Source organism: Struthio camelus, chromosome 1 (assembly GCF_040807025.1).
Source record: "Struthio camelus isolate bStrCam1 chromosome 1, bStrCam1.hap1, whole genome shotgun sequence".
Classification (NCBI taxonomy): domain Eukaryota; kingdom Metazoa; phylum Chordata; class Aves; order Struthioniformes; family Struthionidae; genus Struthio; species Struthio camelus.
Genome location: NC_090942.1, coordinates 184,115,977 through 184,404,334, shown reverse-complemented (window position 1 = coordinate 184,404,334; position 288,358 = coordinate 184,115,977). Strand labels below are relative to the sequence as shown.

The window sequence follows — 288,358 nt, the reverse complement described above, 5'->3', positions numbered from 1 at the left end:
TTCTCTCTGGCTGGAGCCTAAAGGGAAATAATTTTTTTCCTGGGGAAACTCTGAAGCTTTGGCATTACAGCAACATCAATAAAGACTGAGTGGGCTGGAGTAAGAAAATAAGCCCCTAACACTGAAGTTAATTCAGAGCATTTTTATCAATTATCAGCCTATAATTAGCTGATATGGTAGTGATATTTTAAAACTGTGCAGCACTAACTCTTAAACCACAAACTATTTATTTTTCAGTGAGTTTCTCTTACAGAACAGCCATTGAGGAGAATTGTCATGATACATTAAATTTAAGCCATTTGTTTTTACTGATTGCTTAAATATTTACATCATGATCTGCCAGCTTCTTCCCTTCCGATACAGTCATGGAGTATTCAATTCTTTGTATGCTATGTGAATATATAACAACAGGAAAGTGAGTGTGCGTGTGTTAACATCTGTTAGAGGCATATGGCATTTTCAAAGCTGGTGCAAATATTTACACACATGTAGATGTATATATGCAGTGCTATTTCATCACTTGACAGAGCAGTCATTTTTTGTGCAGAGTTTATGAAAGAAGAAAAACAGATAGGCAACTTACAGTAAGCTAAAGAGAACAGCGGGAAATGAAAGCATTCTCTTGTCTTTTTTTTTTTTTTTTTTTAAAGGATATACATTTCTAAATGAAACCAGGAAAGCTTCTATTCTTTTGATGTAGCTTACAAAATGCATGTAAGACTGCATGTTAGAAAGATCCAAGATTTCAGGAGAATGACAGTGCAACTCAGCTATGGACTGAAGCAGGGCAAAAGAATACATAAACAAAGGGATTATATGGTAAAGAGCGTTTTAAAGTATCGTAGCTGGGCTGTTGTTATTTATAGTCGCAATTATATCTGCCTTAAACTTTTAGCAATGGCTCTATTTCAATCGTTTTGGTCACAGTGATACCATTCAAAGAGGAACATGATTATTTGTTCATTTTGCTTTTCATGTACCACTGGAATTGTGAGTCGTGCATGAAGTTTAATAAGCCTTGGTAATTTTCTGTCAATTCAAGGGACTATTGATTTTACCCATTATGGATATTTGGCTCAAATTCAAAATAGCCTCATTTGCAAAACTGAAAAGCATTTCATTCATTACAATGGAATGCTAAGCTTTATTCTAAGCAAAATAAAATTTGACCTAAATGAACACCCATTTCATGAGCCAAGACACACCAGTCTTGAGAAACGCTTATGCTTGGCAAAGCATTTCTTTAGAAATTATATCCATTGTTCATTTCTCCAAAGCAAACTGTCTCAGTTAAAAAGCAAGGCATTTTCAATGGTCGGAAAAAAAAATCATAAGAACTTAAACTGTTTTTTTGGCCTTTGACATCATCTGTGACACCAGCTATATCATAATTAAATGAGATGATCATTTACTGGGTGTACTCATTTATCCCTCTGTACAGCTGACGTTAGGTACTACTGCTATGCAAAGACAGTTTCAGACCCAGCTAGGTGCCTCAGTATGCGGCCAGTAGGTGCAAATGGTGCAACAAAGAGGAATCTTAATTACAAAAGGAAGTGCTATATTGTTGGTTCTTCTAACACACAGAACAAGGAGGAAACTATATTCTTGTATTACCCTTTCTGCTCACTGCACCAAAGAAAGCAGTCCTGGAGACATCAGCTCACAGATTGGGAAACAGAAGAAGCAGAGACCTATCCTCAGCTAATACTGTATCAGCTGTATAAAACAAAAGTTTTAATGTTAATGCTTTCTTGAACAAATTATATGGGAAAAATGCACCAATTCACTTTGTAAAATGTTTGGACTGTAAAGTGACAAATGCAGGAACATAAATTGGTATTTTCAAAGCAAGGCTGATAAGAAAGCTTTCCAGAGTGTTCACTCTAAATTACTTTTATTGGATTTAAATGGAATCTAAATATTTTGGCTTATACCTACTCTTTTACTTTTTACTTTTACTTTTTCTTTGCCAATTTGTAACCATTTTCAGTATCTAACACCTCAGTGGAAGAGTACGTGAACACATTTAATTTTCCCTTTATTTATTTGCTTTATTCTTTACTGAATTTTAGGAATCAATGGAAATATCATTACACTTCCTATATTTATATTTTTGGAAGTTATTTTATTTATTTATTTATTTATTTATTTTTGTGGAACTGCTGTTATATAAGCTTTTCCCAGCTGTGCTTTTAAACTTTATATTGAACAGTAATTCTCATTTCGGTAACATTGACTTCATTCATATGGAGAGAAGATCTGAGCTCCTGAGACTAGGTATAACAGCTTTGTCCTCAAAAAAGTAGTTAAGACTGTCTTCTCTAGTATACTTTATCTAAGATATTGATTTCTCATTTCACTCCAGAAATTCCAAATAATATTTAAATCTAAAATCCTTTCGTAGATTCTCTCCATTAATCTACTTATGAGCCATGGAGCTGAAGGCAGTAAATAAAGCTCCTGATTTTCATTTGTGGCTAAATAATTCTTTTTTAAAAAATCAGTGAATTATTTCTTCTTAAATATAACCTATTCCACAAAATCATTCTCCCAAAGGCCCAGATACTGTACACCTAACTTTACAAGTATTGAAATATTGGGATTACATGCTTAAAAAAAGTTCTACCATGAAAGCACTTTCCTCTTCTGTTGTCATAATTTCTGAAAAGGAAATAACTTCTTCCTTTTTTTTTTTTTTTAACTGTAGTTAACTTCTATAACTTGACTGAGTATTCAGGTTTCTCTTGCCATATTCTTTCACTTTCTGGTATTTCTATTTTTAAAAGCTTGAGAAAGACTTGTACTTGTGTACTTGTGACAATTAAGTCTTTACTCCTTTATTATTTCCCAATGAACTGGATCTCTTCTGTGCAGAGCTATCTGGTTTTCTTATCTTAAGTGTACAGAGGTCCTCCATATAGTACTGGTTTCATATAAGGCTTCTCTCCTTAAGATATAAGTATTGTGTGTGTGTGTGTGTGTATTTGTAATATATATGTATGTATATATATATATATATTTACAGTATGAGGGACAGGAAGATTTATTTCTTGCTCCAGGTAACAGAACTGGTTCAGATGGGCAGGATATCAGTTACAAGGTCCCTTCACACTGAGTAGTTTAGTTCTTACCTTCAGCTGTGCATAAGTGACATCTCCAGGTCTTATGGCTTATAAGCATTTCCACAAAATTAAAAACAATTACAGAATGTACATGAAATTTTAGAAATCATCTTAATATAAAAACTTTCATTTTTACTTTAAAATGATGAAAAATAAAGACCTCTAGAAACTTATCATCACCTATGAACGCAGTAGGTGGTGATGCTTATTTCAGTAGGAGCAGAAGTAGACCTTTAATATTCAGTGCCAAAATGTTTGCATAATGATCACATTTATGAAGAAGTTTACTTCATGTCAGAAATCTACAGTTACCTTTTTATGATTTATTCTAGAATCTTTTATTGCCATATCATAATTTACAAACCCCTGCATAACAGAATTTTCTATACCGAAATTAGAGTTTCAGGAAACGCAGGTCATCCATATATTCCTAGTTTCTAAGATGCACAGAAATGGTACATCGAATGCATTCTAATTGAGGAAAACTTCTGAAGGAATATTATTTTTTTGTGTAGTTTATCAGTCCCTGGAGCGCTGTTAAGTTGTTTGGTCTAAGATAAATAATCTCTGCTACATTTTCTAGCTTGCTTAAATTTCAAAGTATAAAATTTCCATGCTCCCTTGATTACCTTTGGAAGATCAAGAACTCTTAGTCAAAATGGCTGTCTGCTTCAAATAAGAAAATTAAGGTGTCTGGAGTCTGCCATCCAAAGCAGGCACTTTAACATGGATAGGTTAAATAGTGATTCCACTGAGGGACTGTGGCTCTTTCAAGCATTGCTTCGCATATGTGTATGTGAATGTCTTTCTTCCTTTTACTAAGAGGTTATACTGGTATTCTAGTTTTGCTAACACTCCAGCTGTGCTCATGAATGGCAGGGGCACAAAGGGAGCTTCCCATGCATATTTACTTTATGCCAAAATATCAGTAATTGTAGTCATTAAGAGGCTACTATGAAAGAGGACCATTTCTTGAGAAGTATAGACTGCAGAACGAGAAATATTGACTAAAATGCAGATTTTTTTCTTATAGACAAGCATAAGGCACTTTTAAAAATACTTTTTAAGGCAAAAGGGGTTTAAATCAAACAAAAAGCTCAATGAGCAGCAAACTGGCATATATTTTTAATGGGAAGTCAGACAATGATGTTTCTATTTTCTGGCTTTTCTTCTCCCTACTTCAAATTCCACCTGAAAATAAATTGATTTTAAGAGGAGTTAAAAATTATTCCATCAATTATGCAATATTATAAAACACATGACATTTTATTTTCTGAGAATTGCAAAGAGTGTGGGATTCTGCAGTAAAGGTGGGTGAAGAAAACATAGTTAACATTTTGAAGCCATTTGAGAGTAGTGAAGAACATATTTCTTCTCTCTGTGGGTGTCACTAAGCAACACTTTCAGAATAAATAGAACAGTTGTTCTCTGAATTGCTAACAATCAAGTAGACTTGTTCGGGATATTTTATGATTATTTCCAGACATTAGTACGCTCACTTGCATTCTCTTGTTTAAATTAGTTTGTTAGATTTACACCTCTACCTATGCATTTACATATCTACATTTACATATGCTATTGAGAATAACAGAACAAATGAAAAAGGAAAAAAAAAAGATTAGGGATTTTAAGATGAAGCATTTTTTTTTCCTTTTTTTACCTCTGAAGATGTAAATTTGCAAATGAACCAGCGTAAAACCCCTTTCTCTTTCCCTTTGTCTTCTCCAACAAATTTTCAGATGTCTTTCATGCCCACTTCTGAAAGATCTGCCATAAAGAAAGATATACATCAATGGAAATTTGCCAGAAGTCTACTTCCTTTAATGAGGACAACAAATGAGGGAAATTAGTGAGATGGTTTAAACTGGCAGAGCCTTGAGTATTGCAGGAACTTGATGTCCAAAATGTGACTGAACGCCTTTCTATGGTTTGCACGCAAAACAATTTACAAGTATTCTGCCTTCCCCAGCAACACTGCTCTTGTAACAGGTATAGTCTCATCAAAAGGCTCATTCTGCAGTCCTTATTGCTGAAACTTATGATTAGTGACGAAGACCGGATAAAGACCTTCTGTATCTCCAAATTACCTTTTTCTGATAACTGCCCACTCTGTAAGACTGTGACAAGCCCTAAGGGAAGCTAATTAGCTGCTCTCTCCCCACCATTAATATTTACCATACATTTCTGCCTCTGTGTGAATCTAATGACTTATCTTCTACCTGCTCTAATAAACTTTACATGGATTCACAAGAGTACAAGAAAGGATTTAAACAACTGCCATATAACCGCATAAATCAGAACCTCAAATCCATACACTGCTGCCATTCAGCCTTGGTTGTATGGGATATTCAGGGTTCCCACTATTACATTTCATTGGCAGATAATGCTATGTTTCTGTGCACGGCCAGAAGCATGACAGTTCTGGCAGTGCTGAGTGGCTCAGCACCCACTTCTTTCCTTTACAATTCACCTATCTTACTTGCAGCATCCCGTCATAGGGACAACATAGGAGTAATGTGCTTATCAGATTCATTTTTGCACAAAATGCAGCTAGTAGTTATAGCATCATTTATCTGGCAGCTCAAGAGCCTGTTAACTCCGTGTCAGTTTTCTATGTGCTTGGAGAGTGGGATGACGACTGATATTTTGCATGGGATAACTAAATATGAACTTGGCTAGAAAAAGTGAGCCACAGGGTTCACTGGGAAAGAAGAATCATGTAATGGATTCTAATACCTGATTCAATTCATGGTTGGCATAAAATAGTAAAATATCACTGTCACACAATGAGGAGGAAACAACACCTCCCTAAGCAAGCAATATCTGAGTATAAGTATCATATGTATTACAACTTTTATTTTTTCATGGAAGTTCATCTGTTAGCTGCATTAAAAGATACAGCAAACAGCACAAAGTCGGATGACCTGCAATACTTGTACATTTCAGCTAGCCAGGAAAACAAAGACTAGGATGAAAATTGGTGCTCAATACAAGTTCAGATATAATGTTTAAAGCAGCCATCAATATAATTAAGATAACAGCATGTGAAAAGTATAACGCTATGGAGTGCTTTGACTGCTTGTGCTTAACTGATTCTGAAATGTCACTGAATTAATAGTTTCACCATTTTTCCTCTGCACTGAAGCAATTTCCCGTTTTATTGCCATGTGATTTTTTTTCTTTTTCTGTTGCTCAGGACTTTCAGAAAGGCCTGCTTTATAGGGGAAAGAGTAGAAAAGCAAAATGCCCTACAATAGACCTCCCATATAACCTTAGATTACTATTAGATTTATAGCTCAACTCCTTACCATACAATTGGGGGATGGCTTTTTTTTTGTTGTTGTTGTTCTGTTGTTCTGAAGATATGGGGTGAGAATTAATGTGCTAAAATGTGTGATGATACCTTGATAAATTAGGAAGTAGTATGAGGAGATATAAGAAGCAAATATACATTATTATACCAAGCTTGGAGGGGAAAAAAAAGGGATCCAGTCATAACAAAGTAATAAAACACTGGATTTTTCTAACTACAAAGAAGACTCAAGGCCTGGATGTTAGAAACTGACCTATACAGTATTAGGACAGTTAAAACCTATTAAATACAATTTTTTTTAAAAAAAGCCAAAAAAAAAAAAAGAAACATAAACATTGATGGATTATATCTGGCTGTTGCACTAATAAGTCACTGAAAAAAATGCCTTAAAAACATAGGAAGCAAAAATAAGAAATTTGTACTGTCACCTCAAAGAATGATAGTCTCTCATCTCCCTGGGCTTTTGTGATAAAGATCCTCTCTATGTGAGACTGTATGAATGATCTCTCTAGGTCTGGATGGAGAAAATTACCAAAAAATAACAGAATGAAGAAAAGGAAAGTATGTACCGAGAAGGTAGCTTGCAAAAATTTCCCAAGGACCAAGAAGATCTTGAGCCTTGTAGTCCTATTAAATCTGCAAGAACTGATATAGGCAAGACCCCAAGAGCAGCCTCATCTGTCCAAGACCACTAGCACACGCTAACATCAGCAACAGGTTGTGACTCTAATCACATTCAGGATGGTGGTGGCTGCTCGATGCAAAGTCTGCAAGATAATATACCGATTCCAAAAAAAAAAAAAAAAAAGCCCTTCTGAGGGACTATCCAAGCACCTACCTAGAAGCCACTGCCAAGACCCGCTTCCCTGCCCTCCCCGCCACGAGTAAACCATCTGGGTTGGCCTCCTAGCTCTTGCTCCAACCCTGTAACTGTGAGTGAATGTGCAAGCGTGTGAGTGAACTGTGTGAGGAAATGCACTGTATGAATAGTTATCTGATATCACTGATAACCAAGAGCTTGATTCTATTAGCAAGAACAGATTTTGGAAGCAAATTGATTCAAAGGTATTGGGTGTGGCCTGTCTCTCCCCTCCCCCGCACACTCGATCCCCTCTTAGGGAAACAGGACTTCACAGCTCTGTCCTTCCTCATCGGAGAAATATTTCCCTCCTTTCTATAAAGTAGATGAGCTTCAGTACATAGGATGGCATCCAACGTGAAAGAAGGTGAATGGTCTTTTGCTATATGGTGGGGCAAGAAAACCATGAGTTGAACCCTTTCAAGCTGATATAAGAGACGTTCTATGTCTCACACTCTTTGTATGACTATTCCAAGCATTAGGTTATTTTGTTAAAAGTTGGTAGCAGAATCACTTCCTCTAGCAGCTACAGTTTGACAAAAAAGTATGGATAGTCGGCTCCCTGTACCCATGGGATGATCATGCATTGGTACCATTTAACTTACTAGCTTTGCTCATGCAGCGTTTGTAAAATATAGGGGATGGGGATCTGTACATTTAAGTTATCTTTGGACCACTCTATCCAGATTACGTGAACAAAAGTCAGACACAAAGCTACGCCACAGGGCATGCTTAGATTTTCTGTCCAGAAAAATCAGATTTAAAACTATATTCTTATATGGGTTATACAGTGCATTTCACCTTTGTCAGCCAATTAAGGCATATGAATTCTACACCTGAGGTCAGGTGCTCAGTTTATGGTTGCAGTAATAATTAACCTTGCAGTGTGTGTCTCTTAATGTGTGTTGCCACAAAAGCCAAACGTGTACAAATTACTCACACTTGTGTGCACCCCATCCTATGTTGAATCTAGCCATAAGCCTTATTTAGATTTTTAGGCTTAGTTCTCTGGAATCCCACATATTTTAAAATAATCCACTTTGTTTATATAAAGACTTTAAAATAACGTATTATGTCAAAATAAATTATGAAATATTCTGGTTCCCTCTGCAGACAACGGGAATAGCAATAATATGAGTCTATTAAACAATATAAAACACAAAATTACTAACAGATTGCAAAACCATTTTATCATAGCAATAACTTTTAGGTCAGCACTCGGGATTTGCTAAATGCTGTGACCAAGAGATATTCTTCAGACTGTGTGTGTGCTTGTCATAAAGAGTTTTAACTTCTTAAGTGAAAAGTCATGTCTGGGCTTGTCAATATAAAGTGTTATCAAGATGCTGTTAAATGTAACATTTCACAGACTCTCTACTGTTGCATACTTTTGTATGCAGATTAAGCACTCGTTTATCACAAACTTGTTTGTTAGTGTAAGTATGGCAATAGTCTAGTAGTGAAGGCCTCTGTCTAGAGGAGTTGAAGATGACTAATCTTGAAGAAGATTCTAGGGTTCTTAACTGATCACAACTGATCTATTTTGATATAATTCCAGTGCTACGTTGTCTCTCTACCTTTACACTAAATATTAATTCTCTCTTAATTTATCTCAGTATATTCTGTAAGGTGCTCATTTTAAAATAACTTAGGAAAAAAAAAAAAAAAAAGTTGCTGAATGCTTTTCTCCTTAGAGATCCGAAGGTGAAGAGAAGAGTAAAATAGTTGTTCTCAGCTATTTGTTGAGATACTGTTTGAGCAGTATGCCTATGATGTCACGAGCAAGTTATTTAAAAATTAATATCTTCTAACAATCTAAATTCTCATTCTTACTAGAATTATTTATTCTATTCAAAGTAGAGAAATCTCCAGATAAGTAGGGCTTTGGTTCCATCATCTTTAGTAGAGGACCTGTATGCCACCAGATCAACCGCAAACACAAAGTTAATCCTTATCTGACATCAGACCGTAATCAGCTTTGTACTGAATCAGCATAGTGTAGAGTCCCTTGCAGATATGATGTCTGTCTATTGTTATGTTCAAGGTGGGAAGTTAAAAAAATAAAACAACACTGGATCTAGCCTGGCTTAAAGCCAGGCTATCCAAAATGAAACAATACTTTCAAATAAATTTAAAATTTGTGAGTGAGTTTATACCTAGGACAATTAAAGTTTCAGTCATGTGACCATGTCATTTTTTAATCTTGTCCATCTGTTATACTGTGATGTTGAACCATGTCCTTGCTCCAGTGGGCAATTTCTAGTAAATCTTAGCTTTAACGTTTGTAGCACATGTTCATATATCATTGTGCCATCATTTTAGTATATTTCTAAAACATTCAGACTGTTAGGGCCCTGAGTGTACCAGGAGACCCTAATGGCCCCCAACCAAACTGACCTGGGACCTCCTCACACATCCTCTGCCCGTGGGCCCAGGACCCTCATGTAAATTCCGGCCTGAGAGACCTTGTGCATGGGTCTGTCTCATCTCCACCTCCTTCTGCCCCTGACCGGATCCCTTGAATGGACCCTGGACCTGGTGCACCACTTGTTGTGCCGGAGGCTGTTGATGGACCCTTTTAGCAACACCTGGCTCTGCCCGCCACGCTCAGACCCTGTGGGACTGCGTCCATCAGTGGGACAACGCCAGGCTGGGATCACCCCCAGCTCCTGGCTTGCTTTTCGTTTGGGAGCAGTCAGTCCTTGATGCTTCCTGGCAAAAATGCATTTTTAACTCCAAATATTACTGTTAAGTAAGAATTCAGTCTGCCAAAAAACTTGTTTTCAGGTTTTTAGGTGATAGAATTTTGTAAGGGAAGCTGTATTTCACAGCACTGCTTTTTGTAGATCTTGGGAAGAACTTCAGGGTTTTGGATCTGGAACACAGGCAATGATGACACTATTTTCTCCATATTTAAAAACGTCAATTTAAAGCTCATTCCATTCCATCTTCTTCTGTAGCAGTAAGTTTGTTTGATTTGTTTATTCTTTTCTTTTAGTACAAAATATTTCTTTAATTTCCATCGCCACGAGCAGAGCAGAGAACGTTTTGTCTGTCTTGAACAGAGAAATGGCAAAATGAGTCTCTGAACCAGAATGCTTTCTAGTGACCCAAAGATTTAAAAACATTTTCCTGGAAGATAATGCACTTCTATCTAAACAGGGAAGAGGAAAGAAAAAAAAAAAAGTGTATGTAGAAATTTGGAAAGAATAAAGGCACACATACAAATACATGCACGCAAACACATTTTAACTTATACAACCTACACGTTTAAAGGAATAAGGTGCTTTAAAAGAAATATCCTTAATTTTCACCTATGTAAAGATATTCTTTAATATGTGTATAGATAGCTGGTGCAAATGCCTCACATGTAGAATTGCGATATTTCTTACTAAGGGCGTAGGAAAGCAAGCAGCTAAATCAAATAGGTTTAATAATTTACATCATGCCAGTATACTTCCATTGGTATACTGCTTAATATGAAAGAATTTAATTATCCTGAAATAAAATTAGATCCACTAAATTTTACTGAGTTCATATACTGGTTGTAGTCTCATAAATACCTGTGTGTACCATACTAAACAAAATCAATCTCATTACTGCCATTTTCCCGCATCTTTTCTGTTGTAATACGTTGGGTCTAATACTTATCTCACTAGCTAAAAGGTTTGATTATAAATCTATTGTGGTACCTTACCATCTCTGCTTACCTAAATGGAGTTAGAAGGAAGTTGGCTTATTCTTCCCCTATTCTACTCTGCTTCCATATGGACTAATACAGAATGATACGTGAACTTACATTAGTATGGCTCTGAAAATGTGACAATAGTAACATTTAGACCCAGACTTGCTGAAATTCTTTGCAATGTGATGTCAAAATCAAAAGCCAATAAGCTTTTGAACCACAGTATTAAGGAAAGGGTTAGCAAAGGCATAGGCATAGGTTGTCCTGAAATCCAGGAACTTTGACAATATTCAAATTAAAATTAGACACAGCTTACTACATGATGCCTATGTCTCTAACTATCTGAAAGAGAAGCTGAGATCAGTGCTTTTCATGTGGTAGTTATCACAGATTTAGCTTAGCTAGGTCCAACTAGGTCTTACAAGGCTGGGCCCTGGTTAAACAGAACACTCTACTAAATGCATTGTGCTTTTTAACATCCAGGGAGGCGTTATGTTAGACAGGCTATAAACTTTTCAGTTTTCTAAGTATACATTTCATCCTGAGTCTTCTCTCTGGGCTCATCCAGGTTTAAGATGAATATTTGGGAAGAATCAAAACTGCATGCTAGTGCCATTGTTTAAAATTCTTATATATGATTCAGGACATTTGAAAGGAACATAAAACCGTAGACCTGGAAAGAAACTCATAAATATTTGAATACAATCCTTTGCTATTGAAAGCAACCAAACTGTGCATTCCGTTTAGAGATTTTCCAATCTGATTGATTCCAAATGGCTTTGAATGACAGAGACCATGGACATAACGGGAGGTAAAAGGATATAAGCTAAAATCTGAAATGCTATGAAACAATGTTTTACAAGTAGTAGGTAAAAGAAAAGAAGAATTTCAATAATATAATGAAATGAACTACAAGAAGTAGCAGAACTGAAGTGAGGCTTGATTTTTCTTTGAAAAATCAAAAGCTATATTTTTTATTTTCCTTTTCTGCATTCCCCTTGTATCTAAATTACATCAGTGACAAAGATAATAACAGAAACATTCACTACAGTATTAACTATTCTAAACTTTTATTTGCAATTACCTCTATTTAAGTAGTCCAAGATACTTTAAAGTAGAAGTCATATAAAATGTATGTATATTTATTTTTATTTAACTCAGCTCTAGACAGAATTTTTCAGCTCAGTAAAATTGAAAGAGAGCTCTGCTAACTCAAACATCCACTTATTAATTTATTTCAGTTATTGTACCTTGTCAAGAGTGCAAGATAGGTAAGAGAGGGGTATTTACTGGAGGACAATATTTTAGCAGAAATATTTTTTTCCTTCAGTCGCATGGGAAGTGTTTTATGGGAAAAGTAGAAAGTGTATATGGATAATGCTAGAAGGAATATAGTCATATTAAGCTAAAAAAAAAGATGACAAAGGAAAGAAAATCAAAAAAATGAAAGGCTGCAGAAGTAATGAACTTCTCAATTCCACATTCAGACTGAGCTAGAAGAAGATCAAACTGGCTTAGGTAATCACAGAATATAAATATTAGGCTAAGTTCTAATCTGCTTATAAGAAGGTAGCTAATTAAGTAAATCCACTTACCTTATTTATAATAATGCAGCTTTATTTTAGTCATAACAAAAGAAAGGCTTTTCCCTGAAGTGATGTTCTTCTGGCATGGAACTTATGTTCGTGCTGAGATTCTATTTGCAAATATAAAAAGGCTATCACTTCTTCACAGCATCTGAGGCTAGAATGAATTGTAATCCTCATACCGGCCACCTTTTTAACATTTACTCACGTACTTAATTATTTAAGGGTTTCTTAACATATTAAATCTCAGAATTTCATTGTTAAAGTCATTTCTTCTGTTAGGCTTAAAAATTCTTCTACCTTTTCTGTCTGAGATCCAGGAACTTCTGTATTCTCTGATTCATATTTTCAGTTAAATTTTTTAAAAGTTATTTGGACACTGCTGTTTTTTGTTCTCCTCTGTTTTATTTTGTCTTGTTTTTCCTGCAACTCATTCCTTGAACTCTTTTGATTCTCAGCCTATTCTGGGGGGCAACGTTTTCCCTCCTTCCCCGAGACCCAAGGAAATAAGAAAAAAAAAAGCCAAAAACAAAATCAAGAACAAAACATAGGATTTCAAAGAAGAAATGGGAATGATTCATCTTATGCACTCTTAATGACTGATACACATAGGCCAATTCAAAGGCCATCAATAAAATGATATTCCCATTCCTTTTTAATTATCTTTAATAATAGTGATAGTTTTGACTTTTCTAGATATAATGAAAAATCTAAGGTGAGCTTGTGAAAGAGCACTAGTAATATAAAGATGATAAATTCATGTGATAGTTTTGTGCTTCTTGTGTTTTTACCAACACTTGTTGAATGTACCTAAGGAATTTGGACCAGCTGTGAACTTTGGCACTGCAGATCATTTTTCTTGCTCTATTAGAGAAACTAATGCGGATGTCTCAGGATAGTATTTATCTTGGCTACTGTAATGTTATGTGCAACTCAGGAGTTGACCGTGTTTCGTAGGGGAGAAAAAGGAAACAATCAGCTCAGGTACTTTCTCAGTGAAGACTGGTATTTTATGAATGAAATCAATTCTTGTGTCTTGGTGTAAGAAATATTACCTCATCTTCTACCCATCACCATAACTACACCAATACATAAAACATGACTTATATTTTCCAAATAATTTTTGCTGCAACCATGCAGCCCCAGTAAATCCACTGTGACTCAATTTAATCACATAATGATAAGAATAATAAAGATCTTTTTTTGTCAAGTTCCATAGCAAGGATTCTTGTATTATGTGTAGTAAGCAAAGCAAGTGAGACTGTTCCCGGGGACGGACCTCAGAATCATAAGTCTCATTTTCCAAAGTGGGCCTCCTGCTGCAGAGCAAATCCCCATTTCTTGTTCTTTTCGGTTCCTACACTTGTGTATAAGGTTTACATTTCAGTGATATCCACTTGAAGAAACCTAGTTTGGAACTTTCTTTAAATTAAATAAAAATCTGTGATTCTTACTAATAAAATTAGAAATGTCTCTAATAATAAGATTCTTAACAAGGTTTTTAGCTGAAAGAAGTAATGAAATGCTCATTCAGAAAGTCACCTAGATTAGCTTAAATGGCAAAGTCAAACCCGAGAACTGTGAATACCTCTCCTTTTATGACCATTTCCTTGATTTTCACCATTGTACATACTAAACACAAGTATATAATCTAGTAGGAGCTTTAAACCTCAGCTTTAGTTAAGGTTTAATACAGCAGCTATAAAATGCAGAAGCAAAATTATTTATACTAAGGGGCAACTACTGTTGCCTCTGTCTACTTGTTCCATACTCACTGGCCACAATAGGAGTATAGAGGCAACATGAAATCAGAATCAAGCTCCAAATACTTTTTTCCCCCCTCCAGATACTTCTTTCTCCTTCTCTTTCTTTCTCTTTTCTCTTTTCTCTTTTCTCTTTTCTCTTTTCTCTTTTCTCTTTTCTCTTTTCTCTTTTCTCTTTTTTCCCTTTTCTCTTCTCTTCTCTTCTCTTCTCTTCTCTTCTCTTCTCTTCTCTTCTCTTCTCTTCTCTTCTCTTCTCTTCTCTTCTCTTCTCTTCTCTTCTCTTCGCCTCTCCTCGCCTCTCCTCTCCTCTCCTTGCCTCTCCCCTCCCCTCCCCTCTTTTTCCCAGCACAACATCTCCAGGAGTGAAAACAAAACAAAACAAACAAACAGACAAAAAATTGTGAGTTTTCCTACAGCCATTTCGATTTCATACTTCAGTTTGATCTTCCTCTTCTGTATTCTTCTGGTGCCCTTCAACTGTTATTACCAGAATCTGATGTATCAACAGTTATTACTGTGAAAATCTAGCATGGAATCTCATGCTACAGAAAAGACAAAAAGATGCAATGGAAAATACCCTCCCACTGTTCATGTCCAAGATAGAATATGAAATACAATTTATTTATTAGCATTTGAACTGAAGCCATAATTCAGCTAACTATGAGGACATCTGACGGAAAGGAAAGATTAGAAAGAGATATTTTAAGTGCCTTTTGTAAACTAAAGAAAAGCTTTAACACCTGAATATTATTTAGCCTACTTTTAAAGAAAAATATTTATAAATTTTTATTTTCTTTTCTGTCCTAGTCCACTAGAAGAACTGAGACTCTAAAAGCAGAAAATAACAATAAGACAAAGATTTAATTAACAGCAAAATAAGTTCATTTTAAATAAAATCTTTTTGATGTATGCTATAGAAAACACAAGAATGGTTAACAGTTCAGTATTATCTGAAACATCCTTTACCTCTTTGCCTGGAACTTGCAAGAGAACATAAGCAAAGGTGCTTTTCTCCACGTACAATAGAATTGATATATATCTCTTCAAGCACAGATTTATAGCAAGCAAGCCCTCAGGACCAGACTACACGAAACTTATCGTCTTGAGTTAGTTATTATCTTTTCTCTTTTCTCACCCAAGAGTGTAATAAGCATAATGATGCTAAGATGTTAAGTGTTACATCTTGTACTACAAACTTACTGCAAACAGAAACAAAGTAGTTGTATCACAATACGATAATAGGGGACTGTTCTTCATTCTATGATAAACTATATATGTGAACCTACACTGCTAGGCTTCCGTTTCAAGAGTCTTAAATTCAGCACAATGCGTATTGATGAGTATAAAAGAAATGCACACACACACACATTTATAGAGATATATCTACATATACATGTTTCAATCCCCTCTCATCACCCCCCAAAAGTTATTCCTTTAATTACTTTGGGAAAACATACCCATTTTGATACGAAACAATCTACTGCACATATGCGCACATATTTAGTCTTATAGAAAGATCACTTCTTCAAAAGGAAGTCCTTCAAACCATGATCTTCACTTTGTTATGTATTAAGATATGTCATTAAGATAATAAGCTCTTAAACTTGATCCAAAAACTCCCAGTGGGTAATCCATAGCTAATGATGTGATATTAGTTCTGTTGATACTTACACCTGTGAAAAATATAGTTTAGACCACTAAGAAATAGGCATATATTATTTCCCTGTGTAAATCATTACTGTGACTATTGTTAAGAGAAGATTGCAAACATGATGAGAAGTAGTGTGTGCAATGTTTTATGGCTGTAGGTGGCTGACATGCAAATCCCTTTCAATTTATATGCCACACAGTTTACTGTTTATATTTCAATAGTCTACAAAGTCTGACAACCAATCTGCATGGGCACGGGCAGGCATTGGGTTTGTCTGACGGTGTTTTAAGGCTATATCCAACAATGGATGTGTAATAGACACATATCCCTCCTCTTTTCGGGCATCTGAGGTGTCCAGGCTAGGATTGCATCCACCACTTAAAACCACAACCATTCTCTGATATTCTCCCTCTCTCTCTCTCTATCAGTATTTATATTTGAAACTTTAGGAGCATTTTGAGCTTCTGATGCTGGTCTCAGGTCAGGGCACTGTGCAGGACGCACCTCCTGCCTGAAAAGACAATTGACCTCTTATGCTCTTCAGGCTTTCCTAACATGGAAGTACACCACAAATGCTTTGACACACAAGTCTATAGTGTGCCCCATGCAATCTATAGCGTGCTTGACAGTTGCTATCCTTTAGACGAGAAGCAAGATCTGCTGACTCTAGAGAGCCCAGGGGATTACCATAGCTTAGGCATTTCAGTTATGTGGTTTCATCTCACCTAACCTGAGGCATCTGCTCAACGTCCCTTTATAATCAATTGAAAGAAATGAGCACTTTTAGGCTATGACTTATTGGACCAATTGTAGATGTCAATCTTATGATAAATCATGCCCTGCAAGGACTTATTTCTTTCCTTGAAATACACAGGAAACCAAGAGTGACTAGCTCAATTGAAGAGATGATACACATCTGATTAGATGAATCCCATCTGTTGATGTTATAAACTCACTGGTGCCTCCATTTTTTGCTTTTTTCATCAGAGATTGCAGTTTGCTTTAATGTGTTAAAAAGGCCTTGTGGCACACACACACACACACACACACACACACACATACAAATGCACACACCATCTACATATATGTATATGTAATTTAATAATCCAGTTTAGTTGATTCATCTACTAGCTCATTTCACAACAGACACAGTTAGATAGTCACAATAAAAATAATCTGCTCTGAAGTACTCTATCCTTTGATTTTAGCATCCTAAAGGATACCTTCAACCTTCCTCCACACTAGAACAAGGTCAAACATTCAGTAACCATTAATTGTGTACTTTGGCACCTTAAGGAAATTTTTTTATGAAGAAGTATCACACTTGCACTACATGGACAAGCCATTAATTTACTAGAAAGTGAAACAAGAAAAAAATCGTACTTCTATTCAAAAGGAAAGAACTCCTCTCACTAAAGCTTTCTAAGCAATTGTTTACTGAGATAAATAAAAGGCCTGACAAATTTCACCAGAGTGGAGAATGTAGGAAAAGTTATATTGTAATGAAGCCATAGTGGATTAGCTCCCAAACCACTATAAAATCTCACTTCCTAACATTTCTTGAATTTTGAAACTTCAGTGTGCCTTTTCTTTGATCTTTCAAAAACTGTTGTAGAATGCAAGTGATCTAACTAAACTACCAATGTACTGCATTACAACAGTGTATTCACTGCAGGGTCTGTGTCACTGATAATATTGGTAGTCGCATTACAGTCTATATGTGTTCAAAGAGTAGGCAAGAAGACTGCTGCCAGGCACAGAACTATCAATTTATTCTTATTTCCATAAGCTTATCTTCAAATGTAGGCGGTCATTATTGTATAATTTCCTTGAATAATGCTTTAAATAAAAAAGGCTCAGTAATAATATGATTTATCCAGGAGCCTACACTGAAAGTGGTGTATATTTGTTCCTGAATTTCTCATGCCACATGATGAATAGTGGCAATTATAGGAAAGAACAATATTAGTTTTACAGTCATTGTTACAGTCTTAAACTACTAAGAATAAAATCCCATATTTCACTAGATATTCCAATCACTGCCAAAATATGTGACGGAGGAACATTTTATAATCTCTGTATTTCACACCGACTGCACAACTAGAAATTGGCAGAGTCAAGTCATTTATATCTTCTTATTACTGGCTTGCAGAAAGCATTGACAATATGGGACCAGTGATGGATATTTTTATGGCAGACATTGTTTTATTTTCTTTTTTGTATTAAGTATGCTATAGATCAGTTCACTGCAGTTTGTTAAAATAACAGAAAGCGATTAACAGTAGAAGAACAAGACACACAACTTGCTTACTCTTGTTTTGTGAAGAAAGAATCACATTTATATAGAGATACAGATTATTTAGGCAGAGTAGAGTTCTTTTATTTTTAAATTTAGACCTATATATGTTATGTAACTCATTTAAATTAGCACAGAATTTGCTTAAATATCAGACAATAATTTAAATGGAATATTTCTATTTTCAATAATGTTTCTACTAAGTAGATTGCAAATGTTTCTCTCAAAGGGTAAAATGTACCTATATGTAAGAAGTCCAGATAAACTAGGGGAATAGATGAGACTAAAATATTACATATCATTTTGACAGTTTTCCTCTAACAGGGTGAATTGCACCCAAAGTGAACAGATTTAACTGAATGAAAATCAAAATATTTTACAAGTATATACATCTGTGTTGTTTTTCAGGGCAATTAAACAATAACAATAGCGAGATTAAATTAGTATTTCACATCTACATTCAAAGCTCAAAACAACATAGCTACTTACAGATTTATTTTTCTGTACAGAGGTTGCTGGCATCCACATTTAACCTAAATCACTGTCATAGCACATCTGGCAGCACAGAAACAGCCAATAGAATACATTAATCTCAGGACCAGCTAATTTTGGGCCTAAAGATCTGGGGAAAAAATAAGAAGTTTTACTGTGACTGCACAGTCACGTTCATTGGCTCTGAAAATGAACATTCCACAGTGTATTCCCAGAATATGCATCCTTTTGGCCAAGAAGGCCAGTAGTGTCCTGGGGTGCATTAGGAAGAATTGCCAGCAGGTCAAGGGAGGGGATCTTCCTCGTCTGCTCAGTGCTGCTGCAACCACACCTGGAGTGATGGGTCCAGTTCTGGGCTCCCCAGTACAAGAGAGACATGGACATACTGGAGTGAGGCCACAAAGAGAAACAAATATGATGAAAGTATTGGAGAGTCTGATATACGAGGAGAGGCTGCGTGAACTGTAATGGTTCAGCCTCGAAAAGAGAAGGGTCGGGGGGACCTTAGCAATGTGTATAAATACCTGATGGAAGCTGGAGAGTAAAGAAGAAGCTAGACTCTTCTGCATGGTATCCACTGAACACATAGGAGGCAATGGACACAGACTGAAATACAAGCAATCCCACTTAGTGGTTTTTTTTTGGTTTGTTTGTTGGTTTGTTTGTTTTTTACAGTGAGGGTGGTTAAGCACTGAAACAGGTCTTCAGCTTTGAGGATATTCAAAACCTAACTAGACACTGTCCTGGGCAACCTGCTGCAGCTGATGCTGCTTCAAGCAGTGCGGGCTTGACTAGACAATCTCCAGAGGTGCCTTCTAACTTTAGCCATTTTATATGGCTTTATGTTCACTACTCTGAACAGTCCTGGGTATTGACTTCACCTGTTTCCCAGAAATGGGAATTACGTGCTCCAGTGCATGGACATTCAAAGGGAGTCAAGTGTCAAATGCACCCTTCTATCCTCAAAAAATTCGTTACATGAATAATGGTTGTCTATCAGTTCTCCAAATGTAAAAACGACAACGACAAAAACGCTTGTGAATGCATTTGTGCTAGCAGCGCTGCCTACGCACCGAGAGCGCACCAAGTATTAAGAGATTGTTCCACGTGCCTCATTCTGTTTGAACATATATAGACAAACACATGCTATATACATGAAGAGAGAGAGATGTAATATATGAACACACAATCAGTTAACACTGTTTCAGAAAACTCAAGTTAGGGCTGTAAAGATATGGTAAGCTAGTTCTATAGTTTCCCTCAGATAATTCAGCATCCACCTAATTTCAGCAAATTGTACATGGAGACTGTAACTCAAGTGTGTCCTGCTGCCTCTCTCATGCAGATCACCTTTTGTTTACACATAGCTTGCACTACACACTAGGTAGCAAGATGGAAAGGATATTTTGCCTTTATGTGAAAATATTTCTGTAACTGAACTCCACAAATCTGCAACAAAAAGGAACAATCACAGTAACTGTGTAGCTATCCTGGTCATGGACTTTTCTGCAAAATTCATATTACTTGTAATAAATATTCTAAATAAAAACAATTTCAGTAACTATTTTCTGATGTTGTTATTACATTGGTTGCAGTGGTGCTGATCAGGTGGGCTGTTTTTTCACCCTCTAGGTAAAAAATGTTCAGTCAGAAACCTATGGAAAGGATATGCTGCAATAGCTAGAGAACAGTTATGGATTTACAGAGAGGAAAATGTGGTTCAGAGGAAGGTAGCCTCTCCTTTTTTCCGATCAGGTGCAAGATTACCCTCGCATCCTGTGAAGCAGTAATGGACTCTCAGTTACACTCCCCTGCTCCTACCACCTCCCTATTCACAGCACATCACAGAGCATCTTGGCCAAGGCTTGGTAAAGCATTGATTTTTTTTAAAGAAACTTATTGTGTGGTAAAAGAGATTCACAGGGTAATCTCCTTTTCTATAAGGTGGCATTTAAGCAAAACATAAAAGATTCTTCAAATATTTTTGCCACCTTTATTTGTAGACAATGGATTCTCTTTTCCTATCCTTTCTGAAGGTCATTCAAAAAAGCAGATCGGCGAACATTGCATCATGCTTCCCTCCTCCTCCCCCCCAATCTCTCTTTTTCATCCTATGTCTTATGTAAAATAAAACTCTCAAAACTTTCATAGCACTAGCCCTGCTATAACTGCTTTTTCTTGTAATTCCATTTTTAAGACATGCACAATTCTACTCCAGAATGCTTCAGCAGCAAATACATTTCTTGTATTTTTACTTGGTGTAATCATTTAAACTTGTCAGTTTACCCACTCCTGTTTCTTATCTGTATCTTATGATAAATTGCACTATAAATCGATGTCACAAGCCATTTAGTGAACTTAGATAACATTAGGTCCTATTTTTGTTTACTTGTTTTCTTGTGTGGCTAATATATTATCATTAAAAGTTTCAAAACATGAGTTAAGAAGAGTTTAAAACAATTGAGCTGGCTTTTTTCTTTGTTTTGAGGGGTTTTTTTTAAGTTATATTTTCATACTTGATCCCAAAAGAACACTATTCAGAATCATTAACAGCAAATATGTGTTTACAGCTAGTTTAAATCAATTGCTAATTAACTCCACAAGGCAGAAATAGATTTCTGTTTAGCACTGAGCTTGCGCTTTTCCCTTATTCTTGATATTCACAGGTGTGGGGTTCAAACTACCGTAGTAGCATCTGTTCTGTAGGTGTCTCATTCAAATCACATTGAAAACAACATGAATTTATTGGGAAAATTTGATGAGAAAATCTTCACAATAATCCTAAACTCTTCACAATAATCCTAAACTCATGGAAAGGGCTGGAAAGGACCTCTGGAGGTCTGGTCTGACCCTATTCTCAAATTAGGGCCAACTTTGAAGTTAGATCAGGTTGCCAGGGGTCCAATCATGTTTTTAATACCACTGCAATATATTTGGGAAAGCTTTGGTGCTTGACCATCTTCATTAAAAAAACTACTTTTTCTTCCTTCTAATCAGATTGGAGTACCCCCTGCTGCAAGTCGTGCCCAATGTTTCTTCTCCTTTGGCTGCATAATATGAATGAAAGTCTGCTCCATTTTCTCCATAACCATACCATGGGTAGTTGAAGACAGCAAATAGCTACTCCCTTTACCTTCTTTATCCAGGATGAACAAATTCAGCTGCCTCTGCCTATCCTTCTACACTGCATAGCATATATATACTATGGCCAGAAAAAGGTTTAAATATAAATAAAAGCTCATAGCTCTTTTCCTGTTCCAATACCTAAAAACAAGACCAACACAAAACAATCCATTGGTTATTAGTGTGTCAAAATCAGCCTAAATATAGTCATTATTGGCAGCATAATGATTTCTATTAGAAGTTTGCAGCTGATTACTATGCATGATCTTATTATTATTTCTTATGCAAAATTCTCATTAATTTCAGCAGGATTTTTGCAAAAAGATATGGCCAAAGGTCAATTGAAATGACTGAGTTTGTTTGGATTATGCATTTCTTTTCTTATTTTTTTTCAGAACGAATGAGGCTCCAAGGAAGCTGTATCTTCCAATATATGTAATGCAATAAATGCAAGATCTATTTTTCGTTTGTTTGTTTGTTTGTTTTATCATTATTATGGAAACTAGTAATAACTGTTTGGATTCTTGTTGGTGAAAAAATAAAATTACATTTTATGAAATACATTATTAGATACAGATAATATATATAAATACTTATTTTATAAGTAGGAGACCAATGGTATGTATGTCTGAAGACTTATGTTATTTGACTAGACATACATGTTAAAGAAATGCCATAGTATTGGATTGTTTATCTGTAATGATTTTTACGGTATAAGTATGTTATCTAGTTTAAATATTTACTTTTTTTAAAGACAATATAGCAATCGTTAAAATCATATCTGAAATATTCCTATTGCATAGAAATAAGATTTCAATGTATTTTATGGATAAGCTCTCTCTATATATATATATGTATGTATGTATGTATATACAGCAATACAGAAAATGAATTTGTGACAGAGGAAATTTGCTGACTTGGATTTGTTGCATTTGTTGCAAAGCACTCAATATAGAGATTCCAGTACAAGTTTCAACTGCAAAATACTTTCTCAGAAAATTAATTGCAGGTGAGATTAGCAAAACACCAACAATAAAAAATATTTTTTTTGTTTTCAAAAATTGAATGGCAAATTATCCCACTTCTAGCCTTTTTAAATATTATTTTTTTCTTTACAGTCTGTAGATGGCAGTCTTGTACCATTCATAAAATTATATGGATCTGTATTTACATATTTAAATATAGATACACATAGAAAGAAATATGAAATATTAGGAAGGTGAGAGGAGATGGAGTTTGCGGGCTTTTTTTTTTTAATTTTATTTTCCACATCATGAGATAGTAGCTGTATAAAGTATGAAGTTTCTATAAATCTGATTTAAATCTGTCTGTGCTTCTGCATTTTGTATATTTATGGAAACTAATTCCACTGTGACAATGACAATAACACAAATAATTATCTCTAAAATATTGCTAGTATCTCTAGTAGAAAATAAATGCCTCTGCAAGTGGTGGGAGACTATCATGCTTCACTAGGCTGAATGAGTGTAGACAATTTCAGAACAGGACATCATACTTATGTGAAATAGGGAACCTTTCCTTGATATGCATGCCTAAGATTCTGGTGGCAAGAAACTTTGCATTTAGGAATATAAAAAAAGCCTTAAATATTAGATAAATTTTATTAGAATGACTGTGAAGCACTTGATTTTAATTTGAGAAACAGAGACAAATAAATCTGATATTTATGCACCAGAAAAAAGAATAAAAGTCAACAAGTAATTAAAAAAAAAAAAAAGCTCAGAAGGAATCTATCAGCAATATCAAGAAAGTTGAGTTACAGCAAAGTATTTTCTTAGCTTATACAATAGCAAAACAACCATGAAACCGCTTTTGATAACTAGTGGGCTTAGAGGCTAGAAGTGGTATAATTTGTAATTCAATTTTTGAAAACAAAAAAAATATTTTTTTATTGTTGGTTTGCTAATCTCACCTGGAATTAATTTTCTGAGAAAGTATTTTGCAGTTGAAACTTGTACTGGAATCTCTATATTGAGTGCTTTGCAACAAATGCAACAAATCCAAGTCAGCAAATTTCCTCTGTCACAAATTCATTTTCTGTATTGCTGTATATACATACATACATACATACATACATACATACATATATATAGAGAGAGAGAGCTTATCCATAAAATACATTGAAATCTTATTTCTATGCAATAGGAATATTTCAGATATGATTTTAATGAAATGATTGCTATATTGTCTTTAAAAAAAACATTTGATAACTAGTTATACAGTGATTGATATTGCTTGATATTACGCATCATACCACGTTGCATGCATGTGAACAGTGTGGCAGAATGGCCACTGTCTGTGGCAACAGAAAAGAAAAAAAAAGAAAAAAAGAAAAAAATCTCTAACTTTTCTTCTGACTTTTCTGTATGTGTCAGGCCTGTTTTATCAATCAAATTTTCCTTCTGCCTTTGAAATGCTCTTTAAATAAAGGTAGTGTAGACGGCTGTAGTGTAAGAACACTAAACAGACGTTCCTCCACAATGTGGCTTTATATTATTGCCTTTAAATCTTGCTAGTTTAGAGAGTTAATTTATACCTTCTTTTTCTGCCTGAGATTGTTTCTGATTGATGCTTTGATGAACTATTCTGCGTTTGACCAACAAGTCCACATTCTGCTCTTTGCTAATGGATCACATCAGAAGCATTACATTTCATTGCAAAGATATAAATAGGGTGGTAAGAGGAGAATAAAACCTAATTTGCCTCAGCAAAACACAGCACTCTTGATATTCAGCCTCTGTTCCTCAGTCTTCTACTTGAAGAGGTTTTATTTGTTCGTGAAGTTGCTATGTAAATATATATTGGCCAATATAAATAAAGGATTTATTAAATAAACATTTTATATTGCTACCTCAGCCTCAGCTTTTTGCTCTCTCTTATTCTAAGCAGAAAGTATGCCTTAATTATAAAACCACTGGCTGTGGATCAGAGATTCTGACTTCCATTACTGAATCCTCTATAGATTTCTTCTCTCATCTTAAATATTAATTTTAGTTAAATTATGCCAATGTTTGATTTGGTCTTTCTTTGTTGTTCATTGTCATTTGTGCAGTCTCGGCTTACAACAAGAAGTACTGGAAAGGAGTTTACAAATGAGGAAGTCTAGATGCCAAGCCTGGTGCTGCACCGTGTCAGGTTTTGTGTGGCAGTACTTAGCAATCAGGTTCAATTTCTCTGTGGAATCTAGACACATAAACTGCATCTCTATCCAATTTAAGTGCCCTAGTATGTGGTAAGAAATATCAATATGTCTTGATATTTGAAGTGCTATGTACCTCCACATTCAACCTGACAATTTAGTTTGATTATGTTTTGAATTTGGACCAGTGGAACGGGGAAAGTATGGGAAATGGGGAATCAAGCCTGTCATATTATGAATTTAAGAGTGTTTATATGCTGAAGATTAACTAAATGCTGAATCTTAAAGTAGGATTTGAAGGAGGAGAGCAATTTTGCACATCATACACCATTAAAAAGAATATTCTTGGATTAAGGGAAATCTGAAAAAAGCAGGAAGAGCTGCTTAAAGGAAAAGAAGGAAGTGATAGGAGGGATGAGCCTGCAGTCTTAATCACCGTAATTAGTGACTGAGCTGTGAGGCTTGGTTAAACCTCTCTACCTCACAGTATATTTATTGCTCTCCATTCACTTCATTACTACTACTTCATTGTTACATATATGCCCCATCCATCTATATTTCTGTCACAGGTTATACAGAAAAAAAAAAAAAAAAACAAAGTGGTGTGAAATAAATATGGATTTCACTTGTAAATTCCTTTTCACTAGAGAAACAAAATTTTGGATCTTAGCCAATACAACATTTTGTTTTCTCAGTATAACTTAATGGGAAAAATTAAAACTAGAACTAAAACTAAAACATGAGCTACCTGAACAGGAGGAAGATATGAAACTTTGATCAATACATCTTCTGCTCAGCCTAAAACATGCAGCTGGTACCAAGTGATATTTCATGCCTCAGAGTATATTATGCTTCTTCTTTTCCAGTATTCTTGCTACTTATAATTAGAGATGCTACAACTGAGAACTTAACAAGTATCACTAACTCATGGAAGTGAGCACATTTCTTCCTATTGGCCCTACAAACACTGGAATCTCCATATGGTATTTGATAGATCAGTTCTTGTTACAGTAAAGTCAATTTTCATATATAGCATGCAAACCATTAAGTGTATTTGCTTCTGTATTTGGTAAATTCTATATCCTCAGTACACTGATGTCTGCATCAAAAGAAGTTCATATCTTTGCAGCTATTACTTTTTTCCCACAAGAATTTCAATTACAATGCTCTTAATTTTCATTTAGCATTAGCAGACACAAACAATCAACACTTTTAGTAATTATTCTTAATTTTACATGTTTATAGATGGCACAAGCAAGTTAGTACAGCAAAATAATATACAACCCAGAATATCAGACTCTATGTCAAATATTTTACTTCCATACTGCCTTTAATACCCTTTTAAAGTTTTTTTTATTGGTTTTGGTAGTAAACTGCTGGGTCATATTTACGCCTCTCTGCAGTATCTTGATTTTCTTGCCCAGGAAAGCTAAGTTTCTTATCTCATACATATATATACTCAGTTAAACCTCTAGTCATACACCACAGTAGGCTTCAACTAGCCACAGACTCTTCAATTAGCATTATGCATTATATATTGTTCTGTCTGAAGATATGGAGACAATTTGAATTCTGGGTGTAGGTACTATATTCAGCAGAGTTACACAAGATCAATTTGACCTGAAAGCTTTCCTTTTCATCAGTGCCATAGATTTGCTCATTGCTCATTCAAAATGAAAGATAAGTACAAAAGCAAATACAATCTACATCAAATTGTAAAGAATTGTGTCTTCTAAAAGAAGATGTCTTCTAAATAGGACAGTGCTGGGCTAAGGTACTGAAAAAAAAATCTGCATAGCTGGAAATCAAGAAGGGCCACTAAATCTGCTGCTCTATAACAGGAACTTCTTGGAGTTCCTTGTATTTACTTCATCAAGGAAGTCTGTAAAACAAAAAACTGCGAACAAGCTCTGCTAATGGGCTCCTCAGTCTAAAGGGTAAAAGTTTTTAAAAATCCAATAGTTAAAAGACGGGACAGACAAACTCAGATTAAATAAGAGTATAATGATTTTTCAAGAGTGATAGCAATTAATCTTTTTGCATTTTTGTTTGATTTATAGTAAAAGAACAGTTTTCATTCACACATAAAAAGTTCTATAGCCTATGTTATATCAATGATTTTAAAGGTTTATTGAGGCTTTATCATAGGAGAGTGCATGAAGGCTTTCTGCCACATCTAGCAACTCAAAGTCATTGCTGACGAAGCAAACTAAAAAAGCTTTGGGATAAGGCTATTGTGGTTGGCTGGTGTTTGGAGTAAATCATATACGGGTCAGAGAGAATATGATTGTGTGCCACGTGAGACTTGGAATCAAATAAGCAACAAAAGTGCAGTTGGCAGACAAAAGTTATTTATTTATTTATTTTTGTTTACTGCTACACCTTGTTACGTATTTATTTTTTATCAAAATATGGTCATGTTTAACATCTTCTGCAACATTATCAGCATTGAGAAGCACAGCACATGGAATAAGCCAGGAAGAGACAATACATTCATTGTTCAACGAAACCTTTGCTGTGCAATCCTATTGATTACTTGCTGGATCTTTGTACGCGATAAAGCTTAGCACAGTGTTGATGATTTGTGCCTCTGAGATCCTCAGGGCGTAGGTTTGCTGGGCTTCCAGGGCTTCCATTTGTTCTCATTTAGACGAAAGGTACTGTAAAGTACAATCCATTCGCATATTGCATATAATTGCCCTGAACTTTAACAAATATATAGACAGTAGAAGAGTAGCATATTGTGTGCATGAAACAGTGAAAAACAACAGTGTAGATCATGCAAGGTCATTTCTAAATTGGAGACCTGCTTGTCTGTGAGGTGTTTTACATTGAATAGACTATGATTCATCATTCACAAATTTATCACACAGTAGTTATATCATTAAGGCAAAAGAGTTGTCGCAAATCACCAAAATTCACTTAAGGTTTATCATGCTCTGTTTTGTGTAAAGAAATATATGAAATTTGAAAGGCAGGAGTAAACCTGAAGAATGATTTAAAGTTTTACTTATTCATATTTTGTTTTCTCTCTTATTTACAAAATGAATCCACCTTTTGAGTCTTTATCAGGAGAACTTTTGCTCCTTTGTGTCCTTATAGTTTGCCATTACAAAAATCTACAACAGTTTTAAGAAGAAAATCTGTTCCATGGGAATTCTTCCTTGCAATATTCTGAGGAGAAAAATACAAAATAAGACAAAAGATCCTGAAAACAATAGGAATAACTATACTAAGAGGAAAAAAACAAAAACAAAAACAAAAAACCCACACTGGAATTAATATAGGGTCACAAAGCATTAATGCAGAATGTGTTCCTCTGGAATGCGCCTTCCTGCCCAGAAAGTTATGTCATATTTCAGTAGAATTTTAGCAGGAATAAAATATTTTTCTGCTGACTCACAGTAGTTGTCCCTTCCGTGTTTCTGTTTTAAAAGATAACAAGTTTCTTCGTAATTAGCATGAAGGAAGATGGCCTTTCATGCACATATTCCAAGGCTGAAGGCTTACAATAAAGTAGAAATGTCACCCTTTTCCCATATACAAAATAATAGGTGTAAAACTACCGATAATGACAGTAAAATAATTAGCTATTTTAAGTTTCTATATTGGCTAAGAGTGAAATGCCATCCCTTGAAATGCTATATGTGAAATTTGTACCCTTCTACAATGAGATCATTTTATGAGTAAACAAATATTTCATTTGTTATACTCAACAGCTCATCAGTAGAACCTTCCCAAAACTCTCAGACCTCAAAATGAATGACTGAAACAAAAAAGCTTGTATGCATGTTTGATTTTAGTACACCTTGTGGATCAACTTACCTTAGTATCAGAGATACTTGTACTTTTGTTGAGGACTTAAATACTTCTGAATTATTTTTAATTTCTGTACAAATTTCTACTTTTAAATAATGTATTTCTAAATATCTTCTTTAAATGAGCCAGCAGCATTACTACTATATTCACAAATTGATAGTATAACAGTGTCAGCTTTTTTAATCAAACAGAAATAACAGTGTTTAATATTTCAAACAGAAAATCCCTCAATACTGAAGTATCCGCAAGCTAATATTTCTTGCAACTGCAAATGTTAGTTGTTTTTGGAACTCAGTATTCCTGAGCAGCTAATTACTTAAAATTTCACTTAGATATAAAGGTTTCATATTCTTTCAAAAACAAGGTCTGACTTCTGAGGAATTAATATATCCCTAGGTACAAGCAAGAGTAGAAAAGAACTAAAATAAAGGGTGAGATAAAAAGCTGTGCACTCTAAGAAGAAAGTCTTCATGATTAGTTGTCTAATGTTTTATCTTGGTATTGTGCATTATTCCTGGCAGCTTTAAGAGGTGCATTATTCATGAAAAACTGTGGCATATCTCAAGTTCTGGCTCCAAAGTGGGCCAATCTATTTGGCAGGCAAGTTAAGAGGGAGTTAAAGATGACTCAGGTGTTGACTACACAGATAAAAATGAGCTTGATCAAGAAACTATTGGAATTCATGAGATATTTGCACATTGATTTTGATGAGACTATTATAGGAGCTTCTGACAAATACCTTGCTCACCATTCATTTGGGATCATATGCTCTGTACCAGTGCAATTTTAATTTCCTTCAACTATTACTGGTCATGAAACGTCGTAGGGGAAAGATGACTCAATGGGATTAGTCAGGATTTCAGAAGAAATTGTTTTAATTCCCCTTTTCTGCCATAAAATCTGGTCAAGCTTTAGTCTCTTAGACAGCTGTTAGGTCAGCAGTGCTTCTGAGCCCAGCCGCATGTAGGCTACTGCTTAGTCTGCACTGCCCTTGATTTCTGCAAGAAGTAAGCACTTATAGGCTGGAAGGACTCAGTACCCTAGCCTGGATCTAATCTGGACCAATTAAGGAATAGTATTTTGGGAAATGTCACAATATGTTCTCACCTCTCAAACTAGAAACATCATTATCGCTTTAAATTTCTGTAAGTATAATAAATAATGGTACTTAATATTTCACTGAAATATTGTAAGGAGAAATACACTGTAGTTTCATGCTACTTTTACATTAAGAAAACTGTGCAAGCTGTAATAGATGAATACAAGCTCACTCTCTGAGGCCTATATACCTCTAAGTGAGTACTGACTTAACTGTGGCAACAGGGCGTTTAGTAAAGATCTGGTGTAAGCACATAGAGAACAAATTTACCTGCAGAAGACTGTTGATCCTGCTGATCCTTAGTACATGAACCTCTGAGGAAGGTTTCTTATGTGTGCATATCTGCCAGCATGAATATAGACCCATACTAGTAATAGACACTAGTATAAATACTCAAACTGCTGTAATTAGACTGGTTAGAATATCTGCATGATAACAAGAGATACTATTTCCTCTTTCTTCTTCTAGACATATATGCGTAAATCACAGAATCACAGAATGGTTTAGGTTGGAAGGGACCTCTGGAGATCATCTAGTCCAACCTCCCTGCTCAGGCAGGGACCTCTACAGCATATTGCCCAGGATCACATCCAGACGGGTTTTGAATATCTCCAGGGAAGGAGACTCCGCTACCTCTCTGGGCAACCTGTTCCAATGCTCTGTCACCCTCACAGGGAAGAAGTTTTTTCTCAGTCATTTTCTCAGTTGATCACCGCAGGATCCCATTGGCCTTCTTGGCCACAAGGCCACATTGCTGGCTCATGTTTAACTTGTTGTCTACCAGCACTCCCAGGTCCTTCTCTGCAGAGCTACTTTCCAGCAGGTCAACCCCCAGCCTGTACTGGTGCATGGGGTTATTCCTGCCTAGGTGCAGGACCTTGCACTTGCCTTTGCTGAACTTCAGGAGGTTCCCCTCTGCCCAGCTCTCCTGACAATTCTGAGTTGCTCAGTGCCAACACCTAGTTATTATTAATAATTATAATTCAGTTAGAATAGAAAATCGTAGTCAGCATGGATTCACCAAAGGGAAATCATGCTTGACCAACCTGATAGCCTTCTCTGATGGAATGACAGGCTGCACAGGGGAGGGAAGAGCGGTGGATGTTGTCTGCCTGGCCTTCAGCAAGGCTTCTGACATTGTCTCCCATCACATCCTTGCAGGTAAGCTCAGTAAGTGTGGGTTGGCTGAGTGGCCAGTGAGGTGGACTGAGAACTGACTGCTAGCTCAGAGAGTTGTGGTCAGTGGTGCAGTTTAGTTGGAGGCCTAGTGGAGTGGAGTGAAGTAGCTAGTGGTGTCCCCCAGGGGTCAGTATTGGGTCCAGTCTTGTTCAAAGTATTCATCAGTGACCTGGGTGAAGGGACAGAGTGCCCCCTCAGCAAGTTTGCTGATGCTACTAAACTGGGAGGAGTGGCTGACACACCAGAAGACTGTGCTGCCATTCAGAGGGACATGGACAGGCTGGAGAGCTGGGCAGAGAGGAACCTCCTGAAGTTCAACCAAGGCAAGTGCAGAGTCCTGCACTTGGGGAGGAATAACCCCATGCCGCAGTCCAGGCTGGGGGTTGACCTGTTGGAAAGCAGCTCTGCAGAGAAGGATCCGGGAGTGCTAGTGGACACCAAGTTGAGCAGGAGGCAGCAATGTGGCCTTGTGGCCAAGAAGGCCAAGGGTATTCTGAACTGTATTAGGCAGTGTGTTGCCAGCAGGTGGAGGGAGGTGATGCTGCCCCTCTACTCAGCCCTGGGGAGGCCTCACCTGGAGTCCTGTGTCCAGTTCTGGGCTCCCCAGGACAAGAGAGACATGGCACTCCTGGGGAGAGTCCAGCAGAGGGCTACAAAGATGCTGAGGGGACTGGGGCATGTCTCCTATGAAGAAAGGCTGCGAGAGCTGGTCCTGTTCAGCCTGGAGAAGAGAAGACTGGGAGGTGATCTCATCAATGTGTACAAGTATCTGAAGGGGGAGTGTCAAGAGGATGAGGCCAGACTCTTGTCCGTGGTGCCCAGCAACAGGACAAGAGGCAATGGGCAGAAACTGAACCACAGGAAGTTCCATCTGAACCTGAGGAAAAAACTTCTTTGCTGTGAGGGTGACAGAGCATTGGACCAGGTTGCCCAGAGAGGTATTGGAGTCTCCTTTGCTGGAGATATTCAAAACCCGCCTGAATGCAATTCTGGGCAATATGCTCTACAGGCCCCTGCTTGAGCAGGGGGATTGGACTAGATGATTTCCAGAGGTCCCTTCCAACCTCAACTATTCTGTGATTTTGTGTGAAAATATGCTCAGACCATGTCAAATTACACAAGAAAAGTTGTGTAGAGTACACATGGGATGTAGGAGTTCCAAATTCAAAATCTACAACTCTAAAAATGCCATAGGTAGAAGATTACAAGGTATTCTGGGTTAATGAACGCCAAATCTTTCCTATTGGATATAAAAACAATTCAATATAACCCTCCTCCCACCTCAAAAAACTGAAAACAACTAAGAGGAAATGGAATTGTATTTCAGCACCCTACCAAAGTATACGAGTTCCCTAAATTTTAAGTGATTCATAGCTTCGTAGTTCAAGTACTACAGAATATGAACGTGATGGTTTAAACTTCCTCAGGAAGAGGAAGACCAAACTCCTTGTCTCTGTACACCTGCATACGCAAGATCAGGGCATTAAGTGTTACATGTAAGGCATGGATGCAGATGCAAGGAACGAAGTGGCGCTTCCTGTCCACTGCACCAGCTTGCTTCCTTCATCTTTTTAATTGAAGTCCAGTTCCTTCCTTGCTGGTGAACCTCAATACAACTGCACTACCTGTACACTTAGTACTTAACACACCAGGCTGCCATCCTCCATCGATTGCACAGGAAACACGGCTACCAAGCCTCCACGATGCAGCACAGAGAACTTCGCCTGCGTTCTGTTTGTGAAAGAAGATCCCAAGTGGCTTATCCAAATACGCACAGGAATGCATGAGTTAAGCAGTTACTTGAAGCCTAACTTACTTTATAAATATCTGAAATAACCCTCTGTTGACCATTAGAAGAGTCCTAAAGAGATTATGTTCCTAACTTTGGCATTTCAATTAGAAGCCTAAAATTAGGTGGTTGAAAAGTAGGCCAAAGTATAGGCAGAAATGGAACTCAAAAGGATACAAATCTCAGTCCACTTCTGTAATCTAAAGACCTTTCTAAAAATAGGAAAAATCTAGGCAAATAACATTATTTACATAGCAGTCAAAATGATAGACAGAATATTCCCAGTGTACCTGCATTGTGATGAAAGTGAAAGGTTTTAGTATTATTTTAGCAAATAAAGCTGATTATTTTCCAGTTAAATTAGGGGAGAGAAATAGCCATAGACCCTGATAAGTGTGGTCTTCATTATAAAAATATTTTAGTTCATAAACTCTGTCCATCTTAAAGGAATTGGATTTATTTTATTGAACTTTCCAAATAATTTTTTTTTTCTTCCTGCACTGACTGAAGTCATTTTTGCTCAGTACTTTTTGCTGCATTTATTTTTCTCACAACTACTGGGCTGATGACAACTCACTTGTCACAGCACCGAATGATTATAATCAACTGATAATTGAGGCTTTGTGCTAGTTAGCCTTTGCAAATTCAATTTCTTTAGCTAGAATCGTATCATTACAAACAGATTTATAAATCAGTATTACATGCTAATTACTAATATTAGAAATAATAGCTATAATACTGTCCTGAGCAAACAGAATGCTGAGCATGCATAGAATACATAAATAAATTGCTCTATTCTTTCTCTTATCTTGTGTTTTGAGAAATATTAATAGAATACTCAGTCACACCAGTATACATTTGACCAAGTTATATGTTTTGTTTTCCAAATCTTGGCATTCTTTAAAAATATTTAAAGGAGAAAAATTTTAGAAGAGCTCTCTAAAATACTAGGGAAAGATAAGACAGCTGTTAGATTCTTTGTTGTTGGTTTCTCACTGAAGGTAATCACTGGCACCTAATCTTGATTGCAATCACATTTTAATGACATTCCTTATCCTTCCTAATCTTTTGGTTTATGCTTCTCTAACCTTCTAGTGCATTTAGAAGAGAGAGAAGAAAGAGAAAGAAACTCAGTTTGGATCCATGGTAATTGGCAAAAGGCAAAAGGGAGAGTCAATTAGCTCAGATTATTAACACAGACATGCTACATCTGGCTGTGACAGAGTCTGTTTGTCCAGAGATATCTATCAAATAAATAATTAAAATCAAGTGTAGGCAGAAGTGCATCTTTCCCCACATGACTGCTTTCATCTGATGTGCAGGATTTGATAAATTCATTCAATTTAATTTCTGATTTTTAATAATATCTTGGATTGTTCAAAAGGTTGTATACACAAAGCATGGAAAATTTACTGGAAAAATTAGACATTTGTATGAGTTTATTCAGATTTCCCCACTTGTATTGACTTAAGCTCTGCTAAAATGATATAGAAAGCATAAATAATCTATATTCTTACCGTGCACATACAGCCCTGAAGGAAAACCTGCTGGGATTGGCTGCAGATGGTTTCGTTTCAGAAGAAGAATATGCCTCCAAACAGTTGCTTGTTCTGTATGCGTGATCAAGCAACAGTCAATGGTTTCATGTGCCTCATTAGCTGTGGCGACAGGAAGAAGTATGATTCTCCCAATATACATGCCCTTCCTCCAAACTGAAGGCATTACTGCAAGGAGGAAGCACTTAGAAACTGGAATTTCACTGATCTTCTTTGTCGTAGAGTAAATCAATAAACAGTCAAAATTCAATAAATTAATAGAAAATTATTGTCAAATTCCTGACATGAAATTGAACTATATTACAGTAAATTTAAGTTTTTGGTATATTCATTTTCCCTTTAGTCATCAAGTAGAAATAATAAATTATTTCAGTTGGACTCATGCTAAAAATTGTTTAAATTATAAAAAAATATGATGCAACGTTTTAAAGCTGTGCTGATAATTCAGTTCATTGCAAGCTATAATATGATTTTGTATGTATGTAGACTAGGATTTCTTTAAATATTTTGTTAAATGTTCTATATTTTATGCTGGGGGGGCAAAGGTGGGACTGAAACATCTTTGCTTTCTGCAGAGGCAGTGGGTCCTTTGGACACTGAAAGGGGAATCAGAAGATTTATTTAAAGTTCCTACTTTTTCTGTTGATTTGTTTATGTAGTCATGGTCAAGTTATTTTTTCTCCTCATAGCTTTTTTTCTATTTCCACTATTTCTCTGTTTTCATAGTACCTGTTAAGATTCATTTAATCCTAAAAGAAGTATTTGAAACCTATGAGCCGGAAGGTACCTTGAAAGTCCCTTTCTGTTGACTCTAAAGGGGGACTATAAATCTCTTCTTTCAGATGTGGCTTTTATGCAGAATTCTGTCCAGATAGTGTGAGTAGTGCCTCTAAAACTAATAATATTTTGCAGTTTAAATCCTTCTCCTATATGTAAATATGAAACCTAAGGCACTCTGGTATCTCATAAAATGAAACATGAATGTATGGTCCATAATGCCATAAAACCTTCTAGAATCTAACGCAATGAAGTTGTTCATAATTGTGTATGATACACTCATTTATAACCTTGAAAGATTCTGAGATAACAGGCTTAAAGTCCTAACAATCGCAGGACTACTATTATAAATTGCAGTGGTTCCTCCAGAGAAACATACAGCTGGCAAACAGAGTATCTTGTCCTCAGATGAAGTGGCACATCAAAATAGCATCCAAACATTTTTCTTAAGAGTACTCTTAAGAGAAAATTTATGCCTTTTTTTTTTCCCCCCACAGGAAAACCGTCCTACGTAGAAAGGATGACAATATGGTATAGTACAGATATTTTGTTGGTGTTTGCCTGGAATAAACTTTCTAACACATGCACTATCATTCACTCATTCAGTATATCATTTGGAATTCTGTATTACATTCTAGGTAAATAGTGCTTCTCCCATGTAATTATGCATCTCATCATTGCATTTTTCTCTTAGTGTATATCTTGGTATATTGACCCCCACTACATACATATTAGTATATGCATTTACATAAACCTATATATTACATGTGAAAGTCAAAGTGAGTCCTTCAGTCAAATACATGTGCTTAAGTTAAACTTCACTTTGAAGTTAAGCACCGAAACAGGTGTATATCTCTTTGAAAGGACTGGTAACCTAGAATTCAGCAGGGCTGTAGCTGTTCAACTCTTTAGAAAATCAATTGGGTGCCTTAATTAAGTACCTTAATAGAAGCCTGAAAGCCTAATTTTAAAGAACCTAGTTTAAAAATCTTGGATATGTGTTTAAGGAAAACCTTAACGTCAGCTAGACACATACCAGGGTTTTTGTGTTTCATGCACTCAATCTGTAAATACAGAGTAAATGTGTATGTTTAGGTTTTTTTTTTTTTTTTGATAAATAATGTCTATATGGTGTTACAAATGCCAGACTAGGTTTTGTTAAGAGGCTGAAATCTGCCACGAATGTTATGCTGAAGACACTTCTCTCCATTAAAAATATATTTTGTTCTGTTAAATATTCATCCACTGGCTAATATCTTAACTATTCAGTGCTCAATTACCGTGCACTGAACTAGAGTTAACAGGCTAGATTTTTCCACCTTTCTCATATTTTGCTAATATCTCACATTAAAGTAGGCACAATAAGTTTACTTGTGAATTAAATTAATAGTCAACCTGAACAAGTTAAAGACAATTTTTTCTTTTCCTTTCTTTTAGTAAGTAAAAGTTGCCAGAGAGGGTTTGCTGGTACCGCTGCTGTTCTAACTTGAAGTTGTTAACACAGCAAAACACAAAGCAGCTCTGTTCCTTGCCTTCTTCACCTCTTCTCCAGTAATTGGACAAAATCTGGGTCCGGATGAGCTTCTAGTCCCCGGATCACTGCTGGTGGGCAGGCTAACGTCTAGTCCTGTTAGGGTCCTGGGGAGGGCTGCTTGCGGTGGAGAAGCCTGAGTGCTATTCCAGAGGGAGAAGTGGTGGATATGGGGGCACAGCTTCAGCGTGTCGTGTACAAACTTGTCCCTGCCTTTTCGACTTTCACTTTGACAGGAGTGGAAGCAACAACAGTTGGCAGGGCCAGGGATGTTTTTTGCCTTTGTGTCTTCATTCTGGCTCCCAGAACCAATGTCTTTTTCTGCTACCTTTCTGCTGGTGCTGATAATACAGCTTTTAAACACCGTTGATCATTTTCTTTACTGAACAAGAGATTTAATTTTATGATGTATCGATAAAGATATAAATAAAAGTAATAATGTTACAGCTATTATAGCCTAAGGATACGAGAGCGGCAAGGTTTGTAAAGAATAATAATGTTCTTTATGAGATCATTGATGAAGTTTAAAGGAAATAGAGGATTTAAATTCCTGAGAAGACTCAGCTGACCTTTCCCATCAGACTAGTGTTAAGGCCACTCTTCTCTCCTTATTCCACAGCAGTAAACTGCTGGTGACTGCCTTCTGCTCCACAGGTGCTAATTATCCTTTTCTCTCAAGTGGTCTAATTGATTAGCATAACTATATTATTCTCAGAGCAACAATAACTGATATTTGGTTTGGATTTTTTTTCCTTCCTGTCAAATCAGATTAAAAGCTTCTGGATAGAATTGTGAATATGTATGCAGACGTGTATGCACTGTCAAAATCTATCAGGTAGAAACTACCAGTAACTGAAAAATGTAGGACTGGTGCTAGTGCTTCATGTTTACACATAGTCTGTCTCTCTATCTGTTTATCTATCTATATATGTATCAGTCCTCCTACCATGATAATGTGTAGTAGACCTCTACATCTATCTACATTACAACATTGTTAGTTGGGAATTGTTAATGGTGTTGTAAGGTTTACTCCTTTCCTTTATGCCTTGCTAAAAAAAAAAAAAAAAAAAAGGAAGATATTTTCAATTCTTCATATTGTACAGTTTCCCCTTTGATTTTCTCCAGTCACAGAAACATCAGTGGAAACTTTCTATTTGTTGATAGGAATTCAAATTATATATTATATATCTCTCTGTTTTGAAGTATGACATAACTTACTGGAGTTTTTCTGGAGAATACTGCTAAAACAACACAGTAGGACACAAGAAGCATCAATGATAAATTAGTTCTATAAACAACCGAACATTTAAACAAGATATTTTGAAACTACATTTCTTTCATTTTATATGCCTCTTACAATAAGTGTAATATAGCATATGCATATTATGTTATAAGATAATCACGCTTATATGACAAGATCATGCTGTTATATCAAATTGAAGTAAGATGGAATGATGAACTCTTCCTTTTTTTACAGAATGGAAGAAGCCAGTTTTTGTCAGATGAGAAAGCAAAGCAAAGCAAACACAGGAACCAAATCTATGCTAGGTAAGTACACTACAATATGTAGAGAGCTTGTCTATGCTTCAGAGTATTGTGTAGAGATCCCTAAGGGCTCAAAGAGGGAGGTCTGAAAGAGAAAAATCTTTATTCTATACCTGGGCTTATTAGCTAGGTGGAGAAGCAGACAGGACAGCCTGTCAGGTGCTGACAAAACCACACAGTTTCTGGGACCAGATGAGCATCTCTGCATTTTGCTGTCCTACCACCTTAGGTCTGTGGCTGCGTAGACATAAGAAAAACCTAGAGCCAGCAAGTTCAGCATTGAACTGGATACTGCTTAACTGATGGCACTTCTGAGGTTATTACCACCCTAAGCCATGGTTCATGAGATACCATTTCCAGTAGGCAATGTGGACTCGATTGTGTTAGGCCTTATACAATCCCTTTCAGCAAGCAGGTTTTACATTCTCAAATGCCCACACCTGTATTAAAACAAGCCACACATACTTGCACACATTTCATGTTACACAAGTGCAGCCCTCATATTATTTCAACCACTTGCAAGAGAAAAAGAAGATATATGAAATATGAGAACTGTATTTTAAAGCCACAGAGAATCAAGGGCGAGGTGTTTTGTTGTGTGACCATCACTAGTCTCTATTTTTTGGTCTCAAGGCTCTGTTATTTGGCCTGGCTCTGATTTTTTTTTTTTTTTTTTTTTTTAAAGAAACATAGACAGATCCAGCTTGAGTATCTCCGAGGCAGCTGTGCTAAAGGTGACTCACCAGTCGCAGAAGATACCACATGGTTTACACTAAAACACATAAAATTAAAAATTAAAATAAACACTGGGGGTTTAAATTCTGCTCTTTGGCCTTAGAGGTAAAAAAATTTTAAGTGATTCCCCACCTTTGCCATTCTTTATGGAACTCTAATGACTAGAAATTCACTAAATAAAAAATAAAGTAAGATAAAGTAAAACAAAATAAAATAAAATAAATCCTGAAACTTTCACTAGGAAAGATGTGAAGGAATCACAGTTTTAAATAAAAACAAACAGAAAGGTCTACATTAAAAATAAAACCATACAAATGAGCAATACAGGAAAGCTTCTGTTTAACCTTTAATACATATATATGTTACATGAGTGTAAAGGTAATTTTTGCAGAAAAACTCTAAATTTCTGAGGCTAGAAAAGTAGCTTTAACACAGAACATATTCCATCTATCCTCTCACATGGCAAATTTAACATTATTCCAGTGTTTTTAAGATAAACAACTTAGATTCTTTATTAGACCCAAATACTTCTATCAGGGAAAGAAAGAGTAATATCCTAGCACAAGTTTTTTTAGGCTAACACAACTATATCCATTTCTGCAGTCATTCATAGGAAGTTCAAAACATGTGTATTCTAAACACTTTACAGAAATGACTCCTGAATTATAAAAACATACTAAAGAATGTGTATTACAGGTTCTCCTTTAAAATGATCCATAAATAGTGGGTTGTTAGAATCCTCAGCTGAAAAGTCATGGCTCTTTAGTTCAAGGTTTTAGCGCGGGAGGTCTCCAGTTCAGTCCATGTGTCACTTCAGCCTATGGCTGTCATGAAGATATATTTGTAAAAGTGTACAAAAAGTGCAGTCTGAAGGAAAAACAAGTCAATCAATATTGTTTCAGAGAAAAAAAAGACTGTAATAAGTCATGAAGAATTAATATTAACTTACAACTGTGTGGAAACAAAACAGAGAAATCATGACTGGGGCCAGGACCCTAGGGCTGCATTGTTTATTTTCAGATATATTTTCCTTCCTGAGCCTACTGAGATTTATTTATTTATTTATTTATTTTGGAAAAATATAAAAAAGCTATTTCTCATAGGAGATAGGTTTCAGATGATTTTAGGGGAAACGAGGCTGATATTTTATTACTTCCTGATTTCACTTTGCGGGTAATGGTATTTTTTTGCTCTTCCTTTCAAGCTTTCTGTCATTTACTGACTCACTTAGTATCTACACAAACTTCTGGATAGTTACTTATTTTCTGTGAAAAAGTACACACGCATGGGCAGAATAGTTTTGGTAGAGAGAGACATTTATATTTTATGTTTTGTGGCTCTCTGTGGATTTAATTTAGAAGTAATTCTCTCCTTTTGGGTCCTCTCCCTTCTTCAATTTCCCTTGTGACATATATTATACATATATATCCAGTGTACTGATTAGCAGAATACCTCTGCTGTTGGTAGGTATGAAGCCCTCATTTGGTGCTCATAGATATGAAGGAATTCAGGGGCTTCATGAAGCCACCTGTTTAAAACTTAAATCTTCCTTGAAGATTAGAGGGAAAATATGCCATAACCATAGCTGAAAGTTTTCTGGTCGAATGAGTATCATTAAGATGAAGGAGACAGAACGTGACAGAGCATCCAGGCTCCATTTTTCAGCAATATAATCTAATTACACCAATCTAACAAGTGAGTCTAGAGATTCCCATAGAGAGCATATTTGATGATTGTTTTTCAGTGGACCCCTCCATATAAGAAACCCTAATACTTAATATTAAAGTAGTGCTTCACAAGATCTGTTGCACTGGTTAATAAATAACAGGCAAAATTCTGTGCTCCTAAGAGGAAGGGGTTTATTAAGACACCTATTTGCAAAGATATTGCAGCTGCAGTGCGGGTATGGGCACTCTGACTACTACTACTTGTCCTGTAGTCTTCCCTCTTGCTACCTGTTCTCTGCTCTTTAAGTGCCATTCAGTTTGGCTTGCCAGAGAGAGGGTTCTGCTTAGTCAACCACAGATTACTACTCCAGATTTAAGACTAATATTTTAATAGGTTATACTTTCCAAAAATTAAAAAAAAAGGCATTTGGAGGAAAATTTTCCAAGTGATATCTCTACCTCCAGCTCAATATTTTTTAATTAGGGAAAAGTACATTGTTTCACCTGCATTAAGAATCAGGTTATAAGAATTTCTGGGAAGCAGTTTTTTCCATGCTTTGTGATATAAAGTTTGGTCAGAAGATGGATCCCTTTGAAGTTAAGGCTAAATTTCTATATTTTCTCCTTCACTACACAACCCTGATTGATTCCCCACCCCCCTTCATGCAATGTCCGTTCTATACTCTAAATACAGCAGGAAATCTGTAGAAAAAATGAGTTATAACCAGGTAATTAAAACCTATGTACACAAAAGACTCAAAATAAAGTTGAACAAGCAATTTCAAATATATAATTTCTTACCATCTCTATGACTGGTTTTATACTGTCTTTAAAGATTGCACATTTTCTGGGGCAGCCTGCACATATTTTTAACAAATACATGAGATCTGAAAAGATTTATACAGTATCTACAATAGCAAGTGGGTAGATTTCTCATTTCTTCAAAATCTGGCTACTACCCAAGCCCTAAAAAAGGAATTCATATCATTAACTTTTAAACATTAACACTGCAGTCATTCCTATCTGAGCTAGTCACTCTAAGCTCCTTTTATAGTTATTCCTCAATAGAGAGAGAGAAAGAATCACTCTTAGGTACGTTTTATCTGTTTTAGATGTCTATTTTGATATGAAATGAATTATGCTGAGGAAGTACACATTTTTCTCTATTAAGTTTAAATGAAGCCTAGGATGAGTAGCTCAGGTATAGATGTCTACAACACAGAGATCTACAATTGGTACAAAGTGCACTATGGGAGATGCACACTCTTGGTTTCTCTTTGTCTGCGTCTAATATACTGACTGTACAGACCTACCTTGGAACAAGGTTTGTCTTTCTGGAGCATAAAGCGAGTGCTTGTGTCTGTAATTTAATCTTGAATGTTATAGTTATTTATGTATCCAATTGCTATTATTAGCTTCAGTGTCTCTCCCCTTTTTATGTTTGCTGCTGATTGTGGAAGGAGATAGTAAGCATTCATTTACTAATTGTCTCTTATTAATAGCCAATCCTATTAGGGAAGGAAAACATAAGCATTTCACTTCCTCAGTTTGTTCATTTTCATTTCCTCCTCATTAACACATTGCCCTTGTCACTCAAGGAAGATCTACATTCAGAGTTAAAGACCAAAAAAAACTCCAACACAGTTTTCTTGTTCTTGCTCTGTGTAAATCTATTTATAATCTCATATGCACTTCTAGAGACAAAATGTTTGGCAAGGATGAGATGCTTTGCTTTTTGCAGGCTTACCCTAAGAAAGTAAAGAGTCTGTCTGTTAGGAGTCCCCAGCAGCCACAAATTCTCCTGTCCATGCTTGGAACTGTGAGAGTCTAGCACTTCTGAATTGTGTAGCTTCACTGTCTTCCCAAATTAGTTACTCTCTTCCGTATGTAGCAGCAAATCTTGTACATCCTTTTAGGAACTGTCTCTTACACATCTTGAAATCAATTGTACAATCAGAGTAGTACAACAATGAATGAGGAAAATATAAGATATCTTAGAAACAGTTCTTTGAAACTAGTTCTTTGAAACTGTAATTCTCTGAAATCCCAAGCTATTGATGTTTTTTTTTAATCCTGGTTAAATAATAGCCAAAAAAAAAATCATATTACAAGTAGCATAATAACTGTAGCCCTCTACCTGAAAGCATTGTATTTGCTTCGGGAACTATCAAGGGTCAATGGTAACCAGCGGCTCAGTAACACTAATATGACTAGAATTGCAATTTGAGGACTTCTGCACCCTAGCTGGCTTTGGTGATCATAGTTTCTTTTGGAAGTCTTCTTAGAGATCATCAGAGGTTTCACTGCAGTTAGCGGTCATATAAGTTTCTTTATTCATAGTAGTCACATTGTGCTGCACTCTTTTAATGCAGAGGAAGAAGAAGGTCTTCTTACTTTTTGCACAACACTTCCATAGTAGAGAGACCATCCTGCCACATGACAAGACCATCTCCTCTAGCTTAAATAGCGGACATTTGCTAAGGGGAGGAACTCAGAAGTTTCAGAGGGAGGGAAACTACCAAGAAAGGAAGGACCATTTTGCAAGTCCAGATAAATTTCTGTGGAAAGCAAAGAAATATAGAGAAGTACTGATCAGCTGAACTCTTTTGCTAGACAATCTCTGGAGCTGATGATAACTTTCAATGTTTAAAACTGTGTTTTATTTTACACTAAAACTAAGTGTAAAAACAGAATTGCATCCGAGCATATTCTGGAACTGGGAATGTTAACACTTGTACTGTGTAATGTTGCTTATCCCATGAAAGACTGAGACTCTGGCCCTTGCACAGCTTGATTCAGAAAATTGAAAGCCAAAGATTTTCACTAAATACCTTGAGCATCTGGGAAACATTGCAGTTTGAAAAGAATAACTTTTTTCAGTGAAATAAATTTCGTGTACAGTGTTATAATTTGTTCCATGTTTTCATGGAGTTTCAGTGACAGGTCAATAAAGATACAAGTGGTAGCAAGCATAAGAATTAGAATGGGTCTATTCCTTTTTTGTTAAATGAGGGACATGTACCTCAGCATTGAAGGGATTTTGGTATATGTTCCAACAGGGGGTGGATTCCTCTGAGAGGAAAGGTACTAATCAGGTTGATTGAATCCTACAATATACATTAAGAAAGTGAAATCCAGAGATTCACATAAAATATATTCGTGGAGACTTTTATGTGCCACAGACTCCCTCCGCATCTACGTCAACACAATTGGAACTGGGACTTATTTAACATTACTCAAGTACTTTTAATGGAGCTGATCATTATTTCAGCCTAAGACTTGTTCAGCACAGTAGGAGGATGCTAGGACCATTTTAGATCTTTCATAATATTTTAACGTAATATTTATCAGAGTCTAGAGTGAAGGCAAAAAATATTCTCCTGAGTTTATTTACTACTGTTTTCTCAGATTTTCTCTGAAATATAATATTAAGAATCATTTATTCAATAATTTTTTTCATTTAACTCAAATTAACTAGAACAATTTTTTATTATTATTTTATGAGAAAATACCAAGGATTCATATAAATCTGTAATATAGAAACTTCACGACTGCCATATTCCTAACATACAGGCCCAGACTATGGCTGGTGAAACAATAAGGAAAGAGGGAAAAAAATCCTCCTATTGCCACTGGAGCACATGGACGTTTCACAGAACTTTAAGTGATTCCGGTTTCCAGCGCACATAAACTCTTTCTTGTTCCTTGCCCTGGGAATAATGCCATAGAATGAAGTAGATAAATGTTCTTTGGTCCACATTCTGCCGGAAACACATATGGAAAGTCCAGAAGACTATGCTTCTCACTTCATTTGAAACCCTAAAAGATACTCTCAAGACTTTCAATGTTCTTGGGGCAGCAAGGCTGACTGCCTGACTTTAGGGCTATGACATCTGATACTGTAACAAAGAACCTTAAAGGGATGCATTTTGCGAGGTGCCAAGTGATGCCCTTCTGTCTAAACACACTGAGAACAGAAGGGCATCAGCACACTTTTGGATTATGTCTTGAAATAAACTCTTCTAAACTTAGCTTTCTCATATGATTAGAAAGCCGGTAAATAAAATGCAATGAAGTGAATTTAATCTAATGAAAACAATGCATAGCAATCAGAAATGTTCCATAATAAAAGCAATGAGATTCTCATGGAAATGGATTGAGAAATGTATCTCATTTGAATTATCCACGTGGGCTCCATTAACAAAGCAGCAAGCACAGCAAAAATACCATAAACAGCTGAATGAGGTACAAATGCCCTTTTCTAATTTTGTGAGCCCAGTTCAACCACTTCCTCTGCATCGGTTGGAAAAACATACCTTTAAAAAATAAATATACTTTTAGAAAAAATCAGACTAGTGGAACCTCCTAATAAAAGAACATCCCTTTTACGTCCAGTGAAACTTCCCTTACATTGTTCTTGAAGTACTCTTGGTCAAATTTTGCATCCATTGTCATCTGTATGTACACAATGACTTTCAATTAACTAGATACAATTACATTTCTCTAGTGAGTAGTTTGGGAAGCGCTTACTTTGTTGTGCTGTTTTGCTAGTTTTTATTTTTTGTGCAGTGTGGGCTTTTTTCAGTTTTCTTCTTTAGTTTCCAGGTATTACACTGCATCATGGGTGAAGATATCTGCTCCTTTTTTTGAAATTAAGATCACTTGTTTGTTAAATAAGGTATTTTATTTGTTAAATAAGGTATTAAATGTCTTTTCAAGCCTTTCATTCGTAATTATTCTCAATCTCTAATACAAAAGTGTTTAGCCTATGGCTTAGGTGCTATGGGCAGCTCACCGGGACAATTTATTACATTGCATCACTGATCGATAGTCTCTATCTGGCCACCAATCATGTTACAGGTTTGGTCACAGAATGTCAGAGGAAGTCCTCCCCACTGTTACTGGTCACCTTTTTTCTCAGAAGCTTCAAAGATGTTTACTATTCCGCTTCAGGATCTTTTTCCAGCTCACATAAGGAATAGGTAAAATTAACGTGTTTATGAAAATCAGATATATTGGTACAAAATCAAATATATTTCGTACAAAATACGTAATGTACTTAGACGTAGGCCTGTCATCAGTTCTTTATTCCGTGTACACTGTGGAAAGTCCAGTTTTGCTGCACTATTTCTTATTCAAAAAAACAGGATGATAACACTCTGCTTCTCTGAGATTCTTTCTGACTTTCACTCTTTCTGTGTCTCACAATATCTAATTGTTCTCTAAAATTGCATTAGCTTCTGATCTTCCACTTGTAGTTTGCTTGTGTTACTAAAGTTCTCTATTAATGCTGAAGAGCCTGAAAAAAAGTTCGGAAACAAGACAGGAAATGTTATATAGATTTTTCTTTTTGATCTTACATCTGGTTACTTTAAATGAATCCATGGTTATTTTTTACTGTAAATTATGAATTTTGAATGCTTGCAATAATCAAAACTTGCTTTCTAGATATATTCTAATTCATTTTGTGGTTTCTGGAATTGCTTCATCTTTGCTTTCTGAAGTCCTTCCGAGAGTTTTTCTTTTTTTCTGCCTTTGCTTCAATATTCTACAATTACAGTATATTCTTGAAATTGTACTGAACCCATCACAGCCAAACGTTTTACCATGGGATCATTATTTGCACTCCATAATTTCCTTTTTCTTTATTGCGTTTTTCACTGCACTTTATTGTAATGAATCAGTACTGCTGTCTTTCCTCATCCTACTCCATCACTCCAAGCCATTTTGCTTTCCCTGTCACAAGTCGGCTGTATAAAACATCATTCGTCTTATCTATCTCTTACCAAAAGGCATTTCTAGTCTTTCACTGGAAAAAGATTCCCCATGTTAGGGCTTTTTCTTTTGCAACCTTTCTTTTTCTCTCTCAAGAAAGACTCACTACATCCAAAGACTATTCGAGAGACATTTTATGTGAATAAGGAATAATTGGTCAATGATTTGTGACATTCTTTGATTTAATATTCTTTTAAAATAAGGATTTTTTTTTTTAATTTTCAAAATAATTATTTCCTAATTTTGGTTCTTGCAAGAAGGAATTTAGTCTCATATATTTTTGTATAGATTATCTGTTTAAGTCCCCTGAAAGCAAGTACTCTCTGTAAAATGAAAATGTCTTTGACACAGGACTCTGAACCACAAAGCTTTAATAAAGAGAGAAGGCAGCTGGATTATTATCATTAACTGTCTGTTAGTACTTCCATTATACATGCTAGCATTTTTTTTTTTTTTTTGCTTGTAACAATCAAAGAGGTTTACTTTAGGGCTGAGGCATGAATATTGATTTATTTAAAATCTGACACATATATGTATTTTATATCACGTTTACAGAAAAAAAAAAAAGGTTAAACTTTGAATTTCAGTGCATAGATTAAAAGAAGACATAAATGAGGAAGCTACTGCAACCGGAGTCATATGCATGAAGATCAACAGTAAATACATGTATAAATAAAACTCCAAGTTTGCAAAATACTCAAGAATTATACTTCCAAATATATTTAGAAACTGACAAACACACTGGAAGTGATTAATAAAAGCAGCAGGACTCCTGTAATGGATACTTGAGAGCATCCTTGCTATCTTCAGCCTTTGTGTCTCTCGCCTTGCTGTCAGTACTTCTAGGGTGACTCAGGGTATTGCTTACCGTACTGCTGGCCAGTGTTCTGGGCAATTTCTGCAGGTGGGATAGGGGAAGCTGATCTCTAACTCTTCCATTTCTGAGCAAACTGTGATCTTCCTCTATCAAGAACTGCAAACTATATGCACCATAAATGCTTCCATAAAGCGGATAAGGATCATATACAGAAGAATTCACAAATCAGATGGAACACATATTTGCATTTACCACTTCTGCTATTATTTGTATAATACAGCCATGGTATACTACAGCAGAGAGCTGGCAAGTGTCAGATGGTCTGAAGGCATACCCTGGGACGTATGGCATTTAGGATGATTTTTTTCTGAGGACAAGAACATGTCTGGTTTTCTGCAGCTTGATGATAGCTGAATTATTAAAAAAGAAAAAAAAAAGAAAAAAAAAAGAGGTCACTTAGAAAAAGGCATTAGGGTTTCCTGCTATGCTACTGTTGAGCTTGGCACAGAAACATGCTGCCAGAGATGTGAGAGTCAGTTCTATCCCCAGCATCACTTGCACTGCTTTGAATTGCATTGCTACCTTTAATGACTCTTTAATGACTCATGGAGATTGTTTTGCCTGTCACTGCTGGCACTTGAGAAGCTCCTGATGTAGGGCAAGGAGGGCAAGAGACAGAGCTTGATACGATGCAGCTGTGCCTAGCCAGTTACCCTTTTCTGTGGAAATCATCTATTGTGTATATTTAGGGATAGTATAGCTGTAAGTTATGCCAAAAACAATAATTCACTTCAAAATCTGATTTACTAATGTATTTAATACTATAATATTTATTAATATATTCAATATTATAATATATATACCACACCTGCTATGATTAGACTAACAGAATAGCATTCAAAGTTTTGGAATGAATGCTGAACAAAAAAAAGCATCCAAGGAGTTAATTGGAAAATCAGTTAATATGCCACACGAACTTTACTGAATAGATCAAGTCAATCTAAAAGAATACTATCTTTGCTATGATACTTGTCTTCTGGATAAGGCAAGTATGCTAGATGTACTCTAGCTTCTTTTAATAAAACTTTGGATATTTTTAATGAAGCTGAAGAAGATGTAATTTAGTGTAAGAGTCATAAGGTGGTGAAGAACTTAACTAAAGGGAGAGTCAACACTCTAATGAAGGAATGATTGAATTGGAGACACTTGGCAAGTGAAGTTAATCAAGCATGAATCTTGATACTGCACTTTTACTGATTTTTTTTTTTTTTTTTTAACGATTGGGAACAAAAAGGAATAATGTGTTAATGAAATGTCCTGGTGACTACAGAAAAAGATTGGAATGAATGGCATAGTAGAGAGTATATTTATAAATTATGTTTGCTTATCTCTCGCTTGTCTATTATTTGGCCAGTATGAAGTTTATTTATTTATCCTTCCCCTGCCTAGAATCCCAAACCACTTTTTGTAGATCTATTTGTATATTTACTATTGTATTACTGGGCTATCTCAGGAATGGAACAATATGATAAGGAAGCAATGGAATATACAAAAAGTGTAAGGACTTGCAGTACATTTTTCTTTCTACAGCCAGGATCATGATCACTTGATTAGACCAAGCAGAGAAGATGGATGTGTTTCCCTGTTGCATTATCAGTATGAACCACCAATGTAGACATGAATTAGGTAATTGCAATTCTAGGCTGCATCAGGCAAGGTATTTCCAACTGATAATTGTAATGCCATTTTACAAAGCCTACGGTATTTTTATCTGTAATACTTTGTATGTGTTTGATCAAAGATTATTGTAATGAATTCAATCTAGAGTACACGTAAAAAAGGCTTATTACAGTGAACAAAAAAGGAAAAGGTTAATGCTGAGAATAAGAAAGCTTGGCAAAACATAGAAAGAATATGTAACTGCTCTCTAAAAGTATAGCACAGAAGAAATGTCGGATAAAAGTGAGGTGAGAAGTCTGAACCCAAGTAACAAAGCTGAAGGACAAATCTAAACAACTAAAAATGAGCATAAGATGGATACAATTGGATTTAGGTTGAAAATCAGCAGGTTTCTAGTCATTAAGGGATTGAAACACTAGAGCAGATTCCAATAAGACTATTAGAGAGAAAAACATAAATAATTTTAAGATTAAAATATTAAAATTGAGGTATGTACGCAATCACCTAAACTGATAAGATCGCTCTGGAAGTTCACCCAGATTTATGAGCTTCTCATATTCCTCCTGTGTCCTGCTGTACTATACCAAGACCTGTCACCAATCACTTGTCAATTGTAATGCCCATCGTGTCCCATAGTTAGGCCAACAGAATTTTGAAAGGCTAAAAAGCAAGCAGGTAATATTAGGCTTCCCACTTGTCCAAAATGGCCAAGTTTCCCTATCCTTTTCCACTTTGAATTATGTTTATTTTGCTGAACCTTCTACTGCTCACTTCCATAAGAAAAAAGTCACAATTATATAGATAAAATTAAAATTTAAAAAGTAAAATTAAGGGATACATGGAATCTGCCTGAGATGGGTTTGGAATATTATATATTTGTGTAAATAAGTAAAGCTGTTTATCTAATCTTATTTGTTCTGTTCTTATATTTGTATTCCTTTTAGAAAGTACCATAATCCTCAGAAAACTTATAATCATGTTTACATCTTAGGTTAAGGAAAAACAAAACAACAAGCCCAATTACTTCTTCATGGAAGCTGATTTGCCTCTTTAGTTCATTTGGACAGGATATATGGAAATATATTGCTATCAAAGTAAATTTTGAATTTAGATTCATAGTGCTAGCTAAGGTCTTTAGTTCCATATTTTGTAGACTTATTTTTTTGAGTTTCATTTTTAGAAACTTATAACTGAATTTTGTAGCAGTAAAGAAGGCAAATGAACAAAAATTCAGTGTAATGTCTATGTAGCACTTTTCATTCATAGTTCTGAAAGGAAAGAAATTATTGTTATCTGTCTTTTACAGATGGGATGCAGCATGGAGACGTGAAATGGTTTACGAAAGGTCACACTACAGTCCAGTGGAGATGTAACTGTGGATTTCTGAAAGCTGTTAACACAAATAAAAATTAGTTTGATAATGCAGGCTCATTTCCAATACTCAGAAAGGTGGTTAATAATGCGAATGATATAAAAGCATCACGCAGACAAGCATTGCTGGAAATCACTGCTAGTGGATGTGCAGGTTAATATTTCAGACCATTGTTATAAATATTAGCTTTTCATTTTGTAACAAGAAAGATGGACCACCAGTGTTCTTTCCACATTTAATCTTTAACGGATGACAGATTTTCAAATGAATTAAAAATAGATAGGAACTAATGATAATATTTTAAATAAAACCTGCAAGATGAATCTGATCAAACTGATTTAGCATCTAAGGACCGAAAATTAGTTCTGAAAGTCAAACACTTTGAACCTTTACTTTGATGTTTTATGGAGAAATCTTTGTCAGTTTTGTAAGTTAACTAAGCATTTACCTATCTTTACGCAAACAGATATTGTCAAAAACTCTTCCCTCTTTATTTTCTATTTATTCTCATGGGATTTTGTTTCTTTTTAAATACTATACAGCACTGGGAACGAAAGGAAATGAGACAGGATTTGCCCAGTAGATGACTTGTTGTAAATTATTTCCTTAGCTGCTCAGCTATTTCTAATTGATGTGAAGACATTCAAAACCACAATATGTGAATTCTAAAAAAAAAAAAAAAAAAAGCAAAGCAAAACAAAACAAATCTTCCATTTTTTAAACATGAAGGTAACTAAAAATATCCAGATATCCTAATAATTCATAATGTAATTATTAGATAATTAAGTTTCTAATCAACGTCAAGCTCTCTGATAGGGAAGAAGAAAATGTGGAAGGCTATGGCACTAAAAATAGCCTTCTATGTTAAAATATTGTGGACCCAAATGCTTGGATCCTCTGAATTTTAAATGTATTTTGCAAGCCTTACATTATGTTGCTTAAAATCTTTGCAAGATTAACTAGTAAATCTCTTTTCAGATATCCTATCCTCCTTGTGGATATTGTTCTTTTGAATTTCTATTGAAATTCAAATTTGAAAACAAATGCCTGAGATATGTCTTATCTGTTTGCTGTTCTTCACCATTCTTCTTACCCACTAGATCTCAAAAAGATTCAAAAGATAGACGGCGAAATATTCTTTCAGTGAAGCTCTTGTAATGTAAATTTGACCTCAGATTTATCCTGAATCCACATAATGAAAGCTAGAGGTTCTGTGCAAGAGAATAATGAAAAGTAAAGACAGTGAATATAATCCAGATATGACTTACATAATGTAGTTGCACGAAGGCAAATGTTTTACCATGATATGATTTAAAACTCAAAATCAAGTGAAGGTCATTTCAAAGTTTTAGATGTCACTTAGTATAGTGCATCCTCTGTGGATAATTTGGCAAAACACAATTCTGTGGTTGCTTCTTTTATTCAATTATACTTTTAATTGCAGCTAGATACTACATGAAATATTATCTACAAAAATTTTTGATTAGTGTTGTCTGATTTTTAATTTCTGAGTAAAGTTGAAGACTATGAAAAATTCATATAACTATTTAGGATTAAACTGTATAATATCAATTTGTATTATGTTTATATACACTCTTTTCCTTCATTGTACTTAAAAAATAAGTAGATACATTATTAATATTTTTCCATACCTTCATATAAATGCAGACCATAATAATACAGTCTACTGCTCATAAAGCAATTATATGCTAGTGTTTTCTGAAAAGATGTGGAAAATTGGGTGATATTTATTATTTATTATTATTAATAATTACTATTACTACTATTTTCTAGAACAAAAGTTAGCCTTCACAGAATGATGAAATGCCTTTCAGTAGAAATTATGTGAAACAGATTCAGGTAGTAATTGCACAGGTCACACTCGGTTGTAGTAGAAAGCTATCTTATTTTATGCCTAAATATTGTCAGATGAGCGAGTTTTATTGTGGATTAGCCTCAGGGAAGTTTGAAGTATGAAGCAACTGCTTGAAATACAAGGCACAAAGACACATGTCAGTTATACCGGACTCCCTGAAAACTTCTATAATCTTCACTATCACCCAATTGTATAATACAATAGAAAGAAAGGTTAATAGTGAAGAAAGGCAGCCTGAGAGACAAGGGAAAATTAGCATGTTGTTTGGCAGAAGTCAAATGTTTATACTATGCTTTGAAATATAAGTATTGTAGAATTTGAATCTCAAACTAAGAAATGAAAAGTGACAGTAGTAATGGATGGAGCTGAAGAAAAAGTGTCAGTCCCAGTGATTTTATCTGAAAACTAAAATCTTATTATCAAAATAGACCTAGAATTTTGTTGCAGTTTTACTAAATAGTTTTGATTCTGGAACTATTTTTCTTTCAATTCCATTATTCTGATATTTCCAAAGAAAATATTTTGAATTCTCAATTAAAATTTTTTATAACCTATCAATTTTATATTTTTAGAAAGCAATGAATAATAAAAAGAGTTTAATTTCCATAAAACCTACCTTTCACTCAGACAGATGTTTGACACTTGTTTGATTTCTTTAGTTAATTTCAGATTCACCTGAAACAAAAAATATTTCAGATTTTTGAAATATTCAGAGAACAAAAAGTGAACTAATGAGCAATCTGTCTTCCCCTGACTTTGTATGGACAATCCCGCTGCAGAAATCTCCATCCGTGCTCAGTTCCAGTAATGATATATTAGTAATTTCACTGACTGTTGCTAAATGGACTGAGGATTGAAATGATGACTATAAGAAGTCCTAGCAGAACTTTTTCTTTTTTAATTATGCAAATTGCCAGTTCCAGAAAGAGTGATTCTTTTTTCCCTTCAACATGCATTATACTGTAGCTGGAGTGTTCGTAATTTGGAGCTGGTGCTCTCCAAGATGTATATATACTTGCTACACCAGTTGCCACCCGAGAAAGGCTATTATTGGGTTTTATATAAGCTTTCTTGTAATAAGCTGGCTTTTGATATTGATTGTCCAGTGTGTCTTTTTTGATGGAAGGGGGGCTAAACTTGTTCTTAAACCAGACAGCTGACCCAAAAGAAACAAGAAACTGTAAATGCCTAAACCCTTGAAAATAGTATGACCTGTGCAGCCATATTGTTAAAAAGGACAGGTATTCGTCTTGTGAAACGTTTCAGCTTTTTAGGCTAAAGCACAGTTAGCATGTATCTGACATTTTATAGAAATTCAGAAAAAAATATAAATCCATATGCTTTCTAAGAAGAGACACTTTATTACAGCAAAGAAAAATGTGTTGATCTACACTGCAGTGATTAGACCATTTGTCAAATACTGTTACTGTTTGTGACAACATTTACAGGTCACATACACAAGTTTTCAGCTCCCATTGGAATAAGGGCTCTAAAATGGAACTTATCCACCTGAATTCAGGAGATTGATTGTCATGATTAATTCTGGCAAATTCTTTTCAGCTTTTCAAAATCCCTTCCCCTTGCTCCACCTTTCAAAATGCAATATTAATGCCAAATTGAAAAAAATTAAGGGAGCAATACATCCACTCTTCAGTTAAGTTTTTTTATAAAATGGATGTCTCAAGAAGGGGCCTACCACTTTTCCATCTTAGAGCTAGACTGTAGAGTGGTGCATCGTGAAGAGCTTAACGATTTCCCAGCTGCCCTTTTCACATTTCCCCTTCTTTGTAAATTTTATTGAAATAGCCCAACCTCATATTTCTGTATATTATGATGAAATTATTAGGGAGGGGGGAGGTTTGAAACATATCTTTTGTCATTCCTGAAATAGCTCATATCTACAATGAATAGTAATCCCTATGTATTAAGTGTCATTCGCTTCGTGAGTTAAGGGCTATTCTTTGTGCAGTCCTCACTGTCTGCCTCATGTGCATTACATCTTGCACATCAATTGCAGTAAGCAAGGTGAGCAAGATGCTCAGTGAAGCTGATTTTGCTTCACAGGTTTTATTGGTCAGTATGATATTTGCTCATACTCTGTTCCTTTCTCACTAGCCATGCTCTTTGAGTCAGGAGAAAGGTGAGTGGATGTGCCAGAAGCAGGGATCATTACATAAAATACTGAAATAGCTGCATCACAGCCACCTTAGATCTCTCTATCTACTGAGCAGGAGGAATTAGACAGTCAGGGCAACAAATCTTTGTGCTTAATTATCTTAGCATTGCAATACCAAGTGTCACAAACACGGAAATTCGTTGTTGGATCTGGACCATGACCTTTAGAAAGTCAAGTGTTCCTACAACCTTGTCAAACCCAGGCAATGCCAGTGCATTGCTGCTGAGCATGTGAGTGTAAACTCACTGATGAAAACAGAGTTGCCTGTAATTCAAGGTAGACCTTGACCTCTAGTTTTAAAGTGACAGGCCTCGTACTCAGTTCTAAAATGCTCCTGTGAGCCTGCCAGATTGATTACCTCGTTAGCTTTAACAATGGGCAAATTCACTGCTTCAAAACTATCAAAAATCTCTCTTTTGTGTAATGCATTAGGGTAGGAAAATACCAGATATTTTATAAGCAGAGAATAAAATTAACTCATAAATACCCATCTAAGAAATGTGGTTGATATTAAACCAAAACAAAGTGTTTTAATAACCCTTAAAATTCCTGTCTCATCAGGAATGAAAATTCATCATATTATGATGAAAATAATGTAGACATTTGAAACAATATAGTGAATGACAGATTCCAAATACTGAAGTGCTTATCCTTTCTAAAACTTATTTTTGCTCTCCTATTTAATGTTATCCTTCAGCAAAATTTAAGAAATATATGCACTTCATATTTGGCACCTGTGTTCCATGTTACCTTGGATTGAAGAATGCATCTATAGCAAGGTTTGACCTTGGATATTTTGCCCAGTCTGTTTGCTGATTGTAAGGGATCTAAACACTAACATTTATAGTTTTAGACAATAGATAACGCACGGGCATTAAACTTTTAAGGCACTAAGGCTTTGAAGGCTTAGAGCAGTCAGTGCAGAGTAATTTAGGGCTGGGTTCCTCCTACCTAGCTGTAGGCATTATTATGTGAGCATCTATGTCTGACATAAACACTTTCCTCTTTCTTTTCCTTTTTTTTTTTTTTATGTAGTCAAATGAGAATGATTTTGCCATTTTTAGAGTATAATTCAACCAAAATATTTTAGATGTTTACTTTAGAATTATATGTATTAAACTCTGGAGGTACCTATTTCTCTCCAGTGGCTGTAAAGGTAGCCTAGGGTCATTGCCTCAGATGTCAATGTTTATGTATGATCTATGAATTCCAAACACAGCAATTTTTTTAGCTAGGCAAATACAGTGATTTATTTGAGGAAATCTTTTTTTTTTTTTTCCCTTTTATCTTTTTCCCCCTTGGCCTTCAAGGAAAAAAGCTGATTAAATTAATATTGTTAACTCTTATTGCACACTGGCTTGTCATACCACTTTGGAGAGTGCTGTGAGATTTCTAGATATCTGACAGACCGGTACCTAGAAATCCTAGAGAATTAGGTATAGCAGCTGCACAGAGCAATGCTTTATTATATTTACAGTCTTTGACTAATCCTAACCAGACCATACAGACATGGTAATCATTCTGCCTATTCACATTGAAATCAATGTATCTGGGACATGCTACAGTTATTGTATTTACACAGCTGAATTGCTCATGCACAGTACATCCCTCTGAAGCATCAACCTCTATAACTTTTGCAATGATGTAATTTGGTTAACTTGGGTTTCATGAAATAGTTCAATGGGATTTGGTCTTTCACAGACCAAAACCAAAGCCTTTTCTTTGCCTTTTGAAACTGCATTTTATTCTGTGCTTTACTCCAGATGTTAAGACACCCACACATATTCACTTTTCTTCCAAGCTTTTCCCAGTATTAGTCAGAATTTGACGATGACATAGATAAGAATCAGTCTGCAAGGGAAAAAAAAAGTTGTTGCAGCAAGCAGAATTTATGCTTTAATCAGCATCTCCTTCATCTGCTATGATTCACACATTTCGTTTCTGCTAAGTGCAAAGCAGTTTCACTGAAAAAGAAAATGACTGTTTTTCACTAGCTGAAAAACAAGTGAGGAAGCATTGCTGGAAAGTGTTCCTCCCTTTCCCCAGCTACTTCATGACACCAGAAAAACAAAACAAAATAAAACAAAAGACTAAAAGAAACACATCTAAAGTTTCTTTCTTTCCTTTAGATAACAACAATTCTGTGCAGTCCTAGTTCTGCTGCATAGCTGACTTCCTGTGAATTGCACAGATGTGCTATCTTAAAACATGTTCAAAGCAGTTAATAGGAAATAAAGCCTTCTGTTTGATATAAGAGTTAAAGCAAGAACAGAAGACTCAAATAATCTATGTTTGGCTTATCCACATATTCAGTTAGTTTAAAGATTAATATAATATCAAATGAGATGAGGGGTATGTTCATTTGTTTACACAGAGATTTTTTTCAGGCTCTATATAAAAGCAGAGTTTGCAACTGATACAGATACACTAAGTCTGAAGAAAGTACTAAGGATAAGGAAACATTAAAAACCATTTCTTAGCAATGATGACATTATTTGCTAATATAAAACAAGGTTAAAACAGTTTTGACTCTTTGTTTTCTACTATATGCATACAGATAAATTATTTTGTATAACAGGTTGTACCCCATTAGTACCAGTCCCCTCACTCCATCTTGTTTCAGCAGATCTGGGTCCACTGCAGGCAAGTGCAAGCAAAACATATAAAGAAAAATAATCTGTGTGAAAAACTCTACTTTCTTTTTTAAAACAATCTGAATTCTGCTTTGAAAAACTCTGCTAGAAATTATGCTTTTTCAGAGATATGCAGGAAGACTGAGAGTTTGACAGATTAGTATGTGGAAGATAATGAGGCTTTTTCTGCAATGCTATTTTGAGTGGAAGAGCCCATGCTTATTAACCCAGAGTTGTAGGTGGGCTCTCTTTGGCTATTAAAGTGTTGCAGTTGAGGGAACGAAGAGGAGGAGGAGTCAATGAGGCTTAATAGCTATAAATCCAAAAGGCTGACAAGATGGTAAAATAATAATGGTACTTAATTGCTACAGTTAATAATAATGACACTAATAATAACTCATGCTATATGTGGTATGCAGCTTTTCTTTGTAATCGTCAGCTAAGTAGGTTAAACAGGTATTGAGCTAGACCTTGTTCGATTTTTTGTAATTTTCATCTAAAGAATTATACACCCAGGAGAACTATATAGGAGCTGGGATTAAGATTTGAAGAGAATTTTGAAGTAAAATTAGGAACAAATAAAACCTTTATTTCTCAAATCTAACCCTAGAATAATAGTCTTTTGCTAAGACAAGATTTGCCATGAGAATTCCCTGTTAATAAGAAAATGTTACTGAGCAGTAGAAAACTTAGTAAGTCTATATTTTATGAAAGTAGGCCATGGCCGAGATATTATCCAACTGGAAAATGCTGAGTTCAAAGAAAAAGAAAAGAAATAAGATGCTATCTTTCCTTTACATGAGGTACTCCTCCGAAGTTAGACTTCAGAGTACATCTAATGTCTTAGCCAAAAACAGTTTTCCCAAATACTGGATTGAAGTTTTCATGTATATTTTCATTCCTAGGAACATGGAAGAAACCATACTGTGGCAGCTCACTGGTGTCTCACTAAGCTGCTTGAGGTATTTAGCAATCCTGGTGCTTCAGAGGAGGGCAATATACCATGCTATAACCAAGAAATTGTATTTGACTGAGAGCGGATTAGCGTACAAGAAGTGAAAGGGAAAAGTCATTTTAATTCTCTTCAGCCAGGTGTTTAAACTCTGAGGCAGGATGCTTGATATTAGCACTGGCAAACTGAAAAGCACCTCAAAGAAGTTCTGATAAGCACCTAAAAGTCCATCTGCCTCACCTGTGTTTTATCTAAACAGTAGTGCTTCAGACAAAATCAGCTGGAAATGCTAGGACCGTCTCAGCTTTCCAGAGCAACAGCATTTACGTGAAGGTCATGAACACTTTTTTAAACTAACTTCATTAACCACAAGTATTGCCAAAGTACAGAAGCTTCTCTGTCCATTTATTTCTGTATTGAATTAGCCCACAGGGCACAAGAAAAAATTATGACACAGTTTTCTGTCCAATGTACTTTTAACCAGAACCAAGAAGAGGAGAGATAAGCTATGATTTTCTTTTCTTCCTGAACAGGGAAGATACCTGTTGAAGCCCAAAGAGTCATCTGGAGAGGGTGGAAAAATACCCTCCAAGTCACAGCTCCAGGATGAAGGATTCTTCAGAACAGGGACCATAGGAGACATAGAATAAAAGCTTTTCCTTGGAGGCATAGAATGACTTCGGATGTGAAATGCTGTAGAAATTCAGTATACCCTTATGACCCGCAGACTAACTTGAGAAAGGTATTGTAGTGTAAACTATCTTTTACAGCAGTTTATGTTTAGTGGTCTTAAAGGTGGCGCTAAGCTAATTAGCTCCTCTACTCTTCTGCTGCATTTGCCGTTTTGTGCCTGTTAGTGCAGAATATCACATTTATACTTGCAAGGTCAACAGAACTGTTAACATGCAGTCAATCTGCGAAACACTTGTGAAAAAATACTTTGAACTATAATTCTAGTTAATTCCATAAAATTCAAGAGATTGGAGGGAAAGGGGACAGGAAGAGAAGGGAAAGCTGGAAATATGAAAAAATAATGCTTTTCATGCTGTGGGAGAAAGATGCTTACATTTGCATCTGGCTGTTAACTATGAGTGTATGTTTATTTATGTTTATATGACTTCCTCTGAAATGTTTTGTCATATTGCAACATACACCTAAGTACGGTTGTGGAATATACCTTCATAGTCTCTTCTGTTTAAAATCAGCATTATCCAAAATTTTAAGACTTCCTGAATGTATTCATTTTAGGACGCTGCAGGTGGTTAAATTATTAGGAAAATAGGAATAGCTCTAATCAGAATATCATTTCTATTTAATACTAGCAAATAGAAAAAAAAAAGTCGGTTGTTTAAAAAGAATCAAACTGGTGTATTTTGAATAACTTTTTATAAAGAGATTGAACTGAGGTAAACATCTCCATTTTGAACCAAATCTTTCACTTGACTTCTCTTATTTCATCCCCAATAGTATTTAATCTTAGAACCTTTCTAAAGAACTATTCATTTTACATTCTCTAAGAAGTATATTTATAACTGAACACAGTTTTTAAAGTAATTCTTTGCTACTTACAGACTCAGAACAGCTTACTAGCACTGACTAATTAAAAGCTCACAATTCCCTCGTGAGAGGTAAGCATTAGTATTCTAATTTACAGACGCAGACAGTGAGCCTTAAAAAGGCTTTCTTTCACCCAGGGCCACTTATTGAATCAGTCATAGAATCAGAAGAATACTCAGAAGTCTTGGGTTTCTGACCCCATATTTTTTCTTCATTCCGGTAACCTGGGTTAAAAAAACAGTACAAATTACTTGAATGAAAACTATGAATTTCCTTCCCTTTAATACGCATAGGAGTAAGTCTTATTTCCTAGGGTGTTCATAGGAAGGTCATAGTTTAGATGACTAGTGCATATGTTTATTCATCCAAATTTTTAAACTGAAAATTGTCAATTTTTCATCACTTTTATAGCTTTATTGGTCTGTTTTGTCACTTTGAAGGACGAACAAGAATATATTTTTTTTATTTTTATTTTCTTTGCTTACCTAGCTGTACCTTAAGAAAAAGCAGCCCAATACAGCCAAAGATGTGGGCTTCCACTCTGTGGTAGGGAACACACAGGCTTGCGCAGAGCCCCAGGTTACATTAATGAGGCTGCACAATAGTCTGTGCAGGAACTGAGCCAAGGCTGAAACAAATATTATTACCTGGTTGCAGCTAATTCTTCAATAGGGAGGGAAAGGTCAACTTATACTAATGGAATTATTGGAACAAACGAAGATGAAAGACTCCGAATTTTATGTTATCGGTAGTCCACTCAGTTCTGCTGCACTCATTATACTGCTCTGTGAGATTTATACCTTCCCACAGCCATGAAACCTTGCACAGAATGCATGTCAGGAAAAACAAACAAAAACAAATAAGCAAAAAAACCAAGGAGCAACTATAGCACTTGCATCTTTCTAAGGTTTGCTACTAGTTCCACTTGAAAATACAGAAAACTGACAGATCTAGAGAAAAAAAATCAGTCCTATTTCTGTTGGAAAGGAAGAATACTCGGAAGCTGGTGAGATATTCTGTTATAGGCTTCTCAGTTCAATTTTGCAGGCTGCATCCATCTGAGTGGCTCGAAAAAGGCTCTAAGAAACATCCAGGCTTTTGTACCTCTTAATAATAAATGGATCCAAGCCACAATGCTTACATCTAGATCCTAACTGGCAAGATTGACATACACAGTTTTTGTCTGACCAAAACTTGTTGAAGTATGAGCACCTCTTTACTTCACTCCAGCAGAAAAAGCCGTTTATTCAAAGAAGGAAAAAGGAAAAATCTAAAGCATTGCTCCAGACCTGTTGTTATCTTTTACCTGCAGATGGCATTGTTGATCTTTCACAGTTTTTCAAATTGCCTAAGTAACCTGATATGAACACTCACAGCCACACACTCTCACACACACAGAACTGGGCAAAGGTAATAATACATAGATTAAAATAAAGATCTACAAAAACAGTGATAACGGCTAGGAAAAAAAAAATGCACTGAAAATCTGATTGGCATGTTAGTTAATTAAAACTAACAAGAAGGAAGAGCTTAAGGTCACATTAGGGATTACTTTCTGTGACAACTTTTCTAGAGTATTTCACTGTGGGAGGAGGTTAACACCCAATTTATTCATAGTCAAATAATTGTATTTAATCTATTGATGACACAAGCTAATGAAGGGCAGGGTGACACAGCAATCTGATGAACTGATAAATCAGGTAAACGAACGAGGCTCGGATTTAAAGGCATGTAGTGATTTGTAGTGCTGGTTAGTACAGTGGCAAGCACACAGTTCCCTCCACCTCACCAGGAAGGCAGCTAGGTCTAGCCTTATAAGTCAGGCTGAGGGACATGTTGGACCTCGTGAAAGAGTTTAGAAGTTGTTATACTTTAATTTTGACAATATTGTGTTTTTATTGTAATATCAGTTACCAAATGAGCCTTCGCTACTGCCTTATGTTCCTTAAACAAATAGTGGTATGTGAACACACTATTGCTGTTAAAAACGCTGTCTGAATCTGACTATTCACTGCTTTTCAACTTGGTCATGTACTTCTACACAAGGTGTCCATTAATTGTTAACAAATCAAAACTGTACTTGGTATTCTACATGGCTGTAAATGATGGCATATCAAGAGAAAAGATGTGCTGTAAAACATCTCTCATGCTGAAAATAACTGCCTCAAATTCTGCTAAAATCTTCCAAGTTACCAAAATAAGCTGACTGGGCTATTTTTAATAATATTCTCAAATATAATTATAGGTACTTTACTTTGCAGGAACTCTTGAAAGATAAACTATTCCCTTTCCTTTCTGACAAAAAACAAAAAAACAAAAACATCCAAAAAAGTAGTGCCTGATTTGGATCTACTCAGAAAAGCACCAATATCCCTATGCCACAGCATTTCTTTATTTTCTATATTTTATCCTGGAGCTACTCTCAGATATCTTCTGGAACAGACGACCTATTTTATGCCTCAGAAACATTATCGTGGCCTATGTTTCAAATATTTAAACTACACCCACGCTGGCATTGAGAAGGGGGTTGATTATATACAGTGGAGATACTTATACCCCAACATTAATCAAATATGAGACAAAAATAGGAATAAATAGAATGTTGATAACAGCACACTTAACGTACATAAGTTAGAAGTAGTAAATTTTGAAGTGATAACAACTGAATATGAAGTGATAATTTTAAAATAGTAAAATTTCATGTAGTGTCAGCCATTAAAACTCTTTGAAAGCCCCTATTCTTACAGCTGTTGATATCACATACTACAGAACTACCTAGGTTTGACTTTCTAGACAAAAAGCAAATATTGGCAGGCTTATAAAGATAAAAATTTATCTGAATTAAATTATGAGTTGCAGATCAACTTTTTTTGAAGAGTCTGTCATTTTAATAGGCATATGAAAATTGAAGACATAGACTAATACTGTTAGAAGTCTTTGCATTAAGTCCATGTTTAAGCATACAAACAGACTGCATAGAAGTGCCCTGAATTTTCAGAGAACTCTAGAGGTACTTACAGCTTTTATTGCAATGTGGGTGACTGAGCACTGAAACAGGTTGCCCAGAGAGGTTGTGGCATCTCCTTTCCTGGAGATATTCAAAAGCTATCTGGACACAATCCTTCACAGTGTGCTCTAGGTGACCCCGCTTGAGCAGGAGTGTTGGATTAGATGATGTCCAGAGGTCCCTTCCAACCTTAACCATTCTGATTTTGGCCAATTTCCTCCTTCCTCAGCAAGAACTCTTTGTGAGAAGGGAGGTAGAGCTGCTATGCTGGAAATGACAGTACTATGTACTGGATATGGCACTACTATATACATCTAGTTTCCTGTAGGGGCTTCATGATGACTTACTAACAGAAATAGCAGTACAATTACAATGAAGAACCTTACCAGATTGTCCAGGCTATGCTAGTTGCCCCGTTACTGATATCTTCCGGTTGGTCAGTGCAGATTGCTTGTAGTGAAAAGGTAGTTACATACAACTTCCTCTGTAAATGGTCTATTCTCTATTTGGTACATGGCTATAGCAGGATCTTTGCAAATAGAAAACAATATAGAGCACTGAAATTAATCTGGCTAATGAAGTGAGTCATGTTTCAGCTACGTTTTGAGAGGTTTTAGGTATTTAAATCGACACACTTGTAGACCCACAGGTGAAAACTTAAAGCACAAGTTTTTAATTACAGGATGTAAACTGAAGAAAATTGGTTCGGTGATCCCCATTGTACAATTTCTGGGAGATTTTTTTTGACAGAAAAGACTCAGCTTCCTTGTATACCTTGAAAGAACACAGACACTTTTGAAAGAATTTGGAAGGACGTTAGCTGTACAACTTTATAGAATTTGAAGTGCATATTAAAAATGTAGTGCAGTACTTTGTAAATTCACTTTTGAAGTGTAGTGACAAAAGAGAGAGAGTGAAGAAATTAGAGCAGTTTAGATCATATTATTTTTGTCACTTCAGTTAAAACAACAGCACATCTGCTGTGACTTTGGACATGAAAAAAGCTTAGCGCTGTGTTGCTCAGCTGTGTGGGGAAGAAGTGGAGCTCTCATTTGAGAAGTACATTCTGTAATTTATGAACATACAATATTATTACCAAGGAAAGCAAGCAAAATGCTGCATAAGTCCAGAAGCTGCTGCTGGAACAGAGCTTGTACTGCTATGATGTTTTTCTAAACTGAAAGTTCATAAATGAGGACCTTTTTTGACGGTTCTTCAGTATATATTTAGGTTCTTATTCTACTTTTTTTTTTTGTAATCAAAGAACATGAGCATTAAGCAACACTTTTCAATTAACCATTCATGTATAGTCTAATGACTATGTAGCTCAGTGAGTGTGTCACCCTGTAACGCTAATATGTACTGACGTTCACTATAAGTTTCATTTAAGACATAAGTACAAATAGCGAGTTCCTACTGTTCTACTTTATGTTGCATCTCTTCCGTATCAACAGGACTTCACTTTGACCGAAAAGACCAAATGATAAACTGTCTTGCAAATAAGAAATAGAATGGAATAGGACTGGCAGTAAGAAGGTAGAAATCCAGTTTCAGAAGCATGATTAAGAAAGCTTCAGCAGTGTCATTTTGAACGTCCCATTAGTCATGATTTACATTTCTAAGTAAATCTTTGCAAGTATCTGAGGCTTTCTGTGGTGCCTGTTTGCATAGTTGCAAAATCACTGCTTTTTTGGGGGGGATATAAGCTGTTTATGCTGATCTGAAATACTTTCTTGAGTGGGTTATATATTTTGGAATAAAAAAAACCCAGGTACAATACTTATTTTTCTGATGCCTTCACATTTGTGACATGTGACATTTAATAAGATGACTTGGTTCATCCTATCAAATGTGCAACAAACCGTGACATAACATCAAAACACGTAGTTGAATTTTTAAACATGTTCTTTGTTGGTTGTGTACTGGGCACAGGTACTGAATCCTGAACAGAGCTGACAGTAAGTCACTCTTTATGTCACTGTATTACTTTTACGAATACTTTTGTTTGGATTATTTTAAAACTTAAATGTCTTCTGTTTATTGGCATACCTTGTCTGCAAAAACAGCAACAACAGCTCTGTCAATATTTATTATTAATTTTTTTTTTTTTTGTCTTTAATACCCTGGATCACACAGAGCCGCTGAAACAGATTATTATGTTTGAAAATAAGATAATCTGTTGGCCAGGACATATGAGGAACAGTGACAGCCCTATGTCAATATCTATTTTGCAGTACTAATTATCCTGGGCCAAACATATTTTTGATTCAGATATAGCCAGGAAAATTAGAATAGAATCAAAGCTTCTCAAAACCAAGCTAAGGAATCTATTAAAAAAAAAAAAAAAGAACAATAATAATAAAAGATAAAAAAGTGACAGAATTTACTCATGTTTATAACCTAAATCAATAATTAATTCTAGCAAAAGAATGAACTGAATACATCCCCTTATCACAGTGGAGAATCTTCTGCATGTTCTAAACCTCACAACAGGCTGGACTTATTTTTTATGAAACAGCAGATATAAGCTACTGGCACAAGAATTCAGTACTGGAAGACCATAGGTCTGAACTCATACAAAGATTTCTGCATTCAGAGGAGTCTTAAAGTTATGTACTTTGAAATTGCAGGGTCCCCCCCTCCCCTTCCCTTAGGAGGAGAGAAAATGATTTTTTAAAGTTTAATATTTCCTTTTTACTTCTTTCACTTCCTACTGTTCCTTAAACATTTTCCAGAGCTTTGATCTTAAATCTTTCTTTAATAAAACAGTATACATTACTTTTTATACCTGAAGGCAATGATCTCACAGTACCTTTTCCACAGTTATATCAGGATATCTTAAAGGAACAATACATGAATCTAAATATCAGTACATCACAGGATTCATTTTCATGTGAAAAAATACTATGTGCAACTTTTAAGCTCTACTTCCCATAAAGCAGTCTGTTATCTAGTGTAAATCACCCCTTCTTTCCATAGAAATGGTATGTCCTAGTGATAAGCCCTGTACTCTCCCTGTTGTCTCACTGTATAATGTTTCAGAAAAGATTTATCCCATCTCTGCTCATGCCTGATATGAATATTCAGTGTTATTTTCTCCTATAATGAGCTTGGCATGCGTTAGCTGTTGAAACTTTATATTTACAAACTTGCTAGGACGTTCTTTACTGTTCTCTCTTTTCAAGGTTAGTAGTTTGATTCCTCTGCATGTTACTTTCTGCGGGCTTGCACCATATCCCAATGCTAATTTAATTTACCATAAAATCACAGAAGTTAAAGAAAGTGAAGACCTATTAGGTTATGTAGTTTGCCTCTCTGTCCATTCAGGATTGATCCTTATTGTTCATTCACAAATGTTTTGATCCGTTTAAGATCAGTTAAAATGTTCTGTGCACTGGAGTTTCTGCCATTTATTACCTTTGGGAATTTTTTTCTGCAGCCTGATAGATTTTTCTTTCAGGAAGTTTTATTAAATGTTCTTGGCTTCAAATTGGCATATTCCCTTTTACTGAAATGCAGTCTTATTTCTTTCTCCAGCTTTCAGCTTTAGTAGTCCGAGTTTAAATCAAGTCAAAGACTCTGAGTCATCTAATTTCCATTTAAACACTCTATTTCCTTTGAACATTTAATAGTCTGAATTACAAAGCCTAGATCCAATGACTTTCATTTTTTATTTTGTAATAGAATACTCTCCCATACCTTTTTTGTATTGTCAGTTGCTCCAGTTATATTCTTTACAAATGTACTGTCCTTTATTTTCCCTGATTTTACAACTGCTTTATCTCATATGCCCTCTGCAACAGTTTGAGTTACTCAGATTCACACCTCCCGACTGGACTCTGAGAGGAAGCACTTTTGCAGTCAGTCTTAAAAAGAGAAAATGGAGTTCAAAATTCCAGAAGGTTGCTAATAGGACTTTCCAAAGGTCTCGTGCTGAGCATTCTTCAAAGGCTTTAAGTGGTTAGTAAAGAAAGCTGAGAACCTGTGGAAATTTTAGCAGTAGAATATGGGTAATATTTGTCTTTTGAAAATGAGCCTTTAGTAGGGGGCAATCAATCTCTAAAGATGCTTCAACCAGGCAATGTTAAACTGCAAAACTTCCTTACCTCCCTCTGCTTAGTCTGTGATCCCTAAACTGGATATAGTTTGAAATGAATTTTCAGAGTAAAGTAAATGACCCTTTAAAAGGTAAGGTCTGGATGCAGGTCCATGTCTTTGACAATCTTTCACAGTCTTGTGGGGATCCAATGAGACACACGTGACTCCCAGTAAGAAATGTAGTTATCATCAGTGGACGTTGTTTTGGTTACATGACATCATCTTCAAAATATATCTATCTAAGTACATGGAAAAGGGAGACCTCTTCTGCTTCCTCAATATGTTTACGCCTGTATTAAGCCTTCAAAGAACAAGATTTTCCCTTTTAAAGCTGAAGAACGGCGTTTATGACTCATTAGTGAATATCTTTTTGACAATGCAGTTATTTATCAGAAAGAATACAGATTGACCTTGATAAAACTGATGACTGGGACAATAGGAAGCCCTTAAAGTTCAGAAAGGAAAAATGGGAAGTTACACACCTAGGAACAAACCTATACTTCAGTACACGCTGAGAACCTATTGGCTAAGTAGCAGCTCCCTTGGAAATGACCTGGGAGTTTTGGTGCATGCCAAGCTGAACATGCACCAAGAGTGTGACCTCATTGCAAATAACACAAGCTGCAGACTAGGGTATATTAGGAGGGTCGTGTCCAGCAGATCTAGAGAAGTTACTATCTTCCACTATGCAGTTCTAGTGAGGCTGCACCTGGAATATTGTGCCCACTTTTAGGTCTCCAGTTTAAGAGGAATATAGGGAAACCAGGATGGTCAACAGCGAAGAGTGCAGGTCTGATGAAGAGAGGCTGAGGGAGATGGCCTTATTTAGTTTGACAAAGATGAGGGAGGCCACCAGGCGATCTTATGGTTGCCTACAATTGTGTAAAGGGTTATTATAGTAATAACAGAGCCCAGATCTTCTCAGTAAGTAGCACATAAGAGGCAGCAACCACTAATTATTGCTCAGGAGGTTTAAATTGGACATAGGAAGAAGCTTGTCATCAGGAGGGTGGTGCACTGGAAATGACTGCCCAGATAGGATGTGGGATCTCAGTCTCTGGAGGTTTTCAAGGCTTGTCTAGACAAAGACATAGCTGACTGGACCTAGTGTTGCCAATAGACCTGCTTCAAGTAAGAGAGGACTTCCACATGTCATTTTCCAGATAACATCTCTGTAGTGCTGTGAAATGCTGAAATCAGAATGCTGACAAAAATATGCTAATATTTTGTGAGTTTTTGTTAGGAAGGATTTTCAGACTGTGTTATGGCAAAATTAGCACTGCCTAGCTTTCTCTTCCTCCTGCCCCACAATAGCCAAGCAATTAGTGCGCTCTTCTGAAAGTAAACATATTGAGGAACAAGTCATTATTTCAACCCACATAAACCAGGGACTTGAACCTGTTTACTTACTTTCTAGATAGTACCACAGACAAAACTAACTTTAATGTCTGCTTTTCTCATCCACCTTTTGTTCATTGCAGTTTTCAGATAACCTTACTTTTATTTCAAAGGTGGTGAAACACATTTGAAGCCTTCAACATTTTAGCAAAACTGAACTCTTATTTTCATTTCAAGCCTTTATTTACCTTTAGTCACTACATTACTAGAGTGATGATCTATTTCAGGGAGCTATGGATGTGAATGTGTGTGTGCCTGTTTGGCGCATAGAGCTCAACTGTAAAAATTTCAGCAAAGTATTACTGCCTGTGTATACCCCAAATTAACAGTGAATCTAAGCTACCTACTTCTGTTGATAACATTATTTTTCAAAATAGTGCCATAGGAAGCTGTCATAAATGGGGATTATAATAAATATTACTGGTCAAAGACAAACTAATTCTGCAGCCAAATTTTCTCATAAACATGTTTTAAAACACTTTACTTTCTCAGACTTATTCATTTCTACTGCAGCTATTAATGGTAAAATTCCCATTAACTTCAGTGGTTTAGGATCAAGCTCTTAAAGGCATTTATTAAAAAGCAATAATAACAGAGGAAGGTTGGGTCTACTTTCCAGTGAAATGTTTTGCCCTTTAAATTGCTCAGCCTCTATTTCTTTTTAGCAATAAATTATATCGGATCTCCTAAACATAACATAGCCCCGGATGTCTGTGCTATTTTCAGGAAGACAAATTTGTGTATTTTAAAACAGAGAGGAAAGTATATATGCTCTTTTTCATTTGAAATAGGCAAATATTTATACTGAGCACTACAAAACTGATAGCAGGATAGTACCACAGAACAGCAGAGAAGTCTTAATTATAGAGTAGTTGATTCTATATTTAGACTCCAAACTCTAGAGAGAATACTGTGATGAGTATAGAGTAATGAAGTGACAGTATTCATCTCCTCTATATCACATGTAACCAATACATATGAAAGTTGCGAACACTTGGTTGTTCAAAAGCAAAACAAAACCTCTGAGTCTGATAAAGGATTTTTTTTCTGTAGTGACTTTGTAATGACAGGTTTTTAATATCATTTGGAGAGATGAATTGCTTAGTTAAATTACTAATTATGCTATTTAGAGGAAATGGTTTATTTCTTGTTCACATCTGGAAATGTAACTCAGTTATACAGCTGGATATCATGTTATATAATGAAATGATGATATTACCAGATAATAAAAATGCAGGATATTTTATATTTTTATACTGTAAACATTCTATAGATGTTGCCTAATTAATGCTCAGAAGAAGCTTATATGGGAGCAGGAAAGTATAAATCTGCTTTGGCAGATAGTTTAAGTGACTTCTGAAAGCAATGCAGATAGTCGTTTTAAGAGCCAAGATTAGAACTCAGAAATTTCTGGCTTCTAGCCCTGCACTCAGTGCACAACCTGCATTAAATTTGAAGTCTAATTGCTATTTCTATAAAAGCATAATTTTCAAGGGTTAACATGGCAACTATTTGAAATTACGTTGATTTGAAACTTAACACACAAGCTTTCAATCCTTACCACTTTTATTTTTGTTAATAGCTTTGATAACTATCAAATAGGTTTAATAGCTTAAGATATTTTAGGTAGAAGATGGCAAAAATATGCAGAATGTAGGAAAAATTTTAGATAACTTCTTTCTTTTGACTCGTGTCCTTCAAGTTCCAAAATAATACACTTTTTAAAAGATTAATCTCTTCTACGTTACACTGAGAGCCATCATGAATTTGAAAAATATATCTGAGTTGCTTAGATTGATAAAAATATTGTTGAATGTGCAAAAAAACTTCCTATTCAGAAATTATTTGCATACATATTTGTCTTCACACTTGCCATGCAAAAGATAAAAATGAGAAACAACAAAAAATGCTTTCAGTGTAAAACCTGATTTAAAAATATACAGAATTTGGCTTGTAAATCCAAAATTATGGTAAAAAATGTAAAAAAACTCTTACAGTTTGTCAAATTATTTTTTGTATTGAATGGATGTAGATATTCAGAATTCTTTCTGAGCCTACCACCTTGTGAACACAGAACAGCAATTTCCCTCTGAAACCTCCATTTGTGATGGAAGTCACAAATACCTGATGTTGTGTGCATCACAGCATGCTAAATACTCAGAGTAAACCTATCAGGTTTCAAACAAATGCTGATATAATTTCTTTCTCTTTCTCTTTCTCTTTCTCTTTTTTTCTTTCTCTTTCTCTTTCTCTTTTTCTTTTTCCTTTTTCTTTTGGTTTTCTTTTTTCTTTCCCTTTCTCTTTCTTTCTCTCTCTTTCTCTTTCTCTCTTTCTTTCTTTTTCTCTTTCTCTTTCTCTTTTTCTTTTCTTTTTTCTTTTTCTTTTTTCTTTTTTCTTTCTCTTTCTCTTTCTTTCTCTCTCCTCTCTTTCTCTTTCTTTCTCTTTCTCTTTCTCTTTCTCTTTTTCTTTTTTCTTTTTTCTTTTTCTTTTTTTCCTTTTTTCTTTTCTCTTTCTCTTTCTCTTTCTCTTTCTCTTTCTTTCTCTCTCCTCTCTTTCTCTTTCTTTCTCTTTCTTTTTCTTTCTTTTTCTCTTTCTTTTTCTTTCTCATTTTTTCTCTTTTTCTTTTTCTCTTTATTTTTCTCTTCTTTTTCAAATGATGATATGTATCTTCTTTTTTATAGAAACCCATTCACCAGCTGACACTGACCTTGTGTTTAGCAAATCATTTCAGATTCATGGGGCCAGTAAAAGAACTTCAGAAGAAATGTAAGTCATTTTCAGTCATGGAGAAATTTTATATTACGCTCTGTGTCCTGGGAACTATTTATGAGACAGTTTACATGCAGCAACCATTAATAACACGTGTGCACAATCCCATTGTGGTTCTGCCCTTTTATTTGCAGCCTATAAGCCAAAATTGGACGTTTATAAACCTTTAAGCAGCAGAGAAAGAATGACTGTCAATTGTCCATTTACAATGTAAAACTGGGTCTGAGGTCTGAGGTTGCTCTAACACTGTAAAATACTTGCCTTTGATCCCCAAGAGAATAAGTACTTTAACCTGAAATAATTATGATTTGCAACAACCTCAAAAGGTTCTGAGCTATAAAACTAATGATCCAAGCATTCAATCTACACTCTCAGATGGATTTTCTATGGACCTTGTTGCGATTATAGTATCAACTTATCCAAATTTCTATTGGAAAGAAATATACTATACTCTATGTCACAGAAAATAAGTGTTTTAATTCTGAAAACCTGAGTGAGCGTGTACCCTGCTCATTGCAGGATTAAGATTACCTTCTTCATCTTTTCTGGTTACATTTTTTTCAGGGTCTGATCTAGAAGATGTGCTCTGAAAATACCTCTTGGATGAGTAATGCAAGAAAGACAAGCAGGGAAATTTCTATTTAGTGATTTCTGTACGAGAAGTACACTGAATAGCACTACCAATGCGGGCGGGCAATTCTTGTTTCAGAGGCAAACTTTTAAGTACTTAAGGAACTTTACTGGCAAAAACTGATGCATCGATCAAGGATTTCTGTGAAAATTCTGTCATTAGCCTTGTTTTCTCCCCTGCTATAGTTTCCCGGGAGAAGGGAGTGAGAGAGAGAAACCAATTCATGTACCTCAGTAGCAGATCATAGACAAGTTAAAAAGAGGGACAATAGCATGTAACATTCATCATTTTTTAGAATCATGTAATAGTACTTAGTCTGCTTATTGCCATTGGATCAAAACTGATTTTACTTTAATCAATATAAAACTGTTATTCAGTTTTTCAGAATTCACCTTTCCAAGTTATAAGCAGCATTCTGACATTTTATTTAATAGATATAACGTTCTTTCTCGCTGACATTCCTAGTCAAGAGATAGAATTTAAAAGGAGCAAATGTCAATTGTTTACCTCTGGTAGAAGGGTGAAGTTTATGTTCCAAGACTTGAAAATTATAGTCTTTACTATAAAATGAGTATTATGGAATTCCTGTCGTATATTAGATTACATCGAATTCTCCATGTTTATATTCTCACATAAACAAAAAATTGCCTGTATCAGCCACATTTTTATAACACTTTATTCTTTTTCTGTTACTATGTAGGCCTCAAAGCAGAATCAATGACCACACTTAAAACTGCAGTTAATATTTCAATGTTAACTGTCAATTTCATGTTTGTTTGTTTTTTTTTTTGTTAGATCCCTTCTGCTTTCTTTTCATATTCTTACTTATGAAGCTGACTATTCCAGAAGTTTGCATGTTGCTCACATGATAAACATTTCCGTTCTAATTTATTGATGTTTAGATTCCTACTATATTAGCTTATGAGACTGTATTCCCAGCCAAAGTTATGTTGTCGCTGCCATCTGCAGTTTAGCTTCTCCGTGTAAAAAGTACCTTCCACTAGATTTTAAATCAAAATTGCCACCAATGTCAAATTGCTGGCAATCAGTGCAATTCAATATTTCCTAATAGCAGAATGACACATTCTCCTGACTATGTTTTTATTAAATATCTAAAAGTTATAAATTCCAGCAATTTGTCATTCTTCTGGGTAACCATCTGTAGTGTGTCAAAAAGCTTTTAGTCTTTTGTTATGATAATAACTGTATTTATTGTTCAGTGCTTCATAGTTAATGATCTATATTTAATGTCCTCCAACACAATGATTGAAACTTGCTGCAGTATAATTGTAGCTGCCTTGCATTACTTAAGCACTTTCATAATTTATTACCATTTTCTATTCTAAACAACTATATGTGTAATAAAATACCCTAAAGACTGTCGTGGTGAGTTTCGCAGGCTGATGAGGCCAACAACAACTACTAGTTAGGCGACTGAATGCTCAGGATTCTGCTTTCATGCTGAATATTCTCCATTTTCCTGTCATCACTTAACCTGAAAACCAAGCCATCACCACTTCCTACTTTGTCCCTTCACCCATGTGCTTTGCAGATGAGGCATTATCTTCTTTGTTGTCTGATTATCCCCCGTGCAACATGAAATACAGGGACTAAATCCAGATTGCAGTCCAAAATTGCCACTTTAGAAGATATTAAAAATACTGTTGTAGTTGAGTATTAATTTTAGCTTCCTCTGAATCGTATGAGCTGAGTTTTTTTTGGTGACATTTGTAAATAAGCCTCAGGCCATCTGCTTCCAACAGCAAGTAATTCTCTTACCTAATAGATAATTTTTTCACAGAAGACTTTTTCATTTCATGCCTTATTTATATGTATGTATATGTATATGCATATATTTAGCAGTGAATTATTCTCTGTGCTTTTGCCTGACCTTGATTTCAGTAACTACTTGAGGTAATGTTGCTTTTTAAATTTCTTATATCAATATTCAATTATCACCTACTTGTTTATATATTTTTTAAAAATTCACCACTTGTACTTGACAATGCAGTAGTCTTAATTTGTTCATTTGTTCTTCTACTCCCACACTATTGTAATTCAGCTCTCATGGATTGTCAGCAGAAACCTATTTATCAGATGAATCTTGTTCAACATACTACAGCAGGGTTCCTAAACAATAGCAAAAAAAATCACTTTTTGTTGCATTCTATCAGACCTTACTGGCTTCCAGACTGCAACAAAATTGATTTTATGGGGCTTTATACCACCTTCTCTTCCTTTACTTTTACAACTATATATTTTTAGTTTTTCATTTTTAATCAGCTTCACAGCATATTCTCCGAAAGCAAAATTCAAATTTCAGTTTGGCTACCCTATAGATCATGTACAAAGGTTTTCTGTACAGTTTACCCCTATAGCTTAGATTTTTCTGAAGCAGTAGGTCCCTGTGATAAAAAAAATTAAAAAAATTGCTTTTCAGCAAAATTGTAGTGTCAGATCAAATTATATTTTTTATGGAGGGAATTTAAATGTGTGTGTGCTTACACATATACATATATATACTTTATAGTTGTGTGTATGTATGTATGTGTGTATATACATTCATATATATGAAAGTGATATATATACAGCAATGTATTGTACTGTTTGTTTACTAATGTGATTAGTTGTCCTTCATGCAAGAAAGGAGAAAAGAAGGATCAGGAAGGCTAGAAAGAGCAAGGACAGCCTTAAGGAGGAAAGATGAAAAGACAATGCAGATATTCACTCAAAGATGTGGTAAATGAGGTCTAAACCTGTTATGAAGACCCGTGCTAGGATGACCACTATCACAAAAATAATACCTAAGTGAGGAAGGTTTCAAGCAATATCAAATGGAAGGATGATGTCAAAAAGAACAGAAAGTTATAATCAACATATTTAATCAAGGCTTCTGAGCATATTTACGAAAGAGGATATTAGCAACTTTCAGCTTGTCACTGACAGTAAGAATGCTTTATCTTAGACAACTGCAGGGTTTGTGTGACAAAAGGATTAAATTAATGAAGGAGACTCAAAAGTAGCAAATCTCTATATCAGGCTGTTTAAAGGACAACAGAACCCATGTCACTCACAATGGAGAGACATGTAAAATAAAGGTCTCCAAAGGTGAAAAAGTAATTCTAAGAATGCAAAATATGCAGTTACGTTACTTCAGGCCTGCAGAATACCAGCCTGATATCTAGATATTGGAACTGTATATCCATGTAGTTTTTAAAAGGAATTTTATGAAAGGAAGCAAACAGACCTTAAAAGTACAGTTTGCTGATTTCTAAGTTTTGCATTCACAGATAAGTCATCGCTTATTCTACCTGGGGGGGGGGGGGGGTGTCCAATAAAATGACTGATGTAACCTAGAGATAATAATCAGTCACCGCATACTCTAAATAATCATGTTGCATTAATACAAGAGTCTAAATATGGGAGTCATCCATTATACTGCACACAGGTAGAAGTTAGACATCTGTATCTGAGTTATTTACCCTCAATTCCCATTTTAACTAAAGGAATGAAATAGGATGAGAAACCTATATCATCCAGGGATACCCATTTAAAATAGGTCAGACAGCTAGTCTTCTGCTGGAGCCTATTTCTCTCCAGTGTCTGCAAAAAGGGCCCTGGCTAACTAGTTCAAGCAAAAATATTTCCCTTTTTTAAGGCAAAGATTAGGAGAGATGAATTCCCCCAAAAGCATGTGATTGATAGACTATACTAAGAACATAAAAACAATAACAATGACAATAATGATACAGTATAACCTTCCCCCTAACCAATTATATATCTAGCAGTTTTATGAATGATTCTTTTACTCTTTAAAAGTGTGAGCGTTTAGTAAAAATGGGAAGATGAAACAAAAGAATAAGACTACAATTGTATATCATATCAGATAGTGCATTGTGATGGCTGGCTTCATGCTCTGCACCCAGATAAGGTAAAATAATATTTCACTAGCATAATACCTCCTTACTTTCCACCGCAAAACAACTATTTGATTCTATCTCCAATCTCTTATTTTATATACTAAATGCTTCCAGCATTTATATACTAAATGTTTCCAGGTATAATGGATCCCTCATTTTGTCAAAGTCTCGAATGCTATCAGAAAAAATAAATGTTAAAAGGAACTTATGTCCAAACTTATGTGGAAGTGCAAGGATGCAAACAGTCCTTAAACTCACTAATTGAAAAACAAGCTTCATCTGGAGCTAATGGGAGGTGGATGGAGTCCTGACTCCACTCTTCTCCCAAGTTAAAAATCGATCTTTTGTATCAACATGCCAGGGAACATATGTTGTATTTACCATAGATTAGACTGCCTTTGCTTTCTTTCCGAAAGACTAACAATTAGAGTTTAGTGACGTTTAGAGGATGTCATGGGGGAAAAGAAACACCAGACAACATGACACGGCCAAAATCAAAATATTAAGTGGATCAGGTGATAGAAAGGCTGTGTCAAGAAAAGCTTTGTGCCCTCAGGAGCGTGTGCGCATACACACACATACAGACACACACAGAGGTACAGGTAACTGAGACCTGTCCCAGTCACCCCTCTAATGAGTCAGCACAGTCTAAGTCCTGGGAAAAGTGTCACTTGCTCCCATCAGTCTCAGTGCTGGGCTCTGGCCAACAGCTGGCCACCAAGGTGTCACTGCTCCACCTCGGGCACTCTGCTTCTCTGCCGTGTGACAGCGCTCTTCTCCAGTCTCTACTGCTGTGGGTTTCTGTAGCCAGGTATTGGCACTGGCCACCAGTCCAGTCAGTCCATGATGCTACCATGATGCACCTTTCACACAGTTACAGGTGCTGGTCTACTGTCACTTGTTGACCCATGACCCATGCCAAGGCTCATCACTCTCAGTTCTTATTTCTATTGTCCTATCAGATTGTTTTCTTTGCAGAATAAGATCCTTTCATGCCATAGTATGAGTGCAACGGTTAGGTCATAACTTCACTATGATCCTGTCAAAACTTAAGCTCAACTAACACCTGCTTTTGATGTTTCAAATCAAGAAAAAGAAGGAAAATTACCATTTTAAAGATGTGTCTATATTAAGCATCCATATTAAGTATGGATGTGTAAAAGGAAACAAAGATTGCCATTAGGGAAATCTACATCAAAATTACCATATGTATTAGATTTTTGATTGTTCAAATGCTTCTCTGGCAAAGACCATAAAGCATATCCTTCATTTGTTTCTTTGTCCCATCAAATAAAAGTTATTATAACATTCTACTGCTGAAACTCCACTATAACTAATGAAGAGTTTTCCCTGTAACATAGAAATAGCTCTTGGGCTGTCATTTCTTGTGCTGTGTTTAATCCAAATGCTTTAATTCTATATGAATATACTATATTTTATATCATTTTTTCTTGGGAAAAGTATAGCAGGATTAAGTCTAATATTCTTTAAGATAGCTAAGCAAGAAATAATGATATTTGGTGTGTATAGAGTAACACTAAAATTCCTTGCAAGCAGGTCTGCCATTCACAGAAACCAGGAATACCATAAACCAATCCCTGGATACCTCACTGTTGTAATGGGTGTCCCAACATTTCTGTCATATGGGATCAAACTCATTTGTTTACAGTCACTCAGTAACACTTCACAAAATGCAAAATATAACTTATCATTTTTAAATTGTGAATCTTGTTCTGGAATTATTCCTCAAGGAAATCAGCTATTTTTACTATGCATCATGATTTTATTTCAAATTCATAAATCTCTATTGATTTTCTGTGGCATGCAATATTTGGGTAATAGCTCAGGCAAAGCCCATCTGGCACAATCAGCTGGGGATGTGGAACTTAGTGAATCAGAGTGAAAAGTTACAATATGCTGTGTCAGCAACAACATATCAGTTATTCGAGAGGTAATAATTAAAGCCTAAAAAGCAAAGGGGAATAAAATGGTAATAATAATTTTTAAAAAGAAGAAACAAAACAAAACACTCTAAGAGCTCATTATACAAACAAGTGTACACAACAAAGACGGAGATTTGAAGAAGAACATTTAATACTTAAGCCAACCTGTAGTCCGGCACCTGATTTATATAGCAGAAGACCCTATTCTTCACGTTATATAAAGACAAAGGAGAAACTGCTTGGATTCTCTAAATCATAATCCAAGCTGCAAAATGAGTGCTATAGATACCAGATATGCATAAAGCTCCTGCACTGGAACAAATACAACTACATTTGCTTAAACTTTAATATTTGGTTCAATAACGGGAATGGCAAAATAAAAATTCATTTAGGACATTTATAGGACCTTCTGTTAGCATGCAGAAAAATATATTTGGAAAGTGTTCTGCAAAATGAACCTCTCTGGCTTCATTTGAAGCTTAAGTGAAGATATGTTTAATTCCTTGATAATTTTCGTTAAAATGAAAGTTGATGGAAATCATCTATTAGTAAGTAGCAGATAAAGAAAATTAACATACATTTTGTTTTTTTTTTTCTCCCAAATAAGTAACATACATATAGCTAATAAGGTAAGGTTGGTATTACATGAAGCTTTAATATGTTTTGCTTTTGAAAAGGTGTAGAGATGGCAAACAACTATGAACGCTCAGACCAGTCTCTAAAACTGGATTAGAAACCTGCAACGACTGCCACCATATCTGTAGGGTTGAAGGCAGCTCCAGATTCCAGAGTTTTATGGGATCCTAAAGGGAAAGAGAGAACAATATGTGAAACAACTTATATTTTCCTTTTCTCTTAGATCAGACCTAGTCAGTCAGAAACGTGATTATAATATGTTCAGACATAACAAGCTATCTCTTTCCTAAGTAGGCGATGCAATTCAGCAGTGAAGGTACAAAGGATGGGACCTTTTGGAGAACAATTCATTTCAGCTGTCTCAAGCACTTTGCATAGGATGGGATGGTGTGCTTGAGGCTTGTGTCTGTGTCTGCTGATTACAATGGGAATTTATATTTGCTTGATTTAAAATAGACATCTCAGATTGTTAAATTTTGGGATAATAATTCATATTCTTGCAGTCCACAATACTGGCTGTCTTGCCATGGCTTCACTAAATTTGTAGTTATAGGGCTAGCTGCCATTGTTATAGCCACACACAAGACATTTACGCCTCTGACTGCAGGGTGGTCATAACCTATATGCCTTTTTTTTTTTTTTTTTCAGGTAAGAAGAGAATACAACTACAACCATAGTTTTCATCTTAATATAATAAGAACTTGAGGTGTTAGTAAGTTAAGATCTCTACTGGCACAATGTTCCTGTGTTTTTGTCTTGTCCTTCATTTTCTGTTAATCTCTTTTAAGTTATCCATATGCTACAAGAATGCAACTGTGTAACTTATTAGCTCAGTTAGATTTATTGCTACTTTCTTTAAAAGACAGCTTCAAAGATGGTTTTCAAACCTTTTATCACAAAAAGAATCTTAGTACTTCACTGAAATATTTCAATCAGAAAATAATATTTAAGAAATATTAATTTCAGTATCGTGATTGGAGATTGCATGGCATCTCTTCTGTGTTCCGCAGGGCTATTGACCACTTTTGTGAAAGTCTGAAAAATAAAATGTAACCATTAAAGCATCTTCTTTCTGAATTCATTTTGCAACATAGCAGTCCTATCACTAACAATCTCTGAAAAGTCCATTTAGTCAATTATAAGCGAATAAAAAAGTAGCTAGATAACAAAGGAATGATAGGCAAAATGTCCATTTGAATCAATGACTCTACAGCTAGAAGATGTCTTCCTAGTTGTCTAGGAAGAAACTGTTGTCAGTTCAAAGATCTATTGATTTTCTTTGTTGGCATGTTTCATTTTAAACAAAAATTATAAGGAAAAGTATGGGAAACCTTTGATTTAAATTTAAGGCTGAAATCATGAGGACACATAGAAATACATAAAAGTTATTCAACTCAGTGTGCTGTTTCTCAATTGTTGCATTTTAAATATTTATCCTTGCTTCAGAATATTACTTCAGAAATGAATGTAAACTCTAAGGGCTTATTTCCTCCATATAATTTAGTAGCATGTTTGCAATACATGAAGTTTTTCTGAACTAACTGGTATATCTACACACAATAGTGAAATGGCATTCAGAGGCAAAGGCAATTAACATTTCTGCACCACTTCTGAGGTAGCTACCTCTGCTTCTGGGGCTGGAAAGTTTAAAACTTCTTTGCTATTTCTTTACTTTGATTAATTAGACAGCGACAAAATGTACCATAAAAGGTATACTTCACTAAATAGGATCGTAGCTAATCTTTGTAATTTTTTTTTTTTTATATAAATTCTAAAACTACAGCTAATCGCATTGCTTGAGCAGTTAATTAATTTAAGGCTATATTTTGTCATCTTTTTTCCTATCACAATTTACTTTCTCTACATTTTACTCTTCATAGAGAACATTGACAGCAGAGTCAGACTGTGAAAAACAAATATCCAAAGGCTTTGTTTCAATATGCTTGGATTCTCACGTTTTCCTCCCTTTGAGGCCCATACAAGGGCAAGAGATGGCATATGCTTGTTATCTCCTCATGATAGAGCCAGGTTGTAACCAGGACATGTCCCCGTGGGGCTCTGAAGCTCTCCTGGATTCACAACTTCCAATTTAGCCAGAGAGTTACCGAAGCAGAGCAAGGAAATCTCTGCAGCCTAATATTTAGGGTGACCAGCTAGCAGGTGGAGTCCTAATTTCTATTTACATGTTTTATGTAGCCATAGCTGTGCCTCAGGTACCTAAATTTCTAAGGAGGGAGAAGTTGAAAGTTTGACTTTTGCTGTATTAGACACTTGCCTCTCCAGTTTTACAGTGGCCTCCCTGGGCTCTGCTGTTGCTCTGGAAAATGTGTGTGAAGCCAGGCATAAAATTCACAGACTAGGGGAGAGAAAAGCAGGACGGATATTAGTAAATTCAGTTGTAAAACCAATATATTTAAGTGTTTTTATATGCCTATATATACATATATTTTATATGTATATGCGTAGAGCAGCAACCCTTTTCTCAAGCACAATGTGATGTCCCTGTTAGACAGCAGTACAGAAAGGGTACTCCGATCTTCTTGCCTCTTCGCAGCATTATGGAAATGATATAACGGTTACAGACTGCAGACATTACTTTTGAGCCTTTTGAGATGAAAGCCAATAACTAGTAACATTATTGTTGAACTTGGTGTTAAGTGTTAATGATAGTATGCCTACTTTTTAAAAATAATTTCTATTGTCTTAAAAGTAGAAGGACTATGTTACACATTGAAAAATCCCCTAAAACAAAAAGCTAAATTAAAAAATGCACATTGTTTTATTTATTTTATTGTGCTGGGGTTGCACCAGGAAATCCTGAGTTCCATGACCTTGATGAGCTGCAGAAGACTACATTTTCCTTTGCTGAGCCTAAGGCAAAGCTACATATTCTCTTGGCTTCTCTGACTCTCCTATTCTGTTCTTTTTTTTTTTTTCCTAATGTAAAATTGCTACAATATATTATGTTCAATGACACCTGAAGCTAAAATTGGGGATTCATAACATCAGCAAAGGGAAATAGATATGTAAAGAGAGAATAAAAACATGATGTGTTAAACACAATATTCAAACAACTGCATAAAGAATTTAAAGCTAGGCTATTGTATTTCCTTACCTTTACAATTCATAGAGACAAGGTTTTTTTTTTTTTTTTTCTCCTATTAGCTCACTTAAAATTTGCTTCAAAAGATTAGTAATTGGAAACTGCTAAAGTGAACTATAAAAATTGTATGAATGTATGTTATTGTACCAAAAATATGTTATTCAATTCCACTGTTACTGAAGTCAGTCGATAGTATATGGTAACAGGCTACGGTCCATAATTCTACAGATCCGTATGGTTATTCTGGTTTTGGGTTTAAGTCTTTTTTTTCCCCCCCAGGGAGAAACAATTTTTAAGAATTTTCTTACTTTCCATTTACTTCACGGGTGTAGAATATGGTTGTTCAGTGTTTCGTGTCAGAGTGAGATATTTCTTTGCCACCAGATTCTCTCTGCAGACAAAGCTAATTAAATACAATGGAATAGAGATTTCAACCCTAATAAATCTGCCTCTGTATTAAGACACTGTGTCACTTTGGTGGCTCTATCAATAAAACCAGAAGGAATTGATCCTAAAGACTTTTTAATCATTGTGCGTGACATTAGTAATATTTTTTCTCAGTCCTACCCTATCAAACTGATCACTTAAATATGAAAATCTACATATCCTACATTAAGCAGTATTAGTCAGATGGTCAGAGCAAAAGGCAATTGACAGACATATAAAATTTACTTCATTTTTTTCTTTGAAGTAGTGTCACAAGAGAGGCTGGTTTTCACTGCTGCAATACTTAATAGCTCATGAAATATAATCACAGTATGTAACACAGAAAGTGATGCTCCAAAATAATGTACACCTATTTAATTCCTGCTGATTTTACAAAATGCCGTTCAAGGCATGCTTGAAAAGTTTCTCGCCTGCGCTTTACTTCCTTGTTTTGTTTTGTTTTATAATGTGGGTAGCTTCACATTTATGGTTTCATTTTACTTCTATTTAGTAAAGAAAAGCAAAAGTATGATACATTCCCATGAAACTACACATTGGATAGTGCTTCCATAAACTCTTATGCATACGCTTAACTTCCCACATTTAAATATCCTGAAGATTTTAAGGATATGATCATATTAAATTTATTCATTAGCACACATTTTCAGAACTGGACACTAACTCTGAATATTTTTCTTAAGTTTTTCATTAATGATGTCAACATTATAACTGGATCAAATCTGCGTATATAATTCCAAATTCATTTTTTTTTCAAATTAAGGTTGCCTGTTAGAATTCTGCAACTGATCCCTAATGTAGTTCCTTTTAAAGATCTTAGTCTTGTAAAATCCAATATATAGGCAGGTCTTCCACATCTGAAATAAAATGAAGTTCGAGCTATAATTCTGCACCAAGTAAAGTTTTCATTCAAGTCTGTGCACCAAAGTACTGAAGGTTTTTCTTTCTTGCACACCCCTCCCTTCCCCCCCCCCCCCCCCCTTTTATCAAGTATTGCTCCATGTGCCTGGAAAGTATAGCAGCAAGAAGGTTTGAATGATATTCACACTACTGAATTGATGTTATTAACAGTTGTGCTGTTATCCTGTAGGTCACTTGATATAGAGGACAAAGTTGTAAATCTAGTGAGGAGACTTCAAACTCAAAGTCAAAGGTTAAAACAGGCTATAGAAAATAAATGGCTAAACTGTTCCTATGGGAGCTTTCTATGCACAGTATGTTGGTAGGTTATGGGTTTCCACAGCAACCACAGATTCAATATCAGAGCATAACCCTCCTACATTATGCTATATTACCTGTGATTCCTTATGCCTAGTGTATTTCTATGGCCTTCTCACCTGTTATGATACAACATCAATTTTTTACCTTTACTTGCTTTACCTTAAAACAGCACTCCTAAAATGCCTTGTAAGCTGTGATAGCTGTTGGAATTATGTATGTGATTGGCACTTACACTTCAGATATAAAGCAACATGTCCCTGACCTTGGCAATTTCAGGAACAATCTTCTTTACATGAGAATGAATTGTGTTTGAATAATTTCTACAAGGTGCTGTTATGTAAATAATGGGGAGAAGAGTCAAAAAGGGTTTTGTGATTTTTTTTTGTTTCCTTTGTTCTTATTTACTTTTTCCGTACATAAGAAATCTTGTCTTTGGTATTAGTGATGTAACATTTCTGTGCTAATATACGATTAACTTTTTCTACATTAGGGTGTGGGAAGGCAGCCCTCCATAAGTAACTGCAGAAGAGAGCTTTCTGGAAATATCATTATTTATAGAAAATTTATTATGCAATGCTTACTTGGAGTAGCATAGAGGAATAGTCCCAAAGCCTGTCAATTACTTTGTACAATGTATCAATAACGAGGCTAATGACTTATTATTGTGTTACAGTATCACGTGGAATCCTATTGTCAAATCTGCTCGGCTGTGTGGACACGTATCACGAGATATCTTTTACCCGGGGAGCTTTCATTCTGAAGAAATAAATAAAAAGTGGTGGAATAAAAAGAGTTGATTATTCTAGGAGAATAGTTAAGTGAAGCAAATAAAAAGAAAAGGCTATGATCTGATTGCTCCGATCAGGAAAATACTTAAGCATATGCTGAAATTTAAGAACATGGATTTCCTATTAAAATGCATCTCTCAAAATACAACCTTGAGAGTGAAACTTATTTTAGTTGCATAGAGCTCAGTTTAACACTCCTCGCATAAGGTAAGTACTTGGAAAGGGTTGATGTACACGCTACTTGGGGGGATTGTAATACAGATCTCAATTGTCTGTCCAAAGTGGGCACTAAAACTCTTTCCTTTGAGAGTGATCTATGGCTTCTGCACTAGAGCTCTTCTGCATAGCTCCATGGATGGAGAAGAAATATAAGAATAAGACAAATTTAGCTGAAGAGCTAAAAGTATGACAAGAAAATAACAAAAAGTGATTAGAAGCTAAAAAGATATAGAGATTAGTAAGCCATTATCCCTTTAACCAAGCATACCCTCTTAGCAATCTAACTCACAGGAATCAGGGATACTTATTTGCAAAGCTATATGACATTTTATTTGGGTCAGTGAGATGCATATAAATATATCACAAGAACTATGTTCTTCCTTCTTTGCATTCTTCTTTTCTTTCAGAAAGTGTTTTCTGTTCTACTATTGCTGCAGCATATTATTTTCCTCCAAATACTAAAAACGATGGGAGTTAATAGGAAGCCACTAAATGTGATCAAGGTACCAGAAACACTATCTAATAAAACAAACAAACAAACAAATAAACAAATATAACTAATCTCCTTCAGCTTGACTCATTTAGCCAAATCCAGACCATATTTCACCAGTGGAGTCACTAGGGTTTGAATCACTCTAAAAGGCACAGAAAGTAAGAGTAACAGCTTACAGAGGCATCTAATTGTTAGGGGAGAAGTTAAAATGTTTTACAAGAATCATGATTAATAAAGGAATAAAGGAGTTGTGGTCACTCTAATTTTAAACATGTCATGAAAAAATAGTTCTTAATTTACTATTTCTACTGCATTTTATCCATTCTAAAGAAGAGAAAGGATCCGACATAAATGGACAAAGTTGTAACTTCATTGTATAACTTATGGTTCAGAATGATGTGTATTGAACAGCAAATGTAAAGAAATTTAAGAGCAGGTCTACATTTTAAACTACAGGACAAAAGTATGCATATTTATACAGTTTTCTCACTGCTTCAAGTGCTAAAAAGTAAATGAAAACATTAATCAGCTAATTTATTCTAAATGCACAGTTCAACTAGCAATGCTTAATCAGCTGTTCTGAGTATTGTGTGTTGAAGTGTTATGTCTTGAAACATTTTATACAGCAGGATATGCACAATGTTAACATAAAAACATGTCTTGTGCTTATCTTCTAGCTTTTATTTGTAATAAATTAGTTTGCCCTAAATAATTAAATATTTACTGTGACAGAGAAAGAGGATGACTCTATAGCCACTAGTGCATCTACCTGAGAAACCTGAAAAAATATAGGAAAAAAAAAGTCTCTTCTACAAATACTGAGAAGACTCAATCACTAAGATCTCCTGTATCAGTGATCTACTTTTTTATACTTTAAAATAATTTTCCAAAATAGGATGCAGAATCCCAAGCTTATTTTTGAACCATTCAGCAGCACTCAACAGCGTATGATTGCACAGCTTATTAATTCACTGCATTGCTTCTTTTGTTCCAAAATATTGGAGTGTTACTTAAAAATCACACCAAACTAAAAAAAGAATAAATAAAAGAAAAGGGGGAAGAAAAAAAGGAGGAAAGTTTGCTTGCTCTAAACATATCCTGAATCGAGCTGGAACAAGATTGTATTTGTCACAGACGATAATATTATATTTTTTTTAATCCCAAATCTTTCAGGGAAGATGATAAATGCATCTAATTTTCTTTAGTACTATAACTGACATTTGGATCTCTGATGTAGATGAAGACAATAGAATAATATTTTGCTAAAAATTTACAATGGTAACTATAGACAAAATGTGAATTTTATTTTTTTTAGGTCATCATGGGTGCTAAATTTTTTTTACATATTATAGAGAGGACAGTCCTATGTATTAAAATACAAAAATAGAATCTAAACAAGATTTCTGTCGCAGGCTTCCTATGACATTTGTAAAACACCTTTTGTTCCTTGTTTTTCAGTTGTTATATGCTCTAACTCTTTTCTCTCATTCATTCTTCATTTTCCAATAAAAAGTGCCATTTCGATAGGGCAAAGGTTAGTTCTTCCTGCTTGATTCGTGCTCAGTTCATTGGACTTATATGAGTTGATATCATTAGTTGCTCTTAATAAAATAGTGCAAAAAGCAGAGAAAGAGAAAAGTATAACTCAATGAAAAAAAAAAGCTTGCAAAGAAAAGATAATGAAATCTATACGAGAATGCAGTCTTGATATGAAAATACAAACAGCAGATACTATCTCAAAGAAAGATAACTGCCTGATAATAGACTAAGTCCATCAAAAACCCTATTTCTATAAAGGAGTATAAAACAAAAGATAGTATGTAGAAAAAAAGGAAAAGAATCATTTGGCAATTGGGGGAAAAAAAAAGCCTTCTCAAAAGAATAAGAATATATTCAGCAAAAGCAGATGTCTGGCAGCAAAGTCTATAGAGAAGCAGAAAAATCACAGGAAGAAATATCTATGTAATTTGTGTATCAATAATTCTGTAACTTTAACCAATGTACCACTGATGGAACAATTCCAGTGCCTGAGATCCAAATCAAGATGACCTAATAAGGAAGAGTCTTAATCTGTGCCTCTGTAATCAAAAATTTGTATTTGTTTTGTGCTAGGAAAGGTAACTTTGCATCATCACACAGATATCCATTTAAACATAAGTGTACAGAGATGTCACATTCAACTGAGAAATGAAATCACCTTTCATTAAAAGCAAAGAAGCAGTAACAAATAACACCTGCAGACCCCATTCACATTACTGAAATACAAAATGGTTGCCTCATACCATCAATGAGAAGCAATGAGACAAAGTATATATAAATCTTTATGCATAATCTAGTTAGTTCCAGATCTACACTTACTGAAATGTGAAGATGAACATAGATGTGTTACAGCATTGATCACATACATTTTAAAATAGTAATTAATTACTATGGGCCAATTTTGTTACATTTTGGGGCACAGCAGTGAGCATCAGATGTCATCAAACGCACACAAAGATTTAATTCATAGGCACATGCTAGTTACTTTAACAAAATAAAAATCTTTTAATTAAATTGCATATATTTTGTTGTATGAAGTTTGTATATATGCATGTACATATGCATCATTAACTATTATTCCCTACTTTTTGGTAAATAATGAAAATGAAATGGATTTTTTCCTATTAACAGGATATAAAACCTCTGTCTTTGATATGATATATAAAAGGCTGAGTATTGGGGAACTCACCCTGAAAAATATGACTAATGTTAAAATTTGCCCCAGATTGGTAAAATTTTGTTCAATTGTTATTCTCAAATGAATTTTAGGCCCTATTTCATCTACTTTTATTAAATATCTCTTTAGATATTTAGAACCCTTAGAACCTGTTCAAAACAGTGCTGAAAACATTCAAGTGTAAAGTGAAAATTTATCTTCATTTTATTTTGTCAAGCTTGAGTGAAACTTAGAAGCTCATGTCATGTTTATAAATGTACAAGGAATGTCAGATTACCAGGAATGCGTAGCTGATATCTGGGGAAAAAAAATGCTAAGCAACAGGCCAATATAATGCTGACAGCCTGACACACTATTTAAGCAAACTTTTCCTCTGTGATGAAATTTCAGTAGCAGATATGTTTTGTGTTCAGCCTGGGTATCATGGGTCAATGACACCCACCCACTTTCATATGGTCCTCTATGCCAGTTTACACTGCCTATGCTTTGACTAAGAAACGCCAAGTGAAACAAAACTTCTTATTTTTCAAAATCTTTTAGAATAGGTAAAGATTTAATCAGCTCATATTGATTATACGACAGAGTGTGCTACTTCTTAATGCCTAGGTCTAGTGGGTTTTTACTTTATCAATCAAGGCAAAGTAGTAGAAAATTAAAAAAAATAATAAAATATAGCTTGTTTTTACTTTTTATTTGGATTTTGTGGTTTTCAAACACTGTGGATAATTTTACTTTGAGAATAACATAAAATTCGGTTCAACTTATAACCACCTATTAATAATTAAAAATAAAGTAATAATAAATTAAAACAGGATAAATATAAAATAATATATATAACCCCCATATGTGTGGACAAATCCTAACATCTATGGAATATCTTACTTGTGTCTATGGTATCATTTATTTCACTGAGAACAGTACTTACCAAACAGGTACTTGTTAGGACTTTCTAAGTTTTGTCTCTTACATACAGTTATTTATTTACTTTTTACAAATTAACATTGATATAGGCACAGGTATTGTGAAATGGCTTCCAGGCTGTGATCTACTGTGATAGAACTGGAATGCAACCTTTAAGTTATCTTTTTCTGAAATGCTATATTATCAACAAGTATAGGAACAAGGAAAATAAATCAATAAGTTTTCTTAGGCTGGGTGATTTCCCCTCCACTTCTGGGATTATGAACATAACATTCCTTATCCTGACAACAATGAAATTCAGTTAGCAATGCACAAGAGTTTTTGTATTTAGCTTCTAGGTGTATTAATTATTAAGCTATAGATGGTAATTCCTCTGTCAGATGGACTTGGAGTCTCAAATAAAATCTATGTTTCTGATGTCCAGGACTACTGTTATTTGTATTTTAGATTTACATTTTAATATAGAAAATTGTATTTCTACCCCTGCCTTCCTCAGCCCCTTCTCACTACACTGATTTAATTTGAAGGTGAGCCTTGGAGCAGAAATCTCAAACTCTTCAGATGAGGTAGAGAGATTCTTGAGATTATTATTTTTCACATTTCACAGTAATTTCCACAGTTCAGAGTACGGAAGATCCAGAAGTCTTTTTTATGGAATAATGCTCAGCTGGCAGGACCCTGAAGAATGGTAGAAAAAGCAGAGACCAATGTCACCCGCTTTTCTACAGTGTATAACAGAAAAGCAAGGCAGTGTCTTTCAGAAACCTCCATCTTGCAGGTGGTATGGAGTGGTCAGTCACCTACTGAAGTATATCAGACCATTTTTAGAAGCCTAGTAAAGAACTGGATAATTTTACATTTCTCCGTATAGTCCACCCTCTGTATCATGACCAGCTTGCTGTCTATTTCTCTTTCTGTAGGAATATCTTTAAAGAAAACAAACAAACAAAACTCTGCAATGTTTTGAAACTAATGTTTTGCAAACTAATGCAAACTAATGTTTTGAAATATTTCCATTGTCCACTATTTTTCCGAATGTATTTAGTATGCTCATCAGAAAGTCATCCAAGCAGCATATACACCTTAATTGTAAAATGAATACTCTCTTATTTAGCTTTTGTGTCAATACGTTACAGCGCACGACTTGGTCTTACTCAACAGTATCTTTATAAGAAAAGAGGTAAAGCTCCAGCTACCTTTGAAAAAAAGAAACCATGGAGAAATTTAAGGTTTGCAGAGTTTCAGCTGTGTAAAAAGCAATAGAGTGTACTTTAGCAGCCCTAGTGGGCAAAACCTTTGCAGAAAGAGTTCTCAGGCTTGTAGGAGAGAGGGTAGACAAGTGGGAAGCAAGAAATCCTGTAGAATGTTGAATGAAACTGAACGTGAATCGAATTAGTGAAGGTTAAAATATGCATATGCATGAACATGTGGATGAAGTGTGGTGAATTCTTTAAACAAATTCAGGCAAACAAAAAGAAATCAGCTGCTACTAAATCATCCCTGAAGCGTTTCTTTAGACAGTAGCCTCCTTTACTCCAGGTTAGCGTATTCTGAGTGCTTCACAGTGGTTTCTACATTTCTGTCCTTTTAATCAATATTACAGTAGAAGCCTGTTCAGTATGTTGCAGATACTTGTTGTATAGAACATTTATTCCATTTCATTTATTTGTATTACATTTGTTTAGTGGGGTTTATTTTGAATTAAAATATTACTTTGGTAAGCTCCATCAGCTGAAAAACTATCCACTTAACAGCTGTACTAGTCAAGGGCCAAAAACATCTTAATGTAACTCCACTGAACATCAGAAATTTCACTAGGGATGTAGTGGGCGCTTTACACGAGGTCAGTAAAGGGCTCATGCAGTACTTACTTGAAAAATCCACTCATACTAGTCTGAAAATGAGCTTCCCATGTGGACCATGCATTACAGAATCACAGAATCACAGAATGGTTGAGGTTGGAAGGGACCTCTGGAGATCATCTAGTCCAACCTCCTTGCTCAAGCAGGGTCCTCTAGAACACGTTGCACAGGATCTCATCCAGGCGGGTTTTGAATATCTCCAGGGAAGGAGACCCCACCACCTCTCTGGGCAACCTGGTCCAATGCTCTGTCACCCTCACAGGGAAGAAGTTTTTTCCTCAGGGTCACATGGAACTGCCTGTGGTTCAGTTTCTGCCCATTGCCTCTTGTCCTGTTGCTGGGCCCCACGGAGAAGAGACTGGCATCATCCTCTTGACACTCCCCCTTCAGATACTTGTACATGTTTATGAGATCCCCTCTCAATCTTCTCTTCTCCAGGCTGAACACGCCCAGCTCTTGCAGCCTTTCTTCATAGGAGAGATGCTCCAGCCCTCTAATCATCTTTGTAGCCCTCTGCTGGACTCTCCCCAGGAGTGCCATGTCTCTCTTGTCCTGGGGAGCCCAGAACTGGACACAGGACTCCAGGTGAGGCCTCCCCAGGGCTGAATAGAGGGGCAGGATCACCTCCCTCCACCTGCTGCCAACACACTGCCTAATACAGTTCAGAATACCCTTGGCCTTCTTGGCCACAAGGCCGCATTGCTGCCTCCTGCTCAACTTGGTGTCCACTAGCACTGCCGGGTCCTTCTCTGCAGAGCTGCTTTCCAGCAGGTCAACCCCCAGCCTGGACTGCTGCATGGGGTTATTCCTCCCCAAGTGCAGGACCCTGCACTTGCCTTGGTTGAACTTCAGGAGGTTCCTCTCCGCCCAGCTCTCCAGCCTCTCCAGGTCCTTCTGAATGGCAGCACAGTCTTCTGGTGTGTCAGCCACTCCTCCCAGTTTAGTAGCATCAGCAAACTTGCTGAGGGGGCACTCTGTCCCTTCACCCAGGTCACTGATGAATACTTTGAACAAGACTGGACCCAGGACTGACCCCTGGGGGACACCGCTAGCTACAGGCCTCCAACTTGACTCTGCGCCATTCACCACAACCCTGTGAGCTATGCCATCTAGCCACTTCTCAATCCACCTCACCGTCCACTCATCCAACCCACTCTTCCTGAGCTTACCTGCAAGGATGTGATGGGAGACAGTGTCCAAAGCCTTGCTGAAGTCCAGGGAGACAACATCCACTGCTCTCTATCAGATTGATCAAGTATCATTTCCCTGTCGTGAATCCGTGCTGACTACTCCTGATCACCTTCCTGTCCTCCAGATGCTTAGTGAGGACTTCCAGGATGAGCTGTTTCATCAGCTCAGCTGTTCCATGAGCTCCATCGTTACCTCAGATATTATTTATAATTTTGGAAGTCTAACATTAAAAAAAGAATTGAAGCCCCAACTTGTTCAGCACTGTGCAAACATATAAGTTCTCTTCCTTAGAGAACTTCTACTTTTAACAAAGGGCATATAAAGAAGGAAAATAGAGGAAGAAAGGACTTACTGGCACTGGATCTGAAAAAGGGTTATTGCCTGTATATGGATGTAATCATAGTGGAGGAGTTTTGTCCTCACAATCCCTAATGGGTCAAGCTTTGGTAATATCAAACTGCTGGATACCTACCTACATTAAGAAGCTATCACTTTCCTGATGTGCAGAGGCTAACTTACTTGGTGCTCTCAATACAAGTATCTTCCTGAAGTAATAAATGAAAGACTTGAGCATTCAGCCCAGAACTGAGAAGAACCTTAGTTTTAATTTTTTTCTGGGTCAGAGGAGAAATGCATCTGCATCTTTAAGGTGGAGGATCCAGCTGTTACTGAGAACAACAGAATGTTCTCATAGTTTCTCTATTTTACAGAAGTGGTTCCCCTAATGAAATAGGCTTTGGACCTGAGGATAAGAAGGTCTAGAGTTTGCCACACGCACTTCAGATAGAAACACAGATTCCGGTTTCCTGTTTAATAAATGCCCAATTACTTTTCTTAGATGAGTAACCACTATACATCAGATTGTCTCTTCTACAAATCAAAGATAAAAAATTGTTCTATGAAAACTAGCAAAACTCTAATTATTGTAATTATGTCTCACACAGCTGACAGTAGCTATTGGTGAAGGCTCCAGCTGCAATTGCTGTGTGCACTGAGTGACAGAGGACCAACAGAGCTGTTCAGGAGTCATGAGTGAATTAAACTGAACAAGTACATTTTTGTGACCAAAGTAAACAGGTAAGTATGAGACCTGAGGGATTCAGGTTAAATAACTTTGCATGTCATCACAGTGGAATTACAGAAAGTCATATAGATTTCTAAAAGGTAGTGGGAAATGAATGTTTTCTAAGGTTTAATGATGCATTTGGGAGTGGAAAAGTGAGGAGATTGTAAAATATTCTGAAAATATTCTATAAATTAGCACATATTGCTATGTCTGAGGACTTTTTGGGGTCTGGTACTGAAATAGCTGTTGTGATCTCTCATCACTATAGCTCAAAAGTAAACTAACTCTGTGTAAGTTGGGGCTTACTGAGACAGCCTTCAAGAATGGCAGAGCTAAGGCTGCACCAAATTGTGAATATTTCTGAACTTCCGTTCTAAAAGGTGGTAAGTTACCACTACAATATTCAGGGGCATTTTTGTCAATGCATTTGCTTCTTCTTATTTTTAAAGGTAAAATAGGCACATATTGCAGATATTTTCAGAGAAAAACCTAAATTTTCTTCTCTGGAGAGAATTTGCATGTCTAATTTATTTTTTAATTCCATTAAAGTGTCTACTCCTTTTTCGTCTGTGTTCACCATGCAAAGAAAAATAAAAATAAAACAAAGAGATTTTAGAAATAAAGTATAGAACTACTATTTCATTCTCAAAGACAGTGTTCTGGCAGTGGCAGATATTGATAGTGTTCATATGTTGAACAGGAACACTGTTACCGAGGATATTCAGCACATGCAAAATTGTAGTCTTAAGTCCTTCAGTTACTCAGTACTCACAGGTGCACTATAATCTAATAAATTATCTCATTAATAATACTAATATTTGAAAAATGTTTTTAATTCTACTTTCAGTTCAATGGTTAGGGCAAATGTTACGGCATGGGATAATTTACAAACCCAAGCTTTAGTCTATGTATCTTAACAAAAAAAAAGAGATCTTAATTTCACAAAAACTCTTCTCTTGGTACTTCAGTATTACTTTTTGCAAATTATTATGTATTTAGCAACCTATCTGTACTCTGAGTTTCTATAGAGGATTTGAAATGTATAGATAATATTTTGTATATTTAAATCAGTCATAAAAAGCATGTGTTAAATAGCAAGGAGTTCTGAGACTGGTAGAGCTACCACTCCACTATATTGGCTTGAGAATTTGGTGAAAAAGCAGTTAAATGGTAATAATACTGTTAATGAACCAACAAGATGTTCATATAATTGTTAAAGGCCTTTGAAGGATATTAATCACAAAAGATTAACGTAATTACTGTGGGTAGTTTAGGGGACTATATGTATTTGAAAAGCTATGACAAGAAAGTACCAAAAGCAGAAATCGAAGGATAAAAACTAGGAAAAACGTGTCGAAGGAGGCCTCCTCCTCATCGGAGTCATTTTAAATGACTGCAGGGTGAGTAATGCATTCAGTAGCATAGGGAACTGTCCCGCTTTAGCAGTGGCATTGAGCTGGCTGAGTATCATGAGTCATTCAGTTTTCAGTTTCTCAAAGAAAATTCACGCTTCTTTGTTTTTATGATATTTATACTTTAACCTATTGATGGATCACTTCTTTTTTTCTCTTTTAAGAGAGTTTGTTTGCACCATTTCCCTTCAAAATAGCCCAAAGCACTGATTCCCACTTCCTCCTCCTCTTGCCCCAGATATTTTGACAGTCACCTTACGAAGATATAATCTTTCTGCTTTTCAGAAACTGTAGTTTGTCTTTTTTGTTTGTTTGTTTTTGCCCCCCCACACACACTTTTTTGCACTTGGCACACTAGGAGCTCATAGTTATTGAGATTTCTTGTCCCTCATTCTTGTCACTTCCCCTTCTATGGGAGGCGGGGGAGACACAGGACACTTCCTTCTACTTGCTCCTGCTATGCAATTTCCTTTTGCTGTGAGATTAAGAGGTAAGTCTTCTGATCCTGGCTTTTACACAAATAAAAACTAATAAATTTACTTTAAACGCAGTAAAGAGCAGCATAGCTACACTAAGAACAAACAAATAAACAAATAAAAACCAGGCTGCTAAAAGTTATTGCTCTCTGGCAGTTTGTCCTTGAGAGTTTCTAAAAGCTATAGAGCATGCAGATAACTCAAGAGTTTTCTAAACAGCCAAGGTTACGAAGACTTTTCAAAGAAGCTCATGGAAGTTTTCCTTGATGAAATGTCAACAAGCATCAGAGAAGTTTTGTCATGTTCTGTGAATGCAAAAGCAAGCTGTAACCAGCTGTGGCAAAAACAAACAAGCAGAAAAATAAAATTTCAATAAATTTGCTGCTTACCATCATCCTTGTCTGTCAATATATATGTTAGACAGTCTCATCAGCAGAAATGTGTCATGGTCAGAAAATGCAGCATTGTTTGCAGCCAAACCTGGGTTAGGATCAGATCATCAAATCTAGCGCTTGTTTAGTTCTGACTGAATGGATTGAAACACTTTTCCTTGATTCCATTACATGTTGCCCCAAGGTATGAAGTGCTGCTTAAAGAGTCTGATGAAAGGGTGAATAGAAATGACAGCAAGTTGAACATTGTGTTAATAATTCTGTTATCTTATGCAAAAAAAAAAAAAAAGTAAATCTTTTACAATATTAAACTGTTAAATACCATGTAATCTATTGGTTTCCTAGGAAGTGATTAATGAACTAAGTCTGCAGCAATCTGCTAAATATATACAACTTGGACATGCACACACTGTACTGGGGGAGAAGTACCAATAAAAACATGAAGGAATATTGATTTTTCTCTCATCCTGGTTATATGCTGCTGATTTTTTCTGAAAGTAGCCCATGATGGGATTTATACATTTGGTATAAATTGAAATAGCTATTTTTCACAAAACTCCTCTAGACCACTTCTTGATTGACAGGCAACCTATTACTTAAGCATACCCAAATGCCTGAGGAAATCAAGTGTGCCTGTAGTCAAACTATAGCATTGATATGCTTCTACATATCAAAACATCTTTCTACGTATTAGTTCCTTCCCACAATTGCATGTCACAGGTGCTTTGAACTGAATCTGTTACTGAATATATGATCATATGGCATCATATTACCACAATAAGTCCCTATTCTAAATGGAAACTTCTAGGTATTAGTGTAATAGAAATGAGTATCACAGTAATAAATACATTTTAGAGAAATACAGTTATATATTATATGAATTGCTACACATGCAAAAAACCATTCTCCTCAATGTAATGTGTGGCGAAGACAATAAAAATGCTATAATGATGAAATAAAAAAGTTAAAAATACACAGGGAGTAGCATGAAGGAGACAAAAATATGCAGCTAAAATTTAAATCGTGAAGAGGTTAAAAACTTTCATTAAAATTGTGTCCAAAAATGGAAGACAATAAGTAAGCGCACCCATGCAGAAAGTTCACTATCATCACTTCAGTTCTTATATTGTATTTAGGCAGTCTTAGCTAGTAAATATCTAAAAAGCAAGTTCAAAGCTAAAAGAAAGCTTTATTCTATTATTTTGTCCAACTTAACTTGGAACCGTAAGGGTAATTTTACAAAAGAATCTCATCAAACTGAAATGTAATTACGTAAGAGCTAAATAAGATCATCAGCCACAAAGGAAAGCTGGAGTGGGAGGCAAGGGTGAAACATTCATTAGCCTTCAGATTCGTGCACATATGGGGCTGACATAGCAAAAGGATTATGATTGCTCTCAAATTCAAGACAGAAACTATTTCTAAAGGAGCTGCACAATTGTTAAGAACTGAAGATTAGGCAGCAATCAGCCATAAATGATGGAGTCTGGCAACTAATCTATTTTAAGTAATGAGGGAAGATGACATAGAATAGAGTAAGTTGAATATTTTAGGAGGGCTTATTTGAACAGCTAGGCATGTTATAGAATTTAAACATTAATGGTGGTGGCTTTATTATTAGACACAATCTGTAAGTTTTTACTACTATGAAAAATACAGAGTTTAATATTGTTGGCCCATTCATTGAAGACAGCACACGCAGCTCAGTGACCACAATTTTTTTGTTAGCTATGACAACGGAAAAGGAGAAGAGTGACAACCACTTCACAAGAGAGTTCCACATCAGGAGGAATAATAAAAGCTGTCCTCAAAATACACTGTGTATTGGCCATAGGACCAATAATGTGATCAAGAAAATACTGATAAGCTTGCTGCAGGAGAAAAAAAAACAAAAAAACAAAAAACTAGACTGTACCTAAGGACTACATTCACTCTCAAAATTTCAAAGAAGGAGAAAATTCCTCTGACTCTTAAGTGCTGCAGAACAGATATGAGTCTTTCTCTGGATTTTTGCAACCCTTTGTGTCAAAGTAGTACATGTGTGTTGGTTCATTCAGATGTGAATATCCATGAGCATGCACTTGGGAAAGTAGAATATAGACAGTTGTCAACATGTTTTTTTCCTCCCTTCCTCCTTTCCCTACCCCCCCCCCCCCCAATCGGGAACACAGGGTCTCATAGAAATATCACCAAAAGTATTTAAATTTTTTTCTTGGAAAAGTTTCCTATCCCATCTCCCCAGCCAGCATTACAGATTTGTGGCATCCAAAATTTCTACTTCAGAGAAACATCACATTTTTATGTTTAAGAACTTTGGACATGTGAAGTCTGTGTTCAGATGAGCATTGAGAGCACTAAGCCAGCCCGCTAATAAACAAAGATAGCCAACAGAGCCCCTTACCCCATTCTTCATGCAATACTCCCAGGCTGGAGCTCCATTGCCAAACTGCAGAATAAAGGCTGTGTGTCACTTGTAAGTCATTGGCAACATTCAGAAACATTTCAGTGAAAAGAGAACCCCCCACAGCTTAAGCTTACTATTTTTGAATTAGTTTTTCCCTTTAGAATTGGGCAATATGGAGCTGGCTTTTGAGGTGATGAGCGTGGAGTGAGCCGGTAAAAGATGAAATCTTTTTCTTTGCTTCTCTATATTTCGCTGTTGCAGCCAGTACTCGTTTTTGCATCACTTTGGGAACCTAGGTTTCCAAAACTAATAAGAAAAAGCCAGAGACAGACCACAGAAATTGCACTTTGCAGTCAGTCAACCGGCAGAAGAAGAATCAAGAAGGCAGTCAAAAATAACAACAGCAAAAAATTGCTATGTTAGGAGCTTGGGCACTAAGGTCAGCAGCAGCCATAAATCTAGCTGCTGCAGTGTCTTGCTGAAAACTACTTACAAAGACAAAAATCATTCAGGAGGTGAACTCCTCCTATTTCAAGCCTTTCCAGTTTCTCAAGGTATGTCACTTTTATGATCACCTGTTGAGATAATGTCACTCACCTTGAAACAGCCAGCCAGGTTTGTCCTGTTGAAGATTGTGATATGGCCCTTTCATGATTTTCAGCTTTTCTCACTTTCTTTTTTCCCCTCACATACATATGGCCATTGAATGAATTATTGGAGAGAGGATTGCTGAGAAAGAATTTCAAATGATTTAGAAGTTAGAAAAGTAAGCTCCCTTTCCTCTCTGTGTATCTTGTCTATCTTTTTTCTATTTTAATTTAATATTAGGTCCAGTGTCACATTGCCAAAATGCTACTGACAATGTTTACTTCCATTACTTTTCTCTTGACATCTGTGGCACTGTTGCATTAGCTACCAAGAATGCACTTGCAAGGTTTTCTGTGCTCAACAATATAAAACCAAATTTCATTGATTTCCAAGTAATTTTAATTCTGTAAATTCTGTAATTACAACTTCCTGTAATTGTTTCTTTTGCTTAATTTTTTTTCTTCCTCTACCTCCCCCCAAAATGGCAGAACATATAGAATATCCAGTTTGATATCCTACAGTCAATATATTGTCTTTTATTGTTTCCTTTACTGTTACTTTTATGTTTTACTTGTCACACAGTATTTTTTCAAAACTTTAAAAATTTTGGAAAGAGGTACAGTAATAGAAGTATAGCATCAATTTTCTTTCTATTAGTCAATTACTTTCCTAAAAGATATAGACACTTATCAAAGTTAAAGAAGGAAGAAAGGAAAGAAGTTAGGCATATAGAAAGGATGAAATCTGTTTACTGTTCAAAGATGTAGGCAATTACAAAAAACGAACAACTCTTCCCCCCTTCTCCTCCTCCCTCCCCCCGAAAATAGCATGCTGAAGGGAGAAGAAGGAAAAAGAGGAAAAAAGTAAAAATAAATTATACTGTAAAAACTGATATTTTTGAAAAGCACAAGTTTTCCAGTAAATTTATTAAGTAATGGGAGCAGAAAAGGAATAAATGCACATAAAAAAAGGGGAAAAAAAAAGAAAAAAAAAAACACTTCTGCTTCCAAACAGAAGGCTCATTCCAGCATTATGAGCTGTGTGTTACTTTTAATGATCCCTTGATTTGGTAATTGCTCGCAAGCATACTTACATATAGCATAAAGAAAATGAGTTATGCACCCTGAGAATGCATAATTTAAGAAGCACAACAGAGCTGGCTGAACTACAGAATCTTCAAGCGGCAGTCTTCTTAGAAGTAAAAACAAATGTTAAAAATTAACTTTTTAGTATGATCATATTGCAGGATAACATGGAAGAGTGATTCTTTAATATATCCTAAGAGTATCCTCACCTGGCCAAGGTTAGCATCCAGTGGTTGTTGATGTCTGCAAGTAATTAGGAATTCATTTCAGCTACTTTTCTCAGCTACTTTTTCCAGCTACTTTCCTATCACCTGCAAGACGTTAACTTCCACTAGGTAGCTACAGTCTACGGCCATTCCTAGAAAGAAACCTCTCTCAAACATGCAACAATAACAACCAAGCGTCAAAATAACACTCATCAAGATTCACCTCGCACTAGCAGATGTCTGTAGTCTTCCTCTGCTGCCCTTTTCAGGCTTGCTCCCCAGCAAGTCTGAGTAACCTTACTCTGAGCAACCTGCATCTCGGGTCAACCTGTTTGCAGAGGTAGGCCTGGAACATGATACGCTAAAGGTAATTGATACTTGGACAATGTGAACAATGAAGGTAGAGCGTTTTTTTTTTCCCCCACCTCTACATGGTAGCATATCAAACCCTTCTGGACCTGCAGACTCCTAAAGTGACCCCCAATGCCGGTTTAGCACTAGGCTCACTTTGGATAAAGCAAGTATTTCACATTTTCAAAGTGTAATGGCCTTGCTTCCACTAGTTATGGAAGTGGACACTATAGTATATAGTGTCAAAGGGAAACGTATCTGTGGTGAAACCCAAACTTTTTGTAACCCAGAAGTGTTGACTGATGAACAGGACAACCACTGTTACACAGTGGGACACATAAGTAGAGGCTGAACTGTCACTCCCGAAGCCCTCGTGGCTGTGGGACAGCTGTAATGGAAAGCAGGCCTCAAAAGCAAGAGAGTTAGAAAAAAATGCAGTTTATTTCCTCAGGTTTTTGAGGTGTGCAATGTCAACGTCTTCAACCAACTAGGGCAGTTCTTTGTGGCAAATCCCAGAAGAGAGGATTGTGCTTGAGGAGAGAATCCAGAAAAGCAGGTCAAAAATAGATAAATAAACAAACCCAAATGCAAATTTTTTTTTAATATTTCTTATCTTAAAATTGAATGTAGAGACAACATAAAAAAATGTGTTTTACAGTTTATTGGGCGTTTCAGCTCCTTTTTTATAGGTATTGGAGTTCCTTCTTTACTTCTCATGCTGGTAGTATTTACTGGGAGGTAACTACATAAAATTAGTGGAGTGATAACTTTACCAGTGGGCCAGATACTGTGGACTGATGAAGCATCTGGTGGTTGTTGCCAGGCTTTTCCTGGTCTCCTCAGCTGCAACAGTTCTCTAAGCTAGCAATGAAGGTTGCTTTCCAATAGCAGCAATAGCAGCAGGAGCAGTTCCTGACTGTGAAAAGTGCTCCTTAACAGCAGTTGTGGATATTGTTCTGGGGAACTTTTAGTAAGCTTAGATACATTCGAGGAAAGGACTCCAACTGTGATACCCGTTCATAGCAGGACTTCATTCACATTACAGCTTTTGCTGCAGGCATGTTGCGTGTCCTGAGGGCTGTTATACCATGGAACTGCCAGTAAGTGGAAGAAGAAGTCTTTTCAGGAGCTCAGCTGGGGGGTCTGGTTAATCTTGGAAGCTTGGTCCTGTTAGCTCCAGACTTTTAACAAGGCACCTTTGGCCTTGTTAATGGCCAAAAAACAAACACACAAACAACAACAAAACAACAACAACAAAACTTCTAAGGCTTGGATCTGTCTCTAGAGATGAGGTTCATATTTTTTCTTAAGCCAATCCAATGATCCTATACGTGGGCAATGGATCCTGTGGGAGTCAAAAGCATTTTATGAGAGGCTCTGAGGGTTGTCAGGTTTCCTAGAAGAATAATTTCACTGAAGGTGATGTTCCCAGCAGTGTCGCTTCCTATTAGAGTGACCTAGAGCAGCCTGGTTGACGTTTTCTCCCAGAGACATGGAAGATTAATGGAAAGGGGCACTCATGTATTTTGTAAAACTCATAGTATAACAATAGATGAACAACATATTTAAAAATAGTAGAAAATTATTTATGTTCTCTAACTCTTATTTATTATAGTCAGCTTCCACCTGAAAGCACGTTTTAAACTCTTGAGAAATTGGGACAGCCAGCAAACATGCTGAGGTCAGCAAACAGCGATCCCATCCACCCAGACTATCCTTGTAATGTGCCTCCATACTTTGGCAATATCCCCATGCTGCCCTCCTGTTTCCAGGTGTCTGTTTCTAATCCTTACACTAGTACATCTCTGTAACTCTGTCTGAGGGATGTGAGAGTTCTTTCACAATCAGTAGATGTTCCTCCCTTCCTTAAATGCCTAATTATTACACATTAACTATGACTATGAGATAAATTAAGGAGGATTGAAAGAACCATCCCTGCCCCTGAGGCTAAGTGACACTGACTTGATGTCACAGATGCTGTCCCTTTATATAGCAAATACATTTTGGGTATGCAGAGTTTCAGAGACCCAAAATAGAGCCTGGAAGAGAACTAATAGTGTTAATGATCTGGGAGCCAGTGGCTGAGAAGATCCTCTTAAATTTGTCAGAATGGATGTAACCATTGTATTTGAGACTAGCTGTTTAGGGATAAGAAAAATATCATCTTTTATCCTTTTAATAGTCCATTTTCTGAGTAGATATGACCCTTTGTGATACTGAGGACTCTGGCAGTATGATAGTAGAGTGTGTGGCTGACCTTATGGGTGACCACCCATGGACTGCATGCTATTGGGAACTGCGAGGGAGGCATGAGTGCAGTTTAGGGAATGTTACAAGCTGCGTGAGGGCAGGATGGTGGCTGCTAGGCTTCACTCCCCCTTGGAAGCATCCTCAGTCCAGATAAACACTGAGTGTGTGTGCATGTGTGTGTGTGTGCACACATGTGTTTCTGCAGATATGCAAAATTCTGGGAATTAGAGCTTCCTTCACTTCTTCCCCACTTCCTCTCCTTTCTTATCCTTTCCTCCTATATCAGGAAGGCATAGTGTTTTCTGGAGAACAGTCCTCTGGCATGGGTAAATCTTATTTCATTACAGTACCGTGTGCAATCTAAGAAGTGATGACATGGACCGGTAAAATTATTCTCCTTTTCCATTGCAGTTGGTACAGAGCTTTTTAATCAGTCAAATGGGATGGGAACAGGCGTACCCTGTTAAGTGACTGTAGGAAAGCAGGAGTGTGTGAGAAGTGCATGCTGGAAAGGAGGCAATGAAATAATTTTTTGTGGCATCTGACCGAGTTCTGTACTGACTTAGATATGTTGCAAAACTGACTGATCTTCTTCCATTGTGTGTTAATATATATGGCACAAAGGTGTTTGACATGCTGACTAGCCTGATTAACCTGATGAACAGTGCTTTCTTTTGCTTCTCTTTGTCTGGTGTCAGCAAGTCAAAAAAGTAAGGCAGTAAAAGAATGCAAGAGCATAAAACAATACCTACTTCTTTCTCCTTGCAGTACCCCTATCCCCTTTTGTCTCTTCCTATTCTTTTCACAGCACAGGAATTCCCCTCTGATGGCCAAGTGTGCCAGGGTTTCAGTATTTCTGGAATACTGTGTTTCACAATCATCTATTATATTTCACAATGAATCATCTGTGGTCCTGGCTGTAGAACAGGATGAAAGTGTGCATTGCGTGTGATTTTCTGAAAACTTAGAAGTTTTACCTATGTATAGAGAACTTGTCCGACAAGACACCAAATGGCTTGTTGTTAAATCAGAATGAGAGAGAGTAATTCTCTTAGCTTTTAAAGTTATGATATAGGAATGAGCATGGGTACACAGGAATGGAAAAATGGGGTAGGTGACAGTGTCTGCAGGTGCAGATGAAGCTTCCCATAGCATAAATGTAGGAATTATATATGATCTTTGAGGCAGATGAAATGAAATTAAATACAGGAGGTTACTTTGGAAGAGCCCAAATATGGATATCTATTCTGGCTGGCTAGTTTACATTGTGTTCATGTCCAAGATGTGAGATCTTAGAAACGTAAACTTCTCCTTCCAGGTTGTGGGTACCTGAACATAACCTAAAATACTTTAAATTCCACTATCTCAACACTATTATAAAGTTAATAAACACTTTATTTATACTGTTTGATTCATTCCTCACCTGAGGCTTTCCACCTGTAAATGCTAAGGTTCTTTATCACTAGTGGGTTTACTTTTTGTTTATCATTTTATTTTTGCGGTAATTAAAATTGTGAAAACATACTGTGGCAAGAATTAGTTAAAATGCACACAATGACCCTACTATTTACTGAAAGAAATGAAGTTACATGCCAGCAATCACTGGTAATGGAATCTGGAAGTAAGTTTTATTTGTTAGTATATTTGCATTTAAGCTAAATACTTGAATGATTAAACAATCTATTTATAAGTGAAAATCCATTTTCTTTGTTCCATTATAAAGATAGTGATACCGATATAATGAAAGGTGAGAGGGGCAGGTTACATTTGTCGACTACTAATTCAGCAGTATAGCTTCTGGAAATTTTTGCCATTTATTGCTGCTAAAGAATTTATAACCTGGAGTAGGCTGGTGATAATGGGCTTTAAGCCTTACAAACTCCCCAAACCACTGGATTAAAGAATCTACTGTATGCTGTGTAGTCCCTGAAGCATGCTTTAATAGTTCTGCTGAAAGGGAATCAATCATACAGGAGCCATTCCACAAAGTTACAGCCAGGCACTCCAAGATGGTTAAATGTTTGCATTTTCTGTGATGTAATGCAACTGTAAAATTAGACCTTGGAGGCGTAACAATCATAATCTTTGCAATAGAATTATGTAAATCATTTTTTTTTTCAGTTTCATAACTCTGAATTCATGGTTTGGGTTGTTTTTCTTTTTTGTAGATATTTTCATTTCAACATTTATTAAGATAATTCTTAAATTATAAAGGGTAAGACATATTTTTTTTCCTATATTTTTCTAGCTATGGATATGACTTGGAAATCAGGTATGATTTCCTCTTTTTTTACTTTTTATTTTTTTATTTTTTAAACCTGACCACTCATGCTGGTCATTGGTGTGTGCTTCCAGTTGCAGGTATTTGTCTGCTTGTAGGTTTCCTATAAAGAACTTCATATATTTTTACAGAAAATTTAGCATACAACCTCTTTAGGCAACTATGATTGGAAAAATTAATATCTGTACTTATCATTACAAGTAAAAAAAAAAATTGGAAATGGATAACCGTCTTGGAAATTTTCATCTCTAGGTTGAATACAATTGAAATTAAAATAGGAATATTATTTATTCTTTCAGTCCTCTCAGAAGGCAACTTTCCAGATAAATTCAAATGCCAATCAAAATTTATAGGCCATTAAAAATTACCTTATTAGTAATTGAACTAATATCACCATCATGAGAGAGACTAAAATCAGCTATAATTTGTGAGGGAAAGAAATATACTGTAAACTTTTAAAAGCACATATTTTAAGAGAAAAAGTTTGGGGATTGTCTAGTTTTTCTGCTCAAAGACTTTTCATGATATAACTAAATAACAAGTATCAATAATCTAGTTAAGACAAGTCAAAATTGTGATATTAGTTCACGATCACTAATATAGCATTTCCAGGCAGGTTAGCCTTCTAATTTATTCCGCAAAGTCTTGATGAGGTTTATTCTTTGAATTGTAAATTCTGCAGATCTCCTTTAAAGCATGCCACCTCCTGCCACTAGTTCTTTCCACTTTGACTCACATTTCAAACAATAAATGCAACAATGACGGAATCATAGCCAGTGTAATTCTATATCGATATATGAAAATATATTATAAAATATGAAGATTGTCCTATTTAACAATTTACAAATGTTTTCCTGTGGTTTTATTTGTTTCAGAGATTTTTGATCTGGAACTCACCATCTCAGAGACTTCAAAACATTTGCCTAAATATTTTTGCAGGAGAGATATAAAATGAGTCATTAACATGAAAATTCCATATACACACTTCCTACAGTTTGTTTTTTGTTTTTTTTTTTTCCCCTACTGAAGATTACTTTAGCTTGTTTCTCTGCTACAGTAAACTCAGGCTTTAGAGTATAAATCTAAGATAGTGGTAAGGTTGTTTCAAATGAACAGAAATTGATTCAACCCACTATCTCTGAAGATTTGGAACATGCATTTTTCTTCGGTTATACAATACAGTACAAATATTGATTTTTCGATGTCTCAGGATTCTTAAATAATTTGATAGGAATTCTTTTGTGAATACTTGGAATTATTATTTTCCTGGTTAACACTGAAAGTATACCATTGCTAATTACGTTTTGTTGAGGCATAGAATATTCTTCACTATCTTAGTCACAGTCTCTCTCTTTTTCTCTCTCTCTTTTCCCTTTTTTTAATTTAAGTTACAGTAAAAAAATAAAACATGACTTATTTTCTTCCATAAGCTTTAACACTATCATGCCAAGAAGTAACAGAAAAACAGGCAGTGACTTATTAGCTCCTTCCATTTTAGAACTGAGGAAAATTCCTACTAACCTGTGCTCTTTAGAACATATATTAGGATAAGAATATGATCCTTACTGACAATCTGTTTTGACTTTCCAAATGTATTTTCATAGCCATTTCCCTCAGAATTTTCTAACTTTTACATTTTCAAATTTTTACGCTTACTTCTCTGTGCAAGTCCCAGTATTTAAAATGTAACCTTGAGGATAATATATATGCACTTGATTGATTGATTTCAATTGCAGCAGAGAAGTGGGCATGCCAAGTGCTGAGGATGTCTAGATAAGATGGTCACCTTCTTTCCTGTCTGCTTGTACACTTAAGACTACATCTCTGCTTACCAAAGCTACAAGCACTTCACAGTTCTGGGGTATAGAAAATTCCATATATTCCATATATACATATCTCGTAGAATAAGAGTCCCAAATCTGGTCATGGGGGAATTCTTCTAAGACTACATTTGTGGAAAATAATGAACAGGTGAAAATGAAGAATCCAACTAAATGTTTATCCAGCCTGTGCAAAATGTAAAGCCCAATCTACACTTACAAATGAGTTTTTGTGTTTAGTTAACCCTGTAAAACAAGCAAACAAAAATGTACCAACAAAATGAAGAATATGCATTTGCTGCTTATGCTAAACTCAGTAACCTGGACTCAAATTTTCAACATAGTTAGCAATCTAATTGTCCATACTAATTAAGAGTCTGAATTTGAAAGCACTTATGCATATGAAGAACTCTACTTCAGTTAATACCTTAAGCAGAATTGCTTCCTTTCTTTATATCTGTTGCAACATTTCTATCTGGTCTTCAGTTTCTGCTTTTGTTTTCTGGTGTATGAGGAATCAGAAGAAAGCATGGTGTATCTATTTCAGTAGACCTTTGCAAGCTTGTAAATTATATCTTGATATAAAGCATAAAGCGTATTAGAGGCTATGCTGTATCTTTTAATCTCCAAAACTTTTCTTTAAAAAATCACATTTTATTTTGATTGATCAAGAACATAAACAAAGACATCTTATACCACATTACCGCAACACTAAACCTAGCCTAGCATTTTATTACCAACCATTACTTCCAGACTACCTTTTTAACCATTTCACCTTTTGTTATATTGACAAAGAACCATTTCTCCTGCTGACTTTTAACTTTTTTTTAATCAACAGACAATTTTACCCCTTACCATATAGTTATTAATAGTCTTTAGTGAGAGTACTTGCTAAGGACTTCTTGAAAGTCTAAATACAATATGTTTACCATTTCTCCTGACTCCAGGACACGTTTACCTGTTCAGAGACTTCAAGTAGACTGGAAACACAGTTTGCATTCTTGGGTTTTTTTCTTACATTCATCCTCCTCATCTACATGTATCTGTTAATGTTGCTTCAATCAATTTCCTATACTGACTCAGGGTTTTGTAGTTCCCTGAATCATCCCAAGTATCTTAATATTAAAAAAGGTACATTATGTTAACCTACAGTTTCCTCTTGTGCTTCAGTAGCTGTGTGACTGCTTGCACATCTTTTTAAGGAACTAAGCTATTTCATTCAAAGCTCTTTCAAAGAACTATTGAGTGAGAACCATACGTTTCTATGACTCTTTGCTCTTTAATATATCAGTTTGGGCCCCATCTGATATCTCATTATCTGGCAACAACTCATCTTCATTACCTGAAGAGAGCAGTACCAAAGCATATATCTTCTCAACTTCCTTATGCTGGAAGTTGACATAAATCAATCATTTAACATTTCTGCAAGAAGTTTAATTTTCCCCTTTTCTCTTTGCTAATCCAAGGGATTCAGCCTTTTTTCCCCACTAAACTAATATAGTTAAATTTAGTCATATTTGTGTCTTTGTTGTTGTGTAATAATATTCAGATTCCCTTTGGGTTCTCTTCATTCCCAATTTATATTCCAACCTTTACCATAGTTTCCTTTTTTTGTTGTTGTTGTTAATATCAATACTGAGTCGATATGCATGACTAAAGCATTCAAAGATTGAACGCCAAACATGAAAGAAATACCTACTCTCTGAAGGCTATATTTTACTTTATACAAAAATCCCACTGAGGAGCTTTGGTAGAGTATCTCCCCAAAGCAATTATAAATCTTTATATACTACATATAATATGGTGATAAACCTTTATTAAAAAACAGGAAAAGGAATCATTTTACCTCCATTTTTCCACTGGTCGCTGCTGGGGGGTGGGGAGGGGAAGTCAGCTAACATACAGTAAAGGTTTCTTGTGACATCTGTAACTACATAGTAGAAAATCAAACTTGCCATCCATTTGTTATTTCTCAGTTATAACAAATATTCTTCTTGTTAATACATATCTCATAAAATTTAAACCTTTGGCTAAAGCTCTTACTCCATATTACATTTCATTTTGTGAGACATAAATAAGAGTGTCAACCTTTCAACTGAAGACAAAATGTTCCGTAGAATGAATTTCATCATTTTGTATCTCAAAATCCCAGAACCTTTATCATACTGAATTATTTTCCCAGATGCCCTGAGCATAAACGTAACAAGAATATATACAAGAATATTGTTGTGTTTAATCATTTACATTTGGCAGAAATAACAGATTCTGTAAATAATACTCTGTAAAGAAACATGCCTTTTAAGGATGGAACACCTTTTTTTTTAATTTCTGCATTCTTAGATTTTTTTAAATATACTTTTTATATTTTTTTTAAAAATTCTGTTGATTTTTATGATTTATATGTTTACACACTTATTTTGAACTTTCCACTCAAAATTACATTATTTAATTCACTCCAGTTCCCTATTTGCATCTTTTACTTTTTCTTCCTCTGCAAACTCTCTCATATTCAAGTTTTTATTTGCTGAATTGTCGATATTAGGAATTGCAAAGAAATCTTCTGGGAGGTTGTAAGATACATGCATTGTGACTTTTTTTTTTTTTTCATTAATTTATGACTATTAAAGAGTTTTGTTTTGCTTTGTTTTTAGCTTTCCCCCATGGTCAGCTGTTTATTTTCAGACCCAGCTGACGAGTAATTCAGTTTTCTAATCACCATGAGAGGCTCTCAGGTTGTATGTCACATCTAAATAGACGATTTTAGATAAAAAGAAATAAAAGAATATGCAAGTGCTTATTTCAACAAAAATAATTGTCAACTCTTTGATATCTAGACCTCTCTGAATTACAGCCTTGAAGTACATGGGATATGGCAACCGTTTATCTTACCATTTTAAACGTGTGTGAAATTTAATCAGACATTTTAATCAACTACTCTTCTTGGAGCATACTCTAGTTGTAAAGGCAGGTCAAAAATATTAAAAATGTAATAACTGGGTAATCAGCAACTTGCTTATGTTCTATGAGAGAAAAAGTTTCTTCAGAAAAATATTTCATTTAATACTACAGTACATCGGGGCTTTGCTATGTGTTTTAAAGATTCACATACTGAGTCACTAATTCGAATTTTGTAATAGTAAGCAAATGGTCCCTGGCAATTTCTTATCTAAATTCTAATCTATTTACAACTCAGTATACTTTTTAATATGCAATGGTATCACAAGGTGAAGTGATCTACATGACAATATGGCCATATAGATCCCTCTTGCAGATGACTGTGTGAATTCTGAGTAGTCTACACTTTTATTTCTAATTACTCCGGTTTATGGTGGGGGGAGGAAGGGAGGGAGGCATTTGCATGAAAGCATATATATATATTTTAACTTATCTTCCAAAGGAATACAATTGTGTTATAGCTGATCAGGTTTTTTAATTTCCTAAAAATTGACATTATTATTATTAATCCTACAAGTATTACCTGCATATTTATCATTTTTTATAAAATTCTTACTGTCTTTAGGTAACAAATTATATGAACTTCATGTACCATACTGCAAATAAAAACAACATCTAAAGAATATTTTTCATTGTCTGCTTTTATTTCCATAAAATGCAGTACATGCATAGAATACGTTTAGGAGAAGGCTGAAGGCCCTGAGTTATTCATAGGTCTTCTGCATTCTGTGCTAATTTTATGCAATCAGCGTTTGAATCTGTTTCTTTCCAGTTAATGCTTTGATTTTAACTATTGACCACCCGCAAAGACCATAGTTAATCTAGCAGATGGACTGAGAGAAAAAAGAAATAAGGTATAAGTAGTTATTTTAGAGCCTTATGGAAGAATAGTTTTTTCTAGCTTCTGCAGTTAGAACCATTTACCTCTGCTTTTTTATCCTTTTGTGTAGTTTCCAGAACTTAACTGTTTTCAGTGATTTAAGCCTTCCAGCAGTTCTTTCAGATATAGAGCTACTATTTTCCCTGTTTTGCAGATGGTGACAGCCAGCCATTGGGTGGTTGAAGGTCACACAGGAAAACTGTAACGGAAAAGTCTGCAAAGTCTTGAAAAAGTCGTCTTATCCTCACCACTCTCGTGTGACCCTGTTATGGTCAGTGCATCTATCGGTTCTCTTCCCATCAGTTTCATTTCTCTCTCTCTTTTCCAATATTTACTGCCATTTTTACGGATCAACAGGAGCCATATTATGAATGGTAAGATTAGCTCTCTGGTGTATGGTGAACTCTAGGAATACTAGAATGGCTCATTTATCTAAATTAGATTTTGGTCACTTAGACAGCCCTGATCTGATGGGAGGAAAGGTAGAGCAGGTGACCTCCACTAGTCTGTTTCAGCATCAGCTGCTGTATGGCTTCATGAATACTTCTAAGCCTTTTCGAGTCTAGTACCAAATAAGAAAATCCTTTAGCATCTATTTTCCCTCCACCCCTTATTTTTCACTACTACAACCTGTAGCATTTCCTCTGAGGTCTTTCGTGATCAGCTCAAAAAGTAAAGCTTGTTTCTCCATAGATGAAAATGAAAGAATAAAGGGACTATTTTACGACAAAAGATTACTCTTGTGTTAGAGTCATATACAGAATATATACATCCCATGTGATTCAGATGGTCAGCTGCAGGTACCTAGTGCTTCCAGGATGCCTGAGCCCATTGAAGAACCTCCAGGGTTATCTGAGAAAACCACACAAAGCTGGGGGAAATGATACAGAGCTTTCATGAGGTAGGTATCCTTTTGGAGTAGCAGAGGAAGACCAAAAAAACTGATGTTCCAGGGCATTTCCAATGACAGTAGACATCTGTGTTTAGGCAATTGAATCTTACTCTAGTTAGATAAATACAAAAAATGTCCATGACCAAGACTTATCCATTGTTTAAGAAAAGAAACTGAAAATGCATTTATCTCTACACTAAGAAAGCCAGGGAGTGACTTACACAGTTGGGTCACCATGTATTTCCTGCAAAGGATATCTACTTCTGGTGGCAACCAAATAACAAAGGAAGCAATGAAGACAATAAAGTAGCAAAATTAATAAAATAGATGCAAGATTGTTCAATCTTGAGCAACCTTAGAGTTTAATTTCATATTTACCTCTTGGCAGATTTGTTAACTTTACATTCATTCACAGCTACATCTCACTATTTGATGCTGAATCAACTCTTACTCTCTTTAAGAGCTGGTGAATTGTGCATCAGCCAGTCCTCACACCTGGATTATTGATAAGGCTGTGTTACAAAGTATTTGTTAGAAATAGATAAACAAACACAAGCAGAAATGCTAACTTAAGGCATTTCCGAGTGCCATCATACACGAGTGCCATCATACAGACATTAGGAAGGAAAGAAACATTAGCATAAGTTCTTCAAGTCCATGCAGGAGCATGTGATGGCTACATCACTCTTTAGTAGCGGCCAGGATTTTACAACTTGGTATGGCCTAAAGCATGTTGACTTCCTGTGATCAAATTAGTAAACCTTGCAGTGTGATACTCTACCTTTCCACTGTGCTTTTGGTCAGTTTGAGGTATAGGCAAGGCCAGCTTGCTTTTTTTCTTCAATATGTTATATTGCATAGGATACACACACACACATACACACACACACATTTTATATATATAGAGAGAGAGAGAGAGAGAGAAAGAGAGAGAGAGAGAGAGAGATACATGTATAGAGAGAGGATAGTGATAGTCCAGATCTCAGAAACAATTTGATGCCTATCTTCTTATGAAATAAGCTAACAGTGGAGATTTGGACTGTCATACCTCTTTCCCACCTAAACGTAAAAGATTTACTCTATAGTAGCTGTATAGCTGAGGTAAAAGTTCTGTGGAGGATTAACACCGCTGAAAGGGGACAAATTAAGGTATTGTCTATTGTTCTCACACAGTAGGCCATATATATATATATATGAAAATAGGATGCTCAGTTCCTATGATACATCCTATTGCAATTCTAAGAACATCTGTAACAGCGGAATCTGAGCTGCTTTTATACCTTCTAGGTTCCTACAAAATAGACAAAGCTTTCCTCCCCTCCTCCTTTCCTCCTTGTGCTAAAATATTTAACATTTACTACAGTAACTAAAATGTCTTACACCCTGCAGTGATTTTAAGTGTAGTTCTAGTAGTACCCTTTAGAGTCTATAACACTTTAACAGTTCTGCTCTGGTGTATGATGAGTCTGATCTAACATCACTTATTCAGGCAAAATTCTCATTGCCATCATTGATTTCTAACCACATGAACCACAATTAAGATGAGAGATGAACATTAGACTAAATGCATTCTTCTCACCCTGCGCTCTGCTGAAATTAAATAGTTGTTCTCTTTCTAACAATATGGTTCCAATGAGTTTCAGCATAGTTATCCTTTCCTCAGCTATCCCAAGGCTGATAAAGATAACTATTTCAGTAAAAGTAATGTGCTTATTAGATAGAATTAGATTTTCTGTTTGTGATATGATATCCTGTGGTCAAAACCAAATAGAGCTAAACACTGAACAAAATTGAACAGTAGGGAAGAGAAATACTTTTTATTTATATGAAACTAATGTTCCTCTTTACTCATATATTTCCTTTCTTATTTCTCTATTGTCCTATAGATTTGTGCAAAGAAAACAACACATTTAGAATTCAAAAAGATGTAGAAAATGCTTTGTGGCAGGCTATTGCATCAGTTTAATATGTCTTATACCACTTATCATATTTTACATAAGATTTCAGGTTTGAAGACTTCAGATAAATCTTAGGATACTATCATTCAAATCAATCATTATTTTAATAAAATTATTATTAAAATATATTTCTATTCCTAATAGAAAACGATTGTTGCAAAAACCATGCTAAGAAACAATATATACTCCACATGCTCTTTTTTCCTTTTTTGCTTCTTCTTCTCTAGTATGATATCCATGTGACCTCTCTTTTCCCTCATAGCCAAAACAACTTTCATGTTTCCAGCTGTCTGTCCAACCAAATCTCTCTCTTTCTCCTTATAATCTTTGAAATCTCCTATTGAATGCAACTTTTGCCTGAATGAGGACAGCAGGACAGAGCCTGTAATGACATGAGTACCCAGAAGCAATCAAGTATATAGCTTAGTAACTGAGTCATGCCAACATGTCAAGTCGGCTTTATCTCTTTCTAACACAAAAGGTCCCTCAATTAATGTGTTTGTTACAGACATTCCAAATTGGATATTGCTATTCTTTGATGTGAATCAGGAGGCAGTCACATCTCATCTGCACATTTAGAATGATATTTAACTAAAACATCTAGTTATTTTGGATTTTTTTAATCATGCGTTGTTCCTTTAAAATTTTGCTTTGAGCCAAGGGCTAAATTCAAAAAGGGGCATAGACACTTATACTGCTTCTATCTAGGGTTAATTCTAATATATAGACATGGATATATCCTAAAAAATCAGCTTTATTTGCTGCCTAAACCTGAGAGTACCTAAAACTCATGGGAGAATCCCCTTCCCTTAAGTTTTTTCCTAGTCATCCATACTTCTGCTCCTGGGCGTGACTAGTAATGTACAGTTCATCAGCTTCTAAGAAACTCAGTATTATTATTACAAATCTATCTGTGATGCCTTCCCTCTGTGAGTTTTCAATGTCTAACTCAGCTAAAGGACAAAGAAGAGGTAGATCTCTTCTTATGTTAATAGCTTAGTCCATGATTTGAGGATGAGGCCAGCTGTAGAAAGACCAAGCTAGTATTCATCTGCCCTGACTAGTGTATCTAGCAATATCTGCAATGTATCTAGTATGTATCTGTAATGTATCTAGTACTCTCTAAGAGCTAGATAATAGGATATAATCTCCTTTTATGAACCAATGAAATTCTCCACATTTTGGAAAGCATTTAATCTGATTCACCTTAGATGATTTTCTTTGGATTAATGCCAATTACCTCCTTGCAAACAGTGATTTTCACTACAGTCTCTGAAGAGAGGTATAGGGGTCTACCTCAGGCTTAAATAGCTAATTGCATAGCAAGGGGCAATGAGTTTCACTTCTAGGTTTCCTCTTTCTTCTGTCTGATTTGGAACAAGTGAGAGGAAGGAACACAATGTGACGGACAGTATTCAGTAGTCTCTAAGGTACTATGAGGTAATTACCTTCCTTTGAAGCTATGCAACTTTTCTTTAAATAAAGAAATACAAACTGGGCCAAAGAGAAAGCATGAGTGATCCTGTGGTCTGATAGTTTAGATAATCATAAGGAGAAGACCTGGGCCAATTTCCTCCTTATGCTATTGTGAGTATATTCCAAATGGAACAACTTCTAGAACAGAAATAGTTAAAAAAAAAAAAAAAAAAAAAAGTTCAAACCTACCACCAATATTTAAAAACTCAGTAATTATACCACTGACATGAACAATAAGAAATCCTATACAAGGTTCTTTTCCAAATGTGACACTAGAAATACATGGTTCTACTTCTCTCATTCCACCCATTCCACATTAAAATGATTGCTCTAATCTGTAGTTCATTAGGTTAAAGGAAGCCTCCAATCTTATTTTTCTCAGAAGTTTAAGAAAGGAACCTGACCCAAGAACGCTAGGCAGAGATAGGAATTCTCACTCCTGCCCACAGTTATAAACTTTCTACTGTAATGGCATAGACCATAAGTCCTTCTCATACCCCTGACATTTCATTGCCTCCAACATCCCCTTGCTAAATTTAAGCAGTCTCATTAAATAGACAGGAACTTTTTTTAGAGTCTGAGCTGGTACCATGAAGAAGTATTACACTGAGTCCTGGACAGGCATAGATCTTGCCTGAGGTCTTTCCACCATGCTCAATTATTCAGTGTACACACGAACTTTTAGGAGCTTATTTTTTCCATGTATGTATGCTTATTTTGGTAGCTGTTTTCATAAACTGACAAGATACTCCAGAATTAGACATTGCAGTGCCTAAATCTCCTTGTGGAATTAACATATATCATTTCAAATGGCTTTGATAAGTCATTTCTATGAGGAGAAACACCTTACAGTTTAATGAGCTATCGGGGAAGGGAGGAAAATGACAGTATATTTTATTTTATTTTATTTTATTTTATTTTATTTTATTTTATTTTAGTCTGAAGTGCATTCAAGAAAAGGGTGGGAGGTCTTTCAATTGCATTTTATTTATGGCTATCATTGAAAAACAGCTCTATATATCACAGAGTCATGCAAAGGTAAAAATCTAATTAATAGAGCTTAGACTAATGTCTATTAATATATGCATCATATAGAAGAGAAGGAAGTAGAAAAGCTTCAGACAGAGGCTAAAGAAAAACTTTTGCTCTGGCTTAACAAAGATACTACTTTAAGTCACTTTTTTGCAACTTGGTTTGATAAATATGTTTTAAGCAAATACATCCATAAAATCTGAACAGTTTATTTTATGACTACTCAAATAAAACATTCTAATATTCCATCCTGTCCTTGCAAGTTTCAAGGTTACCTACAACAGATTAGAGCTGTCAAGCCTCATGGTGCTTATTATATAGTGTTCCTGTTAAGGTTGCCTACGAAACCATTAGCCTTTTCCTTTGACATTTCCTGTTCTGCATGGCTGAGTGTGTTTATAAACCACATATTACTTTGAAGGTAGTCTAAGTAGAGTTCAGGTTAAATTAGTTGCTAACAAGTTGCACTTATTGAATTGCTTTTGTTTACATCACAAAAGAAGATTGTTATCCTTAGTGGTTTCAACACTTTCCTTTCAAGTAGATCATGTATAAGCATATTAACTATTTTACTCTTAATAGGGATATTGAGAAATTGTGTTGTGGATACTAAGAATGTAGTTAATGAATTAATTCATATGTGTTACTGAAGTATCTCATAATTGTTTCAAATATTTGTTTCACTGAGTAGGGGAAAAAAATATAATCATTTCTAGGCATATTTCCACTAGCCCTTCCCTAGGAAGATATAGAGATTCTAATAAATTTTAATTTTCAATATTTTTCAAAGAAAGGAATAAAGAAAATAATTAGAAAAAAACCCAGGAAAAATAGAAGAAAAACAAAGAACATAATTAGTAAATATAGTCCAGTTTATATCCACTATTTTTTTATTTTAAGCTTATATTTAGTTGTCACATTTTGACTGTGTTCTTGGATGAATATTTTCATGATATTTTTTCCCTGTTACAACCAATGAAACCAAGCCTTTAAAACCAGTAGAACTGTAAGTGTAATTGCTATGTTCATTTCTAGGGGAAAAAAAAAAAAAAAAAAAAAAAAAGCCTAAGGATTTTTACACAGATAGAAAACTATTGCAATAACATATAAATTCACTGGCTATGTAAACGCCATAGCCAGAGGTTATGAGGCTAAGGCAGATAGAATATCTCAGTGCAGATCTTCAGTGGCTGTAAACTAAATGCCACCATTTGATGAACCTGCGGTAATTTACTTCACCTGGGCATCAGTTCCCTCCGTGGTTAGTTTTCCTAAGACAGAAATAGTGACAGTATAGCTTGCAGTATAATGAAAACATGAATGTATTTCTTTTAAGCGTTTAAATAGCTTGTTCTCAATAGCAACTGTGTACTGAAAGGATTGTTAATAGAGTAAATGAAAAGCTCTGTGTTTGTTGCTTTTATAAAGCTCTATGCTATGTGCTATACTTTAGGGTAACTTTATAAGCCTACACATTTTTGCAAGAGGCCAGTTGGCTGATGTTAAAAGAATACATAAATTTTCCACGTTGCTTGCCTTAGAGTATATGACAAGAGTTCAATATTTGCAGCTGACTCTATTTAGTAGACAATAATTCAGTGTGGAAAATTACACAATGCATACAGGTTGACACAGTTTAACATAATTGACAGCTTGCTGAGGGACATCCCAGCTGAATTAGTTTGCACAGGGAATAGCTCTGTATCTCAAGGTTAGGCTAAGGGCATCTGTGAAACCATGGTATGCAAAGGTACAGCAACTTTGCAGAGAAATTACTTCTCTCTTGACCTCGTCATAATAAATACAGAGCCTCCTACGTTCACTCTCTGGGCACTTAAGTAACATAAAAATACAAACAACAAAATGTAAATGCTTCTTTTATTAGGATATAAAGCTATCCAGTGAGATATTAAAGCATTCATGACATATTTGTAATGTTTCTAAATTGCTAAAGTATTACTCAGAATTTGACAGCTAAATAGTGCAGCAGCAGCAAGAACTGAAAAACACATAGTACCTTTTGTTCTACATTTATCTTAATAATATATGTATGCTGTTCTTATATGAACTTTAGTGCACTAATATTTTTACGTCTTTTGACAGTGCATAAAAATGCAGAAAAAACAACATAAAAATCCAAGAAGCATAGTAAGTTTATGATTTTGAAATATGTTGCCATAGATATTTGTGCAGAGGAAAGGAGTGCAGAGAAGAACCTTGGGCCAAGGTTTAACAGCAAACTACAGAGAAACCAGCTGTTACAGGAAATATGTCAGGAATTACTTAATTTGACTATATTTTTACATAAATATTTAGGCTGAGATGTGTGCTATCTACCTAAATAGTAGAACTGGATGTGTGGGATAAGTCTTTCGCTTTGGGGAGTAAATTTCTCAATTTCAGAATGATTTACCCTGTAAGATGCATTCCGATGATTTTTGGTCACAAAATATTGCTTTTTTTATTTTAAGCAAAAGTGTTGTATTTTTAACAAAAGTTTCATGACAAAAATGCTTCATGTTCAGGATGGAATTTTTGATGTCTTCCTCCTGCTCCAAAAACAAAAACAACAAAAAAACCCACCAAAGTTGTGGGACTAAATTAATCAGGTGGAGTAGGAATTTTTGTTCTCCTGTGTGATGAATATGCTAGTCTTTATGCATTTCACATTTATTCTCTTATGGTTTCATGAAAATATATCACAAGGTCTGAATTTTATCCTCATACAGAATGGTGTGTGTGTGGGGGGAACTTTCCTAGGAACTATTTCTCACCTAACTGTATGTCCGTTCAAAAGATATTAAGCCAGGAACTACCAAGTCACATTCTAAAGCTATGGTTCGACTCTGCTTCTTATCCATTGGGAGGTACAACCGGGTATCTGAAGCAATATCATCGACTATCAAACACAGGGTTGTCAAGTGAGACAGAGACCAATGAAAGACTTATGTCTTTATGTAGGGGTGGATGGAGACCTGCCATGTTAACGCAGGATATCTGAAATGACATTGTATACTAATGCTTTGCCTGTAATGGTAAGTTAGAATTTATATTTGCACACATACTATTAATTGTCACCTATGAGCTGAATATAGCCCCTTGCTTTCAAAGACAAAATAAAAAAAGTCTTAAAATTTGTCTTCTCTAAATAGGACAACAGTAGTTCAAGAAGGATAGTAGATATTACTATTGAAAAAGATTTTGTCTATTGTTGATTGCTTATTTTGAAATTCAAAATTATCAGGAATGTTTGAATATATTTTATCTGAATAAAGTTTTGAGTTTAAAAAATATCTTGATAATGAATCAGGAAATGGAGGAAAAGTCTGAGGAACTTAGAATAATTAAAAGCTCCAGTAATTATTAAAAATATTTATTTGAATTATAATTTATGACCTATTTTTTTCATTACTGGCTTATAAAGGCAGGGATCTGATCCAAAATTAATTTCTTAAGCAAGAGAGAATCATGGGGCCCGCATGGAGATTCCCAAAGGAGTCTACGTGTACAGAAGGAAACTTTATGAATCTAAGTCTATGCCTCCTTTATGGGTTCAGCTCCAATACACAAAATTAAATGTTCAGCCTTCTGAAGTGAATTGCACAGCTTCCTTTGCTGTCAATAAGATCAGGACTTCACTTCAGAATTATATTGAGTAATCTGACATATATGCTTAAAACTTTGATGGAATTAGCGGAATGTACTGGTGTAACTGGAGGACCTGGAGGGGGTGGGAGGAAACAAATAAAATCATCTACCATGTGGTTTTGAAGTGAAGGCTAAACGTCTTTGTATTTTGACTTAAATCAGTTCTTGTGAATCCTTTCAAGCAGTGTTTTCATAAAGTAGCAACAAAAGCTTCGTAACCACACTAATAAAAACTTATTTGGTCACTTAAGTTTTCATGTATTCATAGGTAATAAATATTTCTTGTGTGAAGCCTACAATGGTTCATTTAGTACTCTTTTCTTGCTAGGGACAGAATTTGTACCATTTGAGTTTAGCTATCTGAGAACTGTGTCTCTTATTTAGGATGACTGCCTAATCTCTCCCTATAGTCAGTAATGAACTCTACCTTAAGTGTGTAAAATCAATGGCTTTTCTTCTGAGTGTATATACTACGAAAAAACTTGAATTAGTAGCTTAGAATAAATATCTATTTTTAGATAAGTATGATTACAGAATCACAGAATCACAGAATCACAGAATCGTTTAGGTTGGAAGGGACCTCTGGAGATCATCTAGTCCAACCTCCCTGCTCAAGCAGGGTCACCTAGAGCATATTGCCCAGGATCACGTCCAGACGGGTTTTGAATATCTCCAGCGAAGGAGACTCCACTACCTCTCTGGGCAACCTGGTCCAATGCTCTGTCACCCTCACAGTCAAGAAGTTTTTTCTCAGGTTCAGATGGAACTTCCTGTGGTTCAGTTTCTGCCCATTGCCTCTTGTCCCATCACTGGGCACCACGGAGAAGAGGCTGGCCTCATCCTCTTGACACTCCCCCTTCAGATACTTGTACACGTTGATGAGATCCCCTCTCAATCTTCTCTTCTCCAGGCTGAACAGGCCCAGCTCTTGCAGTCTTTCTTCATAGGAGAGATGCTCCAGTCCCCTCAGCATCTTTGTAGCCCTCCGCTGGACTCTCTCCAGGAGTGCCATGTCTCTCTTGTACTGGGCAGCCCAGAACTGGACACAGGACTCCAGGTGAGGCCTCCCCAGGGCTGAATAGAGGGGCAGGATCACCTCCCTCGTCCTGCTGGCAACACTCTGCCTAATGCACCCCAGGAGACCCTTGGCCTTCTTGGCCACAAGGGCACACTGCTGGCTCATGTTTAACTTGTTGTCCACCAGCACTGCCGGGTCCTTCTCTGCAGAGCTGCTTTCCAACAGGTCAACCCCCAGCCTGTACTGGTGCATGGGATTATTCCTGCCTAGGTGCAGGACCTTGCACTTGCCTTGGTTGAACTTCAGGAGGTTCCTCTCCGCCCAGCTCTCCAGCCTGTCCAGGTCCCTCTGAATGGCAGCACAGTCTTCTGGTGTGTTAGCCTCTCCCCCCAGTTTAGTATCATCGGCAAACTTGCTGAGGGTGCACTCTGTCCCTTCCTCCAGGTCACTGATGAATATATTGAACAAGACTGGGCCCAGCACTGACCCCTGGGGGACACCACTAGCCACAGGCCTCCAACTTGACTCTGCGCCATTCACCACAACCCTCTGAGCTTGGCCATCCAGCCAGTTCTCAGTCCACCTCACTGTCCACTCATCTAGCCCACACTTAAATGAAATATTAAATATTAAATGAAATAAATACCATAAATAATATTTTATTTAACTTAATATAACACAACTGATTATAGATAAACAGAAAGAATCAAGCTATAAGGAAACTAAAGACTAAGATTTCTGTCATTTACTATTCTAGTAAAACTTACTTTCTAATGGGCAAAAATGCATGTAGGTAACTGCTGCCACCAGGAAATCTTTCAAAACTCAAAATTAATTATGAATAAAAGTTATAGGTGCATGCTAGCTTAATGCTTCTGTTGCATGGCAGAGAAATAATACATCTCATTTCAGGTGTAGGAAGTTTTACATAAAGTAACCCAAACTGATGAATTTCAGAGACATAAACTCCCAGCACATGTAATGGAATTAGAAAATCATTTAGGGTGGGTGGGCGGGTGGGTATGTGTATAAGGGGAAATGAAAGCACTCTGATTTCCAGTATCTTTTAGCCAAAAAAAAACTATGGAGATGTGTAGATCTGATGACCTCCAAAGGTCCCTTCTAGCCTGAATTATTTTACAGTTTTATGATTGTGTGAAAAGAAAGTAGTCTTATGTAGAATATTCATTTAATAGCTCTGGTCATCCAAATCTTACCCAGTTCCCTGCTCCCTGGCAGGCTACTGCTGGGGAATGTAACCTTAAAAGTAGCCAGAGCACTAGAAAGACATGCTATTGGGGATCACTCCATCCTACTTGTACTTGTACTTGATCGCACCAATAGTTATTCCGGAGTGATGCCTTGTAAACTGTTAGGATAAAATCAATAACTGAGACATTCATTTTCCTTTTCTGTATTACAAGATTATCCAAAGATATCTTAAGAGATTCAAGGACTAATTCTTTTCTCCTCTGGCATGGGAATATAATCAGTTACTAGTAATTGTAGCTCTTATGAATTTTTCCATTCTATATTAATTTCCTGACTCAGCTATACTATTCAACAAAAGTAGTAAGTTAATCAACTCTCTCCAGCAATCTCTAAAGCAACTGCACATTTTTTTTTTTACTTTTTAAATATCTCATATAAACAGAGGTGCTCAGTTCTAGACAACCAAAGCAACTTCTGAGCTATGTGCAAGTTATATCTGCCTTCAGCACACAAATTTGCTTTTGAAGTCATAAAGACGAGAATTAGGACTACCTCTAGGAAGAAAAAAATTCAATACCAATCAAATGCAGCTGAATACATGTGGAGACATCTGTATTTATATTTGAACAGCATTTTTAGTTAGATATTTTTATTTCTCAAATTTTGCTTCTCTATTTTTTCCTATTTTGTCCTAGAATTATACTATTATCAATAACAGAGATTCTGCAAAGCAAACCTGGCCTCTAGCTACATCTATGTTAGCAACTTTTACAGAACTACATCTTAATATCTTCAGACAATAACCTTCATAAAACATTGACGGGTGGAGAAACTAACCCTTAGTTGATAAAATAGCTGTAAAGACTTCAGAATAGCTAACTAGAAGGAAAAAAATGTTGATAATGCGTGAGTCAGGGGCAACACAGGAGTAAACAGGAACCCAGGCTTGTGCTGTAAAGTTAATAGGAGATTCTGATGCTGAGACATGAGCTGGAGTAGCATTCCCAGCACCAGGTTACTTCAGAGGTAAGAAATTATTCCAAGGAGAGATTTTCAAAGACATATATGCCTTTTAAGGCTGGATGTCTGCCTGTTTTTTGTGCTTTCAAAAATCTCTCAAAGTACTAAAATGAGCAGAAAATCCCACAGAGAAGTAAACCAGTGGAAGTATTTTACAGGATGAATTTCTCTTTTTAGGAAATTTCTGTTTCTGAGCACTGAGCAGGAACTTCTGAAGGGTGACTTTCTTAGTCTTTCAGCTTTTTCCTGAAGTTCCCATTCACTCTTCAAATTTTAAGATGCAGAAGCCCTTCTTTTATTGTTGTCAGCTTTTCTGAATTATCCATTACACTTTATTTTTTTTTAGAATGGAATCCAAAATGCAGACAGAAAATGTTAAACAAAAGAAATAATAAGTATCATCAAAACTTTTAATGATTGATTTGATCTATTATTCTTGATGATCTCATTCATTCTGTTTGGACTGGGTATCTACAGACTAGCTCAAATTTTTAATTTACCTTCCTCCTTTAAAGAATTATTTAAGTTTTCATAGTAGCCAATGATGTATGTGTGTATGTATATGTGTGCACACACATGCACACACACACATATATGTATGTGTATATAAAATCTTTTCCAATTGATTCCAATGGAAAAAATTGCATTAAAAATCCTGAACAGTTATAGAGATAAATCTATCTCAGTGTATAGGAGTATAAAAGTCAAAAGCTGAAACCATATGAAAAGTGGCTAGTTCCTTTTTTGAGAGAATCAAGATACTTGAAGTGCAATTACAAGCTGTGACAGATTGCGTCCCAGGATCAAGATGATAAGGAGCAGTTTATATATGTGGTGACACAGCCACAGGGATGTGACAAAAATGCTTTTCTTCTATAAGTTTTTGTGAGCCGCAGCATTCTTTTTCCTTCCTCTTCTAAACTGCTACTAATTTCTCTAGTTGTAAATGCTTATGGGTGTGAGCTGATGAACTATGTGCACTAGATGCTGAAACTCCTGATGCCTCTGTAGGAAACATCTGCAGGATGAGAATGATGAGATAAAAAGCTAAAGTCTCAAGAAAGGTTAAGGCAAGGAGACAGATACATCTGTGTTTATGCAGATGTCCTGAAAGTGTTAACCTCTTGGTCACGCAATATATTCCTCCTATATACCACGCCATTTTAGCTGTGCTAATTCCATCGTCACAGCAGTGAGCCACTGTCCAGTGTACCAAGAGCATAATAGAGTTTATGGTGTTAGGAACAGAACTATGTGATTACTCACTTACTCACCATACCCTACAATTTATGTCTCTCTTCACTAAAATTTCATGATAGGATCACATTGTCCCTCAAACATGAGCTGATTAGCAGTGGTCTGGGACCATTTGTGCAGAATGTTAGACTTTCTAGCATATTTCTTCCCCAGAGACATGCCTGATGTTCTGCCAATTACCTGCTACAGAGAAAAAGAACAGAGGGATCACAGACGTTCAAATCTAAATGTCTCTGTATTTTATTTGCAAATAATTCACTCCTTAAGCCTCCGATTCAGAACCCCATACTCAGCTCTCAACCCACCATTCCTCCCCACGTTTCCTGAAGTAGGCTGCAAAACTGACTTTCATTCAGTAATGCTCGCCTTTTGATAAAGGGGAAATGTTTGTACTGAAGGCCTTTTGTAGGACATAGAGGCAGCATGCTGTCACCTGCAAAAATAATCAATATTTGACAAATACAGACTCACAGATCCAAATTACCACACTATTTCTGCAGCTGGAGAGTACACTAATTTCAGATGCCCTTTCCTCTCAGAAGCTTGGGGATGTGGGATTTTCTCATAGCATAAATAGAGAAGACTATAGATTTGACCATAAAGAAGAAAAAAATGTTTTTGGATAAGAAAAGCTAAGTCACTATAAGTAGATAGTAGCTTTACTGGAAGTAGACGTAGCCTGAAATCCTCTTAATGAATGAGAGGAGCCTCTGAATCCTTCTTAATGAAGAACCTCAATTGCATAGATGCTGAAAAGCACGGAAGGAAATAGGAATGTAGCATCTAATGACAACCTTACGTCTGCTGTGGGTGAAGTTTATTAGGATATTATAGTTATATGACAGCTTGAAAGAAAAAATCTTTTTACGCTCACTAAGGTGGCCTGAGGACAAAGCTATTGCAGGGATGGCATTTATGGAGTAATAATTGAATGGAAGGTGAAAATAAACTGCAAGTCCAGCAGCTATGCACTTTGGAATTTTTATGGAAGAGAAATGCAAATGCTGTAATAAAAAGAACAACTAAAACTTTATAGGTGGGGATTTGTTTTGGTTAAGTTTGGTGGGTTTTTGTTTGTTTACCACTTCTGTTCAATTAATGCAAAGTGATTACTCCTGACAACTAATACAAGTGGAATTTCTTCCAAACATACCTAGATGCCAAATGCCAAACATACCTTTTTTCACTGAAAGTGAAAAAAATTAGCAGGCAGATTGTGCACAGTACTGTAATGCAGCTGATGTTGTTATTGATATATCTATAGTAGGTCAGTGTAGAAAGAATACAAAATAGTTCATATATAATTTTGAAATAACCAATTAAGAACATGTGCAGGGCAGAAAGAGCATTTACTGCCTTAATGTATTTTTCAATTGTAAAATATTATTCTAAATTGAAACTTTCTGTATTTTGGTGAGAACTAGATGAACAATTTGTCATGTATCAATCACCTCAAATATGTTGCCTCCTTCTTAGTTTTCAAATTTTCTGTGATGAGAAAAATTTTCTCAAATGGATTAGTTATTTGAAAAGATTGCTGGGTGATTTCTACAAATAATTTCTTACATCTTATTAAAATGCAATGATCAGGTTATACTCATAACCATCTCATACCTGAGATGTAGGCTGTTTTATCTAACCACAAACCCTCTTCGTTATATTCTAAAACAAGATGGTGACTCTTTAGGAATATAGTTTCAGATTAAAATGCTCTTAGTAATTTGGAATTTCATAGTTTATTTTTCTGCAAACTCCTTTGCTTTGAGCAAAAGGGAACTTATAAGTGGACCTAAAAGTTGATTAGTAGTCTAATCAATGTTTTAATAGTCTAATCAAAATGCAACAAATGGTTATTAGTCCAGTTACAGTGATACGAACATCATTGTTCACATTATCTAATTATTATAAAAGAGTAGTATTAATAATATTTTAAAATAGTTCTATAGAAATGTCCCAGTGTCTCTACATTTCCTCTGTTATTATTCTCACCCTTCCAAAGCCCCCTGAATCCTAAGACTAATGGAACTGATTTTCCTCTAAAAGAAAGGAACATGAAGTTTCAATGAGTAGACAACGTCCTGGGAGGAGTATGTTGTAGATGATGGGAATTTCTTCCTCTTCTGTCTTAGGTTAGAATGGGGGTTATTTTTGTGTGTTTTCTCTGCACAGTTTACTTACTTATTCGTTCTTCATTCATTTCTGATTAAAGTTTGAGTATCAGCATACCTTTGCTATTAACTAAGTTTACTCAGCAGTCTTCCATGACCACAGTTAACACGTAGGGTTAATTTTTTATTACTCAGAGACTGCATACATTTCTTAGACCTTTGCATATATCACAGATCTATATAGTGCAAACATCATTACAGAGCTAAGCTAAAATGATTTAGACAATTGTCAGGTGACCATCAGATAATTGCTGTAATGACTGAAACAAGCTGAAATTGGCTCAGGTCATATCAAATTCAGACAAGTTCAGAGGCTCTTCATTATCAAGTCAATACAAAGCCTGTGGCCTTTCACTGATAACGACAAAATCACATTTATTGACCAGTAGCATGTATGCTACAAAATAACTCACTACGTGAAATATAAAAAATCCAAACCACTTTCTCAATCTACTTGCTACTCCTCTTTTTATGACTTTAGAGATTATATTCATGCTTTGTGCTGAATATAATCTCTAATAATTATATTCATGCTTTTTCAACAGGTGCTTTGTGCACCTGTTTTACAGTCAATTTGTACTGAATTCTTGCCCACAGTGACCTCCATATTCTTTCTGAATGATTACTTTCCAGAACACAGTCGTCCAATCCACTCACAAAGCCCAGATTCTTTATCTTCTTAGGTGTACTTTGTAGTTGGCTGTGTTGAAAATGAAGTTCATTGAAATATTGTTTATTTTCTGTAAGAGATTCTGATATTTTCAAAAAGACATAATTCTAAGTAAATATGTAACGTAGATATTTCATGCAGGAGATGATTCCATAAAAACAAAAGAAACAAACAGCTCTAAAAAAGAAAAGACTTTTTTTTTTCCATTTGACTGGGCTCAAAATAAAAAAATCTTTCTGACTAGCTCTGGTAGAAAATGCCAGCCAAATACAGTCAGGCCAGTACATTATTTACTGTGACAAAAATTGCAGTCTTGCCATTACTATTATTTACCATTCTGGTGACTTTGTGTCATTCTCAAATTTTATCAACTGTGATTCACTCTGCAGACCTTTGTTTGAATAGCGCTGAGCCTTGTGCTGATCCTGGTATACCCCACCAGGAAGTGACACGATTACCACTTTCTGAAATCTGGTCATTAATCAGCTCTCAATCCATGTAGCATGCTTTTTACTTTACAATGACTGATTTTTTTTACAATGTCACAACTCTACTGCCTCATCAGAACCAAGACTCCACATTAAATTAAAATACAGATAAAAAAGACACCAAATAAATATCAAGAAAAAGATAGGTATTTGCAAAAAAAGCAATTATTAATCAAAGTTTAATTTCTGTTTTGGAAGATGAAGTATGAAAGGAACTCTTAGAGAGACACCTTAATGTTTATCTTTTAACTTCATCTTCTCTTTTCCCATCAGTGGAAACTGACGAGCACGTACAAGTTTAAGAAAAAGGTGCTGAGGCACCCCAGTAAGTCTGACATTTTCAAAGCGTATTTGAGCACAGCACCTTAGCCACTAAGTCACCTCTCAGAGCATTCAAAATCAAAAAAGATTGAATATATACATATATTTTTATATATTGTGAAAATCTTTCACCTTGTTAGAATAAACGTAGCTATATTTATACTTCAGCAGTAGGGTGCAGAAGGGAATTTTAATCTATTGATGTCTTTTATTTTAAACATTTGACAGATAAACTGGACTTTTGGGGGTTAGCAAGAGACCCTTTGCAGAAGAAATGAATTGAGTAAGTGTTTCCTGACAAAGCATATGTTAGGCAATAAGGTAAGTTCGTAGGAGAAGAGCTCTGTCTTTTCTATCATTTACACCTAAATCAGATAGTGTTCTTCCAGTGTTCTTCCTTAAAGAAAAATCATGTTCTGATAGGAAGATTAACTACTGGCTTCAGGCTTAAGCTGATCCTGTTAAAATTGTTCCAGGATCTTTTGCCCAATTTGTGAGCTATCTCTACTGAAGAAGTTTAGACTTTTATTTATGACTGATTGAAAATATAGGCTAGAGTAGGAAAGTGTGAAAACACTGAGTGGCTTGATCCCCAGCAGTACCTGAATGTGTGATACACAACTTTTTAGGTCAGAGCTAGCACCTGATTTTCCATAGAAAGACTGAAAACTTGTCTAGCAATATAATCTACAGGACAGATCACCCTAAGAAAGATCACCCAGTTACTCATCAGAAAATACTGAATTAGCCATTACATCTGGAATTGTTATATAAGTCTCTGCCTTTTCACATGCATGTGCTGATCTTTAGTTCGTAGTCCTTTGCTGATATTTCTCTGCAGTTCATGAAATGCTCAGATACAGGAGGGACTTTATTCTATCTGTATTCAACTTTCTATTAGTTAGCGGTCTAAACCATGCAGACTCCTATGATAATCAATAGAGATACAAATCCTTAAAGATTGATTCATTCAATTTTAAGGTAGGTTTCTGTGGTAGGTTGGAATAGAAAAAGAGCCTACAAGCTGATAAGAGTGAGCCAAAAGCAATATGATGCACATGAGTGTGTCAGCACATCAGTCCCATCCTGGAACTTGACCACTAACTTATCCCTGTGTATTAGGGACCTGTGTTCACAGAGAGATCTGGAGACCGGAGTCCTCTTCAAGACTGAGTCTAATTGTGTCAATTGTGTCTAATTGTCTCTTTAAAAGATTGACACTATTTGAAAGTTACTGGATTTTTGCTTAACAGTAAAAGCTTCAGTAAACACTTCCAGTCTATCTCCCAATTGAACGAACCATCTAGGAGACTAAATACGTGATTTCAGGAAGTGTATTCAAAGTTCACTGAAGGTTTAACTGAACTCTGCCTAAATCTAGACAGAAAGAGAATTTCGGAGACAATCGTTTCCTGGAGTTTCACATTTTTGTCTCTTGTTTTCGTGTCTCTTATGCCTCTTGTCTCTCTCTTGTTCTCTTAGGAATTCAACTCTTCAAGCCAAACTAAACTGAATTGCTCCTTAACAAGGATCCATTATCTTGTAAGATAGGACAGGAGTCTTGTTCAGTCTAAAGATCTGCAATCTTATATGCTATCTTCTATACTACTTTGCATGGTTGAGTGAGCCAGAGGATGATTATCTCTAACTGGTAAACAAGCAGTGTTCAATGATGAAACTTTTACAAGGGATATTCCCATTCTTTTGCCGGAGTATCTTAGCTAGGAGTTGTACTCATGCTGGTGCAGGTGCTTCATCAAAAGATGGTGCTCGTTTTGTGTTACCTTCTGCTGGCAGAAAGTATATGCCTCATGAATGCACAGTGAGCATTAACCATGAGTGGTTGAATGCCTACAAAACTATTATACAACCTTTGGCTTGGATGCAGTAATTTTCATTCAAAATTGATAAATGTTTTCATGACATCTATACAAACAAATTTGATATTCGCCTTTAAGAAATATTATTCTTACATATTAGCCATATATCACATATTTTCACATTTTTATATCATAATGAATAATGTCCTGCAAGTGACTATTTTTTTCTCTCTCCGTAATTAACAGCACCATAAAGTTCAGAATTTGCAATTTAGGGAGATTTTTATTAACCTTCTTTTTTTTTAAATAGGCTGCATATTGTGTATACCATCTTCAGTGTCACTTTACAGAATTAAATAGTTATACTCATTGCAGTGAAGTTACCACCAACTCATGAATTAATGGCTAAAAGTTCTTACAGTAAAATAACAGGAACATAATTAAGCTATAGAACGTCTCCCAATTTTAGGTGACATTTTGATGAATTAGAATTGTAATTGCTTTAACTTTTTGGATAGAGCTGACACTGAGCAGAAATCGCAGCTTTTTCAGTACTGAGATTACCTCTTTATATTAGCCCAGTGGAAAGGTGATTTAACTTTTATAACCTGGAAAGTTACAAAAGGCAGTTCTACTATCCCTATGTTTAACTACTTCTTGACCAGAGTGAAATCTTAAAATTGCCCAGAATTAAAGGAAGATCAGTATCTGACAATCAACAAATGTGTTAGTTTAGGTGAAAGACATTACAGTCCTGATATGGCTCGGATTCTGCTGACAAATCTGCCTTATTTGATGAGACAGCACATAATAAAAATATCATTGTTCTAGATTTTTTTTTTCTTTATGATAATAATTCCATGTCATTTCTTACATACTATTTAGTAGTTAAGGAGTAAATGATAAGGTTATGATTGTCTGACAAAATGTTATGAGGCAATGAAGAACAATATTAAGAAAATGAGAGGTGTAAAACCTGCTACTCAGCAACATTTTTTATGCTCTCTTATATAACTTCTTTTTAAAAGTATGTTAGAAGGCCCATAATATGCATATCTAATTTCTGGAAAAAAGAAGCGAAGGTGAGAAAAATGAACTTTACAATAATAGACATGTTTTCATTGTTTCATTATTTTTGCAATATGAAAAGGCTTTTAGTTTGTTTTTTTCCTCCCTCTTGTCCTGAATATTAATATGCTTTTTGGGGAGGAGAAGGAAGGCTGGGTTTGTTTGGGTTTTTTTTGTTTGTTTTGTAAATCAAGATTCTTGGGTAGACTGAGAACTGAGTATTTTAATATGAATGGCAAAAATAGTTTTACCAAAAATTATTGTAAAATAAAATAAAACAGAGGGTATTGGATGAAAATACTTGGAAGACTTGGTATGATAATTGTCAGGAATGCTCCATTAAATTTATTCATACTCCTATGCTGTGCATTTTCAAAAAAAAAATTTCTTCACAAGGAAATAGAGCTATACAACAAAGAGAAGTGGATTTTGCAAATGTCTCCAGCAAATAGTCCTACGGTGATCTGTGTTTAATGTCCTCACATAACCTATACATTTCAGGTCTACGATTGTCCTTATTTTACTTTGTTATGTTCAGATATTATAGAGTGTGGAAAAGTCAACATTATGCTCGGTGAATCATACAAAGCCACAGGAGAATTTCACTGAAGCCTCCTTCAAGAGCTGCACTTAATTCTTCCTAAAACTCTAAACAACACTGAAACTGCTGCAGTCTTAAGGCTTTTCCACACTGTCTAATTCACTTTAGGTTTCATATGAATTTTAATAACAACACAGATCTCTTGTACTTAAATCTGTAGTCCAAATTAGGCTGTGCTACCACCTTGAGGCAGAGGACCCATCAGGGCTAGTAAAAGAAGAGGAAAAGAGTGAATGTAAATACCCTGGCCAGAATGCCAGTGAAGGTGCAATAGCTTCAGTTATAAATTAAATTAGCAGTATTACTTTGCAAATGCAGTCCTCCATAGTTTGCAATGCAGTCACCCTTACTTGAAAGAATTGCAGTGGCTGAAGTGCAATTATTTATATTAAACATTGCAGAGGACACAAACTCTTGGTATCACAGCAGTATTACACTTCGTTTCCCACAGAGCTTTAGTTCTGCTGCCTGATGTGGGAAGTGTTATGGTCTGCAACCTACTCTTTTCCAAATCAATGCTGCTGTGCTCAACACACAGCACACCACTAGCTGGAGATGTTGGTCTGATAAGTAGTGGGAGAGCTAATCTAGCTAGCAGTAAGACAAATGCACTGCACGGTGTCCCACATGGAGGCACAAATCATGCCATTTGTTTTCTTTATGTTGGTTAGAATTCTTTGGTTAAAAATCATTATTCAGAATGAAGCGGTCCTGTTATTACCTCCATATGACATTGCTAATGCCAGTCTTTTTACACATCTGCATATCTTTAAAGGCTCTGCCTTTAAGAAGCCCTTGGCTGGACAAATAACCTGTTTTGAAATCCGGTTTCCTTTGGGCTGAATTTCCCAAATCCTACTCAGCTATTTTCACCTTCTGCATAGCAGTAGGCAAACACAATTAGTTTACAAGAAGTAGGACTTAGAAATGTAATATTTTGAACTTGAAAGGTATTTTGTTTGTTGCAGTTTGCACCTGGTAGGTTGTATAGAAAAGTGTAGACTCTCAATTGTTTACTGTAATTTAGCTGGTTGTTCTGGTAGTTCTCTGAGAGAAAGACATATTTAAAATGTTGGTAGATATATAGTACCTTTAGTATTGTCTAGTTTCCTTTGAGACTGGGAGGCAAAAGGATTCTGAATCAAATGCAATCTGCGAATAAACCAAAAGGGTTTATCTATCAACTCTGAATTGATGGTTAAGCAGAAGAACTTTCCTTTTCACTGAAATATAAATGCCTGTTGCATTAGAGAGAGGTTGAAGGATGATATATTACACTTCTTCCTAGTGTTCAGCTATTCATTCATCTGTGTGTCCTGACTCACTGATTCTGAAAGTGGGATTTCCACACTCCATCTGCCAAGTGTTATGTTTTTGGTCTCTCCTTGAGCCCAAAATCTCAATTTCATATGCCATGCAATCATCCTGCAGGTAAAAAGAGACATCCATAGCAGAGTCTTTTTACTGCTTTTCCTCCCAAACAAGCCCCTAAAAGATCTTCATGAAAAAAGTTGAGAGAAGAATCCTTAGTCTTGCTGAAAGGAGAGAGTATACCCAGGGTGCATGGTACATGAAAATGGCTTATACTTTGGGACAGGGGATCAACATTCCTTAACTTAAATAAGGTTTAGAAATGAATGCCCTGATCAACATGTTTCTGAACTGAAGGAGGCACAACAGCTGTAGCTTTGCTTGTCTTTTTCATGCACTCTTATGCCTGGTCCTTCAAATATCTTCACAGGCCGAGACACAAAGTAGAATATTATGAAACAAAAAGATTGTGAAACAAACGACATGAAAACAACAACAGGATAAGCAAAGGATGGAAATACAGCCTTGACTTGGAAATAACTTACTTTTTCCAGCATAAGTGAAACTCTTTAAATTTTAATGTAAGCTTAATATTTAATTATGTAAAACTTTTATAGAGTATGTGGCTTTCCTCTGTACTTCACAGAAAGCATATAATCTTTATTTTATGTTGTTTATAGTCAAACCTTGATGAAAGTGCTCGCAATACAGATTTGGATACCTTTTTCTCAAAATTTGTAATTGATTTTCTGCTTTTGTATCAAGTATCATCAGATATCTTCTACTGGTAACAAGTCTCCTTTTTGAAGTTAATAGAATAAGACAATGCATAAACTCAAGTGCAAAAAAGAATTCATCTTGACATCACAGTATTTTTTCCACGATGTTCAATTTCATAGTTGAAAGTAAATTAGTTAAAATGATGCCTTTGATAAATCTTGAAAAGTAGCTTTGAAATTCATACAATTAACTATAGATATGCTTTTGAGTCTCAGTGCTTATTTACCCTTTCTAGTACCTTCTCAATAATTTTGGAGTAAATATCTCTTATACTATTACACTCTATTGTGGGTGGGGCAGAGGAAAAACAAAACAAAACCATAGTCTATCTATTATCACTACAAAAGATAACCTAATTGGTCTATGCATTTAAAATAAGATACTTTTGATAGTTCAATAACTAGACTTCTATAGAGGAAAAAAAAAAGGCTATCTTAGGGAGTGCAGTTCAGTTAAGATTAGATTTCTTTCCCGAATTTTAAGTTTGAGAGAGACAAAATAACAGGATTTTCATAGCAAGAACCTTTGGTATAAGACTAACCTTGCAAAATGAGTAATATATAATTTATCATAGATAGCTTACTATGTGAATTAAGAAATATCCTATGTATCATTTTTGAACACAGCTTGTGTGTATATCAGTCACTGGAACGCAGACAGAGCAGGAAAAGCATCATCAGAGCAGAAGTCTTTAAAAACCCCTTAAATATATGACTTCTTGGTTATCGATTTGATTCCTGTATGGTATTTGAAATATTTCAGATTGTGATCATGTATTTAGCCCACCAGTTCTTGTTCAGATGCAAAGTAAACAATAACAAGTGAAAACTTGTGAAATAGATTGTCCTTCACATTAAAGGGGACATGGTGAAACAGATGCTTCCTGAGAAATAGTCCTTTATACTAATATCTTGAAAACTGCTAGTAAATCTTGTGGTATGCTCTGGGCTAATGTTATTATAAAGTTGAAAAGACTGTGAAATCTAGTTCTCAATGTATAAATCACAAACTGCACAGTGTACTCTGTGCTTTCAACCTCCTGATCATATCCGTGAGTTCCTACTTACGGGATACTTGAGTGAACTCAAAAAAGCAGAGTGCCATTATTTCAGGGGAAACATACTGAGCTACTCAAGGTGTTCTCACCTCCTGCATGTTCATCCAACCTAATTGTGTTTTATGACATTAGGCCTGTGCTAAATAAGGAGAGAGGACTACGTAGTTCCATGTCACTGCTATTCTAAATTATCTTGGAGCTTAAATGTGATTCACTGTCCTTTCACTTTCCTTGATGATGGGTTATATCCTACATCACATTTTGTCTTTACATGATTGTGACAGTGAAAATTAGACTCAATATATACAAAGTCCAAGTGTTTATGTTATGCTACTTACACTGCTCCAAATTCTGGTCTGAACTTTAGTGCTTCTCCTTTCTTCGCTTCGCTTCACTTCGCTTCTCCCTTCCCCTTCCTTCTCCTTCAGTTCTCCTTCCCCTCCCTTCCCTCCTTGTTCCCTTCTTGTTCCCTTCCCTTCCCTTCCCTTCCCTTCCCTTCCCTTCCCTTCCCTTCCCTCTTCTCTCTTCTTTCCCTTCTTTCCTTCCCCCTCCACCGTCAACAAGAGAAATTACTATTTTTTGAATTCTTAAACTTCCCATGTGTTACCAGGAAGAGCTGCAATTGGGCAGTTTAACACCGTTAGCATGGATGTATTTTTCCTTCTCTCTTTCCTTTTGTTATACATCAGTGTATTATGAATATTAAAAAAGTACGTACGGTCTTTCATAAATTCACTTTTCTCTGGCTTATTATAAAGACTCATTACAAGTATGAGTGTATCATCTCATACAATTTTCCACTGATTTTAAAAATTCAGTAGAAACAGACCGAAAGATTATATAGTGTAATTAAAATTTTAAAACTTAGTGAAAGAGAAAATATTTTTGGTCAGGAAAAAAAAGGTAATTAGTCCAGAAAAGAACTTTTTTTATGAATTTTGTTTCTATTTCTCTGGCTACTGGAGGAAGTGGTGCTTTTATCTCGTAAGGCTGAAGAGAAATTTGGCTGGTTCTTGCTCTATTCGCAAATGCTTTGAGAAATAGGGTATAATATCAAGGACGATTAACATAATTTACTTTCAACAATGAGTTGCAGACTCTGCATCCTAATAGAGAGAGTTATCTCCTTTGCAACAATAGTTTGCCAGCAGAAGTTTCAAAAAAAAGGCCACGAGCTGACTCAGTCCCCTTAATTAGCATTTTCCAGTTTTCAGTATTTCTAAGGTTGAACCCTAATCAGAAATGTTGGAGTGTTCTCTGAGGTAACTAACTGTTTTCACCCACTGTAGCAGAGTCCTTAGTGTTGAGCTGCGAAATCTAGAAGACATTCCAAGTTTTGAACAAAGAAATATTAAGAATCTTGATTTCTTATAGGTTCCTAAACCTTTCTTTGGATCTCACCATAACTTCTTTTCTGGATTTAGGCTGTTAAAAAACAAGCGAACAAAAATAGATAACCTTCCTATTGTTAAAATTTATCTTCTATGAGAAACTTTTCTAATTTTTATTTTTATTTTATTTTTCTAATGCTTTTCTCTCTATCTGAGGCTTCCTTCTTCTAATCAGCTTCATCATTACTTTCAACAGTATTTGCTAATGTAGCCATTCCATTAAAAGGAATGATGATCAGTAAAACCCAGTGACGATCAGTAAAAGCCTTCTATCAATATAATTTTTCAATGTATTTTTAAATAGTTTTCTAATGAAAAGGATTGCAAAATGAGAAGAATGCTGTAAAAATTAGTAGAATGAAAACTGAACATAAATTGAAAATATTTTACTCTCAGACTCACACTCAAACTTTTTAAATATATGGATATACTTGGATACACACACCCGGATACAGAAATAAGTATTAAAGGGAAAGAAAATAAGAAACTAACAAGAAATTCAGTCTGCTACGGTTTGCATTATATTCTTACAGTCTATCTTTCAGATTTAAGAAGAGATATAATATGAAGTGACCACAGTTCCTTTCTATCAACAGGTCACAGCTTCATAGATTTTTAAATTAATATTTGATAATTGTAAACATCTAATATTCTCATTTTATAAAATAGGACAAATGTTAATTCTTAGTTCCTTCTTCTTGATTTCTTCAGTCCCTGTTGAAGTAAGGACCATTACTGGGATTTAAGCAGTTGTAATCTTGCATGCAGAACAGCAAGCTACTTATATGCTTACCTGCTTGGCAGCTTAATTAATTGTTGTACCAGAAATGGAAGTAGAAAGATATTTGTGGTACAGGGGTAGAAATGTAGGTATATGATTCTGAGAAAGAAAAACTTATTTCCTTTTTTATTCTGTTAGTTGTGTGGTAAGTGATGTTCAGGAAAAAAAATACCAGTCAAATTTGATTTTCAATACTATAAAGAATATATATTACCTGTAATGGTTAAAACTATTATTTCTTAATGAAATTCATAAATACTAACTCTGAGACATACCACCAAAGTGGAAGTCAATAACGTAAACTACTTTACTGTTGAATAAAAGTGTAAAGAAAGCTCTGGAAGGAACATCTCATAAAGAGCTGCGTGACATAAATAAACTGTGCTTTATGAGTGGATCCTTGGGAAGAGGTGAAGCCAGAGCTTTGCTTTTCTATCCATTAAAATTCAGTTCAGTGAATTTCTGTGAATTATTATTATTATTTTTTCCTTTGTAGCTAGGCTATGGAGACAGTATATTCTAAATCTACCTTGATTGTTAGTGTAATTGGTTTTCAGGGTATTTTAAAAATGAACCCATTTGCCTTATAGTTGCAGCATACAGCTCATTGAAACAAAATACCTAAGTTACAATATAAAATATACATCAGAAATAAATTGCTTGTAACTATTTCTGCATAATAAACAACAGTGAAATTTATACTTATCATGCTATCTGCGTCTCTCTTCTTTTCTTCTAGAACAGTTGTAGATAATATTTTAATACGGAACAAATGACATTACAGGAAAAAATATGATGGAAGGAAATTGTCTCTTCAAACTTCTTTCTTTTTCTTTAGCGAGTGGCACTGTGTTGAAGAAGTTAAAATGCCAAAAATGCTTCTTAAAGACAGATTTTTTTTTCCAAACTAATGGATATGAAACCAATGTCCTTAATTTTTTCCAGAACACAGGATACTGATTCTAAATGAACTAGTGAAAAATGTTATTTAACATGACACCTGGAAAAACTCAATATACAATCTAAGTGTGCATGTTATTCAACGTAAATGTCCTACACTGCCTGTTGCAAAGATTTAATACTCTCAGAAAAGAAATCATGGAATGTCTTCATATGTCACAGTGCCTTTCCGATGGCAGCATAGTATATCAGAGCAAGGTCTTCACTTTTACCTTCAAGTATCAGATGTCAAAGACCTCAGAATTACTATGTCAATGAGACTATTAGAGTTTCTATTATATATTGTACCTTTGCTGTGACACACAATAAAATATATATTTCTGCGTAGATTAGTTTATGGATTCTTAGTCACCTGTCAGGTACCTATGTGATATGTAGTATAAATTTTATGCACAATAGGATAGGGAAGAAATGAAGGGTCATCTGAGACATCTTGAAACAAACTAAGAGGCTAAGCTCAGATTTTACTCTCCTCATGAAAAGTTTTTTTTTTTTTTCTACATATTAAAAACTGCAATTTAGGTCAAGGAATCAAGAATGATAACAGTCACATTGTTCCCTGAGTGCCTTACAAAATTAAGTTAATTTGTTTTTTTTTTTTTTACCTTTGCTTCAATAAGGATCTTTGAGATCTTGATAATAAGATAGCTTCTCTTTACCTTTTCTGGTGATCTGAGGGACTATGAATTCCATAGTTTGGAGGAAATGGACAGGTTTTTTTACCACTAGTTTCAGGAGCTTCAGCTTCAAGTTAGCCTGCTGTATGGGTTCAAGCATTACTTGAGCTACTCTCAAGTAATGCTTGAGTCATAGCTGCCATCCCACATCCTGGCCTCGTACCACATACGTCTCCTCCCACAGCCTGGACACCAAATCTATTCTACATTTGTAAAAGGAGATAATAAAATATGTCCTATGGTCAAAATCCTACAATACTGAGAAATCTATTTATACAAATTTATTACATGTTATGGGTACGAGAGCCTCAGAAAGGAGTCCTAAAGATTGGTAAGACTATACTGACACTACCGTATTGACGCTACTTTAAGTTAAGTCAGATCAATTAAGTTGTAAATGTTTTAAACAGGACAAAACTACATTACACATTTTATATAATTACGTGATTAGATTAAATTTAGTCCTATTACACAGACGAACCATGCAATTATACTTCCCGTTGTAACATTATAGGATATATTAAGAACAGAAGCATAACTGTGTATATGCCTGATTAAAATCTTCATTATACCGAGCAGTTTGACACATCCACACACAATAATTGCACACATATACACTTATAAATGCATATATGTATGCATTCATCACATACAAACCCATATACTTAGATATATTTAAGCATTGCTAAAAGCAAGTATACATTAATATATGTGTGTTAGTAACATAGAGAAGACATTAGAAATAACAACTGTGTGTTTCTTACACCAATTTTGCTATCATTAAGAGTTTTCTTAAAGGAACACTCCGAAAAAAATATTGCCTGTGGAGAGCTTGTCTTCCGACAAAATAGAGCAACTAATCTTAAAGCGAACACAAGGCCATTGTTATACTCTACAATAAAGAGGTCATGTTTAAAAGAAACACATCCAGTGAGGTCTGAGGCTGTGTAGCTGTAAGTTGTTAATTTGTGTAGTATTTTCGCTATTGTTATTTTCATTTCATTGCCAGACATAGTTCATGAATCAAATCCTTTCACAGACAAAGAAATAGGTTGTGCACAGATTATAAAACAATGAAACCTCTAGATACTGGATCATACAAGCATATGAGCATATTTCTGCTCTTGACATGGTTTTTTTTTTTTTTTTTTTTTTTTTTTTAATAAACTCTTTTCTATGTGCCACCTGGAAATTGATTTAGGATAAAAGGGAGTCATTTTAAAATCTCTAGGTTACTTTGTGAATTCTTCCCTAAAAATGAGTTGTCAGCTCTGATGCTTTCTCCCTCAAAATGCATAAATTCATAAATTCACAAAGATAATTCAGAATAACAAAAATAAGCCTGTTTGAGCATTCAGTTCCTAGAATATTCAACCTTCAATCAGAGTGAAATGATTAATTGCAGACTTATTCTAAACACTAATGCCATTTTACGCTATTATTGCTAACTTCACTGAGCTCTGATCAAATACACTGCGGCTTTATGAGCTCTTTTCTATATAACCATTTTGTCACAACTGGATATATTTTTCTAGTTTATTATCCTTTGGTTTTCAAATTGTTCATTATTGGCTGCTTCTGCCTGTTCAAAATCCTTTAATATTTTATACATCTAGCTTTTATTTTTTTGAGTGAGGATGGGAGGAAATTATACTAAAATCATGCATGATGATACTGATTCAAACATGTATGATGATACTGATGCAAATGCTTATAATGTTACTCCTATACATCTAACATATTATCTCTCAATAGTTTCATTTTTATTAACCATGCAAAATACCAGAATGGTACTGTTTTAAATAAAAATGTTTTCAATTCAGAAAATTTGCACTGATTTTACCATATACATGTAAACTTAACAGTACGTAAGATCATATCAGGAGTAAATTTATGAAAAAGAAGTTTGCTTAAGCAGCAGAAAAAATTCTTATCTATTATTGCACAAGTACACTTACCTAAAGACAGATTTTTCAGGTGTTTATCATTATTTAGGTTCTAAAGATAGTAATAATTTAAATAACATTTAGGCATCCTAAAGTTGGGCATGTACACTACAGCTTTTAAAAAAAAAAAAGTTCATTTTTATGTTCTTTGTTTAGCTAACAAAAATAGGTCTCCTCGCAGACTTATTTGTCTTAGTAATTTATTTTAAAATGGGAAAGGAATATTACCTATCTGAAAAATCTATCAGAGAAATTTAAATAATTAGCTTAGATTGAAATCTAAACAAATAGCTTAGATGGAAAGTCTATATTCTAGAGATTTTAGTTTAATAAAAAAAGAAGAAAAATAGATAGATATTTTGTGGTTTTGGAATCACTCCAGATTTATTCCTGAAGAGTCTTTTATAAATAAAGTCTTCAGTCCAGTTTCCCCTCTGTATATAAAACCACCCAGTTTTAAAGGTTGTGAGTATTAGAGAGTACTTTGACCTTTCACACTACCAATGGGATCCATCTGCAAAATGTGAGCAAAATAAGATTTAAATATAGCATCATATACTTTATCTGGATTAGCAAGCAGTGCACTGCAATAGAAGAGGATCTGCAGAGTGAAGCAGGTGGTGCTAGGGACATCCTTTCCACATCATATATATTTTAGGGTTTCTAATTTGGATTATGTATGCTGGTCCCAGATCATAAAATAAAGCACTTAACAAAAGCCCTTCCCCGCCCTCTATTTAGAGGGAAAGGCAGAGGGAGAGCAAGAGCAAGAGCAAGAAAAAATTGGAAATTCACAAAATTGGAATTAACAATTAGCAATTCATTACTAGCTACCAAGTCAGCCGTATCTGGTGAGTCAGATGCTTAAATGTATCCCCTGAGTCCAACATTTAAGCTTGTGAATAAACGAAGTCTGAAAATGCCAACTGAAATTTTTTTACAATCATTGATTAGAAGAGTGTTCACGATAAATTTACTGAACAAAAAGGCTAGATATACCAGCAACATTTTGGAAATCTTCATTACTGATAAGCCTAATAGTCCACCCTTGCCCACTGATTTTGAGAGACTGCTCATTGAAACCCATCCACTGTGAACATTAAAAAGGGGGTTTCAGGTATGATTTGTCACTTTCCTTTTTATTTATAATAATATTATATTTGCCTAAAACTTGTTTCTTATTGTTTGTCCTTATGCATCAAATAAGATATACGAGGCACAATAGTCAGAGGTATCTTTTTATTGGCTTCCTGGAAAGCAGAAAGATTAGTTTCACTTTCAGTATATAGTTGCCAATATATTCTTTTCTGCCTTTTTCTTATTTTCATAAAATGATTCAAAATCCAGCAAGCTACCCAAGCACTACTGCAATCTATTCATCTATTGAATTATATTAAAAATCTATATCAATAAGCAGAAAAACCTGCATAATCATAAAGTATGGGCAAACAAAAAATGATATCCGTCGAATACTTTTTATTGTGGCAAACTAGAAACTAGCATGTTAATATGTATGGGCAGGTGTTTCTTTGAGATATTACTTTTTCTTGATTTATTTTGGTGCAACTATAACCAATGGCTGCTATGTTCAAGAAGGTTACTGAAGTTAGAACCTATGAAATAGGTTCTAACTATGGGTTATTCAGATATAGAACTACCGATATTCAGGGACAAATTAATAGGATATATGTAATTTTTTCTATCTCTCCAAAATGGTTGACAAGGAAATAGTTATGTTTACTGCAGCTCACAAGAAAAAGTAAAACGTCCTTCAAAAAATTATAGTGAAAAATATGCCATTTTTATTTTGTGGAGATGCTTTCATGTCTTGAAAGTATACGGATGTTATGAACAATTATAATATATTTTTCATAAAGTTTTCTAATGGCGTTCATTAAGTATGTTTGATTTGCAGTATCAGATATTATTTGTTATATTTCATTATTTTTTATTTTAGTATTCTATATTTATGCAAAGTTTTCCCTAACATCCAGATTAGTGGATAAAAATGTAGCAACAGAGATTAGTTTGGTGTTCTATGCCTGTATGAGTAAGAGCACCCAGAATCACACGCATCAAGTAGTGTTTTTGCAAGTGTGCTAAAGATAAAATTTGGCCTACTGTGTTCTCTTGCACCTTTTTGCATTCAGTTATCAAAGTGAACTCTAAAATGAGCAAATGAGCTTACATTTATATCACTGAATTCATTACACAAAGTCTTAATTTGTTTTGTGTCCCTAAGTGCTTTCCCTTTCCACCATGATATTATTGCTACAAAAAGATCCTTCTTTCTTCCTTAGGTAATTGTTCAAATACAAACAATTTTACAATTATACATCAGGTAAAAAAATAAAAATGCCAATCTTCTCTGTGTCTGAGAGCCAAGGGCAGGATATAGAAATGTGAATCAGAGAATGGTTCAAAGTCAAACAGATGAGCAATGAAGACTATTAGCCATCTGAAGCTGACACAGTAAGAGTAGAGTATACCTGTCACTGGAAGAAGAGCTTGACTGACTTTTAGAGTGATTGGATAGAGCTGGTAGGCAGTTCTACTCACATAAATTGCATAGGGGAAGGATGAGCTGTATGACAAAAGACAACAGTCTCAGATTGCAGCAAGGAAAGGTAAAGGAAAAATTCTTCACAATGCTGTAGACAAATGCCGGAATGCCTGTCCAATTTCTGCCTCTGTCTTTGGGGATCTTCAGGTGTGACTGGACAAGGTCCTCAACAACTTGATCATACCTTGATGTTATCTCGAATTTGAGCAGAGTGTTAAACCAGGTGACTTCAAAAGACTCTTTCCAATCTTTCAGCTTTTTTTTTTTCTTTTTTTTTTTTTTTTTTAGATTTCTGTGAAAGTAAATCTGAGTCCATGCTAGGAATAGAAATATAATGGTATGTCTAATACTGCTAAATAAGAGCGAGCCAAAATGAGCTGATGGACTACTTTATAATAGTCCACATTGCCTAAGAATAATACTTTTGCACAGCAGAATTACCTTGGAGACTCTCAGTTAGAGCAGCTGAAAACAAACACAGGCAGTGAGCTTATCAGGCGTTAGTGCTCAAGCCTTCAAAAAAGATAGACATAACTGCAGTAACCAGGAGATGCTCTTAAGAAGAAAAAGGCTGCTGATGAAGGAGAAGTGCAGCTGCTGCCTACATTTTGCAGAAAAGCCTGCCGATTAGAATGCTATCTGTAGGCTATACGCAAAAAGTAATCTGTGTGCATTATTGCCCTGCTGATACAAAGAGTCAAGCTCAACATCCCCACCTCCAGAAGATGGTTCAAACCTGCAGGATATAAAACAGCTAAAGACCAGGGTGGATTTTGGAGGTGAGATAAATTCTATCCACTCCTACAGAGAAGAGAAAGTTGTGAAACTAATTGCAAGAGGAGAGGAAGATGCAAAAACTTTTGACTTTTTGATGGCGATCCTGCAGTAAGAACACTAATTCTCAGCTGTATATACATTTTACATTAAGAAGTTATTGGCTTTAGTAATATACAGGAATTCTACACAAGGCATCAATCTCTATAGATACCAAAGGAGATTCACTAGATTTTGCCCATTTTTTGTCCACTCATTTTTGGCTGTGATTAGAAAACTGAGTTGTCTGTCCCATCTTTTTGTAGTTTTTAAAATGCCTCTTGTCCTTCATTTCAGACTTTGTATTTGAATACTATAGTCAGAAAAACATATGGAGGAACTAATGCATAAACAAAATTCAATTCAAAAGTGTAATTCTTCGATGCTTTACAGAATTCAAAGCAGTTTATATCATTGTCTGAAACAATTAACACCAAAAGCTTGCTGAAATTTTTGTCATTGTAAGAATCCTGCACTGAAGAATCAGTTTTCTGTTATCCCACTGATGGCTCATGCAGGCTTTAGTAGTCTTTAAATGTTACTATGTGAACTTATTTCCTTTTCTCTTATGACCGCTTAGGTTGTATGGAATATTTCCACTCACATAGAAATGTTTAGGAAATTAGATAAACAATGCAACAGGCATCCAAAACATTTATTCAAAAACATACAGTCTGAAACCTTGCTCACTTGCCAAACACACTGATTTAATTGGCACACATCATGATTTGCAAGTTTGCTTATGTATGCAAGCGGGAATTTCATTCTGTCCTTGCCAACACTTCCTTGGTGCTTGTTCACTGCAGAGTTGCTTGTTTTTACGTAGGAGCAAACAGAAAGAAGAAGGACTTGCAATATTTTTTTCAGCATCAAATCCTGATATGACTGTGATAGAATGTAATCTTTGTTTTGGTTGGAAAGAAATATTTGTACAGACATTTTTAATTCACAAAAGTCTCTGAGCAGTAGCTGTCTTTGTGAGGATACGGAAATCCTTGTGTGAACAACTGTATTTGTTCTGGAAATGGCCACCTTGTAGTCCTAGTTAAATAAACTTTTTGTATTTAGGAGGCAAATAGTTAGCAGGAGAGTATTTTAAATTCATTGACTTTCTTGGATACAAAGAACAGCATAACCATTTTAACAGAACTGGAAGAGCTGAAAGAAAAATTAATGCTCAAAGAAAGAGAAAAAAAAGTCTTCTCTCAGGATCTAACTTTTGGCATTTACAGGTGTGTTCATCTACAGAGCATGTAGAGAGACAATGTGTAGATCAACCTGCTTTACATTTCAGAAGGGACGAAACAATTCAAAGCCATTTTCCAAATGCCCAAAGTTCTGGCAGATGTGAATTTAAATTTAAAGGAACTCATTGTAATATTTAGAACTGATGATGCAAACAAGCTTTTTATGTGTGTGTGTTTTTTTTTTAATTTTGTGGTGTTCTTTATTTTATTTCATTTTTCAAAAATCATGAGGAAATAAATCTATTGTTTACTTCTCCCTTTGTCATGCTGCCCATTTATCACCACAAAATGGTTCCCAGACCTCCCTCCACAGACAGAAGAACATAGAGTCAGCTTCTCTCTGGGATTAAAACTGCAGGTATGTTCACTGTATCTTCTGGAGGAATTAATGGAGGGTGAAGCGCCAGAAGCCAGGATTAAGCTAAGGAGTTCTAATTCCAAATATTTCTAACATCTAGAGCTTCTCTATACTTCGGACTTAATTTTGGGGGTTTTCCAAAAATCTTTTCCTATGACACTTTTTGTATCCTATAAGAAGCAGAAGCCATACAGCTGTGGAAAACTAACCCATTATTTAGGCCTGGGCAGCTTTAGGGATTGTGCATGAGACTCAGTCACTTGACTCTTCTCATGGTCTCCCACCAAGAGAAGTATCTTATGTATTTGTGCTGAAGATCCATGGATTGTCTCCTACTTCACCAGCTTTTCCTATACATAACATTCAAACTCATGCAGCCAGAAGAAACGTGCTTCTTTATTGGAAGCAAGCTCAAAGAAGATTTGCTAAAAGCAGTTCTCCCCATACATGAACAACTTTTTTGGCCCCTTCCCAATTATGAGATCACATGGTGTTCAATCACAGGACCAGTGTGCAGACACATGCCATGCCATGTTACCCCCATAACAATCTGAACTTTTCTCCTAAAACCTAATGATCTGCAAATATTCAGTCAGAGCTGAAATTTGGAATCTCTGCTGACTAGAAAACTGGCATTATGAAGAATGTGAAATAAAGATTAAATGTTATTGCTATTTCATCCACTGGGTGCAGGATTTAAGTTGTGAGGTATGAAAGAGGACAATGTGCCAGCTCTACCACTTTAAAGAGTCAGGTACATAGGGAGAGATAAGGTGTGTGTTGTTTTCCTTCCAAGTCCTGGAAGGACTTGTCCTTCCTAGACTTTATACAATTTCATGCCTCAAAATGATGAGCAACACCTGAGCTATAATTTAAGCAGGAGCTGAGACAATCAGCTCCTTGTGGTAATCTTAGTCCTGATCCCTCTTTTAAAATTAGGTAGACAGCTTGGTATCAATTTCAAATGGAGGATATTACATCTTTCCAAAGTCCTAGCACTTTGGAGATGAAACATAGTTTAAATTTTATTTTTACCTAAGAAGAATTAAAACTTGTGTCTCCTACCTGTTATAAGCTGTAGGCTATAAGTTGTATAGGCTGTAGGTTAAGCTCTTAGCCCTTTTTTGGAAAGCTGTTCCACTTCAGTAATAATTAAGTATTCACTGGGACAGAGAAAGAAGAAGATGGGTGCCTAAAGCCTTGATCTGAAAAGGAGGAGACCCATTTTTTCATTCTGCCTATTAATGAATATTTAAGTATTATGAATTAAGTATTCAGTAGTACAGCACTTGGAAGGCAGATTTTCCCCCTCACAGGTAACAGCCCTAACCATTCAGTTAGACTGTCATTATCTTCCCTACCGTATCTTTCTCTGGAGCAATGTATAATTATTTCATGGGAAATCTAATAACATTGAAGGGTGGAGTTGAAGATGGGAGCCTATGCGATGCCTGACACACTGTTGGATAGTCCATTCATTTGGAAGAGCAGATAACAGGATTAAAACCCCTCAAGCAAAAGGTAAAGTGGACTTAAATTTCTGAATTTCTATGGAAAACACTGGGACACCATCATCTTCTCTTACTTCGATTTTTTGATTTAGGAATGTTGAGAACTCCTATCTGTTTAGGTGCCACAAGCAATCATTAACTTCTGTTACCTGGCTTACGTGTCCAGTATGTTTACGTTTGGGTATCAATTTATCTGTTTAATCCTAGAAAAAGCCAGAAGCAGGTATTTAGTCCATATTGATCTTGGAGTCACATAAACAAAGTAAGTTAGCCTCCATTTAGTCCTGTGGTGCTATTACTAGATTATTAACAATATGAGAACTAGGCAGTCTAAAACTCAGGTAGCTTTAAAGTACAATGAAATCACTCTTGTGAGTACTATGGACATATTCATTAAATCCTGAATAACTTTACAAGAGGAATATCAGATGCTGAAGTCCTCAGGATAACCTTACCATTAGTGAACAGTTAAAGGCTGAATCTACATCAAAGAGGGATTATAGAAATCTGGTAATGGCATCTTTAAGGAACACACTTAAATTATATTTTCTTTCATATTATTGTATACTGATCTGATTCAAATCCAACCAGATCAGGTGTTTGCTTCCGCAACGCCACCAACTGTAATATCACTATGAGTATTGTCTTATGTTGCTGAATTGCCCATATCATTTTTTTTCTCCTCAGCTGCTCAGGAAAAAGGGGAAGGAGCAGTCTAGATAGCAGTCAAGGACCACTGCCTTTTCCTGACTCCTCAGGTCCTCCTTTACTCTATTATATTCATTGATGCTGGGATGATTTCCAGGCATGGAGGACAAATAATCTACGTCTATATTATTAAACCCTCTTATTCCCCAAACAAGAGATCCAAATCTAGATTACCTAGTAACCTACGTTAATCCCCAAATTGTGCCCAAGGACTATTTAGGAGAATATCAGCTGACATAGACCACAGATCTCAAGGGGATCATTCTAACAGTGTAGAAGCCTAAAATTCAGGGTCTGGATAAGTTTTGCAGCACTGTTTAATTTTCTTGTATTTATGTAGCGGGGGGGGGGGGGGGGGTAATATTCCACAGTCCTGGCAGGCATTGCTCACATATAATGACTGTAAAATTTGTTATAATAATGCAGAATCATTTGCTAACATTTTTGAACCCTATTAAAAAAAATCATTATCATATATACTGTTAGACATTTTTGAGTATCAGTTTATCCACAAAGTATATTTTCACTAGATATGTCTGCAGTAATGTATTAACAAGCAATAAAGAAGAAACCTACTTTGATCAGAATTTAGCATTAATTAATATACAGTTGGTTGAAAGATCACTCTAGATCCATGGCACTTCAATTACCGTATAACTTCAGTTAATTTCCCACTATGTGTTAAAAAGTGAACTTTCTCTGTTTTATCTTGATGAACTGTAAATAGTAATGAAAACATCTTTGAACAAATTTAAGAATTTAAGAAGCCATCCTGTGAAATGGTAGGAATAAAACCCAAAACAGATATTAATATACACGTGATGATCAACAGACATCGTTCAAAGTGTCTGGGAAGCATGCTAAAATGACCATAGCATATGTAATATTGTTATGAATATATGTTATGAACCACATATATGTTATGAACCACACTTATTCACTGAACTGTATTCTATGCACTAAATTTCTTCCATAAGAAATAATAGAGATGATTTCCCTTTTTCTTATATCTCCAGGGAACCTCTCTTATTCTGTGAATTATAAAATTGTGCAGGGTTATGCTTATTCAGGTACTCAGAGCTTCTACCATGGTGTTTCCAAGCTTATAATAATTTATTCTTACAGCATCCATTGGAGTAGGGTATTAGGGACTTTTTCTTCTGATGAGGTGATGAAGACCTTAAATAACATAAAATTGAAGAAGATAAGAAGTCTGGAGAGAAACAGGTCAATGACTTCTGTCTGGGAAGGGAAAGGAAGGGAAGGGAAAAGAAATACAAGAATAACTTTTTCTATTGTCACAATTTTCTCTTATTCCAAATTAATTACGTTTTTCCCTCTGAAACTTCCATGATGTTTAGACATTGTACTATGATACTAGTTCTCACAATGTTCCATTGTATATGACTGACTGTTATTGTGATATATTTCACCAAAAAGAACATGAAAGGACAAAAAAGATTTTGGGAGATGAACGTTTATCTCTCCCTCTCTCTCTCTCTTTTTTTTTTTTTTTTGGTAGGAGTAGCCTGACTATGAATCAACTACTGATACAATTTGTTGTTTTCTGCATAGAAAAAAGAGGTTATGTCAACAAATATCCTTTACTAAGGTCATGCTGGTGTTTCTACTGAAGGTGGAGCAGTGGGATGGGTCTTGGCTGTGATGCCTGACCCTGCTGCCACCTGGAGCCCTCACTGGCACCAGCACCAGCCTCGGAGAGCTGCTGCCCATGCGGCTCCCTGCCGTTGAGTTGTTTAATGCTCAAATCTTGAAACCTCAAATATCAGCTCCCTATCGTAGGCCTGGAAAATGTATGGCCCTTCAGCAAAAAGATGAAGCTGTGCCTCGGATCTGCAGGGAGAGTGAATGCATTTGTACAGACTAGTTTAAGGATAGTCTATTATGAGCACTATTGTTGTTCCTAAATTTTCTGTAGTTGACTGACGTCATACCATCTACCCAGGGAGAAAGGAATTTCTTGACATATCCATAATTAAACTTTAATTTCAGAAGTTTTGAATGGTTTACTTCCTTGGAGAAAAAGAAGGAAAACAAACAAACAATTCCCCCTCAAAAAAAAAAAAAAAAAGAAAAGAAAAAGAAAAAGAAAAAGAAAAAGACCCTCCTAATACAAATTTCAAGTCATTTATTGTTAGCAAGTAGCTTAAATTGAGCCCACCTTTGATTATGCAAAGCACAAAGAAAATTTACACCTTATTGATTAGCTGGAAAAAAAGCAAGCTGGCAAGACTAAACACAAAGTTGCCTGTAATCATTAAAAAAGCAATTCAAAGTAATCCTCAAGTTCCTGTTCCATCCCCTTGGGGACTTTACCAAAGTTTCCTGGTTATCCATCCCCGACCGTTGACTACACATTTTCTGCCCTACTTCACTCAGTCAGCAGTCTATTAGTCAAAGTTCCTAAAGCACCAGGTGTGGAAATGTGTTGTGCTTATCTCCCCTGACTTTGTTCATCTACACTGAACTAGTGATCCTAGTCTCCCCTTGTGATCAATAGAGAGAAAATAAGCACTACTAGGGAGCAATTAATATGCCCTATTTTAGACAATTACTTTAGGATGCAATGATTCATTCCCTAAAAGTATCTATTCCATGACAGTAATGGGTAACTGGCTATAATGATAGCCTGCAGTACCTAACTCAGATGTATATGTGCATTCTAAGTATCTGGAATTAAGTGGCTGATCCCACCTAAATTGCTAGTAAATTTGCTGAGCCGTAACCAGAAATTATCTATGAAATAAAAATATACACAAAATATATGGTAGTTTACTCAATTTTGTAAGTGAAGTAACTTACTTCATACTTGGTTAATATCAATGCAGCACTCTGGCAGCTTTAGAGACAGTGACTTATGATTGGAGTTCGAGGTGAATTTCTTTAGTGATAAGCCAGTTTAGCAGTCCTTCTGCTGCTGTGGTACAGCTGTTTATAGGGCAGAACAATGCGTTGCATGTGAAACATAAAACTAAACATAAATGATGGCCTAAGTTGATGCTCAAAGCAACTCAGACACCTAATGGTGCGCTGGGACAGTTAGATACGTGAAGTACTAAGATATCACAGGTTCAGTCTTGGTAAGCAGTCTTTCATATGAGCTTGGGCATGAAATTCCAAGATATAGTCAGGCACTTCTGTGAACTGTGAATCGGAGCTTAAAACTAGTCCCATAATTATTTATTTAACCTATTCTAACTACAGACTTATTTATTTAAACTATTCCCCTTATAGTCTACAATAAATTAAAGGGAACTCACCTCAGGAAGGCCTAGTTCTCTCCAACGACTATGAAGGATTAGCTGGGGTGTGGACACCTACATTGATTCCATCTATAACTGATTATTTTTTAGTCATACTTACTAAAGTTCAAATATGCACACAAAAAAAAGCGTGGCTAAGATAGTGTGATTTGTCCAGGTATCTCAAAAGAGATAATACTAACAGATAATAATAACTCGACCATAATAACCCCTATTTGCCTAATTTTCAGAGTAGACTATTATGACTCACCGTAACAGCACAGACAGTAAAGATTGAATGATATCATCTTGACATAAAGTACTTCGACAACCCTGCTCATCTCAGAGGAGAACTGAAAGCACGAGGTGCAAAGCTGGGTAGACTTATTGAAATTCGATGATGTGATTAAAGTTGGTGTATCTTTCACTTAGTCCTTATAAGGTAGACTTTGGGAATGCATTCTATGATAATTTAAGTCTCCAACTTAATGACTTAAGTCAAGTCTCTTAATGACTTAGATCCAACCCCTCTGTCTCATTCCTTACCCTTAAATTTCACAAAAACAGCTATTTTTGACTAATTCATGAAATGCTGAAATTTCTTCCTTATGAAGAATACCCTGTGCAGATGTTATACAGATCAAGACATAGAAGACTTTTTAAATAAAAAAAATTATCTCCAAATTGGCACTCTTTATTAGCAAAGTCTGTAAATCCTAAGTGCAAAATGATACTTGACTGCATGCAGGAAGTTCAACGAATGCTTGTTTCTTCATCCCTCTTTTTGCTCAAAGAAGCCTAACAGGAAAACACATGATATATACAGATAGTCTATAGTGAGGATATCTACAGCAGTAAGATTACAATACGTAATTTATATACTTACATTTTCTTTAGAATCTATTATACCAGATTTCATGCACATAACTCATGGGGCCATCTGAAAGAAGCCTATGTATGACTAAGCAGCAGGGTAGATTAAGTTTATTTGCACACAACAAAGAACAGTTTTCTACCAAGCCCTTCTCCTTAGTCTTTTCGTTGTCTCTGCTTTGCCATAGTATATTTCATTTTTCTTTCAGTAGGTTTGTTGCTACTGGCTTTCCCATTTTCTGTTCTTCTGGAAAGGGTTATTAAGGATAACGTTTATTTGAAAACAGATGGGTGAGTCATTGGAAGAACAGGTGAAGGCTACACTATTCTTTTTCCTTTTCCTCTGAAGCTCATAGCACTCTAGTTGGCACAAACCAAATGAAGAGAAACGAACTTTTACAGCGCATATTCAAGTCTCATAACATTCATCAAATTCATTATAGTGTAAGCAATTATTAAAATTTGCCCATACATTAGAACTGTATGTGTTCAAGCTCAAATGCTTTTTCGGCTATGTTAAAAGGATAATGTGTCTGATTTATTTGAATGAGTCTGGATGTTTTTCCTCATTAAAATACATTTTAGAATGAATTAATTGCTATCTCAAGACATCTAAGAGTGAGTATAAAAATAAACATAGTTACACAATTTATTTCACTACTGTTTATATATAAAAAGAAAGAGTTAATACTATAGCATATTTTTCCCTTTCCTACTTTCTCTTTATTCCTCCTGTAATTGTCTTACAATTGTTTCTCATACAAACGAAACAAAATTGCACATAAATTGAATTCACTGACATTAGAAATGAGCTTCAGTTATGTCAGAATCCCTAAGGACTGTATTTTTACAACATGCTAAAAAATCAGATTAAACTCTATCCTAGCTCACAGATTTCTTACGAGTGCACGATATTTATTCTCTGATAATTAAAAGAAATGCAGACTTATTAACTTTAAATACCTCTGTAATCAGAAATAGTACTCTGCATGGTGTTAAATGCTTTGAATTAGAGATATACTTTTAGGGTTGCAATGTAGTTTCTTTAATGAAACAGCAAAAGTCATATTTCAATAAGGCAGAAGATTTTAGCATTTGAGCAAGACAGGAAAAAAATCCAATCATACAGCAACTATATATGAGATACTTTCATTTCTAGTATGATTTGACCTATCTGATATTACGTATTTTGTTTTATAATTGCAATAGCTACCCATTTGAAGCAAACTATTCTTCATATCTCCATGTTTTTTCAGAATCATGTATGTACAACGTAACCACAGAAATTCTATAAATAGGTGAAAATCACAGTAGCCTGCAACATATAAAAGTCAAAAATGAAATAGCTTTTAGTGGCCTTCATTTAGCCTTTGTCAATGGTCTCCTCTAGCACAAGCGAATAATAAGCAGAAGTATTTTGCTAGTATGAGCAGTTTGGCTGTTGGACTGCTAAAGAGAAGTCACTTCTTGGTCAAAGCAAAATAGCACTTTGTGTAATATGCCCTTGGTATTAGCTTTGAAAGTGGAAAATAAGAACAGGGACGTACAAGTAGAAATAACAAGTAATATGTCAATACTATAACAACTTTTCACAGAATCACACAGAATCACAGAATGGTCGAGGTTGGAAGGGACCTCTGGAGATCATCTTGTCAAACCTCCCTGCTCAAGCAGGGTCCTCTACAGCATGTTTCCCAGGATCGTGTCCAGGCGGGTTTTGAATATCTCCAGAGAAGGAGACTCCACAATCTCTCTGGGAAACCTGGTCCAGTGCTCATTCACCCTCACAGCAAAGAGTTTTTCCTCAGGTTTAGGTGGAATTTCCTGTGGTTCAGTTTCTGCCCGTTGCCTCTTGTCCTATCAATGGGCACCACGGAGAAGAGTCTGGCCTCATCCTCTCGACACCCTCCCTTCAGATACTTCTAGACATTGATCAGATCCCCCATCAGTCTTCTCTTCTCCAGGCTGAACAGGCCCAGCTCTCGCAGCCTTTCTTCACAGGAGACATGCTCCAGTCCCCTCAGCATCTTTGTAGCCCTCCGCTGGACTCTCCCCAGGAGCTCCATGTCTCTCTAGTACTGGGCAGCCCAGAACTGGACACAGTACTCCAGGTGAGGCCTCACCAGGGCTGAGGAGAGGGGCAGGATCACCTCCCTCGTCCTGCTGGCAACACTCTGCCTCATGCACCCCAGGAGACCCTTGGCCTTCTTGGCCACAAGGGCACACTGCTGGCTCATGTTTAACTTGTTGTCCACCAGCACTCCCAGGTCCTTCTCGGCAGAGCTACTTTCCAACAGGTCAACCCCCAGCCTGTACTGGTGCATGGGATTATTCCTGCCTAGGTGCAGGACCTTGCACTTGCCTTGGTTGAACTTCAGGAGGTTCCTCTCCGCCCAGCTCTCCAGCCTGTCCACGTCCCTCTGAATGGCAGCACAGTCTTCTGGTGTGTTAGCCTCTCCCCCCAGTTTAGTATCATCGGCAAACTTGCTGAGGGGGCACTCTGTCCCTTCCTCCAGCTCATTGATGAATATATTGAACAAGACTGGACCCAGCACTGACCCTTGGGGGACATCGCTAGCTACAGGCCTCCAACTGGACTCTGCGCCATTCACCACAACCCTCTGAGCTCGGCCATCCAGCCACTTCTCAATCCACCTCACCATCCACTCATCCAACCCACACTTCCTGAGCTTACCTCAGAGCAGGTGATGGGAGACAGTGTCCAAAGCCTTGCTGAACGCCAGGCAGACAACACCCACTGCTCTGCCATCCTCTACCCAGCCACTCATCCCATCACAGAAGGCTATCAGGTTGGTCAGGCATGATTTCCCTCTGCTGAATCCATGCTGACTACTCCTCGTCACCTTCTTCTCCTCCACATGCTTAGTGATGACCTTCAGGATGAGTTGTTCCATCACCTTTCCCAGGGATGGAGGTGAGGCTGGCAGGCCTGCAGTTCCCTGGCTCCTCCTTCTTGCCCTTTTGGAAGACTGGCGGGACACTGGCTTTCTTCCAGGCCTCAGGCACTTCTCCCGGTCTCCAGGACCTTTCCAAGATGATGGAGAGTGGCCTAGCAATAACATCCGCCAGCTCCCTCAGCACTCGCGGGTGCATCCCGTCGGGGCCCATGCACGTGTGGATGTCAAGCTTGGACAAAAGATCTCTAACCCGATCCTCCTCCACCAAGGGAGAGTCTTCCTTTCTCCAGCCCTCCTCGCTTGTCCCCAGGGCCTGGAATTCCTGAGCACTGGCCGCAGCAGTGAAGACGGAAGCAAAGAAGGCATTCAATAACTCTGCCTCCTCCCTATCCTTTGTCACCAGGGCACCCGCCCCATTCAGCAGCGGGCCCACGTTTTCCCTCGGCTTCCTTTTGCTACTGAGGTATTTGAAGAAGCCCTTCTGGTTGTCCTTGACATCCCTTGCCAGATTGAATTCCAAAGGGGCCTTAGCCTTCCTTGCCGCTTCCCTGCACGCTCTGACAACGTCCCTGTAGTCCTCCCAAGTGGCCCGTCCCCTTTTCCACATTCGGTAGACATCCTTCTCCTGTTGGAGTTTTGCCAGGAGTTCCTTGCTCATCCACGCAGGTCTCCTGCCCGCTTTGCTCCACTTCTTCCTCAGAGGGATGCACTGATCTTGAGCCTGGAGGAGGTGATGCTTGAATATTAACCAGCTTTCTTGGGCCCCCTCTTGCTGCTAGGGCCTGCACCCATGGCACTCCTCCAAGGAGGTCCCTGAAGAGGCCAAAGTCTGCTCTCCTGAAGTCCAGGGTTGCGATCCTACTCATTGCCCTGCTCCCTCCTCGCAGGATCCTGAACTCCACCATCTCACGGTCACTGCAGCCAAGGCTGCCCCCAGCCTTCACATCTCCAGCCAGACCTTCTTGCTTTGTTAGCACAAGGTCCAGAGGCGCACCTCTCCTCGTTGGCGTCGCCACCACCTAGAGTTAAGAAATTATCCTCAGTGCTCTGCAGGAACCTCTTTGACTGTTTGCGCCTAGCTGTGTTCTCTTGCCAGCAGATGTCAGGGTGGTGGAAGTCTCCCAGGAGAACCAGGGCCTGTGATCGTGAGGCTACTTCCAGCTGTCGGTAGAAGGCCTCATCGACAACTTCCTCCTGATCAGGTGGCCTGGAGTAAACCCCCACAACAGTGTCGCCCGTTTCAGCCTGCCCTTTAACCCTTACCCATAGGCTCTCCACTTGCTCTTCATCCACCGCGAGGCAGAGCTCCACACATTCTAGTTGCTCCCTCCCATGAAGGTGGTGGCAACTCCACCCCCTCGCCTTCCTGGCCTCTCTTTCCTAAAAAGCACATAGCCGTCCATGGCAGCATTCCAGTCATGTGAGCTCTCCCACCATGTCCCTGTAACTGCAGTGAGATCATGGCCCTGCGACCGCACACACATCTCTAACTTCCTGCTTATTCCCCATGCTGCGCGCATTGGTGTGCAGGCATCTCAGAGAGCCAGTCGAGCATGTAAGCTTCCCAGGAGAGGTGCAAGAGGATCCTCCATAGCCATGTTCCATGCTGTCTCCCCTGGCTGCAGGCACCCGCTGGAGGCCTCCTGACTTGAGCGGTGTTTTACTGACTCCCCTGTCTCTATACCACTCCCCTTCCCCCATCTTGCCTAGTTTAAGGCCCTCCTTACCAGGCTGGCCTATCTGTTGGCAAAGACACGCGTGCCCCGCTTGGTAAGGTGGATCCCATCTCTCCCCATCAGCTGTTATCTTCAAACAGGGTCCCATGGTCATAGAAACCAAAGCCCTGCTGCCAGCACCAGCGGCGCAGCCAGCTGTTAACTTGGGAAATCCATCTACTCCTCCTCCCGTCCTTTCCCCTCACAGGCAAGATTGAGGAGAAAACGACCTGGGCTCCCAGACCCTTGGCCACCATTCCCAGAGCTCTGGAGTCCTGTTTGATGGTTCCCAATTTGCCTTTCGTGTCGTTAGTGCCCACATGGAAGAGCAGCAGAGGGTAGTAGTCTAATGCATGGACAAGCCTTGCCAGTCTTTCCATGACAGCTCTTATTCGAGCCCCTGGCAGGCAGCAGACCTCTCTAGACAAGAGGTCAGGTCGGCAGGTAGGTGCCTCTGTCCCCTGCAGCAGGGAGTCACCCACAACAATCGCTCGCCGCTTCTTCCGGGGGTTCCCACATGGCACAGGGCCTGTCAGGCCAGTTGCCTCCCTTGGAGCCATGCCCAGCTCCTCCTCAGATTGCAGGGCACTAAACTTGTTCCTCAAAGGCAAACCTTGAGGAGGAGCAAGAGCCTTTCTCCTTCTACGAGAAGTGACCAGTTTCCAGCCCTCTTCAACAGTGTTACGATGAACTGTCACGCACGGCACAGAGCCCTCCGACAACTCCACTGCAGTGGAGGGTGGGGACTCCTGGAGCTGCACAGTCTCCGAGAATACCCTGCCTATCTCCTGCTCATCTTCTCAGATGCTGCACAGCCTACTGACTTCCTCCCATAACTCCTTTACCTGGCGATACAACTGGTCAACCACAGCACACCCTCTGCAGGAGAGCTGACTGTCAGCCCAGGCCTCACAGAGAGGCCCCAGGCACTCCCTGCAGCCTGACACCTGCGGAGCTGCATCTGCTGTCTGAGGGTCTGTCTGGGTTGAAGCCTCAGACACTGCCGATGCAGCACTTCCAGCAGCCACTTGGCAACGTGCTCTACAGCATGTCATGACCATGCCCCAGGGAAGGGCACAGTACTACAGGAAATGAAGATGCCTTCTTTGCCTTCTGGCACCCTGCTACACAAACTGCTGCATCTGTTGGCTACACTCTGGGAGCTGTGCTCTAGGCCTGGCTCTTATATAGGCCTCTGCCTAGCAGTGACTCACAAGGGTGCTTGACCCACCCAATCAGGAGCCACCTGAAACAAAAGCCCCACCTCCCTCTGAGCAGGGCAGCCCAGAGAGCTCGTTAGCAGCAGCCCCACCTGGCTAGAACTTCCCAGGAGAAGTTAAGTCAAGGCCCCCTGCAGGAGTCCTTGCCTAGCTCTCCCTTCCTGCCAGCAGCAAGCACCGTCTCGTTCCTCGGGGGTCCTCAGAAAGCCTCCACAACCTCCAACAAGGTTCACAAAAGGCCCAGGCAGAGCCCAGACACTGCTGCGCAAACTGCTGCGTCTGTTCACTGCCTCTGTTTGCTGCGCTACCGTTCAGTCTCTACAAACAACAGAAAAATTTCTTTTTTTTATCCTTGAAGGAGAGATGTTTGCTTATGATATTAGCTTAGGTTTTTATGCCTGACCATTTGTCAGGAGTCTGAGGTCTAGGAGAACTAAAGCCCACCTAGAGTTGAAACTGGCAAAGAGTGTGAAAGGCAGCAAGAAAGGCTTCTGCAAGCATATCAGCAACAAAAGGAAAGCCAGGGAAAATATGAGCCACTGCTAAATGGTGCAGTGACATGTTCCTTGGTGACAAAGGACACAGAAAAGGCTGAGGTACTGAAAGCCTTCTTCAAGTAAGTCTTTACTGGTAAGACCAGTCTTCAAGAATCCCGAGCACCTCAGAGAGAGGGGAATTCTGCAGCAAAGAAGACATACTCTTGCTAGAGGAGGATCAAGATAGGGAACACTTAAACAAACTGGACATGCACGAGTATAAAACAGGATGACGTGATGCATCTGCGAGTGCTGAGGGAGCTGGCCAATGCTGTTGCAAGGTCACTCTTGATTATCTTTGAAAGATTGTGATGATCAAGAGAAGTTCCTGATGACTGAAAGAAAGCAAATGTTACTGCTGTCTTCAAGAAAGGCAAGAGGGAGGGTATGGGGAACCACAGGCCAGTCAGCCCTACCTTAATCTCTGAGAAAGTGGTCTAAGGGGTCGATACTGGGGCGAATACTGTTTAATATCTTCATAAATTAGCTGGATGGCAGGACCCAATGCATCCTCAGCAAGTTTACAGACAACACAGAAGTGGGAGGAGTGAGCAGCTGATTTGCCAGATGGTTGTGCTGCCATTTGGAGGGACCTTGACAGGCTGGAGAAATGGGCAGAGAGGAACCTCATGAAGTTCAACAAAGGGTGTCTGTACCTGAGGAGGAATAACCCCATGTACCAGTACAGGCTCAGGGCCAGCAAGCTTGAGAGCAGCTTTGCAGAGAAGTCCCTGAGGGTCTTGATGGACAATAAATGGGCCATGAGGCAGTAGTGCTACTTTATGGCAAAGAAGGTCAAGGGTAGCCTGGGTTGCATTAGGCAGAGCATTGCCAGTATGTCAAGGGAGGTGACCCTTCCGCTTTACTCAGTGCTGGTGAGACCACTTCTGGAGTTCTTGGTCCAGTTCTGGATTCCCCAGTACAAGAAAGTCATGGATTTACTGGAATGAGTCCAGCAAAGGGCCATAAAGTTAGTGGAGCATCTTTTAAATGCAGACAGGTTGAGAGAGCTGGGACTGTTTAGTGTCAAGAAGAGAAGGCTCAGGAGGATTTGCAAATATATATGAATATCTATGGAAGGTTCTAAAGAAGACAGGGCAAATCTCTTCTCAGTGGTGCCTAGTGACAGGACAAGAGGCAATAAACACAAACTGAAACACAGGAAATTCCATCGGAACATAACAAAACACTTTTTTCACTGGGAGAGTGGTTGAATATTGGAGCAGGATTCTCAGAGAGGCTGTGGAGTCTCCATCCTTGGAGACATTCACAACTCGATAGGACATGGTCCTGGGCAACCTGCTGTAGCTGGCTGTGCTTGGGCAGGTGGTTTGGACCTGATGATCTCCAAAGGTCCCTCACAACCCAAGCTATTCTGTAATTCTGTGAATCTTTCTCTTTTCTTATATCTTTTCTCTTCAAACTTCTCTAAGTTAAGCCAGTGTAATGTTATAATAGACCATAAAGAGACAGGTTGTGAATTTGGTGAAACTTCACCTTTTGGGGATTTTTGGAAACAGCTCCTGATTTCCCATCATTCTTCTAACTTAAGTTTCCTTCTCTCTTTGTCCCTAATCCCAAAATGAGAGAGTGAGAGACAGAGAGAGAGAGACAGAGAGAGAGAGATAATGGGAAAAGTGAGGATGGTAAAATTTATCAGCAGCTATATTATACCTCTGCACTGAACCAGGAGGTTGATCAAGAAGGGTCAGGACACTGAGCTAATATTCTAGCTACAGTCTCTCTCTCTCTCTTCTTGTCTACTCCCTGACAGATTGCTGGGGCTTTGGGGATATGGGAAGCAGGAGGAGAATGACTGAGAGGTATTTTTACTGCACGTTGCAATTAACTAGAAATCACAATGAATCTCTTTTGTGTGTGTGTGTGTGTGTGTGTGTGTCTTCATAAGCTTAGCATAATTATTCCTAACAACATCAGAACTTATTTTAGTTAGTTGGAAGAAAATGATTCTGCATCACCTATTATTAGTATAGTAAAAAAAAAAAAAAAATAGCTCTCATTTTAATACTTATCCAATTTTTCCTTTAATGAGAATACTAAAATAATATTCAGCTGTACTCTGGTCATACACTAATGGTATCCCATTAGTTTATCAAAGTTCCATCTTTTGCTATGAAAAAAAAAAAAAAAAGAAAGAAAAAAAGAAGAAGAAGAAGAAAGATTGTGGTCACAAGGAGAAGTGGATCAATTAGATTAATAGCCAGAGACCTTGACCCCCATGGTATCCACACAAGGAATACCCAAGGGTTTTTTCCACACCCTTTCTTACAACACTTCTCTCCTTCTTCCTTCTAGTCATTCCCACTGCTGTAGGCCTGCAAGATCCCTTACTGGATGATGTCAGGACCCATAGGTTTTGGTCATGTTCATTCCCCTTTGGCACATGTCTTTGCTTTCTCACCTAGAGAGATAAGAAAAAGGAAGAGTATCCTGACTGTGCCTCCAAGAAGAATAGTTACATTTGGTAGGATGGATTTCAGTAGTTAAACATCATCTACAAGATTTAAAAGTCTTGACTGAGGTGACTCTTATTTATTTGTATCTTTCTAATCAGTCTCAATCATTTTTTACTTTTAGAATAAAAAAAAAATGACAGAATTGTGAAAAGCACATGCACAGAAATATATAACCATGGGTATTCAGACCTCTTTTACGTTAAGATGGACACATCCTTAAGGACTGTAAGATTACATACAACCTAGCAATCCCAAAAGAGGTGTGAACTGAAGGTTATTTAACAGTCAAGAATGAAAGGAAAAAAAAATAATTTTTCACTTGCTTTCTTTTTGGCTGTAGCATTTAGGTTTATTTTGCTTTCTAATATTACTTTTTTAAAAAGTAGAATTTTTACCTTTTGGTATATACCTATGATGCAATAAAAATAATTCCTGCTCTTTATTTTCTCTTGTAAAGGATTTTATCAGGAAGACCCTCTATGCTTAGAATCATGACAATCTAAAGTCATATCATTATTTGAAACATACAATAAGATTTATCCTTTATGCACATTCCGTGCTACCCAATAAATGGCAATGATCATAATTTCTTCCGGACACTTATGCTATACTGTGCTGGTAAACTAGTATACACTAGTATACACTATTGTACGCTAGTATATACTAGTATACACTATAGTATACACCACTCCATGCTAGTACAATAAATTAATGAAGCTACAGTCATAAGCACTTAAGCAGTGACATGTGATTGTCTATTTTTACTAAATTGCTACACTCTCTTCAACGTGATGTCATGTGGGCCAAATAATTCTTTCCTAGACAATGCACAGGTGAGACTATTAGTTGAATGGACTTACACTTCAGCCACAGATGTTTCTGGTTTTAGGCTTCAGCAAATATAACCGGTCGTTTGAGTATGATTTACTTTATAAGTGCCAGCTCATCATTCTAGTATGCAGAAATAACTTTGAAACTATGAAATAAGTTTGCTTTTGCGTACAAAAAAAATCAAAATAATTTCAGGTATATGAAAGAGTCTATAGGAATTAACTCAACCTATTAGTTCAAAAATTTCAACATAGAAGTAATCAGTCTTGAGGTGAGGATAGTGAAGACAAAGCAAAAGTGATGAAGCTAGTAGCCTATCATTCACTGCCTTCCAGAAACTAGGCAAGTTTCGCTCCAAGAGACTTTGCCACATTAGAGTAATGGTTAAGTTTATTGACTCACAAAGTATTTTCCTTAATGCTGTAAGATAATAGTTTAAAGGGGAGCACTTAGGTTCATAATTAGAATGACCCAAACAACCGTTCTTCAAGGAAGGTGAATTGTGGGGTTGAAATCTGCGCAACTGCTAAACATTTAATTCTACGAATGCACCACATTTCTCAGACTGTTGCCAGTGAATGCAGCTCAAGCATTTCTATAACTTTGTTTTCATTTAGATTGAATTGGAGGAAACACATTAACTACCAGATAATGAAAATGTCACCTCAAATTCTTCACATGTGTTCAAGTTCATTTCTTTCCAATGCCACTAAATTGTAGTTAGATATATTTCATCAGATTCATTATCAGTTTATTTCTGGGATGAAAATTAGGATTACTCAAGGGTAGAGTGTGAAAACGGTTGATTTGAAATTCTAATTATTCCCTAATCTTAAGAATCATACTGAATCTACAGCAAGGTTATGTGTAATAATAAGGCAGGCATTATAAAGTATAATTAAATTGGGAAAATAGGTTGTTCCTTTGACAACACAGTGAGCCCCCAACTTCTGTTAACTGATGACATAATCACCAAAGGAAACTCTAGAGGTATGAAAAATACTATTTCTAAGTTAGTACAATCGGGGAGATATATCTTGTTCACAATCTTTTTTTATAGAACTATATTGTTGTAGTATGAATGACAAGTAAATGTTAAGTAAAATAACTGATATCTAATTAATGCCTTAGAATGGTTATTCTCCCACAGGAATAAGCAATTTCAGATTATGAAAAAGCCACACCAGATTTAGAGGGGTTTTTTTTAAACAAAGATATATTACTATTACTAGCTTTAGACTATGCATTTTTAAAACTCTTTTCATATTTTGTAATTAAATTCTATTTTCATGCTTGTTCACTTGCTAAGTGACTACTCTGCTGCAAAATAGAGTCAAGAACACGATAACCGGACAAAACATTAAATAATTGGCTGGTATACTAAATAACTCACAAATAAAGGAAAATATACATTGTGTATGAATTGTGATAAATGTCCAGGTCCGCTTCTGCTCTATGTCTTGTCCAGCAATTGCTGATTCTGATGAAGGGGAAATTTAGGTGGAGTGGCTGCAAAAACAAGCTCGCACCACTCACTGACCTATAACCTAAAATGTATTTACTAATTAGGATGTTTATAATGAGTAGATAGCAATACCCATTCCCAGATTTCTATACTACAGCACACACTTCACACTCATACCAGTCAGGATCCCAGCCTTCCCAGTCCGGTTTAGACCTGATTGGACAACATCTCTGGTCCTGGCTAGTGGCTTGGCCCGTGTCCACCATTTTCTTGCCTCGGTCTCATCCTGCTACCTGGTGTTGGACAGCTGGGGATGTCTTTAACTCCACTTCCAAAAAGCTACTGTTTTAACTGTTATTACTTTCTGTTAAATTGTCAGTGTAGGCCACCAATGGTCTCTCTAGGCACCTAGCCTCAGGCCAATTTCTTTGACTTTCTTCATATCTAATGCTGGTTAGAGGTTGTCACAAGTTTTCTACCAACAGGTCTCACATCTCGAAGGTGTTACAACAACAGGTGAATTTACAACAATTTGATAACAAAGTTCCTCTGTTGCTTCTTTGTTTTCCCATCAATTCCAGATAATGTAGAAAATTCAAGTTGGGCAGATATAGTCAAGATATTACTTTTCTGAGTAACGCATTTGAGTAGGCTTCAGCCTGCGACAAGGCCCCAGAATTTCATTCTGGCCAAATTTGAAGTGAGTGTAGGTGGGAAAAGTTTATGCAGAGGTTTTGCAACTTTCTGATTCTTTTGCACACTAACAATTTTTCTTTATTATTTATTTTTTTGTGCAAACTAGTGACACTATCTATTCTCATTACTTATCTAATTACATAATTATGAATTTTACCACTATTTTAAAGTAAGAAGCTTACTTTAATATTTAATTTATTTTTAATCAATTAAAATTCAAGGAACAGTGGCTAATAGCATTTAGTGGCTAAATAGCATTTAGTTAAGATTTTATTTTGGCCCAATGGGATATGTAAGCTTCAAGTCTCCATTTAAAAAAAAAAAAAAAAGAAAAGAAAAGAAACTGCATTTTTTTTCCATAGTTCAGTGCTTAAAACATCAACTAAAATTAGGTAATATGCTCAGTTCCATCCTCTGTCTCAGGAAATACACAGCCACCTCTCATGCCCAGAACAGAGACAGATTTCATTTGGATACATTAGAGTATGTATCTATGCTTGTGTGTGTATGTGAGGATAGGAAGACGAATCTTATTTTATGTGCAGTGGTTCTAATTAACACCATGGAATGATTTAGAGTGTTTACATTCCACCTCTCAAGGTACACTAGGACTACATTATGTCCTTAAACTTCCTAGAATTTGACATTTCATGGAAATTAACAAATAAGCTAATATCCCTCCAAATATTAGTCCTGGAGAAATTTAAAGGAAGGCATGAAGAGTAAGAGAGTAAGATTATTTTCCTAGTTTTGGACAATTAAGATAAAAAATATTTAAGATATATGCATCAGTATTCAATAGAATAAATTTTCTAGAGTTGAAATAACTAACTTTTCAAATCAACAGCCCGTACCATCCTGTTTTACTTTCCCTACATTTTAGGAATTCTTCTCCTAGGAGATGATTAAAAACAATTTTAAAAAAAGGCACTGTTTGGTTGGATTCTGATCAATGCAGAACCGAAAAAGGTCTACATCTTTTTGAAACATGTGTCATAAGCTTGCCTGCATAGAAATAGTCCATATCAATAACAAAATAAACTTATGTAGAACCTGAAGATTGACTTTCATGAGTATGTCTTGATTGCAAACGGTGAAGCTCCATACTGCAAGATGAAACGATTCATGATAATTAATCTTTCTTGTCCAGAAACCTTTAGTAGGCTGTGATAAGGTACTTTAAATGTTACAGATACATTATAGAAAATAGAAAAAAAAAACTCTCTTTGGTCCCAGGTGGTGCAATATCCTGGAGGTCTGGCCAAATGTGAACTATTATTTCAATTTTTAAGCTATGTAGCTATGATTTTCAATGTTAATGATGTGTAATAACACCACTAAAGATAATGTAGTCATGCATGTGTATATATGTGTACATGTGTGCACACATTTATTTCTCTGAAGGAAGCTTACCAGAATTACAAATTGTGGCCCCACATTTACTAGAGTTAACTCTATAGAATTAACTATATAGAGTTAACTAGCTAATTGCTACCTGTGATGTTTCTTTCTCAGGATTATCTCTGCTTACAAGAAGGGTTATATTAGCTTTTTGAAGTCTAGGTACCTTACCTACTGTCTTAAATGGAAATGACTGGAACAGAATCTGGGGGTGAAAATGTATAAGGAAGGGACAAATAATGCCTAAAACGTAGATGTTGAGACATTTGAATGTACAATTCTTTTTTATTTCCTAAGTTATTCCTAAGAATTTTTCCTGAGAGTTAGTCACCTCAGAATGGGACTCCCCATAACTGTCACCTGAGCTGAGCATCAAATTCTAATTTAAATCACAGATTTAGGTCACTTATTTAGACTTATAAACCAAAGACACTTGCCGTTTTGTGTGTTGCAACCGATATAATGAAATTGCACAGGCGCTTTCATCAAAACGAGTCTTAATGGTAAGATTGAAGGAAAATATGGTTTAATTGTCATATCATTTTGTTTTTACAATCAACTGCTGCAGTATCTGAGTTTCATATATAGCAATATTTTTTCCTGGTTTGAAAGTCAACACCTAACAAAAGCCTATTGACATATATTAAGGGTGACTTTTAATTACCATCTGAAATTAAATATTTTTGCTGAGTTTACATTTACTTTGCATTTAAATACAAAAACAAGATATGGCTAGACATCGACTACACTAACTCTAATATTGGCCTTCACTTTTTTTTCCTCCCCAAATAATATAGTGATATATTCTTCTGCTCTTCCTTTTTAATTCAATGTAATGTGTGATCAAAAAAGAAAGTAATATGAAAGATAAAGGATATCACTTCTATTTCAATAAAAGACACTGAGGGGTATGGCTGTCCTTAGAACTGCAGCGATTTTCCCACTGAGTAAGGTAAGAATGTTATTAATGCTAAATGCTGACCGGATCTATGTTGCATATACAGATAAAAAGCTTAGTGAGAAGGCAATCTGGTTAAAAAGGAATCCTCAAATTAAATTAATTTTCTGTAAAAATAAAACATAACTCCTTCCATAACAATGTGACTGACAGGTCACCACTGAACAAAACAAATATGCCTTGCCTTTTAACGAATTTCTGAATTTTTGCCTTCCAGTGACACCTTGCAAATACTTTTAGGTGAGAAAACAAGCTGCAAACTCACCAGTAAGTACTGGCATTAAGAAAAAGAAGTTTAGGATGCCAGTTACTCTATTTTGAGTATTTTAAGTATGGTACAACTGTTTGATAAGTCTCTACTGGAGGCTCCTAAAATTCATAGTATAGCCTAGGCTCAATAAACTCTGGTTTTGTGACTTACAAGGATTTTTAAATTTTGAAGAAATGAATGAAGGAAGGTGGAGAGGGAGGTGTCCAACCTCCTTTTTTTGTATTTAAAAAAAAAAAAAAAATTACAGATCACATACAAGAAGAAGAGTAAAAGTGTTAATAAAAATAGTGCTTAAGTTATTTAATTTTGACATATAAAAGTGCCCTCAGAGATCTTCTATGTCTACTCGATTCTTGAACTCTATTGAGATTGTTTGATAGCTGTTATATTAATATTCTGATAGCTTTTGAAACATAAATCATATTCTTACTATTCACAATTCATAATAGTCACCCAAATACTCATTCTTGAAAAGTTATACGTCTAAAATCTGAAATTCTAACAGTAAATTCAAAAATTAGGATTATTGATAAACATCTTTTAGGTAATGAGATTCTGTCCCCGGATACCTCAAGTAAGTTCAGTAAAGACAGTTTAATTATTTATATTATTATGTCAATGTACCTGACTTTTCAATATATTTTTATTGTATTCCCGATAAGCAAGACTGTTTTACTGTTTTTATAGGTACTATACTGTACTATACTATACCATGCATACTGAAGTTCTGAAGAATCCAGAGAATGCCTAAGACGCTCTTCTGCAGAATAGTAGAAGAACATAGTGCAATCATCCTGAATTCTCCAGAAGGCAAAAACATTTAAGCAGTGAGAACAGGATTTCCAGTATGACCCTGATTTTAGTGGTGCATATATTTCAGTTGGAACTCAAAGCACTATGGGAGAGATAGCCAATACCCTATAGATTTTCCTCTGCAGTTGGAATAGTAAGCATCATTATCTTTTCAGAGAAGTTCAGATATGACAATCGTTAACTTTGTACATCCAGCACTACATGTTAATTTGATGGGATCGATATAGGTTGCACCAAATTTGCAGTGAGTTTACTGCTTATGTTAAGAAAAAAAACTCACAAATGTATTAACTCTTTTAATGTGTGCAATGAATAAATGTAATTAAAGCTAACAGCAAATGTTTCCAACATCTCAGCAATTTAATGCAGAAACATAATGAACTTTATAATTGTAATGCAATCATAAGAACTACAGCTAGTGATAAAAGAGAATTGCATCAGGCAGTGGTGGAATAAAGGAGAAAATGAAAATAAAGGGATCAATTAAAGAGGTTAGCTAGAGACAAGACAATTTAGGTATTACATTTAATGACATGATAAAATTCTCCAATATTTAAACTCTCAAGTCCTTGCACTATGTGCAAGGCTGTTGTCTTCAAGCCGAATCCCTGCACAGGTTTTGCACTGGTACAGGGAAATTCACCAGTTATGCAGAGACATCTTTAGTAAATCTGCAAGGACCTCAGTATGCTTTATAATGTTATATTTTTATATATAAAGGAAGGAGTCAAAATATGTCCAAGAGGTGCATACATAAGCGGTTTCAAGAAATTTTGTGTTTATTGTTCAAAATGGATCTATTCCTAAAAAAAATAGATTTTAGCAGACTATTACTCAGTTTCCATATATTCTACTAAAACTGTACAGCTATATCACATTTATTCTGACATCTTTATCAAAATTTCAGTAATGAAAATTTATTTTTTGCTAAAAATATTTTAATCAAATTATAATCAATGATACACTAAATTGGTTGTGTAATGTTATATGTAACATAATGCATATAGTATATACATAACTCATAACATTATGAGAAATGAATCCAATCCAAACTGTGTGGAAAACAATGCTGAACATTGCAACACCATTTCTGTACTTTCACAGTTTTGCTGATCATTTTTATTCCCATTCTTTAGTAGCATGATGTTTAAATAGTCTGATTAGAGCAGCATTAGTCCTCATATGCTTTATCTTTCACTCATCATATTTATCCCAAGATCAATGAATTCCATTTACTGAGAATTTGAGTTGTGGAGTAGCAAAGCTATAAAAAGGCACATCTTGAAATTATATCTCATATTTCTTTTCATAGAACTTTACTCACATATACGGAGATAATAACCGATCGACTAGTGACCTTGAGAAAAAAATGTATGATCTGTGCTCGTAAACATAATTTTCTTAGACAAACAGGGTAAACAAGACAAATGTATACATATGACCATATTTGTTCAGTTAAAAATGTGAGCAAAATTACATATGAAAGAGATAACATCTTTATGTTCTACACTCCTTATTGTCAGAGTAACACTAGCAGATTTTAGCATGAACAATAACTGCCATAAATAGAGGCTATTGTGATGAGATTATAGCAATGATTAATTAGATGAAGCCATAAAGGCTCAAAAGATTTGGAACTACTTTGATGTACTGTTTTGAGACCTTTGCTTTGAAATAGATCTTAGTTTCAGTTGAAGGCCAGAATTCTAATTCAGATGAGAAGCTGCTAATATTTACCTTCATCGCATGCATATACATTATAGAAGACAAAACTAACCTCATACAAACACTAGAAAACTGAAAATCTCATTTGCTTTAATTGATACTGTATTGTAGAATCATGTATCATGCATTCAGAGAATCACAGAAGTGCTGGTTGGAAGGGACTTTTGGAGGTTTGTATCATCTAATATCCCACTATTGAAACAAGACCCTCTTAACTACACCACATGAGCCATGGTCTTGAGTAGCTACTTCTTGAAAATCTGTCTTGTCTGTTACTGCTTGTTATATTGCCTACTAGGAAGAGTTTGGCTTTATTATCTTTGTAACTGCCTTCAAACACTGCAGGCATCTATCAGTACTCCCCTTATGCTACCCTTTGCCAGACTAAATAACCCCAGCTCTTCTAATATCTCCTTTAGGCTTCAGGTCAGTATATATACCGCATAAATACTCCAAGGTTCACACTCACGTAATACTAATTTATCTGGTTCATAAACTAGACATTATTAAGATAACAGTTATACTATATTGAAGTAATTTTGAAATTTGTGACCTTAATTTTAGATGCATACATACATATATATACATATGTGTGTGTGTGTGTGTGTGTGTTTGCGTGTGATTTTTTTTTTTACTTATTTGTTTGCTTGTTTGCTTTTTCCATAGTCTCACAAGCAATCTTCCAAATACTTACTGGAAGCTCTATTTTTCCTAGGATTATGTATACAGACTAGCTAATATGCAATAATTATTGGACTAGGATTCATCACACTTAACTGATACAGCTGGAAGGAGTCTAGTAATCTTCATATTTAGTTAGGAGAAATCACATTCTCCAATGAGCAATTTAGGCATTGGATGAGATGAATTCACACCGTGTGTTCTCCACTGACTATACAAACAGCATAGGATAAATAAGCTTCCAATGTAGATCTCACCTTAAATGCTTAAAATTAAATGGAAGGAGTTCAGGCTTCAGTCCTTACTGTAATGTTTGAATGTACAGTAATATACAATGCTTAGAAAAGTATTCATGAAGAAGCAGATGGATAATTTCAAACATTTGCTACTAATTACAGTAGAAAATGGGCAATCTAATCTCGCTGCTTTGGAAATTAACTAAATTTTTGTTGTTGTTATTTCTTCTTAAATTAGGGATGATGTGGTAAAAAAAGGAGAAAAACAAGGGACCGTGATGTTGAAGGATAATGGCTGATGCAGTTATGTGCACTAGTAGGTTACAGGCGTTTTATATTAAAAAGATATTAGAATAAATACAAACAAAATTAATGACATGAAGATCAGAACCCAGAAGCCATTCATTCTAGAGAAGTGCCTATGAGTAGTTGCCCTTTTTAGTCAATTTTTATACACTCATTCTTGTATTTGTTCTCTTTTCCAGCGTGATTTGAGTTCTTCCCCCAACTGTGGCAACATTGATTAACCATTTACCTTCTCCTTTCTAAGTAGCCTTGAAGTTAAGACTAAGATAACCTCCTTAATCAGAAGAATTTTTTTAAATGCCTGCAGCAAAAAAAGATGATGATCTTTCATCTTCCGCAACCAGGGATCATATGACATATTCTATTAAAAATGGATAATGCTACCTATATCTTAAGAAAAAAAAAAATGTTACCTTCATAGGGCACCCATTGCTCTAAGGTGACTCAGTCAGCATAGTTAAGTATAAACTGAAAGCCCCTGACGGAGTCCCTCAAAGTCTATACGAAGATGTGCATCTGCAGTGGGGTTCATTTTGCTTCAGGTTTTATCTTTAGTATCTAATCTAATTCTCTCTCCACAGTTTGTGAAGAAAAGTCACAACCTGCAAAGAGGGTTCATCCTTATTACCTCTGACATCTTTCTTAGGAAGAGACAAATCATTATTGACAACCAGCTTAAATTAGACACCTATCTGTTGGATGACCAATGTTTAACGAGATTCATCTCTCCTTCAGTCTGTGATTGTTCAACTAGGAATAAGCATGAGAAAAGCACTGAGTTGCTTCTTCTTATCAAATGACGTGCTCCTATATATAAGCCAATAGATCTTCCTCTTGTCTAACAATAAGATTTAAAAACAACAAAAAAAGCCCTATGTCACCTATTAGAATAGCAGCTTAAAGGAGTTTTCAGGATCAAAATTTAAGTACCTAAATTCTAGTTTATTTTTTGTTCTGAACATTAGTATATTAACCCTTTGCTAAATTCCACTCCCTCCCTCAAAACGTTTTATTTGATGAAACTATTGTTCATTAGTTCCAAATTAATTTAAATCCCATTATTATCCTTGAATATGAGTTTGTGCTTGGAGTTTCATAACATAACAGTGTCTAAACGCTTTCAATTTACTTTTATTTCTTAATGCATTTCAAAACTTTCCAGGGTTAACTTAAAAAAAAAAAAGAAAGTTGAACACAGGACAGAAAAAGAAAAGATGAAATTTGTCAAACAACAGGCAGAATCTTTTATGCTGAAAAGTTCAAGTGTATTTACAAAAATGATTTTACCTCTGTGTCCATTTCTCCCTCGCTGTCAGGCTTGCAATTTGGATTCAGATGTGCTATTTCCATTTTTTAGCAGAGAAAGTCTAGCAGAAGTAGGACAATAAAAAGGGGAAAAGAGAGGTCAAGAAAATTCAAGGAAACTAGTTTCTTTTATATCTTGAACAAGTCTGAAACATGCTTTTTGTCCTATGTGATAGACAGAGGCCCCCTTTTCTGCAAAGGACAGTGTCCTTTTAACAGCAGAAGCTTAATGAACAAAAATGCACGTCTCATTTTTATTCTAGTGTTAGATTTCCAGCTAAGAGATAAATAATTTCCGTTCTTTCAAAAGGAACCATGTCATGGCAACAAAAGTCTTCAAAGATTCTTTCACAGCTATTCCACATACACTTTACATGACGTCTTGTTTTAGGTGTAGTTCTTATATAATTGCCAACGTGGCATTGGTATAATGGAGACTTTTCGACATGGAAGAACAAATTTTAGGTTACTTTTATGTAACACTTACTTTTATGTAAATATAGGGAAACCCAGGTATGTTGTCATTGTTGTTGCTGTTGTTTAGAATTTGCACTAACATGTTTCTGCATTAATTTGCTGTTCATTGCATCCTCATACAGGATGTTTTCTGGATCTGACAATCCAAAGGCATCTCTTATCAGTTGAGGTAACCAAGACATCCACAATTGGCAGATGTGACATGTGACACAAGTTTTACTGAAGCTGAGGCTGTAGGGCATGTGAGTTTCCTTTGAGTATCTCGCATAGCATTAGACAATCACATTTAGTAAACCAGATCAGTCCCTCATTTTCAGCTTCACTTATTTGCATGCTGGCAAGTGGGAATCTCAGGGGCTTTTAATTAAAGAAATTCTCATCTTTAGGGGAAATTAAAAGTGGCTAGTAGATCTCAAAAACTGCAGCTCTTCCAAGGGTCATATTATATTTGTATTTTGAGCTTCTGGTGTAGACAAGAAGCAAATATAAAGAATTTCCTAAATCTTAAATTCATGCAGAGCACTGAGAGCCAAGGTGAGGACTGTGACAGCAGGAAATGTCAATCGTTAGCAGTAACTCAAAAGGCTTAAGTTTCTAATTAAATTTTCCTATTGCAAAACATAATCAAGAAGTTCAGCAATACAGTAAAATAAACCCAAACCATTTAAGGTTCACATGTTTCATAATTCTCAGCCCTAGTAAACTGCTTCTAGAATGTCTAGGACAACAGATCCACCTCAGCTTGGCTGAGGTCATCAGGAACTCTCTTTAAAACCTGTTGATATTGTAGTTCCTCAGAGGTAGGTTTTTTTGAACAAGCCTCATGTTAGACACTGTTCAAAAATACAATTAAATTGTATCTCGTTCCCCAAATATTATTCATTAGAGAGCCGATGATTAAGAAGAGGAAAAAATAATCTCATTCACAGGAAACCTCAGAAAAAGAAAAGTTAGTCAAGACATCCTTTTTTTAAATTTCTTTTGAATTTGCTATATTTGTTTCAAAATCAATGCAAGTTGAAAATATGAATAAAATATTAATGTAGTTATTAAAATAAGATTGTTGACAATTTCAAATATTTTCCATACTTCTTTTTGGAAATTAAAATATGCAAATCCCATATTTTATTATTAGCTTCTCTTGATAAAGCAGCAATTTCCTGTCTATGAAGTTTTTGAAGTTTGCTGTCCTTATAAGGCCTTTCAATCTCTAACCTCCGTAATTCACAGCTATGTAAAGTGAATCAAATGGCAGCTTGCTCTTTGCTGTCAAATATGAAAAGTACTAGTAACTACAATTTACTATAAAAATAACTGAAGGAAAATATAGAATTGAGAAAGTCAGCGTGGCCTGATTTTTAATAAAGAAAATCTAGTAATTGTATCTCAGTGATATGAGCCTAGTATTTTGGGATTTTTGCTTCAATTTTAGTAAGAACTTTTTTTCAAGAGAGTTACAAGAAAGAGTTTCAAGAGAGTTATCAAACTAATATTTTAATATTAAGAAATAAGCATGAGAGATTATAAGTTGTAGATTTGTTTTGGAATAGATATTGCTTCCTAAAGTAATTAAGGTCCCTACTGGAAATACATAACAAAACATATTTTTTATTCTCTGTAATCTTTAAGCAAACACTTCTTCACTTAAAATTCTGGATGTTGCATTTAAATCTTCCTTCTTCGGAGAGATAATATAGCAAATTGCCTTTGCAGCCCTGATATCACAAATGTTTTTAAACTGCATTTCTCTATATCTCTCTGAACTGATGATTCAGTTTATTTTTTATCATGTTTTCCATTATAGACACCCTATTTTAAAGAATTTTAAACACTGGGATAAAAATCTCTATTGAGTTCTAGTGTAATAAACATTTTCATCTTGGAAATAAATATTTTATTAATAAAAGCACTTCAGGTTTTAGGGACAAACCATCACAGAATCTACGTAAGTTCAAACTTTACAGTAGAGTCTTTGGAAAAGGAAACTTCATTTTTGTTTCTGGTTTAGCCTGTAAGTGGAAGAACTGCCTAGAAATGAAAAAACACATACTTGCACTTAATAACAACAGTAACATGATGAGGAACGTAAACATCTAAGAAACTTAATTAAATAAAAAAGCCAAAAAGACTTTGAGACAAAATTAAACAAAAAAGATTGAGAAGAAAAAAGCAAGAAAGAACACCGAAAGGGAAAATAAGATTGTAATATCAGAGCTCATTGACTGCTGTAAATTGTCTTGGGTGGGATTTCTCTCATTTAACCATTAGCAATTTCTACATAGACATCTACATCTAGGCTATCTTCTTAATGAATGAATAAAAATAGACAGTCTTACAATGTGGTTCACCCCACTTGCTTTAAACACCCTCTAAACACCTACTTTAACACCTATTTAATCAGGATGAATCATGCTGTAAATTTGCCTAATTCTCTATAGGGACTATACAGACAACCTAGACTAAGGGGTGCCGATATTGATGTTTGTACTACCAATATGTAAATCTGGGCCCATGAATCCGAATTTATCTGGATTTGGATGCATTCAAGGCATACAAGTGAGTTTAATTCAAATTTCAGTCATATCTTGTAATGCTTAAACATATGGATTGGAATGTCGATCCAGCAAAGCATATCAGTGGATTCCTACATATTCTTATTGTCATTGACACCTATTTTTGAATACGCTTTGGTGTGTTATCATCATGCAAGTGCTCTGTAATTCCCTTACACCTAAACCTAATACTGAGATTAAATAAATCAGGTATTCTCTCACTAGCTGAATCTGAAGGACTTGACTAAAAATCATTATTGTAGCTGGTGTACTGGCTCCACATGCCATATTGTTATACCAGGCAATAAACAACTATAGATCGATATCTACTTAGTAGCTTCATAGTTAGAAGAACCTGTCATAACAGAGTAGGTACTTTTAGGCATTTCTGGACAAAGGTGCGTGCATAAAATAAGCACTTATGTATATCTGGCCCTTTATCTTTTGTGAAAAAATCATACATTGTAGCAGGGAAGATTAGCTGTGTGCTACAACCCATCCGTGACAATTTAAACAGAAGATGTCTACTTCTAAGAGATTACAATCTAATCATAAACTAAGAGACATGAGATGGAAATAAGGAAATATAAAAAAAAAAAAAAAAACAAAATACACCCATCAACTTGATAATTTTTAACATACTAACGGTTATCAGGGAATATTTTTTATTCAGAGTTAAAAATTGCAGGTTTTTATCCATCTGTTGATGAGAGCCAGGTGCTTTGCTATAATCTGTAGTAATTGTAGGTTTTCACATTAAAATGAGATATTCTTAATGGATAATGTATTTATGATGGCTGATGGAGTCTGTGAACAAACCTACTATTACAGTCCAGTATGCATTAACTAAAATGAACACAGTCATGACTAAAATAATATAACAAATTGAGGAAAGCTGAACATACTTTAAATTGCTAGAGAAATATTCCATCTATCTATCTTTCTGTAAAATCATCTTGTATGATCAGCAGCTTGTCTTGTAATAAATATCACTGAAAGATGCATAAGAATCACTCATTCCATATGTAGTCCCAATCACAACCGATCAAAAAATCCACCTGGAATTTGATAAATTTACTACAGATTATATGAATAAATAAAACTAAGGGAAAATATTTAAATACAATTTTACTGTAATATATTAATTTTATATTTATCCATTTGAATATTTTTTTCATCTTAAAGTAAATATTGCAATGCTTAAAATTAATATTTTTGAGATTAATCATTCTTCCTGGATCTGTGGTAAAGATTTTCACGGCCAAGAACAGAACTTAAAAAAAAAAAAAAAGAAAAGAAAAAAAGAGATAAATTGTATATGCAGCCTTATAAACTTCAACCATTTCATTTAAGAAGAATTGTCAAGTAAACAAAGTCTGACCTTGACATCATCTCCAGGAATGATGCGAAATGGAAAGTGCAGCACAACATATTGATAAGTGAGATGGGATTCAGAAAAGGAATGGAACAGAACAGAAGAAGGGAAGGCAAGGCAAGGCAAGGCAAGGCAAGGCAAGGCAAGGCAAGGCAAGGAAAGGATGAAAATGAACACAAGGAGTACTATAAAATGGGTGAATTTTACCACTTTGCACCATGTCAGTAAGAGTGTAGTGAGACATAACTTTAATGGATATTGTATTAGATCTGGCTCAAGTTAAGAAGGTAAGAAGGAAAAAAACTTTTGGACATCAGGAAAAGAAGCTGATAATTAAGAAAAAACAACACAACTATGTAAGGAAATAAAAGACAACACTGAATAAAGCAGTACTACAACAAATAATTCATTTAAATGTAGTTTTAACAAATCTTAAGACGCAATTATATAGAATGAATTATAAAGCTGTGCTGAAAAGTATAATGGAAAAATATAGACTCAGAAATGTGACCAAGTAATTAAAATCCTTAAAGTGTTAATATAGCTTATTTTTATACTTTATATTGTTAATAGAACTTCAGTGGTGTGAAAAGAACAAAAAGCTATGAACGAGGATTAGCAATAAAGCTGAAACCTTGCTATAACCCACCTTCAGAGGCAGAATAAAGTCTTTCAGACAGATGAGTACTAACCTAATTGAATCACACTACCATCTATTTATTGCTTCCAAAGATCAAGGCTTGTTTTAGAAATCTACACAGTGTTGAAACTGCAGCGCTATGGGTGACCAATGACACTTTAATTAGTTCAGGTTCTGGATCAATCAGTTCTTTACCAGTGCCTGACAGCTCAGGAGCGTTCAACATTATTGATCTTTGTGCATTCATTCATCTTCTCTCAACCTAAGTTGTCTGGATTCCTTAATTCTCTGTATTTTCACTGTCATCTTTCTAATCACAAGCTTGTGAGTCACTGCAATAGATCTTCATCTGCTTCATTTGTTCTTTTCTGTGACATTCAATAGAAGTCTCTTATTAAAGTGTTATTTTAGAAATTTATTCACATGTAACATTGGGTTATTTCTGTTGATCAGAGGTAAAATCTGCTTTCTGATATTCTCTGTGACTGTGATATTTCTAAAAAGATGCAAAGGATATTTTTTCTAGCATTTGGTACTGGAGAACAATAGTATCACGCTGAATGATAGTCTAAATTCATGGAAAAAATGCTAAACCATTTTGTTAATGTCCAGGCAAAAATTTACTAGAAAGATAACACAGCTACAGCCTCCTCCCTTTCCTATGTGGTGAGGTAAATGTAAAATATTTACCTTTTGCAAGTGTTATGAAAGTGGCTGCATAGCCCTGAAGCTACCCTTTTTCTCCCCATTTACACTGTGAATACATTTAGATTAGATTTTTTTTCACTATGCAAATTAGGCTAGTAATAGTATCTTAAAAATGTGTGAGAGAGCAACAGCATAATCCTATAAATATGGAATTTTTTCATTTATATACCTGCTTCAATAAAGGTTAATCATACATTAGAAGAAATAAGGAAGAGAGATTTTACCATTTTGATTGATTATAGGCCAAAAATGTATTTTCCCTAAACTGAATGATTATAAGAGATTTTTTGAAAAAAATGGAACACAGATGCAATGAACAGATGCAATGAATACCTTCTAGTAGAAAATGATGGGACATATTCTTTTTCAGTGTTTTCTTCGAGAATATTTAACTTTTTTTACCCATCACACACTGATTGGAAGCTGAAGTACACACATACACACATAGCAAATGTCTGCTGACTTGCAGACATTAGGTTGTGGGAATAGATTTGGGGAATATATCTCTTTGGAATATATACTCTTTGGGGAGTATATCTCTTCTAGGGGAAAAGAAGGATCCTTTCATTTTTGCTAAGTCAGTAAAAACAAAAAGTAGGAGACTTCTGAAGGGGAAAGCAAGACTATAATTTAGCTCCATGGGTGCTACAGAAGGCCTGTGCTACTCATAGAAAAAGGTTAATTTTGAAAAATATGTAATCAGTGAAACTTGATTAATAACTTGAGACTTAAGTAATATATTTAAACATAATTTCAATATTTATAGACAACAGATAGTTCATCTAATATGAAAAGAGGTAAACATTGTTGTGGTTTCTTGCAGCATTGCAAAGAGTTCTATTGATTTCATCAATCTATTTGTAAGACTAATGATTTCAGTTAAGGTGATGAAGGAGTATATGGAGATTTCTTAAAGCTTCTCTTTTCAAGAAAATGTTTGCACTTTGAATCTCCTGCTTCTGTTCTTTGCTGATGGTGTTATGTTTATGTTTGTGTTTTGGTTTCTTAACATTTTCTCTGAGATGTTTCATTTTCAGCAAAGTTTTGTAAAAGTTCATTCTTGCCTATAGTCTAAATTGTTGACTAAACCTGCCAGAATATGAATATAAATATAAATTCACATGTTTCAAGAATAATTTGAGTCATTAATTGCAAAAAGTGCAATCAGCTTACCAAAGGATACAAGCATGCTTTGAGGTCTTAGAAGATGACTGGGGGACAATAAGGCTAAAAGTATGTGCATATTAGCATGTTTTAATCATTAGCACTTTTGCTTAATCAACAGGAGCTGCAATGTACAATGGCTGCAAAATACTGCAAGACTGTATCTATCACATTGAATGAGGTATATCATTAAACAAATTGCTACCTTAAGAGTAGTAATGCTAGTAGTAATATTATTATACATTGGCAAATTCAAACCAAATGTGCACTTCTTTCACAAAGTTAAGATATTTTTTTCCTACTAGTAGAAAATAAAACATTAGAAATTCTGTACATTTATTTCATCACATTCTCTGATTTGTCTTTTATGCATTTAAACTTCTGCTTCCTCACTACATCCGTAGTTTGAAATATAGCTCAAGATTAAAATCACTGTAGGAAATCACTCTAGTTCTTGTTGTTTGTTCTCTTAATTTTAATGGAAAGATCAGAAACTAGTTACCTGTCCTGCCTCAGTGTTTGGCTGTCTGGTCTCTCTTAGAGAAAATGTACTGCACACTGCATGGAAAGAAAAAATATGTGGGAACAATTATTTTAATATTATTTTGAAGAAAAACAGTTAAATAGTTGTTGCCAAAGTCAGAATATCTATTATATTCTAAAAAAAAGTACAAATTCAAATATATATTTTTAAAAGTAGCTCTCAAATCATAAGCTTACACCATAAAATAAAATACAGTGCAGTCCTGGAAAAACACAGGCTCTACGTGCTGTAGGCTCTGACATGATAACACCACTTTCTAACTCTTTTTGAGAAGCAGGAAAATGACCAGTATTGATAACAGACAAGGACTATGATCTATGGCTGCAGTTCCTATCTTTTTCTGATATAGGATGGTGTCGCCTTAGTGTTGCCTTAGTGTTGCTCTGATATCACACTAGCTTTTTTGTATTTTCCTAGTTAAATTCTTCCCGTCTCTTCTGATCTAAACAATTACATGCTCAAAATACAAGAATTTCAACCCAAAGATGGGAAAATCTTTCATTTGTATTAGAACCAGACAGTTCTATTAATAACGAGGCTCATTAGAGTACACTCAAGCTTTCTCCAGCTACAAAGCGTTACAATATATGTCACTGAAAAAGCAAGGAAAATAATTATGACCTTATCAGTTTCTTGCAGCATGATTCTCATCTCTCAAGTTATTTTTAGAGGAGATAGAGAAGAAGTCATGACATTTAAAATAAATATCGGAGTAAATTTGAAAGAAATGAATAAAGCATAGCTGGGGAGAAGGCGGGGAAGGAGGGAAGAACTGCAGACAAAGCTGCAGTACAGATATCCACTTGCAGTTTTAACGTCAAGGAATTTTCAAGCAAAATCACCAGTGATTACACTTGTTTATCAACCTGACCTTGTGAGTATACATATAAGGCTACTGTAACCACTGATACTCTACCCTGATAACCTTTAAAGCTGTGGGAAAAAATTCAGGCTGTTTTGAACTCTTTCCACAACTGTTGTGTCAATCTCACTAATGATATTAGGTTTCTAATGAACCAGTAAGAATTTTGAATAATTATTAATATTTCTCCTTGTATGCCATGACTTGATTGCCACTTACTTTTATCAAAAAAAGAAGAAAAAAAAGACAAAAAAGTGAACTGGAAAACATGCAAGTTTTTTATATAGGCAGTATTTTAATGTCCTTTCTTTATAGAGAAGTTCAGAAGGCCAACACTGGGGTTCAGTTTCCCTGCTTAGCTCTGTCAGCAGCATGTGCCTTTACAGAAGAAAAGCCAACATGTTGTAATGAAGTTAGAATTTGGTTTGCACATGTTCTAAATCATTAGTCATGCACCTTTGTCAGTACATTTACTGGCAAAGGTAACAAAAGTAATTTGCTTAGTTATTTACTAGACCAAAAAGGAATCACGTTTTACGTATCACGGAATCACAGAATGGTTGAGGTTGGAAGGGACCTCTCACAATCATCTAGTTCAACCCGTGTGCTCAAGCACGGTCACCTAGAGCACACTGTGCAGGATTGTGTGCAGTCAGATTTTGGTTATCTCCAGCGAAGAGACTCCACAGCCTCTCTGGGCAACCTGTGCCAGTGCTCAGTCACCCTCACAGCAAAGAACTTTTTCCTCATCTTCAGACAGAACTGCCAGTGTTTCAGTTGCTGCCTGTTGCCTCTCGCTCTGCCGCGGGGCATCACGGAGAAGAGACTGGCCTCATCCTCTTGACACCCTCCCCTCAGATACTCACACACACTGCTCAGATCCCCTCCTCAGCCTTCTCTTCTCCAGGCTGAACAGGCCCAGCTCCCTCAGCCTTTCTTCACAGGAGACATGTGCCAGTCCCTTCCATCCTCTTATCAGCCCTCTGCTGGACTTGCTCCAGGAGCTCCATGTCTCTCTTGTACTGGGAAGCCCAGAGCTGGATACAGTAGTCCAGATGTGGCCTCGCTGGGGCTGAGTAGAGAGGGAGGATCACCTCTCCTGACCTGCTGGCAATGCTCTTCCTAATGCAACTCAGGATATTATTGGCCTTCTTTACTATGAGGGCACATTGCTGGCTCATGGTCCACCAGCACTCCCAGGTCCTCCTCCGCTGGACCTCTGGAGCTGCTTTTGAGGTCAGTCCCCAGCCTGTCCTGCTGCATGGGGTTATTCCTCCCCAGGGGGAGGACCCCCTTTGTTGAACTTCAGGAGGTTCCTCTGCACCCAACTCTCCAGCCTGACCAGGTCCCTCTGAACGGCAGCACAGTCCTCTGGTGTGTCAGCCACTGCCCACAACTTTGTATCATCAGCAAACTTTCTGAGGAGGCACTCTATCCCTTTATTCCAGTTACTGATAAATAAGTTAAACAATACTGGACCCAGTATTGACCCCTGGGGGACATTGCTAGATACAGGCTTCCAGCTCGACTCTGTGCCACTGATCACCACAACGCTATATGAATTAACTAATTAATTAATTAATTAATATACATACACACACACACACACACACACACACACACACACACACGTTTTCTGCACCTATGTTTTCTGCATCATTGCACCAACAGCATCCTTCCTAAAATTTAACATTATGAGATATACGATGGCCAATTAGTAGAGGAAAATTAATCTTTCTTAAGTTCGACGTGCTCAGTCTGTTTTCCAGAAGACCTAGAAAAGCAAATTCAAGGGGGACATCTCATGCTGTAACTGGTTTGCATTAACACACTAATATCACTATTAGTAATGGGTTTGGACTGTAAAGTATCAAGGTCAAAAAATGAAGCCTTTTTTTTTTTTTTTTTCCAGTTTGGAAGATTATATAAAATGGAACTAATCCATCTTTAGCCAAAGTAATTAAAAAAATACAGCTATGGTTAGTTATTAAAAAATCTCAGTGTTAGGAGCTCAAGAAGTTGTAGATTTTGCAGTTTTAATGTTTTTGTGCACTTTTTATTGCTAGAAGGTTCATTAATCAAACAGATACTTAAATGACCAGTCATTGAGAGGAATTTCTCACTGGGAATAAATGACTTAATGATGTTACAATGAAAATCGTTATTATCGCATGGCACAGAAGATATTTTAAAATTTAAAACTCACTAAGAGTCTTCATTTCATGCTTTCGTATGATCAGTAAGCAAAATCTTCAACAATAGAGCAAATTGTGCCCTTTGGGTGTCCTAGTCCTATATATTTTTAAAAAATACTTTAATGCTAGCATTCTGGCCACTGGGATTATGTACACAATACACTAGGAGGAGACACATAAGTATATTTTGAGATTAAAAAAATTGTGTCAGCTATTCCTGGGACACCTTACACTCCATCAGTAAGAATTTTATACATAGTAAAGAGTATATTAGTGTTGCTTGTCTGCAAACAGGCAAAAGCGTATTTGTATTCTCAGGGACAGAGAGAAAAATTACTCAGAGTTTATCTCAAAATAGAAAGTCATAAACTTTGACTTAGTATTTTCTCTCTTAAGTATTTTTAGTTCTCCTGTACTGGCTCTCTCTGGCTACATTTACTGTCTTGCTCAGCCTGTCCATCCCTCATTCACTGTACCTTCATATCCGGAAAAGGAGACAGGCCACTTCGGAGGACTACAGGAACGTTGTCAGAGTGTGCAGGGAAGCGACAAGGAAGGCTAAGGCCCAGCTGGAATTCAACCTGGCAAGGGATGTCAAGGGCAACAAGAAGGGCTTCTTCAAATACCTCAGTAGCAAAAGGAAGCCGAGGGAAAACGTGGGCCCGCTGCTGAATGGGGCGGGTGCCCTGGTGACAAAGGATAGAGAGAAGGCAGAGTTATTGAATGCCGCCTTTGCTTCCGTCTTCACTGCTGCGGCCAGTGCTCAGGAATTCCAGGCCCTGGGGACAAGCGAGGAGGGCTGGAGAAAGGAAGACTCTCCCTTGGTGGAGGAGGATCGGGTTAGAGATCTTTTGTCCAAGCTTGACATCCACACGTGCAGATGTTATTGCTAGGCCACTCTCCATCATCTTGGAAAGGTCCTGGAGACCGGGAGAGGTGCCTGAGGCCTGGAAGAAAGCCAGTGTCCCTCCAGTCTTCAAAAAGGGCAAGAAGGAGGAGCCAGGGAACTGCAGGCCTGCCAGCCTCACCTCCATCCCTGGAAAGGTGATGCAACAACTCATCCTGGAGGTCATCACTAAGAATGTGGAGGAGAAGAAGGTGACGAGGAGTAGTCAGCATGGATTCAGCAGAGGGAAATCATGCCTGACCAACCTGATAGCCTTCTGTGATGGGATGAGTGGCTGGGCAGAGGAGGGCAGAGCAGTGGGTGTTGTCTGCCTGGCGTTCAGCAAGGCTTTGGACACTGTCTCCCATCACCTGCTCTGAGGTAAGCTCAGAACGTGTGGGGCTGGATGAGTGGAGAGTGAGGTGGATTGAGAAGTGGCTGGATGGCCGAGCTCAGAGGGTTGTGGTCAGTGGTGGCGCGGAGTCCAGTTGGAGGCCTGTGGCTAGCGGTGTCCCGCAGGGGTCAGTGCTGGGTCCAGTCTTGTTCAAAGTATTCATCGATGACCTGGAGGAAGGGACAGAGTGCCCCCTCAGCAAGTTTGCCGGTGATACGAAAGCGGGGGGAGTGGCTGGCACACCAAAAGGCCGTGGGACCTGGAGAGGCTGGAGAGCTGGGCGGAGAGGAACCTCGTGAAGTTCAAGAAAGGCAAGTGCAGGGTCCTGCCCCTGGGCAGGAATAACCCCATGCAGCAGTCCAGGCTGGGGGCTGACCTGCTGGAAAGCAGCTCTGCCGAGAAGGCCCCGGGAGCGCTGGTGGACACCAAGTTGAGCAGGAGGCAGCAATGTGGCCTTGTGGCCAGGCAGGCCAAGGGTATCGTGGGGTGCCTTGGGCAGAGTGTTGCCAGCAGGTGGAGGGAGGTGATGCTGCCCCTCTCCTCAGCCCTGGGGAGGCCTCCCCTGGAGTCCTGTGTCCAGTTCTGGGCTCCCCAGGACAAGAGAGACATGGCACTCCTGGAGAGAGTCCAGCGGAGGGCTACCAAGATGATTAGAGGGCTGGAGCACCTCTCCTAGGAAGAAAGACTGCAAGAGCTGGGCCTGTACAGCCTGGAGAAGAGAAGACTGATGGGGGATCTCATCAACGCGTACAAGTATCTGAAGGGAGGCTGTCGAGAGGATGAGGCCAGACTCTTCTCCGTGGTGCCCATTGATAGGACAAGAGGCAATGGGCAGAAACTGAACCACAGGCAGTTCCATCTGAACCTGAGGAAAAACTCTTTGCTGTAAGGGTGACTGAGCACTGAAGCAGGTTTCCCAGACAGGTTGTGGAGTCTGCTGTGCTGGAGATATTCAAAACCCATCTGGATGTGACCTGGGAAATATGCTGTAGAGGACCTTGCTTGAGGAGGGAGTTTGAACTAGACGATCTCCAGAAGCCCTTCCAACCTTGACCATTCTGTGATTCTGTGGTCTACAACCACTGCCCTGTCCTTAAGAGAAAGGAAGTATCTTAATAATCTGAAGTTAGAAATAGCAATATGTGGCCAAATACACCATCAGTCCTATTCAGTGTTCCTTTTGTGAGTGATAGCTGTCTGTCTATTCCAGATATATCTGAATATATTTGAATATATCTGAATTGATATATATCTGAAATGTTTTTCATATTTGAAGACTTTCTTGTTATTTTTTGACTAACTCAGAAATATTTTCTAACAGAATCAAGAACAAATGAATAGAAATTATAGAGCCAGGTCACTACTGCACATAGGTGGTGGTAAAAAGTTACCTGGAATGACTGTACACGGATGGGTTGTGTGCAATCATGACAAAAATTTTTACTGCTCTCAAAATGCATTGTGAACTTTCCTTCATATTCCTGGGTAGCAGCTACCGTCAGCTCAAATTTTAAGAATCTATGTATGCTTAAATGTTTCTTCTTTTCCAATTACTATTTTAGTTTTGTAATGTACAATAAACACCATTTTTAATATGTCCTGTAATTAATTCAATACTTTTCCAAAAATAGACTGTGAAATCGACTTACCACTGATGAGAAAAACTGATAAAGTGGGGAATATATTCTCATGTAGCTGTTTCATTGCATTCATGGGCAGCTGATAGAAGAAGGTTATTAATAAGAGCATTTTGTCATGGTGTCTGCTTGTGTTCCACAGAGTAGATTATTTCTTTATTTGCATTTCTTATTCTGCAAGGATAGAAGAGCTTTTAATACTAAAAAGATGAACAAAACAACTCTATTGCAGTTTAGGCCTCTTGAAATAATATTTTTCATGATAATCAGTAAAAATTTGCCCTGAGTCTTGCTCTAAATAGCAATAGGATAGAGAATATAGTTTCTTATATCCCAGAACCCGGGAAATAGAGGAATATCAAAGCTAACCCTCATTTGCACGTAGCTAGAACTATTTGAAATGTACACATTCGGTTATTTCTAAAGAAACAGTATTAAATTCTTGCAGATATGGAACAACTACCTGAATCAGAAAGGCTAAGGATCTTTCCTTTCCTCCGTTTACTTTTTTTGTTTGCTTTGTAGAGCACTCACTAACCTCAATGATCTTGAATGCCCATCTTGGCTGAGTTCTAAAAATTTGTCAGCGTAAGACCAGTCCACAGTTTGGGATGTGATTTGGAAATTTCACAGTATCATAGGAAGATGTCATCTAGCCTTTCTGAGAACCAAGGATGCGAAATCAAGCTGGGACTGCACCTTCTCCACAACATGGACAAAGTCACTTTCAATGAGCTAAGCCTAACTCCTTCAGCTTCAGGTAACAGCATATTTTCAAAATAATTAAAATGTAATACTTCCAAAGAATTATTGCTGTGAACCTAAGTATGAGATTAATTTCTTTATTAAATAAGTGATTTCGTTGAGAAGAGAGAGGAGAAATTGCTATTTATTCACCTATTCAGCATTCATTTGCTGCACCATTTAACTTGAACTTGATGCCAAAGTGATGTTATGGTAATAATAATAACAACCATAATAACAGGAAATATAAATCCTATGCACAAATGGGCAGATTTAAAGAGAGGCTTATTCACTTTCAAGTAATTTCTCCACTATAATGTCTCATTACCTGCATGGGAGTTTCATTTATTTGGCTTCAGGATACTTGATCCCAAGAAAATAAACACACGAAGAAAAACAGCCTTTGGTTTCAGTTTTGTATTTTGTCTTACAAACAGATGTTTTACAACTAATTTGAATGAAATAAAAGAGCATATCTGTTAGTGGCTGACAGCTGATGAAGCTGATCATACACATTACAACAACTCTTAATTTTGCTTTTGTATCGTTTATTCCATTTATGAACCAGGAAGTATAGGCAAGACTGTTCTTTAGGCAGGTGCTTAAGCCTTAACATCGTGTTCTATACTTATAGAGACTGATAATAAATTAAGACAGATTTTGATAGAAGTATGAAGTCAAAGATTAGTGACAAGCCACATAATATTTGTCAGAGTTTAATAAACTAGAATCATGTATTTAGTGATTCTGACCAGCTTCTGAAAGGTTTATAAATGAAGCTATCCGTGAAAGAAGCACTATATGAGATACAAATAACAGGAAATATCAGGCTGTTGAAGGTTTGTGGACTCTGCATTAAATAATAGCAACTACAGTGAAAGTATTTTGAATGATAACGCCCGACAGCAGTGGTTAACCCCTTCAGGTAAAAAAAGGCCAAAAGATCTGACCCATGACTAAGACTAGCTCTTTAGTGTGTTTATTGAAATTTAGCAAGATGACTGAATAAAAGAGACTTCACCTAGTGGAGAAAGAGCAGGAGGAGGAAGAGATGTTACCCTACAATGTAACATGCTTCTCCCACTGAAGAGTGAGCACATCTATGCAGTTCCACAACATCACTGAAGCATAGATTTTTTCTCAGTGTGTAATGCATAGTTGAAATGAGAAGAATAAAAGATATGGCAGAGCTGTTAAAAATGATTTGGGTAATTGATTCCTATTTTAATCTTCTTTTTAAAGAATGTATTACACTGAAGAGATCAAATGTACCCGTGATATACAAAAAAAAAAAAAATGCAGCAGTGATTTGTTAAATGTTACAATATTACTAATTTCTACCATAGGATAATAATTAATATTTCATTAATCTTTTCAAGGTTTGCAAAGAGATTGCAAGTAGCAAAAGTATTGCCTTAAAAAAGGGGGCTAATTTTATTCCTGATTTTCCACTGAATCATGTCAGATGCAGTATTTGTATTTCTGTTTTCTATTTCAGAGAGCATATGATTCAACCTAGATTTATGTAACAATGAATTATCCTTTTTTTCTATAAGTTTATCTCATTTGATGATAAATGTAATCATTAGGCACATGATGGCACATGAAATGGAATGAATTTCTCTATTGGGTTATGAATTCCTCAACAGTAGCTGTACACCCTTACGAAGAATGGTGAAATGTTTTTAAAATTCCACATATTTACTCTTCATATGTTCTTAGAACTACTTAGATTTATATAATCTGCCTTACATTTGATCAGTGCTGTCTAAAAGTTGATGTTCCTTAATATGCAGTAATCTAATATCTGCTTCTTCTGTATATAAGTCCATTTTTTGGCCAGTTGGAATAACTGTTTTGCTTCAGTGGGACTTCTCAAAATATCCTGTTTGTGGTCAAATACTTTGCTAGACTGGAGTCTTTGTCTTTGAAACATGAGAACAGACAATCGAAAATTTGGAAATTGTAATATCTGATCAATAACATGTTCACACCTAGGCTATAATTTGTTCTTCTCAGTGTGAACAATTTTAGTTCTGTTTTATATTGGTAGAGATGTTTTAAACTAGTATAAAGTAAATCTTTTGATAAATCTATCAATTATGATCATGACATTTCATATAAGTTTTTCCCCCTGCATATGAGAACTTTGCAAGTTATAAGTTTCCAAGAGTTAACTTTCCTCTTTTTCTTTTCTCCTTACGTTACTATCATAAAAATAGTGTTTCTTTTTGTATAGGAAATTGTAAGAAATTATAATTTTTTTTCAGATCATCTGCCTATGTTGCCCAAGTATTCTACCATGCCACCTACAGACAGTTGCTGTTTTCTTTGCTGCTGATTTCTGATAGAAATTAATTGTTTATCTACCCTTACTGCAATATTTTGACAAAACAAATAATGTGCTTAATTTAACAAATGTGAATCTACTGCATTTTTAACGAGATAGAATTTCTTACTATGAATTTCAGAATCTTTATTGTTATTTTTTTTTTTTTTTCAAGAGAATCCCATAGTGTTATATAGCTGTGTTTTCCTATGGATTTTCTGTAAAACAAATTCTGAGAAGATAGGAAAGTGAAGAAAGGTAACTAATAAAGTGCCAATATCTGTCATGTCTAATCACATGAGGGATAATCTCCTGTTGAGATTCTTCAGGCTGTCAGATTCATACAATCTTAGAGTAATTTTGGTTGAAAGGGGCCTGTAGAGGTGATCTAGTCCAAACCCCACTAAAAGCAGAGATAAACCCCAAATTTTGACCCAGCTTCAAAGTTTTATGAGGTTCTCAGGGTCATAATCAGTTGAATTTTGAATATCTGAAAAGACGACAATTCCATTACCTTTCAAAGTAATCACTTCCAACAGTTTACCTCTCTTTCTGTGAAAAAAAATAAGTTTCTAATGGGGATCCAGGATAGAAAGGTTGCTTAGAAACATGCTGCTTAAGAAATATGCTTATAAAATGTAAATTAATATAGAATCAGTGGAATACATGTCATGCATCACAGAGGAGTATAATCAGTCCTTGACTGCTTCAATGCATTTGTCCTTTGCCTTAATGTTTCTTAAAAGCTCCAAGACTTAAATAGATGGTGGGTATTGAAGTACAGGTACAAACATTTTTTTTTTTTTGTTGCCACATATCATCCATAGTCATCCATAATTAAAAAGTTTAAGAGTTTAAGGAACTTATTTAAAGAAATAATTCATACAACACAATGGATTTTTTTTTTTTTTAGATTTTTTTTTTTATCTTGAATCTTAAAAATACTAGCAGTTATTAGAGTAAAGAATATACGCTAGCTAGTGGCTTAAAAGAATTTGGGAGCTAACTATGCACATTGAATGAGATTTAAAAATTTATATTGTGTGAGAAAATGAATGTACTGCCAGAAAAGTACAGAGAAAAGTCAAGAGAAAAATTAGTAAAGGCATATACAGCAAAACTTTTCACAAAGAGAAAAATATACTTTTTGCTTTAAGTAATCAGATTCATGACTTCTAAGTATAATTTGTTCTGACATCATTGTCAAGGTAATCGTTCAATCTACTCAAGTATTTAAAGAGTAAGTGTTTAATGCTTAACTACTAGTAAGAGTGGGCTCTAACAGTCAATTTGCTAGCAGGATTAGACCTTAGTGTTCTTTATACTTGTGAAAATGATTCAGTATTTTTAAGTATCTAAGGCCTATATCCTAATAGCTTCTTCATCAGAATGTCACTACATCTAGTCCACTTGTGGATATTTCCTAGTTCCAAGATTACATAGTGGATCAGCGGAAGAAGTAGAAACAAAACCCAGGAGACAGAATCCTTGTGTCTCTATTTTGACAGATGACTATGTTACTGAATGAGTGCAATGTGACTGAGTACAGGATGAACTACTAAAACTAACTATGACTCTCTTAGTTACTAACTGGGCTTGAATTGGCTGTGACACCTCCTCGTGGCTCTGCCAGATACCCCTACTGGGGGAACTAAGTGCACAGCTGTCCCAGCAGTGATTGTGGTGACTTTTAGTTGCCTTCCCGCTGCTGAAGTCTCCTTTTGAGGTTCTGTAGTAAAAGGGGGGTTAATTGCTGTCAAACCTAGCCAAACCTAGGGACACCTAGCCTAGCCCCCCTCAATGCTGTAGCCCAGTGGCAATTATAATAAATCGGGTGTGGTGGCAGTTCAGACAATCGTCACCGACGTGGCTCTGGTCTGCCTGGGGAACAGGCTATCCACAATCTACCAGACATGGCATAGCTTGCCAGCTGCATGAGCAGGGTCCGACTTTGCTTGTCTTATGCTATTGGCTTCATGAGTGCTTGATGGCCAGTGGAGATCTATCCAGCTTCTGTGCTCTTCCAGGCTTTGTATTAGGGTATGGGCCCTGTGAGATCCTCTGGCCTCGCCTGAGGAAGCAGGACCAAGTGGTGGCAGCCTACCGCCTGACCTAGCTCTGTAGATCAGGCTTGCTGATATAACCTTTAGTTCACTACAGCAGAGTAAAATTCTTCATGCAGAGGGTGAGTTTGCTCAGTCTTTCGGATCTGCTGGACCTCTGTCTGTGCTTTACTGTGATTGTGAGCTGGAGGGACACTGGAGTGGTTGGTGCATCTGTGGGGCGTGAGATCGGGCAGGCCAAATACCATCAGATATACCAAAGCCCCTAATTCCAGCACTTCCATCTAGATGCAGATACTGCCTCCCTTCTCCAAATGATACGAGCTGGACTAGATCTAGGTGGATGATCACCTCCCAAACTCAGTTCAGAAAAGGAACCCCGTGCAAAGTTTGATACTATACTGCATTGAACTTTACTGTTCTCATAGTACTGTAGTCAGTACTCACAGAACAATTCAACTTCTTCCGAACTTCATCATGGCCCCTATTAGAGCAAAATAAAAGAGTATTATTTTGAGATTTTTTTGTTTCTCTTCTCTTCACTGAAACACTTCTGCAGAAAACAGACTGATTCCCTCTTAGTATGTGTTTTCTGGTATGGGTTTTGCATTTCAGTGCCCATATTGTCACAATAAGCATTCCTCATTTACACTTTGCTTTTCTCATTCCACTTCTTTTTACTTTGTCTCTTGACTTTTTTTTTTGATCCATTTAGAAGACATATATTCACTTTCAAATATTTATTTAATGTATATATGTAAGTATATATAACCAAGCTAAATAATGTAGACTTTACTTGATTGGATAAAGCCACAACAAAAAAACAAAAACAAGCAACCAAACAAACAAACTCACCTCTTTACATGCATGTTTGTAATGTTAAGAAACTACGAGAACAAAAACAAAAGCAACCCCCCCAAACATTATAGGATTCTGCGTGCCTTCATCTTGATATTGGTGGCATCATTCCTGTGCAGCAGCCAAGTTTATGACAGGTAGAATAAAACCTGAATAACCAGGCACTCCCTAGGTGATAGACGTTACCTTAGGACTCACCAGCAACCTTAGGCCATCTGCCCAGTTATTAATCTGATATCAGGTGTAAAACTAGCAATGATGTTAAATGCTTTTATTTGGTTCACTGAAACATTTTAAATATTAAATTAATATCTGAAAAGTTGCAGATAAAGTTTACCTCAGTAAAGCATGTTACTATGTTTGTAAGAAATAAAAGATCTAAGTGAGGGGTTTATTTAAGCTCATTTTAAACACTTATTCAGAATGTTACAGATAGGGCTGGTCACCTAAGACTCCTCATATAGTAAATGGGGACTTCTGTGGTATAACAGTCAGATGAAGTTGTTACACATCAAATGACCGAGGTCTGAATAGTTGTTCTGGCTTACCATGAGACTTGAAAGAACAAACAGTGAGACGTGTCATCTTAGGTATGACTTTCTTATCAACAGCTTCAGGATATACCAAATTCAGTCTACTACAGTAATAAAAGTATGGTTAAATGGGATCAGTCAGATCCTTGCTATCGCTGAGAGAAGTATGGATCGTTGTTTTATTCCTTGCTCGTGCCCCTTTCTGGATGATGTTAGATCAGGATCTTCTTTTCTTTTCTTCTCTCTGTTCTCCTACCCCATCAGTCATTCTTTCTAATTTTCAGAGTACTATCCAAAAATAATTTCTTCTATCCAACCAGGGACATCAGAATTTTCTTCGTACACAGTCACCCCTGTGTTTGCACATCTTTCTGCTTGTGGTGGTCTTCACAGCTTCCTCAATCTAGTTTATGTTGTCACAAAGTTAGATTCAAAACAAATAGTAACCTTTTTTCACAAGATCAGCTATCCTTCAGTTCCTTCACTGTCAACAAATCTCACCAGAGTGTTATTATGGCCTGCAATACTGTCCAGACAATGACTCTATTTTTTTAAAACACATTTGTCATTAATGGTGTACTTCAAAATTGTTACGAATCTTCATCTGCAAAGTATTTCAGGTTTTCTTTAGTGTACCAGGCTGTTTATACTCTTTATAGATGTTTATAATGTTTGTCAAACTGACTGAATTTTATTCCAGCCTACAAGACTATGGTCTTAGGTAATACTGCACATATTGAAGGTGGAATATTGCTCAAATTATGCTAACACTCAATCGGAACAAATCCCTCTTTAGTCAGTAGAGAAAACTGATGACTTCCAAATCAGTTGGAAGGGTCATCTTGTCTGGGTATAAGCACTGGCTTATACACTGGCTAAAAATAACTTTTTCATTCCGCTAACCTTAGAGGAAGCTTACACAAGGTGCAGTCTTCTGACAGTTAACTACAGAGAGGACGAATGCCACCTTGCCTAGGATATAGAGGTTAACTACTTAATAGTCATTCATTTTTGATCTTTGGTGTTCATAACTAGACTGTACTACTTCAGCATAGTTAGCAAGCTCAGCATCTGCGTTGCTGAGACCTTAAGGGTATTGTTCCATTTTTTTTTGACAGTATATTAAAACAAAGAAAAAAATAATACTGTGTCTCTAACTGAAGTCGTATGTGTTACCCTTTGTTTGATAAACCCATTTCAAGCAGTCCATAACTTCTACGAGTGAAGAAGTTCATTTCAAAAGAACCAGAAAATAACTTCTACTGACAAGACTGACCTCTTGCTCACTCTTGTACTTAACATGTTTCCCTTTTAGAAGATTTCATGCAAGTTTAATTGGCTATTGAAGCAGAATAAACTACAAACCCTTAGCGTGACAAAAAAGAATAGTAGTAATTGTTTAATGCTTATGACACATTCTCTTAATGACATTTAGAAATGTTCAGCTATGATAAATAAAATGACTAATCTTACATATAAGCAACATTTCTGAGGTTGTTGCAATTAATACACTTGACCTGATACTTTTTGACCATTTTTATTGTTATATGCATTTGAAGCAGAGATCATTGAAGCATAACTGTAATGCTCACATTCATATACATATAAATTATTGTCTGAGAGTAACAAAACACTTCAGATGCTGAACATGGGAACAAAGAGGAGTTATATGATGCCTTTTACAGATTTGTATTTATTTTAGATTGATTTGATTATAGAAATAGCAAAACACTAGCTAGCTACTGGTTACAGCCTTACAAATCTGGATAAAGAAAAGTTGTATGTCTAAGGGAATGACTCTGGAAGATAATATGTAATCATTGTACTTAATGGGCATTAAAGGCGCTTAGTGTTTGAGAGATCAATCTCTAAAGAATTGCATGAATATGATGATATTCCTTGATGAGGTTTCTATAGCTATAGTATAGTGACTGTTGAAATAAATGAAAAATTATTAAGATTTGGTCTAAAGCACGAAGAGTAAAACAATACTAATCTTAGAAATGTAAGGGCTTGACCCTTAATAGTGGCAATTAAACTTCATATAAATTGATTTACAAAGGGCAGAGATGAAAAAATGTGGATTCGTGTTAAGTATACCTTAAAAATGATTTGTATAAGTGAAAGTATACTCTTTAAATGTACCAGTTTTCATGTTTTATTAGTCATGTTTCTGTTATTTAAGGTTCTGCATGCTTATTCACTTAAAGAAGAATGAAAATTATAGCATCTGAGTAGCAGGTTACTTAACTGGATGTTTTAAATAACTGAGAACAGGTAATTGTTCATGGTCAGTGCAGAAGTAATATAGTTATGCTGAAGATTTGTTCTTCAAACTCCTGATAATAGAAAAAGTATTAAAAGGGAAATTTTATTGAGTACAATAAATGTCAGAAGTAAGGTTAATAATTGATTCTCTAATTTATCTCTGTAACCATCAAATACGGCTGAACTAAAATCTGCTGAAGTCTGATTACTGAATATTCCTGCACATGGATAAAGCATGAACGCCAACAGCAGTAAAATTTTAAATATAAATGAAAATATATGTGGAAACAGTTTTTCTGGTTAAAGGATTTGAAACTTGTTTATAGAAATATTTGGCCAGTATATCTACAGTTGAAAGAGGAGGTGGAGAGGACCCAAGGTTCTAACAGAATTATAGACATAGTTAACATATGGAGGTCATCTAGTCCGGCTCCTGCTTAAAGCAAGGCCAAATTCAAAGTCTGATTCAACTTCAAAGTTCAGTTAGGTTCTCAGGGTTGTATCTAGCTGAGTTTTGAATATCTCCAAGAATGGCAATTGCAATAGCTGACCACCTTCACTGTGAGAAGAAAAAAAAAACAACAATAATATCTAATTGAAATTTCTCTTGTTAGAGCTAGAGTCCTCTCGTCCTTTCATTTTGCACTTCTGAGAACAATCCAGTTGCATCTTGTGTACAGCCTCCCATTAAGCAGCTGAAGACTGTAACTAGGCTTACCCTTAACCTTCTTTTCTCCAGGCTGAAGAAATGCTGCTCCCACAGTTTCTTCTTGAATATCATGCTCTCCAGCCCTCCCTCCCCCACCTCAATGACTCTTTACTGGATTCAATGCAACATGTCAATGTCTTTCTTATGCTGGGGAGCCTAAACTGCACACAGTATTCCACATGAAGCCTCACAACAGACAAAGAGAGGGAAAGATTCATTTCCCTTTTTTTGTCTACCTGGACATCAGGCCTATTTTCTACAAAGTTCCTTCCTAAATGGTTCATTCTCATTTCACACTGTCATAGGAGGTTACTCTCTGGGACACGTGTCCCAATCCCAAAATTGGATTCAGAACTCCACATCCTGGAGTATGTCCACTCCCTGTCCACTACCCTGGACATTCTGGTTACACCCCTGCTAATACAGCCCATGGTGTTCGCCTTCTTTACTGTAAGGACACGTTGCTGTCTCATATTCAACTTGTCATCTGCCAGGACACAGGTTCTCCTCTGCAGATCTGCTTTCCAGCTAATTGGACCCTTGTTTATACAGTCGTAGAGGGTTACTCTTCCCCAAGCACAGGACTTCACATTTCATGCAAAAGTCACTTCATGAGGTTCTGGTCAGCCCATTTATATAGCCTCTCATGTTCCTATGATGACCTTAATTCTGTGTCTTTGAAAGAATGACTCTAACAAACCTCAGTACCCTATAAAGCAAAAAAAAAAAAAAAAAAAAAAAGGAGTTTTGTTATAGAACGTAGTGACTGTTAAATTAAACTTATAACATCCACACTTCTTGTAACTTAATCATAATGTACTAATGGAAGAGCCTTATTACAAATCTGTTTCTATTATTAAGCACAAGCAGCATGAATAGGCACAGTTCTGTTACCATCTTGCTCTGAAACCCATCAAAATCAGTTGGAATATTTCTGTTGTCTCCAATGGTTTCTAAACATGACACAGAGGAGAACAGGTCTTTTATGAAAACTCCACAGAAATATATTTATCTAAACTTTCATTGGATTCTGACTTAAATTTACTGTGAATTCAGTTGCATCAAGTTATTTTTTTTCCAAATAAAATTTACTTTATGAGTAATAAAAGTAATAGTATGCCTTTTATAAAAGTGAATGCTTTTTATCAAGACTCATGTGGTTGTAAGAGCAAATATAGCATATACCTTTTCTAACAGAAATAAATTGGCTGCATATAATGCATGGACAATTATAATTAAAGAGAATCATGGAGAAATAATCTCCATACGTATGTATGGGCTATCTGATAGCCTTCTATGACAGAATGACTGGCTGGGTAGATGAGGGCAGAGCAGTGGATGTTGTCTACCTGGACTTCAGCAAGGCTTTGGACACTGTCTCCCATCACATCCTCCTAGGTAAGCTCAGGACGTGTGGGCTAGATGAGTGGACAGTGAGGTGGACTGAGAAGTGGCTAGATGGCAGAACTCACAGGGTTGTGGTGAATGGTGCAGAGTCCAGTTGGAGGCCTGTGGCTAGTGGTGTTCCCCAGGGGTCAGTCCTGGGCCCAGTCTTGTTCAACGTATTCATCGATGACCTTGAGGAAGGGACAGAGTGCACCCTCAGAAAGTTTGCTGATGATCCAAAACTGGGGGTAGTGGCTAACACACCAGAAGACTGTGCTGCCATTCAGAGGGACCTGTAGAGGCTGGAGAGCTGGGCGGAGAGGAACCTCATGAAGTTCCACAAAGGCAAGTGCAGGGTCCTGCCCCTGGGCAGGTATAACCCCATGCAGCAGTCCAGGCTGGGGGCTGACCTGCTGGAAAGCAGCTCTGCCGAGAAGGCCCTAGGAGTGCTGGTGGACAACAAGTTAACCATGAGGCAGCAGTGTGCCCTTGTGGCCTGGCAGGCCAAGGGTATCGTGGGGTGCCTTGGGCAGAGTGTTGGCAGCAGGTGGAGGGAGGTGGTGCTGCCGCCCTCCTCAGCCCTGGGGAGGCCTCACCTGGAGTCCTGTGTCCAATTGTGGGCTCCCCAGGACAAGAGAGATATGGCACTCCTGGAGAGAGTCCAGCGGAGGCCTACCAAGATGATTAGAGGGCTGGAGCACCTCTCCTAGGAAGAAAGGCTGCAAGAGCTGGGCCTGTTCAGCCTGGAGAAGAGAAGATTGAGAGGGGATCTCATCAACATGTACAAGTATCTGAAGGGGGAGTGTCAAGAGGATGAGGCCAGCCTCTTCTCCGTGGGGCCCAGCAACAGGACAAGAGGCAATGGGCAGAAACTGAACCACAGGAAGTTCCACCTGAACCTGAGAAAAAACTTCTTGACTGTGAGGGTGACAGAGCATTGGACCAGGTTGCCCAGAGAGGTGGTGGAGTCTCCTTCGCTGGAGATATTCAAAACCCGCCTGGACGCGATCCTGGGCAATATGCTGTAGAGGACCCTGCTTGAGCAGGGAGGTTGGACTAGATGATCTCCAGAGGTCCCTTCCAACCTAAACGATTCTGTGATTCTGTGATTCTGTGAATAATGTGTTGAAGACCCATTAGACAGTGCTATTTTCTCTTAAAAATGTAAACTTACTTTATGAACCTTTTTTTCTGAGAAGCCCTTATTCTCAGTACTTCATTTGAGGGGAGAAATGTTACTCTCCCATACATCACAGTAGTCCAAGGTACACTTTGTGCAGGGACTGCAGTTGACACTACGGTTCTTCATTGTCCACCAACCGAGCTGGGCTTCTGCTCCTAATTCTTGTTTCCCAAGTGGGAGTGAGCACGCTTTCAAACTCAATTGTCTTCCTGACAAGGGAGCAACAGGTTTCTGTTTGACAAAGAGCACTTCTATAGCTTTTGCTTCAGAGCAGTAGCTACCAGAAGCACGTGACAAATAGGGCTGGCTAACAGAATTATCAGTTAACACAGAAGCTGTTGTGGATGTTGATCCCAAAGTTAATGCTTAAGACAACACAAAACTGCAAGAGTTGCCATGACCATGGTGGTGATGTGCCAAGGTCATGACCGCAGCATGTCGAGTCCTTGACCCAGATAGAGCTCCTGAAGGAGGACATCATACATGTCCAAATTTCAGGCTACCAAAAATGTTTGGTGCCTTTCCCTGAGGCTGAAGGCACTGGTGGCCTCACTTATGGGAGGTACACAGCAGTCAAGGCACTGAGACGTGAAAGAAGGATGGAAAGGTGAATGATAGAGAATCAAGGGAGATGAACAGGAGATAACAAGCTCTTTGCAGAGACCCTTCAGAAGCAAGAGTCCAAACCTTATATAACAGGTAAGGAGGGGCTGGCAGAAGTTGTACTTGTATGAGTAGGGGATGAAGACTTCCAAGATGGGGGGGGCTGGAAGCTTTTTCTTTTGACACATAAAAGGCATACACTGACTATACAGCACTAAAAGTTTAATTTTTGGTTCATTTTTTTTTTAACACTGTAATCAAAATATAACTGTTGTTATCAGCTATCAATTATTACAATAATATTAACACTCTCATCCCAAACTAATATAGAAAGCTGCATTAATAATACCGTTAAAATAGTTATATAGAGAAAAACAAAAGAAAAAAAAAAGACAGTTCCAGCTTTCCATCATCTACCCTTTTCTCTGGTGTTTTTCTTCACCCATCCCTCTGTATCCTAAAATTTACAGCTTCAAAATTCCTTAAGAAGGTGGGAGGGGGTGTTACAGCAAGTCAGCAGCATCCTGAGGTGTTCACCAGAAGTATGCTGTTTATCGTGGAGATTTATTCCTTCTTCTCTTCAGTCTGGATCTGCTTGGGTTTTCTTATCACAGTCTGCTTCCTTCTCACTGCTTTCAAAATAAAACTTAGTCTCAGGAGTGGAATTATGTAAAAAATATTAAAATCATTTTGCAACAGTAGCCTAGACTCTTTTGAAATGTATGTTTTAGCTGTAATGACAGGGTCATATAAGAATCACATACCCTCTGACTTGTTTTCATTGCATAATATGGTTACAGATAGCTATCTCTCTTCTATTAAAGAAAATTGGACCAAGGATTGTTGAGCTGGACCAAGATGGATCATGGCATATCGACTTGCATGGATGCTTCTTAGGACTAGTCGGCTCCATAGCAAGTTTGTCTTGGAGAAAGCTACCCGGAGGAGTTCAAAAAAGAGTCAGGGAATGAGATAATTAAACAATGAAGACAACCTGAAGTTGGTGCTCAGGTATAAAAAGATATACCTTAATTTAGATTCCATGACAGATATTTTATTTCCTCACTTTTGAACATCTGAGTTCTCAAACTACATAATGTAATCTTTATTTTTATTTTATTTTTTTTTTATTTTTTTCACAGCCCTAAAGTATGTCAAATACCTCACAGCACAGAGAGAAAGGCAAGGTCTCAACCTGAAAAAATGTACAGATACAAAACAGTGATGAGGAGAACAAAGATAATTATGGACTAGCAATGAAGAACATAAACTATATCTGTAATAGAGGCATCAGTTCATAAGAAAAAGATTGCAATGCACGTGGTAGGTTGTCATTTTCCTTTTAAATATAACTATAACTCTAATCTTCCTCTACATCTTTTTTTATAAGTAAATCTACTAGGATTTGACCCTTCCTGTGCAAGAGGTAAGGTTATAACAATGTGCTTAAGGTGGAGCATATTCAGTTATGATCCCAATTCACTGTTTTGTGTAAAACCCTTTTAAGAATATGATACTAAGAAATCCCAAAGCTTGGGGTTTAACTAGCAGACATACTCGGGAGTGCTCTTTTAGATGTTTTCCCGAATCACAGCTGGATTTCTGATATTTGTTCTCTTGCAGGCAAGAGGGACTTGGGTCTGAAATTTTCTTCATATCCTCCTCTCTCTTTGAATATCTCTACTGTCCTCCCATAAAAAATCAAGAAAAAACCCATATATTGAACTTCTGTGATAAGGAACAATGTCCAAGTTATGACATCAGAATTAAGAAGCATAGCACTTACCTGAATGAAATTTGTTGTGTAAAGTTGGCATGCTGGGATCTCCTGAAAATTAAAAGTTCCGTGAATCCCAGTAAATACAAATCTAATGAGAACAGTTTCAGGACAAGCATCAATTCATATAAAAGTGATAGAACGGAGATATTAGCTTCGTTCATCCTGAGTTGGCTTAGGATCCTAGGTTCCTTAAGTTCATTGTAAAGTAGCTTTTTTGGCATGTGAATTATTACCTAGTTTTGCTTGACAGAGTCTTGAAGTCTTTGTCATTTTCAGTGACAATGCCTCAGTTTTTTTTTTTCCATTCCCTTCAGTGTTAACGCCTTATTTTATGTCAATCTTTATCTGATAAGATTAAGACACCCAAACCATACCTGTAAATTTATGTCATTCTTTATTGACCCATCGTGAGAAATATGATACTGAAAGTGGTGAGCTTAGTCCAGGCTAGCTTTTTCCATCTCATAGAAATTGTAACAGAGATGACAGAACTATTTATTGAAAAATAATGTATCTCAGTAAAGTTAGAACTGTCTCCTTGCTACTCTTTTATTCCTCTCTTCCCATCACCCCATATGTTTCATAAGTAAACTGCAATTTTTCCAGTCTACTGCTAGTGGGACATTTTGTTTAGTGAAAATAAGGCTTTAAATAGTGGTGCAAAACTCCACAGTTTCAGCTGACAGAGGTTTTGTATGCTAATATATCAACAACCCAGAACAGATTGTACAATAACAGTCAATTTCTACGTATCTGATACTAAAAAAAAAAACAAAAAACAAAAAAAAAAAAAACACACTCAGAAAGCAAAGGAACAGAAGCTCTGTTCAACAGACAGAGCAGGGTAGCAATACTATACTATACACTATACTACAGCTATATTTTCAAATGTATCATGTTATTGGAATATAAGTTATTAAAATTAAAAAGGCAATGAGAAGATAGATGATCACATGATTAAACTGTAGTCTAAGAGTAAACCCATGCAGTTTAATCCTTCAAAACAAAAAAGTGTGTCCTTGAGTAGGTCAGATTCTCAAAGCATTTAGGCATAAAATTGCCAAATAGAAAGTCCATTGAAATTACTGAGAATCTTTTAAAGGGGTTTGGATCAAACTTTTAACCATGTCTTGCCTTGTTTTTTCTTTTAATTCATCCTCTGTCCTTGTGCTCTCTGTCCTTGTTTACTAACATATCACAAAGCGGGCTCTAGTCTGAGTGATACTACATAACAAAAATAAATCATAAGGCTACTACGTAAGTTTATGCAATGCATTTACTTACTCATTCAATTTCCTATTAGAGGAAAAGGAAATAGCCAACAAAAAAAGTAAGCCTGTTAGCAGGCAGTCTATTTACACATCAGACTACTTAGGCAGGTTTTAGAAAACAATACTCTGTGCATGTAGGTTTGCTAGTCAAAAATCAAAATATATTTTCCAACTAGATTGGCTTGCATTGAGCCACTACATAGTGGTGGTGGAGACTCACCAGGAAATGACCTGCATTGTAGACCCTCCTCATCTCACCTCCCAGGAGAAGGCCTCATGTACCAGGATATTCTTGAGTCAGACCATTCTCTGCCCCGTTCTGGGTTGTAATTGCAAGAACACTCCTTTGGGAGAAAGAGCTTTGGATTATTTCCCTCTCCTTATTCATTTCTATATCCTAAGATACACAAAGCCATGGGAAACCCTATTGTGAAAGCACAGGAAGCAGTTCAAGCTGCTGAATCATGATTCCAAAGAGATATTTTATGCTATTTTATTTGACCTATTATTTAGTATGCTACATGTTGTTTATCCCATGTTATCCCAGTTATTTAGTATGCTACATGTTGTTCATACTTTTCAAAAAGAGAAAGAGAAGAAAACTATATTTCAGTCTTTAAAATCCTCCTTATAGGTAGCACAAAGTAATGTTCCAGTTTACTTGTTGCTAAGTCTTTGTGCACCAGTCCGTTGAATGAGCCAGCAATGTGCCCTCATAGTAAAGAAGGCCAATAATATCCTGAGTTGCATTAGGAAGAGCATTGCCAGCAGGTCAGGAGAGGTGATCCTCCCTCTCTACTCAGCCCCAGCGAGGCCACATCTGGACTACTGTATCCAGCTCTGGGCTTCCCAGTACAAGAGAGACATGGAGCTCCTGGAGCAAGTCCAGCAGAGGGCTGATAAGAGGATGGAAGGGACTGGCACATGTCTCCTGTGAAGAAAGGCTGAGGGAGCTGGGCCTGTTCAGCCTGGAGAAGAGAAGGCTGAGGAGGGGATCTGAGCAGTGTGTGTGAGTATCTGAGGGGAGGGTGTCAAGAGGATGAGGCCAGTCTCTTCTCCGTGATGCCCCGCGGCAGAGCGAGAGGCAACAGGCAGCAACTGAAACACTGGCAGTTCTGTCTGAAGATGAGGAAAAAGTTCTTTGCTGTGAGGGTGACTGAGCACTGGCACAGGTTGCCCAGAGAGGCTGTGGAGTTTCCATTCTTAGAGACAGTTAAAACCCGCCTGGACACAATCCTGCACAGTGTGCTCTAAGTGAGCCTGCTTGAGCTGAGGGGTTGGACTAGATGATCTCAAAAAGTGCCTTCCAGCCTCAATCATTCTGTGATCCTGGGAATTTCAGATGGTAAGGATATTTTCATGAAAGTAAACTCTTTTTTTTTTTCCCTATTCAACAGTTGCCAATGATGGTTCATCAACTGAAGTAATATCTGTGCTGTAAAATCAAAATCATTTACTCATCAGCGAGTTCTAATGTTACAAACAGATGATTACGAGAAGCTGGGGATACAATAGTACAAACAAGAAAGATCTTTAGAAATGAACCTTTAGTCTCTTCAAACATCTTTAGGATAAAAAGATGATGATGGAAAGAAGTAGTCAAAATTAATTCTAAATGTAATTTTTCTCTAAGTCTTTTTTCAAGCTGTAGCTAGTCTCTAGCAGTATATAATCTCCAGCATTATATACCACGCTTTCTGAGTAGTACTCAAGTTATTCTTTAGATTCACTTACAATTTACAGTTTGAAAATATAAACTTGCTGTTTTTTGGGGGGCGTAGCAAGAAGCTATTGTTTTTATTTCCAAGATGGAAAAAATAAACAGAAAACTCTCCCTTTGCCAAAGGAGGCCAAGAACCTTTTAATATAAAATGAATGTAAACAGCAGCAATTCATGTGTTTCAAAATGACTAGACTGTGTCTATATACATCCAGTTTCCAGCAACATTTCTGTTACAATTGGAATGACATGGTAGGTTTTATTTTTATTCAGAGTAATTTTTACAGTGCTAGATATGAACAAATTACTTATTGACATTTCTCTGTGTTTGTGGCAATTCCCTTCATTTCTTTTCCAATCAATTTATTTCATCCGTCATGCCAAGAAAATGCACAATTCAAGGAAACATGACATTTAATTTCTCTGTAGAAATGGTCTCTAGATTAGGAATAGATGAAGATGGTGATGATGATGATGATGATGATGATGATGATGATGGTGATGATGGTGATGATGATGATGATGATGACGGGAGATTTAACTGAATGATATACTGGAAATCCTGAATCATACTGATATAGAGAAGACTGCGTTGTTTTATCAGTGTTTCCACAATGCGCACCTCTGCACATGCTACTCAGTGAAGCCTTTATAATCGAATTTTTCTTGTTTTTATGTTTAATTCACGTAAACATGCCATGGAAAGAAAATGGGGATACTGTTCAGCTAGCAAAATAGCTTACCTGACCTTAACGTACATTCTTTTCCTTAACAATAGCGTAGGCCCCATTTGGAAGAAGCTGGCATGCACTAGAACTCATGAAAAAGTAGCACATAGAATGGAGGCCTCCAACTCATCAAGGAACTTTTTATGCGCTTGAATTCCATGGTATCTGGCACAAGTGTATCTATGCGGAAAAAATGTGCCTTAACTGCACGCTGTATTATAGATGCAGCCATGCTACTACTGGAAAAGAGCTATATCACTAATGAAAAAGGTCTAGGAAGTGAGTCCAAGTACTGAACAGAGCTCTTCCATACTAACTATTCATTAGTTTACTCTCTAGCTTTCATTTTTACTGCTTGTATCTGCTGTTAAGCGCTATATGTTAAGCTATATATGTTTTGCCTTCATTGTCCCTTTCCCTGCTGATTTCCAGCATCTTACTTAAGGACCACAGTTTTGTGTTGAAGGAAGAGCCAGACCTGCAAGCAATGTGTTGTCTAAAAGCTCTTTCACTTGCCCCTGTACCCTTTGTATTGCATCTCGGCACAACATGTAAATCCCTAACACAGCTGCTATATCACCCTGGAGTAGTCTAAAGGCATTATTGTCTAATGGTCCATTAAATAAGTGATTTTTTGAAGCCTATGAGGGGCTGAGCAGCTAAAACGCTAGGTAGTCCCTACCAAGCTTTAATGAGTATTTGACTATGTTAGTAAGTATTGGCTGAAAAAGGAATAGTACATACGTTATCGTCTTTTGCACAGTGTAAAGCTATGATGGCCACGGCTAGACAGTATGGCTAACTGCAGTGATAGAGAAGACTTACATACCATGATTTTTTCCTTTTGCATAGCTAGACCTACTATTCACCAGTTTGTTGATCTGCTCAAACGGATCTGGGTTTTTGTATGTACACTATATAGCTCATTAAAAGCAAGATTTCTCATGTGCTCTGAGATAAAGGATGATAGCAATGGACAATAGGCCAGACGAACTTTCCTATCAGGCTGCACACAGCCTAGGGTAAACAGCCTAGGGTAAATAGCTGTAGGGTAGACCCCTGAGTAAAGGTTTATACTTACTTTCTCTGACCTAAAAACTATTTAATCATTTTATTAAGAACCAGAACAGCTTTAAGTGAGGGAAAGAGAATACCTATCACAGATTAGACATTTTACTAATTGGCTAACAGTGAACTCAAATTCCCTACAGCAAAGTGTAAACCTGAATCTCCCTTTAGGAGCGTTCTCTAACTGTTATTTTACTCAAAATGATAGCAGAGCTCTAGCTGTCATAATTCAGTTGGAAAACAAAATCTCCAGCGATGTTTTGAGAAAAAAAAGAGTTATATAGGCACTTTACTTCAAGACAAGGATCAGGAATGACAATATCAAATGTAACCAACTACCAGGTACCTCTTTGGTTTATACTGTCTCTAAGTCAGAGATGGATAAAACTTCAGCTGTCCTCCTTACAGTTTTGTTGGTTAACTAAATGTCTTCCACTTTAAAACATGCTCACTACTGTCTATCTGATAATTTAGCATTTTGCTGTGCTTGAATAAAAGAAATCAAGCACCTAACTTCGGCCAAGAATTCGCTATTTGAGAAGCTATCTAAAACCAGAGAGATACAGTGATTATTATATTTAAGGTCCAAGGCCACAGGGATAATTAGATATTTCTCACTAAAATTAGTAGAAGTTAGGCAGGCAAATATTGCTGCTTTTTTTTTTTTTTTCAAGCAAAGCTGCCCAATCTTCAAAGAAAATTTTACTGGAAAACATAATACCAAAACTGGCTTTAGGTTTCTGCAGCAAAATCTAAGAATGGGAGATACAAGAATCAATAGATACTGTTTTCCCCTAAGTGAAAGTTTGTCAGATGATCTGGATACAGCACCATTTCATTTTTTCTGCAAGAATGCTATTAAAATACAGAGAATCAGAATTAATAAGAACTAAAGGTCAACACACTTATCATTTTATTTATGTATTAACTTATTTGCTGTTGCAAGCTGAAAGAATCCATTGTAGGTACTCAGAGAATTGCTAGTTTTGCAAGTCTGCTGTTTCAAACCTCTGATTGATTGTCATTCTATTTAACTTTTCATTCCATGTAGCTATGTATGACTCAGATTTCATGTACAGTCATAACATTAAGCAATCAAAACATTGCATAAAATTTGTTTTTGTGTTTAGTTGGAACTATGGAAAAAGCTTATGAATATGTACAGAATTGTATGTTTTGTATTACTGATTGGATAATTGCAAATTTATCATGCCAAACTGCATACAGACTGCTAGTCACAAACTGAACACTGGCATCACACATTTAAGTAGTTATATATCCAATTATTTCACATATTGGGAAAAAAAACCAATTACATGTTCAATAATTTCATTTTTTTCTATCTACCTTATAAAAATAAACACCATTTTCAACTGCTAAAAGTGTAGTATTACATATCAATAGCTATCCAGGCAACTGATAGGACAGATAATTTCTAAGTGAGTACTAAACTGCTAACTTTGCCAGCAGTTAAAACTGAATTTTGTTAATTACCTTAATGACATTTGTCACTCCACTTCTTTCTAGTTGTTATTTTCACTTCTGTTCTTATAATAACGAAAATTCATAGGCTTGTCACTTGTTCATTTGGGAGATGCAGCAATAGGTTTGAGGTTTGGTTCTCACCAATATTAAAATAGATAAAAGAAAATGACTAGTAAAAATAAATGATTTCATATTACCAGTCAGAATAACTGAAATTATCAAAATTCTGAATTTAAAGTTGAAGTAGTGTAGTATAAATTTACACTTGAAAAACTAGGCAATTTTGACAGACTCTAAATATTGGTTTCATAAGATTAAGCACCTCTTAATTCATGGTAAAAGAACGGCTACAGTTGTCAATTGCATTTGTGAAATGCAGAGAAACTAATGGCTTCAAAGACACTTAAACATATACAGAATTGTTAAAAAAGAGCTGCTTCATTGCCCTATCCAAAAAGTAGAATAAAAATGATTATTTTAAATTAAGAAGAGAGATCATAATTATTCCTAATCCAGCTGGAAGTACTAGTGTGTGTGGATCTTCAGTGAGCACAAAGAATTATATGGCAGATTTTCCTGCCTGATCAGTAAGACATAGCAGACATAATATTGGATCTTGGTATAAAAGCCAGGAGTTTACTGTGCAACATAATATATAACAAAACATTATAAAGCTAACTTATGCTAGGTTCAGCTTTGCCATCCACAGCCAGAGGGTCTTGGTTCAAAAGAATAAAAGAGCTTGGCAAGTATTTTGAGACACTTCTTTCATAGGTGCGTTTGGTATCTTATTTTTGAGATTGAATCTCCTCACTTTCCCTAGTGTCTCATTTTCAGGTCAGCTGCTTCATTTTGAGAGGCAATAAAAACACATAAAATATAAAATGACTGGGATTTGATAACATACTAAACATTTACCGCAAAATTGTTTAGAATTTCCTGTGTTCTAATGAAAAGTGCCACTATGACCATTTCATTTTTATCTACCCTTAACAAGTAGTATTAACTCAAACAGTATTACAAGAAAAGAACATTGCTATTACCAATTGTACATGCAGTTCTTAGAAGAAACAGTCTGATACCTCAGTAAAAAGGTTCTTGGAAAAAGATGCTTATAGACTAGTAAGATTTCAATATATAAAGCAGAGATTTTGAAAAAAAAATACCTTTTAAAAATATACTTTTTTCCTATTTTTCATGTTTGTTAATGTCTTTATTAGAATTTGAAATGAAAACTCAGATGGAGTTGAATGAGAATCCAAATTTTCCAAACTTCAGTGCAGACATAAGGTTCAAAGATACTACCGAATCATTAACGGAGAGAGTAACCAGCAAAAGTTTACAGCAAAAGTAGGAAACTTTGCATTCCCCTGAAGTCAGAGGAATGGAAGCTCCTAAAACAGTGTCTGGTTAAAAGTAATTTCCTACTCAAATGTGGCCAAAGTTGACACTGAGCAGTGACTTCTTGAAAAACAGTAGATCAGTTTCCTTCTGTGTTATCTGAACTTGCTGCACACCATAAGGGGATAATAAGGAAGGATTTTTTTTTTTTCCAATCACAGACTTTACACACTTTTAGGACCCTATTTGTTTTTAAGACATTGACAAAAACTGTAATTGAGAATCCATGGAGTAAATGACAGTCTGAATATTATTAAATATCTGATTAATATCACAGAATCACAGAATGGTTGAGGTTGGAAGGGACCTCTGGAGATCATCTAGTCCAACCTCCCTGCTCAGGCAGGGACCTCTAGAGCATGTTTCCCAGGATCGTGTCCAGGCGGGTTTTGAATATCTCCAGCGAAGGAGACTCCACAATCTCTCTGGGAAACCTGGTCCAGTGCTCATTCACCCTCACAGCAAAGAGTTTTTCCTCAGGTTTAGGTGGAATTTCCTGTGGTTCAGTTTCTGCCCGTTGCCTCTTGTCCCATCACTGGGCACCACGGAGAAGAGTCTGGCCTCATCCTCTTGACACCCTCCCTTCAGATACTTCTAGACATTGATCAGATCCCCCATCAGTCTTCTCTTCTCCAGGCTCAACAGGCCCAGCTCTCTCAGCCTTTCTTCCTAGGAGAGATGCTCCAGTCCCCTCAGCATCTTCGTAGCCCTACAGAGTGTGGGCTTATATGTAGTGAAAGACTCCAGATAAAGATCACACAATACGGCTAAAAAGACAGTGCACTTCCAAAGTGCTTTAATCAGACTGATCTAACTGAAAGATGAGCTCTATAATTCTGACTTCAAAATTCCAGCATTAGGAATAGAAGATGCCATCCCACACACTTTTCAGATTCTCATTTGCTTAAGATCACTTTAAAATACTAGCCCAAAGAAATCTAAATTTTTCTTTGTAATGATTGTAATGGGATGTCAGTTCTTCCAGTCAGCAGTATCTAATATAAGAGTGGCATTTATGTTTTATTTTCATTATGAAAGTGAAAAGACATCATCATGGAAAAGATACAAATATAAACTTATCTTAGATTGAACAAATTGTTGCTACATTCCGGTTTTATGGAATTTATGTCCACCTTCAGGAACAACAGAACAATTTAATGGAGTCATATTTTTTCTCGAGGGGCACATCAACTGCAGCAGCTTTGATTCAATGTCAGCACTCGGAGATATAATGAAGACTAATGTTGACTACATGTCAAACAGAAAACATCTTAGAAAAATGGAAAGTGATCAAAAAAAAAAAAGTCTTCCACTTCTCTGTGAGGTACTTCTGAGTTTTACAGGTTCTTTTGTGGATCTTTAGTGTTATCAGTACGCTGAGCAGATTGTTTATGTTGTATAGGCCAAGTTCTGTCCTCAGATGCACAGTTCTTCCAGTGACTACTGGAAGAATTGTGAGAAACTAAGCACAGAACTCAGTGATATATCTTGAGATTTGGCACAATAATGTGCTACAGTTAACCATGAAGACAGCTGCTTTCTTCTTGCTTGCATTTAGGAAACAAAGAGGGGTATACAATTTCATAGTTATTTAAAAGAACATTATTAAAAAAGAGATTTGAAAAGTTATCTAAGAGAGAAAGAAAAATTTCTATTTTACCAAAATATTAATCATCCAAATTTATTGACCTTTGCAAAAGTGATGCAGATTATTTTTTTTCTATTTCTATGTGCAAAATAAAACAGCCTCCAATGATTTATGACTAGTTCTTTGCTCTTTCACTTTCTCACTACAAAACCTGGAGCGTCCTATCGAGTCAGCAGCAGAATGATACGTCCTGCATATGGAGGAGTCCTTCATGATGCCCTAGGTTAGACTTTAGTAAATTTGGCCAACTAAAATGATTTTACAACAGCTCCAAGGTTTGAACCTTGCTCTAAATCAAAAGGGGCTAGTGCCATTTGAGATATCAGCCTTAGCATCCAGCTGCTGCAGATGTCATCTAGATCCTGTCATGCTTATCGTCCCATGTAGATGTCTCAGACAACTAGGATAAGCCCCTCCATTTTCCACAATAATTTTATATTGAGTTGCTATATTTCTAAGAATAATTAATATGGGACAAAAATATCTATCAAATATATCAACTTTTCTTTCTCTAATAGAGAATTAGATATTTATTATAGCTGAAATTCTTTTGGAAATGATAAAAATTTGAGTTATTTTCCCATTACCATTAGTGGGAATTCAGTTCATGTGTTAACAGCAAAATAGAGGGGAATAGTATATAAAACAAATATACAGTAGTGTTCAAAGCTGTGAATTACTATCTTTTTAAAATGAATCTCACAGAATCAATGATTCTATGATAGCTATTTCTTTCATTGAAATCCAATAAGTGTTGTTCAAACAGGTCAAAGACTCATTATTTTTATTTCTGAGAAGTCTGAATGTAAATAAGAATTTCTTTTATTCCATAATGTAAATATGTATGGTAGAAAGGTGCACTATGAATAAAACATTTGTTAGAATATTATTGTGCTTAAAATGTATAATCTACCCCTGCAAAATGTATTACAGCAAAGTTTGGAAAAGGACTAACATGAAATATAAGAACAGCCAGATAGTTATTGCATCATTTTTTTCTTTACGTGGAATTGAAAGATACTTGTAAATTCTGTTGATTGTTGCGTTGCTGCTATATCAGTTTGCATTATTTGGAAATCTTACTAAATATTTATTTTTTAAACTGAATAAAATACCTTATGTGTGAAAGAGTTTGAACATAGTTTACCTGGTCTTCTAACCACTGTTATTGGTAGACATCTCCTTCCCCGGGGAACTGTTAAAGCGAAACAAACATAATGTGAAAACAAAGCAGTGCAAAGTTAAGGGGACACACCCAGAGCCAGGCTTTCACATTCAAATAGCTAGCTGAGTGAAAAATATAATGTTAAATATTCCTACGAACCTTTGTCTTGGCCTTTACCCTCTAAACAATACAGCTGCTACTGTTTTTAATCTTACATTTTACTGGCTACATAACATTACATTTCTGTACTTGCTTAAAGCAGCTTCACCACTGATGCAGTTGAGTAGTTAAGTAATCTTTTTTACTCCCTGAACATAAATGGGTTATACAAATCAGAAGATGCTTTGATGAAATCTTTCTGAATTTTCAGTCTGCTGATAAATTTAGATAATTTTTAGCAAAGGACGGGTCTGGTCATTGGCTAATAAGAGAGTGCATAAAAGCAGAGCTGTGGGCAGGACGGGTGTTCAAGAAGGGTTACTGCTGCTCAGTGACCACTCTAGGCATTACCTCAAAGTACAAGAGAATGTTTTCATCATCATTATGTCTTCCGGTCAGGGAATTTTGAGCTATCTATGAGACCAGGCAATCATCTGAAGTAAGATCTCAATGCTCTTAAGATAAGTGGATTTCAAATAGTGCTATTATTTTAAGCATTTTCTGTCAGCTCTTAGAAGCTCCATGAAGAACATGCTGACTTTAAGTAGCTTTCTGTTCAGTATGCCTGCAGCTTTTGCTATTGTGATGTACCCTTCTCTTTCTTTGTAAGATGAAAACTGCCTTGATTAAGGTCAGGTAACTCTTAGGTATCCATTTTACTTACTAAATATAGTGATTTATTCAGCTTAAGAGCAATAAAAACAATTCTAAATTGCTTTCTTTTGTTGCATGCTCGGTCTCTGTTTCATTCAAAGTTCCTATTGTTCCCTAGTGGTGAGATTTTATTTAAATTTTTTTCCTGTATCTTCTGCTGATATATGCAATATTACTAGTGTCCCCAGAGGTATTCTGTCCTTGCTCATTCTTACAGTCTTCCTGGATCCCAGGACAAAACCTCACAGAAGGTTTGACTTCAGTAAGAAGAGTGTGTCATATTTGTGCTGATTTTCTCAAGTCATTGCAGAATATACACAAGGAAAGAACGGAAAGATTTATGACCAACTCAGACTGTAAAAAATCAAATTAAAAAGTAAAAAAATCTATCTGTGTCCCAAATATTAAAATAGAGAGAAAAAAGTTAAAAGAAAAACTATGGAGGTTCAAAAATCATTGTTAGTACATTATAGGTATGTATGATACATATTTATACATCCAATTCAAAGGAAAAATTAGGGTACATTCATGATTTTTTTTTTTTTTTTTAATTTTAGTAAGTCTAACATCAATCTGAAGCATTGTGGTAGTAGTTTCAGGTTCCTTGTCATTTAGTTTTGCTTTTGTGTTACTACTATGCCATAGGCAAGTTAATAAAACAAGAATTTAGAGATTTAAATTAATTGTGGTTTAAACAGTTAAATATTTGGTTACAGATTAGGTTCAATCAGTTTTCCTTACTGTTCTATTAATAGTGTTCTGTTCAGCTTCCTTACCAAAAAGGAAAAAAAAAATCCCCAAACTTTCTTCTTAACTTATCACAAAGTCCCAGAACAGTCCCACATGGATCAGAGAACTGTCTTAGCTAAGGAAAAATTGCATACTCTTTTTGTCAATGTCACCTCAATTATATAGTCATCAGTGTTTTCACAGTAGGACAAGAAAGCCGGTGATAGGTTTGCTTTCCCCAGGGTTCATTTTTCAGCTATAGGGTTGACATGGAACTAAGCTACTGTGCAAAAAGCATGACTTGATACATCTAAAGTGATGGGGCTAAGATGTTAGTTTCCTATTGGGAAGGGAATCAAAAGTTTGCTACTGTCAAGTGTTACCTCAGCCATCCCCTCTTATTAATAAAAATAATTACCCTTATGAAGTACACAGAGATATTTTTTCTCTTTTTTTTTTTGAGTTCATATTTTCATTACCATGTGCATTTAGAGAATTTGCCACTTTCAGTGGAAATATGTAGTTTGGATTGCTGGCATCATATATTTCCAAATAAGCCTGAAATGAACAGTAGTTTCAGTGTCAGAAAAACGTAGTATCAGGTATATTTCACCTCTTCTAAATCTCAGCAGAAACCTGAGTTTCTCTATGTCCTCTGGATTGCATGCAAACATTATGCAAGATATAATGATTCTTCAGGGTGAGAGAAAGGGAAAGAGTAACACTTTACTGGAGATAGCAGTCCAATCTGTACTGTAACTACTAAAATACTTTATCTTATTTCTAAGATCATCTGTAGCATTGACATTGAAAACATCATATAAAATAGCTCAGATCCTTCAGGTCCCAAACATTGTAACGGCTGACAAATTTTCGGCATGGATAGTAGATATAAAGGCAGGAATAAAGTCTGTTGCCTAAACAGAAGCAACATTATATGTAATCTCATGTGAGATGCTGTAAGGCATACAAAATATTTGTTCTGTCATGTCAGATACAATGCTGGACCAACAGCTGATCTGAATCTTTGGACCAGAAGCTAGAAGACAGCCAGAGTGAATAAAAACAGAGCTGTTTCAAATGGCATGAGGTATTTCCAGTTTTTGCATAAGTGAATCAAGCTTATAGGCTGAATGGTTATTTAAATAGTCTCAATTAGTTTCCGAACAATGTAGGAAATATAACTTCACTGTTTTCCCAAATAGTTGGGTTGTTGGTATGAATTGAGAACAAAGGCAACGTAAGTGATTTTTCATCAGAGATGCTCTGAAGTAAGTAAGCTGTAAACAAAAACAAAGATCAGTTTGGCAGAAATGATAAAGGAAGTAAGAGCACAAAAGAATTTAAATGATTTTTGTAGTTTTATACTCTTACTCTGTAAGAATCTGCTGCCATCTCAGATTTTTAATCTAATATTTTTAGCTTTTTCCTCATCACTTTCCTCATCTCCCTTTGAAGTCTTTCTAGTGTGTGCAGCTTTCTTTTTGTCATTTTCATTGAACAGATACTATGAAAAGTAGTAATCAGATTTTCTTACCAGAAGGTGGAACTATAAGTATTAAAAAAAAAAGAATGAAATCTCTGGAAACGCCTCCAATGAAGTTCCACCTCTCGGTTATTAAAATGATTTCACCTATTTATTCTATTTATATTTATTTATTTATTCACTTATCTCATCACAGACCCCATGGAGTTACATTCAACCACTCCGACTTATTTCATTTGAGTTATTATTCCAGTCTTTTCAAGGAACTTTGATTTGTTTTATTTATTTATTTTTAAAAGTGCTACAGACCACTGGCATAAGATGAATTGCTGTGTTTTCTACTGTGCTTTCTGTCACTGTTCATCTTCACATTGCTCTAACCTTGAGCTTTACAAGCCAAAGATGAGCTAACTATGACTTGGGGCAATAGAAGAAAAAAAAAAAAAGGACAAATTGTCAGAAAATAGATAACTCACTAAGCTATCCTTTCACTTCATTTTTCAAACTTATTCAATGTCACATTGTTTGACCTGTTAAAAATCAGAGTGATAATAACCACATATATTTTGCAAACAGAAAAAGAATCAAGAATACACTACTAATTTTTGAAGAATGTATAATTAAGCAAAAATGCAATTTAGAAAATAGTTATAACTCAAAAAATCTAACTTTTTTCAAGATAAAGGCATAACAAGCGCTCTACATTTAGGTAAGCTAACAACACATAAGATACTTTATGGGCTGAATAACTAACCTGTTCAAATGCGGACAATGCATGTGATACAAACGGCAAACAGTCCAAACATAAAAGCGCACAGGTTTCATGTGAATTGAAGATAGATACTAAAACTAACGATCTATATCTTAAAAATTAATGGAGGAATTATATATATGCAAGTTGAATAAGACAGTTTATCTACTCCTTCAATCCAGTCTAAGCAAACCACATTGGCTTTTCAGCCTTAAATGTGCCTGAACAGATCTACCTTCTTTCTGAAGAAGATAAAAGGAAAATTATACTAAAATCATCTTCCCTTGAAGATCCATCCAGTGCAGAGGAGGAAAACTTGAAGAAATAATTTCCCAAAGATACAAAACAACTATAAGCCATTCTGTAGAGAATAATAATGTTTAAGGTATTAGTCTTATGAAATGTGCCACTTCAGATTAGTATGGGACACCTATGTTGCAGCTGTTCTTTTAGTCTTCACAATCTGGGCTGAACCAGGTCTACTGACAAAGGAATTTCTGTATCTATAAAGGAGAGCAGGTGCACTCTCTGATTCTTAAAATGCTCTGGAATGCCCTGAGAAGGTTGTACAAGTGACTGGAGGAGTTTAGTATGTTTCTATACTATGATACATTAAATGCTATGCAGCACACAAGCTCCCCTCTTCCTCTAAGGCCAATCATTTCAGAAGCAGGAGGGGAAAAACAACCAAAACCAACTAACTAAACAAACAAACAAATACAAACTAAAGCATGAATCAATCTTTTGGAATCAGTCTTTTAAAAAAAAAAAATATATATATATTTTAAATAGAAGTTACCTTACTCCTCATCCATTTTCTCTGCATTGCTTTCGCGGCAGTGACCTTGTCCTACTTCTTTTTTTTTAAGAGGGGGTGGCATTCAATGGCATCCACATGATTAATGGCTTCCATTTTTGTAGAAAATAGATTTAAAATAGATTTTTAAAAATTCCTTAAAGACTTTGGTAAAATAGGCCAGAAGTTAGCAAATATCACTGTTACACTCCAGACAGTAACCAAAAAAAAGTACAGTTAAAGTTCATGGCTGAATTCCTGGAAGTTACATAAATGTATCAGTTCTTTTTGCAAAATGTGATGGTACGTGGCAACTCTAAAAATTTTGCTTATACATCCCTAACATTCACAATTGTAACTAGAATTACAGTAAGAATATGTGTATATGTACATAAGGGTCACATTCTTTTCTCTTACTCATCTTGGCTGTCTTAATCTGTATTAATATGCAATATGAAAAAACAAAAGAGTCCTAAAGTAGCAAGTGAGTCTACGAGCTGGACTTGGTGCTCTTGGTTTGTTTGTTCTTCTCTGGTAACTTATTACTTTGCACTGCTACGTGGTCAACCATGAGTTTCTCCCTTATTTCATCTCAAAATCATGCAACAAAGAAAGGAGGAAGCTAACACATGTGGTAGGTATATCCTTGACACATTTATTCCTAATACTTTTCAGATGCGAGCAGGAAATACCATGAAACATTGCTGCCTAAAGCCCGGGAGAAAAACAAGGGTCAACAATATGCATAATATATCAAAAATGTAATTATTAAAGAAGTAAGTTTTTAAATTAGACATTGAGGAAGGATAAATGAGAAGAAGGTCAAAGATCTTTCTTATTATCAAGGTATAAGGCAATAAGTTAGTATTAATCAAGCAGATAAATACCTATTCCTATTCACACACATACTCAGTATACATTTAAAAGACAAATAAAGAATAAAGTTGAATTAGACAGAAATCATTTATCCTAAATGATTTGGTCTTAATACTGCTTCCACTGAAATCTGCATTAAAATACAAAACAAAAAGCCTATGAGTTAGATATATTCAGGATAACACAGCTTCCCATATGAGCTAAGATAATGACATGCTCAGGTTGCCCTATAGAATCTGAATGTCATGAATTTCTGATTTGAAACATAATTTAATAAAGGTCACTTACCAAGGTAGAAAACAGGGGAGATAAGGAAAAACCCTGCATAGCACATCTGCTTAGGATGAACCAATCTGACACAGTTATTAATTATTGCAGATGCCTTAGGGTTGGAATAAAGCTGTCAGCTCAAGAGCAAAATGTTTTCTCAAAGTTAGAGTCCTAAAAAAATTACAATAAAAACAGAAATTTTTGATCAGTTCTGTCAAATAACTTTTCAGAATCTGTGACAATGATAAGGGAAAGACTGAAATGGGGGGAAAAAGGGTGGTTCTCTGAGATAAAATGTGCTTGATTCAGATAACATTACTTTGTGTTAGATTTATGAAGGCAACGACCTAAAATATTGGCTAATATCTTAACACCCATAAAATAAATTAATTAGTTTAAGAGCTGGGACTTTACTAGCATTAGCACATACAATGATTGCCTAAGCTACATCTACACTGTTTACTCCAAAGGTTACTTCTGTTTTCCAATAGAGGCTATTTTGGGTAAAAGTAAGTTGTGAAATAACACGGGGGTGTAGAACTTACTTAACAATTCTTATTTACACAAATACTAGTAGAGTCCTGTGTAAGTTAATGTAATTTGGTCCTGACATTTCTGTCTGGCAATTTTCATCAAACAGGTTTGGATGACATCTGTAGTACTATGTTTCGCAAAACATCTATGATATCATATAGGAAATGACTGTGCATGGGCTAATGGTGCCTTCTCTTCAGAAATACTGGAACATGGCAGGTATTTCAACAGAAAACACTTGGGAAGGTAAGTTGAGGTCATGCCATCACGGTAAAATGTTTGACAGGAACAGACCATACCACTAAAAGGGTTATAAGTCTTGGTTAACAGTTATTATCAATACTGACCAGATAGATAAATAAGAAAATGAGAGATGGGAGAAATACATTTGCATAGTTGAGCTTCATGTCTTTTTCTTCGTAATAAAACGCAGTTAGCATTTGATCATCTTAGTGATTTTTTAATACAAAATGTATGTTTTAGCAACAAACTTTTCCACTACCTCATCTTTGGCTCAGTTCTATTTCATTTTTAAAAAGGGTGGATGAACGGGAAATTTTTCTCAGAAGTGTACTTAGCCTCATTGGCTGTACTAGGCCAGAGACTGCTCTTGGACCCTGAGGCTACACTACACAGCACAGCTCACGTTTACACGGATAAACTTTCATTACGCTTATAACAGACAGGTCTGATCAAATTGTTGGAAGTGGTCTTCAACATATATTATCCTCGACGCCTGTTTTCTGAGATAATGCCAATTAGCATGAGCCAAAACCATACCTGGGTTTGTGCTAACAATTAAAGAGCATGGAAGTTCATGGGCCAGTGCTTGGGTATGCTTGGACATGCTACTTCTTACAACTCTCTGTCAAAAGATACTGTGGACAGCCATAGGGTCAAAAAGGAATTAGGGAAATTCATAGAAGAAAAATTGCAAAAGGCAATGCCACCTATTGTGCAAGAATTCCCTAAACTACAAACTGCAGGTGTCTGGAAGAGTGTATCAGGGAATTATCATCATTACTTGCCTGTTCTCATACCGTAAACCACTGATCAATGTTAGAGAAAAGTCACCAGGACAAACAGACTTTTCATGGACCTAGTAATGGTGCAATTTGAGTGTTCTTGCCTTTATCATCTTCATCTTTTGGCATTCAGAATTACAGAGATAAAATTTTCACAAAAGTTTTAAATTACCTTTCTTCAGATCCTACAATATTACACTAATTGAAAATATGATACTGTAACTGCGCTGTTTTGTGCGATTATCCTTGCATTTGTGTGAGGAGTATAGAACAAGGTAACATTTTGATTAACATAATTATAAATGATGAAATAAGGTCTGACAAACTGCATTGCAAAGCTAGAATTCAAAAATTACTACTATGGATAATAATTGCTGAGGTATTTCAAAACTCCAATTAAATAGGACATAGGAAGAAAGCATTTTCCAAACTGCCAAATATATGAATGCCTAGGAGAACACAAACTGCAGCTTTTTCTGTAGCATGAGTTTAATAAGTTTGCTAACTGGGGGTCTTAAGCTATTCTAAAGAGGAAAGTGTGGTCATCCATATATGATGAGATAGATTTCTGAAGACAACTTAATCCTCTGGTCAATATCTTTTAGGGGTGGCTCTTTTGTTATCAAAACCAGCTCACTAGCTCAAACACATCACTATTTTATGGATGTGATTTTAGTCATAGTGTTACAAGTAATCCAATTAAAAACTCAGTGCATTTATCACTTAGCTTAACAAGCTCTGGTGTGATAGCCTTCTTGCTGTCTCTTGTGAGCAAATTAAAAGTGATAGTTCAAAGCATTTTTAGTAGCAATGACAAGGTGGGGATTTTTTATCTTTGCATCCAGCCATATTTCAAAGAAAAAAAAAAAAAAACTATATATATGTACATGTTTATGTGAGGAATACTCAAAGCTCCTGCTTTTCTACGTTGGTTTGTCGCCTCTGCTAAATTTTAAAGGAACATAATAGTACAAATGGACATAGTAAAGCCAGATGAAGAATGCTGATTTCTAAGTCCATTTATGACTTTAACAAAAACTATAATGTTATTTGGCAGCACTGTAATATTACAACCAGAGAACATTTATCACTTTTTATTTTTCTTTTAAAGTATTTTTTGGTTCTATTTTCCCTATTTATTCTCCATTTTCAATAGTATAACATTTAGAAAACAATGATCCTTGGGGGCCAGGTAGATTGAACTTTCATTCATTACTTTAACATTTATATCATGATTTGTGATGGATGCATTGACCTTACACTTAGTTCCCAAGAAAATCTGAGGTAGGATTTCTCAAAAAAAAAAAAAAAAAAAGTGATTTCCTTTCAATGGAAATTGAATGCACATCCCATGCTGACATTGCATTATAGGTACAAGAAGGAAACAGTTTAGGCTCTTTCCTTTTTACGGTATCTAGAATACTCAGGTTAGAACTTATGCACTGGGAATATATTTTCCCCAGGAGTCCATTGTGGGTCACTGCTGGAGCTAGATTTTTGGGCTAAGAGGACCTTTGATCTGAGGACCCAGTGCAGTCATATGCAAGACAGTGTGCATGTGCATGTGGTCATAACCTGAGTGTATGAACAAGACGGAAGGGATTTTGACCTCTCCTCTTGTTGTACTTGTAAGCAATATTACTCATAATCCAACTGCCATCTCTTCTGTACTTGTTCTATACTATACTTAACTCATTCTATACTGTGGCCCCATCCATTGAACAAGAAGTCGTCATTGTAAGGATCACGGTGAGTTTTAAGTTCTGTTGATTTAATAAACTTCAATCACAAAGTGAGACACTGCTGAGGTGGCTCCAGTTGAAATTGTGGCACTTTCAAAGTCTTTTCTATTCACCGCTGGGGCACTTTGCCAATTTTTTTCTCCTTTTCATATACTTAATAGAAAGTCATACAAGTGTATAGTGTTTTATATTTATTACAAGGCAACAGATGAGCAGCTAAAGCCCTTTGAACAACATGTTCCTCAGTATTTATCACAATTAATTAAAGGGGAAAGAACAGAGAGGAAACATGTGTAACCTTCATCAGGTTCAAAGGGAGTAGGTTGATGTTTTAAAGGTTTTCATATCGTTCTGCAAACCTGATCACAGACAGTTCAGAGAGAATTAAAGACTCTTTTCTTAATAGCAAATGGGAGATTTTTAAGCTGTATTTCAGCTACCCGACAAACCCCAATTCCCTTCCCCAACCTTTTCCTCACAATGCTTAGCACTTACATAGCACTTTTCATCTTCAAAGTGTTTCACAACACATTAACTAATTAATCCTTTGAGCACCCCTAAGAGATTAGTAGAAAATGATGTGATCTCTGGCAGCCTTGGGAGAGCCCTGGGCAAGGCAATGATTCCTGCATCCGGTAGGGATTATAGTCAAGGTCTTCTGAAGTCCACAGCACACTGGCATTTTAATCAGTGGAACACAGAACTATTCAAAGAGAGAAAAGTCAGGTTCAAAAAGTATAGGTGGAATTGAAGAACAAAGTCTAAATTTACAATCCAGAGAAACTTACCTTTACACCCTAAGTAGTAGCTCATCCATCCTATAAAATCTATATATTTGTATAATAGGAACTGTACCCATACCTGTGCTTTTTGAGAAACAAGCATCTGAGTTCCTGTCTAAGCCCTACTGTCTATATTCATAGTAGTAAACTAATCACGACACGGGTGCAGGCTTGAGCTTGGCATGTACTTTTCCATAACATTAAGATATTAATTTACTCCCTGGCACTTTTTAGCCAAGGCTACCTTATATTTTCCCAAATAATGCGGACTTGTTAACAATAAAGCATTTTGAACACAGATATTGTGCTCTGAAAGGTCAGAGAATTTAGTTTTATGGAAATAAGCACCTCTGAACCAGTTGGCCTCAAGACTAGGGAATGATCCTTGATCTATTCCAATTACCAAGATGGATGTAGTCATTGACTTCAAAATCTTAAGCAGAATAATGAATGACCCCTAAATATCTGGTCTGATTCTGAGAATATGCTTAAGATACTTCAAGAGGGTTGGACTCTTCATGAAAGATTGTCACAGCTAGAGTGGCTATGGGCCACTTCATTTCATAGTCATGTTATCACTACAAGATCTTGTTGTTTTTGTTGTTGTTGTTGCTCTACAGAAACATTAAAATAACAATTGGAGAATAGTGACTTCCCAGAAAACTCAGTAAACTAATGGTCACAGCACACCTATTAAATGTCTAAGTTTTCAATGAATCTAGTTTTACAGTTCCCAGTTCTGGTATGAATGTTCTGAATGAAAAATACAGTGTCCTTTTCTTTTTGGGATCATTTTGGAATTGGGATCATTTGGAATTTCCAAAGGAAAGACCTTTGGAAAGGTCTTAGAGACAATTTGTAGAAACCTGCAATAATTTTTTCTGATCAGTGAATTCTGAGTGGATGGGGACTTTTCTTGAAACCTTGGTTGTGGCAGATAATCAAAGAATGGTAGGAACTTGGGTTTACCTTTGTGCTCAGCGTTTCCTGTTGGTTATCTTTAGACAGCTCTCATGCCATTAACTGGCCCCGCTGAAAAAACTAGCTCCTCCCATATACTGTCTAGGGAGACTCAGGTAACTTTTTTACATTTTGAGTTCAGTGCTGAGAGATAAGCACCCAAACTATAGACACGAACAGGCTAATGATAGCTCAATCGTCACACAACCTCCCGTGCACACAGCCATGACTAATACTATTCACTGTGCTTCCATTTGTTCCAGGAGCTCAAAACAACTAAACGGGATATTGTCCAATATTTCCAAGGATATGAATACTGTTTGAAATAACACAAATTCAGGATATATTATACCTAGCTTTGTGAGTTAAGGTTTAGATATACAGCTTTCTCACTTTCCTTTCTCCTTTCTTTCTCTCAAAGTACCATATTTACTTATTGGATTTCAAATATATTCTGTTCTTTTATCTTGCATGGACCTACAGCTTACCTTATTTCCTACCACAAAACCTTATCATATTATCATACTGTAAGAAGCTTTTTTTTCATAATGAGGATGGTCAAACACTGGAACAGGTTGCCCAGAGAGGTCATGGAGTGTCTGTCCTTGGAGAACACTACTGAGAAACCTGCTGTGGGTGACTGCTATGAACAGGGTGTCGGATTAGATGATCTCCAAGAGGTGTCTTCCAACCTCAATGATTTTGTCATTTTGAAATTCGGTTTGCCATTAGAATTCAAATGGGAAACTTTCTGAAGAAAAGCAGAACAAGTGTGGATGATATTCTGTCACAAAACTTAGTGCTAGGAGGTTTTGTTTGGTTGGCTGGTTTTCACATTCTTAGTTCTGCTCAAATATATCTGCTTTCGAACGAGATCAGCTCTATCAACTACAAACCATCCTATGAAGAGAGACTACAATCTTCACTGACTGTAATGGCAATTTAGAGATGTAGGACACACATTAAAAGCTAAATTGTAGACTTAGATACCTAAATCTGAAGTTAAATATTACCCTCAGTGCTGTGTTAACTTTTTTTTCTAGAACTAAAATCGCTACAGTTACTGCAAAAGATTATAAGCACTTCTTTTAAGGCATACTATTTTTTATTGTAGTTATTTAGACCATGCATCCAGATTAATGACGCATATTTTTCACTCCATAAATCTCTATAGGTATTTTTATAAACCTTCTTAACAGTAAAGTGTCAGACATTGACCTACTTCAGGAATAAAAATGGCTTAAATATAAACAACATTTTAAAAATCAATTGCTATGAGTTTTTGATGCAATTCTACTCTTTTAGAGAAAGAAAAGTAAAAGATATAAAAGCTTAAAGGTTCAACTGACCAATATAATTTTTTACTGAAGATTTCTCAAAATGCAGAAAAAATAATTATATAAAGCTCAAGAACAGAGTACTGAAATTAAATGTGATTACAAGAGGAAACTTTAGGTGCCATGAAGCTGAGATAAAACATATTACAAAAATAAATTTCCAGGTAAAGTTCTCTATTGATTCATATATATTTTTCCCTCCTGCCTAGCCATAACATGGGTTAAAGTTGATTTTCAATAGGTTTGTTCAAATATCCTACATTTTATGTGCCTAAAAAAGGCTCTGTAAATTTTGTTGGAATGTATTCCTTCTTTTTTTGTAATTTTTCTGTTATCAAAGTAAGCTAGTGCACTCTGTCAGGTAAGTTTTGTTTATTTAATTTTCAAACTGCATCTCATTATATTATAGTATTGATCACTGCAATAATACTGTTCCATCTTAATCTTATTCAAATAGTATTTTGATTTTTTTTAACAGAGCAATTGTCCAGCTCAGTTCCTGAAAGGATTGAGCAAAAATGAAGAAAAGCCAGGAGTATAATGAAAACTAAATGGCACTGCCAGTTTTAGCAGAAGCACTTTATTTTCCATTAAAATTAGATTTATGGCAACATAAAACATGAAAGACATCCACATTTGAGTTTCAGTATGAAGTAGTTTAAATTTTGGTTAGGTCATTCTGTTCACATTTATTCACCTTTAGGACTTCCTTTTTTTATTTTTTCCTCTTCAAATAGAAAGAATGGATGTTATTGGAAAGCAAAAAAAAAAAAAAAAAAGATAAAAAACTCATCCTCTTTCTTTTATTTCTAAAGGTAGTAAATTTTCTCTTTCTGCATATAAACCATATGACTCTATATCCGTCCAACTTTCCATAATGAAATACTCCCTTTCTCTCTATCACAAAATCCTGTCTCTTCCTTTTTTTATTTCTTTTGCATCAGTCGGCATTTTGAAAAAGTGCTTTGGGGATATAAATTTAATAGACAGATGCCCATCAGTCTAAACAACAAATGAGTTAAAACTCCAAGGCATCCAGTTACTGTATAACATAATTACAAAACTATGAGAGCTTCTAGATACTTCTATATTCCCTTTTGTCCTCTGAATACAAATCTAATGGTTTTGGTTCTGACATGAAGGATGATATTTCTAATGTTTATGGCAAATTAATTCACTAGAGGAAGGTGAGTGACAGTGTACTGCCAGCAGTCATGACTTCCTACCCGGGGCTGCCATTTAACATGTTGTTTTATTTCTTAATAAAAAGAAAAGTTTTTCTCAGTTTGTGATTACATTCCCTCCAGGGAGACATAATCAGCATTTCTGTCTGTATAATAAAGAAGATAACGAAAAGATCATTAACTATGCACAATTCTCTCCAATTTAACAAAAATCATTTCCAGGCAACATGATTTTTTGATCCCTGTACTAACAGCCTGCATTTTATTGATTAAAGTACTCTCTTTTTAACATGTTCTTTGGGTGTAGGTGTTTGTGTGTACACACAGACACACACACACAGACACACACATGTATGTATAGATCTGTGTATATGTGTATGTATATATATGTATGTATGTATATACATATACACATGCATACTATACACACCCCCGCGCACGTGCGTACATATACACCCTCCACTCTCCGAAGCACACATGTATATGCATATGGACACACAGATTTTTGATTTCTATTTCAACAGCAAAATACATGTAATATAATTTGAATACGTAGTGTATATAACCATATTCTGATAAATTAATCACAAATGAACATCTATTTTTTTTAATGGAAATCTATAACCTGTATCTCCTGTCTTTCCATTCATCTTTAAATGAGCATCTGTTCTTGTGCTTCTTTACCTGTGAAGGGCTAAAATGACTTTCTAAAGATCAAATACAACCTTGCCAGCTGCAATCAAACAGAAGTGTGGATGTGGTGAGGCACTGAAATGCGAATTCAAGCTCTCCTTGGTGTTGGAAATAGAATGACTTTTTGTTAGTAATGGGTACTTTTAATAAATCATATGCCTTGCCTGGAACCGTGCCTGCCTCTCTGTTCTCCCCTGCTGCTATCTATATGACATCTAAAGGGAGGAAGGGAGGAATTTCTAAGAGAGCATAAAGAGAAAAAGAAGGTGGTGTGGGATGCCTCTGTCTTATGTAATCAACTAATTTTGTAACCCATAGCCACTTTTGTGCATTGCTGTGAAGGGAATGGCAATCTCTTATTGCTCTCAGAAACTTTATAAACTTGAGAGCTAGAGAATTGCATTTTGGACGTACAGTGATCTAACAAAGTAAGTACTGTGGAAAAATAAGTCCTAAGCACTTAAACTACTCACCTAATTTAGGTATATTGATTTTAAATTAAAATGGTAAAATGCTATTAGTGGTATCAAATTCAATATAATGGCCTTGGGTTAAACACCCTTGCTCAGCGAGAACAAGGCTTGAGTTCAAGACCTGCTAGAGTGAATCTCTAGGAAGACTGAACATACAGCTTCTGTTAGAAGATAAGTCTGGGATGGATATCTTGGATGAATATCTCATGTCTTCAGACTAGGAAGGAAGCTACGATTGGCAGTCACTGAGGATTCCCATCTGTCCTGGAAACTGCTGGAACACCTGTTTTCTGGAGAAGTTTGGTGCTTTTCTGTAGTGAGGATTTGTAATGTTACAGATAGATTGCCAAAACTCACTGTTTTTGCTGCTTATCTGTGTAGGCACAAATGATACAGGACATGCTTGAGTAAAGGTGACTGTAGGAATTTGGGAACAAGAAGAGGGGAGAGAGGAGCCCAAGTAATTTTCTCCATAGTCCTTTCATTCAAGGGGAAGTAGGAGTAGACACAAACCAGCAGACCAACACTTGGCTGTACGACTGGTGTCACTCGTAGTTTTGGCTTCCTCAAACTCATTTATCTATGTGTCATTTGAGAATGAAGAAGGACTACTTGGAAGATACGAAACCCACCTCATCAAATGAGGAAAGAACCTATTTGCACACAGGCTTGCTAAATGGATAGCAGGTATAAACTCTGCTCATTAGCTTACAGGAACTGAAGCCAAAAAGTAAAAGAGGAAGAACAGTAAATAGAGGAGGTTTGTGAGGAAGAAAGCTGAAGTGAAGCTTTTATTTTTCTGCTCAGAAGGGAGGATGTTCAGAGGCTTTCAGTGAGTTTCTGTACACTGTTTTTTAGAGCTTCGGCAGCCAAAAAAAAAAAAAAAACTGCAACGTCATGCCAAGTTGGAGGACTAGTGTGATCAGAAACACAAAGACTTGGTGAGACAGCATAACTGGAGAATGGTCATGGACAGCTACACGCTATCTAGGGAAGACAGGCGAAAAAGAGAGGAAATATTTCACTCCTTGACTATGCAGAACTCCAGAGCTCCATAGCCCAGAGACTATGATCTGGAGGTGTGCTTGTTAAAAGCCTAGGTAGGGTTCAAGGCTGAAGAGAGGAATATCGCTGGTGAAATTGAGATGAGGTTTGTTACGTATCACCCGATTAAGAAGAAATGGTAAATAATGGTAAATAGCAGAAGACTCTCAATAGTAAGATCTCATCCTCCTGGGGGATTTCAATCATCCAGATGTCTGCTGGGAGATAACAAAGCACAGTGCAAGCATTTTAGGAAATCCCTAGAGTAAGGCAATTTCCTAATGAGGATGCTAGAGGGGACAACAAGGAATGATACTATACATGACTCACAGAATCACAGAATCACAGAATCGTTTAGGTTGGAAGGGACCTCTGGAGATCATCTAGTCCAACCTCCCTGTTCAAGCAGGGTCACCTAGAGCATATTGCCCAGGATCACATCCAGACGGGTTTTGAATATCTCCAGCGAAGGAGACTCCACCACCTCTCTGGGCAACCTGGTCCAATGCTCTGTCACCCTCACAGGGAAGAAGTTTTTTCTCAGGTTCAGGTGGAACTTCCTGTGGTTCAGTTTCTGCCCATTGCCTCTTGTCCTGTTGCTGGGCCCCACGGAGAAGAGGCTGGCCCAATCCTCTTGACACTCCCCCTTCAGATACTTGTACATGTTGATGAGATCCCCTCTCAATCTTCTCTTCTCCAGGCTGAACAGGCCCAGCTCTTGCAGTCTTTCTTCATAGGAGAGATGCTCCAGCCCTCTAATCATCTTGGTAGCCCTCCGCTGGACTCTCTCCAGGAGTGCCATGTCTCTCTTGTACTGGGCAGCCCAGAACTGGACACAGTACTCCAGGTGAGGCCTCACCAGGGCTGAGGAGAGGGGCAGGATCACCTCCCTCGTCCTGCTGGCAACACTCTGCCTCATGCACCCCAGGAGACCCTTGGCCTTCTTGGCCACAAGGGCACACTGCTGGCTCATGTTTAACTTGTTGTCCACCAGCACTCCCAGGTCCTTCTCGGCAGAGCTACTTTCCAACAGGTCAGTCCCCAGCCTGTACTGGTGCATGGGATTATTCCTGCCTAGGTGCAGGACCTTGCACTTGCCTTTCTTGAACTTCATGAGGTTCCTCTCCGCCCACCTCTCCAGCCTGTCCACGTCCCTCTGAATGGCAGCACAGTCTTCTGGTGTGTTAGCCTCTCCCCCCAGTTTAGTATCATCGGCAAACTTGCTGAGGGGGCACTCTGTCCCTTCCTCCAGGTCAGTGATGAATATATTGAACAAGACTGGGCCCAGGACTGACCCCTGGGGGACACCACTAGCCACAAGCCTCCAACTTGACTCTGCGCCATTCACCACAACCCTCTGCGCTGGGCCATCCAGCCAGTTCTCAACCCACCTCACCGTCCACTCATCTAGCCCACACTTCCTGAGCTTACCTAGGAGGATGTGATGGGAGACAGTGTCCAAAGCCTTGCTGAACGCCAGGCAGACAACACCCACTGCTCGGCCCTCCTCTACCCAGCCACTCATCCCATCACAGAAGGCTATCAGGTTGGTCAGGCATGATTTCCCTCTGCTGAATCCATGCTGACTACTCCTCGTCACCTTCTTCTCCTCCACATGCTTAGAGATGACCTCCAGGAGGAGCTGTTCCATCACCTTTCCCGGGATGGAGGTGAGGCTGGCAGGCCTGTAGTTTCCTGGCTCCTCCTTCTTGCCCTTTCGGAAGACTGGCGGGACACTGGCTTTCTTCCAGGCCTCAGGCACCTCTCCCGGTCTCCAGGACCTTTCCAAGATGATGGAGAGTGGCCTAGCAATAACATCCGCCAGCTCCCTCAGCACTCGCGGGTGCATCCCGTCGGGGCCCATGCACGCGTGGATGTCAAGCTTGGACAAAAGATCTCTAACCTGATCCTCCTCCACCAAGGGAGAGTCTTCCTTTCTCCAGCCCTCCTCGCTTGTCCCCAGGGCCTGGAATTCCTGAGCACTGGCCGCAGCAGTGAAGACGGAAGCAAAGGCGGTATTCAATAACTCTGCCTCCTCTCTACCCTTTGTCACCAGGGCACCCGCCCCATTCAGCAGCGGGCCCACGTTTTCCCTCGGCTTCCTTTTGCTACTGAGGTATTTGAAGAAGCCCTTCTTGCTGTCCTTGACATCCCTTGCCAGATTTAATTCCAAATGGGCCTTAGCCTTTCTTGTCGCATCCCTGCACGCTCTGACAACGTCCCTGTAGTCCTCCCAAGTGGCCCGTCCCCTTTTCCACATTCGGTAGACGTCCTTCTCCTGTTGGAGTTTGGCCAGGAGTTCCTTGCTCATCCATGCAGGTCTCCTGCCCACTTTGCTCCACTTCTTACTCAGAGGGATGCACTGATCCTGAGCCTGGAGGAAGTGACGCTTGAATATTAACCAGCTCTCTTGGACCCCTCTTCCCTCCAGGGCCCTATCCCAGGAGATTCCCCTAAGTAGGTCCCTGAAGAGGCCAAAGTCAGCTCTCCTGAAGTCCAGCGTTGCAATCCTACTCATTGCCCTGCTCCCTCCTCGCAGGATCCTGAACTCCACCATCTCACGGTCACTGCAGCCAAGGCTGCCCCCAGCCTTCACATCTCCAGCCAGACCTTCTTGCTTTGTTAGCACAAGGTCCAGAGGCGCACCTCTCCTTGTTGGCGTCGCCACCACCTAGAGTCAAGAAATTATCCTCAGTGCTCTGCAGGAACCTCTTTGACTGTTTGCGCCTAGCTGTGCTCTCTTGCCAGCAGATGTCAGGGTGGTGGAAGTCTCCCAGGAGAACCAGGGCCTGTGATCGTGAGGCTACTTCCAGCTGTCGGTAGAAGGCCTCATCGACGACTTCCTCCTGATCAGGTGGCCTGGAGTAAACCCCCACAACAGCGTCGCCCGTTTCAGCCTGCCCTTTAACCCTTACCCATAGGCTCTCCACTTGCTCTTCATCCACCGCGAGGCAGAGCTCCACACATTCTAGTTGCTCCCTCCCATGAAGGTGGTGGCAACTCCACCCCCTCGCCTTCCTGGCCTCTCTTTCCTAACAAGCACATAGCCGTCCATGGCAGCATCCCAGTCATGTGAGCTCTCCCACCATGTCCCTGTAACTGCAGTGAGATCATGGCCCTGCGACCGCACACACATCTCTAACTCTTCCTGCTTATTCCCCATGCTGCGCGCATTGGTGTGCAGGCATCTCAGAGAGCCGGTCGAGCATGTAAGCTTCCCAGGAGAGGTGCAAGAGGATCCTCCATAGCCATGTTCCATGCTGTCTCCCCTGGCTGCAGGCACCCGCTGGAGGCCTCCTGACTTGAGCGGTGTTTTACTGACTCCCCTGTCTCTATACCACTCCCCTTCCCCCATCTTGCCTAGTTTAAGGCCCTCCTTACCAGGCTGGCCAACCTGTTGGCAAAGACACGCGTGCCCCGCTTGGTAAGGTGGATCCCATCTCTCCCCATCAGCTGTTGATCTTCAAGCAGGGTCCCATGGTCATAGAAACCAAAGCCCTGCTGCCAGCACCAGCGGCGCAGCCAGCTGTTAACTTGGGAAATCCATCTACTCCTCCTCCCGTCCTTTTCCCCCACAGGCAAATTGAGGAGAAAACGACCTGGGCTCCCAGACCCTTGGCCACCATTCCCAGAGCTCTGGAGTCCTGTTTGATGGTTCCCAATTTGCCTTTCGTGTCGTTAGTGCCCACATGGAAGAGCAGCAGAGGGTAGTAGTCTAATGCATGGACAAGCCTTGCCAGTCTTTCCATGACAGCTCTTATTCGAGCCCCTGGCAGGCAGCAGACCTCTCTAGACAAGAGGTCAGGTCGGCAGGTAGGTGCCTCTGTCCCCTGCAGCAGGGAGTCACCCACAACAATCACTCGCCGCTTCTTCCGGGGGTTCCCACATGGCACAGGGCCTGTCAGGCCAGTTGCCTCCCTTGGAGCCATGCCCAGCTCCTCCTCAGATTGCAGGGCACTAAACTTGTTCCTCAAAGGCAAACCTTGAGGAGGAGCAAGAGCCTTTCTCCTTCTACGAGAAGTGACCAGTTTCCAGCCCTCTTCAACAGTGTTACGATGAACTGTCACGCACGGCACAGAGCCCTCCGACAACTCCACTGCAGTGGAGGGTGGGGACTCCTGGAGCTGCACAGTCTCCGAGAATACCCTGCCTATCTCCTGCTCATCTTCTCAGATGCTGCACAGCCTACTGACTTCCTCCCATAACTCCTTTACCTGGCGATACAACTGGTCAACCACAGCACACCCTCTGCAGGAGAGCTGACTGTCAGCCCAGGCCCCACAGAGAGGCCCCAGGCACTCCCTGCAGCCTGACACCTGCGGAGCTGCATCTGCTGTCAGAGGGTCTGTCTGGGTTGACGCCTCAGACACAGCTGATGCAGCACCTCCAGCAGCCACTGGGGAACGTGCTCTGCGGCATGTCATGACCATGCCTGGGGAAAGACACACCACTATGGAAAATGAAGATGCCTTCTTTGCCTTCTGCGCAAACTGCTGCGTCTGTTCACTGTCTCTAGGAGTTGCGCTCAAAGGAATCACGCGGCATTGGTTCCACTGGGGCTCGAACCCAGGACCTTCTGCGTGTAAAGCAGACGTGATAACCACTACACTATGGAACCGCCACTGCTCACTTACCACCGAATCACAGAATCACATAGAATGGTCGAGGTTGGAAGGGACCTCTGGAGATCATCTAGTCCAACCCCCCTGCTCAAGCAGGGTCCTCTACAGCATATTGCCCAGGATCGCGTCCAGGCGGGTTTTCAATATCTCCAGCGAAGGAGACTCCACCACCTCTCTGGGAAACCTGGTCCAATGCTCTGTCACCCTCACAGCAAAGAAGTTTCTCCTCGCATTCAGGTGGAACTTCCTGTGCTGCAGCTCCTGCCCATTGCCTCTTGTCCTGTCACCGGGCACCACGGAGAAGAGACTGGCCTCATCCTCTCGACACCCTCCCTTCAGATACTTGTACGCATTGATGAGATCGCCTCTCAGTCTTCTCCTCTCCAGGCTCAACAGGTCCGGCTCCCTCAGCCTTTCTTCACAGGAGACATGCTCCAGTCCCCTCAGCATCCTTACAGCCCTCCGCTGCACTCTCCCCAGGAGCTCCATGTCTCTCTTGTCCTGGGGAGCCCACAATTGGACACAGCACTCCAGGTGAGGCCTCCCCAGGGCTGAGGAGGGCGGCAGCACCACCTCCCTCCACCTGCTGCCAACACTCTGCCCAAGGCACCCCACGATACCCTTGGCCTGCCTGGCCACAAGGCCACATTGCTGCCTCCTGCTCAACTTGGTGTCCACCAGCACTCCCGGGGCCTTCTCGGCAGAGCTGCTTTCCAGCAGGTCAGCCCCCAGCCTGGACTGCTGCATGGGGTTATTCCTGCCCAGGGGCAGGACCCTGCACTTGCCTTTCTTGAACTTCACGAGGTTCCTCTCCGCCCACCTCTCCAGCCTGTCCACGTCCCTCTGAATGGCAGCACAGTCTTCTGGTGTGTTAGCCTCTCCCCCCAGTTTAGTATCATCAGCAAACTTGCTGAGGGTGCACTCTGTCCCTTCCTCCAGGTCATCGATGAATACATTGAACAAGACTGGACCCAGCACTGACCCCTGCGGGACACCGCTAGCCACAGGCCTCCAACTGGACTCCGCGCCACCACTGACCACAACCCTCTGAGCTCGGCCATCCAGCCACTTCTCAATCCACCTCACTCTCCACTCATCCAGCCCCACACGTTCTGAGCTTACCTCAGAGCAGGTGATGGGAGACAGTGTCCAAAGCCTTGCTGAACGCCAGGCAGACAACACCCACTGCTCGGCCCTCCTCTACCCAGCCACTCATCCCATCACAGAAGGCTATCAGGTTGGTCAGGCATGATTTCCCTCTGCTGAATCCATGCTGACTACTCCTCGCCACCTTCTTCTCCTCCAGACGCTTAGAGATGACCTCCAGGAGGAGTTGTTGCATCACCTTTCCCAGGGATGGAGGTGAGGCTGGCAGGCCTGCAGTTTCCCTGGCTCCTCCTTCTTGCCCTTTTGGAAGACTGGCGGGACACTGGCTTTCTTCCAGGCCTCAGGCACCTCTCCCGGTCTCCAGGACCTTTCCAAGATGATGGAGAGTGGCCTAGCAATAACATCCGCCAGCTCCCTCAGCACTCGCGGGTGCATCCCGTCGGGGCCCATGCACGCGTGGATGTCAAGCTTGGACAAAAGATCTCTAACCCGATCCTCCTCCACCAAGGGAGAGTCTTCCTTTCTCCAGCCCTCCTCGCTTGTCCCCAGGGCCTGGAATTCCTGAGCACTGGCCGCAGCAGTGAAGACGGAAGCAAAGGCGGCATTCAATAACTCTGCCTCCTCTCTACCCTTTGTCACCAGGGCACCCGCCCCATTCAGCAGCGGGCCCACGTTTTCCCTCGGCTTCCTTTTGCTACTGAGGTATTTGAAGAAGCCCTTCTTGTTGCCCTTGACATCCCTTGCCAGATTGAATTCCAAAGGGGCCTTAGCCTTCCTTGCCGCTTCCCTGCACACTCTGACAATGTTCCTGTAGTCCTCCCAAGTGGCCCGTCCCCTTTTCCACATTCGGTAGACGTCCTTCTCCTGTTGGAGTTTTGCCAGGAGTTCCTTGCTCATCCACGCAGGTCTCCTGCCCGCTTTGCTCCACTTCTTACTCAGAGGGATGCACCGATCTTGAGCCTGGAGGAGGTGATGCTTGAATATTAACCAGCTTTCTTGGACCCCCTCTTGCTGCTAGGGCCTGCACCCATGGCACTCCTCCAAGGAGGTCCCTGAAGAGGCCAAAGTCAGCTCTCCTGAAGTCCAGCGTTGCAATCCTACTCATTGCCCTGCTCCCTCCTCGCAGGATCCTGAACTCCACCATCTCACGGTCACTGCAGCCAAGGCTGCCCCCAGCCTTCACATCTCCAGCCAGACCTTCTTGCTTTGTTAGCACAAGGTCCAGAGGCGCACCTCTCCTTGTTGGCGTCGCCACCACCTAGAGTCAAGAAATTATCCTCAGTGCTCTGCAGGAACCTCTTTGACTGTTTGCGCCTAGCTGTGCTCTCTTGCCAGCAGATGTCAGGGTGGTGGAAGTCTCCCAGGAGAACCAGGGCCTGTGATCGTGAGGCTTCTTCCAGCTGTCGGTAGAAGGCCTCATCGACAACTTCCTCCTGATCAGGTGGCCTGGAGTAGACCCCCACAACAGTGTCACCCATGTTACCCTGCCCTTTAATCCTTACCCATAGGCTCTCAACTTGCTCTTCATCCACCCCGAGGCAGAGTTCCATACATTCTAGTCATCACTCATCACTTGCAAATAGAAAATAAACACATGAATGATCAGAGATGGTAGCTTGGGTGGTAGTCACCATGAGATGATAGAGTTCAGGATCTGGAGGAAGGCTGAATTGATAAATAGCATTGGTAAAACTGTGGATTTCAGGAAAGCAGGCCTATTTAGGGATTTTCTACACAAAATCTCCTAAGAAGCCACCATAATGGGGAAAGGAGCCAAGGAGAGCTGGCTGATTTGTAAAGAAAACTTGTTGAAAGCTCAGGAATAAACCTTCCTGTTGTGAAGGAGGACAAGAAATTTGTAAGAAAGCCCACTTGTCTAAAGAGGAAGTATTTTGAAGAACTGAAATACAAAATGGGACCATACAGAAAGTGAAAATAATATGCAGGAAACAAAAGAGGCTAACAAAAACACTGTTTTCTTTTTTAACAGCCAAATTCAGGAATACTGAAGTCTCACTGAAGCCAAACCAGAGAAAATAGGGATGAATACTACAAATATGTTACTCACAAAAGGAAGTTCAGGGGAAACGTGTTGATGAAAGAACAGGACAAACTTAAATACTGACAGACAATATGGGGAAAAAAATAAAGTGATTAACACATTTTTTTTCTGTTTTGACACACAAAGCCTTCTGCCAGACCTCTGGGGATATCAGTATGGTTTGGGAAAGAGAAAACTGGCACTAGGGGAGCCATGGGATAGGGATTAATCAGAAAAGTGAAATGGAGAAGGAGTGTATTGAAAGAGTTGGTGGATAATGAAATATTCTTTTGATTGTGGAAAGTCTTTGACATCTAGAAAAAGCTAAAGATATGCCTATCTTTAGCAAGGACGAAAAGACAAGAAAGATGATGCAGGAAACTACAAATTCATTTAATTTTATCTCAGTTTCTGGACAGATAATGGGCATTTTCCTCTTGAAAAACTGACATTTGTAAATGGTAACTGTAAATTGCCATTTACAGGCACACGAAAGAAATAGCAAGAATTTACCAACAGTAAATCTTACTTGATTAACCTGATTGTCCTCTGTAACTAAATGATATGTGGACAGTGTCGGATATAATATGTGATGAACTTGATATGCTTTTGGCACCATCTCCCACAGTCTCATTTGGAATTTGAGGGATTGTGGGCTGGAAGAATGGACTATTAGGTGGGATTAAAAGTAGTTCGACTTTATGGCTCAAAAGGCAGTGGTCAAATGTAATGAGCAGAATAGCCCAGGAATCAATACTAGAACCCATATTACCTGGCATTTTCATCAATGTCTTGGGTGATGACACAGAACATAGTTTCAGCAAATCTGAAAAAGACGTTTAAGTGGAGTGATTAATCAAAATGCCAAATGACAAAACTTCAGTCTAGAGGGAATTTGATAAACTAGAGAACTAGGACAACAGAAACCTTATGAAGCTCAGAAACGAATAGTGTAAAGCTCTGCAGCTGATGTGAAGTAACCCCATGCCTCTGTACAGCTGGGAACTGACTGGATGAGTAGCAGAATGGCTGCAAAGGACCTGGGATTACAACGAACATCAAGCCAAATATAAGCCCACAATGTGCTGACAGAACAAAATATGCAAGCTGCTTATGAGCCTATATTAAAGCATAGTCAGCAAATCAAAGGAAGCTCTCCTCTACTCAGCCCTGGCAAGACTGCACTGTGTTGTTTTGAGTGTCCCACCTTAAAGGAGAGTTGGAGAAAAAGCAGGCGGTCCAGAACAAGACTACCAGGAACCCTGAGCACATTAAATATGAAAAGAGATTGAAAATTTGGGCTTGTTTCGTCTGGCAGACAGTAACAGAGCTGCGGGGGTGGGGGAAGGAGGGGGTAGGGAATGGGAACAAATTATAAATTGTGTTTTGAAAGGTTCAGACTGGATTTCAGGAAAAACTTCTTCACCAGAAGAGTAAGGCAGTGCTGGACAGGTTGCCCAGAATGGTTGTGGAATTTCCTTTGAGATTTGGCTAAATAAAGCCACCATGGCAGGTCTGATCTAGTGTTAGGGAAGGTTCTGCTTCAGTTAGGAGGTCAGAGTAGATGACCTCCCAAGCTCAACACTTCTATGACTGTATGACTTGAGGTTTACTTCTCTTCCACTCTTAGGTAGGTGCATTTACTAAGGCAGGTAAAGACAATCCATGCTAAAATACAGAAGATAAGGTTACTACTAACTTGGGTTAGCAGTCTTCAGTTCTGCCTTTGTTATCTATACCAGTTTTACTATAGAAGTGTTTGTTTGTTATTGCTTTGCCATTTACAGTGCTAACTAGCCAAAACAGCAATCTCAATCCAGCAAAAAATTATACATATTTCTTTCTGGCAAGTAAATGAATTATTTTTCATACTCTCCCTTTCCATTTAGTAGATATTCATTTTTATTTTCTAATTACTGTTTAATTACCATTTGCAAATTTTTAATTGTGCATTTGAAAGTTCACTAAGATACCAAATACTTGTAGTGCACAATGGTTCTTATTTTGCTAACTTTGTGCGAGCACGCACCATGGAGCTCGTATTCAGATGACTGGTAGAGCACAGTTTGATTTGTGCCTTTGGAAAAAAAGTGTAGCAACATTCAGACACTCAGTGTGCACGATATTGTGATATTTCACATAGAATATTTGACTTTTATTTTTTCAAGTGTTGCAGATTCAATGTTCCTTAACATTGAATCCTTAACATACCTTTCCTGGGATATAATGTTTATTCCTGTCTAGAAAGACTATGAATTCTTAAGTGCATTTTTCTTATGTTTATTTCACTGCTACTATCAGAAACAATAAGCACAATCCTACAGGATATGCCGTGTGTCTCTTTTGAGATTTTCAGGCCTGCTGATTTGAGGCAGGGATTTGAAGATGATCAGTGCTCTGGGGCTGCGAGTGCCAATCTCACATTAGTATTCAAGCAGTCTGTAGAAAGAATCTCAATTTTTTCACAGCATTCATTAGTGTAGGTACCTCCTACTTAGCGTGCTAGCTGTTATGAATTCTGTAGAAGAGATTCAGGGTATTCCTCTCTCCAGGCACTTCAAATCTGGATTATCACATGATCAAACACCTTTCTTTATTTAAAAAAAATAACTTAGACATATCACTTTCTACCTAGAAAGCTAACAAATGGTATGAATTAAGAATTTAAATCTTGGATATTTTAAATTCTCAAATCCATTTATCTTTGAAATATAATAAAGTCAGCACTTATGAAAGCATCCTGTGGGATTTACACTCAGCAGGTATAAACCAGTCATCTGAGTAGTTATGATGAATTACACCAGCTAAGAATTTTCCTCAATATTTTAAAACCTATATAAACTAAAAACACCCCTGCTAAGAAGGTAAGCTGCAATATCCCTGCAGTTGAACGCAAACTGAGCAGAGCTTCCAGACCTAAGCAGTGAGCGGGAGACTCAGACAGCTGATTCCTGCCTCGCGCATCCCCACGCATCCAGCTCATGCAGAGCAGCAGGCAGCCAGGCAGACAGTTTATATCTGAAATGTATGAAAACATGAAACAGAGAAATAGAAAGGTTGTGGCACTCTACTTTGGCTGAGGACCTCGATTAGAGGAGACAACAGAAGGCACCTTCCCACACCTACAGTTTTGTTTTAGACCCCACTCATAACCACGGTCATTAGATGCATTTGCCATCGCTGTGGCAATGTGCCACTCTGGAAATAGACACCTGAGGAGTCTTTTCAAATGTAGGCTGAGGGGCCTGCTCAAGGATACACAATAACTAATCCCTAGAAATTACAAATTCCAATATCAGACTCTTGGATATAATTCATTAACTATAATGACTACTTGCTAAATTAAATGGTGGTGAAAATCACACCTGCAAAAGCATTGTTCTAGTTCGGTGCAAGAGAAGAAATCCAGAAGAGGCAACCATAATAGCTATATGAACCTATAAAATGTATTGATGTTACAGGCTAGGCTTTTACTTTGCCCTCGTACCTCTAAAATGGAAAAATGCGTCGCATAAAAAAGGGCAGAAGCTGACTTTAGCTGAAGAAAAGCCATTGGAATAATGACAGTCATTATAGCTCTGGCCTAGGGATCTGTACCTCAAACTACCTGGTACTAGCCTTTTTTTTTAATCAATCACAGCAGGAAGAAAATACAAAGAGGAAAATGTAGCTACAGAGACCAAACTTGCCAGTGCCAGTGCTACTCCCTCCCTCTGTATTCGTCTTCAGATAGAAGTTCTAAATCATTTTCAAAGGCTTTTTCAATACTGAGGAAAGGCTAAGTAGAAAGTGGAAATATTTTATTTTAGTACTACCTTGCTTGTTACCATTTAGACCTGCCTTATAAACCACATTTTAAAGTAGTTATTAAGTGTTGGAAAAATAATTCTCTCGTGAACTATACATAATTTATGCAAAATAAAGTCTTCCCACAGGGCAAACCTGACTATTTTGTATGGTACTTGGATAAGGAATGACATAATCTGTGGCCTACTTCCGCAACCCTTGAACACAAGTTGATCCTGATTCCATTGAACTTATTTACAAAACCCCTCACCTTCAAAAAAGCAGAAACACTGACCCTAAGACCCAGCATCTTAGGCTACGTGACTCAACTAAAATCACATCACATTGCTAATGCTTTGACTGCATTCCTGCTCAGTTATGCAAATTTTCACTTTAGTAGTCTTTTTTCTTTCCCAACCTAATTTTCTAAAGTTACAAAGCAGAAATGCTACACTACTTCTGCATGGGTTATTTATTACCTTTGTTAATTTCTTTAATTTACTAACCTTTATTTTCCTAGCAGCTAAAACTAATAACTGCTTTCCGCTGCTGCACTATACTGGAGGCATCTACTGTCAGTAGCTGTATATGTGTAACCTGTAAAACTGCAGTACATGACACTGTGCAAAATGTTATCTTACCAATAATAGATAAAATATGTATGATGTTTTTAATGATCATATGTTTCAGCTACTCATGTAGTTTGAAAGTACAAAGCTATAACTGTTTGATTTTAAAGATTTTTAAATATCTTGTCAGATATATTATTATAAGTTCAGTCAAGATTTTTAGGGGAAACTAGTTAACACTTAAAACAACGCATAGTATATAGTCCATGTGAGAAACTACATCTCAGTTTGAATGAAAAGCTTTGGCTACAACTATAAAATTAGCACTTTTAGTATTTCGTATCGACATCTTCATTTTGCTTACTGAATCATTCCATATTTCAATTCCTTTTAATAATGAATGAAATCATCAAAGCCTATACTTAAAAAAAGATTACTGTGACTAGGCTTAGCATACTGAAAAAAAAAATGAATTACCCGTGTAGTAATAAAAAATACTGAATTTTATTTGGGCATTCTCACCTGCTTTGTAGCCAGACTTTCCAATAAATATTTTGCAGTAGCTGAAATTATGTTTTTTAGTAAGAAATATAAATGTAAAAGTGTAAAATTCCAGATTCACAGAATACAAAGACAATAATTAAAATAACAGAGGAACAAATACTTTCAGGGGTATTAATTTTACATGAATACCTGGTAACACTGGATATAAAGAACTCAGGTTTTAGCTGAACCAGGTTCATCCTCTTCATATGTTCATGCAGGGTCAAAAGACATTGAAAAGGATTAGAGAGCTACAAAAGACAGAGAGAGATTTTGTCCCACTGTGCATCCACTACTGGATCTGTCCAGTTGTGCTTACAAAGGACAAAAATGTTCAGTTTTGGCCAAAAAAGTAAAAGAAAGGAATATCTCTTCAAGTCCATTTTGCAGTTTCTGACAGCATCAAAGGTGGTTAATAATCCAGCTGTTAGAAAGCTCCCCTGATATTTAGAACGCTAGCAAGGAATTCCCTATTCTGCTTGATTAATCTCAGAGACTTAAATCCATCCTCTCCATACTGTAAATCAGTGCCCTGGGGTAGGTGTTCTTTAAAGCTGTTTCAGTTTGCTAAAGCAATTAAAATTTGGTAATGTATAAAATATCATCAAGATTTAATAACAGAAATTATTGGGAGACCTAGATAAAAGACGCTGCTTACCCTCAGTTAAGCTACTGTATACTTTCTTCACCCACTTATGAGTAGTCTGTCTACTCTCAAAGTAGTTTAAACGTTGTGGCTGGAAATCAGTTCAGCCCACAGAGGCTCGATTTTAGGGTTCGACTGAACTGCCGTAACTGTCGAGTACCATTTCAGACAGTCACCAAGGCCTGACAGACATGCCCAGGAGCTGCAGAAAGCCTTTTTGAAGAAGCAGCTGATTGCCAGCAAAATCCTTTAAAGCATTTGAAACAGTATTTATGTTTCAGATAAACAGCATGGTTTAGGTAGCGGAAATGAACCTTTCAAAGGGGCTTCACATCTACATTAGACACTGCCAGATTTAAGTATTTACAGTTTACAGAGATGAATCTTAGACTTTATGTCCGTATTTCACAGAGAAAAAATAACTAATGTTATACTGAATGGAAAATATTTAACACAAAGGAAGATTCACAGAGTATATCATCTATCATAGAAACAGTTATATGTTGTTTTTTTTTTTTCCAGTTACATGTTTTGGTTTTTTTTCAAAAAAGAATTAAGAAGTAAGTACGTAATACAAGACAGTTTTAAGTATGAAGATGTAGCTCAAATGAAAGATGACTGTGGCACCATAGGAAAAATGAAATATTTCAGTTCCTTTTTAACAGTCAGTAATAAAAGGCACGAAAAACAAAGAAACACACCTGGGATAAGAAAGAAATACACAAAGTTTCTACCAGAACCTGGGAATAAACTCAGAGACAATTTTAATACATTTCAAAAGTATCCTTCATGTCCTTCAAAAATGCTGAAATTCTTGTATATGTCTGTTTCAGAAAATGATACCCATTTAAATACTAAAGAATACGGTAAAAGAATTTGGTGACAGAATCAACATATCAGCTTTATATTAATTTGTATAAGCATTTCAGATAGTAAATAATGCAAAATAAAGACCTAATTCAAATGGAACTGCTTACCAGGCTATATGAAAACTAGATGAATATGCTAGTACACTGAGGAAAACAGCATCTGTGGAACTGGAAAAGGAATAGTTAAGAAAACTGATCGGCATCTGACAAAATAGTGGTACTATTACCACTATACTGTTTTCATTAGCCTGAATAGACAGCTTCCATCTATTTTCTCCTCCATAGCACCTACTCAGATGAGGACTTCACTACAGTTAGTTCATTTAGTGAGGTTACTCACACCAGTAAGGATTAATAAGGCATAATAAGGGCATAACGGAGTCCATGAAAGTAAAAGTTTTCCTACTGTCAGGTAGTAGGTTACACATTTCTTGGGAGGAGTAATGACAGTTAGCTGCTAGTTGCATTAAGTAACTCCATAACTGTGAGATATCATCTTTTCTGATTATTCCAGTCTTTTTGATTTTGCTTTATTGTATTTAAGAAGTTGTAGTCTAACATTAAAATGGATATTGGTTTCCTGACATCCATTCAAGCATATACAGGAGCATGGACTTTACTCAGTGCATAAATAGTCAGATATAAGTGAAAAAAAAAAAAGAGAAAGAGGAAAGGATATAAGGCTAGGTAAGTGTTACTGCCAGTAAGAGAAGAATTTCAAAAGCTTGAAGAGCTGATTCTGATAAATAACAATATCTGGAGATGCTTATCCAGAGCACTTGAATCTGGAAAATTAGGCTGGAATGCTATAAAACAGGCTCTCTCTTGATATTTCAATATTTTGAACTCATGGATGTCCCAATAATTCCCGAAGAATGCCTTTTAAGTTGAACATGCTGTCTTTCAGACTCAGATTTAGCAAAGTTAGGAGGTAGAGACAGTCCGAAGAACATTATTTCTGATTAACTAAAAAATAAATATTTAGAAACACAATGGATGGAAAAGGCCAATTAGTCAGCTTAGTCAACTCTGAACTTATTTCCTGTTCAGTGCTGGGATCATCAGCCTTCCTGGATTAGTATTCCATAAGCAAAGGGATCCTGGGATCTGAAAGTTGTATTCATTTCTCTGAAACTAGTGCTTTAAGCAGACTTCATATTAGGCTTTGGACTACAGAATATTCAAATCAGTAAATTCTTCCATAAAAGACAGTGGAGGATCACAGTTCAAGTTCAAGTCTCTAGTGGTTAGTATGGAACACAACTAACTTAGTGATAGATTATGGAAATGAATGTTCTTTTACACTCTTTATTAAAATGCATTTTAGCTTTACGGGAAGATAAAAATGTTGTTCCTAGGTACAGTATGTTTATTTTGTATGGGACATAGGAGCAATACAAAAAATAGCAGTGTTACTCTGAGAAAAGCAGGTAAAGTTCAGTTACTTTTAAAAAATACAGAAACTTCTTTAAACATTGCACTTCTGTTTCTGTGTAGAAGATCAGTACTAGCAACCATTTAAAACAATCCAGCTAGGCTCACATTAATGTGGTCTGATACACGCTTGTCAGAGAAAAAAATATTTTACATATTTTCCAGTTTACCCCCTGTTTTAAAAAGATTCTAAATATCTGATTATACTTAACATATTGAGTCAATAGAAATTTTACATAAGGTATACAAAATATACAGTAATATATAATTTCCTTTGTCATTTTCTAGGTGCTTCCTTGGATGCTTTTTTTTTTCTTTTTCATAATCTAATGCCTCAAACAATTTCCAAGTGCATTTTCAAGTTCAATATTATTATAACCACATTATTGCAAGCTGATGATTTTACAGTGCCAACAAGACTTTTTCTTCATTGCAGCAAACACATTTGTTGTATATAATTGATATAATATCACAGTGTGATGGGAAATTTAAATGAGTAAAACTATTTATTCCCTACCTCTGGAGCATAATGAAGGAGAACAGTGTCTGTTTTTGCTGAGATTATTCCAGATCCCTAAGGTAGTGAAAAAAAAGGGGGCGGGGGGGGAGGCTTTTGCTTATTCATTTTGCCATGTTTCTATAATGATTAGATTGAGAATCCCATTTTAAATCGAGTAACACAAGGAATTCAGATTACGGCTATAAATGGCCGTACTGAAACTTCCCTGAAATAGTTTTAAGTCCTCAGTGAAGTGAGGACTAACTATTTCCCTAGCTATTGTGGCCCCACTAACTGTGCGGTAATCGCACAGACTGCCCTCACTCGTGATATAGGTGTATCAAGGGCACTGTAATATCACCCGTAATACTTCCAAATGCATCTAACATCAACTGCTGTAACATCCAGTTGAGATGTGGTGACAGTGGCATATAGGAGCTTAACCTGTCAAGTTCTCTGTTTTGGTAGACTTCTGTCTTCTAGCCTGGAACTAAGGAGGTTGAAGGAGAAAGTAAATATAAATGTTGCTGAGATAAATACCCCCAAATGACAATACTCATGCATTTGGCTGTCCGTATCGAGATTGGTACTTTAGCTCTCCTGAAATATGCTTTCAAGTAGCAAACAGCATTCAAACTACATTGATACTAGGTTTTTAGTTCTTTTTTTTTTGCAATTTTCAGCCATATCTTTTCCTGGAAGATATTATAGTGTTGGACTCCGAACAACTATAATTTCATCAGGATCTATTACCCTATTAGTACTAGCAATGTTTGATGAGGCTATATGAGATTCATTACATTCTCAAAGCTCCAGTGGTTTCATGGAGTTAAGACAGTGGTGATGAGATTGATGGGAACCTTCTACTCATGGTAGCATGTTTCTCTGCATTATTTAAATTTTGATTTAGTTATACATAATTATATATTTCACAGTCAAGATGGATCAATGCATTGGATGGATAAATGTCAAACTGTAATTGGCAAATACATTTCATAGCAAAATAGAGACAGGCTCTTAATTTTAAATTACGCTGAATATGCCACTACAAGAACCGTATTCAACATTAGAATATTGGATAATGCTGCATTTATATTCCATTAATATGTACACATAATAGACAAATAACTATCCTCAAATACTTTTCTATCCATAATATGCACTGTATGAGGGACAGAATTTGGAATTTATAAACCTATAATAATATATAGTGGCCACACACAGGCAAACATAAATTATTTGGGGGTGTGGGGAATGAAAGGTAAGTCTTTGAGTTTTTTATTCAATTCATTAACAAAAGGAGCAGTAAATTAATAGAAAAAAGTGAAAACATGAAAATATAACACCAAATAACAGTAAACAAGTAGGAAGTGTCTCCTCTTGCTATATAGTAGGAGGAGTAAAGGAATCTGGTTTCTGCTGATTTTCTTTCCCCTTGGGGTGTTGTCTCCATCAATTTTTTCTACCCCTTGTTTATTAAAAAAGTTTGTATGGAACTGGCAGATTGGGTCCCAGTTACAGAAGCCAGTGGAATGAGAGAGTTCCAGCTTTCCATTACTGCTAATAATCTGCTTCCTGAACTAAAAAAAAAAAAAAAACTAAGAAAAAAAAGTAATGCACTGGATATTCTTTTCTTTATTGCCTGCTTTTGTTTCTGTATTGTGCTTATTTTATAAAATGAAACAAAGGGGCAACAATGAAAAAAATAAGGGCTTAGGAGAACAGGAAAGTGACATTATTCCTTTTATCGGGATGTGGCTTTGCACATTAAGAAATTTTGGATGAATTTCTTGGTTCAATGTTTCTGACACTATTTGCAGGTTTGGGATAAAGAATTTTAATTTTATTAGCTTGTCATGGACTGATTACAACTTTAAGAACCGAGGAGTCAATTTTTCTGAATTCCAAGTCCAACCTGTTTGTTTAGACCACTGGATAAATAATTACATGGATCCTGCATTTACACTTAATTCTGTTTTATCTCTTAACAGATATTTCTTTGGATGGCCATTTTTCTCCAGTCACTACTAAAAGCATTTGCAATGCCATGCTTCTGAAGTTTGTATTTTTTTTCCCCATAACTGAATAGCATAATTATGTTGTAACTCAAAGGAAAATTGGCAGTTAAAACCGGAAAGAAATATGACAAACGAAAGCCTCTAAATAGTTGAAATATTTATTTTTATATTTTATAGAAAATTAAAGAAAAAGAGATTTTAATCTGAAGTGTGGTATTCAGTTTCATGATCCAGCATGGTTTGCTTGACTTGACAACATATGGAAAACATTCTATACGGATGATGCCAAAGAAATTTTGGAAAAATATTCTGGATTTATCAAGACTTTATGCAGACTCTGTGAAGACCTGTGGTTCAGGCTGATGATTTTGTCTTGACCCAAGCTTGGCAGCACATTCACAGTGACCTAGTTCCCTAGTAATGTGAGAATATAAAGCACTAACCAATTTAAAGTGAGATCCTGAATGTTGTTTTCTTTCACCTAGAGTCATCAGCAAGTGTTGTTTTTGCACAAATATAACACTGAGCCGAGAAAGTGCGAAATGGTTCTCATTCACAAAATGGGTCTCAGCTTAGTTGTTTACTTCTCCTTTTCTTCCTCTGCATGGTCCCAATGGAGACTGAAACCTGAGTGTTCTCTCAGCTGTGAAAACTCATATGGTCAGACTAATTCTGGAAGACTGCTGAAAACTATAAATGAGGGTTTATGCTTTTCTTTAAAAAATAAAATAAAAATAAAAAATATTCTACCTCCACAGCATGGAATTTAAAAATGGCATATCAATTTATTTCTTTTTCTTCTCTTTTCTTCTTTTTTTCTTTTCTTTTTTTTTCTTTCTTTCCTTTTTTTTTTTTTTTTTTTTTTGATGAAACTGGCTGGGGACCTTCAACCCCTGATGTTCATGGAACTATTTAAGAGTTGCAGTTATAGAAGAGTGAGAAACCTCTTGTCCTTTCACTAACGGCTATTTAATTGATTTCACATTTATATTGTTTAAGGAGTAAAAAAATGGAAGAAGCGTTGCATTTGCAGGCCCTAGTCCTCATAGAGGTCTTCAGCCACCCTGATATCTGGCTGGAGGGACAACACAGCAGGGAGCAAACACCCCAGAAGGTGCACTGATAACAGCTTAATAACTCAGGTGATCAAGGAGCCGATGAAAAGAAGCACTCTATTGCACTTCATACGTACAAACAAGGAAGAACTAGTAGGAGATGTGAAAGCCGGGCACAGCCTTACTGCAGTGCCCATGAGATGATCGTGTTCAGGATCCAGCAAGGATGAAAAAAGCAAAAAGCAAGATCACAGCCCTAGACTTTGGGAGAACAGACACTTCAGCCTGTTCAAGGACCTACTTGGAAGAATCCCATTGGATACATCTCTGCAAGGAAGACAGATTCAAGAGAGGTGGCTGATATTCAAGGATCACCTCCTCCAGGCTAAAGAATGGTCCATCCCAACAAGGAGGAAATCAAGCAAAGGTGGTAGAAGGCTGGATGGATGAACAGGGAGCTTCTGACTAAAGTCCAATGTAATAAGGGTGTGTAAAAGAGGTGGATGCAAGGACAAGTGACTCAAGAGGAATAAAGAGACACTGTCCAAGCATGCAAGGACAGGGTTAGGAGAGCTAAGGCCCATCTAGAGTTGAAACTGGCAGGTGACATGAAAGTCAACAGGAAAGGCTTCTATATGTATATAAGCAGCAAAAGGAAGGCTACGGAAAATGTAGGATCACTACTAAATGAGGCAGCGGCCTTGGGGACAAAGGACACACAGAAGGCAGAGGTACTGAATGCCTTCTTCACCTCAGTGTTTACTGGTAAGACCGGCCCTCAGGAATCCCAGGACCCTGAGACCAGTGGGAAAGTTCAGAAGGAAGACTTACTCTTGATCTAAGAGGGTCAGGTTAGGGAACACTGAAACAAACTGGGCATACACAAGTCCATGGGTCCTGGCAGGATGCACCTGCAAGCGCTCAGGGAGCTGGTTGATGTCACTGTGAAGCCATTCTCACTCATCTTTGAAAGATCATGGTTATCAGGAGAGGTTTCTGAGGACTGAACGACAAAAAATGCCACTCCTATTTTCAAAAAGGGCAGGAAGGAGGATCTGGGGAATGCAAACTGCTTAGCTTCACCTTAATTCTTGAGAAGGTGATTGAGCAACTAATCCTGGATACTGTTTCCAGACATGTGGAGGACAGAAGGCAATAGTGAATAGTCAGCATGGATTTACAAAGGGGAAACCATGCTTAACCAACCTAACAGCCTTCCATAATGAGTTAACTGCCTCAGTGGATGAGGGGTGAGAAGTGGATGTTGTCTACCCTGACTTCAGCACAGCTTTTAACACTGTCTCCCATAACATTCTCAGGTTAGCTCAGGAAGGGCGGGCTAGATGAGTGTCAATGAGGTAAATTTAAAACTGACTGAGCTGGCAGGCTCAGAGGGTTATGATTAGTGGCACAAAGTCCATCTGGAGGCCAGTCACCAGTGGTATCCCCAGGGAGTCGATACTGGAGCCAATATTGTTTAACAACTTTATTAATTACTTGGATGAAGGGATAGAGTGCACCATCAGCAAGTTTTCTCAAACAGTACAGAGATGGGAGGAGTGATTGATACACCAGATGTTTGTGATGCTATTCAGAGTGACTTCTACAGAGTGGAGAGATGGGCAAAGGGGAACCTCATAACATTTAACAAAGAGAAGTGCAAACTCCTGCACCTGGGGAGGAATAACCCTATGCACAAGTACAGGCTGGGGGCCAACTGGCTGAAGAGCAGCTTTGCTCTTCAGCCCTGAGGGTCCTAGTGGAGAACAAGTTCAACATGGACCAGCAATGAATCCTCATGGCAAAGAAGGTCAACAATATCTCAGGCTGCATTCGACAGAGTGTTGCCAGCAGGTGGAGAGAGGTGACCTTCCCCTCTACTCAGTTTTGGAGAGGCCACATCTGGAGCACTGGGTCCAGATCTGGGCTCCTCAGTACAAGGAAGACATGGACATACTGTGTCCATGCAAAGGACCACAAAGAGAACTAAGGAACTGGAGTATCTTTCAAATGTAGAGAGGCTGAGAGAGCTGGGACTGTTCAGCCTCTAGAAAAAAAGGCTCCAAGGGGTCTTATAAATATTTATAAATACCTGATGGGAAGGTGTAAAGAAGATAGAGCTAAACTCTGCTCAGTGGTGCCCAGTGACAGGTTGAGAGGCAATGGGCACAAACTGAAACACAGGTAAAACCACCTGAACATGCAAAGACACTTCCTTACTGTGAGGGTGACTGAGCACTGGAACAAGTTACCCAGAGAGGCTGTGGGGTTTTCATCCTTGGACATATGCAAAACCTGGCTGGGCAACCTGCTCTGGGTGATCTTGCTCGAGCAGGGGTTTGGACCAGATAATCTCCAGAGGTTCCTTCCTCCCTCAACTATTCTGTCTTTCTGTGATTCTATGAAAAATCTAGAGAATGATTTCATGGTCTACATAAAATGTTTAGTGTTATTTAAAATCCCATAGAATATATAAGACATCAGTCTAGAGTAGGGATATTTGTATTTATACAAGAAGTTTTTGGATCAATCCTAGCTACATAAGCAAGTCAGGATTTCAGCATATATTCCAGCCTCTGATAGGAACTGCTTCTCCCACATGACAGAAAACTATACAGGTTAGAGAAATTTCTTGTGGCCACAGCGAACTTGCAGGTCAATGAGTATATAATTTTTATAATGAGAGATTAGGAAATTTAACAGTTTTTATCTTTTTAATTAGTAAAAATTCTTTGATGATTTTTACATTGTAATGTCTGAGAAACAGTTTGTCTATTTTAAATTCTATTTCTGCTTGCAGAAAAGAGGGAGAAAGAAAAACTCGTTATCCTTTTTTTCATGGACATAAAAGATGACTTTCAATAAAAAATGTAATTTATTAAATTTTACCCAGAAGACATGTAAATATTAAAATCTAACTTTGAAATATATTTTAAAATAATAAAAGCCACCTCTAACACCTTTTCAAACTTGAAATGCAATCAGAGCATCCCATACTTAATAAGACGTTTCTAGTACAGCACACAGTCAGTTTAATGGGTGGCAATTTGAAGTAACTTTGATAAGGTTAGGTCATAGTTTGAGTGAGTTAATCTGAGTTCAATGATAAATGAACATGCTGTGTTAACTGGTAGAAGCATGGGAAAATCAGAGCTAATAGACATTATTTTAACAAATTGCCATTTTAAATCACCTTCCTGAGGGTCTTTAAGCAGGATTTCATCAATTACATGCTTACAGCTCACATTAGTGATACACATTTAAAAATTTCCCACATGAATAATTTAGGGAAAAAAAATTGACTATAAAACCTCTGTGTGAGTTAGCTCTGTCTATTTAAACAAACTTTTACTTAAATGATGCATGACATGCAATATTTCAAAAACGCTCCTTTTGAGATACGATCACGAGGACAAGATTCAGAGGGGGAAAAAAGAAGTCCTTTTAATGGTTCTATCTTCTTTCATATGTTTTATTGTTTTCATTTTTTTAATATTGTTTTTATTTTTAGTTTAGCACCTTGGTAGCTTTATTAGTTTGGAATATTTACTTCTTAAGACTGTCTCACATAATTTAAAAAAAAAAAAAGAAAAAGAAAAAGAAAAACTCTAATTTTCCGGTACCATTTCCTTTCTTCGAGATTTCCAGCTAAGTGAATGGAGGCACAAAGCCTCCCTTAACTCGAAAATATTTGCCAAAACAGTTTTCAGTAGAAAAAATATCATTGTAAAAAATCTTTTTTTTCCTTTAATAACAGCAAATTTCACAAGCTACCAGAAGAGATAAGTGGGGGAGATAAGTTTTACACCACATAAAGACAGCAGATAGCTTTTTGCACTTTTCTTAAGAATGCAGTTGGGCTCTTTCACAAATTTCTTGAAAATAACCAACAAAAACAAAACAGAAAACAAAGAACAAAACTGAAGGTTTTCACCAATTTCTTAGTACTGTAGATGGCATTCAGGAAAGTTGAGTTAAGCTCCCCAGTGTTTCTGACCCAGGAAGAAACACTTTCTTATTCCCTAGGGTAATAATTATACCCTAAAGTGAATCCCTGTTGCAAACAGAAACCTATTAGAGCTTGTTTCATAAGCCTTTTTCAGGAAGAGAGAAACTGATTCTATAACACAGCATTTTAGGCATTTACAGTCCAGTGGAAATGCATTGAAAATGAGCATAGATTGTTTTAGATACTGTAACGGGAAAAATAGATGCCAGGCTAATAAGAGTATTTAAACCATACTTGTTCATGTAGAATGATATGGCTACTAATCAGCTAGCATTTGATAACGGTACTCAAACACAGTGACTCCCAACCTTTCAGGCCTTCCATAGCATTCAGGATGAGATCCAGAATAGCAATAAGGTACTTATTCTCAGATTAATTCCTAACAAAGGCACAGAAGGTAGGAACTTAGGGAAAGAATAATTATTGCCAGAAGGGAAGAGATCAGCTCCACCGTGCAGTGATTTATGTTGAAGGTGGGATAAATTATCCTCTGGAGAGATCTTTTTCTATTTGCTACCTATAAAGTGAGCTTCTCACAAGCGTAATTCTGACTTTGTGGCCTTAACCAGATTTCTAAAGCTAGGATCTAGGTTACTTTTACCTAAAATGCAATGTAGAAGTATATTTCGTTGGAAAAGAGAGAATCTTGGATCTAGAGGAAGAATGGGTGAGAAGAAACCCTGGATCTAGCCTATTGGCTGTATGATTTTGTTTAGAAGGGGGAATCCTAAGTTTATGATGGCTACACTTTTGACAATTTTTTTTCATTGTTGTTGCATTTAGATGTGAGCTATGTCTACGAACTATTCTAAGCCATTAGGACTCAGGTTATTCTACATATGCCCAGTGGCAGAAGTACCAGACACTTTACTTGAAATAACTTAAATGGCAAGGAACTTTAAATATTTAAGTAACAGTCTGCTGGCCCTTTGTAAGGATCTTAGTGATGGCTGGACTTCAGCCCTTGAAATGGACGTTGGTAACATATACAATTATTATTTCTTGATTGGCATTCTCTCAAATGTTATATGCTTCAAATCTGATTATAATTTAAATCCTATTTTCTTCATGTCATCAGTAGCAAGTAGTAATCGTTTCGGTGAATTTAACAAAAATAGAACACTAAACTACCATGAGTAGTATTTTATGCAGAAATACATAGTTGAAAAATGAAAGAGAAAATATATTTTGACAATAATATCTTCTTATATATTTCTATTACTAATGTAAAATACTGAGATAAAATAATTTTGAGAGAGTTAAATGAAATATTAACTAGAATTCCACAGAAATTGTTTTTGTACCAATATCAAATAAAACCACATTATGCGAAATGAATATTTGCCATGAAATAGAACTACCTAACTTTTGATTTGCGTTCTATTAGTTATGTGGCATAGGAGGGGGGCTTTTAATTCTATTCACTGCTGTAACTCTTTTTATACAAGTTTATCTTGGAATTATTGCTGAGATTCACCTGACAGTTAAGGTGTAAAGGCTTAAAGGAAGAAGAAAATATTGCTTCAGACAAGAAGTTTCTTGTCAGTACATGTTAAAATACAGATTGATTTGTGATCACCCACATTCTCCTGTAGAATTCCTTGAGGAATCAATTGCCCAGGGCTGCTATAGGAAAGCTAAGCTATCTTGTTGGGACTCAAAATAGAAAGAGAACCAGAAGTAGTCTGAAATGCGAGTGAATTCACCTAGCATTCGGTGACCAGAATGACATATTTCTGTGTCTTCTCCAGCTCTAACACTAGATATGGACATACAACAATAATGGACCAAAAGGCTATCTTCCAGATAAAGATTTCATTCGTCATGTCTCTTGTTGTAAGGATAAAAATGTCCAAACTTATTAAGCAAAAGTTGTGAGAGGACCCCAAGTCGGCCATGCTGATACAGTATATTTGCTGTTATCTTTCATTGTAGTGCACACCCCCCCCAAAAACTATGACCCTCTATAAAAATTCTAATTAGGTTTTTATAAGACCTAAACTAGACCAATCAGGCTTAAAAAGCAAACCAAATTCAAAGAGAAATAAATATAAATTAAACAAATTTGACTTTAAGTCTAAATTAAACAGAGTTTTCTAATTTTCTTATCTCAGCAAGGTAGGTCACTTCTTCCAGTGTTTCTGTCAGTCTTCCAACTTAGCAGCCTGAGGAACTGCAGCAAGATACATGCCCTTCTCTATGTCTTTAGGAAAATAAAAACACAACCAAAACCAAACCTCTCTTTCCATTCATTAACTTAGAGTGTTGGCTGCGTTTATTCCTTATTCCTAATCTTGTAAACTTTGTAGGAGTTCCTATCTGCTTATCTGTCTTTTCCCTCTCTCCTCCCACAGTGAAATCCAGAAGCTTCTTACCCCAGTGCATGCTCAGCTGGCATCAGGGGAAGAGTAATCACTTTCCTTTCAGACAGTTTCATCTGAGCAAGAGTACAGTAGCTAGGAAACAGCAAGGAGCTGCTTTCTATTTTGCTGCCCAGCTGTATCCTTTTGCAGAAATATAACATAGTCAATTGAGAACAAACAAGTCTTAACAAATACCACCAATCTGATGGGTTAATCATGTAAATCCCAACACATAATTTTCAGGTTTAGCCCAGTACAATTTCTGACAAATGTGCACCAACAATCTTCTCATCTATGTACGCAGAATAACGAGTACCTCACGAAATATGTACTGAAGCAAGCATCCATCAATTTCTTAAAGTTACCACACCAGAACAACTATTAGAATAATGATGCTAGTCCGAAATTTATTACCATTTACGTTTTTGTCCCAGAAGACCTCTTCACTGACTGACAAAACGTTCTTATTAACTTCAGGTATGCGTGTAGAGGGGTGTGTGTGTTTATTTGTTCTGGAAGAAGACATAAAGAGATGCTGCTTGCTGCAGTGTAGCTGATCTCTTTACTGGACAGTGAGGGACTGGAAGGGCAATATTTTCTGTGCACACTTTACTAAAATTGCATCTTCAGGTGGCACACTTTATGACATTGACAGTTAAAGTAGCATTAAGAATATACAGTTTAAATCCTACATAGGAAAAAAAAAAGGTAAATGAAAGAAGCAGACAAATCTGATCCTGTTGATGTAAAGGGAAACCTTTAGGGGTCATTAAGTGAAATATGTACTGGGAGGCCACATGTACTATTTTTAATTTTTTTTGTCTTTTTTTAAAGACATTTATTTTAAGTTCAATCTATTTTTATACTAATAATACTGCTGTTGGCCATTTTGAGTACTTACTTAACTCAAATTATAATGCAGCTTCATAATTGATCCTTTCTCATTTCTTTTCCATTGTTAGAAGCATAATATATCTTATGCTAAAATACTTTTTTCACCATTAATTGTCACTCTCTTTTAAGAAATTCTATATTTTCTTCAGGATCCTATTTAAATGTATAAGTATCTGTTCTTTGATCTACAAAATGATTTGCTCATAATATATGTATGGACAACTGTTATGAGGCTAATTCCTTGCTCTGTTATGCCATTTACTTAACCCATATATTGTGTCATTTTCTGATGCATTGCAGCTCTTCCTTTGCATATACCATATTTTCTGGGCATTTTCACTGTGCCTCCTGGCTGAACTGCAAGGAAGTCACAAGTCCAGGACGTATTTTTTCCAAGCATTGCGTGCAAATGAATGATGGAGAAAGAGACTGCAACATCTTACTGGTTATGGAGGCTATCAGATGAACAGAAAGATGGTAACATCTAAGATACCTGATTTCTTTTATAAGTTCTCTAGCTCTTTTCATGTATTGCCTGAGAGATGTATTCAAGCCTATTTTCAGGCATGTTCTTGAGGGACACAAGGCTTGGAATATAGTCTGTAGTAGCTTTCAAAAAACAATTTAAATGTTGAATTTCAAACAGGCTGGTAGCCATAGTAAAGGTTACAGCTAAGTTATATCACTCTTATTTCAACTCTTAACTTGGTTTGGCAGCAGCGTTGGATAACAGTGAAAGTTCAGCTTGAAGAGGAATTTACTCCATCCAGCCCTATGGATTAAGACTAATTTCTGAGGTAAGGCTGGCATTTTTCCTTCTCTGCCTCCAATCCCATCACATAGCCTGTGCGTGTCTCTATAACTGACAAAGAATTAAATTCATCCCAGGTGTAACTCTTGGAAATATGGCACAGCTCCTGTATTTTACCAGACCAGAGTAGAGAAATTGTGATGAGTGTGTTGAGGGTTACTATGATATACTTCATCCTACCGCATTCAATCAATTCATATCATGATACATTCATTATAAAGTAACAGAATACAGCCAGCTTTGAGCCTGAAGTGTCATAAAAATTCGGAGAGATATAAAATACTAAAGTGCCAAAGTGTTTAAATTGCTTGGAATTTGCAATCAACCTCACTCATCAAATACTTAAATTACTGTGACAAAGATTTAACTGAATAATTCTAGACAGTAACTAGCAATGATGGAATAGTTAACTGTCTCGCCAGCAGACAGATTTTACCTCATTAAGAATGGGTGGATTTTGGAGAAGGGGCAAAGCTCTACCTCTATAAAAGTAGAATCTGACTGTTGCTGATACAAAATAATAAGTATTTGAAGAATTGCCTAAGTGAGGGTTCAAAGGAAAGATGACAGTGGCTAAACAAAGCTCACTGGCTTATACCTGCTCTATATTTCAATACTCCTAGTCCATCAAAAAGCCCAAAATATTTTTATCTGAACTACAGGAGGCTGATTCTGACTACAAAAGGTATTCTGGAAAAGTAGCAGGATGACTGAAAATGGATTAAAGTACTGAGCCAACTGGGTGGAGTCTCCTTCGCTGGAAATATTCAAAACCTCCCTGGACGCAATCCTGGGAAACGTGCTCTAGAGGACCCTGCTTGAGCAGGGAGGTTGGACTAGATGGTCTCCAGAGGTCCCTTCCAACCTCAACCATTCTGTGGGTCGACTGAGAACCATTTGGGTGTGCCTGTGTGTGTGTGTGTGTGTGTGTGTGTGTTTAAGGGGGTCTGTACCAGCAGCTGGAGTGGGGCTGTGGGCCCCAGGGGCTTACGTGTCCAGGTGCCAGGAACTGGGGAGACCTGGGATGCAAGGGCAGCTAATGGGAGGCCTGGATGTCTCAGCTAGAGGGATTCACACTGTAAATTTGTGTTTCCCACTAATCCTTTGTGTTTCCCACTAGACCTTCATCCTAATCAGCAGAGAGAGGAACAGGATGAGGCTGTCTGTGCTGTTTGTGTTAGCATGAGGGCTGAGTGTGTCCATCTGCGTTGTTCTCTGTGGCCGTCTGCGTGAATGTGCATATATGTGTATTGCATACACTTATTTGTGTGTGTGCCCCCTGGGAATAGATGCTTGGCCTCATTACTGGTTGAACCTGGGGGTGTGGAGCTGCAACATCCTCGCCTCTATCAGGCTCCTGGATCTGGCAGTTCCCGAATGCTTTCCTGATTAATTGCACGAGAAATGACCCTTGAAATACTCCTAAGTTAGACACCTTCATTTACCACCTAAAATTGTATTTGATGAATGTTAGCCTGAAACCCATATGGCAAGATGAAAAATGTAAAATCAAAGTCCAATCTATTGAGAGCTTCTGACAATGAGAGAAGACATTTAGGTAACAGGGCTTGTATATTCCATGGCTCTGAGAAACAAAACTCTTGGGCATGTTCTAGGATTTTCAGATTAATTTCATTAATAGTATTAGCAAATGGCACACCACCTCCCTATACATTTATCCATCAAACTTAAAAAGTGCTTCTAAAGCATTTAAACTTCCCAAATAACAGATGTGTTATTAGTGCATGCCATGCCTACGCATGGATGAGTAATAGGAAAAAGTATTATCTTTCAATTTAATCGCCCTTGCTTCTGTATGTTTAAGTAAAACCTACAATATTCCTGCAGTTTAGCATTTCATATATTATACTAAAAATGTGCAGATATCATTCTCTCAGATTTTGAGAAATCATCCGCTGCATGTGTTTTTAGCAGATAGCTGATGCTGTGGAGGAAGTGGGTATTTACACCGGAGCTACAGTATGTCACATTTCTGCTTCAGTGCATTGCATAGCTTTAAATCTCTTAGATCACATCATCTTGTGTAATGTCAACTCACATTGGCTTTTTTGCATGACACAATAAAACTTGATGGGTGGTGACTCGGGAAATGTAATGTAATATGACACATTAGGAATGCAAAGTGTTCCGTGATTGGATAGCTGGTGTCAATTTAGATATGAGGCTTCAAATCCAAAATAAATCTGGCAGACACTAATGGAGTGAATGTTACAGTGACTGTATCTGTGAAACTGTGAATTCTGCAGTTCTTCATAATGCATTTAACTGGTGGAGAAATAAAGGCTGAAATACTACGAAAAACGAGTATTTGTAGTTAACAAAGGTATATGGGCTTAGAGTATACTGAAAGACTATATGGTGTAAAATGTCCTTATCCACATTTGTTTACCGTTTCTATAATTGTTACCTGTTTATTTTAATTCCAAGTCTGTGGACTATCAAAAAATAAAATATAAAAAAAAGAAAAATTGCCTGTCACTGTTGTGTTGGATTAAACCAAGTGTAACTAGCCTCAAACAGTCAGGTACAAATGGTATCGGTGAAACAGTAGCACCCAGCTTTCTGGAGAACAATTTTGAATACTGAACTCCTCACTGCTTACCTGTTAGTTCACTCCTGGGTCTGTTTTGGGCCATTCAAAATAACTTTCTACCTGGTACATCTACGGAAGTGGGAATTCCTATGAGGTTTGACACAAACTATTCTGCCTTTCAGGCTGTGTACTTCTATTTAGCGGTAAACATATACCCCACGCTATTTAATAGTACCATATTAGATTTCTTTACTTTTTAGGATAAGAAGCAATAGAACATCTAGGGAAGAAAATGGGAGTAGACAAGAGAGTACAAAATATCTTTTGTTCTGTAAGTGTCAGATGGATGTGAAGTGATACAAAAAGTTTCTAAAGTTTGGAAATTTTAGTTTATGTTTATTCTCTTGCCAAGTCATCCGCAGAACTGAGACTGTATATCTTGTTCCCCAGGTAAGTCTTTTTTTTTTTTTTTTTTTTTTCCCCCCTCCCCGGTGGCAGCACGTGTTCCATAATGTGTTGGCTATTCCTGTGGTTCATCTCTCTTTTACAGGACACAATAGTTTTTCTGATGGGTTAAAAATACTTTAATATAACTCTTGAGATTTCTCATAACCTGTGCTCCAGAAGAGTGAGAATTTAAAAATATGTATAGACATTGATTTCCTTCACTGAAACAACCACTAAATCAATTTGGAAATGCACTACTTTGATCTTTGTCAGGGAACGAGGTGGGAGAAGAAAGGTCTGTGTGTAGGACAGGAGTTCTTACCATACTTAACATTTAACATGAAACAAACAAACAAACACAACCCAAAAAAGATAATGGTGCAAAATAGCAGCACAGGGAATAAAAATTGAAACAATTTTCTAGAAAATAAAGCCAATAAGTAGGGTTCAACAGACAGGGGTAGCTGATAAGACAGGAAGGAGGCTTTAATTCCTGTTTTGTGCTATCTAATTCTAGCTCTTTAACAAAAGATCTTTGTAGTGATAACTGCTACCCTCTCCCAATGATTATTTCTTTGGAGACTCACAAGTTTTTTGCAGTTTCTTTCCCCCCACTAGCATTAGAGGACAACTTTAACAAACTGAAAAGACAACAACAACAACAAAACCCAAAACAACAAAAACAACAGAAAAACCTGTAAGTGGTTTTACCACTATTTCAAAGGCAAACACAACTGCTTCACTGTTTCTGAGAAACAAGGAAATCAACTTTACTGCCAGTTTCATCAGCAGTGATTTATTTCCGCACTCCATTTTTACAGTTACCGTTGTTTCCCATGAAGTTAGAATAGCATTTGATTTTTGCAAAATAACATTCAATGTTTCCTGGTGAATGCTTTTTGCCATCATTGTTTGACAGGATCAATAATGAAGTGTTATAGATTAGACCAGACAAAGCACTAAAGATAAATTATAGAGCACAGTCTCACTCTGCAGCAGTCCACCTGGAAAAGGGTGAAGTTCAGCCAACTATTTAGCATCACTTACCTGAAGAAGGGGCTTTACAAGCACATGACTACCTGCAGTTCTCTCTTCTAGCATACCATCAGGTTGTTGCCTGAGCACTCTCCTCAATTTCTATGGATTTTAACTGTGTTTGCGGACCACAACAGTATTTTGGAAAGAAATGACTCAGCAACCGCACCCTGCCTATTTGTAGAATCAAGTTTTATTGTCATTCCATACCTCCATGAGCTGGTATCTCATCCTAAAGTATTGATTAGCCTGGACATGACCCATATTAATCTATTAAATAACATCTGAGGTGGTAAGTAGCTGTCTACCTATGATGGTAGACAGAGTAAGAAGAGGACTCAGCATTTTTTGGTTGTTCTCACCCTCTCTTCCTATTTATTGTTTGTTTCATTACTTGTTCGTATACTAACTTCCTTTAGCCCCTAATTTTGTAAGTGTTTAGTTATGTGTGATCTAACTCTGCTTTTTCAGCCCTGCAGAAGCTCTTTAGAGTCATTTATGCATAAAATTAAGTATGACATTTTGCAGACAGAGGCTACAGATTATCACATTTTTGAGGAAAGAAATGTTTCTTCCTGTGGTTATTATCTAACGCTAAGGATTTTGACTGAATCTTAGTGCTGATCTATTCACTGTCTAGTTAATATGTCTACTCATCTCTTTCAAATAACATTTCTAAGCGTAGAAACTGGTTCAGTAGAGTAAAGCAAAGGACAAGATGTCTTCTTTGGCTTTCCTAGTCATGCACTACTCCTTTGAAATTTGAATAACTTTTATTACAAAAGGACTAGTTTAGATAGACTAGGCTCTTATACTAAGAGAAATACCATATATTTTAGGAAACAAAGAACAAATTTTTATCCACAATTCCTGTTTTTAGTGTTTGTGCCCATGCTCCAGTATTCATAGGTCTTGGCAAGCTCTTTGGTCAAGTAGGGTCTCAGTAAGCATCCTGACACTCGAGGAGCCCCCGAATAAATGAAGTTTCATATCAGTCCTGGTTCAAGTTAGCAGAATTTTCTTTCTCTTTTATTCACTCTCTTGACCCATGTATAAATAATCTTCTTATTACTATATTTTACACATAATAGTATTTCTTGTATTCTCCCTTGTTTCGATTAACTTCAAGCTTGAAATACATCTGAATTGTTGCACATAGATTTCTGTGTTTCGTTTTATTTTATATAAATGGTGTTACGACACTGGCCTTGGAGGAGATCAAATGAAAGTCCAACTGTTACAGGTATGTCCTAGGGCAATACCTTCATGGCACTGGATTTACTTTCTATTTCCCAGAGCGAATTACAAAGATTATTTTTTTTGTTTCTGACAAGACCCCAGCATACATTTCTGTCAGACTAGTGTTTAGCAGGAAATGACCCGTTCCTTCTTACTTTGAACTAAATCGGTATGCCATCAAATAACCCTTTGTTGCCTGCCAGAATGCAATTATAACACTTCCTTTAACCTTGAATTTATCCTCATGGGATCTCCAGTCTTTCTGAGAGTGGTACACAGTGTGCATACTCCATTACAGGGCATAGAAATGCAACTAAATAGAAATAAATTCACTCACTAAACTGGTTACAATTTATTAGTTCTCTCTCATATCTGCTTTTTATTCATTTGTGATAGTAGGATCCATTCAATCTAATTTTAGGAGTAGTATTCAACTGCAGATAGTAAAGTATTTAATTTACAAATCTGAAAGTGTGTATCTTTATAGGAGAAAGGTATCTGAAATCTTAACACAGCCAGTGCTGATCTGCTATTTGATTCAGTTTCTCAAACATGAGCCCCTAGTGCTATTCAGGATATCCTATGGTATCCCATTTATCATCTAGTGGTCACTCCAGAGGGTCACAAGTCTCTCACAGATCCCCTGTCATATCCACCATATCTGTCAATCTAATGCAGGTGTTGCAGATATTCCAGCGTATGTGAAATGACTCTACATACATACGAATGGGGAAGTGAACTGAGATCTAATTATCACATTCATGGGTGCCCAGGGAGGTGTTTATCCCATGCTAAAGTAAATATCTAATATTTGGTCAAACTCCACTAAAATTCTACAGTGCTTGTGCCTACATCTAAATTGGCCCCTCTAGGCTCTGTTTATGCTCAGTGGAAAGATAAAGGCACTTCAATGTGTGTTAATTTGTCCTTTGTCGGATAAGTAATTTTAAGGTATGTTTTGCCTTATCCTAAAATGCCAGTCTCTCCATTGCCTATAAAGGGAGCCCAGCATGATAAACTTGCATACAGGCATCAGCTCATTCACAGGAATGTGCCCCTAAGTTACCAAAACAGCACAGAGAATCATTTAGTTTTAACAGTTTGCATCAGGAAATATTCTCACTATGTACTGATGAAAGAAAGTAGACTGCGTGAGGGAAAAACGTTCATTTTCATGCATGCATGGCTTCAAGACGCAAACTGTTTAAGGTAGCTCTCAAAGTGGTAGTAATGACACTTACAGCATTTATATATTAAAAATTGTGTACAAGGGCTTGGTCGGGGGAGGGGGGGGCGGTCTGTGTGCATGTGGGGGGTTTTCTTTATTTGTGCATATGTTTTAGTGTTGGGGCGGGGGGGAGTTGGAGGGGTGTGTGTGTGTGTGTATGTGTAGTTTGAAGATGATCAGCTGCAAGCCAGATCTGAACTGAAAGCTGTGTAGCCATGTCAGTACGGCAGCTACCTCCGCTCTAATCTTTCTTGTTCTGAGAATGATGTTTTGACTTATCACTGAGCTAAGGCACTTCCAGCTTGGGTGTTTTGACAACCCCAGACAGAAGAAAAGGAAAACCTGAGGCTACCTGCAAAAGTGGTCTCCTGTTGGTGAAACATTAGTGAATGTTTTTGACATGCTGATATGAGCTTGCGGAATCCCAGGATCGTGCTGTGGCATGTTTTTATGTAGAAGAAATTGCATATATAAATTCAGTAAAAACAAAATGGGATTGTATGTGAATAAGAAGATTCAGAATGACAACATCTGCTCATTTATTTGTTATCAGGCATTCTCTGTATCCCTTGTAATAATTCAAAAGCGTGTTTCTATTGTTGACTGCCAAGATTGATATGCTTGTCCACAAAAACATATAATTTTATATAGTCATTTAAAGTAGCTAAGATTGTGCTGCCCATATCATTTGCATGGTGACATAAATGGTTTGTACTTTAAATATTTTACAAATTTGCAGAATTTGCATAGTACGATAAAGTACAGCAGTTAAAATGCAGCTGAAATGGGTTTACATCATTTTTCCATTATGCTGGTCATTGTGTTTGTCTTAAAAGGCTAAAAGTATATTCAGTTCGTTATTGTTGTGTTTTTTTTTCCCCCCCAATAATCATCATTACAACTTTACAATAGGAAATTCCTTACTATGAGAAGTTATTGTCCTAGTATTAGGCTAAATCTTTCTTCTAGTTATACCTGTGTGGACTACTGATAACCATATTTAAATTATCGGGTTACAACAGAACAACTCAAATCAGAACTTGGTCTTCATCTCTTAATATGTTTCCCAACGATAAGGCTACAGCAAGACTAATTCATTAAAAGGATTTTTAAAGAAATTGTGCTACATTCATGAGATTCTTACTCAACTAGAAACATACTGTGCTGTAATGACTGCTCTACTTGCAATGACCAACGGAAATTCATACACTCATCATCTCTTTCAAGAAATGATCTGGTCAGCTGAGCTGTTTAATCAACTTCTGATATTTTTATGAGATTGTTTCATATTGTAAAATTAAGCAGCTTTAAGGCTTTGAAAACACTACCCAACACTAAAATTAAAGCTAGCTGTAGTAATAAAGCTGAAGTCTTCTATGAAGTAGATCCCTGGAAAGATATTTTAAAGAAAGTTAGCAATAAATGCCTAGGGCTAGATTATCCTTATCCTTTTTATTGGTGCAAAATTTGGTGGATCAAATGGTAAAGGGGACTTTTCTCATAGTAGCATTCAGACTTCACTCAGGCTAGAGACGGCTGCAGTCCTTGTCCTAAGGAAAATAAATGCAGATGTCAGAGTCTCCAACAGAGTTAGTGGTGCACATTTTTGGAGGTATTGGGGATGATTACTGTCTAAAAGTGCTTTGTCAAGCACATTGCTCATCCAAAACAGGTTTCATCAGATAATAATCTTAAATAGTTGGGAATTTTCTAATAAACCAGATTGTTATTATGCAAAAGGTGTAAATAAAAGGAATTTTTTTAAAGATTAAAAAATACATCCTTATAAAATAGAAAAACTACATTTTTATTTTCATAGTCAAGTATCTAAATTGATACTTTAATTCGTTTCTCAGCCTCATTTCTATATATTGTTGTCATACTCAAACTTGATATTCCTTTTTATCTTCTGAATAATTTTTTTTAAAGTTTATTTTATTTCTAGTTTATTTTATTACTTTGATGCCATTGTTTTGACACAGACATTTGTTCCTGAACGTAGACTGAACAATCTAGATAAAATAAGAACTTACTTGGTGCTTGGATTTCTGAGTGTAAATAAGTGGAAAAGATTTATAACTCAGCTTCTTGGCTAATTGCTGTTATAAATAAGGGACTGACTGCCACTTGTGTCCTTAACATCCTGAATTACTTGTGAATGCATCTAAAACTGTGGAATCTACTTTTGATATTTTAGATTCATTTAAAAAAAAAAGAACGAAATGACAAATCTATTTTTCTGCTTGTGAGTTCAATTTTAGAAATAGAAGCTGTAGCAGTGCTACAGGACATAAGAAAAGAAAAGGTACGATCCTTTCTTTTTCCCATCAATGCTATTGTCAAGCTCTTTTTATTTCACAGACAAAATGTCCCTTTATGAAAAACAAAACACAGTCAAATAAACACACTACAACTATATTTGTAGCAAAAATACAAATAATCTTCACGGTGTGTAGGAAAAACTTCTGCTGTGGTAAACCCCATCTTCCTATTGCAAGCGTTTTAAGAGGAGGATCTTAGAAAATTTTCTTAGACTATTGAAACTCAGAAATTACTATTCTGTATATCTCGGGTATTGTAAAAGTACCCTAAATAAATACCTTCGTTGTCAGTGAAGACTTCCAATTAAGTCTTCAATTTATTTTCATAAGATCTCACCACCCACTCCCCCCAATAACAAATTTATTTCAACTGCAGTGGGCTGAGTGAAATATGGTACTCATAAGCAGAAATGTAATTTTTATCTGTATTTTACTGTCAGTTATATAACAATTACTGATAATTTCTCCAAAATATGTTGAAACTCACAGTGCAAGTGTTAGATAACTTATCATTTGCCGAAATTATTGAGAAAGAACGACATCAGTGCTTACACTTTTGATCAGACTATTCCAGTTTGGTCTAGAGATGGAGTATTATGTACAGATTCAAGTGTTCATTGCTTGTTGCAGTGCATTAGGAAGCCAATTCTTTTGGAGAAATGTTGTGTCTGTATATTCTCTACTGTTTCTATCATGGGCAGCTTTCATTAGTATTGACAAATCGTGCTGTCCCTGCTCAGTGCTGCACGCAATGAGCCCACTCCTGCTGAGAAAGACCTTCTGGTATCAAAGAGATGCTTAGTCTGGGCTGTAAGCATCAGCATTTTATACGAGCACAACTGATTGGACAAATAGTTTTTATGCCAAAGAGTCAAAGAAAGGCCAAAGAAAGCTCTAAGTATTAAATGTTGCGTATTACTTTGCTTTTTGCACACAAGAAAGCAAGCTGTATACCAAAAGAAATAATTGCTATATGATAGGATTACTGAGTCATTGTGATATTTGAAAATACATATATACAGGGAGCTAATAACAGTGGAATTTCTTCACACTATAATTCCAGAATATTTTTGGAGGGGAAGAGCAAGATGTTAAAATAATCAGTTTATTGAACATAACAACACAGAGACATTCATTGAGGTTATGCAGTCCAGGTGATCTGCTCTCTCTCTCACGCCTGCTTTCTCTCTCTTTGTTGTTGTTGTTGTTGCGGACTGGACTTGTGAGTCTTTTCACTTCTTGTAGGATCTGCATGATCTTAAAAGCAAGATGACGCTATGAGCACTGTGATAGCACAACATGGAGGGCATGAATATGGTAAAAACTATGAGTTGTTTATTTTTAGAAATAAAATTAATTGTGGACTTCCTTTTTTCTAAAAACAGAAGATGGTAGTTTTACAGTCTGATGTTTAGTACCTTAGGTGTTCAGGGCCAAACATTTACATGTTAGCCCACCAAAACAAATATGGCCTTTGCTTTTTCCAGTGAGGCCCATTTAAATATACTTTCTTTTTAAGGTACCCTCCTCTACTCAATACAATCGCCAATAGCAGTAATTTTCCTGAGCGGTCCTGCAACCTAAGAGCACAGATGTGGAGTCTCAATTGTACACACCATAGCCATGTGCATTCGTTATGTAACATTTTACAGCAGCTTGTAGTGATCACCAAAATGAGCAGTGGAGCCACTCCATCCCAAAACGTGGACAGCCACTCTCCCCCTTTACAGCAGATACGTCTTCCTGTTTGTCAAGACTGCACGGGCAAATCTGTGGGCTGTGAATCTGTCTGATTTAGCATTTTTGTTTTTATCCTACTTACTTTATAATAACATTTTAGAAGTGATGTCTTCCTGTTTCTTACACTTACAAATGTCCATTTACATCTCTTGGTATATTTCTATACTGCATTATTATATTTTAAATATCTTAAGTCCCTAGGTTTGTAGTGAGTCTGAAAAATATAGTTAGCCATGTATTGAAATACCTCCATAACATGAGTTCCTCTTAGTTTCAGTTTGCTTGCACTAAGCTACATATTTTGCTCCTGGTATTTTTTGTTACAGGTTAGTAACAAGATTTTTGCTTTCTTCTCCTTTCCCTCCCTGCTATCCCTGATATCTCTTTCTACCCTGAAATGTTATTAAGCAAAAGAGTAGTACAGTTTAAGGTTGGTCACTGGGAGTACTTACATATTTTCATAATTCTCAGTATCTCGATGGAGGGATAAAGGGAACAGAGATGACCAGCTTACTTGTAGATGGTAAGGTTTACGTAACAGTGTGTGGTAAGGTATGTTAAGTCAGGTGATAGGGTAAGTTAGGTGAGATGTATTTTGCTACTTCAGATTAGGAAACAAAACATCTCTTGTTACTGAAATGAAGACCCTGGAATTTTTGGAATTATTAGAGATGCACAAATTGCAGACAGGATCCTTGTGAGTGAAACTTGCAGTCACATCATCATTCCTAATGTCCTTTGTGCTTAGTAATAACATGGAGGAGTCCCGGACTTTGAAATTAAACTATTATTTTCTTAACATGAAAGGAAAATTGTCTTGGACCTAGCATTTAAAAAATTGTGAGTTCGTGTGTCTCCAAACTCTTCACTTCTGCGACAGGGATTCCTTTCTGTAAGGTGCAAGGAGCTTGCTACTGCTATTGCTGCTTGATTGCCCAGGCTTAGTGTTTATGACTTTACTAGGTTCTCCCACCCAGCATTCATCTCTTCAAAGAACTGTTTCTTTCTTTCTTTCTTTCTTTCTTTCTTTTTTTTTAAGACTCTAATCCAGCCTGTGCCCAAATATCACTGAGATACCCCATTACCTATGAGACTACTAAGTCTCTCCGCCTCAGAAAAAAGCTACCTAGAGATTTATGTTATCAGCATACTTTTGGCATTGCGGTCCATAATAATCACCCAATATTCCATACGGATACTATAGGATATGCTTTACAGTCCAGCCTCCTGTGAAGTAGCAGTGAAAAAGATAATCTACTAGTTTATTTCCCTATAACTATTGCTTCTAGCAGTTTACATGTGTAAGATTTAATAACAGATACTTTGTTAGAACACTTGGCATTACTGCAGGTTAAAGACAAACTGATGTAGATTAGATAAGTCCTGTAGCAAATGCAATAAAATGGCCATACTTTCTTCAGAATGATCACTCTACATAAAGGCAGTAAGTTCTCAACATAGTTTTCTTTGTTGCCAATGTAATAGAGAGGTAAAATGGCACCACAATTGCCGCATTAAAGCTGTTGAACCAGAAAGCTGTACATGGATCCACATAGAGAAAGAGCATCCATGAAGAAATTTACAGCACAGTGGTGGGGGGGAGAAGACTGGGAGAATATAGAATATATCTTTTTCCTTATCAAAGTGCCCCTTGTGTGAATGGACACTTCTGTCTTGAATGGGAAGTGCATAACTGCAGCATGACCAAGATTGTGCGTGCCGTGTTAAAAATGAGAGCTACTCGTGGGTCAGGAAGAGGGACAAATGATCTTAAGTGATCTCTTCCCTCCACCGTTAAATCTATGTCTGACCCTGAAGGATGTTTTCTTTTGTAAAATAAAACTTACAGTTTACTAAGAGCAATCAACACTGAAAAATAAAATAATCTTCTTGTCTGATTTAACTCCATATATTTAACATATGCTGTTATTTACAGAAAAAAACATGACATTCTTTTGAAATATAAAAAAGGTCATAGGATGCCATTTTAAGTAAATTATAATTCCTGGGAAATTAAAGGTTTGTTGTTGTTGTTGTTTTGGGGGTTGTTTGTTTGTTTGTTTGTTTGTTTTTGACATTCATATACTTTTAGGTAGATAGGAGCCTAAAAGTAGTAAAAGGTTTTAAAACATTATTTTGGAAATTAATTATATACCTGGTATGTGAATGAGTGGTCTTGTTGATTTATTTTCACTTTCTGAGTCTTATTTTGAGGTCCATACTTTACAGTACAAAATCAAGCCTGCTATATATGAAATGATTTAAGAGAACTGCCTACATAGCCAAAGCCTATTCTGAATATTCTCTATTTAATTCCCATAAAATTATCACTACACAACCTGCCTAGAAGAAGGTTTTTTTTAATCTTTTTTCCCAGAATTTGGTTTGGAGGTAGCCTCAGGTTTGGCAGAGTCACCAGAGACACTGCATACCTTAAATTTGTAACAGGTAACAAATTCAGACCTGGTTCTCTTATTCTCAGTGGTATTTCACGTTGAGAATATAATTTAATTCTTCCTTTACAACCTTAGAAAAAGCAAAAATGCTGATCTACTAAAAAAGTCTGAGCTTTATAGCTGTATTCTATTTCAGTGGAAGTAGCAAAATCATCTCTATCCCACATCCGAAATGAACAAATTCTAAAAAATTAAAATGCATTAGAGTAAGCTGAAAATCATGTTTCCTCCAAGAATATGTTTTTATTCGCAGCAGCTGAAATATAATTATCAAATAAAGCAGGGAGTGGTGTTGTATTGGAGAATGGTATTTGTTATATTTTTATTAGATCTGTAATTTTTGAAATGTTAATATATACCTACATTTGCAGAGCAAGTTTATTACATTTAACTTAATTATATTTCCAATTCAAATGTTTTACTTCTTGTTTGGTTTTACTATGATAGTTAATTATTCTATCAGTAGATGTGACCTTGTTCCTTAGCACAGCGGGGGATACATATTTATCCACAGAAGCAGTCTTTTACATCCTAAATTAGATAATAAAAGTCTTGTTGCATTCTGACAGTATGCATTACTATGTTTTATCTCAGAAATGTGGCATTATCTCAGTAATATCATGCAAATACGAAAGAAAACAAATGGCTTTATAAAGCAGAAGAAAGGAGGAAACACAGCAGGACAATACGAAAGAATTTCAGCTCCTATATTCTTCAGCAAATGTTTGGTAGACTGACTTGAAGACACAGATTACCGCTAATTTCAAGTACCTTTGCAAGAACAGGGAGTATAGAATTATATTCATTTTATTAACTTCAACTTTTACTTTGTTGGTACTATTTTAACTCAAACATCTACAAAAACGTGTTTTGGGTTAATCTGCAGGTCATACAATTCCTTTCAATGATATTTAGCAAAGGAATTCTGACTTTTCACATTTTAATTAATTAATATAGAGCAATGGAGCTGTGAGAATATATGTTTAGACTTCATGCAGTGACAGCTGCACTTAATGTAAACTTTAATAAATCAGTGGTATTGCAAATAATGATTCTGTGAATCATTATTGGTTAAATGCACTGCTGAGATGTAGTTAGTGCATGGGACATAGTTATAAATTATTTAAATTTTCTGTCGTGGCACAAGAGCTAGACAAAGGTAATTTTATATCATTAACAATATATACTTCAGTGACTGATGACAGCACAGTCCTTAAGGAAAAAAAAGTGTGTGTGCATATATTTATTTATTTATTTATTTATTTATTTATATGTATGTATGTATATATGTGTGTATGTATGTGCATACGGGTATCACAATGTTTTTACAAACCATGTAAGAAACATTCTCTGATTTTGGTCCCTTAATCTTTTTTAGTGTTTCCATAAGGAGGACAGTCATATATGCTAATTCCTGTGAACATTTTCCACTCCTAAAGCTCTGCTCTTCTCTACGGACATCAGAGATCAGCATCGTTCTCCTTACTGCATTAATTAATGAGTAAAGGGGATGAAGAGGGAATTGAGTAAGTGTAGAAGCAAAAGATTAAACATGGATTTGAACCTGACACTAATTTACTGAAATATAACAGTACTTTAAATGTTCTCGTTTTTGCATAGTCTTTGTTCATTCCTGCCAGTCTGGGTTTGTTGGGTGACGTACCAATGAAAAATGACACATATTCCATGGCAGCACAAGAGTGAGAATAAACAGTATAGATGCTGTAGCCATGGCAGGAGCACAAAGGACTTCAGATGCAACTCTCTAGGGTCCTAGACAGTAAAATAACTCAATTCCTTGCTGTTCACAGGTCTTGCTGCCTAACATGCATATTTAGCTCACTTTCAGATATTACTCTGGAATAAACTGCCCAATTCCATTAGAGACCAAATCCAAATGATTTCTAAAGCTTGTTTGGCCCAGAAACCTCTCCTTATGAGCAATAAGGATGAGACTGCACCATTCTTTTTTTTTTTTTTTTTTCTCTCTTTATATCACAGTATTCCCTATACTACTGTGGAAGGACTTGAGTACAAAGTCTCTTCATATATAGGGGGGATGTGATGTCATCCCATATACCAGCAAACACAGACTTTCAGTATCTGTTATAAAATATGTCTCTAGGGGTTGAGATGTAGTTCTTTTTCCATTATGTTAGCAACTTTGAACTTTAAAAACACTAAATGAAGTACTATAATGAGCCATGGTCACCATGTTTGACTCCATGGGCAACCTATGTGCAAAATCATACAGAAGAGGCAGATATCTGACCTATGTCTGACCGTATTTTGCGATAAGAACCAGACGGAAGTGGTACAAACTGTTTCAGAAGTGAGGTGGGGGTGCTGCAGCTCATAACTCTGATCACACACATACCCTTGTAAGAGGAGTGGGACAAGACCAGCCGGAGGAAGAAGAAAGAATGTGTTCAAACACAGTTTTCTCCTCCAGAACCAGGACCAACGTCATCACTGACCCTCCCAGTGGGAAGGCAAAACCACTGCCTGTCTGGACTAAACAGAGGCGCTTATTAGAGCAATAGTGTATTATCTGATTCTTCCATTCTGTTTCAATTTTATTAAAGAATTTTTGTTGTAATCTTGCACATAAAGAAGTAAATAAGTGATTAGTGTAGGTAACAGATTTTATCCTTATCCTTCATTCTTTTTTATCTTTAATCCTGGAGATTGCACTTGTTTTCTCAAGCACTGTTTAATTTATATATTAAAAAATAGTTTTGAAAGATAAGAAATATTCCCGGGATAAACAAGCAACTTCTGTGAGACTATAAAAATAATATTAGTTAACTAAGAAGTAAACCCATGTTTAATAGGAACTAGGGAGAGATTTTCAACCTGTTCCCATGAATGAACCTGTTTGCATTCATTTTCAATGATCTTTATTCAAAAAGAACGTAGTATTAAAATGTATTTAGCATCTCTCTATCTATTTAATTCTGTCACATAAAATGTGTGGTTTCCATCTTACATTATTTTCATGTACCTGAGGTCACAGGACCTATTTTAGACGTTTATTTCACCATAAAATGAACTATACCTAAGAATTGTCTGTTTCTCTCAAAAGATTATAAAGAAGTTTGGACGACTTACTCATACATAAACACTCTTAGACTAAAAGAAGCTCACCTAGTGTGTCTGAAACTTCTAAAAAAACATGTCACATAGATTCTGAAGTCTTCTTCCAACCAGAACTCTATTGCCTCTATTGCTTCAGAAATGGCTATGGCTATGAGTCCTCTGATTTACAGGAGGAAAATAAATAAATAAATAAATAAATAAATAAATAATTGAGATATGAATTTTATTATGATTCTCTTGCTTGTTTAAAATGGCACAAAGAAAATAAAGACTATTGGTAATTCCAGCTAGGATATCATATTGTACTAACAACACAGAATCTCTTTAAAGTCATTAGGATATTATAAACGAAGTTTCATTCACACTTGCCTCATAAATACTTATTACAAAAAAATTGCTAGATATAGTAATATTCTTACATGATCTTATCATAAAATGACTTATAAAACATATTAAGATTCTTTAATGGATGGTAATATGAAATACTGCAGTAAACCAATATGAACATTTTCTTTAAACAGTGTACGTGCCCACTATCCTTAATGTATGACTTTAAGTTATGAAGTGTACTATAGAGTGCCATATAATTTGATAAATATAAAGAATTATGTACACAAAACTGCACATACAGTATAAGTAATTTCCCCGAGGACACTGGTGACATAATAATAAACCTCAACAACACAGCTCAAGTGATTTGTTAATGTCACAAGCAGCCCCAAATGGAATTACAGATTCTTAGGTACACTACAAGTATATGCAATTTTTATAAAATAAAGTACAAGAAATCACTCTTTCTGATCAACACTACCAGTTTAAAAATAAATGTAAGCAATATTTTCTCCTTGCTATTCCCTCAAACTGCTTTCCTTTCCCCTCTTTTCTAGTTAACTTTCATTTTCTCTTTCCACTATTTCTTCTGTTTCTTTTCCCCCTATTCTCTATCCATACTTCTTGATCGTCTCCAGCAAATTATATTTTCAATCAAATCCACTCATTGCTGTGAATTTCCCTAGGGGAGAGTATGAATCAATAAAAGGTGAATGTGATTCAGAACTCTCAATGAGCTACTAATAAAACTATTGAATACTCTCAAAACAGAGATATCCCTTTGCAGAAGGAAAAACACTTCAGAATATTTTCTAGGGATCCAACTGGGAGAGCTCTCCTTCTGTTCCCCTCCCTCCCCTCCCAGGTTATCTTCTATGGTATTTCTTCTCTTCTTTCGTCAGTATCAATCTATTATTAATCACATCAATCTACTATTTCTAACACCAAGCCTTAAAAATGAGATCAGTTTTCCCTTCTTCTCTCTGCCTCTTGGAACCAGTAGTTTAGTTCGTTTCCTATCCTAACGGAAAATCACCACAAGTTTTAGGAGTTTTAAGGCAACAGTCTCAGAACTCTCACTAAACGTGTTTTTCCTTCTGATAATCCATATTAATAAACGTCACACCTTAAAATAGCATTCGTTATTTGATGACTTGCTCTATGTTACTGATCAAATATACCACAGTCTTTTTGAAATAAAATACTATTTACTTTTGAAAAAAAAATTAGCTGCCTTCAATTGTTTTTCTTCCATTTCACTGTTACAGCACTTAATTAAGGAGTTTCCTTGGCATCTCAGAAAACAAAAGATTTATTATTTAAATTTCAGTCACGTTGAAATTAGAAAGAAATGTGGAGCATCACCTCTGGGTTATACACATTCTAGTAACCTAGTAAAAGAATAAAATTGAAACAAACAAAAAGCAAAACAAACAAACCAAAAACACTCAAGTACTAAACCTAAGCTCTATCCGTACTAAACATAATGAAGGACATGTGTTATGGTCCTTTTTTCTTTAAATCTAATAAAACTTCTTGAATCTTAGGTTAAATATTTTGGTTTTTTTGAAGATAGAAAACAAAACAGAAGTTTCAAAAAGATACATCTTGAGTACTGTATGCAGTTATTCACATCTCAGTCAGGATGTAGTGGAACTTGAGATGGTAAAGAGAACAACTAAACAGTCAGGTGCCATGGAGTTTCTCACTTAAATGATATTCAAATGGGTAGGGCTCATCATTTCGGAAGGGAGAAGATTGAGAAGAGACATGAATGAAGTTAAGAGAGTCATGAAGGCAGAGGATAAGGTAAGTGAATAGTGATCCTATTCACTTGCAGTACTAGACCTGGGGGGCATTTAATGAAACAATGATGCAACCAACTTAATATAGGTAAAAGAAATGTCTTCTTTTATATAGCAGTTATTAGTGAACTTCTGGAACCTTTTTTGCCACAGGAATTAATAGTGCTAGATCATATCAGCAGGTTCAGATAGGGATTATACAAATTAATTCAAAATCTACTCTCTAATATCCCTACTACAACAGTTGTGAATAATCAGGGAGTACAAGGTTCATATGCTCTCCCTAAGCAGTGTCACTACTTGCAGCTGTCAGAGACAGAAGTTAGGAGTGGTTGGACCAGGTTTTCTGGTCAAGGCATGTTTTGTGTTTTATGTTCCTACCTAGACCCTTGATGCTTTTTCTCATTTAATCAAGACACATGCCAACTTCAAAAGCAACTTAAAGTGTAATACATCTTCACATTCCTCTCTTAACATGATCTAAGAAGAATAAAGAAGACAACATGGACAGATGGAAGACACATTTTTTTCTTTACAGTTTGCATAAGGCAGATTACTCAGAAGAATAAGATACGATAGTAGGTAAACTCCAGTTTAACTTACACATTGCCATTCTGGAGGTTGTCTGTTGCAGATGAAATATGAAGAAATCGTATCATGAAATGCTCTACTAAGCATAGAGAAGACTAAGACTTTTTTCATTTTCAACTTCAAAACTTAAGTTGTCTGGGAATGCTACCGATTTTTTAAGTGTTGGTAAGGCAGTGTATGTTGGACAGAAAATGATTTTTGTTGTTTATTTTTTAGAAATTTATGAACTGTTACAGTTTATAAGACATTATATGTCTGAGATACATTCCTGGAATGTTTGAGATACATTCCTAGAATGAAAAAATATAGTTGCAATTGTTATCAGTCAAAAAAGTGGTAAGTAATGGAAAATGGGGATCTATCATGGGAAATACTAGGTAATCATTAGTACGTGAAACAATACCAGTCCTTTCTTTTAAAAGGTTCATGGATAATACAAGCATCTTTAAAAGTACATCAATTTTATAGATATTTTAACATTATCAAAACTCTATTTAACAAAAATAGTAAGACTGACTTTGTCCAACTACACAGAATTAATGACAATGAGCAATTTCAAATAAATATCACAAAGATGAAATAAAATGAATATAGGAATAATTGAAGGATTTCAAAATAAACTAACACAAGTTCAGGTTCTGGGAAAACTGCAGTGCTACTAATGGTAATATAATCTAGGATTCTAAATCAAGATCTAAAAAGAATTCTTTTAAAATAGTTGTTTCTAAGAAATACACCTCATTTTACAGAAGAACAGAGAAGAAAAGTAGCGCAAAAAATAAGAGAGCTAGTGCAATAATTATTTAGTTTTTCTAGATGATCACAATCACAATTGCCTGCAAACCGATTACTCCTTTTTTTCTAGTCAGTAAGAGATAATGAAGTTACAGAGAACTTAAATTTTATATAATATAACTGGTATATTAAAATATACATTCAAAAAATGTAATAAATTTAACTCTCCATGTACACACACAATCCTTCACCACATTTTAAAAGTAATATATTTATTAACAAAATATAATGTTTAATAGGGAGTATTTTTAATCCTTCAGTTTGAGGAAGTACTGCACTATACTTTGCCAGAATACTAACTGCATAGATAGTATACTTTTCTACTTGTTTTAGTCTTTTTCCAAATAATACAGCACCACAATTATAAATATTTTCAATAACTTTGCAATGTCAAACTTCGAAGGATGAATCACTTCTATGATATACAAGCAAAGTGGTTCCTATCCAATCTATTATTTATTTTGAGTAATTTATTGTGAGTGGTCTGCACTGTATGTTTGTTAATAATGCTGTTGTTTCTGAGGCCTGCTATTTAAGAAAAACAAGAATTGGTCACCCATCCCATCCCCCTAGGTAAACTCAGGAAGTGTGGGCTAGATGAGTGGAGAGTGAGGTGGATTGAGAAGTGGCTGGATGGCCGAGCTCACAGGGTTGTGGTGAACAGCGCAGAGTCCAGTTGGAGGCCTGTAGCTAGCGGTGTCCCGCAGGGGTCAGTGCTGGGTCCAGTCTTGTTCAATGTATTCATCACTGACCTGGAGGAAGGGACAGAGTGCCCCCTCAGCAAGTTTGCTGGTGATACGAAAGTGGGAGGAGAGGCTGACACACCAGAAGACTGTGCTGCCATTCAGAGGGACCTGGAGAGGCTGGAGAGGTGGGCGGAGAGGAACCTCGTGAAGTTCAAGAAAGGCAAGTGCAGGGTCCTGCCCCTGGGCAGGAATAACCCCATGCAGCAGTCCAGGCTGGGGGCTGACCTGCTGGAAAGCAGCTCTGCCGAGAAGGCCCCGGCAGTGCTGGTGGACACCAAGTTGAGCAGGAGGCAGCAATGTGGCCTTGTGGCCAGGCAGGCCAAGGGTATCGTGGGGTGCCTTGGGCAGAGTGTTGCCAGCAGGTGGAGGGAGGTGGTGCTGCCGCCCTCCTCAGCCCTGGGGAGGCCTCACCTGGAGTGCTGTGTCCAATTGTGGGCTCCCCAGGACAAGAGAGACATGGAGCTCCTGGGGAGAGTGCAGCGGAGGGCTGTAAGGATGCTGAGGGGACTGGAGCATCTCTCCTGTGAAGAAAGGCTGCGAGAGCTGGGCCTGTTCAGCCGGGAGAAGAGAAGACTGAGAGGCGATCTCATCAATGCGTACAAGTATCTGAAGGGGTGGTGTCGAGAGGATGAGGTCAGTCTCTTCTCCGTGGTGCCCAGCGACAGGACAAGAGGCAACAGGCACAAACTGAACCACAGGCAGTTCCATCTGAACCTGAGGCAAAACTTCTTTGCTGTGAGGGTGACAGAGCATTGGAACAGGTTGCCCAGAGAGGTGGTGGAGTCTCCTTCGCTGGAGATATTCAAAAGCCGTCTGGATGTGATCCTGGGCAATATGCTGTAGAGGACCCTGCTTGAGCAGGGAGGTTGGACTAGATGATCTCCAGAGGTCCCTTCCAACCTAAACCATTCTGTGATTCTGTGGTTGAAATAAAAGGTTGAGTAGAGAAAAATAGCTCCGAAACTAATATCCTATTTGACAAAGCATTGCGTGCTACCCTGTGTAGAAGAGCTAGTAAGATGCTGTCTACTTAAATATTACATATTGGCAGTTGATTCCATATTTTTAAGGTAATAAAACCTAGTAATAAAGCATGGATATTTTTCATTTTTAATTATTTCTCTGTATTTTCTGCTCATATAATTCTTATTTGATTCAGAAAATATTCAGCTGTAGATAAACAACAATAACAAAAGTCATGGCAAAAAAAGCTTCCTGAAATTAATTTATTTATAAGTAGAGTTATTTTTATACACGTATTTACTTGTTATATCCTTTCAGATATAAGGTGGAGAGAACATTAGAAATCGTGCAATTTTTCTATGAGAAAGAAAATAGGCTTTAATTGGAAACTTTTTATAGTTCTTCCAAGAAGCTTAACCATCCAGTCCAGTCTCACAGAAATGATTAGGTTTTTTTTCCTATTCTTTATCTATTCTGATGCACTGGAAACATTTTTCATGGAATCATGTCACTTAAAAATTCCTACTGGAGCTGAGACAGAAGTCCTGTGCAGCTACACGCTAATATTCCACATTTTCATTTTGTCATGTTCAGTTGTATGGAATATGAACAAGTATTTTATATTTTATTTTTTTTTATATATGTAGATAATACATGTATATCTAAACATAGGTAGGTAAATGGGAGAAACATATTTAACGCCACGTAATCTACATGATTTTTCTGACAAAGTTATCAAGTTAGCTAAGTGACAGTATTAGTCATACGATTTGTAGGTACAAATATTCAGCCACCAGTAGATAAAAAAGTAAAAAAATATTTTTTGAAAGAAAAAAGTTTTTAAAGCTTCTCCTTTTAAAAGGTGAAATTTTGAAAAAAACAACAGTGAAACCCTATTGTCATATTTGTTTTTTCTTGCTAGATTTCTTCAAACTGGGTGGTGTATGTGTGAGGGAAAGCAGAATAGTTTAAACCTCTGGAAGCAAATCCAAAATCTTGTTTCCTCTTTCCTCTTTTTTTTTTTTCTTTTTTGTTTTAAAATACACTAGAGAGCACCTTCTCAAAATTCAATTCATCTTCTTGAGTGCTAGTGTTTGCTTTGGGAGTTCTACATTATTGGATTCTATGGTGTATGTTTGGAGCTATATATCTCCCTATCTCCCCAGTGTATCTACATCTGAAGAATCTGTGCATGAACTATTCTACCTAAAGGCACATATAACATTCACCCCAGCTAGTCTTTTAAGTGAATGTCAAAGTAGAAGAATTTGTTTCAGGGATGCACAGACCTAGGAGAACTTTTTTTTTTATAACTTAACTGTTTTGGCAAAGCTATATGAGACCATCTTAAGGAAGAAAAAATGAAGCCTGTAGAACATAGAACTTTTTTATTTTAAGTCAGTACTTACATAATCTCCTCATGAAAGGAAAAGGCCAGATGTAGATGATTTCATTTAATCAAGCTATAGGTGTGTTAATTTAGCTGATCTGTGAAGCATCTGAAATATTTTGCAAAATGTAGGTCATTATTTCTTCTAAAATCACTCCACCTGGGAGAATACTGGCATTAGTTTCTTTTTCTCTGCTGCTGTGGTTCACATCTTGCCATTCTTCCTTTACATGAAACCAGTAAAGAAGCAGGAGGGAGACTGTTTTACTCCCCTCACCATCACCACTAGTTATAGTGGGTGATGACAGGAATTTGGACAAAAGACATCTAGAAAAAAATTCTAACCAGAATCCTTCAGAGAAAATACTGTAACTTTTTGTTTTGATGTTGTTTGTTTTGTTTTCTTTTGTTTTGATGAGAATGACCAGTTTCTTTTCTTTCTTGCTTTCTTTTTTTTCTTTTTTTTTCCTTGGGTAAATAGTAAAATTTTTCGGGTGTCATAGTGACTGCCTTTTCTCAGTATTCAGCCCTGGACACCAGTATCAAAAACTATTATTTGTTTATAATCCCCCAGCTGTGAAGTACTCTCAGGTAAATGAGTGTGTCTATGTGTCTCTTTGTATGACTTCATTCTTCCGTGCAACACATATATTTCAAATTCCCATGACTAAAGTAAAAACAAATGTATGTAGAAAAGCACAATTCGGTACCCTGTGTGGCATTATAGACAATATGTCTGAGTAAATTGCTATACTTTCTAGGACCAATTAGGAGGTTAATATTGTTTCTTACTTTAAAAGTGGCAGATGCTTTATGTGTATTGAGCTGCAGTAATCCCATGGTATGTGAATAATTAGTATATTGCATTATTTGTCTCACTGCAACACAGATAATAATGGGCCCCATAACAAACAATACCATGAAGATTTTCTTCGTACTAACTTAAAATCACATTCATATAGGTACTATTTTGTTAAGTTGGTATGAGTAGTATTACAGGCTAACATTTATAAGGCTAGTATCACATTTTTAAGACCCACAGAAGCTAAACATGCTCTTCAAGTCATTTAATGAGTTAGGATAGAACCTAAGCACATTTTCCTGAACTGGGGCCACTGTTCTTTGTTCTCCTACAATGGACTTGAGGATGGCAAGTTGTTCCACTGAAAATAGCTGAAATGCATTTTTAAATTTTTGATAGAAGCTCAAGTAAATTCCTCTCTCTGGATAATTTCATCATGTTTTTTATTTATCCCTCTTTTACACGCTACAGTGATAGTGTAGCTGTGAGATACAAGGATATTGGCCTTATGTTCTTTGTAGCTAAAAGTCTTATCTTTTATACTGCCTACTAGTATGGCTGCAAAGAAGTAGATAAGCCTTCTGGAAGGCAAGATCGCCTTTAGGAACGTGAAAATATATTGCCCTCCTAAGACCTAAAGAAGGGCTTGTGTGACTGAAATCTTTCCTTTTATGTGAGTATACTAGTTGGTCTAATGAAAGATATTAACCTCTAATTGCAAACTCTCTTCTAAATACTATAACAAGCTGCAGGCTTGTTACTATAAAGCTTCAGGCTTTACTGTAAGCTTTGAAGATTCCAGTAGTACCCATCCTGTGTCTAGAACCATGTTCTATGATTATACTTAACATTAATTATTTATTTCTGATAAAGCAAGATATTATATAGAAGCATGTTATTATTGGTAGCCTTGTCATATTAGCTATGACTCTTATTGCGTATATATGGATATATCACTCAATTTCCTGGTAAAGATTACAGCTTTCTTGTTGTTCTTGCTGTTGTTAAGAATTGTGATATATGTGCAGAATTTCATCTTATTCTTCGTTTCAAAATGAAATTTTATGAATTTTCATCAAGATGAAATGTGGTGGATCCTAAAAGAATAAGGTTTTATACTGGATCCATATAGCTCTGAACTTATACATTTTTACCTAATGAAAATATTGTACCAAGTTAATCTAGCATTTAATTTTTGTAATTAATTGGAAAGAGACAACGATAGAGGGTTTTGTTTGTTTGTTTATTTTTTCTTTTTGTGCTTTACTAAATTGTAGTTGCTTTGGAATTTTCAACGTAATATTATACAGTCATATTTAAGGTCAGTGGCTATTTCTAACACTACTATGGATAAATTCAGATATGAAAGCAACTCTGTGGGCCCCAGGTGCATAATTCAGTAATCAAATTTTGTATTTGCTGCAGCATGACCTTGACACCTCTGTGCATAAACTTTTTTATAGTTTGCACATATTTTCATAGCTAGCTGTAGATAACTTCGCAATTTAACATTGAAATTTATGTAACTATCTTCCTGTTTTTTATTCTTATGCATACTAATGAAAATCTAAGGATTTTTTATTTTGGTCAAATTATAGATATTTGTCTAATGCAAGTTGTGGGTCTTAATGGATTTTTTTTTCCCAACAGAGGTTTTACTCAAAATTTATTGTTAGTTAGTATTGTCCAGAGTTGCCCTTAACTTACCTGAACACGTTTTTCTTAAGGTTTTATTTTTGAATAAGGATAATATGTGCAGTTTAAAAATGCATGTGTCAATTCTGCTTTTCTTTTATTTTCCTTCTCTAACCTGAAGAAATACCCACAAGATGCACTTGACTACAGAATGACAAAGTGCAATGGGTTGTAGATCTCATTTACTTAAACTCAAGATTCACAAGAAGTGAGCGAGGTCAGAACAGAGACCAAAGTCTTAATCTACAAAGTAGAAATCTAACTTACTTGACATGCAGTATCTTACTTGGATGTCAACAGATGGTTTCAAACTGTAGCAAAGATTGAATTTCTTTGACATTTGAGGCACAGTAGTCTTTAACATCTCCTGTCCCCTGATGTGTGCTTGACAGTTCATTTCAGCAAGGAATACACAAAATCGTATAGGCATTTTTTTTCTACCTTGTACAGCTGGGAATAACCTGGCCCACAAAGACAATACCTGGTAAAGTATTAGGCTACACCATCATATTTTCGTGATTTTTTTCTATTGTTTTAGCAATATCTAACACCTACAATTAAAGATCTAATCGACTATAGAAAGAATATTTAAGTTTAACCCATAGCGTGTCCTTTTACATTGCTCCAAAACAGTCAAACCAAATACAAATTTTCTCAATCATTTATGAGCAAATTGGTTCAGCTGTAATATTGGCTGGTGTATATAATTTTGAGATAAAATGTTAATAAGCCATTTATTGATTCATGTTTTAATTGTGTCCTATTCTTTCTGCTAATTTACCATTTTCTTTACTTCATAAAAATAAAAGTGAGGATACAGTATGAAGAGCTACATAATATCTTCTGATGTCTCACCTACGTTTCTAAAATGTGAATTTTAACTGTGAACATTTATTGCTTTTTAGGTGTAAAAAATGATCAATTAAACTATTTAAGACAGCTTTAATAAGATCTGTGTACCTTGAATTCATGGCTTGCTTCTCTAGTTCCTTTTCTTGGCTAAATGGCTACAGGGTCTCATTTCCCAAGTGGAGTTTTCAGATGGTCAGTGCCTGGAGACAAGAACAGAAGTGGCAGAACAGTGCTCTGAACTCATGAATCTCAGCAAGAAACATCCCCACTCAGACCTCCAAATCTTTGTTAAATGTGCAGACAGACATCCATAGGGTGTGATTTCATGGTTGGCTTAAGCTGATCTAAGACTGTTCTGCCACTTCCTATCTTGTCTCCACTCACTGACCCAACTGAGAACTCCCTATGGTGGATGGAAGGTGGATGCTTTTTATTTTTTCCTGCCAGATCACTGAGCTGCTCTGACTCTTCACAAGTCTGCGTTAGCACTGTCACTATGGTAAGGGAGGGGGCAAGAAGGCCTGCCTGACCAGATAGGCTGAGAAGGCACCCTTATTTTGACTTATTTTATAACTTTTAGCCGATCATAAAACCACATGATAGGTTTCTCCATTATTTTATTTGGACCGGGAAACAATCTCTGCTTTCTTTAGTGTTGCTTAGAGCCATTTATTTAGGAAATGCTTTCATCATTTGTACTCATCATGAGTAACAAATATTTTTATTTTTATTTTACCTTTTCATCAAACTGTATGCACCACTGATACCTGAGTACCTGCGTAAGATACATGAGAGAGACACTAACATCTGAGGTTCAGTCTTACTTTGTATTTGGCTTCATTGCACCTGTAAAAGAAACTTCAAATAAAGAAAAGCCCAAATATACCCAGATACACACACACACACACACACACACACACACACACACACACACACACACACACACGTACATACAATGATAAACCTGCTACAGTAAAATGTATATTCAAAGCAACATTAAGCTTTTATTTTGCATTGATTTTTTCAGCACCAAAATTTAAAGGGAAGTAATAGGAAAGATCAATCTGAAATATCATATGAATGTGAAGCATTAAATTTTGCTCCATGGTTGTTGGATCAGAGTCCTAATGATACAGATTTAAGAGAGAGAGTGGTTCTGCAAAAGATTATATTATTCAAGAATAAAATAAAAGAGAAAGATGAAGATTATCAGATTATTATTGCGTTCTATTACTACCCTGATCTGTAGTACCATCAAATTCCTTTGATCAACTTTATTTTTCGGAAGAATAATTGATATTTGGCTAAACTAACTGATTTTTACAATTACTATTATTTACACTTTTCAATGATCCTTCTATAAAACGGTAGGTGATTTTTCATAGAAGAGGCTGAACAATCACAGTTGAAATAGGAACCACATAGCTGAAGACAAATTTCTGTTTCTTTTTGATATGAAGTAAGTTCTTACAAAAACATCAAGTCCTTAAATATAATTCTAGAGTCTCTTTGTTTGACTCTAGAATTAATACTGAATGCACTAAACTTATTTACTTCAAAGTAAGTTCACTAATAAAGTGAATTTTCATAAGAAATTAGCCATGACAGAAGCCTGTAGGTCTTCTGTCACATCTCTCAGCCCTGTGTGATTGCCTCAGTCACCCTGGGGCATTTCAGATGGCACTAAACATCAGTGTGAGGGCAGCTGAATGAAGCCACAAGCACAACAAATGAGGGCTAAAAGCTGATTAATCTTACAGATCACAAAGGATGAAATTCGGTGGACTAAAAAATGGTTATCTAGTAACACAAAGCGCATGCACATGGGTGATCTTTGCCTTGGGGACAGCAGGCCCACCCCCACTAGAACTTTGTAACTCTCACTAAAATTTTTCTGAGACTTATTTCCCTCCAATGCTAAGCGTGAACCATACACATGCTAGCACCAAATGTGGTAGGATAGGAAAGTATATACCCAAGGACATCTCTAGGCCTCAGGATACATCTGAGGATATCTTCTGGTCTTCAGCATCTCCCTTCAAAGAGGGCATGGGATTCTTATGTGTCCTGTATCATGCCTGCCAGCCTCATGTAGATGTCTCAGATCTCAGTGCAGGGATCCCTTGATTTAATTTCACCTAAGCCACGCCTAGGTTTTATCTTGGTAAGAGCTGGTTAGACTTTCTAAAACAGATCCAGAGAGAGAAAAGCAGTTCTGTAGTTTGGGTAATCAGAGTCCAGCCTTCTCCTGTAGAATATGTCCAGAAGCTGAAACATCACTGAGAGAGTCTGCTACCCAGAAGACAGTGACGCCTGCTGTACTTATATTGTACTCTGCCCTGAAATGTATGATCTTATAGACCTCTGAATTCTGATGCTGGTAAAGGTCCCCGAGTCTGTTTGATTTAGCAGTAGAGACATAGCCCAAAGGCCCTACATGTCCAATGAGTCTGCTGAATTTTGCGGCACTGAATGTGAGCAGAATAACTCCATATCACATGTGCACTAGATGGAACGTGTTCAGCCTATACTGCTTGTTAATGATGGAGCCCCTTTCAATACCAAGAGCTGGAGCTTTGGCTTTATAAGCCCATTCATGGAGACAAAACTGCTAATGATGCTGATTGTCATGCAGGATCATTCCTTCAGTGCTTGATTTTTATTATTATTGTTATTATTTGTTATCTGATCTCTGTAAGCAGTCTTTGTCATAAGACATAGTGTAAACATTTATTTTTGTCTGAATGGGAGAAAAAGATGCCATTAAAACATTGTCTGCTTCAGTCCATGACTTTCTACTGTCTGCCTTTGAACACGCTGAATAAAGATATCTAATTCCAATCCAGGAACCTTAGCAAATTGAAAACCTCAGCTCTTACATTCCCTCAGAGAGAATTTTACAAATAAATACATGATTTCTACTTTGTCATATCAGGCTAGCTTGGCTTTATTATTATCATACATAATCTTCAGGCATGCAACAAATCAGTTGTGCTGTCTTTGAGCTCGTTGAATCCACGTCAGAGTTTCTATCCTCAGGCTTTCAATCCTAGCTTGTGCAGTTTCTTATATGAATGAATAAAGTTCATGAACTGATGTACTGTGTATTCATCAGTTTCCAAATCATTCCTTTTCTACAGAAGACTATGTTTCTAATGTTCAGGGTTTTAAGATGTGAATATCGTAAAAAACATAATTAAAATTTTTGAGTCCATTTTAATCATTGCTTATTTTTTCAGGTCAATATACCTGAAAATTATAGTAAAATTATCTTTAGATGATAATGAACCTTAAAAATAGGAGACAGATTCCCTGCTAATTAAATATTTAAATTTTGATGACTTAGGACTATTTATCTTAGCAATACTATACCTTCCTTATGCTCAATGACGCTTACAGTTCTGAAGAAATGTTAAATCAGCTTACCTTAATTTGCTCAGCTGAGTCAACTGAGGTAAAAATCATAAATGTAAATTTTATCCAAACTCATTTTACTCTGCTTTGTCTGCCAAACACCTCATTTACTGTACCTGCTAGATTTTCAGAGCTTTGATGACTCTTTGGTTAGAATTCTGCAATTTTTTCTTCCATTAAGGAAGAATTATGATTATAAATACACTCTAAAGATCACATGGACATATCAAAAGTCCTTTGCCATTTTTTTTAAATTCAGAAATACTAGCTAGAGTAATACTTTTATGAGTGTCCAGTTCTTAGAAGGTAGTGAATACTTTTCCAGAGCATACCTGTTCTCTATTTGATGCAGCATCTGTGTGGTAAGTACTGTGGCTTTGAGTTATGTGGTTTTTTAGGCTGTCTCCTGTTAGTTTAACATCTTCTACACTTCCAAGCATGAGGTCTGCTGCTGTGTTACCCTGATTACCATATGTTATTTAGAATACCCCCAGGATAAGAGTTTTCCTGTTAGTATGGCTTATTCATAAAGACCTAGATCTGAAGGTAACTTTTGAAGTCATAGTTCCTAACACTGATCAGGAATAAAGCACTTTAGCTTAATTGGAACTAAGTATCTGTAAACTGAAATAAAGTAAATTGAAACTTTATTTTAGGAGAATTTTGAGCATAATATTTTTTTCAAAATGAAAGGCAGATAAAAAAAAGTCTATTCTGAAAATAACATTTCTGTATCATCAGTATTTTAGTCAGATTTTTCAAAATTATTTTTCCCCAAAATTTTCTTTTAATTTTACACAGTATAAATCAGAGATTCATTTTTAAAATGATATTCTCAAGTATTTGAATATTTCTGAAAAAGAGCTACAAGTCAACAAAGCATTAGCTACAAGATTAACTAAATGCATAGGGAAAAAAATGTTGATAGTAAAGAACTTAGACCCTGAAATGTCAACAAAGCCAGTGAAGTCTGGAAAATGATATTGCTTGCTCCTGTGCCTGTTCTTTTTTCTACTAAAGGCCAGTCAGTATACATACATTGATGAAATATTCACGTGTGGATCTACCATTTGTACCTCTACTCTTTCGCACGTTAAATTACCTACAGTGATTGGAAGTATTCAGGGAATATATGTTTCCTGTGCAGACTTCCCACATTCTAGTCTCTGTCTTTTATCCCGAGAAATTCTTCAGTGCATGCATGTCTAGCCTTCTGGAAGTTTGCAAGGCTAGATTTTCTCCCCAGTATAATCCTTTCCACCCCAATCTCAGAATGCTAAAATGCTTCTTTTAATAGGAATGTGGTCAGCTGGTTGTAAATGTCACTACCTGTAATAACACTTTGTCTGACTCATGCAATTTATTGAAGAGAAAGGAACTTATAGCATTTCTAAATGTAGAGAAAAAATGTCATCACCACTGGCAGTTGGACATAGTACAACAAATCACATTACACATTTGGTAGATACATTCAGAGTTGTTTGAAATTGCCAAATGGTCTATATCACTGATGGAATAGTGTCTCCTGTGACAAGAATTTAGACAATAAAAGCTTGTAGATCCTGTCATTTTCTCTTAGTACCTAGCTCTCAAATCTGAGAGGTGAAATGAAGGAAAAGTCATTCTTCTAATGCACTTTTCTAATATGGCAGGATGTACCTGCTCTGACATGTTCGTCTCTTTAGTCAAGTAGATTTCTCATAAATCGTGAGTAGATTGAATCCATTCAACCATTAAAATATTTTTTCAAGTATGCGGTGAGTAAAAAGAAATTTCCAGAAATATTTGATTTATGCTTTTTAATTTAACAAAAAAGCTACTTTTTTTTCATTTGTGTAAACTGTATTATACTAAGTTTCCAGAAAATCTTGTAGATTTTCCTGAGTTTTCCCCAGCTATTGAAAAGCCATTTGGTTTAATAAAGCAATAAATAATTTAAATTCAGACTTTTTTAATTTATTTCAGAATGGTGTCATCTTGGGTGAAGGATGAGTGAAGTGATAACATATCTCTATTGACATAGAATTACTTAATTTTTTAGTGTACGAACAGAAAAATTAGCCATAGGACATATTTTTTTCTTCTTTTCCTTAAAAGAAAAAAGAAAATTATATTCCACTAAACCAGTCAATAATGTATTGATTGCAACCCAGACTATTGTCTATCATCTCTGGTAAGTAAATAGTTGAGAAAACAGGTGAGCTCAAGGGCATGCAAATCAACACAGAAGTTAATGTGCTCATAGGTCAGCCGTCCAGGAAGCATTTATCTGTGTTGTACATAGAGCAGACAACTAGCATGGGTCTACTGGCCTATATTATCTAAAGTAAGGTTGAAATAAAATTTAGGTATCTGAAGTTAACTGATGTGACCTTACCTCATTTTTCTACATCTGCAAACTGCTAACTCTAATTTCCCCATGAGATTAATTATGAGGGAAGATACAGTATGTCTCAGATAACTAATGTCAAGCTCTGTACAACACAATTTTAAATCAAAAGCAACATCCTGAACAACACTAAAGTGCCATTACTAAAGAAAGGAAGTATCTGAGACAAAGCAGACACAAGCAAGAATATCACCGACAAGCAGTGGCCAGTGACAGATACTGCCTATAATAAATTGTACTATTCCAGTATTACTATTTATAAGCTTCAGGGGATAAAATAGACAAGACAGAATAAAACTTGAGGCTTGAGAATCCAACGTGGCAAAATCGCTTGAAACTCCTACTTAAAGGATATGACGCTGCCATCCTCCATCATGGAAATATAGCCCTGATTTTTATTCAGTCATCCCAGTCTTAACAGTAGTCAAACCAAGTTGAAAAATTAATGACAGTACAGGCATGCTGTTGCTGCATCTCCGAGTGCTTCCACCGGATTTTAAACAGCTTTTGACTTAGCTTGACTGCAGGAGTGGAAGAGAAGAGAGCTTTACAAACTAATTACATTACTCTTTTCCAACTCGTTTGTGGATGACACATTTCAACCCTAGTAGTCATTTGCATACCTCTGTGTGAAGGGAACTGGTGCTTAAAACTACTATCTCATAGGCTAAAGACGAATTATTTTCTAATACTGAAATTTAAAGAATTGATTATATATCCCTGGAATATTTTCCCTTGGAGGAATGTGAAATCCAAAAGTTTTGATATCAATGAGGGGGCTAAAACTGTGTGAGAAGAAAGGTTTGAAGAGAAAAATAGCAAAAGTAATATTTTTATCGGGGCAGAAGTCAGAACTGGAAAAAAGGCCCATTTTTCAGGCTTCATTTATGAGACGATCTTGAACCCTAAAGCCTATACAATCTTTTAACCCATATCGGGAATCCACATTACAGGAAGTAGTTTAAAAAATATAAATATAACTAATTAATAAAGACCTACAATATTTAAGGTACATTTTAGAAACATTTTCCTGGTTGAAACTTACGTAGTTCTAATTTGTTGCATTATCTCCATGATGGTTTTTCATGGAAAAACAAATCTTTCTAAACTTTTGTGTTCCCTGAATCCATCACAGAACTAAATGGAAAAAAAAAAAAAAGAAAAGTAAGCAGCAACATGAACGAAAGAAGTGAAGAAGGTTAAGTCCCTCAAAGTTTACACAAATAAGCCATGACAATAATTACATTAACTGGATTTTATAATCTGTCTACAGAACGGAATTCATGCTAGCTTTAAGGTGTACTTTTGACTAAGCTGCAAAATGAATTACCTTCCAAGAGTTTAAGTCTGCCTGTCGAAAGTCGTTTGACTTCAACATCTGTTATCTTTTCTTACTTGGGAATCTTGAAAGAGTGGTACAAACTAGACAAGAGAAAATGGCAGGCATGTAACATGATTTAATATTTACTGGATGATACTCTTGCTCCTGGAAATCTAAAATGAGATTGAATTTGGTAAGGTTTGTGGATGCTGGAGAGGGTGTTTTTTTTTTTTTTTTATTCTCTCTCTCTCACGCTCTGAAATGTAATTTTTAGACTACTTCTATTTCTGTCTTTTTTTTTTTGTTATTTTTTTACATTTATGGTACGCTAAACTAAAGCGGAATTTATGGAAAAGGTAAAACATTGGAAGTCTTGGGAAACAAACGAAAAGACCTCATCATGAAAACCTTCACCTTGAAATCTCACAAGCACCCATGGCGGCCAGCACTGGCCCAGCCTGGCCCCGCCATGGGCAGCCCCCGCTGCCGCCATCGGGGACAGGCCGGCCCCCACGGCACCCTGCCCAAGCCCCACGGTCGCCCCCGCGGTGTGCACCGCACCTTTGACTTCGTTCGGCAGGAGGGAAGCCCACGGGGGCAGGGGGGCGAGTCCCTAAACGTAAGATGTGAAAGAGCCTCTTTAGCTACATTACTGGCAGAATAGTAATAAACCTCCACTGATGAGTGAGCGAGGAAGGTGAGGTTACATGGGCGAGGTGCACACGGTTTGGACAGTCGCTGTGGATTAATTGCATGAGCGGAAAAAGGCTCATTCATAATAATGCAGGTACAGTGGTGACAAGGAGAAAATAAATTCTGTATCTTGTTAAATCCCAAGCCTCCCATTCTATATATATTCAATGTTCGTTATTATCGGAGTTATTTATCAATCTTTTTCTTGGCCCTTGGCCTAGGACCACTAGCAACAGGACCGCTTGGCACTGAGCAGAGTGCACGCAGTGGCAGTGAGTGTGCCTGAAGTCCTATACTTCAGCGCCGAATTTCCTTCTTGAATTGAATTTATATATGTGGCTCCAGCACAAGAATGGTCGTAGAGGTACTAATCAAAAGCCCTTTTAAATTCACTTCTTGTCCAAGGAACGGACAGCTAGGGAAGTGTATAAGAACAGGATTAATCATAGAGTCATATTTCCCTAGAATATCCTCCCAACTTCCAAGAGTCGATAGTTCAGGTGCATAATATCTCTGGCTGGAATCTGTGTGTTTAACAGCCCTTAATGGAAATTTCTTCCAGACATCTCCAGCAAAGCGTAACCTCTAGCCACCTCAGCAGGACTTCATTTCAGCTATGATTTAGAATGAGGGATGTCAGTTGCAGAATATGCTACAGGACCTTGTTGTTTTTTTTTTTTTTACTTCAACTAGATTTTTCTTTAAGTAGTAGTGATATCTGAGGAATGAAGAAATGCACCACGAACAGGATATTTTCCCTTCAGTTTGTTTTATTATTCTGCTGATGTGCCCTTCAGCACAGCTACTGGTTTCATAATTCACCTTTCACATCTATTTCATGTAGTTCTGACCTGAACTTGGAGGATTTTCATTAAAGAATTGACCTGACCTGATCCTGTTGACCTTGTATAATCTGACTATCACAGCATAAAACAAAAAGATTATTTAAACTGCAGTGTAGAACTCAGTTTCATTTATAAGCTATGGATTTTTGTTCAGCTTCCCTTTCCTTTTCTCTTCTCTGACTGAACATCACATAATGATAAAAAATGCAGTTATAAGTCAAAAACAAACCACAGGCTACTTGAACATTAGATGATTATGTTTTATGAAAACTTTATGTTGTTTATTTGAGTAGAGAAAGACTAAAGGAAGTGGGACTGTATAATAATTCATGCATATTGTATGTTCCATCTGTTAGTTATTTTATATTGTATATTTGATGAGTCTAAGGGGTTAATTCAAGCAGAAGCTGACAGCAAATATACAAGAGACAATGAGTTGATGGCAGCTGCTCCTGCAGATACCTGAGACAATGCAGAAAACCAGACACTTTGAAGTCTATCCCCGCCCTCCTGCTGAGCTGTCAAACTGGTTTGATCAAGCTCCAGTTACAGAAGCAAACAGAAAGATTTTTGTTAACTTTATAAAGGGACACATTTCTTCAAGTGGGAAAGCAAGACTCAAAGCTTAGCTGAAGCCAAACTTCTGAACCTGAGATCTTCAGCTACGTTTGGCCTGTGTAAATCTTTAGGTAAGGAATATAAGCAAGTAAATCTTTTGTTGCATTGGATTTTTTTTTTTAATATTTTCCCTATTTTAAATTTAAACAATATTTTATTTGTAAAAGACTGTTCCCCATCTTTGAATCAACCAGTTTTTCATGGCTCCAAGAAAACTTGCAGGCGTTACATCCATTTAGACTGTTCATTAATCACATCAAGTTCAATAAAAAAGTTAGGTCAAAAATACCATTCTTCTGTCCTAAGGGTCTGAGTTCAGATGGAGGACAAAAATACAACTAGATCTGCTGTCATGAAAAGGATGACATACATGTGAAGACATAATGGGGAAGGTAATTATGTCAATAAATAGAGGAATATTGTTCAGGCTAATATGTTAAATAAGAACTGACACACTTGCATATCAATTGCAAATTCAGTGGGAGAAAAGTTCAAGAACTGTAAAAGCCCCATTATTAAAGTTTACAGCAGAAACATAGTTAAAATGTAATATATAGCTTCATTACAGTAAACTACTTTCCATTATTTATTTATTTATTTAAAAAGTCTCTACTACTTAAGAGTTTTTTTACAACACATCTGCAGTTCCTAGATGGCTCCTTGCCTAGAAGTTTTTACTATTCGGTAGTTTAATCCTGAGTTTGCCAGCACATTATTGTGTGTGTTTTTCTTCCCTCGCTCCATCCTGAGTGAACTACAAGGGGAAAGCATATTCAGAAAGAGTGGAACGTGTTTAATCAAGAGGAGATGTCTAAAGTATAAATGTTTGCATCTGAGATAATCATTGTGGACTCCTTTAATAGCTGATGGGGAAAAAAGTAAGCACTTTTAGAATATGATTTATTTCATTCCCATGTAGTCATCCAAAGCAGGACAGAAGAATTGCGTGTTATCGCCCAAGACAGCTTGCAGTTACTAGGGAGTTTAATGACACTTAGAAAGACAAAGTAATATGTTGAAATCAGGCTGCAGAATGCTGAAAGCTGTGTACAAGCCATAAAAAAGCAGTGTAATATCATGAGATGCTCCGTCTGTTAGGGGATATTATAAAGCTACTGCCTCCAGTGGAGTCCGGGACCTGGGGTCTCTTCCTTACTAGCTGCTGGATCCCCATCTGCTGTGCCTGCAGACCCAGAGGTCTCTCCACACCAGGCCGATGGATGTGACTGCTACTGTCCCATTTGCAGGTATGGCCAGCAGCAAAGCTGAGCAGGTGTCCCAGAGACGAACACACACATCAACACACACACACACGCACACAGAGGACACTAATACGATCAGCCACACAGACCACCACTCACAGAGTGCTGCCTCTAGCAACACCCACATGTAACACTATCGTAACTGACGTAAAATATGAGTTTAGATGGCCAAGTCCCATTCCTCCTCTCCAACTGATCAGGTTGGAAGTTTACTGGTGAATGCACAAACGTTTTAGATTGACAAGCACGTCTGCATTCGTGGATCTCTCGAATATTAGCCTGAGCCCTCAGCCCATCTAATATCCCTGCCCAGGTGTTGGGCCCTCTTACCCTGTATATGGGTCTTCTTCTACTCACCTGTTAGTCCAGTTTGATGCTCGCTAGCAGATAGGTGCATGCAGTCACCCACTCCTCTCACAAGCACTGTGCATACACACCCATGCACATCAGGTTAAATTCACTAGGGGAACATATACATTCTGGTCCCTCCAGTTGCTGGCAACCCAGACACATTGGCTGCTGTGATATGTGATCCTACTCCAGTTGCTGGCTCCAGTTGATTTACTCACTCCAGTCTCTCCAGCTGCTGTCACATAGACCTTGCAGCACTCCCACATGGGAAAGAGAGTGAAATTGCACAGAAAGTAGTTAAGAAAGGATAGATAAAAAGGTAGGATAGACTTCAGTGGTCAAGTGTAGGGCTCTGTCAGCTATGTCTACCGACCAGTGGCTGCCTGCATGCAACTGGCCTCTTTTATCCTTTCTCCTCTTTATTTTCCCCCCTTATTCCTCCCTTATACCCCTTTTTCCTCCACCTTTGACCCTCCCACTAAGCATTCTATACGTTTTGCATAGTCACGCAAGTCCCTTCACTCAGTCCCACAGGCCCCCTTAAATATCCCATAATACTCATGTTAGTCTTGTTTTGCTCTTCTTATCAGTTACATAGCCCAGGTAGACTTCTTCAAGGCTGTGCTCCAGTACTTTCTTAATGGACTATCAATCAGTGGCTGAAGAGCTCTGATCTTCGTCATT

General features: G+C 36.7%; 1 non-coding gene across 1 annotated transcript; it reads right to left on the bottom strand.

Annotated features, from left to right (window-relative positions):
- Nucleotides 1-227,972: 227,972 nt before the first annotated feature.
- Nucleotides 227,973-228,045, bottom strand: TRNAV-UAC (transfer RNA valine (anticodon UAC)). The gene has a single exon. It is a non-coding gene; the product is annotated as a tRNA-Val (tRNA).
- Between the last annotated feature and the right edge of the window lie 60,313 nt (nt 228,046-288,358).